The sequence below is a fragment of the Budorcas taxicolor genome, chromosome 24 (genome assembly GCF_023091745.1).
Source record: "Budorcas taxicolor isolate Tak-1 chromosome 24, Takin1.1, whole genome shotgun sequence".
Taxonomy (NCBI): domain Eukaryota; kingdom Metazoa; phylum Chordata; class Mammalia; order Artiodactyla; family Bovidae; genus Budorcas; species Budorcas taxicolor.
Genome location: NC_068933.1, coordinates 5,802,404 through 6,090,761, shown reverse-complemented (window position 1 = coordinate 6,090,761; position 288,358 = coordinate 5,802,404). Strand labels below are relative to the sequence as shown.

The 288,358-nt window shown below is 46.1% G+C and overlaps 2 protein-coding genes across 4 annotated transcripts; one reads left to right on the top strand and one right to left on the bottom strand.

The window, feature by feature from the left end:
• Positions 1 to 49,044: 49,044 nt before the first annotated feature.
• On the bottom strand, positions 49,045 to 276,759 carry MCPH1 (microcephalin 1). 3 transcript variants are annotated; one of them, XM_052661246.1, is made up of 14 exons: positions 276,720 to 276,759; positions 275,661 to 275,752; positions 271,976 to 272,094; positions 254,031 to 254,118; positions 250,906 to 251,020; positions 249,844 to 249,987; positions 246,709 to 246,798; positions 243,584 to 244,753; positions 229,850 to 229,959; positions 206,680 to 206,717; positions 204,281 to 204,443; positions 180,005 to 180,082; positions 60,249 to 60,486; positions 49,045 to 49,329 (listed from the first exon to the last, which is right to left on the bottom strand). In XM_052661246.1, the coding sequence occupies exons 1-14, from the start codon at positions 276,757 to 276,759 to the stop codon at positions 49,277 to 49,279; spliced, it is 2,538 nt and encodes an 845-aa protein (XP_052517206.1). In that variant the 3' UTR covers positions 49,045 to 49,276. The 3 variants fall into 3 exon arrangements, with proteins under 3 accessions (XP_052517206.1, XP_052517208.1, XP_052517207.1); XM_052661247.1 differs by lacking the exon at positions 49,045 to 49,329 and adding an exon at positions 52,535 to 53,134; XM_052661248.1 differs by lacking the exons at positions 275,661 to 275,752; positions 276,720 to 276,759 and adding an exon at positions 269,810 to 269,853 and having other exon boundaries at positions 271,976 to 272,010.
• On the top strand, positions 121,793 to 177,952 carry ANGPT2 (angiopoietin 2). The gene is made up of 9 exons (XM_052661249.1): positions 121,793 to 122,476; positions 152,760 to 152,915; positions 156,246 to 156,367; positions 160,711 to 160,943; positions 163,045 to 163,169; positions 168,519 to 168,620; positions 169,384 to 169,550; positions 174,123 to 174,253; positions 177,012 to 177,952. Exons 1-9 carry the CDS (start codon positions 122,186 to 122,188, stop codon positions 177,170 to 177,172), a joined length of 1,488 nt encoding a protein of 495 aa, XP_052517209.1. The 5' UTR covers positions 121,793 to 122,185; the 3' UTR covers positions 177,173 to 177,952.
• Positions 276,760 to 288,358: the final 11,599 nt, after the last annotated feature.

Here is a 288,358-nt window from a genome sequence, read left to right as displayed (position 1 = left end):
CTGAAGCATTTTAACAATGAAGGAATGTAGCAAATGTTACAAAGCAGAGCTCCAGGTAGGAAAGCATAAGGAATCTTTGCTTTCACTTCTTTTTCATTGTAGCCTATCAAAAAGGCAGCCACTTGCTTTTTCTGAATAGGGCTAATACTGTCCTAAGCTCCCATGAAAAATTTCAAGAGGCTTGTCGTCTTACTAACTCTAAATTCTCTCTGCTCAAAGCAGTGTTCAGAGTTAGCTTTTCATCTGCTTTTGGATTCCATCTATTTCTCGTCACACATCTAGAACATAGATACATATTTCTGTGCTTTTAGTGGTTACCTTTTGATGTTTTTGACTTGTGCTGGAGAAGGCTCTTGAGAGTTCCTTGGACTGCAAGGAGATCCAACCAGTCAGTCTTCAGTCAGTTCAGTTCAGTTCAGTTCAGTCGCTCAGTTGTGTCCAACTCTTTGCGACCCCATGAATCGCAGCACGCCAGGCCTCCCTGTCCATCACCAGTTCCCGGAGTTCACTCAAACTCATGTCCATCGAGTCAGTGATGCCATCCAGCCATCTCATCCTCTGTCATCCCCTTCTCCTGCCCCCAATCCCTCCCAGCATCAAAGGCTTTTCCAATGAGTCAACTCTTCGCATGAGGTGGCCAAAGTACTGGAGTTTCAGTTTAGCATCATTCCTTCCAAAGAACACCCAGGGCTGATCTCCTTTAGAATGGACTGGTTGGATCTCCTTACAGTCCAAGGGACTCTCAAGAGTCTTCTGCAACACCACAGTTCAAAAGCATCAATTCTTTGGCACTCAGCTTTCTTTATAGTCCAACTCTGACATGACCACTGGAAAAACCATAGCCTTGACTAGACAGACCTTTGTTGGCAAAGTAATGCTTAAAGGAAATCAACTCTGACTATTCATTGGAAGGACTGATGCTGAAGCTACAATACTTTGGTCACCTGATGCAAAGAGCCAACTCTTTGGAAAAGACCCTGATGCTGGTAAAGATTGAAGGCAAATGGAGAAGGTGATGGCAGAGGATGAGATGGTTGGATGGCATCACCAACTCACTCAATGGATGAGTTTGAGCAAACTCCGGGAGATAGTGAAGGACAAGAAAGCCTGGCATGCTACAGTCCATGAGGTCACAGAGTCAGACATGACTTAGTGACTGAACAACATGTGGTTGCCTTGGAAACATTTCATATATACTTAACAGTCCAAAGTGAATGACTATTTTACTGTCCTCTGAATAGTCCAAGGATTTGAAGATGCTTACCGATCACTGCTTCCATCTTACAGGGATACCATATTTTGAATGTTTTCATATTTCTTTGTTTTTAACCTTGCTGATTAGGTTTTACCATTACCAATGAACTTAATGTGTGTTTAAATTTATTCATATATTGTGTCTTGAGACCTGCAATGATTTTCTAGCACGTTGAAAATACTCTCCTTCCTCTAGCTTCCATTGTTGCTGTTAAGAAAACCGTTGGCCATTGATACTGATATTCTTTGGCAGACGATCTGTGTGGTTGCTTTTGTAATCTTGTCTTTGTCTTTGGTATATAGTGTGACTAGGAGATGCATGAGTCTACGCATGAATTTATTTTTATTTATTTTGCTTTGTATACTATAGTGCTTCCTCAATTCTGGAAAATTCTTGGCCATTATTCTCTTTTAACTTTTCATTTTATATTGGGGGTAGAGCTGATTACCAGTGTTATGGTCAGTGAAGGGACTCAGCCATACATACACTGGCCATTATTTTTAAAGTTATATATTAAGTATTCTCTAAATATCTCTCTACTCCCATTGCTTTACCATTTTGTTCTGATGCTTGACATGGACATATATTGGCCTTTCTCATTTTTTAACTTCTTTCATATTTTCTACATGTCCTTTTGGGATGCATTCTGATGGTCAACAGATACATGTGAAGATACTCAACACCACTCATCATCAGGGAAATGCAAATCAAAACCACGATGGGATATCCCCTCACCCTTGTCAGAGTGGCTGTTATGAAAAAGAAAAGAAATAAGTGTTGGTCCGAGATAGCCACTGACAGATGGATAAACAAAATGTGCTCTATTTATACAATGAAATAACATTCAGCTTTAGAAAGGAATGGAATTCTGATACTTGCTGCAACATGGATGACCCTGGAAGACATTATGCTAAATGAAATAAGTCAGATACACAAATACTGATTGCACTTACGTGAGGTTTCTAGAGTAGTCAAATTCAGAGACAGGAAATAGAACGGTGTTTACCAGAGACGGGGAGAGGGGGGAGTGGGGAGTTCCTTAGGATGGGGAGTTAGTTAATGGGTGCAGAGCTTCCGTTGGGCAGCATGAAAAGCTCTGGAAATGGATGGTGATGATGGTTGCTCAACAAATGTATTTTATGCTCCTGAACTGTTCACTTAAAAATGGTTAAAATGGTAAATTTTATGTTGTATATATTTTACTGCAATGAAGTAATAATAATGATGATAACAAAGAAAAATACTATAATGATATAATATGATACAATTAATAATATAATAATACTATAATGATAAAAAGAAATAAGTGGTGAGGATGTTGATAAGAATGTCAGTGGGTACAGCCACCGTGAAAACAGTATGGAGGTTCCTCAGCAAATTAAAAATAGAACTAACATATGCAGCAATTTCACTACTGTGTGTTTATCCCCTTAAAAAGGAAATGCTGGTTTGAAAAGATATATGCACCCCCCCCCCCAGTCACTGCAGCATTATTTACCGTAACCAAGATAGAGAAATGACTTGTGTCCATCAGTGGATGAAAGGAGAAAGGAGTGATACATTCTGAGCAGTTTCTTTGGACATATTTTCTAGTTTGCTGATTCTTTCATGAGCTGTGCTTAATTTGAAGACATTTTCTTTAAATATTTTTTTTCTTATCTTTGGCCATTTAATTTTTTTCAGTATGTCTTTTAAGTATCCATATGTTCCTCACTTATCTCCTTTTACTCCTTTACAGTTTATCCAATTTCTTTGGAGGAACCCAGGTTGTCTGATCTATAGTTTCCCACCATGTGGATTTTGGTGGTTGCAGACCTATGGTGCAATTCAGCGTGTTCCTCTGTCCTCTGCATTTTCTGAAAATTGGCAGCTGAAACCACTGACTGGCTCACTCAGGCTCAATGCCTTTAAGCCAATTAGAAGAATTATATTCTCCTAAAGCCAGGCTGTCTATTTTGTGATCTTAGGAGTCAGAGATACTGATGCTAAATTTCTATTTCCATTCATCAGTTCAGTCCCTCAGTCACTCTCCAACCCCATGGACTGCAGCACAGCAGGCTTCCCTGTCCATCACCAACTCCCAGAGCTTGCTCAAACTCATGTCCATCGAGTCAGTGATGCCATCCTACCATCTCATCCTCTGTCATCCCTTTATCCTCCTGCTTTCAATCTTTCCCAGCATCAGGGTCTTTTCCAGTGAGTCAGTTCTTCACATGAGATGGCCAAAATATTGGAGCAGCAGCTTCAGCATCAGTCCTTCCAATGAATATTCAGGACTGATTTCCATTCATAGGGGGTTGCAAAGGTCAGTTTTCTAAGTCTGTGATCATTCTTCATTTATTAGTTGGAAATGTAATACACATTCCCTCATAATTCTTTGTTTACCAAGTGGTACAATTTACAAAGAAGCAAATGTTTGATTGCTTCTCTTTGTCAATTTTCAGGGTAATGAATCAGCTCCTTTTCATTCCTGTCATTTTAAGAGCATTAAGAAGTCATGGCTTTAAACATCTTTGAAGGGCTCTATTCATTGGAGGGACTGATGCTGACGCTGAAACTCCAATACTTTGGCCACCTGATGTGAAGAGCTGACTCATTAGAAAAGCCCCTAATGCTGGGAAAGATCGAAGGTGGCAGGAGAAGGGGATGACAGAGGATGAGATGGTTGGATGGCATCACCAACTCAGTGTACATGAGTATGAGTAAACTCTGGGAGTTTGTGATGGACAGGGAGGCCTGGTGTGCTGCAGTCCATGGGGCTGCAAAGAGTTGGACATGACTGAGCAACTGAACTGAACTGAAGGGCTCTAAATCATTGCAGTTATGCTTATCACAGCTCAAAGCATTGCACTGCATCCAATGGGATCCTCTTCCAGTCAGCTTCTAGATCATTTGACATCACCTTAACAGTCTTGGTTGGCTTCCTTGAAGTTTGATACAAGATTTCCCACACTCGTCTCATAATTTTTCTTTTTGCAGACAGGAAATCAGCCATTTCTCCAAGAAGGCTAGATTTCTTTCAGTGAGGAATGATATTTCCAGACCACAATTTTGTCCCTAAGGGGTGTTTTATAAACAGCGTTAAGAAATGTATTATGCACGTATATTTTTAATATGTATATTAAAAGTAAAATATCTCATGCTGCTGCTGCTGCTAAGTCACTTCAGTCGTATCCGACTCTGTGTGACCCCATAGATGGCAGCCCACCAGGCTCCACTGTCCCTGGGATTCTCCAGGCAAGAACACCGGAGTGGGTTGCCATTTCCTCCTCCAGTGCATGAAAGTGAAAAGTGAAAGTGAAGTCGCTCAGTCGCAACCCCATGGACTGCAGCCCACCAGGCTCCTCCATCCATGGATTTTCCAGGCAAGAGTACTGGAAGTGGGGTGCCATTGCCTTCTCTGAAAATATCCCATGAGTCCAATTCAAATCAGAGTCTATAGAGCTTAACCTCTTCTCAATCACACCTGTATCATCTTCCTTTCATATCTGAGAATCTAGTTCTCAAACACACAGGAGATGATAGAATTAGAATATCCCATAAAAAATTCATTGGTTTTAAGCCATATTATATACCCAGAAGTCTCAGAATAATATTAATACCAATACTACCGCTAATGTGGATCCTGAAAATATTACATTTTTTTTTTTGGCATGTGTTCCCTCATTCTTCCTCTATTTTCCTCTCCCTCCATCATTTTTGAAATGGTTGTACTGTAGCTACACTGTCAAAGCTTGTAGTCATTACATACCATCTCTTTCTTAACCTTCATTTGTATATGCGTGTGTGATGTATGTATTAAATATGCGCCTCACCAGTATTTAAGTCAATGTCGTTATTCATTTTGGTTGTCTGAATCTTGATATCTAATAGATTGCTCAGGAAGACTCATGAATAATATTCGGAATTCTGGCATGTTGATAACAGTTTGTGCCTATTATACTTAAAAGTCAGTTGGTGGATATAAAATTCTTATATATATTTCTTCCTTGAGCATCCTAAGTACATTATTTCACTTTCATTTCATAAAGTTGTTCTGTTAAAAAGTTTGATAATATACTTTTTGTTAATAGTCACCATGTTTTTTGTTTGTTTTTTGGCTTTTTTAGATGTCCAACAGATCTTTTCTTTCGTCTTCAAAATTTAGTACTCTTACCATTTTGGGTCAGTGTTCTCAGATATGTGATACACTTTTTCAATATAGCTTCAGATTTTTTTTTAATTCAGAAAAAGTTCTTGAGCTGTGGTTTTTAGTACTAACTCATTTTTTTTCTTTGATTCTTTTTTTTTTTCCCCCTTCAAGAGCTCCCGGGTCTAATATCCTTTGCTTATCTTTAATATTTGTCACTTTTTGTGATATCCTTAAAAATATTTGTTCATTTCTTTTCTGTTTATTATTATATTCCTTACAGTGTAGCCTCTGCTTCTGAAATTGATCCTTTATTTCTAGTTCTTAATTCTGTTGCCTCACGGGTGAGTTTCTCTGTTTTATGTCTGACCCAATTTTCTTAAAGTTACAATAGTTTTGGTCAGTTTTGTGATCTTGTCTTTGTTCTTTTTTGTCTGTACAGGATTATCCTACTTCTCTTTTTTCTTACAGTAATTTTGTATGGGATTTGACCTTGATAATTTTCCGTTGCTTATTTCTTATAAAATTAGTTTGCCTGAACTTTTAGGATGAAGCATGGTTTAAGGTGGCTTTTTTTTTTTTTTAAATAACTTTCTATTTATTTGGTTGCATTGGGTCTTTTTGTGGTTCTCAGGATACTATAGAAGTTACAGCACATTGGCCTGTGGTATCTTAGTTCCTTGAGCAGGGTTTGAATCCGTGTCCTCTGATATGGCAGGCAGATTCTTAGCCACTGGGCCATCAGGGAAGTCCTAGGTGGTTTTCTAACTTCACCCTTTACTGCTGTTTTTTTTTTTTTTACAGATGGCTTGCTTTTTTAGTTTTTTTCTCTTTTAATTTATTTATTTTTTGAGATGTAACTGACATACAACATTGTGTAAGTTTAAGATGTACACATGTTGATTTGATGCACTTATATGCAATATAATGATCACTGTGTATTAGCTAATATCTCTATCATTTCACATAATTATCATTTCTTCTTTGTGATGAGAACAATTAAGACCTAGTTTTTTTTTTAATGACTCTGAAGTATATAATATAGTTTCGTTGACTGCAATCACATGCTGTGCCTTAGACCTCTAGAATTTATTTATCTACCAGTTGCAAAGTTGGACCTTTAATATCACTCCAATCCCGTCTCCTGGTAATCACCATTCTACTCTCTACTTTTACAAGTTAGATATTTTTTGGATTCTAAATATAGTGTTTCTTTCTCTGACTTACTTCACTTAGCATAATACCCTCAAGGTCCATCCACGTTGTCACAAACGGTAGGATTTCCTTCTTTCTCAGAGCTGAATAATATTCCATTGTATGTGTATACCACATCTTCTTTATCCATTCATTCACTGATGAACATTAGGTTGTCTCCATACTTGGCTGTTGTGAATAACGCTGCAATGAACATGGTGGTATAGGTATCTTTTTGAGACACTGATTTCACTCCTTCAAATATATTCTCAGCAGTGGGATTGCTGGGTCGTATGGTAGGTCAGTTTTTAATTTTTTGAGGATCCTCCATACCATTTTCTACAGTGGCTACACCATTTTACATTCCACAGTCCCACCCACAAGGTGTATAAGGATTACCTTTTCTGTACATCTTTGCCAACATTTTTTACCTTTTGTCTTTTTGGTAAAAACCATTCTATCAGGTGTGAGGTTTTGACTTGCATTTCGTGATGATTAGTGATGTTGAGCATCTGAAGTTTCTTGTGTTTTCTCCTCTAACCCTATTTTGGTTGATACGAGGACTTGGAAAACTAAATCTTTCCCACCATTGGTTTTTATATATTCTTTGTGTTAAGCATGCTTTTTTTTTTTTTTACACTTTTAAATGGTTGAAACAGCAATAAAACAATAATAAAAGGATATCATTGACACATGAACATTATATGAAGTTTATATTTCAGTGTCTGTAAATAAAGTTTTATTGGGACACGGCTGCATCTTTTCACTTACATGTCATCTGTGGCTACTTTGGCCCCGTAACTGCAGAGGTGCGTAGTTGTAACAGAATGTCTGATCCGCAAAGCCTAAAACATTTAGTATTTAGTCCATCACAGGAGAAATTTGTGGATCCCTGATCCTGATCCTCTCTTTCTTCTGTCTTGATCAAGTTTGACTCCATGCCCAGCAATTCCTCCTCAGTGTAGAAGCCTAGTCTAGAGAGGCACGCAGGTGGGTCAGCTTACAGAGTGTAGACAGCTCCAGGACAGTTCAGTGTTCTTACTGTGAGCCCTCTGTACTGACATGCTAATGAACTGGGCAAAACCCAGGTGCTCTTCTGAAACTGGCCCCACTGGGCTTTCTGGTAATAACTTAGCTATTTAGGGATGCTCTGTTCTGAGGTCATCGGCCACTGACCCAGAGCCGCCTCCTTTTTCCTTCTGTACAGACGCTGGTACCACACAGATCTTTTGGATGGGGGTGCTTTGTCTTCATATGCTTGCGTCTTCAAGTTCATGAAAATAGCTTGATTTGTTTTGTTCTTTTTTTTTAAACAATATTGCCTGAAATCACTTAAAAATATTTTTTTTTGGAGTATAGTTGCTTTCCAATGATGTGCTAGTTTCTGCTGTACAGTAAGTGAATCAGCCGTATGTAGCCCCTGGGTTTTGGCTTCCCTTCCCGTGTAGGTCACCACAGAGCACTGAGTAGAGTTTGCTGTGCTCTATAGTAGGTCCTGGACAGCTACATGTAAAAGGATGAAATTAGAACACTCACTAACACCATACACAAAAATAAACTCAAAATCAATTAACGACTGCATTGTAAGGCTAAACACTGCAAAAACTTTTAGAGGAAAACATAGGCAGAACTCTCTTTGACAAAAATCGCTGCAAGATCTTTTTTGACTCACCTCCTAGAGTAATGAAAATAAGCAAACAGGACCTAATGAAACTTCATTGGTTTCACTGTCACAGCCTTTTTTTTTTAAACACAGAAATTCAGGAAGATTTACATACTGTTTAATTTTTTAAAACTTTCTCTATATTCTATTTGGTTCTTTTTCAACCCTTATTATCTTATTTTGTAGCATTTTCTGCTCCTTTCTCTTGCTTTTAAGTCCTCCTATTTCACATGTTGAACATTCTTTTTTTTTTTTTTTTTTTGACTGTGTGGCTTGTGGGGATCTTTCTTCCCTGACAAAGGATTGATTTCACACCCTGGCTGTGAAAGCCTTGCATCCAAACCACTGGACCACCAGGAAATTCCATGAACATTCTTATTTTATACTCTATGTCTGATGATTTGGTATCTATCTTGGTTGGTCTGGTTCTATTACGTCCTTTTCCTAAAGATGGTCATGGTGATCTGTTTGGAAGTATGTGTGATTTCAGATTTATGGTTACTTATCTGTGAGTATTACCAGAAGCCCAGGCTGAGGAAGACTTTCCCTGGAAGGTGTGTGTTACTTCCGAATGCCTAAGGATTTGGTGATAAGGACAAACCACTTTCTTGTTTGCCTTTGTAGAAAAGTCATTCCCCCCAATGAGAACACTTCCAGGAGTGTAACCCTTTTTGAACCCCAGTTTTGTCAAGGTGCTCTTCATTCCAATTTCCCCTCACCCCTACACACACGCACACACACACACTTCAAGATCAGTAGGGTCTCCCCAGTTTTGATGATGGCCTGCCTCTTTCATTTCTAGCCCTAGAGTTTGTGGGTTTATCCAGTCACTTGAAAGGAAACTCTCTGTATTTCATTATGCCTTTTAAATGTCCCTGGTGGCTCAGCAGTAAACAGTCTGCCTGCCGATGCAGGAGGTGTGGATTTGATTCCCGGATCGGGAAGATCCTCTGTAGAAGGAAGTGACCCACTCCAGTGTTCTTGCCTGGGAAGTCCCATGGACAGAGGACCCTGGTGGGCTCAGGTCCACAGGGTTGGAAAAGAGTCAGACAAGGCTGAGCAGGTAAACAATAATGCTCATTATCTTGCTGAAGATGGAAGTCACTTCTTTACTCTTTTGGATCCCGCAAGTGATTAGATTTAGAAACCTGGCAACTACTTTTTGAATATTGAACAAGCTGAAGATGGAGCTCTGAAACAGGGTTGTGCCTTTAATCTCCCCACTCCTGTCTTTCTACAAGTGTCTTCAGCAACAGGAACCTGACCCCTTTGTATCCCCTGGACGGCAGGCTCCATTCATGGCAAAAGTACTCTGATACACTTTGTCCTGGTGGCTCAGACTGTAAGGAATCTGCCTGCAGTGCAGGGGACCCAGGTTCAGTCCCTAGGTCGGGAAGATCCTCTAAAGGAGGGCATGGCACCCCACTCCAGTGTTCTTGCCGGGAGAATCCCATGGACAGAGGAGCCTGGCAGGCTACAGTCCATGGGGTCACAAAGAATCGGACTTGACTGAACAGCTTTCACTTACTAACCACTTAATACATTTTGTCCCATTAGCTTATGGATATGTTTCCTTTTGAAATGCGAGAGGGTGGGATGATTTGGGAGAATGGCATTGAAACATGTATAATATCATATAAGAAACGAATCGCCAGTCTAGGTTCGATGCAGGATACAGGATGCCTGGGGCTGGTGCACTGGGATGACCCAGAGGGATGGTATGGGGAGGGAGGTGGGAGGTGGGTTCAGGATTGGGAACACGTGTACACCTGTGGCAGATTCGTGTTGATGTATGGCAAAACCCATACAGTATTGTAAAGTAAAATAAAGTAAAAATAAATAAATGCTTAAAAAATAATAAATAAATAAAATGCGATCTTCCTGAGGGTTTTAACACTGTATCCCTAAATCTGAAGACTCATCCCCACTTAGCCCTGTCTTCTTACCCTGCGTGGCAACTCCATCCTGAGTTCTGTGCATTCCATTTCCTAAACAGTCCTCTGGTCCATCTCCTCCTTTGCATCTCCAGGAGCGTTGAGTCTAGCACCCAGCATCCCTTGCCTGGAGAATTCCAGGAGCCTCTCACAATTAGCAGGCAGACACTCCCATCTGGTCCGGGCTCAGCTGTTAGTGGTGTGTCCTCCAGCGTTATAAGCTCCTACTCAAAGCTCAGAGCTCCTGACCCCACAGGCTGCCCCACAGCCTCTTCCTTACTGCCTTTTCCTGCTGCTGAACACCTCAGCCTCATCCAAAAGCTAACTCAGGTGTCAGTTTCTCTTGGAAGCCTTTCCTGAACCCTTCCCTTTCCTTCCAGGACGAATCACCCCTTTCTCCACACTCTTCCCCCAGCCTTTGCTGAGCTCATTACACTGCATAGCAACCGGACTCCCCTTGCCTCCGGCCTGACTCCCTCCAGGGCTTTTGGCTCTGAGTGCAGCTGCTTGGTCACTTATTCTGGTCCCCAGAGTCGTGTGTGTGTGTGTGTGTGTGTGTGTGTGTGTGTGTGTGTGTGTGTGTGGCTTGTGGATCTGGGCTGTTTGTGTTGCGTGTGAATACACTTTGGGTGTGAGCTAGAAGGTAAATACTGGCAAACACTGTGAATTCAACACGGGGAACAGCAGGTGTACACAGCCTGCGGGAAGCCACGGAATTCTTGCCTGAACAACGATGTGGAAAAGATTCCCACGTCTTAAAACGGATCGCTTTGCCTCTGGTGGTGGGTCCATCAAAGCTGGGGATCATAGGGGTCATTTGACTCAATTCCTTTACTCTTTTAGTGCAGGAAGTGAACTCTTAAGCCCTGGAGCATGAATATGTTATGCGTTAAAGCCTAATTTGGTCTCAAAGGATATTACAAGGTGGCCCCTGAATCCAATAAGTCATAAAAGGGGGTGGGGTGGGGTGGGGATTGCTCAAGAAAGGCAAACTGCCAGAGAGTTCCAAATAGCTGAATTCCTCTGTCTCCGACCACCTTGGAGGGCTGCCTCCGGAATCTTCTCCGGGCCCTGCGGCCACGAGGACAAGGGGACAGTCTTTCATCACCCTCTGCAGTGGGGTCTGTCTTGAGCCTCCATCTCCTGCTGTGCCCTTGGCTCCATCCCCAGATAATGTCCCCAGATCTGTTTTGGTAACAAGCCTCGTGGCTTCGTGAGTCACAGCCCTTCTCCCGCACTCCGCCGTCATCTGCTCCACACACTTGGGACAAAGAGTCTTTCTCTTTCTCTGACCAATCCCCCCAACACTTAATGATTGGGTTTCATGTCGCTGGCCCAGTGCATTATCTGGCTGACAGCTGGTTCTTCATGCCAAGCTTTAGGTCTGGCAGTCACTTCTCTTGCTCTGTCTGGGCCCCCGTCGTGGCCGCAAACCCATAGAACGGCCACAAAGGCGCCCCATCCCCGCATTTACGTTGACAGACGGACGGATGGACAGATGGACGGCTGGGTGATCCCCAGGAAAGGATCCCCCTGACAATTCCTCTCTCTGTAGGCTTGGCTGAAATTTCATCTCCTGGCTTGCAGAAAGGGATATTAAACTGAAATATTAAAGCGGGAAAGCCATTTGTTCCCATAGATAAGCTGTGAATTGAGCATTTGACAAATTGAAACCAGATTAATAAAGGAATGATGGGAGGGGGTAGTATCTTCGAGGTCTAGGTGGAGTTAGGACTTGGAAGGTCCTGAGCCTTTGGGAAAACATCAACGCCTAAACTGGGAATGCATACCAAACAAAATACCAGTTTAGCCTGCAGAATCTTTGCAAGTGCTTGTTTAGTTTCAGTTCAATAATTTTCATTATCGTCTCAGTTAACAGTCCAAATATTATGGGGGTCAAAGTAGAGACTGTTTTCCTGGCACAGAAAACAGACTTTATAGTTTTAAGCAAAGTAAAAGTTGAAGCAGAATTCACAACAGGAAACACAAAACCTTAATTACAAGCACAGGTCACTTTAAAATAGATCCATTTCCTTCTTATGGTTGTGAGTTAAATAATTGCTAAATACAATAGTTGTAAGCAAAGACGTTTTCTACCCGTTCTCCACCGTTTCAGTTGTTTTGAATGAGGCCTGTTGGCCAAGCATTTCTTAATCTGTGCTGGGAGTTCCTATCAGTGGCTGGTTTGACATGCGTGTTGGGGAAGACAGGACTCCCTGGATAAGGCAGTGTGTGCGGCATCTGCTCACAGGCTGACCTTTGGGCTCCGAGGTGCCCAGAGAGGAAGTGCTGTGACTACGGACAAAGACTCTTGGTCAAACTTCAGTCCATCTCCTGAACCTTCTTGTGGACCCACCTATCAAATCCCAGTTTAGCAAGAACTCTGCTAAGTTTGTTTAATCAGAACCTCTACCAAGATCATGGCATCCAGTCCCATCATTCATGGTGAATAGAAAGGGAAAAGTGGAAGCTGTGACAGACTTCATTTTCTTGGGCTCCAAAATCACTGCAGATGGTGACTGTAGCCTTGAAATTAAAAGACACTTGCTCCTAGAACAACAACTATCTTATATCTGATCCAGTGCCTCATCTCCCAGGTAAAGGTTAACCACATGGTCTGCCTCCAGCAAGAACCCCTGTTAGGGACCTTCCTGGTGGTCCAGTGGTCGAGACACCTTGCTCCCAATGCATGGGATCTGGGTTCAATCCTTGGTCAGGGAACTAGATACCATATGTGCTGAAACTAAGACCAATAAATAAATAAATATTTAAAAATCCTGTTAGGTCAGTTTATTCAGAATCCCTCCTTGCTCCAAAATTTCCTGTTAATAATTTTCCATCCTCTGACCCCACCCTGCTCCTTGGCTGTCTCCACTTGTCCAGGCTATTTTTGTTTTTAAATTGAGATATAATTGACTTTTAGCATGATAGTTTCAAGTGTACAGTATGATTTAGCATTTGTACATACTGTGAAATGATCACCATAGTAAATCTCGTTAACATCCATCACCACAAATAGTTATATATATTTTTTATATTGTGATGAGAAATTTTAAGATCTTTTCTCTTAGCAACTTTGAAATATGTAGTGTGGTATTGTTAATGATAGTCACGATGCTGTAGTCACAATTATATGCCAAGAACGTTAAAAAAATAGCTTAGTTTAAAGTGTTTGACCCATTTCACTCCCCAACCCTTACATCTGGCGACCACCAATCCAATCCATTCTCTATATCTTGGAATTCCATTTGCTCTGTTTTATACTCCACTTATAAGTAAGATAATGTGGTGTTTGTCTTTTTCTATTTCACTTAGCACAATGTCCTCCAGGCTCATCCACATTGCAGGACTTCCTACTATTTTAAGGCTGAGTAATACTCCGTTGCACATGTATACCACACTTTCTTTATCCATCCCTTAAATGATGAACACTTAGGTTGCTTCCACATCTTGAATTTTGCATATAACACTAAATATACATGGAGATGCATATATCTTTTCAACTTAGTGTTTTCATTTCCTTTGGATAAATACCCAGAAGTGGGTTTGCCGGGTAATACGGTAGCTCTACCACTCATTTTTGAGAAACCGCCATACTGTTTCCCATAGTGGCTAGCACCAATTTACATTCCCACCAACACTTGCTCTTTTTTGTCTTTTTTTGATAATAACCATTCTGACAGGTATGAGGTGATACCTCATTATGGTTTTGATTTGCATTTCCCTGATGGTTAGTGATGCATCTTTCACGGACTTGTTGATCACCTGTAGGCTTTTGTTGAAAAATGTTCTGATTCTCTGCCTGTTTTTAAACTGGAATGCCTGTTTATTTGCTGTTGAGTTGACTTGCTCTATGAGTTCCTTCTATATTTTGGATATTAAACCTTTAACAGATAACAGGCTTTCTAAATATTTTCTCCCACTTGTTAGGTTGCATTTTCATTTTCTTCATGGTTTCTTTTGCTGTGAAGAAGCTTTCATTTGGATGTAGTCTCACTTGTTTATTTTTGTTTTTGTTGAACTTGTTTTTGGCATCAAATCCAAAAAATCATCGCCAAGACTAATGTCAAGGAACACAGCTCCTAGGTTTTCCTCCAGGAGTTTTGTAGTTCCAGGCCTTACAGTCAAGCCTTTAATCTCTGAGGAGGTGGTTTCTGTGTACAGGGTAGGATAGTGGTCCAGTTTCATTCTTTAATGAAAGCTGCTGTCCACTTTTCCCAGCACTGTTTATTGAAAAGACTGTCCTTTCCCCATCGTCTATTCTTGGCTCTTTGGTTGTACATTAATTGACCATATGTATGTAGGTTTCTTTCTGGGCTCTCTGTTTTGTTCCATTGATCTCTGTCTGTTTTTATGCCAATACCATCTTGCTTTGATTACTGTTGCACTGTAATATAGCTTAAAATCAGGGAACACGATGCCTCCAGCTTCCTTTTTCTTTCCCAAAATTGCTTTGGCTATTCAAGGTCTTTTACAGTTTCATATAAATTTTAGGATTGTTTGTTCTATTTCTGTGCAAAATACCTTTAAAATTTTGATAGGGATTACACTGAATCTGTATATTGCTTCGGGTAGTATGGACATTTTAGCAACATTCTTCCAATCCATGAGCATGGAATATCTTTTCATTTGTTTGTGTTTTCAGCTTCTTTGATCAATGTCTTAAATCATTCAATATACAGGTCTTCTACGTCTTGCTTAAATTTATTTCTAGATATTTTAATCTTCTTTATGCAACATATATGGAATTGCTTTCTTATTTTCTCTTTCTGCTAGCTTGTTGTTAGTGTATAGAGACACAACAGGTTTCTAAATCTTAATTTTGTATCCTGAAATATTGCTGAAGTCATTTATTAGCTCTAACACTTTTTTGTAGATTCTTTAGGTTTTTCTATATATCAATATAATATGTCATCTGCAAAAAGTGACTGTTTTAATTCTTCCTTCCTGATGGGATGCCTGTCCTGGCTTTCTTTCTTTTCCTGGCTTTATTGCTCAGGCAAGGACTTTCAATATTACACTGGATAAAACTGGTGAGTGGGCATTCTTTCTTCTTCTTCATCCAAGTGCAAAAGTTTTCAACTTTTCACAGTTGAGTATGATGTTAGCTGTAGGCTTGTCATAGACTGCCTTTATTTTGTTGTGTTACTTTCTGTCTGTAGTCACTTATGTTGGGAGTTTTTGTCATGAATGATTCTTCAGTTTTTCAAATGTTTTTTCTGCCAGGATGTCTGGCTCTAGGTGAGTGACCACACTATCACGGTTATACGGGTCATCAAGAACTTTCCTGTATAGTTCTTTTGTGTATTCTTTCCACCTTTTCTTAATCGCTTCAGCTTCTGTTAGGTGCTTGCTCTTTCTGTTCTTTATAGTGCCCATCTTCACATGAAATGTTCCTTTGGTATGTCTAATTTTCTTGAAGAATTCTAAGTTAAGTTGCTCACTCAGTCGTGTCCGACTCTTTGCGACCCCATGGACTGTAGCCCACCAGGCTCCTCCATCCATGGGATTCTCCAGGCAAGAGTACTGGAGTGGGTTGCCATTTAGTCTTGCCCATTTTGCTGTTTTGCTCTGTTTCTTTGCACTGTTCACTTAAGAAGGCTTTCTTATCTCTCCTTGCTTTCTCTAGAACTATGCATCCAGTTGGGTGTGTATTTCCCCTTTCTCCTTTGCCTTTTGCTTCTCTTCTTTTCTCAGCTACTTGTAAGGCATCCTCAGACAGCCACTTTGCCTTCTTGCATTTCTTTTTCTTGGGGGTGGTTTGGGTCACCACCTCCTGTACAATGTCATGAGCCTCTGTCCATAGTTCTTCAGGCCCTCTGTCTATCAGATCGAATCCCTTGAATCTATTTGTCACCTGCACTGTATAATCAGAAGGGATTTGGTTTAGGTCATTCCTGAGTGGTCTAGTGGTTTTCCCTACTTTATTTGAGTCTGAGTTTGGCAATAAGGAGTTCCTGATCTGAGCCACAGTCAGCTCCCGGTCTTGTTTTTGCTGACTGCATAGATATTCTCCATCTTCAGCTGCAGAAAATATAATCAATCTGATTTTGGTGCTGACCATCAGGTGATGTCCATGTGTAGAGTCGTCTCTTGTGTTTTTGGAAGAGGGTGTTTGCTATGACCAGTGCGTTCTCTTGGCAAAACCCCATTAGCTTTTACCCTGTTTCATTTTGTACCCCAAGGCCCCCTTGCCTGTTACTCCTGGTATCTCTTGACTTCCTACTTTTGCATTTGTATCTCCGATCATGAAAAGGACATCTTTTTTTCTTGGGGTTAGTTCTGGAAGGTCTTGTAGGTCTTCAGAGAACGGTTCAATTTCAGCTTCTTCTGCATTAGCAGCAAGGGCATTGACTTGGATTACTGTGATGTTGAATGGTTTGCCATGGAAATTAACCGGGGTCATTCTGTCGTTTTTGAGATTATTAAAATACACTTGCTCTTTGGAAGAAAAGTGATGACAAACCTAGACAGCATATTAAAAAGCAGAGATATCACTTTGCCAACAAAGGTCTGTATAGTCCAAGCTACAGTTTTTCCAGTAGTCAAGTACAGATGTGAGAGTTGGGCCATAAAGAATGCTGAGCACTGAAGAATTGATGCTTTTGAACTGTGACATTGGAGTAGACTCTTGAGAGTCCCTTGGACGGCAAGGAGATCAAGCCAGTCAATCCTAAAAGAAATCAACTCTAAATATTTATTGGAAGGACTGATGCTGAAGCTGAAGTTCCAATACTTGGGCCACATGATGGGAAGAGCTGACTCATTGGGAAATTCCCAGATGCTGGGAAAGATTGAAGGCAGGAGGAGAAGAGGGTGACAGAGGATGAGATGGTTGGATGGCATCACCGACTCAATGGACATGAGTTTGAGCAAGCTCTGGGAGATAGTGAAGGGCAGGAAAGTCTGGCATGCTGCAGTCAATGGGGCTGCAGACAGTCAGACTCAACTGAACTGAACTGAACCTAGAATTTCTCTACATATAAAATCATGTCAATAGCAGATAGAGACAATTTTACTTCTTCTTTCCAATTATGGTACCTTCACTTCTTTTCAGCTGACTGCTGTGTCAAGGACTCTCAGTACTATATTGACTAGGAGTTGTGAGAATGTACACCCTTATGTACTTTTTTCTTTTTAAAAATAATATATATTTGGCTGTGCCAAGTCTTAGTCATGGTATATGGGATCAACATGTAGAATCTACTTCCCCAAACAGGGATCGAACCCAGGCCCCCTGCAAGGGAGCACAGAGTCGTAGCCACTGGACCACCAGGAAAGTCCCCACCCTTATGTTGCTGATCTCCAAAACGTTTACCTGACTTTTACCACTGAGTGTGATATATGCTGTGGACTTTTCAGATATTGGTGTTATTATGTTAAGGACATTCCTTCTATACCTAATTAGTTGAGTTTTTTCAATGAACAGATATTGAATTTTCTCAAATGCCTTTTCTGCACCTAGATGATCATATGACTTTCAATTCTTCACACTGTGAATATTCTATGTTTTTTAGTTTGATCACTGATGGTTTGACCATTTTATGCACCCCTGTTTTGTGGTTAAAAAAAATGCCTTCAATGTGAGTTTATGAGACTGTAATTGGTTCATCTTTTGAAGAATTCTTGCCTACGGAATTGAATCCAATTCAGCAGAGTTTGTAGAGAAGACTATAGAAAAAAATAGGGCAAAAGGTTAAATACATACGCCTATATCAAGTGTAAATGTTCTGTTTGCCTGTGCCAAGACAAATGTTACAAAGGAGAAGCATTATTTTGTTCTCTCTCTTGTGCTATATAAAGTTTTATCTCCTGTCTCCCTCTCCAAACATACCCCTAATCAGTGGGGACCCCATAATGTAAATAGCAATTTCTTAGAGCAGAGTTAAGAGGCATTTCTGTAAATGATGTATTTTAACTTCCTCAAGTTGTTTCTGAAAGAAATAGTGGTGAAGTTAATTGTAACCTCAAAACATGTCCAGATAATAAATGTTTGTTTATAAAAAATTTTTTTTATTAATGTGATTGCTTTGTGTATCCTGAACCATCCTTGCATCCCAGATAGAAATCTGATTTGATCATGGTGAATGACTGTTTTAAAATGCTGCACGTCTAGTGGTGATACATTCTTTAGCTACTGTTTGTTCGGGAAAATCTTTATCCCTCCTTCGTGTTGAAGGGCAGCTGTCCTGAGTATGGTGCTCTTGGTTGAGAGTTTATTCCCTTGAAAAATTACGTCATCCCATTCTCCTCTGGCCTTGCCTCTAATGAGAAATTCTTTAATAATCTTGTGGGGGTTTCTTTTTATGTAACTTCCTTTTTCTTGATGGCTTTGCAATTTTTCTTTGACTTTTTTTACACAAATTATGGTGTTTCTCAGTGTACCCCTCTTAGATTCAGTTTATTGGGAGTCCTTGGGGTCTCTTGAACCTGAATATGTTTCTCCATGTTTGGGAAGTTTTCAGACATTATTGCTTTAAATTTGATCACTGTCACTTTATCTTCTTTTAGAATTTCCATAACACAAATATTCTTTCTTTCACTGTGTCCCAAAATTCCCAGAGGCTTTCCTCACTGTTTCTCACCCTTCCTTTTTTGCTCCTGAGTGAATAATTTGAAATGCCATATCTTTCCAGTCACTGTTCCTTTCGTTTCCATGGTTGATTCTGCTTTTCAAGCTCTCTGTTAAACTCTTCAGTATTATTATTGTGTATATTTTTAGCCCTAGGATTTCTGTTTTAAAAAATGATTTCTATTTCTGTTTAATTTTTCATTTTATTCATGTATAATTTTCCCAATTTTGTTTAGTTGTCTGTGTGTTCTTGTAGCTCACTAAACTTCTTTAGGAGAGTTGTTCTGAATTCCGTCTGAGAGTTCATAGAGCTCCATGCTTTGGGGTCAGTTATTAAATTTTGTTTTCTTTGGTGGTGTCATCGGTACCTGATCTTTAATGGCATTGAGTCCTTACATTGGTATCTACACATTTAAGCAGGTGTCCCTTTTCAGTCTTAGCAAATTTGCTTTGGCAGAGGCGGCTGTTCACCGTTCCACTCAGTTTGGATTTCTGGACATGTCTGTTGATACTGTCCTTGGGTGTGGAACCTGCTACCAGAGTACTCTGGGGTGAGGTCAGGATGGGCCTCTGTGCCCCTGGCTAAGAACGTCTGGTTAGGACTGCTTGCTTTGTTTCCTGCCAAGGTGAGGCTATGATGGGCTCTGTGTGCACCTTGTTCTATTTAAAATTTTTTGACTCCTTTACCCAGTGAAGGCACTGAAAAATTATATATGCCTCAGGTCCCACAAAACCTGAACGTATCCTTTCTGAGTTTGTCTGTATGACAAATAAACAGAAGTGGCATTTATTGGGAGAAAAGTGTGTACATTTACAATTTGTAAAATATTATAAAATTGCCTCCTAAGAACGTTGTCAAATTTCCATTCCCAACAGTATAATATGGATTGCCGTTTTCCTGCATCATCACCAGTGTGTTATTAAGGGGGTCACCAAACTTTTGGATCTTCATGAATCTAGTGAGAGAAAATAGAAACTCCTGGTTCTCTTCTGTATTTTGGTGGGGGGTGGTCATGATGGAGGTTTAGAGTTTTGCCAAGAGAACACAGTGGTCATAGAAAACACCCTCTTCCAACAACACAAGAGAAGACTCTACACATGGACATGCCCAGATGGTCAACACCGAAATCAGATTGATTATATCCTTTGCAGGCAAAGATGGAGAAGCTCTATTCAGTCCGCAAAAACAAGACCGGGGGCGGACTGTGGCTCAGATCATGAACTCCTTATTACCAAATTCAGATGTAAATTGAGGAAAGTAGGGAAAACCACTAGACCATTCAGGTATGACCAAAATAAAATCCCTTGTGATTATACAGGGAAAGTGAGAAATAGATTTAAGGGACTAGATCTGATAGACAGAGTGCCCGATGAACTATGGATGGAGGTTCGTGACTTTGTATAGGAGACAGGGATCAAGACCATCCCCATGGAAAACAAATGCAAAAAAGTAAAATGGCTGCCTGAGGAGGCCTTACAAATAGCTGTGAAAAGAAGAGAAGTGAAAAGCAAAGGAGAAAAGGAAAGATACAAGCATCTGAATGCAGAGTTTCAAAGAATAGCAAGGAGAGATAAGAAAGCCTTCCTCAGCAATCAGTGCAAAGAAATAGAGGGAAACAACAGAATGAGAAAGATTAGTGATCTCTTCAAGAAAATTAGAGATACCAAGGGAACATTTCAAAGATGGGCTCGATAAAGGACAGAAATGGTATGCACCCAACAGAAGCAGAAGATATTAAGAAGAGGTGGCAAGAATACACAGAAGAACTGTACAAAAAAGATCTTCACGACCCAGATAATCACGATGCTGTGATCACTCCCCTAGAGCCAGACATCCAGAAATGTGAAGTCAAGTGGGCCTTAGAAAGCATCACTATGAACAAAGCTAGTGGAGGTGATGGAATTCCAGTGGAACTATTTCAAATCCTGAAGATGATGCTGTGAAAGTGTTGCACTCAATATGCCAGCAAATTTGGAAAACTCAGCAGTGGCCACAGGACTGGAAAAGGTCAGTTTTCATTCCAATCCCAAAGAAAGGCAATGCCAAAGAATGCTCAAACTACTGCACAATTGCACTCATCTCACACGCTAGTAAAGTAATGTTCAAAATTCTCCAAGCCAGGCTTCAGCAATACGTGAACCGTGAACTTCCAGATGTTCAAGCTGGTTTTAGAAAAGGCAGAGGAACCAGAGATCAAATTGCTAACATCCGCTGGATCATGGAAAAAGCAAGAGAGTTCCAGAAAAACATCTATTTCTGCTTTGTTGACTATGCCAAAGCCTTTGACTGTGTGGATCACAATAAACTGGGGAAAATTCTGAAAGAGACGGAATACCAGACCACCTGACCTGCCTCTTGAGAAATCTGTATGCAGGTCAGGAAGCAACAGTTAGAACTGGACATGGAAAAACAGACTGGTTCCAAATAGGAAAAGGAGGACGTCAAGGCTATATATTGTCACCCTGCTTATTTAACTTCTATGCAGAGTACATCATGAGAAACGCTGGGCTGGAGGAAGCACAAGCTGGAATCAAGATTGCCGGGAGAAATATCAATAACCTCAAATATGCAGATGACACCACCCTTATGGCAGAAAGTGAAGAGGAACTAAAAAGCCTCTTGATGAAAGTGAAAGAGGAGAGTGAAAAAGTTGGTTAGAACAGTCTTTTGGACTCTGTGGGAGAGGGAGAGGGAGAGGGTGGGAGGATTTGGGAGAAGGGCATTGAAACATGTATAATATCATATATGAAACAAATCACCAGTCCAGGTTTGATGCATGATACAGGATGCTTGGGGCTGGTGCACTGGGATGACCCAGAGGGATGGTATGGGGAGGGAGGTGGGAGGGGGGTTCAGGATGGGGAACACGTGTATACCCATGGTGGATTCATGTTGATGTATGGCAAAACCCATACAATATTGTAAAGTAATTAGCCTCCAATTAAAATAAAAAAGCGTATATTTTAAAAAAGTCGGCTTAAAGCTCAACATTCAGAAAATTAAGATCATGGTATCTGATCCCGTCACTTCATGGGAAATAGATGGGGAAACAGTGAAAACAGTGGCTGACTTTATTTTGGGGGGCTCCAAAATCACTGCAGATGGTGATTGCAGCCATGAAATTAAAAGACACTTACTCCTTGGAAGGAAAGTTATGACCAACCTAGACAGCATATTCAAAAGCAGAGACACTATTTTGCGAACAAAGGTCCCATCTAGTCAAGGCTATGGTTTTTAGTGGTCATGTAAATGGCACCCACTCCAGTACTCTTGCCTGGAGAATCCCACGGACGGAGGAGATTGGTGGGCTACAGTCCACGGGTCACAAAGAGTCAGACACGACTGATCGACTTCACTATGGATGTGAGAGTTGGACTGTGAAGAAGGCCGAGCACTGAAGAATTGATGCTTTTGAACTGTGGTGTTGGAGAAGACTCTTGAGAGTCCCTTGGACTGCAAGGAGATCCAACCAGTCCTGGGTGTTCATTGGAAGGACTGATGCTGAGGCTGAAACTCCAATACTTTGGCCACCTCATGTGAAGAGTTGATTCACTGGAAAAGACCCTGACGCTGGGAGGGATTGGGGTCAGGAGGAGAAGGGGCCGAGGATGAGATGGCATCACCAACTCGATGCACATGAGTTTGGGTGAACTCTGGGAGTTGGTGATGGACAGGGAGGCCTGGCATGCTGCGGTTCATGGGGTCACAAAGAGTTGGACACAACTGAGTGACTAAATGATGGAGGTTGAGTCTATTTCTATAAGTGAAAGAGCCACTTGATTTTTCTTTTCATGGTATTCCCTGTCTAAATCCTTTGATTATACTTTCCTTATTGCTTTATAGAAGCTCTGTGTATATTAAGGACAATTTACCTTTTGTGATTTGAGTTACATTTTCCCTAGTTGCTTTCATTTTGACTTTGGTTGTTTTTATTTCCTTTTTCATGTGGACTTTTAAAAACAACTGTCCTCTTATAGTTGACAGTTTGGAATAATTAGAAAGGTGTTCCCCATTCAGAAAAAAGTGCATATATATCTATGTATATCCTATTGGTTATGTTTCTCTGGAGAACCCTAATATAGATGGTTTGTATTATTGTTTTCCTAGGAGCAAGCATTTTTAAATTTCATGGCTGCAGCCACCATCTGCAGTGGTTTTGGAACCCAAGAAAATGAAATCTGTCACTGTTTCCACTTGTTCCCCATCTATTTGCCATGAAGGGATGGGTCTGGATGCCATTAATTTAGTTTTTGAATGTTGAGCTTTAAGCCAGCCTTTTCACTCTCTTTCACCCTCGTCTAGAGATTCTTAGTTCCTCTTCACCTTCTGTTGTTTGTTCTTTTGGGTGTTGTTCAGGCACTTAGTTGCGTATGACTCTTTGTAACCCCCTGAATTGCAGCACACCAGGCGTCCCTGTCCTTCACTATCTCTGAGTTTGCTCAAACTCATGTCCATAGAGTTGATGATGCCATCCAATCATCTCATCCTCTGTGGTTCCCTTCCTCTCCTGCCCTCCTTCTTACCCAGCATAAGTGTCTTTCCGGTGAGCCTGCTCTTGGCATCAGGTGGCCAAAGTATTGGAGCTCCAGCTTCAGCATCAGTCCTTCCAGTGAATAGTCAGGATTGATTTCCTTTAGGGTTGACTGATTGGATCTCCTTGCAGTCCAAGGCACTCTCAAGAGTCATCTGCAGCACCACTGACGAAAGCATCAGTTCTTCGGCTCTCAGCCTTCTTTATGGTCCAGCTCTCACATCTGTATTTGACTACTGGAAAAACCATAGCTTTGACTATAACGGACCTTTGTCAGCAAAGTGATGTCTCTGCCTTTTAACAGGCTGTCTAAGTTTGTAATAGCTTTCCATCCAAGGAGCAATCATCTTTTAATTTCATGGCTGCAGTCACCGTCCTCAGTGATTTTGGAGCCCAAGAAAATAAAGTCTGTCACTTTATTTAAAGTCTGTCCATTCCCACCCCACCCCCCATCTATTTCTGCCATTAGAGTGGTATCATCTGCATATCTGAGATTGTTGATATGTCACCCGGCAATCTTGATTCCAGCTGGTGATTCATCCAACCTGGCATTTCATCGGATGTACTCTGCATATAAGTTAAATAAGGAGAGTGACAATATACAGCCTTGATGAGCTCCATTCCCAACCCTGAACCAGTCCATTGTTCCATATGTGGTTCTATTGCTTCTTGACCTGCGTACAGGTTTCTCAGGAGGGAGGTAAGGTGGTCTGGTATTCCCATCTCTTTAAGGATTTTCCACAGTTTGCTGTGATCCACACAGTCAAAGGCTTTAATGTAGTCAATGAAGCAGAAGTAGAGTTTTTCTGGAATCCCCTTGCTTTTTCTATGATCTAATGGATATTGGCAATTTGGTCTCTGGTTCCGTTGCTTTATCTAAATCCAGCTTTACATCTGGAAGTTCTAAGTTCACATATTATTGAAGCTTAGCTTGAAGGATTTTGAGCGTTACCTTGCTAGCATGTGAAATGAGCGCAGCTGTACAGTAGCTTCAACATTCTTTGGCATTTCCCTTCTTTGGATGGGAATGAAAACTGACCTTTTCCAGTCCTGTGGCCACTGCTGAGTTTTCCAAATTTGCTGACGTATTCAGTGTAGCATTTTAGCAGCATCATCTTTTAGGATTTGAAGTAGCTCAGCTGGGTTTCCATCACCTCCGTAGGCTTTGTTTGTAGTGCTGCTCCCTAAGGCCCACTTGACTTCACACTCCAGGAGGTCTGGCTCTAGGCACATGACCACACCATCGAGGCTATTTGGGTGATTAAGACCTTTTTTATATAGTTCTTCTGGGTATACTTGCCTCCTCTTCATTAACTCTTCTGCTTCTGTTAGGTCCTTGTCATTTCTTTCCTTTCTTATGCCATCTTTGCATGAAAACTTCCCTTGGTATCTCCAGTTTAATTGAAGAGATCTCTATTCTTTCCCATTCTATTGTTTTCCTCTATTTCTTTGCACTGACCACAGAGGAAGGCTTTCTTATCTCTCCTTGCTATTCTCTAGGACTGTGAATTCCTTAGGGTTTCACTTCTCCTTTGCCTTTCACTTCTTTTCTTAGCTATTTGTCAGGCCTCCTCAGACAACCACTTTGTCTTTTTGCATTTCTTTTTCTTTGAGTTTATTTTGGTTCCACCTCCTGTACAATGTTAAGAACCTCCATCATAGCTCTTCAGATGCTCTGTCTTGTCTACCAGATCTAATCCCTTGAATCTATTTGTCATCCCTGCTATATAATCATAAGGGATTTGATTTGGATCATACCTGAGTGGTCTAGTGACTTCCCCTACTTTGTTCAATTCAGGCCTGTATTTTGCAATAAGGAGCTCATGATGTGAGCCACAGTCAGCTCCAGCACTTGTTTTTGCTGGCTCTATAGAGCTTCTCCATCTTCAGCTATAAAGAACATAATCAGTCTGATGTCAGAAACGAGCATCTGGTTTGCTCCCTGTGTACAGTCATCTTTCGTCTTTTTTGGAAGACAGTGTTTGCTCTGACCAGTGTGTTCTCTTGGCAAAACTCTGCTAACCTTTGCACTGTTTCATTTTTTTTCTCTTCAGGCCAAACTTGCCTGTTACTCCTGGTATCTCTTGACTTCCTACTTTTGCCTTCCATTCCCCCTATGATGAAAAGGACATCCTTTTGGTTGGTGTTAGTTCTAGAAGGTCTTGTAGGTTTTCATAGAATTGTTCAATTTCAGCTTCTTCTGCATTAAGTGGTAGAGGCATATACTTGGATTACGTTGCTGTTGAATGGTTTGCCATGGAAACAAACAGATCATTCTGATGTTTTTGAGATTATTAAAATACGCTTACCCCTTTGAAGGAGAGTGATGACAAACCTAGACAGGGTATTAAAAAGAGGAGACATCACTTAGCCAACAAAGGTCCATATAGTCATAGCTGTTGTGGTTTTTCCAGTAGTCAAGTATGGATGTGAGAGTTGGTCCATAAAGAAGGCTGAGTGCCAAAGAATGGATGCTTTTGAACTGTGGGGCTGGAGAGGACTCTTGAGAGTCCCCTGGACAGCAAGGTGATCAAACCTGTCAACCCTAAGGGAAATCAGTCCTGAATATTCATTGGAAGGACTGGTAGTGAAGCTCCAATACTTTAGCCACCTGATGAGAAGAGCTGACTCATTGGAAAAGTCCCTGATGCTGGGAAAGATTGAAGGCAGGAGGAGAAGGGGATGACAGAGGATGAGATGGTTGGACGGCATCACCGATTCAATGGGCATGAGTTTGAGCAAGCTCCAGGAGTTGGTGATGGACAGGGAAGCCTGGCGTGCGGCAGTCCATGGGGTCGCAAAGAGTTGGACGCAACTGAGCGACTGAACGGAACTGAATGATAAATTAATAGAAGTGGCATTTGTTGGGAGAAAAGCATGTCCATTTACAATTATATTATGAAACTGCCTTCTAAGAAAGTTGTAAAATTTACATTTCCAACAGTAAAATATGGATTGCCTTTTGCCTGTATCTTCTCCAGTATATTAAAAAGGGAGTCACCAAACTTTTGGATCTCCATGGTCTGCTAAGAGAAAATAGGAAATAGGAACTACTGGCTCTCTTTTGCACTTTTTTTTTTTTTGGTGTTTCAGTGGAGTTTGAGGATCTTTCCATAAGTGAAAGAGCCACTTGGTATTTCTTTTCAGTGTATGCTCTGTTCAGACCCTTTGATTATTCTTTCCTTATTGCATTGTAGATGCTCTGTGTATATTAAAGATAATCTATCTTTAGTGATATGAGTTATAATTTCCTGAGTAGATTTTCTTTTGATCTGGGTTGTTTTCATTTATTTTTTCATGCTGACTTTTAAAAACAACTGTCCTGTCATAGTTGACAGTTTGGAATAATTAGAAAGATATTCCCCATTCCAAAAATATATATCTACGTATGTCCAGAAAAAGTGGAAACAGTAGCAGATTTTATTTTCTGGGTTTCCAAAGCCACTGCAGACTGTGGTTGCAGCCATGAAATTTAAAAAATGCATGTTCCTTGGAAATCAGTAATACAAACCATCTAAATTAAGGTTCTGCAAAGAAACGAACTGAATAAGATATAGATGAAAGTGATGAAAGCTGCTCAGTTGTGTCTGATTCTTTGTGGCCCAATGGACTATACAGTCCATGGGATTCTCCAGAGCAGAATACTGGAGTGGGTAGCCTTTCCCTTCTCCAGGAGTCTTCCCAAGCCAGGGATTGAACCCTGGCCTCCCACATTGCAGGTGGATTCTTTACCAGCTGAGCCATCAGGGAAGCCCAAGAATACTGGAGTGGGTGGCCTATCCCTTCTCCAGGGGATCTTCCCGACCCAGGAATCAAAATGGGGTCTCCTGCACTGCAGGAAGATTCTTTACCAACTGAGCTATGAGGGAAGCCCAAGTAAGATGGAGAACAATGTGGGAGACCTGGGTTTGATCCCTGGGTTGGGAAAATCCCCTGGAGAAGGGAAAGGCTGCCCACTCCAGTATTCTGGCCTGGAGAATTCTGTGAACTCTATAGTCCATAGATTTGCAAAGAGTCGGACATGACTGAGCAACTTTCACTTTCATCACTTTCATGCATATCCTATTTGTTACATTTCTTTGCAGAACCCTAATTTAGATGGCTTGTATTATTGTTTTCCAAGGAACATACATTTTTAAAATTTCATGGCTGCAACCGCAGTCCCCAGTGGTTTTGGAAACCAAGAAAATAAAATCTGTCACTGTTTCCACTTTTTCTGCCTGTGTTTGCCATGAAGTGATATAACCAGATGCCATGATCTTGGTTTTTGAATGTTGAGTTTTAAGCCAGATTTTTCAGTCTCCTCTTTCACCCTCATCAAGAAGCTCTTTAGTTCCTCTTCACTTTCTGCCATTTGTTGTTGTTATTGTTCAGTTGCTCAGTCATGTCTGACTTTCTGTGACCCCGTGGACCACAGCACGCCAGGCTTCCCTGTCCTTCACTATCTCCTTGAGCTTCCTCAAACTCATGTCCATTGAGTCGATGATGCCATCCAACCACTCATCCTCTGTCACCTTCTTCTCCTGCCCTCAATCTTTCCCAGCATCAGGGTCTTTCCCAATGAGATAGCTCTTTGCATGAGGTGACCACAGTATTCGACCAATACTTCCCACGAAGTGACCAAAGTACTGGAGCATCAGTCCTTCCAATGAATGAGTTTTAGCATCAGTCCTTCCAGTGAATATCTAGGGTTGATCTCCTTGAGGATTGACTGGTTTGATCTCTTTGCTATCCAAGGGATTCTCCAGAGTCTTCTCCAGCATCACAGTTCAAAAGCATCAATTCCTTGGCAGTTACCCATCTTTATTGTCTGACTTAACATCTATACTTAACTACTGGAAAAATCATAGCTTTGACTAGACAGACCTTTGTTGGCAAGGTAATGTCTCTGCCCTTTTATCCTCTATCTAGGTTCGTCATAGCTTTCCTTCCAAGGAGCAAGCATCGTTTAATTTCATGGCTACAGTCACCATCCACATTGATTTTAGAGCTCAGGAAAATACAGTCTGTCATTGTTTTTACTTTTCCCCATCTATTTCTGCCATTAGAGTGGTATCATCTGCATATCTGAGGTTGCTGATATTCCTCTGGGCAGTCTTGATTCCAGCCTGTGATTTATCCAGCCTGGCATTTCACATGAAGTACTCTGCATGTAAGTTAAATAAGCAGGGTTAGCCTTGACATACTCCTTTCCTAATTTTGAACTAGTCCTTTGTTCCAAGTCCTATTCTGAATGCTGCTTCTTAACTTGCATACAGGTTTCTCAGAGGCAGGTAAGTTGGTCTGGTATTCCCATCTCTTTAAGAATATTCCACAGTTTGTTTTGTTCAGTTCAGTTGCTCAGTTCAGTTTAGCCGCTCAGTCACGTCCGACTCTTTGTGACACCATAAACCGCAGCACGCCAGGCCTCCCTGTCCATCACCAACTCCTGGAGTTTACTCAAACTGATGTCCATTGAGTCGGTGATGCCATCCAACCATCTCATCCTCGGTCGTCCCCTTCTCCTGCCCTCAATCTTTCCCAGAATCAGGGTCCTTTCAAATGAGTCAGCTCTTCACATCAGGTGGCCAAAGTATTGGAGTTTCAGCTTCAACATCAGTCCTTCCAATGAATATTCAGGACTGATTTCCTTTAGGATTGACTGATTGGATCTCCTTGCAGTCCAAGGGACTCTCAAGAGTCTTCTCCAACACCACAGTTCAAAAGCATCAATTCTTCAGCGCTCAGCTTTCTTTATAGTCCAACTCTCACATCCGTACATGACTGCTGGAAAAACCATAGCCTTGACTAGAGAGACCTTTGTTGGCAAAGTAATGTCTCTGTTTTTAATATGCTGTATAGGTTGGTCATAATTTTCCTTCCAAGGAGTAAGCGTCTTTTAATTTCATAGCTGCAGTCACCATCTGCAGTGATTTTGGAGCCCCCCAAAATAAAGTCAGCCACTGTTTTCACTGTTTCCCCATCAATTTGCCATGAAGTGATGGGACCAGATGCCATGATCTTCGTTTTCTGAATGTTGAGCTTTAAGCCAACTATTTCACTCTACTCTTTCACTTTCATCAAGAGGCTCTTTAGTTCCTCTTCTCTTTCTGCCATAAGGGTGGTGTCATCTGCATATCTGAGGTTATTGATGTTTCTCCGGCAGTCTTGATTCCGGCTTGTGCTCAGTCATGTCCGACTCTTTGCAACCCCATGGACTGCAGCACACCAGGCCTCCCTGTCCATCACCAACTCCTGGAGTTTACTTAAACTCTTGTTCATTGAGTCTGTGATGCCATCCAACCATCTCATCCTCTGTTGTCCCCTTCTTTTCCCACCTTCAATCTTCCCCAGTAGCAGGGTCTTTTCAAATGAGTCAGTTCTTTGCATAGGTGGCCTAAGTATTGGACTTTCAGCTTCAACATCAGTCCTTCCAATGAATATTCAGGACTGATTTCCTTTAGGATGGACTGGTTGGATCTCCTTGCAGTCCAAGGGACTCTCAAGAGTCTTCTCCAACACCACAGTTCAAAAGCATCAATTCTTCGGTGCTCAGCTTTCTTGATAGTCCAACTCTCACATCCATACATGACTACTGGAAAAACCATAGCCTTGACTAGATGGACTTTTGTTGGCAAAGTAATGTCTCTGCTTTTCAATATGCTATCTAGGTTGGTCATAACTTTTCTTCCAAGGAGCAAGAGTCTTTTAATTTCATGGCTGCAGTCACCATCTGCAGTGATTTTGGAGCCCCCCAAAATAAAGTCTGCCACTGATTCCCCATCTATTTCCCATGAAGTGATGGGACCAGTTGCCATGATCTTCGTTTTTTGAATGTTGAGCTTTAAGCCAACTTTTTCACTCTCCTCTTTCATCAAGAGGCTCTTTAGTTCTTCTTCACTTTCTGCCATAAGAGTGGTGTCATCTGCATATCTGAGGTTATTGATGTTTCTCCCAGGAATCTTGATTCCAGCTTGTGCTTCATCCAGCTGAACTTTTCTCATGATGTACTCTGCATATGAGTTAAATAAGCAGGGTGACAACATACAGCCTGACGTAATCCTTTTTCTATTTGGAACCAGTCTGTTGTTCCATGTCCAGTTCTAACTGGTGCTTCCTGACCTGCATACAGATTTCTCAAGAGGCAGGTCACGTGGTCTGGTATTCCCATCTCTTTCATAATTTTCCACAGTTTGTTTTGATCCACACAGTCAAACACTTTAGAGAATGAAGCAGATGTTTTTTCTGTAATCCCCTTGCTTTTTCTGTGATCCCACAGATGTTTGCAATTTGATCTCTGGTTCTTCTGCTTTTTCTAAATCCAACTTTACATCTGTAAGTTCTCAGTTTCATGCACTGTTGAAGCCTAGCTTGAAGGATTTTGAGCATGACCTTGCTAGCATGTGAAATAAGCACAGTTTTATGGTGGTTTGCACATTATTTGGCATTGTCCTTCTTTGGATTGGAATGAAAACTGACCTTTTCCAGCCCCATGTCCAGTGCTGTGTTTTCCAAATTTGCTGATGTACTGAGTGCGTCATCCTCTTTTAGGGACCGAATCAGTTCAGCTGGAATTCCATCACCTCCACTCGTTTTGTTTGTATTAATTCTTCCTAAGGCCCCCTTGACTTTACACTCCAGGATGTCTGGCCCTAGGTTAATGACCACACCGTCGTGGTTATTTGGGTCAGTAAGGACTCTTTTGTGCAATTGTGTGTCTTCTTGCCACCTCCTCTTGATCTCTGACGCTTCTGTTTGGTCCTTTGCTGTTTCTGTCCTTTATTGTGCCCATCTTTGCATGACATGTTCCCTTGGTATCTCCAGTTTTCTCAAATAGATCTCTAGACTTTCCCATTCTATTGTTTTCCTCTATTTCTTTGCAGTTTTTCCTTAAGAAGGCTTTCTTATCTCTCCTTGCTATTCTTTGGAATTCTGCATTCAGCTGGGTATCTTTCCCTTTCTCCCTTGCCTTTTGCTTCTTTCCTTTTCTCAGCTATTTTTTTGTAAGGCCTCCCCAGACAACCATACTGTCTTCTTGTGTTTTTCTTTTTGCCTTGGTTTTGGTCACCACCTCCTGTACAGTGTTACAAACCTCTGTCCATAGAGTTTTAGGCATTCTGTCTAACAGATCTAATCCCGTGAATGTATTTGTCTCCTCCATTGTATAATCATAAGGGATTTGATTTAGGTCAGTCCTGAGTGGCCTAGTGGTTTTCCCTACTTTCTTCAGTTTAAGTCTGAATTTGGCAATAAGGAGTTCATGATCTGAGCCACAGTCAGCTCCCGATCTTGTTTTTTGCCTAACTATATAGAGCTTCTCTTTCTTCCGCTGCAAAGAATATAATCAATCTGATTTTGGTATTGACCATCTGGTGATGTCCATGTGTAGAATCATCTCTTGTGTCATTGGAAGAAGTTGTTTGCTATGACCAGTATGTTCTCTTGGCAAAACTCTGTTAGCCTTTGCCCTGGTTTATTTGGTACTCCAAGGTCAAACTTGCCTGTTACTTCAGGTATCTCTTGACTTCCTAATTTTGCATTCCAATCCCCTATGATGAAAAGGACATCTTGTTTTGGTGTTAGTTCTAGAAGATCTTGTAGGTTTTCATAGAACGGTTCAACTTCAGCTTATTTAGCATTAGCGGTCAAGACATAGACCTAGATTACTGTGATATTGAATGATTTGCCTTGGAAATGAATGAGGGTCATTCTGTCTTTCTGTTTTGAAATTTCACCGAAGTACTGCATTTCAGACTCTCACTGACTATGAGGGCTATTCTGTTTCTTCTAAGGGGTTCTCTCCCATAGTAGTAGATATAATGTCATGGTAAAGCGTCTGTCTACGATGCGGGAGACTTGGGTTCGATCCCTGGGTCGGGAAGATTCCCTGGAGAAGGAAATGGCAACCCACTTCAGGACTCTTGCCTAGAAAATCCCATGGACGGAGGAGCCTGGTGCAGGAGGAGCCCGGTGCAGGCTACTGTCCATGGGATCACAAAGAGTCAGACACGACTGAGTGACTTCACTTTCACTTTTCACTTTCATTCCCATTTCAGTTCACTGATTCCTAAAGTGTCAGTGTTCACTCTTTCCATCTCCTGTTTGGCCGCATTGAATTTACCTTGATTTGTGGACCTAACATTCCGGGTTCTTATGTAATATTGCTCTTTACAGCATTGGACTTCACTTTCACCACCAGACACATCCACAACTGGGTGCCGTTTCTGCTTTGACTCTGCCTCTTTATTCTTCTAGAGCTATTTTTCCGCCCTTCCCCAGTAGCATATCGGACACCTACTGACCTGGGGGGCTCATCTTCTGGTGTCATATCTTTTTGCCTTTTCATACTGTTCTTGGGGTTCTCAAAGCAAGACTACTGAAGGGGTTTGCCATTCCTTCTCCAGTGGACCATGTTCGGTCAGAACTGTCTATCATGACCATAGAGTGGCAGGTGGGTGACCCACAAGCTTGAGAACAATTATACCAAAGAAATTCTCGCTCTGATGTGAAGGTTCTCAGTCCCACAGCAGACTCCCCAACCTGGGGATCGGGCAGAGGGACTGGGAATCCCCAGGCTTGAAGGCTTGCGTGATTTGATTACAGAACTTCCACAAGACTGGGGGAAGCAGAGACTTGGAGGGCACCAACAAAACCTTGTGCCCACCAGGACCCAGGGGAAAGGGGCGGGGACCCGGCATGAAGCGGAGCCGGACTTGCCCGTGTTTGGGACTCTCCTGAAGAGGGTCAGCTGTGGCCTGCTGTGGGGGCAGGGGCACTGGCAGCGGCAGGCATGGGGGGTGCGCGTGTTGGCAGAAGTCCTCCTGGAGGAGGTCTCTGTGAGCCCCAGCATAGAGACTGACAGCCCCAGAGCGGGGCTGCCTCTGGCCAAACTCCTGGGAGGGAAAGCAGTCCCACCCACCAGCAAAAAGTTGGACTAAGGATCTGTTGAGCTCTGCCCACAAGAGCTAGGGCCAGTTTTCCGCACACCCAGTCACACTCCTATCAGGAAGCTTGCACCAGCCTCTTATCCTCGTCCATCAGAGGGCAGACTGAAGAAACAAGAGCTGAAATCCCGTGGTCTCCAGAATGAAAACCGCAATCCTCTAGTCTGGGTCCTAGCAACACATACACAGCAGAGCTGCATCTGGCTTACAGTTTTGGATAGTTTTGTCATAGTTGAGTCGCTAAGTTGTGCCTGACTCTTTTGCGACCCTCAAGGACTGTAGCCCTCCAGGCTCCTCTGTCCCAGGGATTTCCCACGCAAGAGTACTGGAGCGGGTGGCCTCCCCTTCTCCAGGGGATCTTCCTGACCCAGGGACTGAACCCACTTCTCCTGCATTGGCAGGTGGATTCTTACCGCTGAGCCACCAGGGAAGCCATTTGGATATATAGTGGGACCAAAAAATAAGCTGCTGAGATAATTCATCCCAGGACAGGACTGTAAGCCAGTGTGAACACGTGTGGGCTGTTTGTTGCAGCTGTATGACATAAAGGCTGCCGTATCCGTGCTCCACACCTTTACTGCTCATTCATAAAGCCGTGACATGGAATCGTCACCTGCCTAGTCACTCAGCAAGACTCTAGAGTGACTCTTTTTTCAGATTTTCTTGTATTGTGGTGAAAGTCACATAATCTAAGACGATTTTAATCATATTTAACTGTACAGTTTCGTGGCACTAAGTACATTCCTATTGCGCAACTTTCACCATCATCTGTCTCCCGAGTTTTCCACCTTCCTGAACTGAAACTCCGTCCCCGTTAAAGATCCACATTCCCCCTCCCCACCCCCTGCCCCACTGGTATCTACCAGTGTACTTTCTGACTCTGTGAATTCGACGCTTCTAGGCACCTCATGTAAGTGGAACCAAACAGTCCTTGTCTGCACCCACTGTATACTGGAGTGCATTTTTAAGGTTAACTTGGTAAACGTCCTACAGATTGTACCTTCTTTTGTTGGTTTCTCTAGGAGTCACTCTTGGATCTTCTTTCTCTTACCTTGCACATTGAATCCATCTTTTGGCAAATCCTATGGTTTCTATCTCAAAAATATATTACAAATCAGAATCTTTACCATCATGGCCATCTCTTGCCTAGATGACTGCCAAAGCCTCCCACCTGGTCCCCAGTTTTCTTCTTGTCCCCCTCCAATTCATTCTCTAAGGAGCTGCTGAAGTCATTATAAAAGGATCATACCATTCTTCTGTCTAAATCCCTCCCTGCTTTGCCAGTAGCTTTGTCATGAAATACAACACTTTATTTTTACATGACCTACACATTGTACCTGGTCTGTCTCTTGTTTTCTCCCACCCTATCACATACCAGTCTCGTCCTTGCTTGCCCTTTTTTTTTTTTTTTTAAAGATAACGTCTCTTTTTTCCCTTGTGGCTCAGCTGATAAAGAATCTGCCTGCAATGCGGGAGACCTGGGTTCAATCTCTAGGTTGGGAAGCTTCCCTGGAGAAGGGGATGGCTATGCACTCCAGTATTCTGGCCTGGAGAATTCCATGGAGTGTATAGTCCATGGGGTCGCAAAGAGTCAGACACAACTGAGCGCTCCTTCGTACCCTGGGATCTTTGCGTGTGTTATTTCCCCCATCTAGAAAGCTTTTCCTCTCACTCTTTAAATGGCTAGCTCTTTGATTCTGAGCTAGATAGCTAAATGTTGGCATCTTAGAAGCCTTTCCTGGCCATGCCATCTAAACGAGCTCCCCTCCCCATGATTCTCTGTCTCCATTCCTGTTCCTTTATTCACGAATATAAAGTTAGATATTTTAACCTGCTTTTCCCATAGAAACGTTTCCTTTAAGAGGGCAGAGACAGTAGCTGTCTTACTCGCTGTTTTTCCGCAGAGCCTCGCACACAACAGGGGCTTAGTAAACACTTGTTGAGTGAATGAATCTTTGCGAGCAGGCTTCCCAGGTGGCACAGTGGTAAAGGATCCGCCTGCCAAAGCAGGAGAGGTAAGAGATGCAGGTTCGGTCCCTGGGTGGGGAAGATCCCCTGGAGAAAGAAACTGCAACCCACTCCTGTATTCGTGCCTGGAGAATCCCAAGGACAGAGGAGCCTGGCGGGCCATGGTCCATGGGGTCCCAGAGTCAGGCACGACTGAAGCGACTTAGCACACTCTCAGGTGGGTACAGAGCAACCACAGAAAGAGTTAGCCTGGCAGACGACCAGGCCTGCAACTAACCCTAATCTCGGGGATCTCCTTGGCTGGCTGCCCGTCTCGGCTGCACGTGGGTAAAGGAAAACACTGTACCTTCCACACCCTCGGGCTTCTCCACGCCTAGCCCACGGCTCTCCCCAGATGCTGGCCCTCTGGCCTGACCACGCAGGCCGCCAGGTCCCGAAGCCAGGTCTCCGCTTCTTGTTAACAGGGCAGCCAGATGGCTGGCGGGTGTCTCCCTGGGGTAAGGAGCAGATCTCTCCAAGAGAGGGCGGCGGTGGGAGGTGGCTCAGCTCTCAGAGCAGGCTCAGAGGGCTGTGTCTGCTAGATCAGTGGTGTCCCCGAGACAGACTCCAGTTGTGCTGGGTTCCTCTTTCCCCCCAAAGCCTTCTCATCCAGTCATCCTGACCCCCGGCCTCTACCGCTTCTCCCCAGTCTTTCCCTAGATACTCACACCCAATCCTTTCCAGTGACACCACTCCTCCCAGGCTCAGGGGTGAGGGGGACTTCCCTGGCAATCTCGTGGTTAACACTCCGAGCTTCCAGTGCCAAGCTCTGGGCTCGATCCCTGGCTGGGGAGCCGGTATTCCACAGGCGGTGCGGCATGGCCCAAAATACAAATAAAACATGTGGGTGTCCTACCGCTCCACTGTGTGCACTTCCCACCAGTTCCCAACAGTTCCCAGCCTGGGACTCAGAGTTTCTGGCGCCTGAGTGAGAACCTTGGATGGGAGAGGTGGGTGTCTGTAGAACCATTAACATTTGATGAATAAAATGAAAAGCGTGATTTAATGGTGCATAAGGGTTGTAAATAAGCATGTTTCTAGGAAAACCTCATAAATATCATAGTTGACTGTTACTAAGGAAGTAAAAAGAAAAACCCAGCTCAGGGTGAGAGAGGTGAATATTCCCGCTCTCCCTCCCCCTTCTTCACCTCCCCGTCCCCCCTGCTCTCCCGGGCTCACGGGGAGAGGGGTGCTCTGTTAGGACTGTGCTGATGACCACCGGAGCTGAAACGTACCGGTGGAGTTTGCTATCAGCCTGACTGCGGAAGGACAGTGAAAGCCCTGGGTTCAGAGTAGATAGTACGTTGCTCCACATTTCCTCTGCTTCTTAAATATCTGTATATTCAAATTTACTTTTCATGCTGGGATTCAGCCCCATTTTGAATTTACTGCTTCTCATTAGCTTTTGGGCCATGAAAAATGACATTGCTACAGCTTTATGTCTGATTTTATCACAGATGAGGCGAACTTGGAGGCTTCAAGTGGGTGGTGGGAGGGAAAAGCTTAGGAGAAGCATGTTCTCCACTATGAATTACCTGGTATTGCACAAGGTTTGGAGTATGAAAAAGGCCTTCCAATACGTATGCACAGTCTATTCTTTTCTCCACTGTAGATGTCTCATGTTCTTTTGTATGTGAGCCTTGCAGGAGCGTCTTCCCCCATTCACTATGTTTACAGCGTGTTTTGCCTGTTGGTAGGTATTTGAACTTTGTTTTGGCAATTATTCTTTATATGGATGTCTTCACTTTTAATATATTATTTTTTCGTTAAAATTTATGTAACACAACTTCTGTCTTTTGCTTTATGGATGGTGGTGTCTTTAAGAAATTCTTCCCACTTACAAAGCTTTTCTTATATTCATTAAGCTTTAGACTTTGAACTATCAGTCCATCTGGAGTTGATGTTTCTGTGTATATGGTGTAAAGTAGAGTCTTTTTCCCCGTAAGAACAACACAGTTTTCCATAATGTCCCTCTAACTTGTCAGACCATCTTTGTTATATACTAACTTTCCATACACATGGGGTCCATTTCTTGGTATTCTTTTCTGTCGATCTGTGTATCTACCCTTACCCCTACGTTTACCTGCACTATCTTAATTACCATTGCTCTATTATGACTCATCTTATCTGGTAGAACAAGCCTTGTCACATAGTTGGTTCAGGAGAGTTTTAAATATTAGGAAGCTCTGAGAATCAGCCTGTTAGAACACAAACATATGCACAAACAATGGAATTGACTTTATAGATTTCGGAGGAAATTAACATCTTTACTATATCGTCTTCCTACATATACGCTGTATCCCTTTTTGTGTACTTAATGTATTTCATGTTAGCCTCATTTATTTAGATGTTTTTAAGGTCCGTCTAGTCAAGGCTATGGCTTTTCCAGTGGTCATGTGAGAGCTGGACTGTGAAGAAGGCTGAGCACCAAAGAACTGATGCTTTTGAACTGTGGTGTTGGAGAAGACTCTTGAGAGTCCCTTGGACTGCAAGGAGATCCAACCAGTCCATTCTAAAGGAGATCAGCCCTGGGTGTTCACTAGAAGGACTGATGCTAAAGCTGAAACTCTAATACTTTGGCCACCTCATGCGAAGAATTGACTCATTGGAAAAGACTCTGATGCTGGGAGGGATTGGGGGCAGGAGGAGAAGGGGATGACAGAGGATGAGATGGCTGGAGGGCATCACCGACTCGATGGACATGAGTTTGGGTGAACTCCGGGAGTTGGTGATGGACAGGGAGGCCTGGTGTGCTGCAATTCATGGGGTTGTGAAGAGTCGGACATGGCTGAGCGACTGAACTGAACTGAAAGTATTCTATTAATAATAATTTATAATTTCCCCAGTAGTCTATGCACAACTCATATGTTTTTAAAGTATGCTTTTGGATGTTTTATGTATATTTTTTCAAGTTGCTTGTATACAGGAACGTGTCTTCATAATCCTATTTATTTCCGACTGTGCCAGGTCTCCGCTGCCGCATGGCCCCTCCTCTAGCTGTGGTGTGAAGGATTCTCATCGCGGTGACTTCTCGCTGCAGAGCTTGGTCTAGGGTACAGCTGCAGTGACTGCAGTGTGTGGGCTCCGTAGTTGCAGCACCCGGCTCCAGAGCACAGGCCCAGCTGCCTGCGGGATGTGGGCTCTTCCTGGACTAGGAATCGAACCCACGTCTCCTGTGTTGGCAGGCAGACTCTTTACCTCTGAGCCAACATGGAAGCCCCCACGAATACATTATTTTTTATATTGATTTTTGTGCCCAAAATGTTTCTGAACTCTAATAATTTATTTGAAAATATTCCTGGCTTTTCTGTATAGAGAACTCTTATCTTTTGCAAGTTAGGACAGTTTTTTTTTTCTTCATAATCATTAGACTTCTTATGTTTTGCCATATGGCTAGAACCCCCAGTAAGTGTTGAACAGCAGTGATGAGAATAAGTAACCTTATTCTATTTCAGTCTTTTTAAACAGTAAGCCTAATTTCACCATTTGGCTTAGAAAATACCCCTACCAGAAGATGACGCTAAGAGTTTTAATCATCACTACATGTTGACTTAAAATTTTCCTATTTATTTAGAGATAATTATACATTATCTCCTCCTTTGTTAATGTATCCATCTTGCAATATTTGGGTTGACCATCATATGTGTGTATGGGTATGTTTTACTGTGTTTTATTATACTGTATATATGATTGCACAGAATATTCCTTTATAGTATTGTCCTTATATAGTTTTTTGTTTTGAAGGGGAGGGGTCCTAGAAAAAGGTTTTACTTTATTATTTCCTCCTTTTTATTGAGCCGTAATTAACATGATATTATATTAGTTTCAGCTATGTGACATACTGATTTGATATACATATAATTATCACTACAACTCTAGTTAACATCCAGCACTACAAGTATTGACAGTTATATAATTTTTTCTTAACAGAACTTTTAAGACTTATTCTCTTAGCAGCTTTCCAGCATGCAATACAGCAACATTAACTATAGTCACTGTGTAGCATTTATATCTCTAGGATTTACTTGTTATACCTGGAATTTGCACCTTTTGACCACCTTCAACCATGTCCTCTATCTGAGTTCGTTTTTTATAGAATTTTTATAGAATCCACGTATAAGCAAGAAAATAGGGTTTTAACTTTCTCTGACTTATTTTTCTTGAATAAGGCACTAAACGCCGACCTGTGTTGTCACAAGCGCCAGCATTTCCTTTTCCATGGCCGAGTGATTCTCTATCGTGTGGCACACGATCGCCTCTTCTTTACCCATCTATGGACACTTAGGTTGTTCCCAAGTCTTCATTATTGTAAGCAAAGCTGCAGTGAACACGGAGGTACAGGTATCTTTGTGAGTTAATGTTTTCATTCACTGCAGATAAATACCCAGAAGTAGAATTGCTGGATCGTATGGTAATTATTTAATTTAGCTCCATGCAGTTTACATGCATAAAACTGCATGGAACTAAACAGAGAAATCCCCCAGATATACGGATGCCCAGACGAGCTACGTCAGAACCCCTGGTGGTTGTGCATGTTGATGCTTTTGCTGAATTAGACTGATTTACCCTTGGCGTCGCTGGTCTCTGCTGCCGTGCCCGGGCTTCTCTTGTTGGCAAGCACGGGCTATAGAATGAGGGCTCGGCAGTTACAGCGCTTGGGCTTTGCCGCCCTACAGCATGCGGGATCCTCCGGGAGCAGGGATTGGACCCGTGTCCCCTGCATCGTCAGGCAGATTCCTAACCCCCGAACCCCTGGTGAAGTTCAGTTGTGTATTTCTAAACTCCTCAGATGATTCTAACGTTCTGTCAGGGTTGAGTCCCTGCCCTAGGCATTTTCACAGAAATACCTCAACAGGAATTTTACAGCATATTTGCAACACTCTGCTAGAAACAGAATTTGGTTGAAAAAGACATTAAAATCTCCAAATCATTAATTCCTGTCTACAACTAAATATTGTGTGCATTTATCATACCCCTCTGAATATTCCAGATCCTCGCTATTCAAGCAGCTTCCATGACATCATCTGGGAGCTTTTTATAAAAACAACATTTCAGGCCCCACCCAGATCTACAGAACCAGTCTGCCTTTTCACAGTGCAAATTCACGTTTGAGTGTGAGAAGCCCTCTTTAAACCCTTCCTTAAGTTCTCAAGCTCAGAGTTTTCTCAAAAGCTTTTCAAACACAGTTACAAAGGGACATGGTTTTAAGTAACTATGTAGAAATTAAATCTTTTAAGCCCCTAAATGGGATTTATAAAAATATGAGAGGATAATATTTAATGTGTCACATGGTGAAAAACGTTCTATTAAAAGCAGTGGCACGGGGTACACACGAGAGTGGCTTGCCAAACAAAAAGACGCTTTCATTGACAACATCAAACGATGCCTCATCTGAATTTCATCCTTTCCAGTGTTTGCCTTTCAAGCAGTTTACTGAGTTTGATCAAGCCTATCCCTTATGCATAGACAGGTTCCGTTTGTGCCATCTCTGATGTAAAGAGTGGCCACAGTGTGGGTAAGGGGTCCTGAGTTTAGATTGCTTGCTCGTTAATTGAATGATCTTGGAGGGGGCAGCTTCTCTGACAGTGAAGTGGAGGGCTGGACCAGATGAGCGGTTTTGAGACGCATCAGAAGTATCTACAGAGGCACTGTGGGGGGGTGACCCCATGGAAAAGGTCAGGACCTTTGGGCCAAGGTCTGGACCTCTCTCCCTCCTCAGTCTTTAACCAGAGCAGTTCTCCTGACAGCTGTCCTGTCTATTGCAGGTTTCACGTGACCTCACTTCAAGGGTTCTGCCATTTAACAAAGGCTGAAAACAACTGTTAATTAAGGTTTCTTGGAAACACACTGATTCTAAGGACCATTGTGGTAATATGAAGGTAATCACATGCATGTGATAGGTACTAGCAAACATTAAAAACAAACATTATTTTGCACTGGAGAGGATGAGATGGTTGTATTCATTGCTGTGCAGTTGCTCAGTCATGTTTGACTCTTTGCGACCCCATGGACCGCAGCACGCCAGGCCTCCCTGTCCTTCACTATCTCCTGGAGTTTGCACGAACTCATGTCCATTGAGTCAGTGATGCCATCCTACAATCTCATCCTCTGTCATCCCTTCTCCTCCCACCTTCAGTCTTTCCCAGCATCAGGGTCTTTTCTAATGAGTCAGTTCTTTACATCAGGTGGCCAAAGTATTGAGCTTCAGCTTCAGCATCAGTCCTTCCAATATTCAGAGATGATTTCCTTTAGGATTGATTGGTTTGATCTCCTTGCAGTCCAAGGGACTCTCAAGAGTCTTCTCTAGTACCACAGTTCAAAGCATCAATTCTGCGCTCAGCCTTCTTTGTGGTCCAACTCTCACATCCGTACATGACTACTAGAAAAACCATAGCCTTGACTAGATGGACCTTTGTCTGCAAAGTAATGTCTCTGCTTTTTAATATGCTGTCTAGGTTGGTCATAGCTTTTCTTAAAAGGAGCAAGTGTCTTTGAATTTCATGGCTCTGATCACATCTGCAGTGATTTTGGAGCCAAGAAAATATACTCTGTCACTGCTTCCATTTTCCCCCCCATCTATTTGCCATGAAGTAATGGGACAGGATGCCATGCTCTTCATTTTCTGAACGTTGCCAGGTTTTTCACTCTCCCCTTTCACCTTCATCAACAGGCTCTTTAGTTCCTCTTTGCTTTCTGCCATTAGGGTGGTGTCATCTGCGTATCTTAGGTTATTGATATTTCTCTCTGCAATCTTGATTCCAGCTTGAGCTTCATGCAGCCCAGCGTTTCCCATGATGCACTCTGTATAGAAGTCAAACAAGCAGGGTGGCAGCAGACAACCTTGACGTCGTCGTTTCCCAGTTTTGAACCAGTTTGTTGTTCCATGTCTGCTTCTAACTGTTGCTTCTTGACCTGCATACAGATCTCTCAGGAGGCAGAGGTGGGTTGGTATTCCCATCTCTTTAAGGATTTTCTACAGTTTGTTGTGATCCACACAGTCAAAGGCTTTAGCATAGTCAATGAAGCAGAAGTATATGTTTTCTGGACTTTTTTTGCTTTTTCTATGATCCCATGGATGTTGGCAATTTGATCTCTGGTTCCTTTGCCTTTTAAATCCAGCTTGTATATCTGGACGTTCTGGTTCATGTACTGTTGAAGCCTAGCTTAAAGGATTTTGAGCATTACCTTGCTAGTGTGTGAGATGAGTGTAATTGTGCCATAGTTTGAACATGCTTTGGCATTGCCCTTCTTTGGAGTGGAATGAAAACTGACCTTTTCCAGTCCTGTGCCCACTGCTGAGTTTGCCAAATTTGCTGGCATACTGAGTGCAGCACTTTCACAGCATCATCTTTTAGGATTTGAAATAGCTTAACTGGAATTCCGTCGCCTCCGTTAGTTTTGTTTGCAGTGATGCTTCCTAAGGCCCACTTGACATGACACTCCAGGATGTCGTGTTCTATGTAAGTGCTCTCCCCATTGTGGTTATCTGGGTCATCGAGACCTCTTTGCGTAGTTGTTCTGTGTATTCTTGCCACCTCTTCTTTATATCTTCTGCTTCTGTTAGGTCCATACCATTTCTGTCCTTTATTGAGCCCATCTTTGCATGACGTTCCCTTGGCATTTCTAATTTTCTTGAAGAGATCTCTAGTCTTTCCCATTCTATTGTTTTCCTCTATTTCTTTGCATTGTTCATTTCTTATCTCTCCTTGGTGTTCTTTGGAACTCTGCATACAAATGTGTATATCTTTCCTTTTCTCCTTTGCCTTTCACTTCTCTTCTTTTCTCAGCTGCTTGTAAGGCCTCCTCAGACAACCGTCTTACCTCTTTGCACTTCTTTTTCTTGGGGATGGTTTTGATCACCGTCTCCTGTACAGTGTCATGAACCTCCGTCCGTAGCTCTTCAGGCACTCTCTCTACCAGATCTAGGCCCTTGAATCTATTTGTTGCCTCCAGTGTAAAGCTGAAAAATAAAGGATTTGATCTAGGCCATACCTGAATGGCCTAATGATTTTCCCTACTTTGTTCAGTTTAAATCTGAATTTGGGATAAGGAGTTCATGATCTGAGCCACAGTCAGCTTCTGGTCTTGTTTTTGCTGACTGTATAGAGCTTCTTGATCTTTGGCTGCAAAGAGTCTGCCTGCAATGCAGGAGACCTGGGTTCGATCCCTGGGTCGGGAAGATCCCCTGGAGAAGGAAGTGGCAACCTACTCCGGTATTCTGGCCTGGAGAATCCCATGGATGGAGGAGCCTGGTGGGCTACAGTCCACAGGGTCGCAAAGGGTCGGACACAACTGAGCGACTTCACTTTCACTTTTCCTCTGGTGATGTCCATGTGTAGAATCATTGTTGGAAGAGGGTGTTTGTTACGACCATGTTCTCCTGGCAAAACTCTGTTAGCCTTTGTCCTGCTTCATTTTGCACTCCAGGGCTAAACTTGCTTGTTAACCCACCTGTCTCTTGACTTCCTACTTTTGCATTCCAGGCCCCTATGGTGAAAAGAACAACTTTTTTTTTGGCGTTAGTTCCAGAAGGTCTTGTAGGTCTTCATAGAATCATCCAACTTCAGCTTCTTTGGCACTGAGGCACAGACTTGGGTTACTGTGTTATTGAACGGTTGGATAGCATCACTGACTCAATGGACATGAACTTGGGCAACCTCTGAGAGACAGTAGGGGACAATGAGGCCTTGCGTGCTACAGTCCATAGGTTGCAAAGAGTTGGACACTACTTAGCGACTGAACAACAACAAAAAAACACTGACTTCACGGTGTTGTGATAGTTTAAGGTGGACAGTGAAGGTACTCAGCCATGCATGTACGTGTATCTATTCTCCCCCAAACTCCCTTCCCATCCAGGCTGCCACGTAACATTGAGCAGAGTTCCCGGTGCTGTCCAGCAGGCCCTTGCTCATTATCCATGTTAATTAAAGCAGTGTGTACATGTCAGTCCCAAACTCCCTGACTATCCCTCCCCATCTTCTTCCCCCGGGGAGCTGTAAGTTTGTTCTCTGTGAGTCTCTCTGTGTTTTGTCTCTCTGATTTTGAATAAATTCATCTGTGTAACTTCTTTTTAGATTCCACATGTAAGGGATGTCATACACTATTTCTCTTTCGTCTGACTTCACCGAGTATGACAATTTCTAGGTCCATCCACAAGTAAACACTAAACCCAGGTCATTACCCATCCATCGGACGTTCTCAGAGCTGCACCGGTAAGCCTGACGAGCTGGCAGTTCCATGCGGGGACTTCCGTGTCCCGTCTGGAGTCCTTCCACTGCTTTCGGTGGCTCTCTTCTCTAGAAGTGATGTGATCTCTGGAAAGCAGAGTATCTACAGATAATGACGGAAGCCCCACGGTCCCCGGTCTACAACTGCCGAATCCTAAAGCACTGAAATAGAGGTTTTCTGAAAGACAGGCAAAAGTCTGACCCGAGTGTCTGTGAGACAACCAGCCGTGTGTCCCACTCCACGTGGTTTGTATCATGGCAGAAACGGGAGACTGCGGCCTCCAAGGGCTCGGGGGTGGGGCCACAGGCAGCACCGTGCTCACTGTCAGGGGAGTCCTCGGGGTGGGGGGCTGACTGGTGGGCGCAGAGAGTTTGTTGGGAACAACTCGTGCAGACTGTAAAGAGGACAGGAAGCAGGATCCCAAGAAGAGAGCTTGTGAGACAGCTGAGAGGACGAGGGGCGGGCAGGGAGAGCCTCGGCCACGCTGCAGCTGGAGACGGGGGCTCCTGGAGGCCGAGAGGCTTTATCGGGAGAAGCAGCCAGGCCCCCGGACACCCGCTGGGCGCCGACCACCCAGGAAGGGCGTGGCCTTGGTCTGAAAGCTGAGGTGGGTCTTTAAGATGCGACCAGCAGTTAGCTCTTCATTCCAGCTGAACAGAAGATTCTTTCTTTAAGGTGATATCTGAGAGGCACAGCTCCAAGATTGCTATGTAGCTTTTAAAATTTTTTTATTTTAATAACTTCGGTGGTGGTTTAGTCACTAAGTTGTGTCCAACTCTTCATGACCCCATGGACTGTAGCCCACCAGGCTCCTCTGTCCATGGGATCTCCCAGACAAGAAGACTGGAGTGGGTTGCCAGTTCCTTCTCCAGAGGATATTCCCCACCCAGGGATCAAACCTGGGTCTCCTGCATTGTAGGCAGATCCTTTACCAACTGAGCCAATAACTTTATTGAGGTATAATTCACACTCTGTAAAACTTACCACAGAAAATGTACTGTTCAATGATGTTAGTAAATGGATACAGTTGTATGACCAAAATCAATCGAGTTTTAGAATATTCCTATCACCCCAAAATGTCTCTGTCTATTCCCATTTCTAACCCCAGTGGCAGGAAATCACAGATCTGTTTTCTGTCTATAGTTCTGCCTTCTCGAGAAACATTATCTAAGTGGAATCACACAGCACATAGTCTTTGGCGTCTGGCTTCTTTCTCCTTCCCTGTTCTCGGGGATGGTTCACGTTGCTGCCTCTATCAATCGTTTGCTGTTTTTTATCGCTGAGTCGGAGAAGGCAGTGGCACCCCACTCCAGTGCTCTTGCCTGGAAAATCCATGGACAGAGGAGCCTGGTAGGCTGCAGTCCATGGGGTTGCTAAGAGTCGGGGACAACTGAGCGACTTCACTTTTACTTTTCACTTTCATGCATTGGAGAAGGAAATGGCAACCCACTCCAGTGCTCCTGCCTGGAGAATCCCAGGGACGGCGGAGCCTAGTGGGCTGCCGTCTAGGGGGTCGCACAGAGTCGGACACGACTGAAGCAACTTAGCAGCAGCAGCAGCAGCAGCGCCGAGTAGTGACCTGCGGTGTGGATATAGCAGGTTTTGTTTGCCCATTCATCAGCTGATGGACTGCTCCTAGCTTCGGGCTGGTGTGAATGACGTTGCTGTGAACGCTTGTGTGCAAGTCCTCCTGCAGCCACGGTTTCAGTTCTCTCGGGTGCACACCTAGGAGTCAAGCTGCTGGATTACATGTAAGTGTATGTTTCGTTTTCAAAGGAAATTGCTGAATGACACAGCCATACCAGCAGCGCGTGAGTCCTAGGCTCTGCACGTGCTGGCCAGCTCTTGCGTTGTCAGTTTTTGGCTGCAGCCGTTCCTGACGGCGCATGGCGGCATCCCCGTGTGCTTTCACTTTGCATCTAATGACCACTGATGTTGAGCGTCATGTACTTAGTCAGGTCTACATGCTCTGTGTGAAATGTCTTTTGGGCAGTCTTCTTGTTTGCTTTTCATTTATGTTTTTAATTGAAGGATGATTGCTTTACAGTATTGGTTTGATTTCCGCCACTGAATAGAAGCTCTTTACATGGTCTGGACATGGTTCCTTCATCAGATATGTTTTGAAAATATTTTGCTTAGTCTGTGACTTGTCTTTTACTTTCCTAAATGGTTTCTTTCAAACAGCAAACCTTGTACTTTTGACGAGGTCCAGTACATTTTTGTATGAATTGCGCCCTCAGTGTCACACGTGGGAAATCCCTGCTAACCTTTCACGATTGCCTGCTGTTTTCTTCTAGACATTTAACAATTTTAGGTCAGTGGTTCTCAGCTGGGAAGTTTTGGTCTCCAGAGCACATCTGGGGATACCTGAAGACAGTCTGGGGGGGGCATAGCTGGTGGAGTGTGCCAGTCGCATCTAACAGAGGCTAGTGATGGGGTTCCACGTACCACAGTGCCCAGAACAGCCTTCAGAGCACAGAATCTTCCTGTCGGAAATGCCCGTAGTGCTGCGGCTGACAAACCCCGAGTCAGCTCTGGCCTCTCTGAGTTCACTGTGTGTGGTGTGAGGTGGGGATCTCTGTGCACTTCCTTTTTGCATGTGAGGTAAGGATATTTTTTTTTTTTTCTATCTTACTGCACTGAATTGCCTTGGCAACTTTGTTGAAATCAGGTGACCATAAACATGGGTTTTATATCTAGATTCTCTAGTCTCTTCCCTTGATTTGCATTCTACCTTTATTCCAGTAAATTTTGAAACCAGGTAATGTATATCTCCTAACTTTGTTCTTTTTCTAAGAAATTACTTCCTTCTTTGCATTTTCATATACATTTTAGTGTTAGCTTTTCAAATTCTGTAAAAAAAAAAACCTGGCATTTTGATGATTACATTATATAAATCAATTTTGAGGAAAATTAGCCCTCTTATGAATAGTCTTCTAATCCATCTTGGTATATTTCTCCAATTACTTGGATCTTTAATTTCTCCCAGAAATGTTTTTGTAGGTTTCAGTATAAATTTATTCCTGGTTTATTTTTAGATGATATTGCAAATAGAGTTGTATTCTTAATTCCATTTTTGAATTATCTTTTTTTTAATTCCTTATTGTTTCCTACATATAGTATATGTGATCTGAGATAGTTTTACTTCATTTCCAGTCTGTATGACTTTAATCCCTTTTCTGGCCTCCTTCTTTCAGTAGAATCTCTGATATAATGCTGAATAGAAGTGGTGAGAGCCACATACCTTTCAAAATTAAAAAAAATTCAGAATTCTGAGACACTTTTAGTCCTCTGTGTTTGGGTAAGGGGTGCAAACTTGTAGTAACTAACTTTTAGGATTGCTGGGAGGATTAAACAAGATACCACATACAAAATGCTTAGTGGAAATTCTAAGCAAGTGGCCTCCTAAGGGACAGCTTTTAGAAAGAGAATCCTAAGTGGCTGCTGGCGGGCAGCATCAGGGACCAGGACTCTGCTGTTAGGATGCAGGCCTGGGTGGACACGTTGTCTGGGTGGCCCTCTGTGGCCCCAGAGCCAGGGGATGAAGTTCTCCATGGCTTGTCCCCACCGGGAGTCGGCACATTTTTGGTTAGTTGCCAGGAACTACTGGTGTCAGGGGAGCTCTGCCAAAATATTGATACCTGAGCCCCAAAGTAGCCAAACCCAGGATGTAGTGGCCGACATGGTGAAACAGGGCGTATGCGGAGGGAGGAAGGACCCAGGCTTGCCAAGCAGTGCTGAGGCTCAAGGTTGCTGGGCAGCAGTGTTAAGAGGGGCCCGGGGCATATGCTATGTTTACACCAAGAGAAAACGCTTCCTTATTTCCATGGGCATTGTTGTTGCCTTTCTCTAAGGTTTATTCTAGACGTAGATCCCTTGTATTTGCCGAGACCTGATATTTATTTGGGGCTTCCTAGGTTGCGCTAGTGGTAAAGAACCTGCTTGCCAACGCAGGAGACATAAGAGATGTGAGTTCAATCCCCGAGTCGGGAAGATTCTCCTGGAGAAGGGACTGGCAGCCCACTCCAGCACTCTTGCCTGGAGAATCCCCATGGACAGAGGAGCCTGAGGGGGCTACAGTCCATAGGGTCACTCAGAGCGACTTAGCATGCATGCACACGATATTTATTTGAGGTAGAAATCGCAGCTGAGATGAGTAACACGAGGGAACAGAATCATGAGGGCATTGTAGCAGCACCTGCAGCCTTGCTCTGTTGAGCGTTTCTCTCTGGGAGAAGCTGAGCAGCCGCGTGTGTAGGATTCATCCCGAATCCCCATCTCCTCCAGGGGACGGTGGGCATCCTAGAGGCCAGTGGGGACCCTGGTCTGTGGCGGGTGGTGCTCTCCTCGCCAGAAACTAAGCTCGCAGAAGCCACGGCTACTTCCAGGGTGCTAATAATCATTAATTACAGCTCCTGACACCTGTCCTCAATTGTTTTGAAAGGAATCTCAGGGACCTAAGGTGTAACTGTGATAACAGACCAGCATCCTTCATACCTAGCAGATGATAACCAAGAAACTCAGGGGTTCTTTGTTCTCATTAATAAACACAATTTAATTTCCACCTTTATTTAACAGTACAGTGCTTCAATGACAAATTCTGGGACTTCATTATCATCATCTCTGGGACACACAGACTGGGTTTATATAGAAAAGGCCCAACAGGGGAGGGTCAGTACTTCTCTGAGACACACAGTCAGACGTCAGAAAGCCACATGAAGGCGCTTCTTCATACACCGCACACACGCACAGACGTGATGACGTACGAAGGCATCCTTTCTGTGGCTGAGGACGAGTGGTGGGCTGTTTGCAGCTGCTGTGGGCTGAAAGGCGTCTTCATCACGGCAGCAGGTGGTTCTCAGAGGCACAGATCTTGTGCTGACTGATCGAATCTAGAGGGAGAGAAGCAGTTAGCACTGGTAACGGCCCGCATACGGTAACACAAAAACCTTAACAGTAGCGTTAGTCACTCAGCTGTGGCCGACTCTCTGCGACCCCACGGACTGCAGCCCGCCAGGCTCCTCTGTCCATGGTCTTCTCCAGGCAAGAGTCGTGGAGTGGGTGGCCATTTCCTCTTCCAACCTTATCACAGATATACTAAACGTATGTAAAATCTTCAGTGGTCCTGGGCTTCATGGTCCACACGTGTGTCCACAATGGCACACGTGCCTAATTAAAGTGAAGCAGGATAACATAAAGTGACATGAAGAGTTCAGCTCCTAAGCTGCACCAGCAACATTTCAAATGCTTGGAATCCACGTCTTCTTAGACGCAGCACACTTGGACATGCCCTTCATGGTGGAACGTTCCAGTGGACAGTCCATGACACAGGAGACTCAGATTCTCATCTTGCTATGGCAAGTACTCCCTGGTACAGGGCAGAGCATAACTAACTGTTTTCTGAGAACCACAGGAAGCGCCCTGGCCTGGGACCAGCCCCAGGTGCAGGAGAGGGGGCCGGCACAGGTGGGCCTGCAGCCGGCTGCAGCAGCCCTGTGCTCTCAGCACTGGAGAGCTGACTGCCCCGACCCTTCTGCTGCTGTTGGGATGAGAGAGGCGTGCACTGGGTGGTCAGCGCTGACTGACAAAGCTGACTTGCTGACGGCAACATTACCCAGCGGGTGAACAACTGTGTCTGAGGACTTGAAGAGGTCAGGATGATGGACAACAGAACATGGGAAGCTGTGACGGCTTCGAGATACAAAGCAGAAAAAATGGGCTTATTTTATGAGTAAAAGAACAACAAAACAAAATGGAAGAAAAAAAACAGCTCTTAGTTGTAGCTCAAGGCAGTGCCCCGGAATTTAATCAGAGCCCTCCAAGATGAATGCACCTCCTCACAGGTGGTCTGAGCTGGGATCTGAATCACAGAAGGGAGGATCATTAATATTTATTATATAGCTCATACACATTATATAAATGTAATATGTACAGTGGGACTGTAACAATTATCACTGATACCACATACACCACTTAATTCTCTCCACAATACAGTTAGGGATTGTTATGACTTATACTTTAATGTTAGCCCTTTATTCATGATACGTATTGCATACACTTTCTCTCAGTTTGTTACTTGTGTTTTAACTTTTCTTATAGAAATTTTTACTTATATATTCAAATTATACCAGTCTTTTATTGCATCTGGACTTTGAATCACAGATAGAAAAGGTTCCCTAGACTTGGTTAGACAATAATCCACATATTCTTCCAGGCTGTAAAAACCCCATTGATTCCATTTTTTACATTGATTTCTAACAGGATGTCATTTTTGAAAGCCAGAGAAGACTGCAAATAGGATGACGCTCTTTCCTACCTAATCTAAAAATCCAGTATATAATTAACACAGAACAGATAAACAGATCAGTGGATAAGAACAAAATCTAGAAACTGACCCATGCCTATGTGGGAGTTTAAGAGATGATTCCAGGTGGCATTATAAACCAGTGGAGGGAATTCTCTGACAGCCCAGTGTTAGGACTCCACGCTTCCCTGCTCGGGGAACTAAGATCCCGCATGCAAAAAAAATAAACATCAGTGAAGAACGATAAGCTATTAAAGAGATGAGACGATTCCTTGTATCCCACAATGAATACAGATAGATTAACGCTCTAAACATTAAAGACTGTAAGAGCATTAATAGAGACAGGAGACTAGGTGAAAGCTCAGGGCAGGGAAAGCTTTCTAAGTGAAACCTCAGTTTACGTGCTGTGGAGGAAGAGAGGTATTTTGTTCCATCCAGAATAATAATTAAAAAGTAAAACCCACAGAAAACACCATATAAATAGAGAGAGACAAGTTGAGAGGATTTTATGTTTATCACAAAAGGTTAGAGTTTATATTAAACAATCAGTGTAAAGCAATGTGGAAAAGAGAAACAGCCTGATGTAAAAGCAGGCAGGGGACAAGAACAGCAGTTCAGGAGCTGCGAGTCCCTGCTCCGTGCTGACGAGGAACTCAGTAATCAGCATACGCCTTAAGTAACGAGGTCACCAGATAGTGAAAACATGGGTAAAGTCTGGAACTGGTGAGGGTGTGGGAAACAGGGATATCAAAGTACTGTTAGAGTGCAACCCAGTGAAGCTGTGTGCATCAAAATTTAAAGGACACACACCCCAGGTTTCAGTAATTCCCCGTCTGAATCTATTTTACAAAAATACTCCTGTCTGGGATTGGGCGAGACTAATCAGAGCTTAAGATGGTCTTTTAAAATTGAATTTGAATCACTCCAACTAGAACACACACACATACAATTTACAATAGCAGAAATAGTGGAAATAACCCCAAATATCAAATCGTAGACGGAGGAGCCTGGTAGGCTGCAGTCCATGGGGTCGCTAAGAGTCGGGCACGACTGAGCGACTTCACTTTCACTTTTCACTTTCATGCACTGGGGAAGGAAATGGCAACCCACTCCAGTGTTCTTGCCTGGAGAATCCCAGGGACGGGGGAGCCTGGCGGGCTGCCGTCTATGGGGTTGCACAAAGTTGGACACGACTGAAGCGACTTAGCAGCAGCAGCATCAAATCGTAAGGAGTGTATAAATTAATCACAGCACCTCTGACGGTTAAAAGAATGAAGCAATTGCATGAAAATGGAAGGACCTTCTAGACCCAGAGTTGGATAAAAGCTCATGACTGTGTGATTCTCCGTTTATGGAAAACAAACCCTCAATGCATGTGTTTATATACATTTATTTCTATGTAAATATATATTAAACCTGAAAGAGACAGCTTTGTCTGTAGTGTAGCTGCTTTAGGGAAGGGTAGTTGGATTTGGGGATTTTATGTATTTCTCTGCTGTCTGACTTCCTTGACCATGAAATCAAGTGTCACTCTACATATCCGTCCATCTATTGTGGCGGGCAAAAAAATATTGGCTGGAGAAGGATCCAGCTTTAAATTAAGATAAAACAGAAGCCACAAGAAAGTCTGTGGCTAACCCCTCCACCCTCTGGGACGGTGCTGCCCAAGGGGTTCGCCCCTGGACCGCTGAGCAGGGATGAGGGGTGCATGGTAGCGATCACGGTTGGGGCAGGGGAGCACTTGAGGGGCGGCCGAGTGTCCAGGGGGCGCCTCCCAGCTCCACGTTCCCAACTGTAAACACACCCGGGGAGAGGGATTTCTGTACAAGTTCATTTGGCGTCTGCAGACTGCCACGTCCCCAAATTCAAATGTCATGTCAGATGTACGATCGTCAAACACCCCATAAAACGTGACCACAAGACAGGTGTTAGCGCAGTGCCAGGCCCCGCCAGCTGAGAGGGGACAGATCACGCACGAGCGGCTCCCATGAAATTGCAACTGGAAAGACAGAAACCCAGGTTTTGCTTGTTTTCAGCAGATCGGTCTTGGAACACGTTATGTGCACACGCTCAAGTTCACTGGCCGTGCTTCTGTGTGGTCGTGTGCTTGGGATGTCGAGTCAACATGCTGCCAGTGCTTTTTCTTTTTTTTAAGGGTGGGGCAGATAAGTCACTTTATTTGAACTAAGACTCCGGTTGCCAACAGCCAGGTGTGGTCCTGTGTGTAGAGTTCGGGGACCCTCAGGGCCCTCGCGGGAGCTTTATCTTGACAAGATGAGCCACGAATTTTAGGGCTGGGAAATGGCAGGGTCTGTGCAGCCGGGTATCTGTACATAAGGGGTCAGCTCGTGACTGCAGGGCTTCCCTGGTGGTTCAGATGGTGAAGAGTCTGCCTGCAACACAGGAGACGTGGGTTTGATCCCTGGGTTGGGAAAAATCCCCTGGAGAAGGGAATGGCAACCCATTGCAGTATTCTTGCCTGGAGAATTCCACGGACAGAGGAGCCTGGCGGGCTACAGTCCATGGGGTTGCAGAGCTCAACACAACTGACCGACTAACACATTCACACGACACTTTCTTCTCTCTGCTGTGCGGAGTGAGGGTCCCTGACAGGTGCTGAAGGTCGCCAAGTCCTTTCTGATGCTGAGCTCGGCCCGCGTCTCCCTTTGGACCCACACCAAGTGTCTCTGCCCGCCCACACGCTGTCTCCTCTTCTGAACAAGCCAGGGCCTTCTCTGCTCCTCCATGGATCCTGAGTCCCAGGCCCTCACCGTCCTCCCGGGCGCTCGGAGTCCAAGTCTAGGATTGCCCTTCCCCTCCTCTCTGTCCTCACGTGGCACAGCATCCAACCTGCCAGAGGGTGCAGTTGGACTCAGCACTTTCATTTAACATCTGACAGCTTCCCATCACCTCCATCACTATTACCCTGGTCCTAACCACCACCACCAATCACCTGAATCTCTGTAAGAGCCTAAGCCTCTCTGGCTTCTCTTTAAAAATACATCTCGGAGCCCATTTCCCTTTCTTAAAGTCCTCTGGTGACTTCTGCTCATTCTTAGAACAAACACCACACAGCTGACCGCTGTCCACGTGGCCTGTGGGCTCAGGCTCCGCCGCCTCCTCCCCGTCATCCCCTGGATCCACGGCCTCTGCCCACCTCTCACCTTGACCCTAACTGTTCCCTTAGCGCCACACAAGCCCATCCGGCCTCGGCGAGGAGCCCAGCTCACAGTCTCTCTCCACATTCCAACCTGTTTTCTTCACAGTATTTATCACCACCAGGATTTTAGAAAATGTTCTCCTGTCGTCTTTAGAGGGTAAGCCCCCAAAGAGCAAGGGCTGTATCTGCCTTGCCACCTGCTATTCCAGGAGTGCCAAGAACATGCTTGGCACACGGAAGATGCTCAACAAACACAAACTGGGGGAATGAATGACCTGATGCCGTGCAGAGTGTCTGGAGGAGACAGTCTAACCTAGCAGGTCTCAATCTTTTTTTCTGCTCTGATATTGGGGTAGAGGTGTTCACTTATCTGATACTTAACCAAGGGTACAGTAAGAATTTGTGCTGTCTTAGATAAGACTGGCTAGTTTATTCCTAGCATGACAACTTTTCCTTTCCACCCAAGATATGTGAGTGAAAAGATATCACAGGGCTAGCCTTGAGGTCACTATTTTTTCTATACATTTTATATTTATTCCTGGGCATGGAAATGCTGATGATTTTAGTAAGTGTATCTTAAGAATCTTGCTGAATTGATTATAACCATTTCTTGACTCGCTTCGATTTTTCTATGTATATACTATATCATAGGCAAATATGTTGTAAGTTTTTTTATACTCCTCATCGTTTAGGAAAGTTCTCTTATTCCTAATTGTTGTTGTTATTGTTTTTAATCATGAGTGGGTACTGGATTTTCTCTAATGCTTTCAACATCTGCTGAGAACAATCAATGGACTAGAAGAAAAGATTCAATGATATTTGTTTCTACATTATTCAGTTAAACCTTACCTGATTATATGTTTCTTAACATACTGCTAAATTTAATTTGCCAATATTTTATTTTGGATTTTTACATCCATCTTCACAAATGAGTTTGGGCTAGCCGTGTAAAATGAGATGAAATAGGTTCTCTTTTCTTTTTGTCCTGCAGTGATTTGAGATGTTTGGTAAAACTTTTGTTAAAATTATCTAAGGGGAGGTGGTGGTTTTTTTGTGGTGAGACAGACATGAGCTGAAAGTTGCTATTTAAACTGTTCTGAGTACACGGCTCAGCGGCAATAAGCACACTCACATCACTGTGCCACCACGACCAGCGCCCCTGTCCAGGAGTTTCTTACAATTCCAAACGTCATCTTTGTGTTCATTAAACAGCAACTCCCCATTCCTCTCCCCTCCCCTTCCAGGCTGAGTTAACCTCTGTATTTCTGTCCCTATGAGCTTGCTTATGCTCAGGTGACTCCTAAGGCTGGAATCACGTGGCGCCTGTCTTTCGGGACTGGCCTATTCCACCTGAACGCGGTGTCTTCCAGCCCACTCGTGCTGGTGCAGGTTTCAGAATAGCCTTCCTCTTTACAGCAGAAGAGTATTCTGCTGTTTGTCTACATCACCTCTCCACGTCTGGTTCTTAACCTGTATAGTGGAGACGTGGCCTGAGACGCTCCGAGGACCCGACAGACTCGACGTGACCAGCAAACCGTCAGTCCAGGGCTGTAGCAAACGCCCCGTGCAGAGCGTGCAGCTCTGGGCTGCTCTCTGCTCCCTCCTCCAGGCAGCAGGGAGCCTGCCAGCACGCACACGGCCCGTACACTATCAGGGACCTTTTTCCTGAAAACACTGACATGGGGAGACACTCAAATCAAATGCTGTTTTATAAGTTATGAGGAAATCATGCCGAGGCGAGACTTTTTTTTTTGGCAAGGCTGTTGAGATTATTACATCATGTTCCCACAACAGCATAAAATGTATGTTTTATCACTTGAACGTAGCCCAGGCTGGAAAGGGCGCCTGAGATTGGAAATGTCTTATGAGAAAGGCCAAGCTCAACCTGATAAGACCGGAGGGGATAAAAAGAGGGAAAAATGGTCACAGCTCAGGCCACTGACCCTCGATGGATGCCCCGTGCCCCCTGCCAGCCCCCACGCCAGCAGGGAACCCCAGACCTGTTGTTCCTTGACCCGTAAGATGGGAACGGTGCTCTGTGGGGTGCAGGGAGCCTAACTCCTGGGAAGTGCTTCAGAAGGTAATCGGTCGCACCAAGATCAGGTGAAGGTAACTTTCTGCCTCCTGGTGCCAGGAATCTGAGTTTTGTTTTCCTGTTTATTTCCATACATATTCAAGCTCCACAAATGTGCTCTCTCTCAGAAATCCCCACTCCCCCTCTGGTTGAATGATTCATCAAGAATCTTGGCCCAAGTGTGCTGCTGTTTCAGGGAAAGCGGACCCTGGGGAATGGCTCGGGAACACAGTCGGGACCGGTCCGGTGGCCTCGGCAGAAGGCAGCTCGGCCGATGTGAGCTTCTGCTCAGAGCAGGTGATTGATCATGGCTTAGGTTTCACGTGTGGAGCCCGAAGTAGAGATGGCTTACGTTCACGCTGTTCTAGGCCAGCAACACCAGGTGGTGGGAGGATGGTGTGACAGTTTTTTTTTTTTAAGAAAACACTAAAATGCATTGGGTCATTGTTTCTAAGATACAATGAAGGGATAAAAGGCCTATCTGATGGCTCACAGTGCTCGGACGTGAGGTCATGGTGAAAGTGTCCACTTTCCCTCCACCGAGAGGGTGATGCCAATGGCCCCCCTTCCTCCTACTCGTCCAGCCAGTGCGACTCTATTCCTCGGTGCTGTTTAGTTGTCCTGTCTTGTCCAGTACCTTGCGACCCCATGGACTGTAGCCTGCCAGGCTCCTCTGTCTGTGGGATTTCCCAGGTAAGAATACTGGAGTGGGTTGCCATTTCCTTCTCCAGAGGATCTTGCTGACCTGGGGATCAAACCCGTGTCTCCTGCATTGGCAGGCGGATTCTTTACCATCTGAGTCACTAGGAAAGCCTTTGACTCTATTAGGCCTGCAAAAACAAAGACCCCATAGAATATAGGAATAAATGCAAGGTACTTAAAAAAAAAACCTTAGAATCTTTGGTTTGGAAGGCAAATTACAAATCTAAAAAGCTGCTTTAAAGATTTTAAAAGCAGTTTGAATAAAATAAGTCTCACGGATTCTAGCTCACACATCATCTGATATTCTAGTTGGAACAAATTTAGTTGGTAAAATTTGAGTCCTGCTTTTCATAATTTATCACAAAATGACATTTAAGTTGGTGCTTTAACGTGGTTTTAATTTTAATTTCACAACATTTTGAGAATAAAGTATTCTCTGGAAATGTTTATGATGAAAGCTAATGGGAAGGAGAACAGTCTTCAAGAGAGAAGACGCTTCTCTGCTGAAGGAGCGGGAATGACTCTTCCCTGTGTTGGTGAGTCTGCACGCCTGCGCTGTCTCCTCTGATCACCCTGTTCATCACCCTGTCAGGTACAGAAGTGACTGCACTAGGTCCAGAGAGAACCAGGTGACGTGTTACCTGGTCAGAGAACAAGGAATCAGCCTACAAGGCAGCAGACCTGGGTTCGATCTCTGGGTCTGGAAGATGCCCTGGAGGAGCAAATGACAACCCACTCACGTATTCTCGCCTGGGGAATCCCATGGACAGAGGAGTCCGGTGGGTACAGTCCATGGGTTCACAAAGGGTCGGACACGACTGAGCGACTAACACACACGGAAAAGGTCGTCGACGATCTAGACTGTGTGTCCTGTAGGTCTGTGCACACGTGGAGAGACGTAAAAATGAAATCTCCTTCACCGGCACAAAGCTGGAGCTCCATTCAGAGGGAGATGCATACACACTAACAGAACACACATTTTTCAAGTGTCTAACACTCATACGATGAGGCTGGGGAGACAGCCAGAGGACCCAGCGCGCACTGGCAGGGGACTGATGTTATGGGTGAGGATTTCAGCATGCGGAGAGCCAAGGATTCCAGGACACACAATACCCGGATGTTGCCAAGGGCACTCGCAGATGGTGTGAGCAGTGACAAGTCAGAAACAGGACATGAGTTACGGGAGAGGAAAGAAACAGAAAGGCGGGCCCGCAGCTTCAGCTCTGAGACTCAAAGAATGCCAAAGGGCCGGTGGACATGACAATCCGGGCCTCGAGTAGGTAGGCATCTGCCTCCTGAGGACCCACCAGCAGGGGGGCCACGTGGCCAGACCCCTGGGGGAGCCAGGCCGGCAGCTGACATGCACACAATGTGTGCACAGAAACACACCAGCGCTAGGAGGGGGCCGGCCGAGTTCCCGAACCTGGAAACAGTAAGAGTGCAGACCAGCCTCTGGCCCCCTGCACGACCGCAGGCTTTGGAAAGATTAGCTGTCCGTGGGACTGTTGATATCAGCCATGTGCGCAGTCCTGTCAGCTGAGGGAGACTCTTTCCAAAGCACAGTTCTGGTCTCCAGTTGGTATCATTTTGATACACGCAGTTTTCTTAAAAAAACAAAACAAAACAAAACAAAAACCTCTGTTGGAGAACATAGGATGTTTTGAAGGTTGTATTTTTGGCATGTGGAAAAGAGTAAACAGCCTCTGTTGGCTTCTGGACTGTAGCTACAACCATAGGTGTTTTGAAGTTAGTTTCCAGGCAGTTGACAAATGACTGTGCACCAGAAAGTGAAAGATCCTATATCAAAGGAGGACCACTGGCCATTTACAAGATCTTCACGAGCGTGGTTATTATAAATGAGTGCCACCGGAACAAACACGGCCTCTGCCAATCTTAAACCAGCAGTCCCTGACCTGGCACCGGGGACCAGTTTCACGGAAGACCATTTTTCCACAGACTGGTGGGGGGGGGGGGTGCTGGTTTTGGGATGGTTCAAGCACATTACATTTATTGTGCACTTTATTTCTAATCTAATGCCGCCGCTGAGCTGACCGACGGGGGTACTGGTCTGTGGCCCCAAGGCAATCCTGGTGTTGAAGGGTAACATCTAGGATGGGGTGAGAGAAGCCAGGAGTTTGGGGTTTAGAGACAAGAAAAGTGAACAGGAGGAAGGCTGAGAAAGAAACACAGGCGGAGAGGGAGAGGGAGACATCTAAGAAGCCACATGAGCAGCTTGGCCAAAAGTGCTGAAATGGGTAATCCAGTGTCAGGGGTTGAACCTCCACAAAGCCCACAGGTCGAAGACCGAACCTCCAGGACCTTGGAATGGGACTGTGTTTTGAAAAAGGGCCTTTGAAGAGGTCACTAAATTAAAATGAGGTCATGAGAATGGGCCCTGATCCAGTTACTGGCGTCCTCAGAAGAAGAAGAGATGGGGACACGAGGGAGAGCCACGTGAAGACACAGGGCAAAGACGGCCCCCCCAAGCAGGGGAGAGAAACCAGCCTTGCGGACGCTGATCAGACGTCCAGCCTCCAGGACACAGGGAAAGACGGCCCCCCCAAGCAGGGGAGAGAAACCAGCCTTGCAGATGCTGACCCAACGTCCAGCCTCCAGGACACAGGGAAAGATGGCCCCCCACAAGCAGGGGAGAGAAACCAGCCTCGCGGACACTGATCCGATGTCCAGCCTCCAGGACACAGGGAAAGACAGCCCCCCCCAAGCAGGGGAGAGAAACCAGCCTCGCGGACGCTGATCAGACGTCCAGCCTCCAGGACACAGGGAAAGACGGCCCCCCGCAAGCAGGGGAGAGGACATCTTCCTGCCATCTCAGCCCCGGGCCTGTGGTCCAGTTACGGCAGTCGGGCCGACACGCGGCCGTCGAAATGCAGTGGAGGAAGACGTGGAGCTGAACCTCAGTGGACCTGACCCCCCCCACCCCCCCGCTTGGCTCCACTGCATCACACGCTGCCGGCTCCGCTGCCCTGCGCCCCTTCCTCCCGGTGTCCCGGGGCCCCCAAAGCTGGGGATAGACGGCGCTCCCCCTACCAGGGTCGGCCTCCAGCCTCACCTGGGATCCCCCCTCCCCCGCAGAATCCCCGGGGGGCCTTTGCACAGCACAGCAACACTGACGCCGATACATGCATCACATTCACGCCACACACCAGCTTTTGGAAATAAAAGCCGAAGGTTGCTTTGCTGTAAAACACAGCACTGTGAGCATGACAGGCGAGTACCCGAAGTGGGGCGGCCGGCAGGGGCAGTGGGCCTCCGGCGGAGCTGCAGGGGGTGGGGCGGGCCAGCCGGGCCTTGCACGCAAGCCGGGAGGGCAGGCGGCAAAAGTCTAAGAGGACTTCCTTTGTCCCCGTGAGCTCACCTGGACAGACAGGTGGTCTTGTGACAGCTGGTAATCACACGATTTCTTTAACTACAGGCCTCTTAATGCAGATGATGTGAGAAGTGCACCAGGCCTGATGCTCTCCCCAGCCGTCACCCCAGGACCGCAGGACAGAGGCTCTGACTTCATAAGGTGCCGCCCCCTCCCTCCAAGAACCCGCGTGCGGATGCTTACCTAGGATCCATGTTTCCGACAGGTACTTGACCGTCTCCTTCTTCCTTCCCGGGGAGGGTCCGATGAAGATGCTGGCCTGGCGAGGGACCTGTGTGACCCGACCCCCGCACAGCACGACCAGCTCCCGCAGCTTGGCTCTGGGGGGGTTGCTGGCCGGGGAGATGAACATGATCGGCTGGTCGGCAAACAGGGTTCCGCGGTACTGCCCAGCGCAAGACAGGCGTTCCTGGCGGCAGAGCTGTGGGGAAAGACGGGGGCGGGGGTTACTCTAGACCTCTTCACTGTCGAGAACAGGCTGACTGAAATAAGAAAGGCTGAGGTTGGGTTGTCTGTCCTCCACGGGTTCTGAGGATCCAGGGGTGATGACAACATTTACAAGTAGATGACATTTTCTGCAGCAGCAAATTTACCAAGCAAATTTACAAGCAAAAAAAGAAAAAGTTTAGGCCTTTGATTTATTACAGATTCTAAACCAAATTATTGGAAAGCAATCAACTGTTCGGTTCAGCCAGGTGGACGGCCTCTGGGTCCTGAGTGACGGGAGGGCCGTGGAGGCAGGAGGCTCGCCTGGAGTGCCCGCTGCACGGGACCGCACCCTCCACCCAGCTCAGAGCGCCCACAGTGGGCGGCATCAGCGCTGAGCTGCTCCATTCACCCCCGCCCATCAGCAGGAGAACGCAAAGGGAGTCCTGGCCGAGTGTCCGCGGGCCAGGCGGGGCCTGAGGGCTGCATGCTGGTGGGTGGGGACCGGCCTGGAGACCCTGCAGGGTTCAGAATGGACGGTGCGGCCTGCCCTGATGGGTCAGGGTTGGTGGCTGGCCTGGGGGCGGTGGGGAGGCGCCTGTGTTCTGATTAAAGAAGGACTCCTCTACACGCAGATAGCCCCGGGGAGGTGGTCAGGGTTGGAGACTTCAACCTGTGAATTTCCCTGAGGACAGGTCTGTGGCTCAGGGCAACTGCAGGTTTTGACGGGAGGTCTGTGGGAGGAGAGGGAGGTGCGCCTCAGGGGAGGGGGTACCCAGGGCCCAGAGGACGGGGGGCGGGCGGCGGGGGGTGGCCAGCGTGACCCCAGGCAGCAAGGCAGCAGAGGATGCCCTCCTCAGGCTGCCGCTCCGGCTAAACCCCAGGAAGAGCTGTTCCTGCACTAGGCTTGCACGCTGCTTTCGTTTTCAGGAAAAGAAGAGCCTACTCCAAAAAAAGGGAAAAGGTTCCACCGTCAGTGAAACGAATGCGATAGATTTAAATCCGGCTGTACACTCTCTTTTCTTACACCAACCTTGAATTTTCCCATAAGCTCTGATATATATCTTCCCTTTGACTCAGGAATTAACAGGGCAAATGACAATTCTACCAGTGTGGTACCTTCGTTCATGCCGTCAGTTACTCCCAACATCCCTGGGAAGCAAGTGGGGTGCTCCTTTAATTTTGCACATGAAGATACTGATGTGGAAGAGATTTGCTTTGGTTAACTGTGAGCTGAGCTGCAGGAGAAAGCCGAAGACCCATAAACGCAGTGAGTCACGGGGCCACGCAGCCCTGCAGCTGGGGATCGAGAACCTCCCTCAAGTCAGATGCGGTCACATGTCGTCCAAGCTGGCTGTAGGAGGTGAGGACCGACACAGCAAAGGAACAAAGTCAGGGCACCCTTCCCGGCTTTCTGTTGCCCGAATCCACTCTGTCCTTTCCTCCTGAGCAGGGAGGCATGGTCATTTTCTGAGTGCTGACCTCTGCAGGGCGCCCCTTCCCTGCCGTGGGCGGGGGGAAGACTCAGGCTTGGGCCGAGCCCACTGCGGGGACTCTCCTTACAAAGGCCTGCGTGAAGCTAGGCTGGAGTCTGGCCAGTGGGGCCTGAGGGCAGGTCTGCTGGGGGCAGCTTTTCCTCACTCACTATAAGAGCAACTTCGGCCTGTTGACACAGTACACCCCGGATTCCCGAGGCTGAGAACAGCCAAGTGGGAAGACGGAACGGCGTGGACCTGGGCAACGAGGGCCTCTAAGTCAGTAGCCTGACCAAACCAGGCCCTGTCCTCCTCTGTCCTTTTAATGTCGGGGGGAAACCTCCTAACTTTTGTTTCTCTCCATATCCTCAGTTTAACGTCCCCACTCCAAAAAAAATTTTTTAAGAGGTATTCTGAACTTTAACTGAAGTATAATTGAAGTTATATTAGAACCAGGTATGCATAGTGATTTGATATTTTCTTATATTACAAAATGATTACCATGATAGGCCTCATTATCATCATCTGTTATCATATAAAGACAGAGTACATAGTTTTTGACCATTTTCCCCACATTGTACATTTCATACTCATGATTCACTTATTTTGCAGCTGGAAGCTTGTACCTCTTCATCCCCCCCCACCCCCCAGCTCACCCCATGCGTTCCCCTCCCATCCCCCCACCCCAGCTCACCCCATCCATTCCCCGCCCATCCCCCACCCCAGCTCACCCCATCCCCCCACCCCCAGCTCCCCCCATCCGTTCCCCTCCCATCCCCCATCCCCAGCTCACCCCATCCCCAGCTCACCCCATCTGATCCCCGCCCATCCCCCACCCCAGCTCCCCCTTCCAATCCCCGCCCACCACGGCTCCCCCTTCAGCGGCCACAGGTCTGCGTCTGTGTCTGTGCCTCTGTCACTGTTTTGATTTGTTTGTTCGTTTGCCGTCTTAGTTTCTACATAAGTGACACCACGTGACATTTCTCTTTCTCTGTGTGACTTATTTCACTTAGCATAATACCCCTTAGGTCTATCTATGATATTGCAAATGGCAAGATTTTATTTCTCGTGACTGAGTGATATTCCATTGTGCGTACACATATCCCACATCTTTAGCCGCCTGTCTGTGGACACATATGTTGCTTCCATATGATGAGGGTATTATACATCCTCTTTGGAAAACAAATGTCTTCTGACTGGTGCTCTGTGATGACCTAGAGGGTGGGATAGGGGCAGGGTGGGAGGGAGGTTCAAGAGCCAGGGGAAATACGCATACCTGTAGCTGATTCGGCCCATTGTACAGCAGAAACTAACACAACGTTGTAAAGTAATTATATTCCAATTTTAAAAAAATGATCGTAGCACAGTAACAGTATATAACTTTAAATACCTTTTGAGTATCCACCCATAGTATTAACTGGTTAATTGGAACGAGGTTCCCATGCAAAGCAAGCAGTCTGGCAGGGTTAGGCCCAATGGTAATGACTTTGGGATAGGACTGGTGGTGGAAGGCAGGTCTTTCATTCATGAACTTTACTATTCTTTACATTTTTAAAGCACAAACTACTTCCATAAATGCGTCAGAACTTCAGTGGCAGAGGTATGAAAAAATATCTACCAAACAAGTTAGTACATCCACTTTACAAAATAGCATAAATCTGAGGCAGAGCTGGGAAAAGACAAGAGCCAGAGGCTGTTCCGTCTTCTAATCGAGTCCCCATCCCAACCACCATTCTTCCGTATTTCAGCTCCGTAAATCATGCTGCGAGGGGCAGGCTGACATGGGAAGCTCCCACCATCTGCTGAGAACGCTGGGCGCAGCTATATTAAGATTTCCAAATGTAACTGATGCATAGTCCTCCCCTTCCCTAGATTTTATGACTGATCAGATAACATTAACATACCGAGTGAATGCCGAGTGTCAGCTTGAACTTCCAGTTTCTCTTCTGCACCAACACCTAACAAGTGATTTTTGCATTTATAGCCACATTGGAGTACTTCCTTATATTTCTGTAGCTAGGTTTCAGGACCTAACACCAGAAGACGTGAGTAAACACTGTAAAGGAAAAACATTTCAAAGAGCAATCTGAATTGCTTCTCTTTTCTGGGATCCTTGACAGTAAGACTTGAGAACCAATCATTCTGATTCAGACACTCAAGGACATCAAAAGAGAGCGTGAGACTCACACAACGATCACAGACTGTAACAGTTATTATATGGGTCATCAGATTATTAACGACAGCATAAGAGCTGACATAACTAAGCTAAACCATCTTTAGGCAGTGGTGGTGGTGGTGCAGTCGCTCAGTCGTGTCCAACTCCTGCGACCCCATGGACTGCAGCCCTCCAGGCTCCTCCATCCACGGGACTCTCTAGGCAAGGACACTGGAGCGGGCTCCCATTCCCTCTCCAGGGGATCCTCCCCGACGCAGGAATCGGAACCGCGTCTTCTGCGTTGCAGGCAGACTCTCCACTGCCTGAGCCACCAGGGAAGCCCAGCTTTAGGCAGAAACTCGCTCAAATGATGATGAGAGACAACCTGTCTGTGTGTGTGTATCTGTGTGTGTGTGTCTGTGTGTGTGTCTGTGGGGGGTTTCCCAGGTGACTCAGCACAGGAGACTCGGCCTCCATCTCTGGGCTGGGAAGAATTCCCACCCGGGGAGCCCCATGCCAGAGGGGCCTGGCAGGCCGCAGTCCGCAGGGTCACAGAGAGTCAGACACGACTGAAGGGACTGAGCACACACTCTCTCTGTGAGGTCAAAGGTCTCTGCCACCCAGGGTCAGTCCCCAGCGTGTCCTCCACGTCCAGTGGTGCCGAGATCCCTAGCCGACCCTCGCTAGCAGCTCAGGCCTGGAGTCTGCCACCACGGCTGTCCCAGGCAGAGGGCTCCCTTGGACCGAGCCCTCACCTACTCCAGAGAGGCTAGGAACGTCAGGTGTGGAGGAGCCTTGGCCCAGCTGCAGGCCTCTGAGACAGAGACAGAGAAGTGGAGGGAAACAGCTTGAAAGGGTCCAAAAGCAGAGCCCTGTCCAACACCAGTAAAGGTCCTCCCCCCGCCCCAAGCACAAACATACCATCCCCGCTCCTCCTTCCCCTCCTGCGTGAGCCCCAGGCTGACACCACCCCGGGCCAGCTCCCTGTCTGGGGCAGTATGCGGACGGCCTGACGTGCAGGGGCTGGCTCCCTCCGTGATGGGGTGAGAACAGCCCTAGCAGGGCCCCCGCCCCCGTCAGACAGGCGTCCAAGGCGGGGCTCCTCTCCCAGCTCCAGCCTTCTCACTGTGCTTTGGGAAACAGAAACCCAAGTGCTTCAAAGAGCTCTCGTTGCTCTGAGGACAGACCCGAGTCCCCAGCAAAGTCCCCACAGCGGAGCGGCCGTGGGGCCAGCGGGAGGCTCCAGGGTGTCTCAGAAGCAGCCGCACATTTCGACGAGGGGAGTGTCCACACCACGCACGCTCACCGTGTCCCTCACCTCGGATCGTCTAGTGGAAGAGCCCAACCTTGACGGGGCGCCAGCCTCTGCGGGGGAGCAAGCTGTGTCTCCTGACAGGAAGGGACGCTGGGTGCGACCATACACTCTCCGCAGGCAGCTCTGTGAAGTGTCCCCTGTGAGCCCACAGGGCCAGAGCTCCTCTGCTGGACACTAAGCCTGGCCAGGCCCTAGCTACTGGGGACACCCACCAGCAACACGAGGGCTCCTGTGTGCAGGCAGCTGAAACAGAAGGTGCTGGTCGGGGAGCCAGGACACAGCCAGCAGCCTGTACCCCGCTTGCCACCAGGTGACGTGCTTGTTCAGGCCAGTGTCAGCAACTCGGTGATGGAAGTGTTTCCTCGGCCACGAGGGTGGGTCCCAGCTCCACCTGATACATTAGCCGACGGTAGATCTCCAGTAACGATCCTCTCTCTGACTGATAGGAGGGAGAGGCAATGGGAAAAGAACCCAGCAGGACTCCTTCGTGCTCCTCTGATGACCCTCCAACTCTAGAACCAGCTCAGCTGCATGGGATGGGGAGCAGCAGGCATTCAGGCCGGCCGCTCTGTCAAGACAATCCCCAAGGAGCGGGCTGCTTCAGAACCGAGAAGCTGGCAGCCGCACAGGTCGGGGGGCTCTCGAACACTGAGCGAGGAGCGACATGGCCTGGCGGAGAAGATCTCACTCACCCGGGAAGGCAGGATGTGGCAGGGAGAGCCCGGGAGTTCTACCCGAGTGAACTGCGTGAGCCAGAGGCCCAGGGACCAGCCAAGAGGGGCCCCTCTTACCTCCGCCCCGATGCTGTGTCTGCTCTCAGAGATGTCTCAACTTTTCAGTTACTTTTTGTTGGGATTTTTGTTTCCAGAATCTCAAGCATCCAGATGCTACGGTTCTCACGACCCTGCCACTTATCAGAGGTAACAGTCTGCGCGTATTTTTCTAAATTCTACACAACACACACACGAACTAGGGACAGAGTTTCGCCTTCATCAAGGATCCATCTTGGTATACAGAAAAGCAGTAATTCAAACCTGTTTTTTTAACCCAGTGGAAAGGACCTGTGTGGGCCTTTCTCATGTTTAGAGTGTGACTTCAGAGCTAATTTGATTCTTCTTCTCCCGCCCACATTTATTGAACGCTTACTGTCTACCAGGCATGTGCAAGGTGCCAGGAAGCAAAGCTAATTAAGTCGCAGTCCCTGAGCTCAGTTTAAAGCATGTACTGTAAAAGTCAGTAAATGGAAATATTTCCATTTATTTATTCAGCTTGAAATCAGAGGAAGCAAAGAATTAGAAGGATCTGATTCTTCACTCAAAATAACTGAGGCTACGTGCTTGTTGACTTTCCAGTCCTAAGTAAAACAATTTTCTGGGGAAGTTTAATCAAGATTTAGGTTATTTAAAATTAAAAGTTAATTTGGAAACTTACCCTCCAGACATACTCTCTGATGTACACAGGGACGTGCATGTATAGGAGGTCATTGCCGTGGAAATGGTGGTGACTGGCAAGGTTTATTTATATTACAAATATAACAGGACACACGATTCTGCCTACTGCTGAGCTTTAGCTAAGGCCATTTCAGGAGGTGGGAGGTTTTAAGAATGGGATACTCCCCCAGCACCCCCTTTGTTATTCCCCAGCCCCCCAGGGGTTTTGCTCCGTGAGTCCTTGCGATTGATGGGCCTCAGAAACCTCAGTGCGGCCAGAGGGCCCCGGAGCCCACGCTCGGCGTGGAAGGTACAGGTCATGCGTTTGCTACTGAGATGCTGCCCAAAGGGTCTGATCGAGGCAGTCTAGCAAAATTTTCCTCTCCAGCAAAGCAACGTTTTGTCCCCACTGAAAGTATTAGTTGTTGAGTCGTGTCTGACTGTTTGCGACCCATGGACTGTAGCCCACCAGGCTCCTCTGTCCATGGGATTTCTCAGGCAAGAATACCGGAGTGGGTAGTCATTCCCTTCTCCAGGGGATCTTCCCGACCCAGGTATCGAACCCACGTCTCCTGCATTGCAGACAGATTCTTTACCATCTGGGCCACCCAGGGAAGCCCCTGTCCCCGCTGGCACATTGTAAAAACTGAGCTGAGGACTGTGAGGCAGCGGGCAGTGCAGGCTAAGAGAGCAGCGGAAAAGGCTCCGTGTCCTCTCTGACCATGTTCCCTGCGGCCTCACCCTGATGCCTGCCTGCACCTCAAGATGGAGCAGGAAAGCGTCAAAGGCGCAGATTTTACGCCAACGTGCTGTTGGTTAATTTCACTGCCTTCTCAGTCCCTTATGGATGGCAATTCCGGGGAATCGGATGTAAATCCTAACTCAGATTCAGACTTTTCAGCACACACCAAATGCAGCCAACTGCCAGAAAGAGAGTCTGGGCGGGGCCTGGGGGCATTGCTGTAGGCGCCGCTCAGTGGCATGTCACCTTTTCCCGCAGAGATGGATGCAGAGATGACCAGCTTTATCCACGCTGACTAAACAAGACTAAAAGGTAACTTCAAAGTTCCATGGATGGAGGAGCCTGGTGGACTACAGCTCATGGGGTCTCAAAGAGCTGGACACGGCTGAGCGACTCACACTGTCATTTTCTTTCAGCTCTTGCATCAGTGTGAAACGAACACTTAACGTGTGTCCATTTTATTTAACTCTTAAGAGAAGGCTATACTGGTTCAAAGGAGAACCAGATGACACACATACAGATGAGAAATACTGAAGTGAAGTTGCCGATGGGCCAAAAAAATTGGCTGTCCCATGGCAGAGAGGGACAGAATTCACTCCAAGCCCACAGACAGGAACTGTGTGCGATGCGAACAGGTCGCGTTTACGGCTTAGAGTTGTGGAACAGCTCGGAGGGAATGACGGCTGGGATCGGATTACTCGGGTGCACAGTTAAGAAGGGCAGTTCTCCAGCGAAGGACAGTCTTTCCCTTACAGGACCCAGGAGGTTGGTTTAGAAGAAATCATGGAAGAAAAGGGGATTAAGTGGAGTTTGCTGACAGCTCTGGACGAAGGGAGCCTCTAGAACGAGACAGGCTGGGGGTCAGGGTGCACTTGGGCTGGAGTTCGGCAGCGTCCCTGTTTCCCTCCGTGAACGGCGACCTAAAAGGACCACTATGCACGAGGATACGTGCAAGGCTGCGTGTGTACATAGGTGACGAGAGGACAGCGTCACGAGGGGGAGCCTTTCTCTGCCACAAACTCTCTGTTTGACCCCTGGATTGTAAAGGAGCAGGGCCATTACTGAAAGACACCCTATGTAAGGTTTTCACTTTATATGAAAGTGAAAGCCACTCAGTCACGTCCGACTCTTTGCGACCCCATGGCCTACACAGTCCACGGAGTTCTCCAGGCCAGAACACTGGAGAGGGCAGCCTTTCCCTTCTGCAGGGGACCTTCCCGACCCAGGGATCGAACCCAGGTCTCCTGCATTGCAGGCGGATTCTTTACCAGCTGAGCCACAAGGGAAGCCCAAGAATACTGGAGTGGGTAGCCTACCCTTTCTCCAGGGGATCTTCCCAACCCAGGAATCAAACGGGGGTCTCCTGCACTGCAGGCAGATTCTTTACCAGCTGAGTTACTAGGGGAAGACGTCCTAGCTCTGCTTTAAAAAATGTTGCCTTTGCATCTGGGTCTTCATGAAATAAGCAATACTGACTTAATAGCTCAGAACCTTCCAGTCTGTTCATGCAGAAGTGAGTCAAGGCGGGCATACAGTTTAGAGAGCAAGGCTGAGCGGAGCACCCCCATCCTCGGCTTCTGGCTTCAGTGACCCCTGCGATGCATCCCGTACCCTGAGCACATGTGGGAGGGGGCTGATGGTTCATTTACTCCAGACATGGGTGATGGAGCTCATTAGCAATTCTGCTTTTCCCTGCAGGTAGGGCTCACTCTGGAAGTCAGTGTCCACAGGCACTTCTGAGCCGCGCACGGAAAAGGAGGCACAGACCCTTTAACCTGGCGCTCTCACGGGAAGCTCAGGGCGGTGGGCTTTTCCTGCTTTGCCTGAGATCGCACACCACCGCAGTGGGAGTCAGGCCCCGAAGTCCTCGCTGCGCCCTCCCCACCATTCATGCGGTCTCTGCTCCTCACGGCCACAGAGGGCCCCGGACCCCCATCTGTGTGGTGAGTCACACCTGCCCAGACAGAGGACGCTCTTGCCCATTTTAGTAACAGTAACGTAACCACAGGGCTGACAACGCACTGTGGAGTGTAGTTCTGATTGGCCAGGTGTTAATGGACCACAGAATCCCTAATTTCTGCCTCCCCCCCGCCCAATTCCCTGTGCTTCCAGTGGTTATGCAAATCTATGTATGTTAAGATGGACAGACCTAGACAACAAAGAGAGTCATTTTCAGGGTTAATATGAAAGATTGAATAACAGGGAAAAAACACACCTTTTCAGCATTACATCTGTCTCTGTGTTGTTTTTCCTCCAAGGACAAAAGTGCGCCTTCTCCCTCGGGCCTTTTCTGAAGGTGCCCTGTAGCGTGCTGCCAGCCACAGGCCCGCACCCCTGGGACTCGCCCGCGCCAGTGGGCTCACACGGCAGCTGGGGGAGGGGGGGCGCTGCAGAGGCTTCCGGGGAGAGCGCCTCAGTGTGATGGCTCATTCTGTGCATCCTGGCGGGGCGGGGGACGCCCAGAGGGCTGAGGGATGTGACTTCTGGGTGTGTCTGGGAGGGTGTCCCTAGACCTTCTGATCCTTTGGGGGCCTAAGTAGAACAAACAGGCAAAGGGACGGCGCGGCTGTTCCCTGCACAGTGCGGCTGTTCCCTGCGCTATGCAGGGCCACCCGCACTCCTAGGTCCAGCCTGGGACTGGGTTGAACCTCCTGACCCTCCATCTGTCTGCTCTGTGTATGACATGTGCGTCTGTCTGTCCTGCCGGTTCTGCCTCTACAGGACCTGTGCGCACGGCTGAGTGGCAGCGGAGGAGCGGGGTGGGCCGGGCAGAGAGAGGACGCCCGCCAGAGAGAACGGTCAGGTGGGAGGGAGGGCCGTGGGCTCTGCCACTATGTTTGTCAACAATAAGAAGAAGGTGAAATCACAGTTGAAATAGCTGAGGATGCCCACCGCAGAAGGGGCGGCTCCAGGGGGCACACACGGGGCCAGGCCCTGTGTCAGGGTCCAGGAAGGGGCTGAGCTGGCGGGGGTCCCTAGGTGGGGCGGCCGGGCTGAGGACAGGTGCCTGGGTGCTGAGCCCAGAGCTGCTCAGGGGAGGGGACGGCAGAGCCCAACAGTGGGCGCTTCTGCTCCACACTGTGCCCTCTGGCTGGTGGCAGCATCTCGGGGTACAGCAGAACTGGGCACCAGAAAGGATCCTGGAGACCCTCTCAGCCACGGCTTGCCTCACCTCCTGCGGGCGAGGAAACCGAGGCCCTGGGGACCCGGGTCCTCATCTGAAGTCGGAGCAGAGCTTTCCCGTGCGCCGAGGTGCAGAGCCCGCTGACCGCCCACCCCGAGCCATGGTGAGCTCGCCTGCCCGACAGCTGGGGCCCCGGTGCCCACCCCCTCCTCCTCCGCTGGTCTCTTCAAGAGTCCATCTGACAATTCGCGCGTCTGTCAGGCTAGTGAACAAAGACACACACATGGAAGGACACGGTGTTTGCTTCCACAGGATGTCCTAGAAACTCCAGCAGGACATGGCATGCCACCTCGTGGGATGGGACAAGAGCCGGGCAGGCTTCATGGCGGCGGCATGTGACTCGGAGGTTGGTGGGACGGCACGCGCTGGCGCGAACCGCTTGGGATCACGGGGGTGATGTCTGTGGGAGCAGGAGTCCGCAGCAACAGAAGCTGGCTTTTAAAAGTCTGTACGAAGGCAATGAGGCTGGGTAAGCAGGCACAGACGGGTCAGGATTCTACAGCACGACATCAAGTTAGGGGGAGCTATGAGAGCCGCGAGCAGAGAGGTCGTGGACTCCAGATGTCAGAAGACCACGGTGCAGACGGTGTGCAGGGGCTGAGACCAGTACAGGAGACTGCGAGGAAAGGACCGCAAGAATTCCAGCAAGAGACGAAGCGGGGGGGGGGTGGGGGTGGGGGGTGGGGAGGGCCTGGACTCCAGAGGCGACGATGAGGGCGCAACCCAACAGGAGTCCTGTCCCGTCACAAGCTGCCTGGTCCAGGGCCGGGGTAAGAGACCACGCGCAACTGTAGGAAAGGCGGGCTGCTGAGGTGTCACAGGTTCCGGTAAACAGTGCCTCTCCCCCTGGCTTCAGTAACAGCTGTCTGACGGAGGAGAGCAAAACCACTTCCACCGTGCATCCAGCCGCCTGGACGCAGACCTGCGGTCCTGTGAGTTTCCAGTCCTGCGCCGTGACAGGGGAGGAGGCACCCGCAAGGCCACAGCTGGCCCGGAGCCCAGGAGGGCGCCCCGCACCCCGCTGGACACCCCCAGCGTGCCTGGCTCTCTCGGGGAGGGGTGGGCACGTGTCTCCAGCAGAGGCCTCGGTGGCTCCTCATATCCTGCAGGCCAATGGCCTGGGTGACACCCCGCTCTGGAGGAGCCAGCTCAGGAAACAGACGCCCGTGCTGCCTCAGAGGAGAGACAGGGGACCCCAAGGTGACTGTGGAAATGAGGCAGAGTTAGAAGGGTCACCTTCTACAACTGTCAGAGCCTATACCTGACCACAGGAGACGTGCCAACCCGATCCCAGGGGAAGTGAGCTGGCTGGAGAGAGGGAACAAATCGTGTCTGTGGTCCTGGGGGTTTCTTAAAGTGCTAAAGAAACAAACAGGACACACACACCTTAAACAATTCTGATATCTGCCTGAAAACCATAGGAAAACATAATGACCCCTCAAGCTCTGCGTAAATCCCCACAGTTTTTAATGGAGAAACTGTCCTTGCTTCTCTCTGCAGCTTCTGGACCCTGTCCCCAGGTTAGATTTCCTGTCAGTTCTGAGCACTGAATTTTCAGACTCCCTGTCCGTGACCTCTCTTGTGCCCTCGGTTCCTGGGACCCCTTTTCTCGGTGCACCTGTCCACTCCCGGCCACGGACCCCGCTCCGTCCATGCTCACGGTGCCCACCCGCCCATCCTGGCGCCTTCGGCTTCTCACTCATAGTCACCCTGCGGCGCCCTCTGCCCTCCGGGACGGCCTTACCGTTCACGGGCAGTGGCTGTGCTTATCCCGAGATAACCCGGCCCTGTCTCTACCTGGCCAGCACCCCCGGAACTGTCCCCCCTGGGGGCCGACATGCCCCTCCGTCTCTCCCCTCTCTGCTGTCACGCTCGGTCCTGCGGGCCAGACGCGCTGCTATGAAGGACCCCGTGCGCCCCCAGTCCCCAGCACCTGCTCCCGGGGTCTGCTCGCCCCACCTGCCCTCCCTGGCCTCCGTCTCGCCGCGTTTCTCGGCATCCCCCGCACAAGCCCGGCCGTGTCCACACTGGTGCCTCCGTCCTCACGAGCGCCCGAGTGCCCGCTCCCTGCTGCTTCTCCTCTCTGAGCAGCCTCGTCAGGGCCAAGAGGATCCTGCCCTGTGGAGGCCTGCAGTTTTGACGGACCCTGAGCTAGCAGGCCTGTAAACAGCAGCCAACCACACGCTGTGCACCCTGATCCCAGACGCCGGGGAACACTGGAGCACAGATGACTTACTGTACGTGATCAGAGAGGGCTCCACCTGACACCGAGAACACAGTTTGAAAGGGTGAAGGAAAAGTGAAAAGTCATGGACAAAGACGCCTAAGTGTAATTGAGCAGTTTCTTTGTCTTGGTTCGCCTGGCTGCTGCTGCTGCTGCTAAGTCGCTTCAGTTGTGTCCGACTCTGTGCAACCCCACAGACAGCAGCCCACTAGGCTCCACCGTCCCTGGGATTAGTGGTCCCCAAACGCTGATGGCAGAGCGCAGAGCCGCCCCTGTCAGAGGGAGTGTCCTGCAGGGTCTCCTATATAGTTATTCTACCCTGTAATACATCTGCTTGGTTTGCTGTTAACATGTTTTAAATTACTTCTCACTGAGTAAACATAACACACAGGGGAACACATGGGACAGACTGGGCTCAGAGCTCTGTGTAAGAAGCACAGGTGCACGGGAATCTAAAAGAAGCGCGTTTCTCAAAGCCGCTCGCGTTTACGGGGAAACACTCCTACGCGGAAACGACGACGGGAGCCCGGCTTCTCCATCTTACTGGTAAGCAGGGCAAGGCAGGCGCACAAGGCCACACGCGAGGAGAGCGGATGGGCGAAGAACAGAGCCCAGGACCCCGGCTCCCGGGTCCCCACTGGGTGATGCCGGGCTGGGCTGGACGAAGGCGACGGTGGTTAAATCCAGGAAGTGCGCCTCTGAGCTGTGGCTTGTGCCGAGCGGGTGATTCCCAGGGCTGGGGGTGCACAGGAGCCCATAGCCATGGGGTGAAGGCTCAGAACAGCGTCTGACAGAGGACACCTCCTCCTTCTGGGTTCTCAGCGCCTCTCCACATGTGGCGGCGTCCCCTCCCCGCTCTGAACACTGCGCCGTGGCCCGGGCCCCATCACCCACGGGGCTCTCCCTCGGCCTGGCCCCTTCCCTCTGGGCCCGAGGTCCTGAGCATAGCTCGAGGCCCAGATGCCCAGCTCCTCCCCGCTGCCCTCCCTGCGCACCTGCCCTGGGCTCTGGGACCAGCGCCGCCCCGCTGGCTCGGTTCGGGTGCGCAGGGCGCTCAGCACGCCTAAACTCCGCTCTTCGCCCCAGCCGTATCCCACTAAGTAACAGCTTACTCAGAGCCTACTGTGCGTGGCTCTTCTGAACCCGGTAGGCGAATCACCTCGTTGCATCCTTGAAATGAGCTTATGGAAGAGAGACTGTCACTGTTTACAGCTCATGGCAGAAAATAAAGCAGAGAGAGGGAGCAAGGTCACAGAATGAGGACGTGAAGGGACCCTGGAGTCTGACCCAGGCAAGCGACATTCTGGGTACTCACACCCCGCTGCTTTCAGAGTCTCTCTCCTCCCCTCCCCTTCACGCCACCTGGGGGCCGGATCTCACTCCCAGCCGCATTGCCGCCCCAGCAGGGCTTCGGGAGGCTCTGTTCCGGGGACTCAAGTGTCCTCATCACTCACAGTTTTCTTTTTTAAAGTGGAGGTATTAAACGTTAAGTGGACAAAGTGCACTAACCTTAAGTCCCAGCCCAGGCTTTGACACACTCATTCACCTGTGTAACCACGGCCACCGAGGTGGTGACGGTCTCCAGGCGCCGGGACGGCTCACCTGTCTGTCGCCCCCACCCCAGAGACCCACCACCACCCTCAGCACTGACACAACCACTGTCCTGAGCTTTGTCATCCCCCTCGCCCCCTGTCTGCACCTCAAGTACGACAGAGGCACATACTCTGGCTTCTGGCTCCTTTTGCTCACCATGCTGCCTACACACACACACACACACACACACACACACCCCTACACACACCCACACACATACACACCCACACACACACTCACCCACACCCACACCCCTTCAGTGGCTTCCCATTACTTGGAACAAAACCAGAACTCCGCAAATTCTTTCCATGAACCAGCTGCTACTCCTAAGTGCAGCCAAATCTCCCCCTCCCCCAACTCCCCATCTCTGGTTCGCCACACCAGTCTCCTGGCAGCCTCCCTCTGCCCGCAGGGCCTTTAACATGCTGCTGTGGTCTAAGTGTTTTATAAATGCTAACTTTTAGTAGACATACAGATGACCAACAGTCAGTCACAGGACAAGATGCTCAACACTGATAATTAGAAAAATGCAAATTAAAAATACAATGAGGTATCACCTCACACTGGTCAGAACAGCCATCACTGAAAAGTCTAATGAATCATAAATGCTGGAGAGGGTGTGGAGCAAAGGAACCCTCCTACAGTGTTGGTGGAAAGGTAAATTGGTGCAACCACTATGGAGAACAGTATGGAGACAGTTCCTTAAAAAACTAAAAATAGAATTACCATATGATCCTGCAATCCCACTCCTGGCCATATATCTGGAGAAGACCATACTTTGAAAAGACACACATATCTCAATGTTCCTTGCAGCACTATTTACAGTAGCCAAGACATGGAAGCAACCTAAACGTCCATCAACAGATGAATGGACAGAGATGCGGTACACACACACAACGCACTATTACTCAGCCATAAAAAGAACGCAGTAATGCCGTGTGCACCGACATGGGTGGGCTCAGAGATCACACCAGTGAAGTCAGACAGAGGAAGACAAACACCACAGGGCAGCACTCACATGCAGAATCACGGGGCTCTCCAGCAAGAATACTGGAGTGGGCTGCCATGCCCTCCTCCAGGACATCTTCTGGACCCAGAGATTGAACCTGGGAAGCAACCCCCTCTCCATCCCCAAATGATACAAACGCACTTATTTACAAAACAGAAAAAGACCCACAAACATAGAAAACAAACTTATGGTTCGCAAAGGGGACAGAAGGGGTGGGAGGGCTTTAAATCAGGAGTTTGGAGTTACCATATACACACTGCTATCTGCAAAGCAAACAACAAGGACCTACTGTGCGGCACAGGGAACTATACTCGATATAATAACCTACATAAGAGAAGCGTCTGAAAGAAAGAATGCACAGGTGTCCATGCAAAACTGAGTCACTCTGCTACACATCTGGAACCAACACAACACTGTAAGCCAACTGCAGTGAAAAGCAATACTCTCAATCCTCATGAAAACTGAACGAGGCAGGCGCTATATTATTCTCCCGTTTGATATGAGAGACTGATGGCGTGGAAAGGAAGTAGGCTGCTGGAGCTCAGGAAGCTAACAGGTGCGGGGTTGGTAGGAGCTTTGCTGGCCTTGGGGCTGCACTGCTTCCTGAGCTCCCGCGGGGGCGCACACCCACCCCCGCCCCCCAGGCAAGGAGCCTGGCCAGAGGGCGCTCAGCACAGCTGCAGGGGCGAGCAAGCGTCAGCTCTTCCTTTCGGAGGACATACACCTTAGAGCTTTCTGGAGGCCATGCACGTGTATGTACACGTACATGTGTACCTGTGTGCGTGTCAGAGGATGAGATGGCTGGACGGCACCACCAAGGCGACAAACAGGAGCTTGGGCAGAGTCCGGGAGACGGTGGGGAACAGGGCCGCCGGGTGTGCTGCAGTGCATGGGGTCCCAGGGAGCTGGACACGGCTGGGCGACGGAAGAGCACAGCACAGAGCCCGCTACTCAGCCGTGCCCGACTCTTCATGACCCCACAGACTGTCGCCCACCAGGCTCCTCTGTCCATGGGATTCTCCAGGCAAGAGTACTGGAGTGGGTTGCCGTTCCCTTCTGCAGGGGATCTTCCTGACCCAGGGATCCAACCCAGGTTCCCAGGTGAGCCACCAGGGAAGTGTGTGTGTGTGTGTGTGTGTATATATATATATACATACATATATATATATATATGGTTTATATATACATACATATATATATATATGGTTTGTTTTCTTCTCTTCTGAGGATCCATTCCCTGACCAGGGATCAAACCCTGGCCCCGTGCATTAGGAGTGCAAGGTCTTAGACACTGAACCACCAAGGAAGTCCTTATGTACATGTATTTATAATGTTGTCTTGACTACAACAAACTCTGGAAAATGCTTAAAGAGATGGGAATACCAGACCACCTGACCTGCCTCCTGAGAAATCTGTATGCAGGTCAGGAAGCAACAGTTAGAACTGGACATGGAACAACAGACTGGTTCCAAATAGGAAAAGGAGTACGTCAAGGCTGTATATTGTCACCCTGCTTATTTAACTTCTTTGCAGAGTACATCATGAGAAACGCTGGGCTGGAAGAAGCACAAGCTGGAATCAAGACTGCCGGGAGAAATATCAATAACCTCAGATATGCAGATGATACCACCCTTATGGCAGAAAGTGAAGAGGAACTAAAAAGCCTCTTGATGAAAGTGAAAGAGGAGAGTGAAAAAGTTGGCTTAAAGCTCAACATTCAACAAATAAAGATTATGGCATCTGGTCCCATCACTTCATGGCAAATAGATGGAGAAACAGTGGAAACAGTGTCAGACTTTATTTTTTTGGGCTCCAAAATCACTGCAGATGGTGACTGCAGCCATGAAATTGAAAGATGCTTACTCCTTGGAAGGAAAGCTATGACCAACCTAGATGGCATATTAAAAAGCAGAGACATTACTTTGCCAACAAAGGTCTGTCTAGTCAAAGCTATGGTTTTTTTCCAGTAGTCATGTATGGATATGACAGCTGGACTATAAAGGCGCTGAGTTCAAAGAATTGGTGCTTTTGAACTATGGTGGAGAAGACTCTTGAGAGTCTCTTGGACTGCAAGGAGATCTAACCAGTCCATCCTAAAGGAAATCAGTCCTGAATATTCATTGGAAGGACTGATGTTGAAGCTGAAGCTCCAATACTTTGACCACCTGATGTGAAGAACTAACTCATTTAAAAAGACCCCGATTCTGGGAAAGATTGAAGGCAGGAGGAGAGGGGGACGACAGAGGATGAGATGGTTGGATGGTATCACCGACTCAATGGACAAGACTCTGAGTGAGCTCTGGGAGCTGGTGATGGACAGGGAGGCCTGGTGTGCTGCAGTCCATGGGGCTGCAGAGAGTCGGACACGACTGAGCAACTGGACTGGTGATGTTGCAGTGGAAAAAGCTGTTTCTTGTGAGACGCAGCAGCTCTGTTCCTGACTCAGTTTTACTGCTCCTCCCCAGCCTCTGTTCCATGCATCTGAGGCCGTTTAGCGTAGCACCATCTGTGATATAAACCGCCTTCCAGCAGCCCCTGTTACCATCTCAGTCACTCAGTCTCCAAACTTCAGGAAGACCTTTGGCTTCTCTACCTGCAACGACTGCCTCGTCACCTCCCTGCACGGTTCGTGTCCCCAGGGCCAGCATAGTCTGGGTTCTGGGGAGAACCTGGGTTTCGGGTCAGCCGTCACTGAGTGTGAGCGGCCTTGCAGGAGCCCCCAGGTCTCTGCGTCTACAAGCTTAAATAATCATCGCGCCTGCTTGGCAGAGAGGCTGGAAGGCAGAGGGAAGGTCGGCGCAGCACCGCCGGGCTCCCCAGGAGGGAGCTGCTGATGCATCAGCGCTCGCTGGGGACCTGCCTCCTCTCCCCACGCCAGCACCGGCGGCAGGACACCTAGGGCTCTGGTGGACCTAAGCAGCTGACTAGGGGTCCTGGCTGTGGAGACTGGGCAGGTGGCAGCTGTTAAAATTAACAGGTGAGATATTAAACAAGAATCGCCATTTGCTGAGCGTTTGCGTGCAACACACTTGCTCAGGTATTCCAGCTGTGTTCCAGGAAGCACCCCCTTTAATAGCTGCAAAAGTCCCATGAGGGAGAGCCAATCCCTCGCGCCGTTCTGCAGCTGGGAAACTGCGTGGTTCCGCGGACTGCGGCCACCTTGCTGAGTGGGCACATGGACAGACGGACACTCAAGGCAGGCGAGTCCCAACACAGACAGCTTGCGCCCTGCCTTCAGCGACCCGCCGACGCCACCCAGGGAGGGCCGGCACCTCTGGGGCCCCGGGAGGAACTGCAGCTGCACAGCATGCACCTGGTGACAGAAAGTATCTGCGGATACTTGGGTCTTCAAGAACCGTCCTTCTCTCTGTCGTAGTCTGAACTCCTGACATCCCCCCAGTCCAGCTGGGAGCTTGATTTCCTCGCTAAGGTGGGACTGGGCTTCCTGAGGACTGCTGGAACCCAGCACCCCTCCGGTGGCCTCGGGGTGCCCCTCTCCTGCACTTCCTGCCATCATACATGGGCCTGAGAGACCCGCATGACATAATGTAACTAATAGAGTAAAATACAATTTCTTTCAGACTAAGGATTCTTTCAATAGGTGATGTTGGGTAGCTATTAACATAAGGGGCAGTAGTTATCTAGTTAAAATTAGCAGTGGCGTTGACAGGGAGCTGGAGGAGAAATCTAACAAGAAGTTGAGGCTGCTGTCCTTAAACTGATCAAGGAGGAGCAGGTTTGTGAAGCTGTTTAGTAAGCTGTGAGTAGCAGTGTTGATCCAGATTGGGCCGTTTTTTGATAATCAGGTTAGGGGTGTTAGCATGACTGTTAGAATAGTAATTTTTAGCGCTGGAGTAGGCTGAGGTTTTGTATGTAGTCAGTGCCATAAGTGTGGACAGTCCGAGTGCTCAGGGCAGGGGTACCAGGAGGGGACAGAGCCTGCTCCCTAGGAGGATGGTGGCGCCCCTGGGGTTAACACCGGGCCCGAGTCCTTCAGGAGCCTCTCACAGCCCAACGGGATCAGTGCATAGTGGAGAACGCAGCCCACACGGGACGGGCGGGAGCTGTCACAGGGGCGGGAGTCCTCTCCGGAGGACGGGGCGGCAGGGGGCAAAGGAGGGGTGGAGTCCACATGGGACCAGTGGGAGCTACCACCCCAGGGGCGTGCGGCTCCCCGGCTCTGGCTCTGGGGGCGGGAGTAGCTCTCCCTGTGGGAAGAGACGGCCTGGGGGCACGTCACCCCCACCCCTGCACAGATTTAGGAGGAGTGGAAGCAGGCGGATTTTAACGGTCTGACAATGGGGAGATCAGAGCCTAACCAGGCAAGGAGACTGCAGACCAGTGAAAAGGGTGTGAATGATTTCAGAGATCCTTATGGTTTTTGGCAGAAAAAGCTGCAGGCAGAAACATGTGTTGTCAGGCACGGGATATGGTTTCCATAAACCTACACTGGTTTAAAATTTTTTTAAAAATTATTTTCTATGCTTTTCCAGCTTTATTGGGAGATAATTGATAGGCAATCAGCATTGGTTTTATCACTATAATGACTTAAAATGCTTCAGAAATTCACATTGAAAGAGATTCCAAAGAATGCATTCAAAAAAACAGAAAGAGAGAGGGAGACTGATGGGGGTGGAGGAGGCGCATGTGAAGCGAGCCTCGGCGTGGGCACGCCTGGCCCTGCACCGCAGGCGACAGCTCTCCATAACGAACCTTCCAGGAGGCAGAAGATCTGCGAGGATGCAAGGAAGGCCGAGTCCAGGGCGAAGGGTCCACCTTCCCAAGACAGTTCCCTCAAATCCTTTTGTGCAGACAGTGCCTGAGGAGAATCACCTGGCTTAGCTTTCCCCAAAGTCACCCATGAACGTGCCTTCCTGTCTTCTCCTCACGACAAACCACAGTGTGAGCAAAGGCAGAAGGCGTTTTCCCTTTCCTTTTGCTGAATTAAGACGACAGACGTTGGAGCTTGGCGTGCGCCAAACTTGGATTTTTTGAAAGTGTCGTTTGAGTTTTAAAAGCTACATAAGTGATGGGAACAAAATTGTCTAGGGAATCCACAAATAACTTTTTAAAAAGTCATAAATCTGGATTTCATGCCTCATAGTTTTCAACAACTGCAAGAAATAGGTCAAAGCCTGGGACACGGTGGTTCTTTTCCTCCCGTGTCTGAGGGCTGGCTCTGCAGGCTCCAGTGGGAACTACGTCGGCGTTCCAGCCGCACTTGGTCCTGAATCACTTTTCATTGCTTCTAGCGCTCACTTTCCCCACCCCCTCCCCCAAAATCGTGATCAAATACACATGGAAATAACTTCTTGGCTTTATAGAGCTGTTTTATTTGATCCTTTAAAAACTGTCAGGTAGTTGGCAAGAAATTTGCAAACGTATAAAAACACTAGAGCAAATCCATAGTGTAATTTAAAGTTGGGGGTTCTTGGCAAAATTTTGGAAAGGGCTGAAAAACCAAGCCCCAGGCAGGGCTCTGTGCTCTTGATTCTCCAGAGCCAGTCTTCCTCAGGCTGTGGGTTGGCTTCACCTGGGAAGCTTTAAAATAATGCTGCCAGGACCCACCTCATGGCGGGCAGGTTGGAGCCTCTGGGGGTTGGAGGCCTTCGTGTTAGGAGTTTTAGAGGCCCCTGGGTGACTCTGGTGGGCTGCTTGGCTGAGAAAGGATTGCAACCCTGGTTCTTGAACTGGCCAGCATCCTGAGGCCACCTGGGCGAGTTTTACAGTTTTAAAAATACCAGCGCCAGGATCCCCATCCAGACAATCTGATTTAATTAAAGGGCTGTGACCCAGGTGCGTGCATGCTAAGTCACTTCAGTCATGTCTCACTCTGTGCGACCTCAAGGACTTGTAGCCCGCCAGGCTCCTCTGTCCATGGGATTTTCTAGGCAAGAACACTGGAATGGGCTGCCATGGCCTACTCCAGGGAACCTTCCCGACCAGGGATCAAACCCATGTATTTTAATGCCTCCTGCACTGGCAGCCATGTTCTTTACCAACAGCATCACCTGGGTGGCCTGGGGAGCAGAAGTTAAAAGTCAGAACGTCCCCCCAGGTGATCCTAAAGAGTGAGAACTACGGGATTAATAATCCAAGAGGCTCTGAAGGGAGAGCTGGACAGGCCCGTGTGCAGCTGCAGCGACCTCGGGCTGAAAAGATCTGCAGGAAGTGCTGGGCAAGTGGGCACTGGTTGCCCTGCCCCGATCCAGCACCCAGAGAAGAATAAAATGTGGTCCATGACTCAAAAAGCTTGACGAGGGAAAAAACCCTACCATTACATCAGTTCAGCCGAGGCAGCTACAATTCTGAAGCAGATCTGTGCCCACTCGAGGATGAGTCTCCTGGTGCAGGCCTCTGTCCTCTGCTCTCTGGGTGGTCCTCAGGGTGTCCCCAACCTTCCTCTCCCACGCACCCACAGCAGCCCCGGAGTTGGGCTCGCTCTCTGTGGGCAGCGGCGATGGTGAGGGTCCGGGTGTGTCCCAACCTGGCAGGCGGGCCAGCCCGCACCTCCTGGGGTGACCTCACCAGCGTCCGCCTGGCTGGCCATCCTCACCCTCAGCCCGCCCCGCCCCGGTCTCCACCAGCCTCTCCTGGGCAGACAGCTGCTCCCCCGCCAAGCGCACCCTGGACAGGACCCAGCCCGGGGACGCGGGCCTCCTGGTTTCCCATGGCTGCCGACCCTTTTTTGGGTTTTGTTTTGGTCTCCACGTTTTCTACCCCCGAGATCAGGGAGCTCAGCGTTGGGGGAGAAGAGGCGTCTCCCTCTGCCTCCTCCCTGGGGTTGACCGTCCCTGGCCATTTGACTGGGGGCGGCCCCCTGCCTAGGGCATAATTGCATTTAACAGAGGATGGCATGACTCCTAATGTAGGTCCGCTGTTTTCATGAAGCTTTTATTCAAAGCCAAATTTGGACTGAGACTTACAAAAATGACCTACTGTGAATTTTATTTTTAGGTCAGTTTCTACCCCACTATTCGTTCTGAGTTCACTTGAATTTTCAGGTTTGAGTTGAGACGGATTATATTTGTTTCCTCAAAAGGTCCTCTCCGCCTCTTCGAGGGCTGCGAGATGTTTTATTTTATTCTATACAGAGGTTTAAATGAAACAACTTTGTTGCCTGCAGGGTTCAAAATTTTATCTTTCCTTATGCTTCCTAGGTGGCTCTGTGGTAAAGAATCCGTCCGCCAATGCAGGAGACTCGGGTTCAATCCCTGGGTTGGGAAGATTCCCTGGAGAAGGGCATGGCAACCCACTCCAGTATTCTTGCCTGGAGAATCCCATGGACAGAGGAGCCTGGTGGGCGACAGTCCATGGGATCACAGAGTCAGACGTGACTGAGGAGCTAACAACAACAAGCAACAGTGTGCCTTCAATCAGGCACATTCTGCCAAAGGATGAGGGAAAACAGCCGTCTCCGAGATCTTCTGGCTCTACTGGATTTAGCGATTTGTGGGCTCCCTACAGGCGCCACTGAACTTACCAGATGTTTAAAACCATGTTTATACATTTTTTTCTATGAAAATAAAATTTACCAAACTGATGTTTTGTTTTTACAAAACAAATTAACATTTTTTTATTCCATGAAGAAAAACTTTCCAAAGCTGAAAAGTGAAGCGCAACTTCTCTGCATCTTTTGAATGAAGGCACTAGTCAGTGGCCATGGACCCCATCCCTTCCCAGACTCGACCCAGAGGGCAGAGCATCCCTTCAGAGGCCGGCACGTGTGGTCCCACTGCTCAAAGCGCACGAAGCGTGTCTCAGAAGACACTGGTGGTTTGCAGCATCTCGTCGGGGTTTCAGCATTGCTCACATCCATGATTTATTTGCTGCTGAGTCTTGGGTCAGAAATGCAGCCCTGGCCGTGATGTCTTCCTGATGATCCGCCCCGCGTGGTTTCTGGGAACAAGAGTCACAGAGAGGGGCCAGGGACCCCCCGTGCCCCTAAGTTTCAAAACCATTATGCCTGAGCAAAACCAGTTCTCCTTCAATGGACGTGACGCCCCAAGGGAGGAGCAGCCCAGGGTGGGGGCAGAGAAGGGCATCTGACAAGCTCACAGCAAGGAAAGATCCCTTTAGGATGTCAGCAGCAGGAAAAGGGGATAAAAAATGTCCCGAATGTGATGACTGTTGTAGATTTTAGGAGCCCAGGAAGAACAGGGTGCTGGGCTCCGGGGTTCCTGCTGGTTCTCTGCTCACAGCCGGCAGTGGGCTCAAGATCCCTGATGCCCACCCCCCTTATAGAGCAGGCGTAGGTGTGAGAAGGAGCGGTCGGTTCTCAGGAAACAGCAGAAGGAGTGCAGGGGGGCTGACTTCACGTCTCCAGGCCGAGTCGTCACCTTGAAGAGGAGTGGTGGTGCTGGATAACGTCCGACTGCTCTTTCTGCCTGGATGGTTTTGATTCGACTGTTCCTTCTGATTAACTTCTTTGCTGTTACACTTTTGTACTTAGCAACCCAATTTCCCCCCAGCTAATTTCAAAAGCTTCTATTGCACTTAAGTTTATAATTCTCAAAAGTTTTGCCTGTACTACAAAAATATCCTGGGGAATTTAGACACTCGCTGGAACATTCCATCATATTATAAAACCCACTTAAATAGTCTTGGAGGTTTATTAGGGAGTTTTTTTTTTTTTTCCCTCTCTCTCTGCTTAAATTCATCATTTGGGTATTGGAGTCTCAACACAGACCAGATCTGAATGGTCCTGCTTCTGTTCCTCTTTCAAAGGCTTTGCTTTTGGCTGAAACATCACAGGACGGTGGGGGCACATGCCCGCCGGCTGTGGAAGAATGGTCCTGGGAAGGGGGCGATGTGGGAGCTGCACAGAGCCCGCGGCGCTGGGGAGCCAGCCTGCAGCAGCTGGGGGTGAGGGTGGCTGAGGAAGGGGCTCCAGGGACCTGGCCCCTCTGGTCTCCACTTCCACCGTTACGTTAGTAACAAGACCACCAACTGGTGGAGATCAAACACAAACACCTTACTAGACCTGCTTTTTTACCGCTGCAGAGACTCACCGCATGCATGATAGTGACTGTGCAAACTCAGGATGAGCGTGACGGTAACAGTTTCAGGGCTGTGACCTCCTTCTGTAACCTCGCATGGCTACCTTCCGTTCACTGGTGGGAAACCCAGCTCAGCCTTATAAATAACTCGTACCTATGTAACTTACTTAAAGTGGGGAGATGTTCCCAACTACCCTCCCATGCACCCCCTGCCAATGTCTGCAGCATCAGTTAAATCTTACAATGCAAATGTCCTTGGCATGGGCCACACACTACCTTAGGTTCACAGGCAAGAGGAAACCACGAAGAGTCTCATTTTCTGGCAATGCGTATGAGCTTAACTTATTCTTCTGCCATCTATCATCTGCCTGCCTGTCTGTCTATCTGCCGTGCTTCACGGCATGTGGAATCTTAGTTCCCCAACCAGGGATGGAACCCCACCCCTTGGAGTGGAAGTACAAAGCCTTAACCACTGGACTGCCAGGGAGGCTGCCAAAATGTTCCCATTTTAAACATCATCATCTGATGATTCTGACAAATGCATACACCCCGTGACCACACGCCCATCACCCCCAGGGCTCCCCGTGTCCCCTGCACTCAATGCAGCCCCCAGCTCTGGACTGCCGTGGTCTGCCCCTGGGGCTCACATGAAGGGAAGGACATGCACTGTCCATGCACACACACACACGCGCGTGCTGTGAACACCTTCCGTGGCTCATGTGCCGTGCCTGAAGTTCAGCTCCATTGCTTTGCTTTGGCCACCCGATGCGAACAGTTGACTCACTGGAAGAGACCCTGATGCTGGCAAAGACCGGAGGCAGAAGACAGTGAGAAGATGAGGCGGTTGGATGGCATCATCAACTCAACGGACATGAGTTTGAGGAAACTCGAGGAGACAGTGAAGGACAGGGAAGCCTGGCGCACTGCAGTCCGTGGGGTCAAAGGAAGCCGGACACAACTGAGCGACTGAACAACAACGGGCGTATTTATTGCTGTGCTATTGGATGAACACGCCACAGTTCTCATTCATTCACCTGTTGGCGGACATTTGGGTTTCTCCAGCTATTAGATATTACGAATAACGCTGCTATGGACAGTCACAGATCTTTTCGTTGATGGAGGCTTTCCTTTCTCTCTGGTAAATACCTAGAAGTGGAATTCCTGGATCACTTGTGAGATACACATTAAACTTCAGTAGGAAACTGCCAAACAGTTCTCTACAGCGTTTGCGCCGTTTTATACTCCTGTCAGCAAACCGCGAGTTCAGTTGCTCTACGTCTTTGCCAGAAGTCAGCATCTTAGTTTTGGCATTAGTTTGACCATAGTGGGTGAGTGGCCGCAAGCTCGCCGTGATTTTATTCTGCATTTCCTAGATGACTAATAAAGTAAAGAATCTGCCTGCAATGTGGGAGACCTGGGTTCAATCTCTGGGCCGGGAAGACCCCTGGAGAAGGGAACGGCTGCTCACTGCAGAATTCCATGGACAGAAGAGCCTGGTGGGCTACAGTCCATCAGGTCACAAAGAGTCGGACACGACTGAGCAACTAACACTTTCACAGATGACTAATAATGTTTGACATAACTTCTTTTGTGAGGTTCTGCTCTTACATCATGCCCTGGGTAGGGTTTAAGAATTCTTTATATATTTTGAATATAGGTTCCTTGTCAAATGTATAATAAGATTATTTCCTTCCTGTCTGGGGCTTGCCTTTCCATTTTCTTAATGGTGTCTTTCGAATATAACTTTCATTGCAGTGAGGCTCAGTTTACCAATGGTTAGTGCTTGTGCTTGTGTCCTAAGAAATCTTTGCTCCCTGCCCCAAGGGTCATTAAGATTTTCTCCTACACTTTTTTCTAGAAGTGTTTTCAACCAGGATTTTCTGACAAGGGGTAAGGCACGGAAAGCTCACTAGAGACCAGACATGGAACAGGGAAGAGGAGGGAAAAACTAAGAAGAAAAGAGATGAGAGATTTGATGACAAAAGAGAGCAGGCCCTCTTGAGAAGCATATATATTCACAGGATCATGAAAATAAGCACAGTCCTATAGACCCTGAGATTCGCACAGATGTGTTCTCAAGGAGAACCAGACACTACGCAGCTGTCACTTTCTGATTTTTCTTCTTAAAAATAAGAAAAATTGGAGTGGACTCCTTCCTGGGGAAACTGGGAGAACACAGGCTGCACACTAAGGCCTGTGGGACGCCACAGATGCCGGGGCTTAGACACCCGCGCTGCACACAAACACTAATACATACGTGCATAACTTCTATTTCCTTCAAGACCATACTTGCTGGCCGTATTTAATTTACTGCATCTCTTAAACTAATCAAGATGGAATAAAATCCAACAGCACAAACAAACACCCCTGCGAGAGTGGCAAGAGGTCAGACGCAGGGGCAGAGGTGAAAAGAATGAACTAGGAGAGCCGGGCCAAGAGGTGACTAAGCGGGAAGGAGATAAGATCTGTCTACACATACCTGAGGCTGTAAACAGCGGGGTGACACACCGACCAGCCCACAACAAAGGCTGCCCAGGAGTCCAGCAGGAGAGGAAGCGGATGAGGCGAGAGGCCTGCCCACGGGCATGCTCCAGGCCTCCCACTTCCACCCCCACCCCGCCCCCCAGTGCAGCGGCTACAGGGCCACCACCAAGTTCTGTGGCACGTGGAGGTCGGGACGCCTCCTGCCAGGGCTCTCAGATCCAGCTTCCTCTGCCTTCACTCTGCTGCCCAGAAATCCTCACAACTGTCAGAGAGTGCATCTCTCTCAGGCTCCAAATGACCTGGGTCATGGCCTTGGTTTGGACTTCAGCCCTCTACCATGTGGCCCCTAAAGACCTTCCATCCTCCCAGCAAGCACTGTCCTGAATCTTTCTGCTCAAGGACACAGGACTTTCAGACCTCGACTTGTATGGTACTGTTAGGTAGTTAGAATAGGAAACAGGAGTCCAGAATGGCGGTGGCTAAAAGATAAGGAAGGGAAAGCCTGTGAAAATAGAACAAAGGTCCAAGGACCGGAGTGAAGACCTCAGGTAGAACAAACACTCCTGGCTAGCGCAATTTACATAGGGCAGGCCCAGGCAGAGGAAAAAACGTGTACAAAGAGGAGCCAAAGGGCCAGGTCTCTCTCTCTCTCTCTGCCCCCGAGTCCGCGCGCTGGGGCACTCTTCTCATCGCATCTTTGGGTTGGCATGCCCTCACGCCTCGAGGATGGATTTTCCTGCTATTTTCTAAATAAAACAGAGCTGTAACATGGAGCTGTAACACTGATCTGTCTAAGAGCTATAACATGGTCTGTTCGAGACCTGAGAGCTATGACATGGTCTGTCCAAGACCGAGAGCTGTGGCACACGAGGGCTTTAATGTCCGTCACTCCAAGCCTTTGTTGTGGCGAGACAGAACCGAGGAGCATACACTCGCCCGACGGCGCCCGCTGCCGTCTCACCCGCTCCAGTCAGAGCCCGACGGCGCCCGCTGCCGTCTCACCCCCTCCAGTCAGAGCCCGACGGCGCCCGCTGCCGTCTCACCCCCTCCAATTAGAGTCTGTTTCAACCCAAGAGACGTGTATCTTCAGTGTATGATGCAGGCGATTAAAAAAGAAAAATAAATAAATAAAAGCAAAAATGTGGACCTTGCCCCCAAGAAGTTCATAATCGAGCAGAAAAGATCTGCTTACACAATTTACTAAACTAAGTTACATGAATGGCCCTTTTTTTTAAAATTTTTTTTGATCCTTTTTATACTGTAGTATTTACACTGGTGGGCTTTCCTGGTGGCCCAGCAGTAAAAGAATCCACCTGCCAATGCAGGAGACCCAGGTTTGATCCCTGGATCAGGAAGATCCCCTGGAGAAGGAAATGGCAACCTGTTCCAGCATTCCTGCCTGGGAAATCCCATGGACGGGAGGAGCCTGGCAGGCTACAGTTCATGGGTTCACAAAGAGTTGGACATGACTGATCAACAACAACAATTTATACTGGTGATACGAAAACAATACTGTAAAGCCATAACAAAAGGTGAAATTAATTTTTCCTGGAAAGTCTGGGGAATGCTTCCCAGAAAAGCTTGTCCCTAGGATAATTAGGAAAAGGATGTGTGTGGGGTGAGGGCGTGGGGGGAGTGATGGGGAGCCCTGCCAGGGGACAGACGGCCACACACAGCTGGGTTTCGGGCACCGTGGGTAGCCCTGTGTCTGGCATTTTGGGACAGTGGGAAGGTGGGCTGAGAACAAGTTTTGGGCGAGGTCTTGAATGCCTCCTTACAGAGTATGAACTTGATCTTGCAGGCAAAGGGAAGTCAAAAGGGATGTAAAAGCAGATGATAACAGGATGAGGTCTGTGTTTTCCAAAGACACATCTCTGAGGCGAGCTGAAGGCAGCGGAAGTGGAGGGAAGAGACCCCTGGGAGACACAGCTGGGAGCTCCGAGGCCCTGGAGGCAGGGGCGAAGATGACTCCAGGGTTTGCTGTGTAGGGCTGCAGGCCTGGCGATGCTGATCCAGGGGCCTCAAGCCACCTCTGCAGGGCCGTTCTCTCTCTGCGTGGGCGCAGGCAGCGTTCCTGGATGGGTGGGCCCGCTTTTTACTTGCCTCAAGGTTTGCGCATCAAACCGTGTTCAACAGGCAGCAGGCTGCACTTCCTCCAGGCGCTGCGTCACTTGGGCAGTGCAGCCTCTAAGTGAAGGGTGTCTGCAGCTCGAAAAGCCACCCAGCATGTCTGGGGGCAGAGTGGGCTTCTAGACCTTCCCCCATTGCCTCACAGCGTTTCTAGGGTTAGTGACCTTCATCACTGACGATTCAAAGCTGACACAAAGTAAACACCCAAAGCCTCGCATTTCCACAGATGCGTGCAGGTTCCTCCCTTTCATTTCGTGGTAATACTGTTTTGGTCAGTGTTACTTAGGTAATGAAAAGGAAATCTAACTAGAAGAAATCTTTCATCACAGAGCCATAACTTCCCGCCTTGTCACATTTGTAGTCTCGGGTGAGCCTCAAAGCAGGAGAGGGGCATCGCGAGCCCAGACCTTGCTTTGAGATGGGCGTGTGTTGCAGGACCTGCACAGTGTGAGCGCAGAACAAGCCCGCGAGGAGCCCCGAGGGGCAGCCCCGGGAGCAGAACCACAGCCCAAGTTTACACCGATGATGCGGGGGCACCATAAATGTGCTGAAAGTGGCAGGCTTGCAGACTTCAAAAGGAGGCACCTCCCGGGCTAGAAAGTGAGCCACGGACCTTAACGGACACCTCACCAAAGATGGTCCACAGATGGCAGAGGGGCTTATTTGCATGTGTTCCACACGAAATGTCATCAGAAAAACACGAACACTGCATGCTCGCCGCTGTTGTTATTTAGTAGCGAAGCTGTGTCCAGCTCTTTGTCACCCCATGGACCGGAGCCCACCCTGGCCCCTCTGTCCATGGAATTCTCCAGGCATGAATCCTGGGGTGGGCTGCCATTTCCTTCTCCAGGGTATTGAACCCCAGTCTCCTGCATTAGCAGGAGGATTCTTTGCCAGTGAGCCACCAAGGAAGCCCGGTGCACTCCCATTATAATGACCAAAACCCAGACACTGACAACACCGAATGCTGACGAGGTGTGGGGCCACAGGAACTCTTGTTCACTGCTGATGGGAATGTGAAATGGCACAGGTCACTTTGAGAGACAGTTTGCTGGTTTCTTAGAAAACTAAACACATTCTTACTATACAGTCCAGCAATCACACCCTCAGGGTTGATCCATGTCCACACAAAAACCTGCACACAAGCGCTTATGACACTTGTATTCATAATTGTTAACACTTGCAAACAACTAATATCCTTCACTAGTGAATGGCTAAATAAAATGGGGGTACGTCCAGACAGTGGTATATTATTCAGCACTAAAAATGAATGAACCATCAAGCCATGGAAGACAAGGAAGAACCTTCAATGCGTATTTCTGTGTGAAGGAAGGCAGTTTGAAAAGACCAGAGTTTCCAGGGATCGGCAGAGGAACGAATGGGGGAAAAACAAGACTTTTAGGGCAGTGAAACTCTTCCACACAACACTGTAAGGACAGACACATGTCATTACACACTTGTCCAAACGCACAGGATGGACAATGCCAAGAGTGAACCGGAATGTGAACTATGCCTGTGGGTGATGAGATGTCTATGCAGTTTCATCAGTTGTAACAAAGATACTATCTGGGGTGGGGGTGGGAGCGGGTGGTGGTGGGGGTGAGGGTGGTGGGTGCGGTTGATAACTGCGGAGGCTGCGTGAGCGTAGGTCAGGGGGTTTACGGGAAACCTCTGTACCTTCCCCTCAATTTTGCTTTGAACCTCAAGTCGCTCTTTTTTTTTTTTTTTTTTTTAAAGTCTTAGTTTGCAAAGAGACAGGCACTGCTGCTTCTGGAAAGAGCAGGCCTTGGTTAGCATCTGCCCCTTTCCAAGGTTCCTGAACAGTGTGTGCCTGCAGCTTTCCGGGCATCTTTGAACGGAAGGCACTCTGTAACTGTGCCGTAGCAGAGGGTAGAAGCCCAGGCCACCCGAGTTAAAGGAGCACTGGAGCCCGCTGGCTGGGACCCCGACTCCCAGGCGCTCTCTGGGGACCCCGCCCCAGAGGCAGCACCTGGCTTGTTAGTGCACCAGTGAGCTTTCACAACGCTGAGCTCTTGCCAGGGTTTTGCATGTTTTAAAGCACCAGCCCAGCCTGGTCTTTCAGAAAAGGATGGGACATGGTGGGTAAGGAGAGGGCGGGATGAATGGAGAGAGCGGCACTGAAACATATAGGCCACCATGTGCAAAGCAGAGAGCCAGCGGGAACTGGCCTGAAGCCTCGGGGAGCCTGACTTGCCCTCTGAGACAGCCCAGAGGAGAGGGGTGGGGTGGGAGGGAGGCAGGAAGGGGGCTGAAGAGGGAGGGGACACACGTATACCTGTGGCTGATTCATGCTGATGCATGGCAGAAAGCAGTGCAACACTGTAAAGCAACCATCCTCCAATTAAAAAAAAAAAAAAAGAATCAGCAGGAAAAAAAAAAGGATGGGAAATTAAATCTGAAGATTTCTGATTCAACATGAACTCAGTTCAATCACGTCTGTAAGTTTTTAAAACTGGGAAGGAAAGTGTTTCTAGTTTCTGCTGTGAAATGCTTACTTTATTAAACAACAGTAAATAGAACATGGATTCACAAAGTTTTTCTTTTTTTTTTTAACCTTTACAGTTCAACTTACTATATAGAAATCATTTGGGTTTTATCTTTTCAGCTAAACTCTGAACTTACAATATTGATTTTTTTAAAAAAAAGACTGTTATATTAATTCAGTGCTTTTTTTAGCATACCAAATTGAAATTTGTATTAACCTCAAATCCATTCCTCTCACCAATGACTGCTTTTGAAATAGCAACAGAATTGAGGTAAATGCTCATTTCCCTTTGTTTTTCCTTATTTTGTACATTGATTGGTAGCTACCCAAACTGCATGTACACATACAGAAAAGGAGATAATTCCCTACTTTATTTAAACTTGATAGCAGATATTAAAAAAAAATGTAACCAACTTCTCACTGAATCTCTCTGCAATTTCCTATATCCATCCACTCCCATTGCTTAAAAAGAAAAACAAAAAAAAACCAAAATGAAGTTAAAAAAGTAAATCCAGGGGAAAACTACCAGGAGACTATTTCCAACAACAGATGACTCAACGAGCACCTGAGAATTTGTTGTACTTGTGTGTGCCGAGGTTCTGAACTTCCTGTTTCAATAAAATACCAAACAAGTTGTGTTTCCTTTACAAATAAGCTATTACATCAAGCCCTGTTCCTATAATTTCGGGTTTTTGTCTCCATTCCAACATTTTCTTTGGCAAATGTAGAAACATTCTAATTAAAGTGGAGAGGAAAACAAGCATCATTCATCACGGCAAGAATAACGCACAAAGGCACATCCTCGCTTTCTCACTCTTTCACGAAGCTATGCTCCACTTTAAACAGCGTGGGGACTGGCGTCATGCAGTCCCTGAACCATTCCCAGGTAATGACCCAGTCACCGGAGCGGAGAATTCCAAAGGTATCGATAATTCCTGTCACAAGCTTCGCATTCTCTTAAAAATATCCTTCCGGCCCAAAGAGGAAGGCATTCCTTTAGGTAATCACGTAACAACATCAAGGTTTCTTTTTAAGATTCTGAGATTAGAGGAGGCCTTTTCTATTTATAACCACGCAAGCCTGAGTTGAAAGGAATATTCTCACTTCCCAGGACTGTTTAAATGCTCACGTTTATCAGAACTTTTAAAAGCCATGTATTTGGTTGAGAAGTACCATCTAAATAGCTGTAAGGCTTCTGAAAATGCACGGTTGAGACACAGGGATCAGGACCTTCTCCCTGCTCCTCCCCAGTCAGGCAGGGTGTGTGTGAAAGCCTGTGCACACATGTGTGCCTGCAGGCACGTACCATACGCAACCGAGGCCAAAGCTCGTTTTCTGTGCTTTGTGTGCACAGTCGCTCAGTGGAGTCCAACTCTTTGCGACCCCTTGGACTGCAGCCCACCACGCTCCTCTGTCCATGGGATGCTCCAGGCAAGGATACTGGAGTGGGGTGCCATTTCCTCCTTCAGGGGATCTTCCTGACCCAGGGATCGAACCTGGGTCTCCTGAATTGCAGGTGGATTCTTTATCACCTGAGCCACTGGGGAGGCACTTCTTTTACTTTAAAAGCACTGTATTTTGGCGAGTCAAGATCGGAACTACACAGGGGTAAGCTACGGTGTGACTGCAGGAGAAACTCTGCAAAGTTCGAGGCGATCCCAGTCCCATGTTGCTAACACTTCAGATTCCAGCTCGCTGTCCTTCAGTTACAACGGGCGGGAGAGCGCCCACCTGTTCACCCTGTACCCACTCTGCAGTCCTTACTGTTTCGTGCAGTGACACACGAGACAGGGGTCCCTCCGCCTGCACCCACAGAGCCACTGCTAAATGCAGGGCAGACGGGAGTGGTCCGCCTGGAGAACCCTGGAGATGGGGCAGCCTGGGGTCGCCAGCACGGCTCACCTGTCCACAAAGCTTCTTGAGCCTCAAGGAAGCCTGCTCTGCCTTGAGGCGGTGAGAACACCACCCCTGCAGGCGGTCTTGGGGAGAACACCACTGCCCTCCAGGCCTCCGCTTGTTTGGACGTGTGAGGGACGAGGGGCTTCAGGGGGCCTGGGCGAGGGCGTTCACTCCTGATCTTGAGATGCTCTGGAGGTCGGGGCGGGGGCTGGGCTGTCTTCCAGGTCGGAGCTCCTGCTCGTGAGCTCTGCCCCAGCCTCTGCTCCCTTCCTGAGTTGTCCCAGGGATGGTGGATGTTACAGGCTTGCCAACTCCGATGCTCGGCTTGCTGGGAACCCGCCGTCTCTCCTGCCAGAGCCTTCGAGGAGCCCCTCTTCCCTTCCCCTCTGCAAGCTCTGTGCCTGGGGGACACTCTCCCTGTGGGGTCTTCGGGGCACATATAGGCATACCAACCCAGGCCTCCTGCATGGCAGGCAGATTTTTTACCAACTGAGCGGCAAGGGAAGCCCATACCTCGTGATACCTAACACCAAAGATCATCATAAAAAACAGAGTAAAAATTTGAAATACGGTGAGAATTACTGAAATGTGGCACGGGGGTCTTTTAAGCTCAACCCCGAGGTGAGGGACGGGTCAGATAGAGACCAGGCTGAGACCTGAGCAAAACTCAAAGGGCCACACGGCCTCCTCTGCACTCAGATGAAAAGTGTGGCACTCATGACTTCCTCCCTTCAGTGTCAAACAGCAAAAGTGGCACACAGGAACGTACGCTAACAGTATGTGAAAAACTGTCCGGAAGGACACTAAAAAGGTTTTTTGTTGATTAAAAAAAAGGGGGGGTAGGAAAAAAGAAGCTTTCCTATTTGACCGCTTTCAAAATTGATTAGCTATGAGCAGGAGCTCTAGTTTCTCGGTAGGAGTTCCGCGGAGGGGCCCCGATGAGTCCTGAGGCAGGGTCTGCAGGGTCCCTGGCCGCGGGGCTCCGTCTCAGGCTGGACTGCGGTGAGAACGGCAGGGCTCTGAGCCTAGAGCTCCCATCACAGGCTCGTGTTCTGGGCAGACGCTCTCCTGTGCTGTCACCTGGCTCTCGGCGCTCTGCTGATTTGCTTCAGCGAATTTTCTTAAGACAGGCTGTCCTTTGCAATAAACCCTCCCCAGGATCCTGCCCAGGAACACCCAGAGTGCGCAGCAGGGGGCAGGCCTGGCCCGGGGCCCCCCAGCCTCACCGGCGCCCCTTGCAGCCCACTGAGTGCAGTGTGGCCCACCGGCACCCCCGCAGGGAACCTGGGCCGGGGGAGCGGGCGCTGCGGCTGGCGGGGCCCTCACCTCCTCCTCTGCAGAGCTTGTCTGCCTGTGGGCTGACTGCAGGGCACCGGGTGCTCCCGCCCAGGAGCCGCATGCGCGGGGGAGCAGGCAAGATCTGGAGTTCAGTCTTAGAGAAAAACCTCTGCAGGGGAAAGGAGATTGTCTCTGCCGAGGATTCCCTCACCAGCAATCCTGCAGCACCTCACAGCTCTGTAAACAAATGCCGAGAGCCTGCCCCAAGCCTGGGTTCATAAAGCTGCCCGAGCTCTCCTCTCTGTCTGAGCAAAGACAGAAATCCTCAGTGAAAGAGTGTCTGAACCGCAGCCTCGAGGCAGCAGCTTGAGAAAAATAAAGCTCATACACACACACACATACACACACAGGACAAAAGAAAAACAAGGGCCCAGATCCCTTTAAAAATAAGTTAGTACAACTTGAATTGTTAAGCAACTTTGATTTAAAAAGTGGAAAGAAGCTATTGCAGGGAAACTGTTCTGTGTTTGAATGAAAAGCAAATGAGAGCACAGCAAACCTTTATACCCACAGTCTGGAGCCCAGCGTCCAGAAGCCTAGCGGGGAGGGGATTCCCGGCAGGGGTCCGCTCCCGGGGATGCTGGGGGGGCGGGGCAGGCAGGTGGTCAGTCACTTTCAGATCATCACGGCCCCGAGGGCGGTGGCCGTGGGGTCGGAAGGCCGGTCTGAGGCCGTCTCCACTGCCCGGGGAGGGTCAGAGGGCCCGCGGCAGCCTCGGCTTCCTCCTTCACGAAGCACAGCTCAAACCGATACCACCTCACAGAACTACTGCAGGGCTTGTCTTGGGGAATGGATGGGAATGAACTGGAAACGCCGCACTGCTCCTTGGGGACCCCTGCTTGTCCAGTGGGTAGGTCTTGGTGCTTTCTCCGCACAGGGCCAGAGTTCAGTCCCTGGTCGGGGAACTAAGATCCCGGAAGCTGAGTGGTGTTGCCAAACAAAACAAAAGAAAAAACTGCCCTTCAAAGCTTATGTTTCTAAAGTGTATAATTTTTAAACCTTTCCCCCTCAACAGCTATCTACTTATGCGGCCTTTCACAGAAGACAGTGGTGAGACACACTTTCCCTGCCTTTACGAGCCCGAGGCCTGCTCGCTGGAACGTCATGGCTGACACCAGACCCTCCTCAGCCTCCTCGGCTCACTCCGGCATGTCTCCATGAGAAGTTATTGCTTGTGACAACGTCTCCACACGGATTGGCACTGGACGTGCCACACGAGGAAAACTGGTTTCAGAGCCGTGTTCCAGATTAAGCCCCTTGTCAATCTGAACCCAGAAACCAAGCCAGTCTCCAGTGGCCCAGGGCCAAGTGGACTCAAGGGGGCCGACTAGTCCGCTCCCCATCCAGGATGCGGGGCTCACCGCTTTGTCCTCGGCTGCACTGGCCTATGAAACACTCCAGAAAACGCAGACCGAGTGTTTCTCTCTCTCCCCGCCCGAGAGGAACGCAGGCTGACACGCACGGACGGGAACGTCAGCCCCTCCCTGCCTCCACCACCGAGCTGCTTGCTTTACGCGTTACTCTCTTTTCTGTGTATAACGATGACGCAGCTGGAACCTTAAGTCTTTCACTTGCTGTCATAACAGACTCCACACTATCGAAAACCCTTGCAGAAAAAACTTTTCGAACTCTGCAAAATTTACAGTCATTCTTCTGGTACTGAATGGCTGTTCCTCACTGCCTGACTTTTTGCTGTTCTAAAGAACTTTCTGATGCAAAAAGTTTTAAAATGAGGGTACCATTTGGAAAGATAGTGGAACAAGATAATTCACGGGCACCACGTGTGTCTTTTTATGCGTGGCTTTCAGGTATTTTAAAGAAAAGGTATTTATGAATGGAAGCTTCTCTTGTGTTATTTCCATTTCAGTAAGCACGGACATGGAGACTTGTCCACCATATACTGCTGTATCATCACATCCTGGTTTTTTGACAAATAAGTCATAAACGCATTCAAACGCTGCATTCTGACTGAAGAGTCAATAAATCCTTGATACCTGACACGCAGTTTATTTAGTTACCACAAACAGCATTTGAAAAATCAGAGGAAAGCTGGGTCGGTTTCGGCTGACCGGGTTTTCACCTGTTCTGATCGCGTTCACCTTAGCAGAGCATCACCACCAGGAGACAGGCGGGGTGCTCGGCACACAGTAGGTACTCACAGGAAGCTTCCTTTCCTTTCCCTCCCCCACGAACGCCTCTTCCTGAAAACAAGACTTTGTTGTTCAGGATTTCATCATTTCCAGATGCCTGCTCTTCAAATGACACCCTGAGCAGGACACACTGATGTCACAAAGCCTGGAATGTCTGGGGGGAAACCAGCAGTAGGTGAGCTCACTGGGTACTAAGATCCTGTTTTCAAGTCAATATCCTTAGTGATAGAATATGAGGAAAAGAGAGGAAGCATAGCACATAAATAAGTGTTCCCCACTCGCCATCCCAGCCTCGATTTACACCAAAAAAGGGTCGCATAAAGTGAAATGTCAGTGGTTTCAGGGAAAAAACAAAAAAAAGAAATCCTTAATAAGTGAAAAAGCATCATTCAATCCATTTCTGTGTCACTAACACTGCTCTAATGTCGGTCACTATAGAACAAACCTGCCTTCCCGAGACTTTGGCAGGAGGAGAGACACTGGGGAAGATTCTTGAAAATCTACCTAGGCAGTTGGATGACTTTGATACTCCAGTGTTCACACATTGACTGTTTCAGAAGAATCCACTTGAGAAGCAGAAGTTCGTTTCTAGTGGTTGCCCCTCCATTCTTTCACTGCTGTAACTTCTGCCCCTTCAGCCTTTTGATCATTGTCTCTGATGCCCTATAAGCCAATTACAAGCCAGGTGCCATCTCCCCCTAGAGTCTCTTCCAAGAGTACTGGGATTGCAGCCCACCGAGCAGGATGGTGCAGGTGGGCGGTGCTTGGCTCTGGACCGAAAACAGCTGGGGAGATGGGCAGAAAGAGCAGCTGTGAGCCCAGGTCCTGGCCGAGACTCACCAGTGTCCTGGCAGGGCCAGTGACCAGAAGTGTCTCAAGCATGTGGACCAATGGTTGACTCTGCTCTGTGTCCATCTGGGGGACAGTGAGAGGCCAGCTGACGCAGGGCGTTTTAATTGTCCCAAGCAAACCAGTGCTGGCCCAAACCGACGTGTCCCCCTGGCAAACGACGGACTCTCTCCTGTAATTCCAGCGTGCCCTGCCCTGGGGGTGTCCTCCTGCTCTGGGGGTACCCTGCTCTCAGGGAGCTGACCAGACTGCTCCTTCCAACCACAAGGCCTGTCTTCCCAGGGACGGCCCCAGGAAAGCAACTTTCTTTTCAGAGCTTTCCTTTTTTTAAACTGGTTTTCCTTCCTTCCTTTCTTTTTTAAAGTCTAACTGAATTCAGTTCTTGCTCCAGTAAACGCTGGTGCCCCTCACGCACTGACAGCTCCGTGCTCGGCCCACACCTCCTCCTGGCTCCCAGGTACACGATGCTTGCTGTGCAGCCACGGCCGCCTCCCCGTGGAGGTGAAGGCGAGGGACCCGTGTGCCTTCCTGGCTGGAGGCCGGGTCGGCACCCCCACCCGCCACTGCCACGGACACACCTGTCCCTCCGTCCCTTCCCAGCCTCCGCTGGCAAAGTAGAAATTCTTGCTTCACCTGTTTCCCCAGAATGGCCAGACTTTGAGGAGCGTGAGACGGAACGGTCCAGAGATGCCGCAGATGGCAGGAAGCCTAGGCTCTGGGTGCCTCTGTCCCTGCGAGGCCTTTGTCAAGTGGGCTGGACACTCATCAGTCAGGGGACGGTCACCTGCTCAGGCTCGGCACAGGTGACATGGTCAGCTTAGGCGGCCAAGAGACACACCCCACCGTGTGCTTCTGGGGACGGTGAGTTCGCGGCCCTGACCTGAGTGTGTCTGGGGTCTTCCGACAGGTTTCCACAAGCATTCGCTTCTTTCTTGCGACCAAAGCTCCCTTACATTCTTATATTCAAGTAGAAACGCATTCTTACAGAGAAGCTCTGGGCTCAGCCTTATCTCTGTGAGCTTTTTAAGACCACAGTAAACCACCCAAGACTGCTATCCCCCTGAAAAATCACCAAGAGATATGCGACCTTACACAGATGTACGCCAAAAGCTGTAATCAGATTCCCAACAATCAAAAACTGGAAGTGGCTCAAAAGCCTGCCAATCAGCAAATGGGAAACAAACAACTTTCTGGATCCTGGGTGCAGCGGCTGTCACACGAGAGTGAGGCTGCCAGGGGTCATCGGGCGAGGCCCTGGAAACGGCGGATGGGATCGTAGGGAAGTCAAAGCTCGATAGAGTGGGCAGATGAGCCATCGTGAGCGGAAACAAACAGCCTACAAAATCTAAACCAGAGGAAATCCGGCAATAGCAGCACTGGAGCCCAGACAGCTAGAGCCCCACCGGGCCAAGGCGGTCAGCTAGGAGGGCCCGGTGTCTGTGGACCCAAGGAGTCCCGTGCCACTTCAAATGGCTTTATAAAAGAAAGGGGCATCGTGCAGTCTTCTGGGCTCTGTAACTCAGACCCCCAGAGACGCTCCAGCCTGCTCACACCACACCCCCATGCGTCACCACAACCCAAACCAGGGGGAACCTGCATGGGCGTGCGGGCTCCTGGCTGACGGAAAGCGCTGGGTGCAGGTCGGGGGCATCGCTGGTCCCTGGCGCCCCATCCCAGAGCCCACACTCTGGGGGTGTTTCCTGCAGATGGGGGTCGTCACGAGGGGCTTCAGGCCAGGATGCCCGGGCTACGGGAGGCTGGTGGACCGAGAAGATATGCCACGGGGGGCGGAGCCAGCTATGGGGCCTGGAGGCCTGTTTCCCAACCCCCCACCCCCAGCCCATCCGACAGCGCGGCCGGATGAGCCTCCCACACCTGCTCACGGGCTCTCCACGGCCACCCAGCCCTCCTCCTCCCTTTCCAGAAGCATCTCTGTCCCCAGGTCTGTCCTGGCGAGCTCACGGTGTCTGTGTCTACGCTGAACTTCTCCTCTGTTTCCTTTATTCTGTGTTGCCTCCCAGAACACAGAATACATTACACGCTTATTTCCAATCCCAATGACTGGAGTAGGGCAGACGCTCAGTAACTTCGCTCAGAAACTGAAGATTATATACATATTTTCATTTGCCCTGCAACCCCCTGGCATAACTGGTCATAAAGAATAAAACGGAGACCAAGGTTTTCGGTCACTGGGCTTCATTTTATAAAGAGGAGAAAACAGCAGTGACCTGTAGTTTCCCTCTTTTTATACACAAGAGGGACCTGTAAGTGTGCGGAGGAACTCACGCTGAGCGACAGGGGTGAGGGTGACACCTCAGCTCACAAACACATTTCAATAAAAGAAGAGAAAAACGCAGTGCTCTCTTGTTCTGTGACGCTGAGAAGGGAACCCTGAGGCAGAGGGGAAGGGACAGCGTCCACAGACTGCAGGGTAAGGCCCTGCCGGAAGCAGGAGGAGGTGGAAGCGTGGGTTGACAGAGACCCGCGACGCCCCCTCAGAGGGGCTGGGGTCCCTGGCAGGCGCAGCTCCAGTGGTGGGGACCACAGCCAGATCCAACTGCCCCGCAGGCTCACCCAAACGGCCTCATTTAAACAGGAGACTCATGGGCCACCGCCGGCCACCCTGCAGGGGACGGGCACAGCCCCGTCACACACGTTGTGCCCACCCGAGTCTGAGTGGTTAAACCCACACTTCCTTCCCCATGGAGTCCCAGGCAGGCAGAAGACCCTCCTTTGTGTTGCCCAAAAGTCATTTATTTGCTACAGGAAAAATGCACAAGAGATGTTGTGTACTGGTCCGAAAAGACTAGAAAAAATAGTCTCACCCCCGCAACTCCTGAAAACTGAATTGCTGGAGGGCAGCTTATATTTATAAAATATGACTCTCTGGTGCTGCCAAGAGTGCTGGAAATGGGGTGGGGTGAGGAGGGGTTATCTACTGATTCATGCGGCCTATTCATCAAATTTGCCAATTAGACTCAACAGGAAGCTTTCGATGTTTTATTTGGGCTTTTAGACTCTGAGATTGTCTCCGTTTTGCTACTTGTTCATCCAGAGTGGGACAACAGCTTAACTAGGGGACGCAGTTTGACCCAACTTGTTTAGCACCAGGCCCGTGTTTGCTGGCAAGGGGTTGCCCCGAAAGCGCCATCTCATCAGAATATGCCTGTGTTCAGAAAAACGCAAGCAGGACAGGGCCATCTGTACTGTAAAGTCACTGTAAACTGCTTCGAGCGTTGTCAAACTTCGGAAGAGATTAAGTGAAGCCGTAGCCAACGCTGAGAAATGCTTTGTAAGATAACCTTTAAAAAAATTTCCTCCCCCAGTCATAATGGGCTGGAAGGAACTGCATCCTAGCAGTAAGTTTGTGATAGATTTGGATGTATCAGTACATGCAGGCACAAAGGTCTGGGATAAGCAGAGATTAAAATAAAAAAGCATTAGTTGGGTAAGAGTTCTTTTAACAACAATCTCCATCTGCTATGTCTCCTTTTAAATCAGTTGAGATATTTTTGTGGGCGACTTTGTTTGCACTAACTTCTAACTTTCTATGGTTCACTAAACCCTGGATTGTGATAGGAATACAAACATTTAGGAAGACGAGGAATTCACATCTCAGATGAACTTGAGAGTCCCTTCCTCCCGGAGGTTTCAGACCTGTAGTATTGTTTTTAAAGGGAGTATTGATTCTGAATTCCATTTGTAATTCTACCGACAAATTCAACATACAGATCTGAGGGTTTCAATTACAAGCAAGCCTGGGGACTGGCAAGAGCTTCGGAGAAGTGACCGAGGCAGGAAGTCTAGGGAGGTTTGAAGGCAATCAAGGACAATGTGCAGACTGCACGCCTTCCAGGAAGGCCAGGGCACCTCCAGGGCTGGTGAGAACTTCCAAGGCTAAGCGAGCTCACGTGGCGAACCTTCAGAGAGAGCGCCACCGAAATAAAGTGCATCCTCACAGCGGCTAGAAACGCAAAACCCAGGGCGGCACAAGGTACATACAGGGACCTCCCTGGTGGTTCAGTGGTTAAGAATCTGCCTGCCTATGCAGGGGACACGGGTTCAATCCCCAGCGTGGAAAGAGTCTACATTCCGGGGGTGGGGGTGTGGAAACTAAGCCCATGCGTCAACTACCGTAGCCCACCAGGCTCCTCTGTCCATGGGATTTCCCAGGCAAGACTATTGCAGTAGGCCGTCATTTCCTTCTCCAGCGGATCTCCAGGGATTAAACCTGTGTCTCCTTCATTCGAAGGTGGATTCTTTATCACTGAGCCACCAGGAAAGCCCTTGACTATTCAGTTAAGTTCAGTCCCTCTCGGTCGTGTCCGACTATTTGCGACCCCATGAATCGCAGCACGCCAGGCCTCCCTATCTATCACCAGCTCCCGGAGTTTACTCAGACTCACATCCATTGAGTCAGTGATGCCATCCAGCCATCTCATCCTCTGTCATCCCCTTCTCCTCCTGCCCCCAATCCCTCCCAGCATCAGGGTCTTTTCCAATGAGTCAACTCTTCGCATGAGGTGGCCAAAGTACTGGAGTTTCGGCTTTAGCATCATTCCTTCCAATAAACAGCCAGGACTGATCTCCTCTAGAATGGACTGGTTGGATCTCCTTGCAGTCCAAGGGACTCTCAAGAGTCTTCTCCAACACCATAGTTCAAAAGCATCAATTCTTCAGCACTCAGCTTTCTTCACAGTCCAACCCTCACATCCATCCATGACCACTGGAAAAACCATAGCCTTGACTAGAGAGACCTTTGTTGGCAAAGTAATGTCTCTGCTTTTGAATATGCTGTCTAGGTTGGTCATAATTTTCCTTCCAAGGAGTAAGTGTCTTTTAATTTCACGGCTGCAATCACCATCTGCAGTGATTTTGGAGCCCAAAAAAATAAAGTCTGACACTGTTTCCCCATCTCTTTCCCATGAAGTGATGGGACCAGATGCCATAATCTTCATTTTCTGAATGTTGAGCTTTAAGCCAACTTTTTCACTCTCCTCTTTCACGTTCATCAAGAGGCTTTTTAGTTCCTCTTCACTTTCTGCCATAAAGGTGGTGTCATCTGCATATCTGAGGTTATTGATATTTCTCCCGGCAATCTTGATTCCAGCTTGTGCTTCTTCCAGTCCAGCGTTTCTCATGATGTACTCTGCAAAGAAGTTAAATAAGCAGGGTGACAATAGACAGACTTGACGTACTCCTTTTCCTATTTGGAACCAGTTTGTTGTACCATGTCCAATTCTAACTGTTGCTTCCTGACCTGCATATAGATTTCTCAAGAAGCAGGTCAGGTGGTTTGGTATTCCCATCTCTTTCAGAATTTTTCACAGTTTGTTGTGATCCACACAGTCAAAGGCTTTGGCATAGTCAATAAAGCAGAAGTAGATGTTTTTCTGGAACTCTCTTGCTTCTTCATGAACAGAATGAAAAGGCAAAATGATAGGATAGTGAAAGAGGAACTCCCCAGGTTGGTAGGTGCCCAATATGCTACTGGAGATCAGTGGAGAAATAACTCCAGAAAGAATGAAGGGATGGAGCCAAAGCAAAAATAATACCCAGCCGTGGATGTGACTGGTGATTGAAGCAAGGTCCAATGCTGTAAAGAGCAATATTGCATAGGAACCTGGAATGTCAGGTCCATGAAGCAAGGCAAAATGGAAGTGGTCAAACAGGAGATGGCAAGAGTGAACGTCGACATTCTAGGAATTAGCGAACTAAAATGGACTGGAATGGGTGAATTTAACTCAGATGACCGTTATACCTACTACTGTGGGCAGGAATCCCTTAGAAGAAATGGAGTAGCCATCATGGTCAACAAGAGTCTGAAATGCAGTACTTGGATGCAATCTCAAAAACAACAGAATGATCACTGTTTGTTTCCAAGGCAAACCATTCAATATCACAGTAATCCAAGCCTATGTCCCAACCAGTAACACTGAGGAAGCTGAAGTTGAATGGTTCTATGAAGACCTACAAGACCTTTTAGAACTAACACCCCCAAAACATGTCCTTTTCATTATAGGGGACTGGAATGCCAAAGTAGGAAGTCAAGAAACACCTGGAGTGACAGGCAAATTTGGCCTTGGAGTATGGAATGAAGCAGGGCAAAGGCTAATACAGTTTTGCCAAGAGAGCACATTGGTCATAGCAAACACCCTCTTCCAACAACACAAGAGAAGACTCTACACATGGACATCACCAGATGGTCAACACCGAAATCAGACTGGTTATATCCTTTGCAGCCAAAGATGGAGAAGCTCTATACAGTCAGCAAAAACAAGACCAGGAGCTGACTGTGGCTCACATCATAAACTCCTTATTGCCAAATTCAGACTTAAATTGAAAAAAGTAGACCATTCAGGTATCACCTAAATGAAATCCCTTATAATTATACAGTGGAAGTGAGAAATAGATTTAAGGGACTAGATCTGATAGAGTGCCTGATGAACTATGGACAGAAGTTTGTGACACTGTACAGGAGACAGGGATCAAGACCTTCCCCATGGAAAAGAAATGCAAAAAACCAAAATGGCTGTCTGAGGAGGTGTTACAAATAGCTGTGAAAAGAAGAGAAGTGAAAAGCAAAGGAGAAAAGGAAAGATATTCCTCTTTGAACGCAGAGTTCCAAAGAAAAGTGAGGAGAGATAAGAAAGCCCTCCTCAGCGATCAATGCAAAGAAATAGAGGAAAACAACAGAATGGGAAAGACTAGAGATCTCTTCAAGAAAATTAGAGATACCAAGGGAACATTTCATGCAATGATGGGCTCGATAAAGGACAGAAATGGTATGGACCTAACAGAAGCAGAAGATAGTAAGAAGAGGTGGCAAGAATACATAGAAGAACTGTACAAAAAAGAGCTTCACGACCCAGATAATCATGATGATGTGATTACTCATCTAGAGCCAGACATCCTGGAATGTGAAGTCAAGTGGGCCTCAGAAAGCATCACTACGAACAAAGCTAGTGGAGGTGATGGAATTCCAGTTGAGCTATTTCAAATCCTGAAAGATGATGCTGTGAAAGTGCTGCACTCAATATGTCAGCAAATTTTACTCTATTAGCTATGTAAAAACAAAGACGCCCCCATAGAATACAGGAATAAATACAAAGGTACTAACAAAATCTTAGAGAATGTTTGTTCTGGAAGGTAAATTACAAATCTGAAAAGCTGCTTTCAAAATTTTAAAAGCAGTTTGAATAAAATAATTAAGTCTCAGGGATTCTAGCTCACACAGCATCTGATATTCTAGTTGGAACAAATTTAGTTGATATGTTTATAAGTCTGTGATAATTTATCACAAAAATGACATTTAAGTTGGTGCTTTAACATGTTTTTAATTTTAATTTCACAACATTTTGAGAATAAAGTATTCTCTGGAAGTGTTTATGGTAAAAGCTAACAGGAAGGAGAACAGTCTTCAAGAGAGAAGACGCTTCTCTGCTGAAGGAGCGGGAATGACTCTTCCCTGTGTTGGTGAGCCTGGGCCCCACGGCCCTGGACACTGGCCCTGCGGAGGGAGGGAGTCTGCACGCCTGCGCTGCCTCCTCCTGGACACTGGCCCTGCGGAGGGAGGGAGTCCGCACGCCTGAGCTGTCTCCTCTGATCACCCTGTCAGGTACAGAAGTGACTGCACTAGGTCCAGAGAGAACCAGGTGACGTGTTACCTGGTCAGAGAACAAGGAATCAGCCTACAAGGCAGCAGACCTGGGTTTGATCTCTGGGTCGGGAAGATGCCCTGGAGGAGGAAATGACAACCCACTCCAGTAGTCTTGCCTGGAGAATCTCAGACAGAGGAGCCAGGTAGGCACAGTCCATGGGCGTCCCAAAGGTTGGACACAACTGAGCAACGAACACACACAGCAGAGGCGATTGTACCTGAAACTGATACAACATTGTTAATCAATTATACTCCAATATAAAATAAATTTAAAAAAAAAAAGAAAGAGACCCTTCATGAGCAACCAAGTCAAGGACTGTGGCGAACCCAGCTCAGTGTTCAAAGGTTAAGTGAGTGAATGCCACACAGACTGGTTCTTTACTTTGGAGTCAGATTCGGATTTGAACTGAGCTCTGTAAGGTCACTGCACTTCACTAAGCTTCGGCTTCCTCAGCTGTAACCCGGGGCTGCCGACCTTGGGGACTTGTTGGAGGACTGACAAGAGACACAGTGGAAGTCCGTGGCCGGTGAACAAGCACAGGAACAGCATCTAGGCGACACTTTGTTCCATGAGACACATCGTTCCAAGGGCTTCGCACACTCAGGAAAGCCACCACTGCCACCTGTGTCTGCCAGCCCGCTGACACGGGACGTGATGCTGGGGTGTCTGCACGCCCTCCCCCAACACCCTCCGAGGCAACCACTGAGCCCAGGGCTGGAGGCTACCCCGAGGCAAGTGGAGTGACATCAGAGCCAGTGCTGACCAGCTTAGGTTCCAACGTAATTTATAATTTCTCCAGAACTGTGGAAAATCAGGTACTAAACATTCAAACCACACGCAGTGAGTTTCTTCACAGACCTCCTCTCTTAGAAGAACGTCTCTCGAGAACTGTCAGAAGGCACTGCTTTGCTTTCACGTTTGTTACAAGCTGATGACCAAAACGAAAACCACAGGAAGGTCGAGTGGCCGTGTCTCTCCCTGAACTGCGCGCTTCTGGGCTCTACTCGCGTGCCCTGTACCGCTGCCCTTCCTGCCCACAGCTACGAACAGCACAGGGCATGAGACTTCAGGACGGCAAGGAGGTGCGAGCAGCGGCTGCCCCCTCCATTTAGGAAGTGATGCAGCTGCTGACTGTGAGTGAATGCCTGTATTTACTGAGACACAGCACAGGTGCGTCACACGCACAGTCGTCTATAAGAGCAGGGATGAGAAGACCACGTTCACACGATGCTGGGCAGCGTCGTGGCCTCTGGGGAAGCCACTTGCCTTCCGGCATCTGTTTTCCGTCTGTAAATGGGGGTTCTCTCTGAGTCTCTCCCGAATGAGGAGATCCTTTGGGTTTAACATGGTAAAGGGCACCGGCTGAAATAAGACAGTACGCACTGGACACCAGTTAACGTTTGCATTAGAGTGCTCCTCATGAACTGCAGTGTTGGTGGGCGTCGTATCATCTCAGGACAGGGGCCCTCTCTGTGGTCGGTTGGCGTCTGAGCGCCCGTGTTTGCTGGGACAGACCCTGCCTCGTGAGTCTTTGTGGGATGCTGGGCTGCCTGCCCACCACGGAGTCTAGAAATGCTAGAGTCTCACTCTCCCAGCTCACTCAGCTGCTAGGGCTCAAGTAACCCACCCGGAGACTCACACATCAAGGGACTGGAACCAACGCCAGTGACCCAGAGAAGCAGGGATGGGATGATGCCCTCAGTGGGGGAGAGCTGGCGGTACCTGGGTGCTGGCTGCAGACCCAGGGCTCCTGCTGCGGCAACAGGGAAGGGACGCCTTGGAGGGCGCTGACTGGCTTCAGCCCACCCCCACCAGCCTCATTATTACTGATATACTTTCAGAACTACCCAATATCTTTCCCAAAGACACTCCATTTTTATATAAATCAGAAGGCACTGGTTTCCCTCACCTGTAACCAAGAACCCTTCCCGTGACTGCTGGTGACATCTGCTTTGAGGACATAAAGAGATGTTGGGTGCCCTTTGCTTATTTGTCTTATTTTGCTGAAACCATCTCATTACACTCAGTCAAGATAATACACAAACCACTTGGCATTAAGCCTTCCATTTAGGGGTGAATTTTATGCTCACAATAACAATGAAAGTATGAAAAAGTATCCAGAATCTGCCTATTAATTATACACACAGCAGTTTTCACAAGAGGAACATTTTACTGACTGATGGGCGTGACTTGGTGAAAGGCTGACGGTTCAGCTCCCCTCCTGTGAGGACAGGGTGTTTCCGACGCCTTGCGTCTGCCCCTGGGCAGGCTGAGTGCCGCCCGTCTTAGGCATGAGTCGGGATGTCAGTCGCATCCATTCCGGTGAGCTCTCTCCGGTAACTAGGTGGGGACCAGACCCAGGGAGGGCTCTAACCTATGGCCCAGTGTTTGCTCACCTCCCTGAATTCTCCAGATCGCCTGCTGCTTACTCCCGTGCAAGAGAGGAGGAGGGTGGGGGCTGCAGGTGGGTAAGGCTGAGATGGAGGGGGTTGGAGGGAGGGAGAGAGGTCCTCCCAGCCTTGGAGGCAAGCTCCACCTAGGGCAGGTCCCGGAGTTGAGGCCTCCCTGGCCCCTGAGACCCTGCAGCCCGGCCTGTCATCCACCTCCCATGCCAGCTCTGTGAGGGCTGGCCCTCTGCTCAGATTTCTGCTTAAAATCTCCTGTGAAGTGGCTCCAGGGATAATCAAGTCTATGGGCCAGAGAAGCCAAACCCCACTCTCAACAGCTAACCTAACTCGCACGAACTAGGATTAGAGTTTGAACCGTATAAGGTATCATGTGCCTTTTCTGTTAACCTGCCCGGCTTCCCGAGAACCCAGACATCCGCTCAGGCCCTGAAACGAGCCCGAGTTGGTCACCAAGATGGGTCTGTTTACCCTAAACTCTCCTTTTTGTGGATGATGGAGCTTTTGAAATTGTTGGCATCCCCAAGTTGCAGATGTCCAAAGTATGCATCTTGCGTGCAGAGCTTTGGCCGCTGACTGAATTACATTTAATCCTAATTTCATTCTCTCCCAGCTATATTGGCATTTTGGCAGTAATGAAATAGTCTATTCTGGAAAAAAAGGGAAAAGCTCCAATTAAATAGTGAGATTTAGATTATGTTTATAAAATGATCAAGAAGTATTTTTCATGTTCAATCATTAAAACACTTACTTTAAAAAAAAAAAAAAAGAACACCAAAACCCAAAAAACAAGCCCAGAAAAGTTGGAAAACAGCTCTTACGTCCTGAAAACAGGAAAATTGTAAGCCCTAAACACGCACATTATGGAGAGGGGTTTCCCAAAGTTTCAGGCTTCAGGCCGCATTGTTCCCTCACTTTTCTTTTTGCCAACTCAAATGCTGTTTAGAGCTGATACTGGAGAGCGAACAGCTGCAGGTTCTGGCTGCATATTTTCCTAGAAACACCACTTGGGGAAAGAATTTCCCCCCGTTTCCCTCTCCCAGGAGACTTCACAGGGGCTCCAGCTTATTCTACTCCAAAATCAGGGCCCCAGAGTTGACGAGGACAGTGTAGCACCTGAGAAGCAAAGCCAGGGTGGCTGGTGAGAGCAGGGGCCACTTCTGTTTTTTTTGGTTGCACTGACTGGGTCTTGGCTGCTGCGCAAGGGCTTTCTCTACTTGCCAAGAGCAGGGGCCATTCTTCGTTGCAGGGGGCAGGCTTCTCATTGTAGTGGCTTCTCTCGCCGCAGAGCACGGGCTCTGGGGCATGTGGGGTTCAGCAGGCGGGGTGCACGGGCTTAGCTGCGCTGCAGCATGTGGGATCTTCCTGAACCAGGGATTGACCCTGTGTCCCCGGCACCGGCAGGCGGATTCTTATCCACTGAGCCACCAAGGAAGTCCCATGCGAGCCACTTCTGACATACCCAGAAGGCAAATGAGGCTCTCCTAAACGTGGCAGGAAAACCCTCATGTCCAGTTCAGAAACAGGAGATATTCTGATGCCTGAAAGGGGCTCTCATGCAAAGGAGACCTTGGTCTCCATGACACCCAACTTTGAGCTGGTTTGACTTTTTTAGAGCTACTTTGGCAGCAGGTGGAAGTCACAGATTCTGGATTCATTAGGTCCAGATCATTTAGCTCCCCATGAAGGAAATGGATGAGACTCAACTGAAGCTCTTTCTAGACTATATGAGAATTCCTTAATTTGCATTTTTCTTTTTTTTTTTTACAAGCTCCAATACTTTGGCCACCTGATGCGAAGAGCTGACTCACTGGAAAAGACCCTGATGCTGGGAAAGATTGAGGGCAGGAGGAGAAGGGGATGACAGGACGAGATGGTTGGATGGCATCACTGACTCGATGGACATGAGTTTGGGTAAACTCCGGGAGCTGGTGATGGACAGGGAGGCCTGGCGTGCTGAGTCCATGGGGTCGCAAGGAGCTGGACATGACTGAGCAACTGAACAACAACAAAGTACATAGTCTTTCATACATGTTGAATGAACAAAAGAGAAAACACTGAAAACCGATAGGATTGATAATATTATTATGTTTTTAGTCACCTACTAAACAGCTATTCTTGGAGAAGGGAATGGCAACCCACTCCAGTATTCTTGCCTGGAGAATCCCCATGGACAGAGGAGCCTGGTGGGCTACAGTCCATGGGGCAGCAAAGAGTTGGACACGACTGAGTGACTAACACGGCGCTAAGCAGCTATTCTATAGCAGCTGTTGAAAAGAAGCTCTAGACATGTTTTGAACCAGGGCAGCCAGGTAAGCATATATTGTTTCAAAAATTACCCTGAAGGACAACACTTTCCCTTAGATGAAAGTTCAAGCATGTTCATGAGACACTTAGTCATACTCTGTGTATTCAGAATCTGCAGGTGTGCTTACTGGCATCGCTTAACTATCAGTGGCCATGCATTTGATAATTTAACTCCATTTGGGACTTACCTACATTTTAGATTTTGGTGTGCGCATGCTCAGTCATGTCCGATTCTTTGCGACCCACAGACCGTAGCCCGTCAGGCTCCTCTCTCCGTGGATTTCCCAGCAAGAATACTGGAGTAGATTGCCATTTTCTCCTCCAGGGGATCCTCCTGATCCAGGGATCGAACCTGCGTCTCCAGGGTCTTCTGCATCAGGGGGCGGCTCTTTTGCTCTGAGCTACCCAGCTTCATTCAAATACAACAGGCTCCAGAGAAAATGAGGTGATAGGAGAGAGGCCCGATGAAAAAACCCCAGCAGGACCTTTAGGCTGAAGAATAGAAGCCTGGGCTTCCCTGCTGATCCAAGGATTAGGAATCTGCCTTGCAATGCAGGGGACGCTGGTTCGATCCCTGGTCTGGGAAGATTCCACCTGCTGTGAGGCAACTAAGCCCATGAGCCACAACTACCGAGCCCAAGCTCTAGAGCCTGTGCTGCACAACAAGAGAAGCCCGCACAACGAGAAATCTGCTCATTGCAATTTTAACTGCAAAAGCCTACGCAGCAATGAAGACCGGACAGAGCCAACCCCCTCCCCCCAAAAACCCCAAAAAGCTGAAGAACAGAAGCTTGCAAATATGGCAGCTACGGCACAAACACTGCAGACAGTCTGAGGAAAAGGCATCCGACTACTGAGAAAAGACCAAGGACTTACAACAACCTGCCAGCCCCTGGGCCACCTTCAGAAGGTAGGAGGGCAGATGAATGGGAGAATCTCGCAACTGGTCCAGGGTGGGATCCGCTGCCAAGACCCTCGGCTCGTCAGGGAAGGAGGCCTGTCACAGCATGCGACTGAGACAGAGAATCTGCAGGAGGGGAGCCCCGCGTGACATCACCCAGCCTGCATCTTTATCGCCATTGTCTTTGAGCAGGTTGGGGTGGATGCCCAGATGTCATCTGGAAACACACTAGAGGCGACATAAGGAGGCGTGGCCTCGGGCCTTGATGACCTTATTCCTCATGGTTAGTGGGAATAATGAACCATCGTCCCTTCATCAAGGAGCCTCACTGCACCTCCACTGGTGGGGACAGATGAGGGGTCTCCGTGAGGGTGGCATCCGGCATTCTCCCTGCAAACACGAGGGAGAAAGCCTAAAGGAAGTGGCACTGGAATTGGGCCTCCAGGAAGGAAGAGCCTTACACAGGGCAATTAAAGAGGCCTGGGATTTCTAAGAGATAGTTTTACTGCAGCAAAATGAAGCTTTGCATGGTTATCATCACCTTAGTGGGCTTCCCTGGTGGCTCAGACAGTAAATAATCTGCCTGCAATGCAGGACACCCAGGTTCGATCCCTGGGTCAGAAGATCCCCTGGAGAAGGGGATGGCTTACCCACTCCAGAATTCTTGACTGGGAAATCCCATGGACAGAGGAGCCTGGCGAGCTACAGTCCACAGGGTTCCAAAGAGTCAGACACGACTGAGTGACTAACACATACCACCTAAAAATATCTGAGCTATCTGGACTTCTCCAGTCTTAAATAGTAAGCACAACCGCCAAACAGTCACAGTGTTTGGTGGGGGCTGCAAGACAGCAACATTTTAAAAGCTATTATTTAATTATTTGGGATGCTTCCCTGGTGGCTCAGATGATAAAGAATTTGTCTGCAGTGCAGACCAGGGTTTGCTCTCTGGGCTGGGAAGATCCTTTGGAGAAGGGAATGGCAACCCACTCCAGTATTCTTGCCTGGGAAATTCCACGGACAGAGGAGTGTGGTGGGTTAAAATTCATGGGGTCGCAAAAGAGTCAGACATGGCTTAATGACTAAACAGCACCAGGGCAGCTGTAACTAATAACCACAAACTGAGTGGCTTAAACAACCAGAATCTATTCTCTCACGGGTCTGGAGGCTGGAAGTCCAAGCTCAGAGTGTCTGCAGGACCAGTTCCTTCTGACGGCTGGGAGGGAGAATGCGAGCAAGCCTCTCTCCAGCCTCTGGGGGTTGTCGGCAACCTTTGGGGGTCCTTGGTGGCAGAAGCCTCACCCAGACCTCTGCCTTCATCTTCACAGGGTGTTCTCCTGTGGATGAGTCTGCTTCCACACTTCCCCTTATCATAAGGTCACCAGTCATTTAGCTCAGTCCTCACCCTGCTCTGGTGTGACCCACTTTATCTAATTACATTTCTGATGATTTGATTTTTAAATAGCGCCAGACCCAGACAGACTGGGAGTTGGAACGTCAATGGATGAATGCTTAGGGGATACAATTCAATCATAACAAAGACCCTCAAAGCAATGACAAATTTATAAAAAGTTACCATGCCGACTGGTATTCAATGCCTGGGGCAGGAAGATCCGCTGGAGCAGGGATCGGCTGCCCACTCCAGCATTCTTGGGCCTCCCTGGTGGCTCACCTGGTAAAGAATCCACATGCAGCGTGGGAGACCTGGGTTGGATCCCCAGGTTGGGAAGATCCCCTGGAAAAGGGAAAGGCTACCCACTTCAGTATTCTGGCCTGGAGAATTCCATGGTCCACGGAATCATAAAGAGCCGGAGACGGCTGAGCGACTTTCACTTTCACTTTTTACCTTCACCATGCCGACTAAACCATATCTTGCAGATCTTTACTTCAATCACTTGTAACATCTCAGTGACACTCTGGACTACCCGTTTACTGACCAGACTGGGATTTCTTTATTCACTATCATTATCAGTCTCATCCAGAGCAGAAATCCACAGAACAGGCACTACTGGACCATCAAGGGTCAAGAAGAATGGAGGCTACTGAGCTGTTTACTTTCATCTAGAAAAACCTAGGCTTAAGATTTATGCCATGTACAAAGTAGTGATCTACCTCATAAGACTCTAACAAACTTGCTAATAGCAAGATCAGGTCTCTAAGCTTGTCCTCTAAGGAGCCGGACAGCAGAGAGCTCTCCCCTTCCTACTGTGAGAATTGCATGGCTTCACTCACTCGGGAAGCAACCTGATCATCCGATGACGAGAGAAACAGATTCTGGCTCTCTATGTGCCAAACAAATGCTTGAAAGCATTATTCACTGCGTGTGTGTGTCTACACTGAAGGTGTCTAACATCTGTTGTGGTATCCTTTTGCACTAAAATTATAATGAAAGTGTTCTGGGCAGTGTATTAGTGGCTACTGCTTTAAGTTCTAAATTGCGTGTCACTTCTCTCAATGACTTTAATGAGAACACGGAGAGTTTCGCCTGCTCCCTGTTAGCAGGCCAGCAGAGGGAGCAGGTGAGTATTAGAAGCAGCCTTTTCCTCTAGGTATCATCCACAGCAGATTCTTGTTTTGCTTTAATTTCTAGTGTAGACAAGCAAGACTTTTCGACCTATAAACTAACAATGTCCCTGAAACACACATCAAGATTTTGGGGATAGGTCAGTCAATAATATACTTTTTCCTGTAAATATTCTACTAGGATCGTTTTAAGGCTTTCAAACACTATTGTTGAGATTTTTTTTTTTTTTTCTCTTGAGGGAAACAGATGCCAGGAACTAGGTATCTTAATACTGCTATAAATGTCCTCTCTTCACAGGCTTTGTACAACTTACTTCCTTTAATTTTTTCTTTTGTATTAGTCTTTCTTTGAATTTAGGCCCTTTCTTTAAAATGGAACACTTTGGGAAGTACAGTTCATTATTAATGGAGTACAAAAGACATTGCTTGAGATGGGATTAAGAGGAAAAGTAGGGCATATACACATGAGATTATCAGGAAGGACATAAATCACTGGCAGACCCCGAACTTAGATTCCTGAAGGAACAGGAATGGCATGGAGTATTTTTATACACTTGGATGCAAACATCATTTCCTTTTATGCATAACTATTTATTATACTTATAATTCTTCAAAAACTATATATAATTCTTCAAAAATGACTTTTAGTACATGTAACTCCACAATCAAGCCTAATTTCCCACAGGAAGATTTTTTAATATCAAGTCAGTTAGACAGACAGGAATACCAAAAGGGGGTCACGTGCTTTTATTATTATTTTTTTTACTTCTTTGACATAAGCAATTTTATTTATGCTAACCTATAACCAAGAAAGATAATATATCTTCATGGAAATAACACACATGACATTTTTATCTCTCTTATTTTAAAAGGTTTCTCAATAATTAATATAAAAAATTTATAAATTTAGATTAAACAGAGATTTATCTCGATGGCATTAGGCCACTCTCAAGAGAAAACTCATTCTGAGAGGAATTTGGACAGTTCTTCAGTAGGATGGTTATGGCAGAGAGACTAGACACATTTTTCACAGGCAATAGGATCTGACTTCTCAATAGCTTTGCTGAAATTAGGAACATTTACTATAAAATTACAACTCATAAGCCCACTTCAAAATCTTTTCTGTTTTGAAGCCCACTTCAAAACACTCTAACAACAGTGTTAGTCAAAGGAAAGATTTTATTGACTTTTCATTGGTCATAAGCAAAACAGTAATCATTGACATCAATCCACTGAAAGAGAACGTTTAGCCTTTTTTTTTCTACATACGGGCAGAAAACAGGACACAGAATTACTGGCAGAAATATTATCAGGCTAATGCACTCATCTATTGTTTTAGAATTTCATCCACTGCCTTTTTAAAGTTATGACTTGTATCTTGACCTTTTAGGCACTTTTTTTGATGGAAAGATAAAACAAAAATATTGGAGGATGAAAATATTTAAAAATCAAACAGCATTTGAGATAACTGCATGTAACAGAAAAATTACATAAACTAACATATTCCTAAAAATTCAGGGAATTCATCATGAAATCTTAGAAAAATAGTTACTTGGATATTTCCCAAGTTTCTCGTAAATAAAAAGCTTTTTCTTTTCAGTTCTTCAGGTTCCATATTATACACAATGTGGCTTTACAAAGCAAACTGTCTTGAGCTGATGCTCTGCTGGTTCACGGCAGTACAAAACTGTCAAAAATTCAGGCATCTTCTAAGTTTCCTTAAAACAAACAAACAAACAAAAAGACTGTCTTCTCTAAAAGTCTTTCAGACATAATGGCACAGTAAACACTCAGATAAGTTAGAATGAGTGAGGATTCGGTACCTCTTTGACTGAACTGACTCAAATAAGAATGACAACCAATAACCTAAATAAGAATGAAAAATATTTTTCTCAGTATTAACTCTGACCCTTCCATCAGTGCTAACCTTCTGACACACAGATGCCTACAGCTCCCTGTCAAACAGAAGTCACACAGCTGCAAGCAGGAAGATCATCGTCTCAGATAAGGCGATGCTATCGAGGCCTCTGCCCTTTAACGCCCAGCACTTAAGTCTATCTGCTCTGAGAATGACAACATGAGGGGCATGCAGGGAAAATGGCTATTTTCCAGGAAAGGAAATTGCCTGAAAACACATCTGGCAAAGGCTTTCTCTCCTCCTCCGGCAGGCAGACACTTAGTTTAACAAATTATACATTTCCTCATCTTCTGCAAAGGTGAATTTAATGGAGCCAGTACCTGATTCTAAGTAAATGCCACTTAGCTCTCCCCTATATGGAACGGGCCAGCTCTTTTATGGCAAATGCTATGTATGCTTAATTGCAGCTAGGACAGAAAATTGTGCTAAACTGGGCAGCATACTTCGTTTCAGAAACTGTACGTATTCTCAAAGGAACATCACCCTCTCTCAGCCAGCGACAGGGCATGAAATTAAAAAGGCAAAGAAAGGAGAAAAAAAAAAAAATGTTGACACCAGAAAACTGGAAAGATGGCAAGGACGGACATAGACAGCGTAACTGATGCAGGCAGACCAGAGGCTAGACCTCCACAGAGTCCCTCCTTGGTGAGAACGACCGGGCTGAGTCTGCACTGCTCTATGCGCCTATGGGCAGACAGACCCCGCGTCCAGGTGGGCACACGGTGGCCCCGTCCATGACAGGCTGCCCCCACTTGGGTGACCGAAGGCCACAGAAGGTGGACCCATCAGTGGAATGGGTTATGTCTCTGGGGTGTGCTGTCTGTGCAGCGCAGAGGTGACAGCCATGTGACATGATGGAGATTCCCCACAGTTCTCCAAGGGTGGCTGAGCTTTCCATGTTAAAATCGGGATTAAAAAGAAGTCATGGCTTAGGACTTCCTGGCGGTCCAGTGGTTAAGACTCTGCACTTCCAACTCGGGGGGCGTGGGTGCTTTCCCCGGGAGGGAGCAAAGGCCCTGCTTGCTATGCTAAGACTCCACACGCCACGGCAGCCAAAACGGAACAGATACTAAAGAAGCAAGAGACAAAAGCACTGCTTTAACTTCCACTTAAATCCACGAGTGTGAAAGAAAGGCCCTGAGATGCGGGGGGCTGGCGGAGGCCTGTGGCCTCGCCCCGCCGAGCCTCGGTTTCCAGGTCCGTCACAGGGGCAAGGTCAGCCTCCCACAGCGCCACGTGTGTGTACTGGCATCTACAGGCCTTCTCTTTCCTCTGTCTCTCTAACTTGAAGAGGCTTTCTCCTTGCTAACGTCCTCAGACCCTGCAGCTGGGGACTGACCCCCGCAGCCTGCCGTCTCGGCGTCTAACACTGGCTCAACTTGGCCAGCTCCTCCAGGCAGGGGCCGCCCACGGCTTCTGCAAGACGGCTCCGGACCCCACGCGAGCCCCTTCAGGTCCGTTCCACAGACGAGACGCAGAACAGAGACAGCTCTTCTGTGACTCACCACGAGGGGGCCTGCTTCCAGAAGCCGAAATACTCACTTTCTGTTCCCTTCCCCTCTTCTTGCCCTTTCTTTCCTTTTTCCTTGTGGCTTCTTCAGCTCTCATTCATTGTTGCATACAATTTGGGGAAAAAAAAAGTAGTAAGAGTAACTTTTTCTCTTGTAACAATCTGATGTCCAGTGAGGTTCTTAATGGCTTCCCCTGTACACTGCACACTAAACTGTAAACATGTTGGCTGATTTAACTGATTTTAAAAAGGTCAGGACAGAAGGAGGTGGGAGAGGGAGGTGGGTGAAAGGCCCCATGCCCTGGGGTCCTGAGGAGCCCGCTGTCTGTGAACGGCTGAGAGCCAAGAGTGTCCTCAGCGTCACCTAGCAGGGGTATTTCAGCACCCGGAGGTCCTCTCACACCAGCACAGCACTTTTGAAAAACTAAGCCCATGCCGGCCCAGCCACCGAGGCCTGCGGACATCAGTGCCACGGTGACGGCCACTTCGCTGCATGACGGTGACCAGCGGGTGCAAGACTGACTCTGGGGATCTGCCCAGATGCGATGGAAAGAGACTGGCACAAAACGTCAGTTGACGTGGGAGATCAATGTGCCCCCAAGTACGTCTGCGTGGTTTCTCATTACTCCCCATTAGCCATGGGCTTTCGGAGTGGACACTTGCCACATACGCTTGCTGCTCAGACAGCAATGACCACCCCCCAACCCCCCCACAACAGCTGACCCACTTCTGTCCCTCCTTAGTCCAACAGTATAACTAACCCGTTAGATATGAGTATTAAGCAGGCTCCCTGGAAAGAGCAGAAGTCACGCAGGTTTCCCTGAAACCCTGTCTGGTGATCCATGCCTTGGGGGCTGCCCCGCACTGCACTGAGTTCAAGCTGGCACTGTTTCTTGGCTTCTGGCCTCCAGAACCAGCAATCCGGCACCTCACGGGTGGTCCTGGGAAGGTTGGGGTCAATCAGATCCCAGATCCGAGAGAAGCAAGTCCCACATCGACTCTGGACCTACGTTTCTGGAGCCATGGCCAGGCTTTTCCCACTGGTCCGGCACGCCTGCTCTGCAGGGCGGCCTGGAGCAGAGGCGCCCTCGTCAGAGCTCCGCAGCGCTCCTCTCTACCAGGGAAGACGGCCACGTGGTCCTGCTGGTGCCATCAAATGAGGGTTCACTCCCTGATGGCAAAGTGGAAAAGGGGAACTTGATACAGCGCTACAGCGAATAAATGGGAGCCTCCGGAATTTCAGCTGATGACATACAGTACAGGGGAGAAAACAAACATTATTAAGAAAATAAATAGCACCACACACAGCTGTTCGGCAGAACTGTTAGGACAAAAAAAAAAAAAAAAAAAAAAAAAATTGGCTGGGCAGGAAGGCAGCTTTTGGGAAGGCTGTAATAATATTTCTCGTTTTATAGCCCCATCTGCCTTTAGTGAGCCTGTCAGCAAGTCACTGACGGAAACTCAAGATTCTCTTTGAAACTGAACAGCTCTGAGAAGCAGTCAAGGCTGCCTCCAGCCTCCATCCCCAGGCTGGGGTGCAAGTAGCGACTGCTGCCTGCTGCCCGGCGCTCAGGAAACAAGTGCGTGCTGGGGGTGAGTCTGCACCCAGGGCAGAGTCTTCCCGCCTGACGGCCCCAGGGAGCCCCCGCTCGGCCCTGCTGGTCCCTCTGGGGCCTCCAGCTGGCTGTGGTGGACGCGCCCGTCTTCCCCCGCTTCCTCGTGGTGCAGCACTCAGCCCACCATCCAGCCCTGAAGGCGCTGCTCTGCTTTCACACTGACGCAGTTCTCCCAGGGCCTCTTCCCTCTTGGAGTTTAGATCCAGCTTCCAAGCGGCACTTTTCTTTTGGTCGAATGTTCCCGTCCCTTCAATGAGCCCTTTCCCCCGGCCTGTCTCACAGTTCTCGTCCTTGGGAGAACGGGCGCTGCTCTGAGGCATGGAAGGCTCCTGGAGGTTCCCTCTTACACTGCCTGCGCCCGGAGAGGCCTGGAGACCGTGTCACAGCCCCCTCGCAACCCCCTCCAGTGCCTGCGGTCCCCGCGGAACGGCCAGTGAGCTAAGAATGGTTCCTACATTTTTAAAAGACTGAAAAAAATCCAGAGAATATTTCATGACGTGGAAATTATGATAAGTTCAAATTTCAGTGTCAACGAATAACGCTTCGTTGGCACACAGCCACCTCCCATCCTCGAGGGTTTTCTCTTGATGGCTTCTACACTACGACGGCAGAGTTGAGCAGCTGTGACAGAGCCCGTGTGGCCCAGGAACCTGAAATACTTACTCCTGGACACTTTACAGGGCACACCTGCCAACCCCCACTCCCCTCCAAGCCTCAGGGAAGAATTTCCACGTACCTACAGGCTGCTCACTGCACGCCCGCGCCGGAGGGCCTGGACAAAGGAGCAACCCCTCCCACCAGCGGCAGAACCGGTGCCCTGGAGGCAACACGCGCTCCTCCTGGGTGTTCTCTCCCAGGGCCGGGGTCTCCCCGCCTCTCTCTCTCAGCTTCTCTATGTCCGACATGCCATCATGCTCCCCAGCACCCAGCAGACAAGGGCTACTTGTGGTGCCCGCTCTTCCTGTGGCTTCTTTTTAAACCACCCTGTTTGCCTGAGAAGCAGACAGATGATCTTGGAAACCACATGTGTGACATTACTACCTTATAATATATGCTGGCAAATGGGGAAGCAATTTGGATGAAAAAAGCGCCCCCTGTGTTTCTGCTTCATGGTCAGCCAGAGAGTAACACAGCGACAACATCTGACAGTGGAAAATTTAATGGGACGTGCTGGAGAAGGAAAGTAATATTTCTTGAGTTACATGCATTACTTCGTATCATTTTAACTCTTAAAAGTGCTGCTGAGAAAGAACCATCCTATTTTGCAGGTAGGGAAACTGAGGCTTAGAGGAGTTAAGCATCTGCTGCAGATCTCCGAGAATCAGGGCTCTAACACGTGTCCCGTCTTCAAATCCTACATGTGTCCTTCTGCAGTTAGTAGCCTGAATAGGTGTATCTTTACCTTGTTCCCTTAGTGGAGACCTTGCACCAAAATTAAGTTCTAGCTTCCTGAGCCGTCAAGCCCTTTGAGAATCTGGGGGCATCTACAAACCCCTTCTTAGAAAAATGACATGACCTATTTTATCCAAACATTCAATAACAGGACCCTGTGGGTGGATTAAGTGACAATGCCGTGCTGAGGGCAAGTAACAGATTGAGATATCATAATAAAAATATCTGTCATTGCTGTTCGTGAGAAGCCAGAGACACTGACAACTGTTGTTTGTGACCTACTCAAAGCTAAAAGAAAGGCTGTATTTCAGTTAGACTTTGGCAAAAAAGAAAGACATCTTTTCCTGTCGAAGTCTGCGGACCCCACGAGTTCTGTCCATGGACTCTGGGTTAAGAACCTCTGCTCTGGAGGTAAGCTAGGGGCCAGCCCATGCACAGGAGGGATGTCTTTGAAGGTCTAATCAGGTCTCTTCAAACAATTCACTTGCATGATTACATGGACACTGGCTTTACAGGGGGACGAGGTCCACTGGGTCAGTGCTGAACTGGCCACTGCTGCCTGGGAGGAATCTCGTGCCCTTGGGCATGGACAGACCCTCTCAGAGGCTCCACGTAGCGGCGCGCCCCCCCCACCGCCCGTCCCCGACCCCCACCATGCACACTGGCTGGTGAGTGAGCATACTGTCAACCCCAAAACGTCAAGTTTTAGCTATTGAAGGAAGTACCCTGGAGGATTTATGGATCCACAGAATTGAAACAGAAAAACCTTGGGAGTTAACGCAGCCCTTGAATCTGGCAGACAAGGACTTTGGGGTTAATGAAAAAGAAGTGATTTGCGGAGTCCAGCACTGAGTGGGACTGATTCAACTGATCCTGGATAATATGTTACAAAATGATTGGATTTGAGCAAATTCTGACCTAATAAAGGAGAAGTTCATATATGCCACTCTCAACTCCCTCTTAAATTCTGATTTTTCTACGGATTCTAATTTAGTGGACAATTAATCAGGCTAGTTATATATTAAGTTTACGTTAAGTACTGGAGTGGGTATTTTGCTTAAAAGATGAAATGTCAGTGCTCAGAAACTGACTTTCCTAACACAAATTGAATACAGCGTGATGTTCCTATCCAGCTGTTTTAAGATGAAAGTTTTGCATACTTAGCTAAATGGTTCAAAAATCAAGTAATACCAACAAAACTATTTTCCCTATGAAAAGGCACAGAGTTTACAAGAGCGAGACTTCTTCCTCTTTGTTTGTAATAACAAAAATAAACCGAAGTCCTGACATATTTGCAGTATTTTTATTCCTAAAGGAAAAAACAGGAACTTTCATTGTACTTTAAAGCTATTGCCCCAGATATTTACCAGCTTCGCGCTGTGAAATCAGTTTCAGACACAGGAGACCTACAGGCTCTCTCTAGGAAACAGTCAATTAGGGTGGTGCCTCTGAAATACCCAGGGGTCCTGTAACTGATCGGTTTTTCCCAGAGGGCTTCTGCAGCATATAGTCCCGGTTGGACAGTACACATCAAGCCCGGATTTTTCCTGTGGCCTGGCTGGTGACCCCCCTACAGGAAGATAACGGGCAAGCCGGGAGGGCGGAGCCGCCGGCTGCACATGTCTGCCTGCTCTTATCAACTTATCATATAAGGAAAGGAAAGTGATTGATTCGGACCCTGACACTGGAGAATCTGGGGAAGAGAGACAAAGCAGCGCTGACGCGGGTCTGGAAGGCGAATGCAGCCCTCACGGGGAGCAGGGCTCTTCTCCCCACTGTGATCTGACAGTCTGCTGCGAGGCCAGAGAGGAGACGGCAGCAGAGACCAAGGCTGGGAAAGGAGGGAACAGGAGGCTTCCCTTGATGGACCTTGAGCCTCTGCCCCCGAGCCCCGCGTCTGAGAGGGCAGCTTAGCGCCGGGACTCTCATGCGCCTGGAAGTTTGCTGAGCGGGTGGTTTATTACCAACAGACAGAAAGAATGTGGCAGCTTGTTTTCTTGACTCTGAGCTGTGATCTGGCCGTAGCCACAGCCCACAGCGGCTCTCGGAAGGGCATGGACATCGCCGCTGGGAAGAAACAGTATCAGGTTCAGCACGGAGCCTGTAGCTACACGTTCCTCCTGCCGGAGACGGACCACTGCCGCTCGCCCTCCAGCGCCTACGTGCCCAACGCCGTGCAGAGGGACGCGCCCCTTGACTACGACGACTCGGTGCAGAGGCTGCAGGTGCTGGAGAACATCATGGAGAACAACACGCAGTGGCTCATGAAGGTGAGGAGGCGCCGCTCCCGGGCACGGCGTCGCCGGCTCAGGTTTCACTGCCAGCCCGGCGGGTGGACAGGAGGGGGTGGCCAGAGCAGGGGGGTGGTGGCTGACACCTCTGAGCGAACGGCCACTTGCTGTCTCCTGTGCTGCCCTGCAAAGGAGCCGGGGCTGAACAGGGACACGCTTTACTGGGAGACAGTGCTGGGATCAGTGGAGAGACGTCTCTAAGGTCAGGAATCTTTATGAACAGAGGAAGTGCCCTTCTCTGCACAACGTATGGGCTGGGTTGTTTGTGCCAGTGGTTTAAACTCCGTGACACCCCTTTACAGGGACCTTATAAACCGGTCGCAGGCGCGGGAGGGAAGCTGTGAGCAACATAGTGCCGGAGCCAGGAAAAACGTGACAATCGCCTTAATTACGGATACATAACGGATGGAGTAAAGCGCTTTACCAATTTCCTGAATTTATTTACTAAAATAGATCGGGGCTCTGGGTAAACGGGAGGAAATTAAGTGAAGCAGACCATCCATTTCTCAGAACCTCGGGGGTTTTATGCCGAGCGCTTGTCATCTGTCGGTGGGGGTGAGTTTTGCCAGCGTGCCAGCAGAGTTAGTGGCGCAGCCCCTTCAGTTCCTCCAGCGGCTCTGAAGGTGACCCCATGTGGGGCGGGCGTGCAGGGCACCTGGCCGCGGTGACACTGTGACAAGGTGGTCGTGTTCTTGGGGCTCCCACGAGCCCACTGCTTCAGGCTTTTCACAGAGAATTGGACTCAGGATACCGAAAGCTCAGTTTTGCTTTCACAAGCTATCATTTCCATACGTGAAGCTGTCTCTACAAACCCCAAACCACCCTGAAGTTGTTCTTGTTGTGGGCTGTGTTTATTCTAAAGAGGGCTCAGACAAACTGCACACAGAGATCCCTCACTGACTATCACAGTGACATCGCACCACGGTGCTTGCACAGCAGAGGACAATGGTTTCAAGCCAGATGGGAACTTTTAACAACAACCCGCTTTCCCCCATTCAACTCTCTGCCCGGCTCTTTCATTTCGCTGAAAACCTTCTGTTAGGACACGTTATCTTAATCTCAGAATAGATCTTGGCTCCTAATCTGTGTTTCTCATTAGCTCTCCTACCTTCAGAAAGGAAATGACCACGTTATTGCTTTGGTCCTGAGCCGAGATGAATGAAAGCCCTCTCGGCACTGCATTCAGTGTAACAAGAGGGGTCGCTTCAAATCAAAGAACAGAAAACAACAGAAATGTATCAGAGAGACTTGCCCTGTAATATGAGACTCATTAGTTCTGTCTGTGAGCATGATCCCTTCTGGGCAAATTCTCTTTCCTAAGAAGTTCCCTGTGGTGCTTCAAAAAAAAAATAAAAAAATCTCCTAAAACTCACAGATGTGCAAATAGTGCTGTTAAACTTAGAAAGTGTGCAGCCACGCAGGTTCGCACGTTTGGAAGGCAAACTCCCATCCTCAACATCTGCTCGCGGGCTTCCTGTTTCTTCCCAGGTCGCCCTGCAGCCCGCCGCTCGCTTAACGCCAGGGCTGCTGGACGTGGAGCGGGGTGCGAGACGCGCTGCTCACAGTGAACAGTCTACCCGACCGGCGAGTCGTCTCTTAGGATACACAGTCAAGAAACATAAAAGAGTGTCTTGCCAGATTCAGGACGGCTGAATTATGTTTGCTTAACGAAGTCCATGTTAGGTAGACCTGGAACTCCACATACAGAGCTCGTATTTCTCTCTTAGATAAACAACCCCCTGCTCCTCCACCTCTGAGACGCTGTTTAGAGAAGGAGGACCAGGAATCTGACACGAGGTGACCAACATTTTTTCTTTCCAGGTTCAATGAGCAAATATTTGAACAGTAGCACAATGGTGTTTCTAATTCTCTCTTGAGCCGGCGAGTGACGTCGCGTTGGTCTTCCAGGGCTCACACCTGCTCTCTCAGCCTCTCTGGGTTATGTGCGTGTGAGAAAGCCAGGGTGTGTGCTCGCCTGCTTTACTGGCTCCTGGTTTCAGAATGATAGCAGGAACGCCAACACGAGACCCGCTTACAGTGACTGGATGTAACCTCTGCTTGTTTTTTACTTCGGTGTTTTGCCACCTGTGATAATAAACACTGCGTTTCTCATAAGGGAGAAAATAACATGTAATGGGAAGACAGATAAGCCACAATGATCAACAATTGAACCCCTATTGATAGATTATGACAGAAAGAAAGGCACCATGCTGTGTTCTACAGATTTCCTTTACTTCAGGGCAGTTTTTGTTTTTTTTTTTTCTTTTTATGATTCCATGCTTCCTTTCTTTCCCTGATTAACACTAAGAAGGAGAGGGGAAGGTGGGGGGAAACAACCTTTTAAGGTTTTAAGAAAACTTGCTGAGAAGGAAAATAAGACCAAGTGCCTGGTGAATCTCAGGGTAGATGAACACCATTTTTCCTTCTCTGTGGCTAGTAGCCCCTTGGGAGCTCGGACTAAGAAAGCAGTTTTGCACCTCATTGAGAGATGCCACTCTGCCCCTCAAGCCGGCCAGGTAGAGGAATCAGTGGACTTCTGAATGAGCACAGGGGAGCATGAATGAACAGTGCAGGGAAGGCGCCCTTGCTGGCCAGCTGGGAAGCAAGGACAAGATCAATCGTGATGGTCGGGGACCAAGCACACCCAGAGATCTAGAAAGCACCACATGGGGTCACATCCCCTTGCTAATCCTGCAGCTATTCTAACCCTCTGCCCCAGGGAGAGTAAACGCACTTTATAAAATCTGACAAACAACTTAGCAGAGTGCATTGTATCTTGTATCAAAAAATTTTTTTTTTTGTTCTCAATCAGAAGAAACAGGGAAAGGAAATAAACAGTTATTTCATACTGATGAATACTTTAAAAGCTATAAACAACTGCAAAGCCTATTGTGCTTGCAAACAATGTTTTGAAAAATAAAGCTAATGCCTCTTAAGTTGATGCAGACATTTCCTTGTAATCTTATTATTTTTTTAAATGATAGAAGCACAGGCTGGGAACTGTAAACCTGAATGGAGATTCTTTTCTTTCTTTACAACCAAGGATGCTATATGCTTTCAACAGAGTCTGAGAACTATTCGTTAGCTGAAATACAGGGAGCAGTAGCTGTGCTACTAAGAACAAAAACTATGGTGAAAGAGAAAACCTGATGGTGAGAGGCTCATGTATGTGTGTTCTTGTGTGGCTACAAAACCTGCCAGGGACTGACTGTGTGTATGTGTGTGTGAGTGCGTGAGTGTGAGTGACCTTGTGTGCCTACAAAACACTCCTCAGCTGTATACCTAAACAAACAAACAAGCAAACAAATGAGAGCTTGGTTCATTAAAGGAAAGCAAGCAAACTCCATGCAGCCTCAGCCAAGGCTCTGGTGCTGCGGGGACAGACCCGCCGTTCCCACCGCCCGCACTGCCCTTGTGCCTGAGCCACGACACGTGACTGTTCACTGCTGGAAGCAACTGCCGTGCCTTCATCAAGCTGACTAAACCGTCTAGGCAAGACTGTGAGCAGATGACTACCATTACTATTTAGTCAGACATTAATATCATCATAATAAGGAAGGAGAGGCGATGAAAGTTTCACTGCGGCAGGAGAAGCACAGCAGATTTAAGGCAGGAAAAGGCAAGCTTAGTATAGTGTTTACTGTATGGCGCAGAGTACAATGTGTGCCTACCCACATATATTACAAAAAAATACGCGCTTACTGTGCGGATAGTTTGCATTACATACAGTATAGACATAACATCCACTTTCCATGGGCAGGTGGCCTCCACGTATTGAGGGGGGCTGTCTGACATCCTGGATTAACGATGCCGGTGTCCTCCGGGGTGAAGATGCAGAGTTGCCCACAGAGTCTCCAAGCAGGAAGTGGACCTGTGCACACACCTTCCATCACAGCCGACTTCTCTGTTGGACATAGAGAACCAGCTAGTCTCCATACTGTGTTTTGAAAATTGGCTGATTTTAACCAATGTGGTCCTTTACAGTTTACAAACAGGTTGTAACCCAGGAGTCTACCCTGTAAGCCAGTTACTGCACTGTATGCAACTTGAAGAGGATGTTGGTCACCTTATAAACGGTGATCAGATGCTCAAGCTGGTCCACAGGACTTACTTTATTCCATAAAGTAACTGAAACTTTGTATGTGTGTGACTGAAGAACAACAGTGCCAATCAACGCTCTCGCCATACGTACCTCTTAAGAATAAAACCAAAGTGTGAGAGTAATATACAGGCCATGTAAAATCACAAAGCTGAACAGTAGAGAGTAGGGTGCAAATTCTGCTTCCTCTTGAAGTGCAGGGCCCTTCCGTAAGGTGAACACTGAGCAATGCATTTTTGTCGTTTACATGCCCGCTCAGCCGTGTCCGACTCTTGGCGACCCCACGGATTGCAGCCTGCCAGGCTCCTCTGTCCATGGACTTCTCCTGGCAAGGACACTGGAGTGGGTTTCTATGTCCTCTTCCAGGGGGTCTTCTCAACCCAGGGATTGAACCTTCCCCCCAGTCTAAGCCACAAGGGAAGCTAGCCCTTTATTGCGACAATTTAATGTCAAAACGAATACATTTCCTTCTTCTTAAAACATGAATGGTGGTATTATACAGTGATCAGAATCTTTTCTTCTTTTTGGGGGGCTCACAGTGACAGAAAAAGAGGCTGAAAGATTTTATTTAGGGGAAAATCTGGAAGACGAAGGTAAAGGAGAATCTGGACTAAAGGGGTGTGTGCAATATATAAGGGAGGAAGGAGAGCTGGGGGCTGGAGAGGGAGGAGGAGAGGAGAACAGGGTGATGGAGCCTGTCAGCACTGGGAGGGGCCATCAGCGGGGCGGCTGCTGTGAGAGAGGCGGCGGCTCGCACGGTTCCACATCCTGGACCCCAAAGGACCCCAGGCCCGGGCAGCTCTGGAGGTCCTGGCTGAGATGAAGAGGGCGATGCGATGAGTCATGAACACACACAGACTGCTTCCAGATCAGATGCTCATAATTTGCAGAGCATCTCTATTACCTACTGATAATGACGACTCACCAAACTAGCCTTTGTCTCCTATAAATATATAATTATAGCTATACAAACATATGCACTTGGTGTAAATATGTATGTGTGTATTAGCTGCTCAGTCATGTCAGACTCTTTGCCACCCCATGGACTGCAGCCTGCCAGGTTCCTCTGTCCACGGGATTCTCCAGGCAAGAACACTGCTGTGGGTTGCCATTCCCTTCTCCAGAGGATCTTCCTGACCCAGGATCAAACCCGGCTCTCCCACATTGCAGGCAGATTCTTTACTGTCTGAGCCATCCATATAACTGTGTATAAAAAGTATATGTTATAGAACACACATAACTAAACCTATAAAATAATTTACATTTTTAATTAAAAAATAAAACAAGCCACATATATGTACTAACTACTGTGAATTGTGTAGCACTGTACTATGTATTTATTGGAGAATAAAATCTTGGGTATAAGTGGACCAGCTCCCTGGCTGATACTAGTGGTAGAGAATCTGCCTGTCAATGCAGGAGACGCAAGAGAGATGGGTTCCATTCCTGGGTAGGGACGATCTCCAGGAGGAGGAAATGGCAACCCACTCCAGGATCCTTGCTGGAAAATTCCATGGACAGAGGAGCCTGGTGGGCTACAGTTCACGGGCTCACAAAGAGCGGACACAACTGAGTGACTAAGCTTGCACATAACAGGGAGTTCAGATTCACGCTGTTCAAGGGTCCACTGGAAGTGTGTGTATGTACATATTGTTTCCCCTCTATCTTCATTACATCTTTCCTTGACTTGAAGGAATCTGATAAGAGTTTTCTTCTCAATTATTCTAGAACTCTTCCGGTATAAAGAGAGGCACTCAACTTCCCACTTTTACCACTTTTATCACTGAAGCAGTGGTTGTAATATAGTAACAGAGGTGGCACTGAATAAATTCAAAGCAGTTTGCACACCTTACCTCACTGTGTCCCAGAGATACCTCCTGAACACAGATGTAGTAGACACAACCCCACCTATTTTTAACCACTCATAAACACGGTCAGGGAATATCAGTGTGGGCTGCAGTGCAGAAGTCTCTCCTGGGTCACCCAGAGAGGAAAAACAAACACGGAAAAGCACGCACATCCCTCCTCTGACAAAAAGCAGACTTTTCCGTGGGGCTGCAAAGAGCAGAAAATCACCGGGAGGGCGAGTGTGGGTGAGTATGAATGCAAGGCCATTTCTCAGCTCATTAACACAGATGAGCCTCCTTTCGGGGTGTTTCAGGTTCTGGTGTTTAGCGCAGGCGTCACCAAGTCCATTTATTCGATGAGCAAATAAGCACTGAAGGCCCATGTGTGCGCAGGCAGTGCTCGAGGTGCTTGGGGGTGAACCAGTGGGGTGAAGACAAGGACTGGGGTCTGCCCTGCTGGGGACACGGGGCCTGACACCCCCATGCTCTTGCTGGAACTTTGCGGTCAGAAGGTGGTAAGTGCCACGCCTCCGAGTGAAGGGAGATAGTCTAGGTGCATGAGGGGAGGGAGGGGAGTCGAGGTATGCTGGGGGGTGGGAGGGGGCAGGGGAAGAGTGCAGACAGGGTGGTCACCCCACTGGAGCCTCTTTTATAAAACGAAAACCAATCGAAACTGCTTCTGAATGGTCGCTTTTCCTGATTACCAAAGTGACAGGCGGCTGTGGGAAATCACACGCACACAGAGCATGCGCTAGACACATGCTATGTAGCACTCAAAACAAGTGCCCTTCCTACTGCGCATATACATGCCTATATGGTGATGATGACTTAAAAACATGCTGTACACACTACAGTATTATATGCCTATACCTATCAGATAACTTGTAATTCTTTATTAAAAATAAAAAAGGAAGTGAGTCTGAGAGGCTAAGTAAGTTGCTTGACATCTCAGGTCAGTAAGAGAGGCAAGTCCCACCACCTGTGAGTCCTGTCTTAGGACAAGCACAGGTGTTCCGGGGCCCACCCTGGCACCCCAATACCAGGGTACGCCAGCAGGCTTGCAACATGAAGGCTACAGGTGTGGGCAACCTGGTTACCAGGCAGCGTTTGCGGTTTGTCCTGTGTGGGGATGGTAGCAAAGCTGCGAAGAAGAAGAAGAAAAGCAATTGGGAATGTTGTGTATCTACAGGACTCACATGAAATTCCACCCTCGGGTTCAGAAGAGTGAAAACAAATTATATGATAACCAAGAGAAAGTATGGACATTCTTACAGAGCATGCATAAAATAACCCTCTTCTGGATGCTGAGTGAGCGTGACAGCTTGAATTTCACAGTACCACTCCAAAGTCCAGGCAAATAAAATTCAGCCCTAGAAGAGTAACATGTGACCCACCCTGTCCTCCACTGACTTTATGAAATGACTGGGGTGTATTTCCCATCTGGCATTCTACAGACAAATACGACCCCAAATAACTTGATGTCATACTATTCACATTTAAAATGAAAAATTAATGTCAAGCTCAGTGATCTGATGAAATCAAAAGCAGTAAAAAAAAATTTATGGGTAATGTTAAGAGTTTCGACACTGATCGGGATTAAAATGATTTTCTTGTATGGTTTGAGAATAAAGGGATGAATGTTCCTCAGCCACCTGAACTGACAGTCAGGTGTGCTAGCTGTCTGTCTTTAAATCAGTATTTCAATTAGATATCTGCCCATGAAACCACCTTTCTTTCGTATCCTAAACTTGGCAAGTGTTGCTGACTAAAGCTATGAAATCCACTGGAAATCTCTGAGAAGTGGGCCTAATCCCTTTACCATCATCACCCTCTTCAGCCAGCTAAAACCATTATCTTTGCAGCTCAACTAGAACCTAATTAAAACCTCCACAGGAACCTGCCTGGGGTGCCTGGGCTGGTAATTGCTTTCCTCCAACATCAGCCTCATTCCTTCCTTTGAGTCATCTTTTAACCCTCGAGAATTCCTTTCAAAATCTGTCTATTAACCTGACAACTTAACACTACCAAGCTTTCACTTCCAATGTTTAATACATAATAAACTAACAATCAAGAAAACTGAGTGTATACATTAAGAATATAAGCTGTCATTTTGAACCACGTGTGTGATTTTATATCTTTTCATGGACAGAGTGATTTTTAAGGGAAGAGGTATTCAGATGCAGTGGTCTTGGGAAATATAACACTTTAACCCGCTGACACAGTTTCCTAGAGTTCCCCATTGTTTGTGTGTGCAGCGTATTCACAATGGTTAGTGGTCTTTTAGGTAGAGAATATTAAGCAAGTCTTAAAAGGAAGCCAGTGTTCAACCTCTCCATTTCTTGATTTTGTTACATTCTGTCTAGACCATATAAACAATCACATATTAAGTCTTCTCACAGGGAGAGGGATGATTCCACTGGGGTAACTTAATCTGCTGATTAATCTGGTGACAAGCCTGCCACCTATATGAGTCTTCACCATTCCAGGACATACACATTCACACCTTCATTGCGGGCCAGCCTCTGCGTGTCACGAGTTAACGTTTAGTTATGGGCTGAGCATGCTTCCCACGGGAGGCTTCCACTTTGGCCACCAAAAGCACTCTTCGGTGGTTCGTTCAAAAGCAGAGTTGTCTAATGTTAGGAACTTACGGGCAGGAGGCTACACCATCAGTAGAACCTGCTGAGTTGCTGTGACTTGATAAAGACAGTCTGACAGCCCGCCCCAGAGGAGCCTCTGAGGCCCTCGAGACCACCACCCTGATGGAAAAAGGTAGAGGTGAAAAGAACTTGAGACCATTTCAGGGGTTCCGTTTAGGCCCAAGACAGCCCCAGGAACTGAGCCAAACTAGGGCAAAGGGAGGGGGCTTCTCTGGTGGCTCAGCAGCAGTGACGGAGACGCTGGTTTGAGTCCGGGGTCGGGAAGATCCCCTGGAGGAGGGCATGGCAGCCCGCTGCGGTATTCTTGCCTGGGGAATCCCATGGACAGAGGGGCCTGGCGGGCTACAGGCCGTGGGGTCGCAAACAGTCGGCGCGACTAAAGCAAGTGAGCATGCATGCGGAGCGAAGGGAATGGCGGGCGCCCATTCTCCAGAGTTTGGGGTAGCGGCGCTCCACACCGAGAGAAGAGATTGCCTAGAGACATCTGGCCAGCGTCAAAGAAACCCAAACCTAAAATAAACCGTGTTTACACATGAGGTCCATGCTAGCACTGTTAACAAGCGTGCCTCTGGGTGCGCTTGCTATTTTCCTGCATTTTAGTGTCTGCATTAAACATGCAGATAACTATTGGGCTGGCCAACCCAGTATATAACCCAGGACAGCTGGTTAGGTTAACGGGTGCAACCTGAAGCTACAGAGACAAGTTTTCATTTCATTTGTTCCTTCTTCGTAGTAAGTGATCTTAAGGAAAAAAAAAAAGGCCTATTTTTTTTTTAGAGCAGTTTTTGGTTGGCAGCAAAACTGAGAAGGTACAAAGAGTCCCCATAAGCTCCCTACTGCCACCGCCCACATGCACAGTCTCCCCACTCTCAGTGGCCGCCACTCAAGAGCACATTTGTTACAGTCAGTGAACCGCGGACACCTCCTCAGCACCCAGGGCTCGCTCTTGGTGCTGTGCATTCTGTGGGTTTGGCCATATGAATAATGACACTGTACCCACTATTACAGAGTACTTCCTCTGCACTAAAAATCCTCCACGCTCTGCCTACTCACCTCCACTCCCTCCAGCCCCTGGCAGCCATGAATCTTTTTACCGACTCCATACTTTTGTCTTTTCCAGAATGTGACATAGTTGGAATCACACAGTATGTAGCCTTTTCAAACTGCCTTCTTTCATTTAGTGAGCTGTTTTTTTTTAGCATGATTAACTGTACACTCGTTCAGTGACCCTCTTGACTATTCAACTAACTTAACTAGCTGAACACCCACAGTGTACCTTCAGAAACATAAGCGTTCCTTACCTACAGCAGGCATCTCAGGGGATTACTATGTGGTTCAAATAAGATGATGAACGCAAAAGTATGCTGGAAAGTGTAGATGTCACAGGACCTCCGGGACTATCATTATAATTAATTTTAATAATGATACCAGAAAGACACTTATCAAGATCTGTACTACCTCTCATATTAAAGATTACAGTCCACACAGTCTCATCAAGTTAAACGATCTGACTTTATACCTCAAGGCACATCTCTACTCTGTAAGACAATGAACTTTCTTTCAACATGGACAGCGACAGTTCTGAGTGTGCTTGTAAAAGGTCCTGACTCTACCAGGGGGATGACAGCCTCTCTGCAGAAACGCTGGGCTCCGAGACCGTGCAGGGCATCTTCTCCTAGAACACCTCCTCCTGTCCCATCATGCTCACAGGTGAGCCATGAGCCCATTCAAAGGCAGGTCTCATTGTTAAACTTAATTTTTTATCACTTCAGCTTTCGGTAAGCTAAGAACAGTGTTACTCTTCTGCATGTTATATTTTTATAGAAGAGGGCGGCAGGAATTAAATGAGTGTTAAGAAGCAGGCGTTCTGGGTTGACTAGTCAACCCACACATCTTGGTAGAAAAGACTCAAAATTCCAAAGATGTATTGTTTCCTTCGGGCTCCGGCAAGCATTTTCTCTGCCATTAGATTTGTGGAATCAACAAGTACTTATCAACTCTTGATTATTCACTAGATAATTATAAATATTAGCCTGAAGATAATTCAAGAATTCCTTCGAGGTTTATTAACTACTATCTAGTCTTTGGAATCTTGAAAAATTATTATATACAAATGTAGCTTATAATTTCTCTAAGCTAAGTGATCTTCTTAATGGGAAATGCTGGTACAAAAATGCTGCTGGAGAGAAGATATTTTGCTGAGTAACATAAAATAATCAAATTCCAACCACAAGCCAATTATCTATGTTTAACATTTGGTTTTTTGTGTATGAAATTCCTTATTATTTTTAGCTACTAAGGAATAGGTTCTTAAATTTCCTAAAATAAACTTACCCAGTCTTAATTCAATAAAGTATTAGCAACAGGAATTCCTAACCTGAACTGGCTGTAACTTAACTGCAACAGTGAAATGCTCTTAAAAGTAGTGATGGTTGGGATAATTATGTAACAAATTAAAGAATCAAAGTTAATCAGAACAACATCCCCTCAAAAAACAAGTGTTTATTTTGTGATGTAATTAATTCTCCATATTTTCAAGCACGGCTCCATCTTGGCTTATGACAAGCATGATAAACCTCTATGTCCTTTCCCTCTAATGGGACAATGTTTATTTAACATGTATTATTTATTCACTGCTGCCTGACTAGGCTGCCCTATGCCACCTAGGTTTCCCTTCTTCACCTGAAATACCACTACCATTAAAAGAAATGGTCCTTGGACGAGGAGGGAAAAAGGATAAAAATATCTGGTGAATAAACAACTCTCTACTTAATATGGACCCTTTCTCTATCCATTTCAGTTTAAAGTGATTCAAAATCCTAAAGGGAGAACACAGACCCACCACTTCCTCACCTCTTCCCCAACAAGGGGGCTTTCAACCTCATTTTGAGGCCAGCATACTTAGCTGGTTTGCTTTAAAAGTCTACAGAGTTCTTGCAGAAAGGATATTGTTCATTTGACAGCAGTCACGAGAGGCAGACCCAGAGACAGGCTCTCCCCGCTTCGTTGCTGTGCGGTTGTAAGTAACGGGGCAGATGCAGGCTGCTCCTGCCCAGCAAGACAGCCCCTGGCGTTCACCAGGTGCAAACGGCTCATGACATCTGCGCGTTTACTCTCGGGATAGCCTAATGCAGGGAGCTGTTCTGTTCTTCCCTTTTTTCAAGAAACTCTAGCTCAGAGTGGTACCAGATGGCACTGCTAGGACAGTTTCTTTATTTCCAAGCTTCTTATAAAACACATCTTTTTGAGTGAACCAGGAGAGCTACCTGACTTCATGGTGGTCCCCTGACACCTGCTACTCTGATGCCACAGACAGTGGTCATGCCCCAAGCACATTCAGCACCAGCAGTAAGAACAAGTGTGGGATCCAGTGAGAAGACGTTGACCCCGGGGAAGGCTGAGAAGTGTGAGCATGCAGAGAGATGAGGATGCCGAGCAGGGATTCACACCAAGGTCTCCCCTGTTTCTGGTCCTGCTTCCTCACAGCCTCCCTTTCTCACTCTGAGGACTGGAACCTAGGCAGAGCAACAGAACAGTCAAGCCTGGATGATTTAAGCTTCCATATGCCGGTGACGCTGCATGAGTGTATAAACAGCAGCTGCCATCCGTTGGCATCACAAGACACACATGCGTCTAACAGCAAGATGGCAGCTGCATCATCTGCAGACAGCAGCACACACTTGGCTCTGTTTGCAGACACAGGGAGGGACTCATGAATAAGCAAGTGAAGGTGGTAAAACTGAAATGTGACCCTCCCCAAGACAGCCCTGTAGGAGTAAGGGGCGGGCAGAGTAAGAAGCTGTAAAGAGCAGGAACTCAGTCCATTCACGCCCACTGCTCCCCCAAATGCAAGACGAGATCAGGGAAGCCTGTGCTTTTCATTTATTCAGATGCTGGCTTAGGCATGCCTCTGACTCTGAGCTGTCTTGGTTTTATGGAGTCCAGCACTTTTTTTTTAGGTGTAACTTAGAGTAGGATGAACAAGTCTGAAGCGAGGGTGTAACTTGATGGCAACATATACACATAGCTGTGTGGGGACACAGCAGGCAGTAGTTTCTCCAGTGGTCATGTGTGGGTGTGAGGGTTGGACCGTAAAGAAAGCTGAGCACCGAAGAAAAGAAATCAAGCCTGAATATTCATGGGAAGGACTGAGGTTGAAGCTGAAGCTCCAATACTTTGGCCACCTGATGTGAAGAACTGACTCGCTGGAAAAGACCCTGGTGGTAGGAAAGACTGAGGGCAGGAAGAAAAGGGGACGACAGAGGATGAGATGGCTGGATGGCATCATCCACTCAATGGACATGGGTTTGAGCACACTTCAAGAGACAGTGAAGGACAAGGAAGCCTGGTAATGAATGCTGCAGTCCACGGGGTCGCAAAGAGTCGGACACGACTGAGCAACGGAGCAATAACAATAAAAGGAGACGGGAGCGGGAAAGGACGAGATGGCTGGATGGCATCATCAACTCAATGGACATGAGTTTGAGCAAACTGCAGGAGATGGTGAAGGACAAGGAAGCCTGGCTGCAGTCACGGGGTTACAAAGAGTCGGGCATGACTTAGTGCCTGAACAACAAGAAAAGCTGTGTAATGACCGCCAGGTGGTGCCCTCCTACCCCTCCCACTTGGCGTCCCCCCGGCCCCCATCTCCAGGCTGGCCTCCATTCTGCCTTTTGCCACTATAGGTTAATTGTACTTTTGCTAAGTTTTGGACCTCACATAGTTGGAATACAGTAATATTCTTTGTTGGTCCTTTTTTTAATTTCTGTGATTTGTTCATGTTTTTGAGTGTATTAAAATTTGCCCTCTTCCATCACTGGGCAGTGTTCCACTGTATGAGCATGACGCAAGTTATGTGCCTGCTGCACTACTGTAGGTGGGCACCTGTCTTCCTCATGGATGGCAACACCTAACTGGACAAACCCACGAATTGTGTACTGTATTGCCTTTCTTGTATCTTTGGAATCTACACAGTTGGACTGACTCAAAGCTTCCTTGAATGATTTTCAGGACTAATTTACTGTCTAATAGAACCTGCTCTAAGAAAATACATTGCAGAGTGGTCTTGGTGGTGTTCCTGAGGTGCCCAGGAAGGACTTCTGAGGAATACTTTGAGGGCTGGTCAAACATAATATATATTACACTGAGGTTTCAATGGGAGGCTAACATGGAGATAATGAAATAACTACAACAGACAACTAGGAAAGAAGGAGCTCTGTAAACATTCAATGGAAGAGAAAACCTGGGTATAAAACACAGGTCTGCCTGGCGTGACTCACCACCTCTTCTGCCTGTACCTTCACCTCTCCCCTGACAACACCTTTTTCAGCACCAGAGAGGGACAGTTCTAAACAAAACACTTTCCAGGTTGGTACTTCTGGGAGAACCAGGATTTTTCCTTTCCAAATCTCTCTAGGTGGTACATGCGTGCTAAGTCGCCTCAGTTGCGTCTGACTCTGTGCGACCCTGTGAGTTGCAGCCCATTAGGTTCCTCTGTCCATGGGATTCTCCAGGCAAGAGTACTGGAGTGGGTTGCCGTGCTCTCCTCCAGGGGATCTTCCTGATCCAGAGACTGAACCCACATCTCTTACGTCTACCTGCACTGGCAGGGGGGTTCTTTACCACTAGCACCACCTGGGAAACCCTTTCTAGATGGTTCAGTTCAGTTCAGTCGCTCAGTCGTGTCCGACTCTTTGCGACCCCATGAATCGCAGCACGCCAGGCCTCCCTGTCCATCACCAACTCCCGGAGTTCACTCAGACTCACGTCCATCAAGTCAGTGATGCCATCCAGCCATCTCATCCTCGGTCATCCCCTTCTCCTCCTGCCCCCAATTCCTCCCAGCATCAGAGTCTTTTCCAATGAGTCAGCTCTTCGCATATATGATACAGTCATCATTGTGGAAATCCATTTGTTATACTTTCTGCACCCTGGCGCCTATCAGCTCCTCTCTGGGTAAGGGTGGGCTGATTTTGCTTTTTGAGGAGTTATGGGGACCATGGAGACCACAGCAATGGGGCCATCAAATGCCCAGAGCTGCTTCCCTGAGTTGGCCAGAGAGGAGCGAGTGGCCGTGGGGAGAAGGATTGAGATGAGGGTTCATGCCCTCGTGCTGAGTTGACCACTGTCATTTCCAGGATGTCTCCAAGGCTAGCATGGACTTTCCCCACAAAGCCAATCACACTCCAGAAGACCAATGGTTTAGAGGTTCAGGAACAATTAAAAGAGGTCTGCACATACCACCTGAGTGCTGGGATGCAGGATAGGCAATTTCAAAAAAATCTTCACTTAAGTTCTAACTTTGGCGCCCATAAGCCAAAGTGCTCCTACAGTCTCTCCAGGAGAAGGCCAAGATTCCAGCAGAAGTAACTCATAATTTGATTCCCAAAGAACAGCCAAAACTCCAATGTAGGTCCTTTTGCTGAGGGGACTCAACAAAGATGCTAAGCCACAAAGTTTAAGCTGGCATGTGGACCATGTTAATTTGAAACCAGATTTCTACAACTGAGGGAAGCCTTTAAGAATTCACCACCACTGATAAAATTAAACCAGCTGGTGGGAGTCAAGACCAAATCACAGCAGTGACCACAAGGATTTTTGGTTAAAAAATGGGGATAAGATGACTCATAATTTGATTGAAACAAACAAATGAACTCTAACAATAGGAAAATTTCTGCTGCTGTTCCCTTCTTCCTGGGTGAACCCTCTGCACTCATCCCCACTTTCTGTGTGAGCCCTTGTCCCTCATCCCCACTTCCTACACTCTCCACCTCATTCCTACTTCCTAGTTCCCCTCCGCCCCTTATTCTCACTTCCCATTTGCCCCTCACCCCTCATTCCACTTCCTGTGTGAGCCCTCACCCTTGAGCCTCATTTCCTGTGTGAATTCTCACCCTCTCATTCCCACTTGCCCCTTACTCCTCGTCCCTACTTCCTGTTTGAGCCCTCAGCCCTCATCCCCACTTTCTGAGCCCTCAGCCCTCATCCCCACTTCCTGTTTGAGCCCTCAGCCCTCATCCCCACTTCCTGTCTGAGCCCTCAGCCCTCATCCCCACTTCCTGTCTGAGCCCTCAGCCCTCATTCCCACTTCCTGCCTGAGTCCTCCTGTCTCACCCCCACCACTTGTGTAAGCCCTCACCCCTCATTCACACTTGTTTGCCTCTTTACACCCTGTCCCCACTTGCTTCTTGTTCCCACTGATTAGTCAACGAGAAGTGGATCTTAACGGACTTGTGTGAATGAGTGTCATGAGGCTCTGGAAAAGACAAGGCACGTTGTCATATACTATTCCTCCCAAAGCACTGGCTCATACAAATATCCAACCATGAAGCAGAGTGAGTCAGCCATTCTATGGTGGCCCAAAGTGATGCTGTGGACCCTTATCTCATTGATAGAGAAATATCTCTTGAAATTATTATTTTTTTCTTTCAAGTTGTGAGTAAAAATTCAAGCATGCAGAAGAAAAAGTCGATTCTGAATGACATGCTTTTTATAACTCGTGGCAGTGGAGAGAAAGGGGATAGGAATTTTCCACTAGCTTCCATTGGAATAGACACACATGCAAAGTCATAGGGTTAGGGAGAGGGGGCAGACCTACAGAACTGAAACTAATTATGGGAAAATGATTCAAGTCCCTTGTACTTTTACCACAAGCATTTGAAGAATCACACTGAAAATTTATTTCCCAAATTGCTCTGGTGTTCAAGTAAATTTGGCGTCTCTGTATGCTATAAAACTCGTTCAACTTTGAACAAGTGAGGATGGCAAGCATGCGAACTATAAATTACATGCAGAAATGAACCACAGTACTTTTGTGAAACTGGCACAGAGTCTGTACTTCCACTGCACCAGCAAAAACAGATCAGCCCGAGGCAGCTGAGCTGCACCACAGAACACACTCGTGCTGTGCTAAGAACGTTTCTCCTCAAGCGCTCTCCGCTTGTAAAAGTCGTTCGCCTGAAGGGACACCATGCCCAACACGACTTTGCAAGAAGCGTGGCTGTTTTTCCTAATGGTTTTTAAAGTTGGGAAGATATTCAACTATACTTCTTAATGAAGATCTTACATGATACACTGGTTCTTTTACTGGTTTTCCAGTAAACATAATCAAATCATAGAGGTAGCGATTAAAGGTAATATCTGGATTGGGGGAAGGGAAGGAAGAGGGTGGATTGAACTTACCCCCTACCAAATGCAAGGTCCTATATAAGATGTTCTAAAACTCAAGTGACCCCAATTATTTATGGAATATGTCTGGTTAGCACTGCCCATCTTCTCAAACTGTGGAATCAGACTGGACACCATCACCCCCATTTCAAGTTCCATGCTGATTTTTGTACAGTACTTGCTTTTTAGCAATAGCAACCACCAAAATTCCAGCTTTACTGAATGGTACAATCTAATAGTGTTGAAACCGAGCTCCTTTGAGCTACTATTTCTTCCAGTAACCGACAGATGTTAAATATTGTGGGATTGCCCTTGAATATGTAAACTATCTCCAGAGTTTTAGGAGTTTGTTGCAGGTACCCAGGGTGGCTTGGTACACAGTCTGGGAACCCTGATTCATTTGTCCCATTTAATTTTCAGACTAACATAGCACAAAGGGCACTTATTACCAGTGATAAATCTGAGGTTAAACAAATTGACCTGATGGCTAGTGTGCAGCTGAGCTAGGATTCACACCCAGGTATGTCTGAGTCCCCAAACCTGATCTATAAGGATGACCCACAAATGGCTTCAACAATCACACATATAACTTGTTTCCAACCTGAATCCAACAATAACTAAAATACTTTATTCCAGGTTTTATAATGCTGCTCAAAAGCCAGAGCCACTGGAATTGGAATACCTCAAAATATGATTAAATTCAATAGATCAGTTCATTTATTTTACTTTCTCAAAGCAATTTTGTATTCTCGTCAATGGATAGCACAGCTAGTCAAAGGATAAATCATTTTCTTGCTACACTTGATGCACTGAACTCCATCAAAATGCAACCCATGACTCAGACATTTATTTATTTATTATATATTTTTAGACTAATGGGAACTGCATGAATTCTTTCTTGGTCTTCCAAGAGCAAATGCCTTTTATGCTTGATCCGGAAAGAATCAAGTTTCAGAATGTTAAATTACTAATTTACCTAACTGAATGCTTTTAACCCTCTATCTACAGCTCTCTGCAGACAGTCACTTTAAAACCACTTTTCCCAAGTTCATTTCGTTAAGTGGTCTAACCGGATGAAAGCTGCAGGCAGAGGTAAATAAAATCACTCATAGTATCGAGGGCCATAATGTCATGGTAAAATTCATCAAACATTTTGTTTTTAATATCTTTCCTTTAAAAATGTTTTCATTCAGGTCTAAAACACAGGAAGTGTATAAAATGTACTAAGCTTAAATTCACAGCTTCACGAATCCTTAAAATATGAATTTACTTGTGTAACTAGCACAGGGATCAAGATATAAAGCATTCCCCACACCCAGAAGGGTCCCTCATGCTCCTTCCTCATTGATAACACCTCCTACTCTCTCCTAAACACTTGCCCCCCAGAAGTCATTATTTTGAGTTTTGTCACCATCAGTAGTTTGGTCTGTTTTAAAACTTGATATAAATCAGATCATATAGTAAGTACTCTTCTGCGTGGATTTCTTTTGCTTCACAGACTGCTTGTGACTGCATTTAATTTTACCAGCAATCTGGTAAGTTATTTAAAAAAAAAACTGAGTTGTAGTGGACTAATACATCAAACAAGTCCCAAGGAACCATATTTATAAGTCAAAATAATAATTCTGTTGCGGACAGGAAGCAGCAAAAAGTGCTCATCAAGGAATGTCATTTAGCAGTTTCAATTTGGTATCTTATACTTGGTCACAAAACATTTCAAATTCTCATGATTTGAGAAGTTATATAGCCAGTCAGTTTATGACACCCTAAGGGTGTCTTTATTTAAACGGATTCCTTCTTTAAGTGAAATTTCATTCCACAATTTCTTTAGAATATAAGTACTTAATCATGTAGAAATATTGTGCATTTAAAACTTCATTTGAAGCAATAACATTCTCATTTTATGGCCAAATTTTGCATCTCTATTATTACTTGAGCATTGGAGGGAAAGTAGTGAAAGAATGACATGCTCCTGAAACAAAGGATTGAAATAAACTCCCCTCTAAAAATGAGTCAGAAACAACAGCATTCCTAGAACTGGTATTGTTTAGAGAGATGTTTGATACAACATGTATTTTGTAGCAAGACACACTCTTATTTTGGGTCTGGAGGCCGTGGAAGACATAATTAGAAGCTCACTGATTTGTCCAAGGTCATAATCACTATCTGCAGTTCTTGGTGGAGTTTCTTTCCTTGGGGAAGACTGCAGCTGTCCACAGTCCTGAGGGTCTGGGAGCCGCAGTCAGAAGGGGGATGTGTGTCAAGTCTCCCTGTGGCCTCTCGAAGTGAACCGCAGTGCCAGCAGCGTTAGCAGACATTTCAGTGGTTAACAGTACATACTTTGGCAAATACTTGATACATTTCTTATCAAATTTCAGAGCAAGAAATGAATTATAATTAGTAAATAAAAAACAACAACATACTATTCTATTTGCCCCCTAGCCTGGGCACTGAATATTGTTCTGCTTTTGTTGCACTGCTTTTGATTAAGAAAAAAAAATTTTTTTTAATGTTGATCAGGTTTAAAATAAGTTGTTAAAATGCTTTAAAAATTCATTACTGCTTTAGAGATTAATCTGAAAAACAAAGCCTAATTAAACAAATAATTTGTATTTCTAGTGTGAGTTTTAAAAAAGAATTGCTTACCTGTAGGTTGCTTCGCTTCTGCAAAGCACAGGCAAGTAAGTATGTGATTTCCTAAAGTATGTGCACACAGGCCACTGAATTATGTAAATAAATATAAAAATATGAAAGCTTTTATAGCTTTTAACCCTTGAGAGGACTTAACCAGAGGTCAACTTAGAGATAATCTAATCTATTAGAAGAGGCAAACTTTTCCTCCTTAATGGTCCAGAAAAGCAAGAGCTTTGGCTGCTATAAAATCATAAAATTCAGGAAGCTGCAGCTATAACTTTATGAACATTAAGAGCAAAGTGAAGGGAACATAGTTGTTTAAATATTTCCCAGCTTCGTTACTGCAGCAACTGTGAGCAGAGCATGACGCTGAAAGACAGCCATCAGCTCCTCCCCGCCACAGACAAGGCACTGTCACACACACTCCGCTCAGAGAGGCGTCAATCAGTGGAGATGGTATGCAAATAAATGTATGTTGAATCTATTTATTCAAATCCATTGTAAAGTAGATAGAATGGTGTTTGGGCAAGAGAATACGAACGGTTCAGAAGAGAGCTATCATGTGTACCAAGAAAACACAGTTAAGAACACGTTCCTGCTGATGGTGGGTCAGTAGTACATCTCATATACAAGGGAGGGAATACTTGATCGCTAAGCTTTCATGCAAATTAATCCAGTGTATTTTGGGCACGTTCCAAAACTGTCCTGGAACTCTCTCTGTTGGAATTCCCTCCACCTTTTGGTTTGCTAGCAGAGGAGACAAAGCAGCAGAAAGGCTTGGCCGGGGTCTGTGGGGTCTGTTCTGGTGCGCGGCTCTCAGCGGGGTGTGCGGGGCCGGGTTCTAAGATTCTCAAGCATTCCCATCTGCATTCCCCCCACCTCCTTCTTTTAAAGAAACAACACAAGCTTCCTGCCTTCCTTATAAAGAGCTAGTTTGTCTTGAAGGTATCTTCTAGACAAAAATCATTTAAATTCCTTTAGACTTTCCCCTTTCATAGCCGTCTAGCATAGTAATTATGGCGGTGCGCATTTATTTCATGTTAAAAAACAAAAGCCTGCTGCAAAGATGATCTCTCTAGAAAGCTACCCAGGAGTTTTGCAAACCCACATGATACAGAAAGAGCAGAAAGTAAACAGATAAGACACAAATAACATTCGCAATCTGAATACTTCCTCCCAGAAGTGAAAAGTAATACTGCTAACGGCTTAGTACCAAAGTTTTCAGGGGTGGACAGGTACACCAGTGCAGTGATAGGAGTCTCAGAATGGGCACTGGGTCTCCAGGGATTTTTCACTCCAATACCAGCTAGCACTGGGATGCAGGTTCTAGAATCCTCACTCATATTCTGGCGAGTTCAACAACGTCCCTGATTTCCAAAGTCTTCCTCCCCATACGGCGTCTAAAGGTCTGTCACCCACAGACAGGTGACAATGGGTGGATATATCTGCATCTACATTCATCTCCACATGTGAGGATGTGTTTATATTAAAAAATATACATGTTCATGAATATATATATAATGTTTCAAAGGTTCTGCCTGCCATAGAAAGACACTGAAATACTGACTCACTTCACTTTTTTCTTGGTGCATCATAATTTTCAAAGGCAAGAGTGTTTTAGAATCATTGAAAAACAAATCGCTAGTATGTGTGTGCTCGGTCAGTCAGTCGCGTGTAACTCTTTGGGACCCCATGTACTGAAGCACTCCAGGAGTCCCCATCTTTCAATATCTCCCGGAGTTTGCGCAAACTCATGTCCATTGAGTTAATGAGGTCATCCAACCGTCTCATCCTCTGTCATCCCCTTCTTCCCCTGCTCTCAATCTTTCCTAGCATCTCCTAGCATCAGGGTCTTTTCCAATGAGTCGGCTCTTCCCACTGGTGACCAAAGTTATTGGAGCTTCAGCATCAGTCCTTCCAATGAGTGTTCAGGGTTGATTTTCTTTAGGATTAACTGATTTGATCTCCTTGCAGTCCAAGGGATTCTCAAGAGTCTTCTCCAACACCACAGTTTCAAAACATCAATTCTTCAGTGCTCAGCTTTCTTTATGGTCCAACTCTCACGTCTGTTCGTGACTACTGGAAAAACCATAGCTTTCACTAGACAGACCTCTGTCAGCAAAGTGATGGCTCTGCTTTTTAATACACTGTCCAGGTGTTTTTCATAGCTCTTCTTTCAAGGAGTAAGAGTCAACTTCATGGCTGCCGCTGCCCCCACTGATTCTGGAGCCCAAGGAAATGACAGCTGTCACTGTTTCCACGTTCTCCCCTTCTATTTGCCATGAAGTGATGGGACCAGACACTATGATCTTAGTTTTGTGAATGTTGAATTTTAAGCCAACGAGACTCTCCTCTCTCATCCTCATCAAGTTCCTCTTCAGTTTCTGCCTTTAGAGTGGTATCTTCAAATCTCTTTCCCAGAGCTGAATTTCACTGAATTTCCCACTGTAATAATCAACAATTCCTTTTACAAAGGAGAGAATAGTTGTATGTTCTCTTTGCATCTCTGTAGGAAGCATCACTTGCATCTCCCAGGCTGAGAACAAAAGAGCCCAGGAACCAGAAACCAGACCAAAGCTGGCAGGAGTCAGCAGGCGTCTTGTGTGTGGTCGAGCACTTGCTGAGGTCAGAGCGAAGGTCCCTGACTGCTCGGGCCTGTCGGGCTCCCGCTCGATCTTCCGCACATGGTGATCGTGGCCTCGGTTTGGTCTCTGGCCCCAGCCTTTCTCTAACCTGTTAGCAACACTGCCCTTTTCGAAGGGCTGCTTCCACGACAGCTGTTTCCTCCGCAGCACCACCAAGCCACAGAAGTCAGGGCTGCAAGCCCACAATCCCACACGACCTGGGCCTCGAGCCCCTCACCTGCGTCATAGGGTCCATAGGCCTTGGGGAGACACGTGAGTGCTCCTCCCGGGGTTTCTGCTCTGTGAATGAGGCCTGGAGGTGCCCCCACTACCAGGGACCACTCCGGAGGCCTCGGCTGGTTCTCTGGCCCCCCCTTGTCTAGGCAGTCCCCCAGGGAGCAGTCAGTGGGCATTAGTCCCACAGACCCAGCTTCCTGCTGGACCTCCAGCGCATCCTCGGGGCCCCTGCAGTGCAACCTGCAGCAGGATGGGAGTGCTTAATCCAGGCGGAAAGGTCTGAAATTCATTTCCTGGGGCCCCTCAGAAGAGCCCAGGGGCTTCTCACCAGGGGCCGCTGTGGTGTTCGAGGGAGTCCACGAGTGTGAACCAGCTTACTCTGTCTGGCTTCCCTGGCCTGTACCCCCAGATGGGTCCCTGAGGCCTCCTCCTAAGAGAACTACCTGCTGGTGTGCTTGTCTCAGGCTCTGGTTTGGGGAAACTCAAGCCAAGGTAGCTTGAGAATCAAAGCTCATTAAAGAAATATATGCATAGGTGTATGTGTGTATGTAAGAAAGCATTCTGTAGCTGTGACTGCTGTGACTATTCTTGCTGTTTATGAGTGTACATATGACCTTACAGGATCTGCTACATATTATTTGCTCCATGACCGACAAGTATCTGCAAGGTGCTGTGAGCCAGGGCTCTGGCAGATATTTGGGTAAATATGTATGTACCTTCAAAGTCCTCTTAAAGCTGCATCTTCTGTAAAACGTGACCCCTTTTCCCATATGAAATGTCCCAACGAATTTATGCTGTTATACCAACCTCGTTATGCTTGCATATATTTAAAAAAGGGATGCTACTGATGAAAAACTGCCTTTCTGTTGGTAGGAAATGACTGGAATATTTGGAAGGGAAAAATACATTTTCTCTTTAGAATTTGGACTGATGGTAAGGGTAACACAAAAGAGGCAAAGAGACAGTATATCTAAGCTAAACAATGAAAAGGAACACAAAGTGACACCCGCAATAAAAGCAAAGACATAGGAACCCAGATACCCTGGGGCACTCAGATGATTACAACTTTATCTGTCCCAGGAGGAGGGGACAAGCTGTGAACCTCAGTTCAGCAGCAACTGGTGCCCGTGGCTCTGCTCCTTACTGTGTCTTGCAGTTTACAGGCAGCACCAAGCACACGTTTAGTCTCTTTATACTAGTAAAAATAGGAACAGGGTTATCTAAAAACATAGGATCAGCAGAATGTCACTCATAAATGACAAACAGAAAAAAGTGGAAAAGGCCAGAACAAATGAGTTATAGGTAGGAAGTGCTCGAATGATCCTCCGTGGCGTGGGTCCACGTGGTTATTTTGGTGGCTGCAAGCAGGTTTGTTTATCCACTGCCCAGAAGGCCTGTGCTGCAGGGCCCCGCCGCCCTGACGTCCAGTCTGCTGGAACTGGAGGAGGGCAGAGAGGGAGACTTCTGGAGCTGACGGAAGGCAAGTGGCTTTGATGTGGGCTCTTCTGGGAGACATGGATTCAAGTGTGGCATTGATATGAAGAGGACTCGAAAAGACTCACGGGGCATTTGAACATTGTCTCCGAAGGGTGGGGCTGCTCCTTCACCCCCAGTTCCCTGCAAGGTTTGAGGCGACAAAGGTTTGCCTAAGACCCATATCCCCCAGCCTCTCCCTTTTAACCTCTGCTGAGGACACAACTGCTTGGCCAGTAAGATCTCCAGATCTTACGAAGCAAAATAAAACAAGCCTTATAAGTGGGGAGAGGAAAGCCCAGCTTTGCCACTTCTCTGTCTGAAGACCTTGAAAGATGTTTTGGTTTCCTCATGACAGGGAACCAAGAACATTAGGTCAGAAGCCTTCCAAACAGAATACCCCTGGATTTAACACTCTTGCATTTAAGTTTTCAAACTAATTATAGGAGTAAATGTTCTGCTCGTTGTCACTAGGGCATATGGCTGGAGAGTGATTACAGGATTTCTGTATCCCAAGCAAACAAGAATGCAGACCTGTAGTGTGAGGAGATTTAAACAGCAACGAGACAGAAATGAAATGTTTTCAACATCGAATCACAGCATGCAAGCATGTGGGGCTCTTTGGGAGAGCGTGCAGTGGTGTAGGGGCTGACTGCAGGAAGGGGAAGGCCTTCTGCAAAGATGACACAGGTCGGAGGGATGAAGGGGGTGAGCGGGTAAAGCAGCCTCCGTGTCTGGTGCCTCTACGAGGCAGGTGTGTGCAGGGAGTGAGGCGTGGAGATTAAGGAGCCCAGGTCAGGAAGGGTGTGTGCTGCACATCAGCTCAGAGGCCCAGGTGCCGCGGAGTGCAGGAGCTGCGGGGGGAAGGAGCCTGCAGTAAGCGCTGACTCTCAGGTTGTGGGGCCAGAATCAGGGGCTGCACGGCAATCTAGAAGACAGAGGAGGGCACACCTTGGGTGGGAAGAAGGGATCAAGTCAGAGGGATTACCAAGGGAGGAAGAGCATCCTTTTGGATGGGAAAGAGAGAACAGCTAAAGTATCTTGTTTCTAAATTGAAGTACTACAGAATAAAATGTTTCCAAGAAAACCTCAAGTTGTTTGTTAATTGCCTAGGGAGATTAGGTCGTCCAGATGGGCAAAACCTAATGAACTAAAGGGCGTCATCAGGACACGGAGCTCTGTTTAAATAGAAGTGATCAGACGTCCCTTGTGGCTCAGTGGGAAAGAACCTACCTGCCAATGCAGGTGATGTGGGTTCAACCCCAGGTCCAGGAAGATCGCATGCGCCACGGAGCAACTAAGGCCCCGTGCCACAGCCACGGATCCCATACGCCAGCTACTGATCCCACGCACCACAGAGCAACTAAGGCCTGCGCCACAGCCACGGATCCCATATGCCAGCTACTGATCCCACACACCACGGAGCAACTAAGGCCTGCGCCACAGCCACGGCTCCCACGTGCCAGTTACTGATCCCATGCACCACAGAGCAACTAAGGCCTGCGCCACAGCCATGGATCCCACGCATCACAGCTACTCATCCCATGCGCCACAGCCACGGATCCCACACGCCACAGCCACAGCTCCCAGGCGCCAGTTACTGATCCCATCAAGCACGGAGCAACTAAGGCCTGCGTCACAGCCACGGATCCCACACGCCACAGCCACAGCTCCCACGCGCCAGTTACTGATCCCATGCAGCACGGAGCAACTAAGGCCTGCGCCACAGCCACGGATCCCACGCGCCACAGCTACTGATCCCACGCGCCAGTTACTGATCCCATGCAGCACGGAGCAACTAAGGCCTGTGCCACAGCCACGGATCCCATGCACCACAGCCACTGATCCCATGCGCCAGTTACTGATCCCATGCACCACAGAGCAACTAAGGCCCTGCGCCACAGCCACTGATCCCATGTGCCAAGGAGCAACTAAGGCCTGCGCCACAGCCACGGATCCCACACGCCACAGCCACTGATCCCACGCACCAGTTACTGATCCCACGTGCCACGGAGCAACTAAGGCCTGCGCCACAGCCACTGATCCCACGCACCAGTTACTGATCCCATGCGCCAGTTACTGATCCCACGCACCACGGAGCAATTAAGGCCCTGCGCCACAGCCACTGATCCCACGCGCCAGTTATTGATCCCATGCGCCAGTTACTGATCCCACGCACCACAGCCACGGATCCCGCGCGCCACAGCCACTGAAGCCTGTGCCCCTAGAGCCTGCGCTCCACAACAGAGAAGCCACCACAATGTGAAGCCCTCGCACCACCACTTGAGAGTTGTTCCCGCTTGCCACAACTAGAGAAAGCCTGCACAAAGCAAAGGAGACCCAGTGCAGCCAAAAGTAGATAAATTAAAAAAACAGTAGTGATGAGCAACATCAAAATCTCAAAGTTAGGGACGGGCTTTGTACACTATCCATGCATTCTTTTCCCCAGCCAATTTCAAGATTACTTTCCTTTTGGTGCAAAAAAAATGATAATCTTGGTGAAAAGGAAGACAGCCAGGAAAACATTTTGGTGTGCAATCAATCTGCCAGAGTTGCTTCAAAAATGGGCTTACTTTTCCTGTCAAATCTGATCTTTCCAAATGTTGGGGGAGCAATGAAAAACCTCTGGACATATTTCACATTAAAACAATACATATATGTCTATGTTTTGCTAAAATATTTTCCTCTGGCTGCTTGAATTTCAATGTGTTGCCAACGTTTAAAAGATGTTGTTTGGAGTGCAACTCTTTTACAAATAAAAAATAATATCAAGCAAAAAATCTACACAGCTTATAATCACAGCAATAGCCTTACAATGCTAATTCAGGTGTGGGTAATCCATATGAATCCAAAGGAAAGAGAAACAGCTCAAGGACCCATACTTGGAAGCGTGTTTGGACCACCGATTAAAACGAGGACATGATGAATGTCCACGCAGTCCTTTCTAGCTTGTAATGGGAACCTTTCCGAGGCGCTTGGACCCACAGATCAGAACTGCTGCCTAATAATGTTCAGACATGAGGGCAACGTCAAACATCCCTGCAAAATATGAGTGCGTGAAGCCACCCATGTGAAGCGAGAAAGAACCCTGCCCCTCCCTCGGGAGGCTCGAGTGTCTTGAAACTGTTTTGGTAACAGCAGCTGAGGGCACACAGCGAGAGCGGGAAACGCTGCGGGCTGCCAACGGGGGGAGAGATCTCACTTGCCCCATGTTCTTTCTCGTACGAAGACTTCCTTATATTAAGAGTGCAATTTCACTGCGCCGATTTCAGTTATTTCTGGGCTAAAGTTGAAGGCAATTAAACAGAGGGGATACTAAACAGAAAGATGTATTGGGGCAATAAACTAGAAAATAACTAATCCATCAACATCAAGAGATGGGAATTTTTAAAACACAGCTGTCGGCGTGGATCAACCAAACTGCTTCATTCCTAGATCTGGTCTTATGCTGATTTAGGGAAAGGCTTCATTAAATGGGAAATTTTCACACTGTATAATGAACATTCAGAGTCTTTCTCACTAAAAATTACTGCTAGTCTTCGGAGTGAAAAAGATTCTTTTGTCATGATGCTCCCAGGAGATAGAAATCATCAGTGGTCATCTTCACATCTAGGCTTTTCTGTGAGTAAAAATGACCCCTTCGGCTTCCTTAACTGCACGGTAGGTGGTCTCCCTCTCTTTTCTAAGGCCCTGAGAATCTTGGACATTGAAAGGCAGGCTCACATTAGTTTTGGAACATACCACTTTGGCTGTTAAAAGGCAGAAAGTGGGGTGTGGCCTCTGGGTTGAACTACCAGTCTGCCCCAGAGTCCAGAAGTGCCCATGTGAGTGAGAATGGTACCTGGGTCCGTGGAAAGAGGTGAGCACAGCAGCTGAGACGTGGGAGCAACCAATAAGCGTCAGCTAGGCTTTAGTTATTGGAGTTACTGTGGCTGTTACTGTTACTTTTGTTCTGGGGAGCAACTATATGCTTTTAAATTTTAAATTAAAAAAAGTTTTTTTACAATGTTGTGTTGGTTTCCTCCATACAACAGTGCAAATCAGTCACGATTATACCTGCATCTCGTCCCTCCACCCTGCCGTTCGACCCCTGCAGTCGTCACAGAGCCAGACTGGGCTCCCTGCCCTGTGCGGCAACTTCTCGGCAGCGACATTTCACACGTGACAGTGCATGTATGCCGACGCAACTTTCTCCATTCGTCCCACTCTCTCTCCCCCTGCGCCCACAAGTCCATTTCCTACATCTGCATCTCCACTCCTTCCCTACAAATAGGCTCACCAATAGCATTTTCCTAGATTCCACATGTACATGCATTAATATACTGTATTTATTTCTCTGACTTACTTTACTATGTACAATAGGCTCTGGGTTCATTCACCTCACTAGAACTGACTGACATTCTTTCTCTGTAGCGGCTGGGAAATATCCCGTTATATATATGTACAGCTGTCATGTTGCCCTTTTCTCTTATAACCTTAATTTCACTGTGTCAAGTGTGAAATCACAAAACTTGTTGAGAATCAAAAAAGAATCTAAGACTGAGTATTCCTGCTTTTCTCTTCTCTCACAGATTTCAGGTGGTTAGCAGTTGGGTCAGTATCATATAGACTTCTACTTTATACAGTTGCATATATTATACATATAAAAATGAATGATGTAGGTATACACTGTATATACTATCTCTATACAAACATGTATACAGATCTGCAATTTCCCCTCCAACATACACTGATATGTATGCTTTTACACGAGATGTGCACACCTCATACATAGACTTTGTCATCGTAGAAAAGCTGAAAAATAGTGACTTAAAAAGCATTTATATCCTATTGTTTTCAAGCTTACAGAAAGATATGGCCATAAAGTTAAGAAATTTTATTTTTAAAAATTTAGGTCTTTTATGTCTTTTGAAGTTCTTGAATCTAATTTTAAATTGCAACTTGACTTTCAAATACCGAGTTGTAAACAAGCCTCTCGTGTCTCTTGTTGACTGTAACCACGTTTGACTCGTTGGTTCTAGAGTCAGGGTGGGGGATGATCAAGGATCCATTTTCCCCTTCTAGTTATGTGATTTAGAATGACGGGAGATAGAACTGCTTCTATTTAGCTCTTAACTACAGAAACCAATGAGAAGATTAAGACTTCTTTCTACTAGTTTGTAAATTACTACTTCAGCATATGGACTTGAACCAAACTCCAGCTTGAGTGTATCTTTAATAGTTCCAAACTTCCCAGAATATGTCTTTCTAAATATTATCTTTGTTGGGTGTTAAGAGTAACTAAGACAACTTTTCTGGATGATTTACATAGCTTTAACTTTAACCTCAAAAATTCCATTATTCCCAGGGTAGTGGAGGAAGGGGGGGAATGAGAGGCAGGCAGAAAGGGCGGGGGAGGAGAAATTACAAACTTCTATCCATGAGTTATTTTAGATCATGTATTTAAATTGTAAAAGTTACAATTTTTAAAAGGCGGGGGAGAGAAAAAAGGCAAGAATAAATTAAGAAAGACTATAGACCTTTTGGCACAATGCCTTTAAAAATATAGCTTAATTAATCCTTGAAACGTTCCTCTTGACCAAACTGAAACCCTATTATATATATGAGGACTCTGTGGTTCTCCGAAAGCCGAGCAGCTTACCTAGAGTTCACAGAAAATGGAGGAACAGTTTGCACAAAGTTGTGCACAGACTCCTCACATGTACCTGGCTAGTCTGCATTTGTATTTAACTGTGCATTTTAACTGCCAAAGACATAGGCATCTAGACCATGGCAGTGAATGAGCTTCCCGATGCTCTTGCACACAAGCGAATGTTAAAATGAGCTGGCCCACCCACAGTCCACAGCAACTCAAGGCAGGAGAACCATCCTGACAGTCCCACGAGATGAACAGACGAGCATATGATTAAGTCTGCCTGATCGGGAAAATGACGAAACCGTGGAAAACCACAGGGAAAACCACAGAGAAACTTAACAGGTCTAATGTGTGATGAACGCATAAGAGGGAAGTTGGTGGGGAGAGTGGTCTTTATGGAGTGTGGCCCTGAGTTACCCAGAAAACCCAAAGGTGTGTCCTTCCTCGTGCTCTAGCTTAAGTGTCTTCTAAAGCCTGTATTTCAAGAAACCACAGTCTAGAACATGCTAGAAAGTGATGCTTCCTTATACCAAATTTTCATTTTCTGCATCACAGGAACGCAACACACTGAAATCCCGTGGCCCTACCTGCCCGATGGCTGGTCACCTGCCGCCTCTGAGCTGTGGTTTCACCACCGGGTGGACTTCTTGGGCTGCCTAAACAGTCTGTCTCCCACACATGCTGTTACTGAGCTGCTGGATTTTGAGTGAATATAAAATCATGCTGTTTTTTATTGCTAGTGATTAAAAAAAAAAGCAAGATTTCCCCATATCAGAGCAAGGTGCACGTCTTCCAAGAGATGTTTCAAAAGGCAGGGAAATGAAGTAGGAATACAATGTCTGATCGTTTGACCAATGACTGTCTTTCTGACACTTGCTCTTTTCTAGCTTGAGAATTACATCCAGGACAACATGAAGAAAGAGATGGTGGAGATACAACAGAATGCAGTGCAGAACCAGACCGCTGTGATGATAGAAATAGGGACCAACCTGCTCAATCAAACTGCAGAGCAGACCCGGAAGTTAACAGATGTTGAAGCCCAAGTAAGTAGGGAAACAGGGAACCCAGAGTGGCCCAGACTGACAAAAACTAGCACAAAATCGTTGCCTAATGACACGAGGGAGAAGCAGGGAAAGCTCCAGAAAAGCAGAAGAAAGGATGACTTGGTAAGCAGTTAAGAATTTGTGTCTAGATAGAAATTAAAACCAGGAAATATATATTTTTAATACTGACATTAAATTACGTTTATTCTACTGAGGACATTCAGACCAGTTTCACAGTATTCACTCTTGCTAAAAGATAAGTGCTCCATTGTCTTAGTGGTGCTTTTTGGACTCTAGATGAACTTCTCAGTTCTGAGCCCTTAACGTTTTCATGTACTTCAGGCATGAAGAGCAGAGGCAGAGTTCTTGACCCCATCTCTTGAGTTACGGTGAAACCTAAGTCTCGTAGAACTGTGAAAACAACCTGTGCTGTGAGTTTATGCAAGAGAAGGAAGCAAAGGGAAGAGTGAGCAGCAGCAGCAGAGGCTCAGAGAGGGCTTAGCTTTCAGCCCGAAGACCTGAGTCCCATGACTAACCCGATGAATGAATCGGAGCGAGGCACCAGCTTTCCGCAGGCCTCCGAGGTGGTGACTCTGAACTGGAGAGCTGGCCAGTTCTCCGTGAGCTTTAAGGTTCTATGAGCCATCAATTAATGGTAGGAAAGCAGAATATGAACTCTGAAAATATTAGAAGAATAACAGCAAAACAACAGACTGAAGTTCGTCTGGAGCCATGCTGGATGGCCCGCCACAGGTGACCCAATAGGGAGACTCCCGATGGGCAAACAGTGCTGTGGGGGGATCTATGGAGAAGCTCCAAGTTCAAGATTCACCACTGGTAAGACGGCCTGCTGGGTTCTAATCCTGACTTCTTTATAGGCTTCTGAGGAGTACCTTCCTACCATGAGTTATAAGTAATGCTAAAAAAAAAAAAAAAAAGTAGATTTAACTGACAACGTTTTCCATGACATATTATTCCTGTATAATTTTATGATTCATGTGCTCCTTAAGCTAAAGAACCAAGACATGCCCAGCATCAGCCAGGAGGCGATAAGGGAGAAGAGAAATCACGAGCCTTCCAATCGAGGCAGCCCATGTTGAGAAGGGCACTGGTGTTCTCCCATCGCTGCCCCGAGAACCGCTGGACAAGCAGAGAGACAGCAAGGGAGGGGCAGGAGAAGAAAAGATTCTTAGCTGAGTACAGAATAAGATGTTCTTTGCTTATCAAATATCTCCACAATATCAGAATAGTAAATACAGACATTTTATACAATGGATCACAAGGTACTCAAAATTCTTAAAGGTAAATTAAAATCTAACAAGTTAAGACACAAACATCTAGAAGTAAATGTATAAATATACCCATGGTCAACTATTCAAACAGATTAGTAATATTTGAGTCACACGCCCACCTTCTGAGAATACAACTGATGAACCATCAAGCCCTCCAGAAAACAGTCCTGGGGCCTCCCTGGTGGCGCAGTGGGTAAGAATCTGCCTGCCAATTTGGGGGCCGAGTTCAATCCCTGGTCAGGGAAGGTAAGGCTCCGCATGCCCACACGCTGCAGCCACCGGAGACAGAACGCCCACAGCCTGTGCTCCACCTGCAACAAGAAAAGCCACAGCAGGAAGAAGTCCACACAGGGCGACGAGGAGCCCCTCGTCTCAACCAGAGAAAGCCACGCACAGCCAAGAAGACCCGAATACAACGCTGCCTATGTTTCAGGTGAGAGTAAGAAAAAAGCATCAGATACAAAGCAATAATGGAAACCCTGGCCGTCCTCCGTAAGTTAGACTCACTAGCATTTAACGAGATTTTGTTGAGTCACATGATTTTTAAAAAAAATCTATTACAAAACTAGGTGGAAAACAGGAAAATAGGAAGATGGCTGGGAAGAAAACGGCCTGTACTATCTGACTAAACACAATAAGAGGCTGAGCCTAATCAAAGACATCGAGGGACCAAATTATGCATCAGTTTACTCAGGTATCTGGTGGGCAGTGACTGTGTGAAGCTGGTTAAATTCAAACATGAAAGGTTCTGATTGATTAGAAGATTCTTCGAGCCTGTCAGCGTGAGAGACTATTAAACCAGACTGTGAGGCCTGAGATCTTAGACACAATAGAAAACCACGAGACCTGGGTAATTTAGAGTCACCTGCAGCTGGAGGCCTTTGGAAAAGTGATGGGAAAACATGGCATTGGTCCTGGATCGGTCAGGACCCAGCGGTTGCCCCTCCCCTGCTGAACTCACTGAGCTCCCTTAGGAGCAAAATCTAAGACAAGTTTCCAGTTCCTTCTCTCAATAACCAGTGCACATTGTTGGGGCCCACAGAAGATGTAGGCCCTATCTATATTCGAGGTGTTAGTATCCAATCACACCTTGGGGCTGGCTGGGGTCTTTACTCATGCACAGAAGAGTCATCATGGCAGGAAGGCATCCAGCTTTGAAGACCAGGCTGTCCCTAAACCCGTGTGATGGGGCCATGCCAAGGCGTTCATGAATGACACAGACCCCAAGCAAACAATGCTGCTTTCAAGGACCCTCATTCCGGCCAACAATTCTGCCTGACACTTAGCACATGACGTCACATCCTGAGTAACCATGACACAGAGGACATGAGTCACCGCACTCTTCCTGCTAAAATGCAGCCAAAGGCGAAAGAATTCATTCTTGAAGTTGTCGGCACACAATGGAACAGCGATACTGCACATGGTGCGTGTCAGAAAGGCCCGCAGAGCGAGACCCAGCTCCTGCTCCATGCTGATGCTCTCGTTTCCTGAAGGGCTGACATGACTTTTAAAATAGGAAAAAGAGACATGGAAAAGGAAAGGGAGGGAGACTAAACAAGAGACTACAAATAAGGAAATGCCAGGCTAAAAGCGAGCTGTGCTCTTACAGAATGGAAGCAGGCAGCTCTCAACACTGCACCGACGCAGGGATGGGGGCGACAGCTGTCTCGAGCGAAGGAGATGCCTCTTTTCCTTTATCAACCATTTCTGATATATTAAATATGACCATTTTATGCTCCTGATTACTCCACTGTGTGGAATGACAAAACAGGGCAGAAGAAGAAAATGAACATTATATTATTTGACACCACTCTCCAGAACTATTGAATCCCTTCCAAAATAACGTGGCAAAAAAAAAAAAATGTTTAGCACACTTAAGCATTCCACCACAATGAACCTTTTCTGAAAATGAAAAATATGTCAAAATAAGATACTTGGGTAAATAAGTAATATTTTATTTATTTTTTCCTATAATTTAGATGACTTTGTATCTAATTTTAAAAAATACTAAGTAGGAATTTTATTTTGTTACATTTAGGTATTAAATCAGACAACAAGACTTGAACTTCAGCTTCTAGAACACTCCCTTTCTACAAACAAATTGGAAAAACAGATTTTGGATCAGACCAGTGAAATAAGCAAACTGCAAGATAAGAACAGGTAATAAAAATATAAAGAGAGGTGTAATCCAGAATCATACACTTTCTAGATATGAAAGCCTATTTCAAGTGATTATTAACTATAAATAAGCACGGCTTTCAAAATGCCGAATTTCCTACTGTACAGTGCAAGGATCAGGAGTTGACGGGCACGTAGGAAGAGGGTTTGGAGAAAAACACCAAAATGGTATCACCTTCTAAAATAGTCCTTGATTTTTTTTTTTTTTTTAACATTCTGGGCCTCTTAAAGATCCTCTTACATGAATCCTCCAAATTTTGCCTCAGGATTTTACATCAATCCACAGAAAACTACTACTGAGGCATTTTGAAATTAACAAGTTCTTTGCCTCTGAGAACTTAGTTTATTTCAACGGAAAACGGTCTACAGCAGGAAAACTACACCTTATTGTAAACCAACGCACATTTCATGATGCAATGTTTATTTTTAAAGCATATGCTAAAGTAAAAACAAAAGTTATTAAATACAGTTATGTTAATATCTAAATAAAATGTTAAAAGCTCTCAAAAAAACACTGATACAAAAACCAAGATTATGGGTGACCAGCGGGGACTGTTTTCATAGGCTTCCTCAGGTGGGGACGTAGGAGGGTAGTTCTGTTCACATTCCGGGTGTGTAACTCCTTGTCTCTAATCAGGACATGCATCTTCGACACGTAACAACACACTGTTACACAACTACGTAATTCTTCATTCACAGCCAAAAATGATGGCACTTACTGTCTCATGATCATTCTTTCCTTTTACTGAGAACTAAACTGAAACAATTCTGTCCCGTGGGTAACAGACCAAATCCACTGAAAGTTTTGAAAAGCATGTCGATTTTTTTTGGGTAAACTCTTAATTGGGTGAAAACTATTTTACAGTGTTGTACTGGTTTCTGCCATACAACGCCAGAAATCAGCCATATTTATACATGGATCACCTCCCTCCCCTCCTGCCAGCCCAGCCCTCTCGTCGTCCCAGGGCAGCGGCTGGGCTCCTGTGTTATGGCGCACAGCAGCTTCTCGCCAGCCACCGAGCTCACGTGTGACAGTGCACGCACACGTCAGTGCCGCTCTCTCCGTCCGCCCCACTCTCCCCTCTCCCCACTGTGCCCACACGCCCCTTCTCTATCGGAGTCTCCACTCCTTCACTGCAAATAGCTTCATCGACACCATCTTTTCTCGGTATTCCATAAATAAGCATTAATACATGATACTTTTCTCTTTCTGACTTACTTCACTCTCTAACAGGCTTGGGGTCACTCACCTCACTAAAACTGACTCAAATTCCGTTCTTTTTTGTCGCTGAATAGTATTTCATTGTATATATGTACCACTATCCATTCATCTGTACCAAGTAGATTTTTATTCTAAATATTTTAATGTTCCACATTTCTCTCTTATGAAAAGTAATACAGCCTTATTTAGTGTTCCCCTGAGTGGGACACTCTGGTGCGGGACGTGGTTCCCGCCTTAATTCCTGTGTTAGTATGTTATGGCGCTAAAACGATCACTTACATGTGTCAGTTATGTTACCCAGATAACAACTTTATAAATAGTTTTCAAATGGTATTCCCTTTTGTCTAGATAAGTATGCATCTAATTCTCAATTGAGATACACTGCTTAATATTTTCACTTATCACAATATGCAATTTTTTTTCAGCCTGAACTGCTATGAAACGCAATCAACAACTTTCACTACATTTTTTAATCATTCATGATTTGATAATTTGATAAAATTCTTTCGTATGTTAAAGCTTTACAATGTATAGAATAGTGACTCCAACCACACAGGAAGCTGCTGTGTTTTCTGATAATTCTTGCTTAAATGATCCTTCACATTCCTCCCTACACCCCTTAATCCTACAGTTTTCCCCGGGTTAACTGACATTTGACCAGTAGTGTGCTTTTCCAATAATTTCAATCCATTTTTCGTATGAGTTATTTTTACAATCTGATTCACCAGGGAAGCCCCTATTTATGAGTTATTTTCAAACATCACAACATTTTCTCCATAAAACCACTCTGCTGAACAAACATCTCTAACAAACTAAAATCCTACGTCACTTGCAACAGCAGAGCTCCACACCTGAATTGCAAATATCTAACTCAAACCTGGTGGCACAGGGGTAAAGAATCCGCCTGCAATGCAGGAGATGCAAGAGACTCAGGTTCAATTCCTGAGTTGAGAAGACCCCCTGGAGAAAGAAATGGCAACCCACTCCAGTATTCTTGTCTGGAAAACTCCATGGACAGAGGAGCCTGGCAGGTACTGTCCATGGGGTTGCTAAGAGTCAGACATGACAAAGCAACCGAGCGCACACACCTGACTCAGACCGGAGCCACAGAACTGTTTCTGACGACCTGCAATAGTGAGATGTAGCTTTTATCAGCGGACTTACAAAAACTATACATAACGAATCTACACCTGCAGAAGAATAACCTTTTTAGCAGCTGCAGGAATCATATTCTCTTTTGACACAATATGAAATGAAATGGCAATAATGTGTTTCTTTTCTCAACAACTTTAAATAAATAATAAGGTCATGTTGATGATTTTATAGCGTTCAGTGAGTCTGGCATGCTGTCTTCAGGTACCTTAACATTTGAGGCTAGCCTAAGACGTGGACTAGCCTAAAGTTTCAGCTGCAGATTTCATCATTACAAAAATTCGTGAATGTGTTGCACATTTGACAGACCATATTTTAAAATATCTTCAATAGTTCTCACAAAGTGTGATCGCTTTCTTCGTGGAACATGAAGTACTTAATTCTTTTCCAGTGAAGTCAAAGTACTTAATAGCATCAACATCTTCCTGAAAATAACCATGAGATGAAGTTGAAAATTACTGTACTTTTTTCATCTTATCATTTCTTTCCTTCTAAAAATAGATGATTTAGGGGCTACTTATACCAGTTCAATTAAATTACAATTACCGATATATGATTCAGTTGTTACTGAAAAGCATTGTCATTTATGATGTCCCCTTCTGAAGACAGGCAATAAAAACACATAAAAGAAACATGATTCAGCCTTGATATTTCCCCACATTTCTCAACAGACCATGACTTACGTTAACACAAAGTTACACAGTACCAACGTCCAACTTCTATGGTGATGATCGAGCAGCTCATCCTGTGTCAGGAATCCAAGTGAGATGCTAACGAGCAGAGTGTCAGTGACACAGGCGTCCCCACGGCACCGCCCCCCCCCCCCCCCGCCCCCCATCTGCCCACACTGGCCAGGGCATTTGCTGCTCTGTGCAAAATTCTTGCTATAAATTTATCCTCATGTCTTATCCCACTTATTTAATTTCCTTTTATTAAAAAAAAAAAGCATAATACAACTCACTAAATTGACTGCAGAAGCCAGTGAAGGGGCCAGATGTGCATTTTGCAGGACACGGCTCTGAGATCTGATCTCTGAGACTCTTTTAAGCTTTACACACAGAGATACGTGGTCCTGCTCACAGCTAGTCTGGTCTGGGATGGCCTGAGGCTGGGCTTCACTCTTCAGCACCTGCTTGTATGTAATTTTGAGACTCAATCTTTAGGCAAGGATGTGACTGATCTCTGGATTATACTGGCAGAGATTTGGGAAAAAGAAAAAAATTGACAATTGGACTGTGATAAATTTAAGAGCTGCAACTGAATTTAATAATAATTAGTACTAATACTGATTATTAATGCTTATAGGTAAGACCTGGAATGGGTAGTTAGGCCCTTAGTTAGCTTAGTAATGTTCCCAAGGTTAAAGGTTCAGAAAATGTTACTGTCCCCCAAAAAGGAATAATAGACTCACAGATTATTTGAACTAGAAGGGGTCTCGGAGATCATCATCTAATCTAAAGCCTTCATTTTAGGTAGAGATTCATGACTGTAAGTGGACTTTCCCACAGATAGAGTAACACCAGGGGGGTTCACGTGCAGAGACGACATTCTCAGCCCGGAGCTCTCACCCCCAGGAGTTCCCAACACCGAGGGCACCTTCTCAACGCCCACGTTCCTCTTGAGAAAAACCATGGTCTCACAGGCAGTGCATGTGGAAACTTCTAGTCATGAACCTTACATTTTCACCAGGGCACTTTCTCTTCATGCCTATGTCATATCTGTGTTCTCTGTCTGATCTCAGCATGCTTGAGAGCCTCCTCATGGCTCTGGCAACATCTGATTACTTTATAACTTATGTGACATCTTACCAGAGGGCCATGCAGAAGCAGAAATTCCATAAATATAAATGACTGTATAAGGATTATGAAACTGATTAGATGTTTACCAAGCTCATGGCTTTGATGGTGATCAGAAAACCCTTCACTAACTAACAATTATGTCCCTTGACAAGCTTCCTGGAAAAGAAAGTCCTAGACATGGAAGACAAGCACATAGTTCAACTTCGGTCAATCAAAGAAGAGAAAGACCAGCTCCAGGTGTTAGTATCCAGGCAAAATTCCATCATTGAGGAACTGGAGAAGCAACTGGTGACGGCCACGGTGAATAACTCAGTTCTCCAAAAGCAGCAACATGATCTGATGGAGACAGTTAATAATTTACTGACTCTGATGTCAACATCAAACCGTAAGTCAAGTTTACATATAAGTTTTTCCTCTGTTTTGTCATTAGTCGGTGAAACTTCAAAAATTCATCGAAAAAACACAAAAAACCTTTCATTTTCCAAGAAAGGCACTATTTCTCTCACTATTTCTCTTATTTCATATGAATACTTTATAGGGCCTCAATATGGAACCAATTAAACAGAAGGAGAGAGCGGGGAAGGGCAATATATATTTATACTAATTAAATATTATGAGGCAAACCACCTCAAACCACCTTTTGTTCCTGGGCTCGGAGAGCCTTCCTTCAGTTAGTTCCACTGCTAACACAGGTGTCTAGGGCTGGCCGAGTTACTACACCACGTGCTTAGTTGCTCAGTCGTGTGCAACTCCTTGAGACCCCATGGACTGCAAGCCGCCAGACACCTCTGTCCATGGAGATTCTCCAGGCAAAAAATATTGCAGTGGGTTGCCATTTCCTTCTCCATTACTAAAGCAGAGTGAATATTTTTTTATTTTTTAGGAGAGAAGAACAATACTAGGCCCATAGGGTTGTTGTGAAGGTTAAATGAGACAATGCTTGCGTTAAGACCGGTATCCAAGAAATGCCAAGGTCCTGCTCTCACACACCCGTAACGGCATCTCTTCTTCCTTATTCCTGTTTTATATCCTTCAACTTCCATATTAGAGGGAAGCAGGGATACATCTTCCATCATTAACTAGAGAGATGATACCCAACCTGGGCGGTATTTTAAGATTGCTTTTTCTCAAACACTGGGTCTAGCTCTTACTATGGCCTGTTGCACAGAGCCCTTCCAAACGTTTTCGTTCGACACAGAGGCACTTTACATGTGACTCACGTAGAGATATTTCTTCATTTCGGTAAGAAGTTTGTTCTCACGTTTCCCTTGAGTCATACAGTTATGCCCACTTCAGTAACAGAGACGTTTAAACAAGGTTTCTACTTAAACCAGGAAGCAGACGAACAAGCATGACCTGTGCTACGTGGCGGGTCTGCACTGCATGCCTTCCAAAGAGAGTCACACTCCTTTGTAATTTTGAAAAATTTGCATTTTTTCACACGTGTAGAAAAGGAAAAGACAGTCACCTGATGCCTGGTAGGACCAAGACAGTGTGAGGTGCCAGCTTTGATGAGCCAAAGCAGAGGAAAACCACACAGCTCAGATCCTGGCAGAAACAAGCAGCAAGGAGACAGGCGGCAGGACGAGCTTGGTTTGCCCGCTTGCCTCGGCCGGCGGGTGGACGGAGCCCCGGCCCGAGCAGCCTGCCAGCCCCACCTGGTCCAGAGCCTGGGGCGCTGGTCAGTCTCTAGAAGGAAGATAAACACATACCTGCAAGAACAGATGCACACAAACATTTTTTTTTTTTAATGTGGCAAAAAAAAAAAAAAAAGGATTGGGAAGTCTGTTGAGACTGAAACAAAAAATTTGAAAGAATTTCATAGTCCTAGACGTTTTACACTTTCAAGGAAGAATTTCAAAGACACAGATAAATAAATTTTAGGTTCCTGTTTAACACATGGCGGACTACAGTCCATGGGATCGCAGAGTCAGACACGATTGAGCGATTAACACTTTCATTATACTTTAAGACAAGCTACTGTGAGATGGTTGCTAAAAATCCAAAGAATACTGAGGAGTCTTCACCCAATGGTCTAAAGAAATATTACTATCTCAACAGTTGGCCTCAGATGCACAAGAAGAAAACAATCCCCCCCCCGAGCCTAACTGGCGAGTGGCGGTGGGTCTAGGCACTGCAGAGCCAGCACCCTTTTAGGCACGCTCTTTATTCTTTCCCAATCGCTTTATCTGAGTCTACTCAAGATGAAAGACTTTTTCACAAGTAACAGTTTGCAAAGAGGGACTCCAAAGTACTTGCATTACGTACAGCTGATGGGAAGGAAAACGAAGTGTGGATTATTGGTAGTGACCTTTGAGAATTAATACCAAACAGGCTGAAAGAGGAACTTTATCAGAAAGGCTTAAGAAACTAGCATCTCACGCTAACAATTCAAATGTGATACAATCACAAGTGCATCTCAAAATACTCAGCTTTTATCTTTTCACAAACTCCTCTTAAAAGCTTTCCTATTTTTTGAAAAACAGCCTCATACTCGCTTGCCAAGGACGAGCAAATCATCTTCAGAGACTGCGGGGAAGCATTCAAATCGGGACTGACCACCAGCGGCGTCTACACACTGACGTTCCCTAACTCCACGGAGGAGATCAAGGTAAGGCGCTGCCTCCCGTTTTCAGCCCCCTGGCTTGAAGCAGGTGGTTTCAGAAGCCGAGCAGCTGCATACACAGTTCTCACACCATGCCAGCGGCATGCAGAGCAAAGCAAGAGACACTGACCACGAGCGACTCGGAGCCCCGCCGCTGGGTCCCCAGCACTGACGGTGCTCATGAACGATGCAGAAACAGCCATCCCGTTCTGTGCGTCCACCTCCCGTGTAACATGATCTGCTTGTGCCCCCCTTGCATTTGGCTTGGCCACGCATCCTGTCAGTTGTTTGTCTTGAAGTGTCAGACTCTCTTTGTTAGTTGTAAAGAAAATGTTTTCCAAAATCTGAGAGTTTCAATAACCATAGTTTATGCATCAGTCCTTATTTCATGTAACAATGGTTGGTATTTCATTCAAAAAAAAAAGCTCATTCAGTTTGCAACTAAAAGTCACAGTTTCTCTCTTTGAGACAGCCACAGGCACTTTGATGTGCAGAAATGATCAATACCCACTTCCATTTCATCAAACGGAATAGGAAAAACAGACATGCAGCAGTAGAGGTTTAATAAAATTCATCATTTTTACTGCTTCGTCAGGGACATCCTGAGGTGACACTGGCTTTTCTCCTCCAGTTGCACGTGTGTGACTGAGGAACACGGTGACGGTGTCCGTTGTTGGTTCATTCCAGGGTGCTGGCAGTTTCACCCGCTAGTCCTTTCGTACCATCTGCGCAAACACCATCACAGCCCTGAAGGCTGTGGACTTGCTGCAGAGGGGCTTAGGGACCCTGGCGTAGGCTGTTCTTACCCCCTCTGATGGGCTTTTCTTCCCAAGTATGTGCATAAGTGAACCAAGAACCAGAACTTACCATAACGAGAAGGCGGTGTACAGTTTAACTTGGTGTTCTTGGTTATGCTGGATTTTTCAGGAGTGTGGCTCCTGAATTTGCTGCGGGAGACGTTAAGCTTTAAATGGGGGTGGGTGGGGGTGGGAAGGCAGAGTCACTTCCCCAGGGAATATTTCAATGTGGCTTCTATAAGGTAAAACAGCCTTACACAAGAATCAGTATGAAGCACTATATAACTGTGAGACGACTGTATTTGTTAAATGCCTATAAATATGTTTACAACTAACTGTAAAAGCAGCTACAAACTGAATGAACGGAAACACTTACGGAAACGGCACTCAACGCTGCATCAAAATGAAAATGTTAGAGGTTCCTGAAAGTATTAGCCTTTTGAACTCAGGATTATCCTCAGTATTTAACATGGTGATAGAGAAAAACACTTTATAAAGAATACAAACATCAAGGTTATATATAAAGACATGGAATTTGAAACAGTAACATACGCTTGATTACGAACTGAAAAGATAAACAGTCAATTTATCTTGAATAATACTTTGCAAAGAAATCTAATTCATTCATGGTGTTCTAAGTCAACCTTGAAAGCCAGTTAATGTCCTAGCACCCTAGAAGCAGTGCATTAGGGGGAGGAAAAAAAAACCCAAACTCAAACAGTCTGTTGCCAATGAAAAAGTAATGAGCAGACTCTGTACTAAGCCTTTCAGTCCCCTTCGCTCTCTGGTTTTCAGGCCAACTTCTTATACGCTATTATCTGTCACCAGATGTTGGTCTGCCCTTGGTCTGGAGGCAGGGGGACGGCAGGACAGGAGTGACAGGAGGAGGAAGGGGACGGAGAATGAAGTGGAATGACCCCAAACAGACCCAGAGGGACCAGCCGCCCTACTGTGGTGTCACGCTTCCTGCCTCACTGCGTGTCCCTGCCCCAGTGGCTGTACCAGCCCAACAGCCTCAGTGTTGGAAGAGGATGATATATGGCTCTGGGCTGATGGAGTCTCAGGTGATGGCTGGAAGCGTTAGCATTTACACGCCCTTTTACACACATGCGGTAAAAACAACTCACTGAACAGCAGGGAACAACAAGCTCTGAAACCCCCATTTTTTCATCTCTAAGATATATGGTCCAGATTAAGTTACCTCTGGATTCCCCACCAGACTTCAGGCTCCATGATTCACAGCCTGAGAAAGTCTGATAGACTTGGGCTTAAACTCTGACTCTGCCGGCGTGTGCCTCTCGGCAAGTCACTGCCCTGCCTGCAGCCTCTGCTCCCTCATCTGTGATGTGCCGCGGGCTCCCCTGTCTCACAGAGCAGTTTCGGGGTGATGCTGGAGGTGAGCACGGAAGACAGGGCTCGGTGCCCGCCATCCAGTCGATGTACGAGAAGCGTGACTGTTCTGGCTGCCCCCAAGAGCCACGAGGGCCTTCCCTGGTGGCTCAGTGGTAAAGAATCTGCCTGCAATGCAGGAGACTCGGGTTCGATCCCTGGGTCAGGAAGATCCCCTGGAGAAGGAAATGGCCACCCACTCCAGTATTCTTGCCTGGGAAGTCCCAAGGACAGAGAAGCCTGGAGGGCTAGAGTCTGTGGGGTCGCAAAAGAGTTGGACATCCCTTTGCGACTAAATAGCAATAACAAAGGGCCATGGACAACTTCTCTGCAGGGCGGGGCACTCAAACTCACTCTGAATCTTCCAATTCAAGAAAAGGATGCTCAACAGCTCTCTGGGCAGATCTTTCCCAAAGAAGCTTAAATATTTCAACTAGAATTCATTAGATTTTTGTACAAGACAGACATTGCATGGTGGCATTTATCAGAAGCATTGTTGTTTTTGCTTTTAAGAGACACAGTGGTTTCCTTCCCTAAATTTCACAGGATACCTGACTCCTAACGTTTTTCCGTTTGCTGTTTAATAACTCTTTCACCATGGCCTCAAGAGCTGAAGCGTGACATTTTAATCGAATGTTATTTGCTCAAAGACATCAAACTTGAGAGCAAGATACCCGCCCTCGGGTCTGGGGCATTATCTGGGGACTTCTGCTTTTCTGACCCTGATGCAATCTGCTCCATCATTTTCATCAGTACCTCCTGGCTACATGGAGAGCTCCACTGGAGCACGATCTTCCTCTGGAAGCAGGATGAGCCAACTAGCCATAATGCTTCAGTTTTTATAAGTGCTGTTTTTTTTTTTTTTCTTCCCTTCAAGCTGGACAAATATTTTAAAATGTTCTCATGATCCTATCATTGCCCCTAATGGGGTTAGAGGATAGTATGGCTCAGACCCCAGACCTTTGTCTTGAGTGATTTCTGTAACAAGATGGAATCATTCTCTGATTTAAATATCAGTAACTCATCAGGGTGATTTTGACACTGAAGAACTGAGTGTCAAGGAATGAGGACAGGCTCACTGACAACAGCATGCAGGCCCTTAACCCCTGGCACACCTTTTAGGGTAGGAGAGTCCACGTGTGTGCACGTGACTGCTCAGACCAATGGAGCTTATTCAGCTAATTTACTAGAAGGATCTTCTAAAAGACATGTTGACAGAAGTCGGTGGTACTGACCATCTCATGGACCAGAGGCAAGTGAGAGGCAGGATTATTCCTGAACTGACTTCAGTGTGGAGCTGGGTGGAGGGACTTCTGGCCTATTAACAAAAGAGCCAAGCTTCTCTGTGTTTGGAAGCATGTGTGTGAGTTACTCAGTCGTGACTCTGAAAGGTCCCACGCTTTGTCACCATAGCCATTTCCTTCTCCAGATCTTCCTGACCCAGGGATCAAAGCTGGGTCTCCTGCATCGCAGGCAGACTCTTTACTGTCTGAGCCACGAGGGAAGCCCATCTGGGAAGCACGAGGGAAGCCCATCTGGGAAGCACGAGGGAGTAGAAAACACATCGCAGAATCAGGAATTAAACAGGCTTTATTCAAATCCTATATGCCAACGCTTACTAGCTGAATGACTCTGATCAGCTTAACCTGACTTTGCCAAATATTTTCTCCTTTCGAAAATGTAGAATTAAGAGTATCACAGCAAAGTTGCCGTGAGATCATAGATAATACATACAAGGAACCCAGCCTGGTGCTTGGAATGGAGTGATGCAGAGCAATGATAATGATTAATAACAACATGAGTTCAGAGCGATAAGGGGTTATCTTAAGCAGATCGATTTCATATGGCTGATTAATTTAAGTGGGGAAATCATTTCATTCCTGATAAATAAAATTTTCTTTCACGGAACACATGTTTCCAAACATAAGGATCACCAGGAAGGCGACCCGGGCTGAGTGACGGTGCTGGGGAGAGCCTGGAAAGGTGGTAGAGAGAGGGGGACAGGCGATCTGGCGCTGGGCTCCAGCCGCTGCGCTCGGCTGGCTCAGAACAGGCTGGCAGACAAGTGCACTCAGTGAAGGGACAGGCCTGGGTGCAGTCTGGGTGTACCGTTAGCCCCCAGTCCCTAGGATTTCAGCTCAAGAAGCAGTACGGTTCACATTTAAACTTACTCTGCCAAAACCACCTCCAAAATTATCCCCAAAGACCGTGGAGGACAAGAAAGAAAGAATACTTCTCATTGGTTTTGAACCTTAACTTTCATATTTACTACCTTGGAGGCTGTAGGGAAATTAATCTTAACTTTTTGGAAAACGTCTTCGTTCTACTGTAATCTCATTATTTAAAACTATTTGTGTAATCTTATTTTCAGGGGTTTTTAATTTCATAATAAAATTCCAGCTGAGGTGAAATTAAGCATGGATGCTCTTAGATCAAGAAGGAATCCCATGTCCTGAGCAAAGTTTAAACCCACCAAGCCCATTTAAAAGCAGAAATCAAAAGAGTAGGGAAGTGAAACAACAGGGGCCGTGAGCAAGGCAGAGAGAAGCATGAGGTCGGGGTCTGTAGGCGGAACCGCCAGGCCCCGCTTGGTTCACACACAAAGCCTCCAGTCCCTCCTTCTGAGGGGTGAACCATGGAACCTGACCTTGATTCCACACTCAGAGGAAGCCTAACAGCTCCACGGCATCACAGCAGTCTTAGAAGCTCTGCAATCCAAGAGTCTCCCTTTTACACAACTCTCTGGAGAGGTGATTGGGACTGGCAGCCACCATAAAGGTTTTCAGGGATGTGGACACAAAGCAATAGATCTCTGCAGGCTGGAGATGAGAGATTTGGAGCCAATCAGCCAACGTGTCCCATTCCAGCAAACCTCTAAGGAACAGAGATCTCTGGGTCAGCTGTCGGGGTGGGGCTCTAGCCTAGAACAGATGATGACAAGGTCCTATTTTCATCCACACGTCGTGTTATGTTACTGTTTACTTTTCATCATCATTTTAAATTCATGGTTTTCAATTTCCTTAAAATCCTTCGCCTCTTGGAAGACCACAGAGATTTACCCCAGAGAACCCCATCAGCTCTGGCCGTATTCTAAGTATCTCTGTTCATCTCGTTTCTGTTATGTAAGTCCGGACGTTTCCCAGGCAGTAACTGTGCGTTCCCGTTGCAGGCTTACTGTGACATGGAAACGGCTGGAGGTGGGTGGACAGTTATTCAGCGACGTGAAGATGGCAGTGTTGATTTTCAGAGGACTTGGAAAGAATATAAAGTGGTATGGATATTCTTTAAACCATCTGAAAATAATTTTCCTTGTGAAAACTAACTTTGAGAATGTGCAGGACTACCACCACAAATCTAAAACTAACCAATGATTTTTGACCATTTTTTTTGTTTTGAAACCAAAAAGATCTTTCTAACTGGTGCTTCTGTCACCACGTTAAAGAATGGTCCAGTCGCTGTAACGTAAATGAAGCATCAAAACAAAGGCATGCGAAAGCTAGTGGGCTCAGCATTTCTAGGGGTAGACTACTTCACAGCATCTCACACCTCTACAAACTAAGGTGTTTATAGTGATGCTTCTGTTTTAAGATTTTTTTTGATGTGGACCATTTTTTTTAAGTCTTTATTGAATTTGTTACAACACTGATTCTGTTTTATGTTTGGCTTTTGGCCACCAGGCATGCAGGATCTGAGCTCCCCAACCAGGGACTGAACCCAGACCCCTTGCATTGGAAAGTGAAGCCTCAAGCACTGGACCAGCAGGGAGGTCCCTATGACAATGTTTCTACTGGGGGTTCTCCAAGTTGTTCTAATTATTCCAATACCAATCTCCTTCTGGTAACAGCTTAGCTTCTTAAAAATGATTTTTTAAAAACCTTATATGGAAGGTCCCAAAGTTTCACAGCACAGGAAGGAATTTCTGCTGAATGTCTGATGCTTGTTCTATGTTAAGTTGATGGACTACTGATTTCAAATATGTGAAGGGGGAAAAGAAAAATAAGTGAAGTAAGCGACCTTTTCAACTTGAATTTCAGGGATTCGGGAACCCTTCGGGTGAACACTGGCTGGGAAATGAGTTTGTTTCGCAAGTGACTGGTCAGAAACGCTACGTGCTGAAAATACACCTAAGAGACTGGGAAGGGAACGAGGCGTACTCGCTGTATGACCACTTCCATCTCTCGAGTGAAGAGCTCAACTACAGGTGAGGAAATTACATGCCACTGAAGCGAGTTAAAAGACTTGCTGGAAGTCAGAAGCCCACTGTATTAACCAGAATCTGAATGACTCACAGGCTACCTTAATCGGGAAAAGCAGCTTGTCTCTCAGTTCTTTGCTGCCCTCAGCCAAGTGTCTCTAGTTTTAGCAGTCTAACGATACAAGGGGAGCTTTATGAGACAGAATCGTGCCTGTTGTGTCTGCTCTGTACCCTCAGAGCACAGATGAACCCTGCCTGGCAGGTAATTATTTGCAGAATAAATGCATGTTGTGTCCTTATTATAAGATATCATGCCAATAACACAGCAGATGTATGTGTGTGTGAGCTGCTCAGTTGTGTCCAACTCTTTGCGACCCCACAGACTGTAGCCCACCACGCTCCTCTATCCATGGAATTCTCCAGGCCAGGATACCAGAATGAGTAGCCATTTCCTTCTCCAGGAGATCTTCCCAATCCAGGAACTAAACTTGGGTCTCCTGCATTTGGCAGGCAGAGTCTTTACCGTCTGAGCCACAGGGAAGCCTAGCAGATGCATGAGTATGCTGTTTCCCTCCAGAAGGTTTTAAAAGTTAAATCTATCTTTGTGAAGTTCAACCACATTCAGTTGCTGCGTTCCGCTCCACACTCAAGAGAGGCATGACTAGCTAGGTGGTTGGGCAGCTGGGTCCTCTGCCCTGGGCTGCAGGAAGACGGGCTGGTTTGCAGCTTGGCTTCAGTATTTGCATCCTCCCACCTGCTTGGCGGAGCTAATCTCAAATGTTCCAAGAAAAGCATGCACAGTTCTGAGTGGGAACTGGCTCTCTGGCGCTAGAGTGGCCTGAGAGTGGAGGCAGAGCAAAGGGGCCCTGCACCCTGCTGTGCGAGGCCAGGGCAGTGCAGGGGTCGGGGCATCTCGCTGTCACGCGGGGGCTCAGGACGCCTGTCGCTGGTGGGGCTCAGGGGGACGGGGTGCCTGCAGGTGACCCAGGAACTGGTCTGGGAAGATACAACACAAGGGGTCAGGTGCCAGCACATCCTGACGGGGTCTAGAAGGCACCGGCTGGGGAAGAATGGAGGGGGAGGCGCGGCTCCAGGGGCCGCAGGGCACACGTGAGACATCTACTCTGCTGTCAGGCAAAAGAGAAGGTCCACAGCGGCGTCACAGGAGACAGACGTCAGCTGGCCTGCAGTCCTGGCTGACTTCCACTGACGCCCAATACAGAGCCTCTGCTCAATGAAAATCCCAAGGCCTTAGTAGTCTGGGGGTGGCGGGGGGGAACCTGTGATTTTTAAAGTCCTTGAGCTGGCTTCTCGGGGAGGCCGCAACGGATAGCTCGAGAAAAAACAGGCTGAAAGCCGGCCTGCTGACAGCTACCTGAGATGTGCACAACGTCCAGTGTCCTGCTGAACGGTGGGCCAAAATTCAGAAGCATTTCTGAAGACATAATTTCTGACAAGCTTTGACACGACTTCTAAGAAGTCAGCCACTGGCTCTCATCACACACAGAGCCGGGCTGCCCAGGGTGGACTGGGGCTCAGACAAGTGAAAAGATAGGTGTCTGGGCTGCAGTGCAGTCCCAGGGGACTCTAAAGAGACCAAAAACTCAATGAAGTTTTAGACATGAGTGGCTGGTCACTGTTTTACCTCCAAGCTAAATATTTTTCCAACTGGCAACAGTTAGAACTCTACAACAGAGAAATTAAAAAGACAGAAAGAACACAAAAATTAAGGATTAGACTATTTACACAAGAAGATTTTACAAAATGGGTCATTACCCTTGTATGCTGACATTATAAAAATATTTTAAACTGTGATGGTTCTTAACAGATATTTCCTTTAGAAACGCAATCAATTTTTAGATACATGATATAAAAAAGCCCATATTTGTTTAAAGCTCAGTTGAATTTACTTGACATTATAGGGCAGATACTACATTGAAAAAATTATTATCCTGATAAAACATGTCAATGTGGTAAGAAAACTGGGATGTGACTAATACTTGAAATAACTATAGATACTTCAGAACACCAACTGCATGTAGCAGTTGTTTTTTGCTAAAGGAACTTTCCCCAAATGTTAGAAAACTGAAAAAAATACATGTTATAGGGATGTATCAGTGCATCAATAGAATATGATTCTTTTTACTAAAACTAAGAACTATTTGTATATTAAACCTTAAGAATTGGTCACTTTTGTGGTAAAGAACTGCCTGCCAATGCAGGAGATGTAAGAGAAGTGGGTTCGATCCCTGGGTCGGGAAAATCCCCCGGAGAAGGAAATGGCAACCCGCTCCAGTGCTCTTGCCTGGGGAATCCAGAGGATCCTGGTAGGCTACAGTCCCTAGGGCCACAAGAAGTTGGACATGATCGAAGTGAGTGAGCACACACACACCAACATTCTGGCAGTTCCATACAAGCACTAAGATTTAATTACTAAACATCGGCATTACCTCTCTCACCATCCCACTGTGGTATAGAAGTGATGGGTACCAATTTACAGCAATTTCGAGAATGTGGCTATTCTTGAAAAAGTTCTGAAAAAAGCCAGCTTTATCCAGTGGGCCACATAACAGAAGGCTCTAAAGGGAGCCATTCATCTTAGTCCTGCCTGCGATTAATGAGACGGGCCGGGACAGAAACTTAAGTCCTTCTGTTATACGGCAGCCTGGACGGGAGGGGAGCATGGATACACGCACATGGATGGCCGAGCGCCTTTGCTGTCCCCCTGAGACTATCACAACATTGTTAATTGGCTATACCCCAAATACAAAAGTTTAAAAGAAAAAGGAAAGTGCTTCAAAAGCCCAGAGAGGAGCAGAACTGACGTGAACACGTTACACCAGCATACAGAGGTTGTGCTAGAGCCCGGGGTCATGACTGGAACACAAGAGGGGCCTGAAATCAAGAAATTCAGTCCCTGCTTTGTGATGAGGTTTTCAGAGTTACAATATTACAAACAATTAAAAAATCTGAGTTACTGACACAGAAGTTACTCAGGGGTAATGTTTTATGGAACCTACTGGGTGAGGTCCCAGGCGCCCTCAACGACTTCCTTCATAACCACACTCTGGGTGCCCCAGTGTGGAGCCCTCACAGAAGGGAAGCTGTGACCAATCCCCTCTCTGCCACATATGGTGTGTCACTCTGGGCGAGTTCCTGTCTCTGAACCTCAGCCGTCCTACCTGTGACACTGCGTGTGCCGCACACCCACCTTGGGGCTGTTCTGGGCACTGATACTCACGCGTGGGAGTGCGTGGTGTGGGCACTGAGAGACAGGTCCCAGGCCAACCTTTCCTTCCGGCTCCACCTTCTGTTCCAAAATGAATTTCAAGAAACTGTACTCCTTCCAAGATAGCTGCCAGCACACGTGACCTGGTGTTCACAAGACGAGTGGCGTCTGCGGGGCTTAGAGAACAGGAGCGTCCCCAGGACGGGAGACTCAGCGACCCTGGCCCCAAGGCCCGCACGGCAACACAGGCTTGGCGCAGGCTCTCGCGCCCCCTGGACCCTGCCTCCCTGGCCCGGGCTCCCCTGGAATGGGGCACACCCACCCCTGGCACTGCTCCCCTCCTCCTGGGCAGGCATGCTGCTGGGGGGAGCCAGATTTTTGCAATCTCCTAAAAGCCAGAGCGCAAAAGAATTAATGCTTTTGAACTGTGGTGCTGAAAAAGACTTGACACTCGCTTGGGCTGCAAGGAGATCCAACCAGTCCATCCTAAAGGAAATCAACCCTGAATATTCACTGGAAGGACTGATGCTGAAACTGAAGCTCCAATACTTTGGCCACCTGATGTGATAAGCTGACTCACTGAGAAAGACTCTGATGCTGGGAAACACTGAAGGCAGGAGGAGGGGATGACAGAGGATGAGATGGTTGGATGACATCACCGACTCGATGGACATGAACTTGGGCAAACTCTGGAGATGGTGAGGAACAGGGAAGCCTGGCGTGCTGCAGTCCACGGGGTTGCAGAGTTGGACACAATTTGGCGACTGAACAAAAAGCCTGGGCCATCGTCTAGAGTTTAGTGAATAGTACGCTTACTGTTTCTCAGTCTGGCAGGTTTATTACAATACTGTTCACAAATGAGGCCAAGCAGCTACAGGCGTTGTTTTCTACATGGTTCACTAGACTTCTACACCAAGTGCAACGCTCCTTCCTGGTCTGCTGCCCTCCCCACCCACACTGGTCATCTCGGGCCTTTGATTACTATTTCCATGATATGGAAAGAGGATCCCTTCACAACGTATTTTCCCCTCTTTTGTTTATCTGAAAGCAGCAGGAAAATAAATTATAGGGCCCCGAAGTCCCTGCTGATGCTTGTGCAAGTGATACGCGGTGAAGGTTTCATGAAAACATTCCTCTTTGCCTAAGGGTTTGATGATAAGTTGGTTCCTGTTTATACCAGCACAAAAACATTTTGTCCCGGGTATGCATTAGTGCGCTAACCAGCATAGCACACGCTTCTGTAGAATGAAATTCTTCATTGTAAAAAACTTTCTACTATGATAAATCAACCACCCAAGCCAATTATGTTTTGCCTTTTTTTTTTTCTGTTTTTCTCTGCGTGCTCACAGGATTCACCTCAAAGGCCTCACAGGGACAGCCGGCAAAATAAGCAGCATAAGCCAGCCAGGAAATGACTTTAGCACGAAGGATGCAGACAACGACAAATGCATTTGCAAATGCTCACAGATGCTCACAGGAGGTGGGAGGACTCTTCTCTCTTCCTATTTGTGTTGGCAAGGAAAGGTTTCAGAGAGTGAAAGGTTGGCTATTCAGACTGCAACCTGTGATCGGTGAGAGTGTCCAAATTTCATAACTAGACAGACTTGCTCAATGCGGGGAGGTTTGTTTTTCACTTTTTCGGACTGTTGAGTTTTACACACGAATGTGATATGGAGCTAGAATTGTCGCTAGGCCAACTGTGTCTCCTCAGGACCTGGCCCTGGCAGGGAGAGGGGCCATGTGACCCTGAGCAAGCTCTCCTGAGCTTGTGCTGAATATCAGATGTTAGAAAGATGGTTTAATTCCACCTTGCTGTATTAGAAAGGTTAAGAATTCAAATTGGCAACAAAGCAGTGACGTGGATTCATTAGTATAGGAATGTTTCCAATGAATAACTTATAGTTTAAACAAGAATTTTTCAGTTTGTTAAAAAGATGTCATTAAAATATAGCAAACACTTATAATGCAAAGAAAATAACTAAACAAACTCCTTTTCTGTGCATCAAATTAAAATGAATGATAGTCCAGTTTAAATTAAGGCCTTTATTTTCAGGCTGTTCTTGCCTTCTATTGATACCTTCCATGGTAGATCTCTCAAAATAAAAAAGAAACCACATTCAAAAACAAATCCGATATAACAGTCACTTAAATGGCTAGATGAGTTCTCAGAAGCATGTCAGAGTTTAGTGATAGGGACCAACTGTTAGGAAACCTATTCTTCTGATTCCTAAAACTTTTAAAGTGGAATAACCAGAGCCAGTTAATTGTGACTGAGACCAGACAAAAGTCTGGCAAATGCTGTCAAAGTTAGTTCTTAAAAACACTGAAAGATTGAAATCAGCAACGAAAATTCTGCCAACAGTGCAGACTAAATGTAGAGGCAAACAGGAAACTGGCAGTGTTGAATTTGTAGAGGCCATGAATTGTATCACCAAAAATTCATTCATTACCCACCCAGGAAAACCAGAGGAAAGAGCTGGGGTCCATAAATCTTACAAACATGAGGGACTGCGTCAACAAGAAAAGGATCTAAACTTACCGTATGTTAGCACTGCAGTTAAGAACTGTTTACAGGCAAAAGGATTTATTTAAGAAAATAATTTGAAATAAAGTAATTTTCAAGTCTTTCAATGATACTGAGAGACCGAGGCTCCATTAAGAAACTCAGTCTTTCGGTTCCTTAGAGAATGTATTTTATGTATAAGTACATGGTGGTAACGTAAGCCTTCCTTATTAGCCAGGCCCCCTTCAGTAATTATTTCAACCAGAGAACGCTATTATGCGGATTGTGTAAAAGCTGCCTGTCTCCCCCATCGACCATAATAATCCCTTTTAAAGCCAACCAGGGGAAGGAGGTGGGGCAGTGAGCCCTTTGGAATCCTTCCTGTTTGCCATTCCCACACTGAGCCCAGCTGTCCATCGGGCGACAGCGGTTTTCAGACCACCCGAACGTCAGGAGCTACTCAGGAGAGCATCAGTGCATTAATAACCAAGGAAACAACAGATTTATTTACTCAGATTAAGATTTAGGGCTGAGAGTGAAAGTGGAAAGCAGACGGGAGAGAAGAAATGCAGCCCGAGAGAGAGAGTGTAGAGGTCAGATTCCAAGCTGTGGTCTGGACCACGGAGAAGCCAGCTAGATTTTTGCATGTATAGTAAATTCAATAGCTGAGTCAGGCAGCAGGCTGTGGAATGGACAGACTCATAAGTGTGTAATATTCCTGAATATTATGAAGGATTATGAGCCTCACACACAGACGTCTTATTAAATCAACATTAATCTGAATCAAGTAATGGAGCTGTTACCCCCAGGAAAGAGTTTAGGCATCTGGATGGAATAATTGGTGACCACAGAGCAGCATGTGAGTATCAGAATAGAATATACGCACCAGAATACTTTTAAAGAAATAAAACAGGCCCTATCAATACTTGCCCTGAGGTAATGGTCACATTATTTCTTTTACTAGGTTTGGCGATATCAAGAATAGTTGTTATTTTTTTCTGTATTTTAAAATTTTATACAAATGGCATCAACTGTGTATGTCCTCCCAACACAATATGAAGATTTATCTGGATTAAGGCATGTAGATTGAGGTCACTCCTCTCCTCACAAACCCAAGGCCTTGGGGAATGGCGTTACCCCAGACTAGTCCTTCACGTGTAGGTGTGGACGCCCCCCGAGACCCCCACTTTACTTTAGGGCACACACCACTACAGCCTTAAATTTCCTTTTTGTTTCTGGGACTTGAAGATTTGCTTTTTATCTAGCTCCACTGAGTACTTAAAATCTAGGGCTACGCTTTCAACAAAAAGGCTTTCTTTGTTAGCGGGAGGGCAGCCTGAATCGGTCCGGTCCACCGTGTGGCTGGGACAGGACGGACGGTGAGCCTGGCCCCATGAGACCCAGCCACCCGTTCTGCAGGCTCTGACCCTCCCCACTTTCAGCTGTGCCCTGGCTCTCCCAGCCATGTTGGCGGGTGACTGGCCCTTCCCCACAGCACAGAGGAGTAAGGAAGTTCCTAAGAACGTGTGCTTTAGGGAGCCATGGTCCAACCAGCGCAGAGGTGGAGAGCCACGCTCCCCCCCGCCAGGCGGCTCTCCCCACACTCAAGAGCAGCCCCAGGCGCACGCTTCACAGGCCTGGGATGTGACTCTCCGAACAGCTGGCATTTCCCACTCAACGGTGAGACCGTCAGGGCTGCCTGGCTCCTAATTCCTTCTGTGCTTTCCTTTCACAGGCTGGTGGTTTGATGCCTGTGGTCCTTCCAACCTGAATGGAATGTACTACCCACAGAGGCAGAACACAAATAAGTTTAACGGTATTAAGTGGTACTACTGGAAGGGCTCGGGCTACTCACTCAAGGCCACGACCATGATGATCCGTCCAGCAGATTTCTAAACTCTGGCACACACCTGAGGGACAATGTCTTGCCCTGTTTCCAGAGACCTGCTCCCCGAGCACTAAAAGACTGCGCGCTGTCTCCGCATCTGCCTTGGACGGACTGCCCGCTCTCGGTGCGGCAGGGGCCGTGAGCTCCCAGTGCAAGCCCCGTGAGGCTTATCCCTTGAACCTGCATCACTCAGTGAACCGACGCACAACCCCAGACAAGCCACAGCCTGGTGTGGTGACCCGGCAGAAAGCCTTCGGGGAGATAAATTTAAGCTCGCGAACGAGACTGACAATTTACAGACTCTGTTGTCACAACCAAGAATGTTATGCGCGAGTTGATCAGTAAATAACTGGAAAACAGAACACTTATGCTGTGTAGTAGAGATAACCTTGGAACTGCATTTTTCCAAGCACTGTTTATAGACTGTGTAAATATCTATATGTCCTAAATTCAGCATCGCTATCATAATTAAGAGGAAGAAAAAATTCTGCAAGCCATAAAAATACATTATATATTCAGGGATTTTTGTGAGAAGGGGTTATTAGTAGTTTTAATATTTGGAGAAGGAAAAACATAGCTAATGCATTTTCATGCCTCCTCTCAGGAGCTTTAAATTTTCATTTTGAGAACAGCATATTTACGTGTGTATTGACAGCTTAGTTTTAAGTTAATGCTCAAATATATATATTTCAAAGTTTCCATGGCGAAAACTTTCAGGATCTCTGAAATTATTAATAGAAACATGTGTTCTTTTAGTATATATGAAGATTGTACTATTTTTTCCTGCCTTGCTGTTAAATATGAAGGTATTTTTAGTAATTAAATATAACTTATTAGGTGAGATGACCACATTTAACTTCTATGACAATATTTACAGCATTGTAATTTGATTCTGAAACAAATGATTGTGCTTCATGATAAGGAAAATCTTGATTTTTAATGAAGAAAATTATACATTTAATTTCATGACAAATAGGCTTTCCTATCTTTTACTTACTATTCTAGAACAGAAGTCTTGTTTCTCTTCTACCAAGATGTAATTTTAGGGAAGTAGGCTACAATGTAGTTTGTGGTTGAGAAACCTTTCCATTTGAAATACTTACAAAGCTTTACTTCTCAAGCTAGATTCACCCCACAAGTTAGTGAGGGGAAAACCGTAATTTGCATCAGTAACAATAACTTAAATCCTACTAAACCAGCAGTCAACTTTAAAAAAAGTGTTCTGGAGTGCAAAACCAAAATCTGATATTTATATAATAGTATATGCAAATATTTACAGAACATTTCGAGAGCACAGATTTAAGCTCAGGACTGTGAAAACTCCTAGAGTTTTAACTCTGTTAAAGTTCCAGGATACAATTAATACTAATGACATTTGTGTAATGCACCATAATTTGGAAGCCATTTCTCATATATTCACATTTGAGTCAGACGTTAGGAAACTTAGAGCCAAGTCTGCAGCCAGCGTTTACCTGTATCTGTCTCACCTCACCCTGTTCTCCCACTACATTTTTTCTTATCTAATTTATTTCATCCCCACATCTCCCCTTTCTGAACTCAGTTTCATAACACCCAGGTGTTGCTGAGCAGACTCTGAACACATTTGTATCTTCCCAACAAATACATTAACAAGCAAGTAACCTCCCGTCTCAGAACAGCTACTCAGTGCGTGTAAGAAAGCACTGTACGTTTAACAGAGGTTGACTGCACACACGGCTTTGCACCGAGCTAAAAAACATCTGATGATAAGAAAATATCCCTGCTCCAGAAGAAACCATATGGTTCATAATATCTCAATGACCATATGACAGATGCTGAGGTGGGGAAACGGAAATACAGGAAGAACCGGCAACAATACACTTAATTTACAGCACTTGTCCATGGAGGCAGATAAGGTGAGTTTCAAAGGTAAACATCGCTGTGGTTCTCAGTGTCACATATACTCTCTCATGGCAGAGAATGGGGGGAATGTGCATCTTTACTTCACACTTCAACACCTTACCTGGTATTTCAAACAACACATCTTGCTGAGAGGAATTTTTCCTCTTCTTAAGAAAACATTTATAAAGCCAAGACCAAATCAAAACAGCAATCTCAAAAATGGAAACAGAAACGACAACTAAATAAGCCCCAGGAAGGCAGAGTTCAATTTCTTACTATGTGACAGTCATATGGCATTCTCAAAGCTGAAAAACCTGGAGATGGGTCACAGATTACAGATCATCAGTTATCTTTCAGGCATAATCTTTTGAAAGAATAATCTGTTACAAACCAGTTAACATTTGAAAACAAAAGCCAACTTCTGCACAATCTGCCTTCCAAACAAACCTGAAATTACCTACTTATTAATCTTTAAAAACACAGGAACCTGGAACTTTCCCACTAAGAATCTGAAATACCAGAAAGTCAGTAAAGCTGAAGTTAAGTTTTAGAAAAACCACCAAAACAGAAAGACTACATCATAATGCTAGCACGCAGCAATTTTTATACCTATCAGTTCTATCTGTTAATAGTAACAGCATTATTACTTGAAGTAGTAAGCAAGACATAATAGCACTTTCTCAAGAATCTTGTCTTCTTTCATTTCTGTGTTTCTCGATCCTAAGGACTTTCATAATTAAATTTTGGGGGGTTATATTTCTCACGACTTTTTGAGGAATGGTCTCACATTTATTCTCACAAATAGACAAAATGTGTTAACTTCCGCAGATGCGCCATTTTAGTAATAAGCGTAATTGCTATTGATTTAATTTTAAAAACTTGAGTACGTATCCATGCCAACAATAATTTCCTGAAAATACCAAATTGCACTTATCATCATAAAATAATGTGTGACTTACAGGAGCTGCAGGGAAGTAGTTAGACAGTTCAAATGGTTCCTCGGAAATCCAGTGACCCATTTCCAAAGACCACAGTACCTGTAAGTGACAGAAGAAGCAGAGCACGTTTAATAAATCTGTCAGGCTTTTGGCGGACAATAACCTACCTTAAAGATACAGCAAAACGAAAACAAAACAAACAAAAAAACCCCAGCAGTAACTACACACTACATGGATCTGAAGCAAGCATCTTCAACACGGAAGGGCTATCAGAATCTTCAGGTTGTGTAAATGTTACAAATATTAATGAATGCTTGGTTAAGGAAAAACATCTCTGGATGGCTAGAAGCCTGGGTTATTATTATATCTTAGTGAGGCCAAATACTGATCACCACTCTACTTCTAAACATGTGAAACACTCCATCTTCCTAAATTCCAGTTTTTAGTTTAGACAGTTGTTAAGACCATCTTAAGCAAATAACACAGACTCTTCTTAATTAAAACACTCCATATATTTGGAGAAGATAGATCATAAACCTAATTTCAAAGAGCAAAACTTCTGGGGTGTAACTTTATTTCTATCATTTGCTAATATCTTTAGGAGTTTTCCATAACACATTGGGAAATCCTTCTCACCCTTCAGCAGAGTAAAATGTCTCATATCATAAACAAGCTTCATCATCATCATCAGAACATTTCAGAATAATCAAAACAATGCCTTTGTTTTCACTTCGACAACATTTGAGATTCTGCACTCATCTCTGTGACCAAACTCCCTGAATATCTGTGTGAATTGAACTACAACTAAAATAAACAAACTGAATCACGTAACTCACACTTATCTTTTAATCTGCAATTTCCTTCTTTCCTGCAGTCAGTGAATTCATTCTGTTTCTCCAGAGCTGTGATGTAAAAGTTTAAGGGTCCTTCGCGGACTTACTAGGAATGAAGTCTAAACCTTCCTTTTTGGTAGTTTCTAAACTTCGGAACCATCCGTGGAGTATCAGTCTGAAATATCTCCTTCTTAATATTAAACCTAGTACTTACCCAACATGGGACAGCATTTTGTTTCTGAGACAAAGTGAGTATGACAGTGGAATAAAGATAAGAATGGAATATAGGGTCTGAATGGCCATTCTCAGCACTGGCCCAGATCTTACTTTCAACAGATGTGTTTTCTTATTCAACAGCCATTTCTTTCTGCTCACGATCCATTCATCTGTGAACAACTTATTGACAGCCTACCAAGCTGGGTCCTGGAAATCCAAACCCAGACCTAGAAGGATTTACCCTCTTGCAGGAGGCATGAAGGGAAACTATAAAGGCTGGTTTCTCCAAAGCAGTGCTGGGCACACTTACAAGAGGAGGCAAACTAGCTCAGGCCGGGAGAGCCACGGCAGGGTCCACAGAGGGGCTGACCCTGAGTAAACGTTCACGAGGCAAAGGCAGAGATTGGGGAGAGAGGAGAAGGCATCTCAGCACGGGGAGAAGGCCACGTGTCGGGACGGCACTGAGGCAGGCGCTTTCTTCTGGCTGCAGTAGAGGGAGCTTTGGAAGAGGCGGTCAGAAAGTAGGGTTGGCGGCTCCACACGGCAGGGAAGCTTTGCTAGCACACCCTGTTTCCAGCCCCGTGTGCCAAGGACATCGGTGCAGGCACAATGGTTGGGCAGGAGAGTCAGAAGACACGTCACGAAAGATGCAACAAACAGCCTGCGGCGTGGGGCTCACACTGACACAATGAGAAAGGGGTGAAAAAATGGAGAAAATCTGCCTCCGTTAGAGACAAAGCGATGAGCTGGGTTCTCAGGGACCCTAATCTTCAAACAGATCTGTGTGTACCTGGGCATTCTGTCACTGAATTCTCTTTTTTCTTTCCCCCTGATTTTTACCACACAACTAACATTAAAAAAAAAAAAAGAATATCTTAATTCAATGAAAGAAAGTATTAGAAAATTTATAACTCTACACTGAAATCATGTTTGTACACAGTTCTTTATGGGTGGTTAAAATAACCCACTGCAGTAACACACTGTTTGCCTTACTTTTTATCAGTCAACGTATGTTATCGTTTTCAGAGACACATTAGCTCCCTACAAACTCGTATGATTAGGCCTGGAAATAAACTGTGGGAACTTTCAAGCTCAGGTTCATTCCCGACAGGAAGCATGTGGAGGAGGAGCACAGTGAGACACGCAGCCCTGCAACGAGAGAATCCAGGGACGCAGCCTTAAAAACGGCTTTGGAATGTGAGCTCAAACGCAATCCACATTAAACCGTCAACCGACTTAAACAACCTCTGGGAGAAAATTTACGTTCTCTGAATGTGTCCCTTTCTAAATATTTTGAAAATAAAACCATCAGGCATCTACAGTAGCATTTTGGTGAGTGAATTAATAAATTTAATTTATGTAGGCGTCCAAGGAATGAGGACTGTACAGATAGCAGAAAACATCGATTGTAATGAAATCATCAAATCAGACTGTACATTTTTTTTAGAGTGTAAATTTTTTGCTTTAGTGTTTTCATTAGCTAGATTTATCTTTACCTCAGTAGCGTATTCAAAAGCAGGAAAATCTACTCTGTAAGATGGCAGGTAAGGCTGCAAGTTTAGTTAAAAATAAAAGGTTAGGGACTTCCCTGGTTGTCCAGTGGCTACTTAGACTCCAAGCTCCCTGGGTTTGATCCTTGGTAAGGGAACTAGATCCCACATTTCACAACTAAGAGTTAGCATGCTGCAACTAAGGATTCTGCTTGCCGCAAGGAAAACTGAAGACCATATGTGCAGCAACTGAAGCCCAGAGCAAATAAATAAGTAAAAACAGTAAATAAGTAAACAAAAGTCAGTACTAAATAAACAAATAAAAGGTTAACTGGGTATATATTTCTCATAATAAACATGAAAGAATGAAAATAATCGAGAAGCTATCTAAAGCAAGAATGGGGCTGCATGAATACAGAGGACCAAATCCCATGAACACAGCCCTTAAAATGAGGGCTGAGTTATTTCAGCATCCACTGCAAATGAATACATTTCTAACATTTTAAAAATGATTACTCATAAAACTTGAACCCTGTTGATGAATTTAAATAGGACCCAACTTCTTGCTCTATTATTAGATTAATAGTTAACGATCAGAGAGCTTCCCATAATGTAGGACTGACTATGCAATTAATTCCATACCAGGCAAAACCCAAACAGTTTTCTCTCATTTTATATCTGCCTCATCATTTCAACAGGGTGAGGAGTGTAACTACAGTGAACCCGAGCCAGACAATGGCTCTGAGCTTAAATGCAGGTTAAAAAGAGCATCGGACACAAGGAAGAAAATGAAGCCTGCTACAATCAAACAGAGCAAACTGAGTATAGCTTATTTTCACCATCCCGTAAGCCTCAACAAAAATGATGGAACTAAGAGGAATGGGGAAAAAGGCAGATACAACATGATGATGCTTTCAAGTTGCGAAGCAGGTGGGTTAAGCGGTAACTGACCTGGAAGAGCAAAGAAAGCTCAAGCTTCAATGTCTAGAAAGGGAGTCAGCTTTAAATTCCTTCCACAGATTACCAGGAAGGCAGGGAAAGTGGTTACTACTAACCTGTGAAAATGCAGTGTAGAACAGAATGAGAAAGAGAAATCTCCTACGTCCTGCCCACCCTCTTCTGGAATAAGACTAAAATCAGACAGACTTTCTGGAAGCAGTGGTGAGAAGTAGGGACAACGTCTACAGCAGAGCCCTCACCCCAAGACACGAGCACAGAGCCATGATTTGTCAGGGAAACAAGTCAGCTCAGGGAAAAAAAGATACACAGATAATGACCCGTGGACTTCCCTCTGTCAAACACCTCCACCTTATCAGAAGATTTACACACTCAGGCAAACAGGATTTCAATCAGTCCTCATTATTAAACATGACTTTCTCCTCATTGGATAAGAGCCTCTAGTATGAAAACAGAGAACAAAACAAACCAAAGGGAATTCCTGGGATGACAGTGATGGGAAGCCCCAGGATACTAGCTGCTTGGGAGACCAAGGGAAAACCAGTCTCGAGGGGAGCAGAAGAACAAAGGGATTCAGGGGGTGGGAACCCCAAGAAAACCAGATGGGACTGCAGACAGTTACGGAGAAAAAGCTAAAATGCTTTTAGAAATTTTTGCAGTGAGTTAGTAGTAGGCACATAGGAAAAAAAAAAACTGAAGTAACGAAAATGACTGTCAATGACCAGCTTAATGACTGTCAGTGATTAGCTTAAGAAAAACAAAAATTACCAGAAACAAAATAGCATCATCGTATATAATATGACTCAGCTTAAACAGCATGCACATAGTCACCTGTGTGTACGCAGATGTGAATGAGTGCGTATTTACACGCATATATAGCATGGCAAACAAAAGCCAGACCACACTGGGTAGATGGGAGGGGATGTGTACGTCACAGTGAAAGCTATACGGTCATATTTTAATCTCCTATAGAGGACGGCTATAGATGCTGTCTATGAGAAAAAAAAGAAACAAAACAAAAACCCGGGAAAAGCATTTTATTTAGAAATATGCAAATAAAATATCAGAAAGATATTTTAGGAGAGAGTTTGGGCTGGGAAACAACATGTCAGGGAGTGCCATTTCTATTAGAGGCCTCATAAATTACACTTGATTCTGAAAACATTTTATTTGGGGGTAATTTCACCCTTATGAAAGAACTGCCAAAACAGTACAAAGAGTTCTTCGCCAGCCACCTAGATTCCTGTATAGTCCATGGGGTCGCAAAGAGTCGGACTCGACTGAGCTGCTTTCACTTCACTAGATGCCGCTAACGCGGAAGTCTCCAACTTAGCCCTTCTCTTAGAGAAGTGCGCTGCACCTAGAACCAGCTCGTCAATGTCTACAGAAACATCTTGGTGGGCTTGTATCTATTTCCTTTTATTTAGGTCTTTTAAAATTTTTTTCTTAAGTGTTTTGTAGTTTCCAGTATACAGATCCTGCAAATATTCTGTCAGATTTAGTTAAACATTTCAGCTTCTGGGGTTGCTAATATAAATGGCATTAAAAAAAAAAAAGGGATTCCAGGTGTTCATAGCTAGTAAACAGAAATACAACCAAACTTTGTATATTGACTTTGTAACCTGTAATCTTGCTTAACTCAACTTACTAGCTGTAGGAGTTTTTCAGTAGACATGTTCACATCGTCTATGTAAACAATCATGTCTTACGTAAATAGACAGTTCTATTTCTTTCTCAATCTATGTGCATACTTTTTCTTGCTGGTTAGGACTTCCAATACAATGCAGAGAGGAGCAGTGAAAGCATTAAAGTTGCCTGGACAATTTTGTGAGGCAGATTAATTTGGTTTATTATGATAGCATAAACCCAAATTGTTCTTGAATATAAATTAATGTGTCTATGGAAAGCACAAGATTTTTTTTTTTAAGTAAAAAAAATCACCTATTCTTATTTGGTACTGGTGCTGGCTAATTATCACAACTTTTATTAGGTTCTTCAACTCTCTATTCCCCATAAAATAGTTAGAACATTCTGAAGGATCAAAAGAACTAAATGCCACTTTCTGAATCAGAACCCATTAAACTAATTTTTTTTCTTCAACAGTCACTTTGTTATTTCATCACTAAGTCATGTCCCGATTCTTTGCAAACCATAGACTATATCCTGCCAGGCTCCTCTGTCCATGGGATTTCCCAGGCAAGAAAACTGGGGTGGGTTGTCATTTCCTTCTCCAGGGGATTTTCCTGATGTAGGGATTGAATTCGCATCTCCTGCATTGCCCCTTCATGGATCACTGCCTTGTTGTGATTAAAAGGGCTTGCATAACTCAGTGAAGCTATGAGCCAAGCTCTGCAGGGCCACCCGAGACAAATGGGTCATATGTCTCCATAGGGACACGTCTCCACCCGAGACAGTGGAGAGTTCTGATAAAATGCGATGCACTGGAAGAGGGACTGGCAAACCAACCCAGTACACTTGCCATGAGAGCCCCATGAGCTGTATAAATAGGCAAAAAGATATGACACCGAAAGATGAGTCCTCCAGTTCGGGAGGTGTCCAGTGTGCTACTGGGGAAGAGCAGAGAGCGACTACTCACAGCTCCAGAAACGATGAAGCGGCCGGGCCAAAGCAGAAATTACATTCAGCTGTGGATCTGTCTGGTGATCAAAGTAAAATCTGATCCTGGAATGTTAGGTCCATGAATCAAGGTAAACTGGACATGGTCAAACAGGAGATGGCAAGAGTAATATCAACATCTCAGGAATCAGTGAACTAAAAGGGATGGGAATGGTTGAATTTAATTCAGATGACCATTATATCTACTACTGTAGGCAAAAATCCCTTACAAGAAATGGAGTATCCCTCATAATCAACAAAAGTCCAAAATGCAGTACTTGGGTGCAACCTCAAAAATGACAGAATGACCTTGGTTCTTTTTCAAGGCAAAACATTAAACATCACAGTAATTCAAGTCTATGCCCCAACCACCAATGCCAAAGAAGCTGAAGTTGATCAGTTCTATGAAGACCTAGAAGACCTTCTAGAATTAACACCAAAAAAAGATGTCTTACTCATCACAGGAGATTGGAGTGCTGAAGTAGGAAGGCAAGAGATACCCACAGTAACAAGCAAGTTTTGCTTTGGAGTACAAAATGAAGCAGGGCAAAAGCTAACAGAACTGTGTCAAGAGAACACACTGGTCATAGCAAACACCCTTTGTCAACAACAGAGGGCTTCCCTGGTGGCTCAGAGGTTAAAGCGTCTGCCTGCAATGTGGGAGACTTGGGTTCGATCCCTGGGTTGGGAAGATCCCCTGGAGAAGGAAATGGCAACCCACTCCAGTATCCTTGCCTGGAGAATCCCATGGACGGAGGAGCTTGGTGGGCTATAGTCCACGAGTCGCAAAGAGTCAGACACGACTGAGCGACTTCACTTTCACTTTTCTTTTTTCAACAACACGAGAGACAACTTTACACGGGGACATCACCAGATGGTCAATACCAAAATCAGATTGATTACATTCTCTGTAGCCAAAGATGGAGAAGCTATATACAGTCAGCAAAAACACGACCTGGGGCTGATTGTGGCTCAGATCATCAGCTTCTCATAGCGAAATTCAGGCTTAAACTAAAGAAAGTGGGGAAAACCACTACATCAGGCAGGTATTACTTAAATAAAATCCCCTATGAATATATAGCAGAGGTGACCAATGGATTCAAGATATTTGGTCTAGTAAACACAGAGCCTGAAAAACTATGGACAGAGATTCATAATACTATACAGGAGGCAGCGAACAAAACCATCCCGAAGAAAAAGAAAAGCAAGAAGGCAAAGTGGCTGTCTGAGAAGGCTTTACAGAAAGCTGAAGAAAGAAGAGAAGCAAAAAGCAAGGGAGAAAGGGAAAGGTACACCCAGTTAAATGCAGAGTTCCACAGAATAGCAAGGAGAGATAAGGGCTTCTTCAATGGACAAGGGAAAAACTAGAGGAAAGAAGGAGAAAGACTTGAGATCACCTCAAGAAAATTAGAAACATTTCATCCAAAAACCGCACAATAAAGGGCAGAAATGGTAAAGATCTAACAAAACAGAAGAGATCAAGAAGAGACGGAAAGAATACCCAGAAGAACTGTACAAAAAAGATCATAAAGACCCAGATAACTGTGATGGTGTGGTCACTTACCCAGAGCCAGACATTCTGGAGTGTGAAGACAAGTGGGCCTTAGGAATAGGAAGCACAGCAGACAATAAAGCTAATGGAGGTGACGGAATTCCGGCAGAGTTATTTAAAATCCTAAAAGACAATGCTATCGAAGCGCTCCTCAGGAGGCGCAGTGGTAAGGAATACACCCACCAATGCAGAAGACAGGTTTGATTTCTAGGTCTGGAAGATCCCTTGGAGTAGGAAATGGCAACCCATTCCAGTATTCTTGCCTGCGAAATTCCACGGAGAGAGGAGCCTGGTGGTCCCTGGGACCGAAAAGAGTCAGACAGGACTGAGCACACGCATGTACATCCCAGTGCTGCACTCAGTATGTCAGCAAGTCTGTAAACCCAGCAGTGGCCAAGGACTGGAGGAGGTCGAGTCTCACCCTAACTCCCAAGAAGGGCAGTACTGAAGAACGTGCTAACCATCAGACAGTCACACGCATCTCTCACCTAGAAAGGTTATGCTCAAAATCCTGCACGCTAGGCTTCAGCACAAGTGAACTGAGAACTTAAAGATGTTCAAGCTGGGTTTAGAAAAGGCAGAGGAACCAGAGATCAAATTGCCAGCACTCGCTGAATCATAGAGAAAGCAAGAGAATTCCAGAAAAACATCTACCTCTGTTTCACTCATTATGCTGAAGTCTTTGATTCTGTGGATCATGACAAACTGTGGAAAACTCTTTAAGAGATGAGAATACCAGACCATCTGACCTGTCTCCTGAGAAACTTTTATGCGGGTAAGGAATTAGCAGTTAGAACCTTCTATGGAACAACTAACTGGTTTAGGACTGAGAAAGGAGTACAGCTAGGCTGTCTACTGCCACCTGTTTATTTAACTCACACACAGAGCACATCATGTGAAATGCCGGGCTGGATGAATAGCAAGCCAGAATCAGGACTGCTGAGAGAAATATCAACAACCTCAGACATGCGGATGATGTTACTCCAATGGTAGAAAGGGAGGAAGAACTCAAGAACCTCTTGATGCAGGTGAAAAGAGGAGAGTGAAAAAAAAGGCTCAAAACTCAGTATTAAAAAAAGGAAGATCATGGCATCCGGTCTCATCACTTCACGGCAAACAGATGGGGAAAGTGTGGGAGCAGCGACAGATCTCCTCTTCTTGGGCTCTAAAATCAACGCAGATGGTGACTGCAGCCATGAAGTTAGAAGGCGATTGCTTCTTGGCAGGAAAGCTATGGCAAACCCAGATAGTGTGTTAAAAACAAGACATCACTTTGCTGACAAAGGTCCGTAGAGTCAAGGCTAAGGTCTTTCTAGTAGTCAAGTATGGATGTGAGAACTGGACCATAAAGAAGGCACAGTACCGAAGAATTGATGCTCTCCAACTGTGGTGCTGGAGAAGTTTCTTCAAAGTTCCCTGGACAACAAGGAGATCAAACCAGTCAACCTTAAAGGAAATCAACTGTGAATGCTGATGGGAAGGCCTGACGCTGAAGCTCCAATACTTTGAGTGCCCGATGCGAACAGGTGACTCACTGGAAAAGACCCTGATGCTGGGAAAGACTGAAGGCAGAAGAAAAGGGCAGTAGAGGATGAGATGGTTGGATGGCATCACCAATTCAATGAACATGAACTTGGGCCAACTCTGGGAGATGGTGAGGGACAGGGAAGCCTGCTGTGATGTAGTCCATGAGGTCTCGAAGAGTTGGACATGATTTGGTGACTGAACAACAACTCCTGCGTTGGCAGGAGATTCTTTACCACTGAGACATCAGGGTAATATTCACTTTAATTTCTTAATAGTTTACTGTCTAAAAAATTTTCTTCAGTAGTCTTAAAAATTAATTCATTCAGAGTATTTAACAAGCGAAGACACTAAACAAGTTACCCTTAATTTTTTGCATTTCAAAAAAAAAAAGGGAAAACAATACTTATTTCCACGTATAAGAGATTTTAGAAGGTCGGTGAGAGAGAAGCAAATTATGAAAGGGATCTGTGGTGTTAATAACCACAACTACAAAGGAAGCTGATGTAACTTACTTGAGAGCATTACTAATTGGCTTGAAACCATTTATTAACATTCACAATGTCTTAGTGTAACTGTAATATTGTTTATTCCCAGTTTCTAAACAGCCAGGCTAATCAATCATTGTTTTTGGACTTGTCTCCAGACCATACCACCTACCATACACAACTGCTAAAATTCAACTGCATTTTGGGACTAAGAACATAGTGTGAACATAGCAGCCAAGGGAAAAAAACGGGGGTGTCTGCTCTATGGGAAAAGTCAACAATACTCTTTGAATACAAAGAACTTCATATTGTATAAAATGCCAATTAAGTAATTAAAATTCAAATCTGATGGTTTAGAAACTTGTGCCACAGATTTAATCCAAGGGAATCTACTTGATTTCAAACAGGTTGAAAGTATATGTATTTTCTCTAATTACTGAAAAGAAATAATTAAATTAAATAATTAAATAAAATTAAATTAAACTTTCTGCCCTTCCATCTCCAGTAGCCATGTACCGATGTGAGAGTTGCACCCTAAAGAGGGTTGAATGTGGAAGAATTGATGCTTTCAAACTGTGGTGCTGGAGAAGACTCTTGAGAGTCTCTTGGACTGCAAGGAGATCCAACCAGTCCCTCCTAAAGGAAATCAGCCCTGAATATTCATTGGAAGGACTGATGCTGAAGCTGAAGCTCCAACACTTTGGCCACCTGATGCCAAGAGCCGACTCATTGGAAAAGACCTTGATGCTGGGAGACACCGAAGGCAGAAGAAAGGGACAACAGAGGGTGAGATGGTTGGATGGCATCATCGATTCAATGGACATGAGTTTGAGCAAACTCTGGGAGATAGTGAAGGAGAGGGAAGACTGGCGTGCTGCGGTCCACGGGGTCACACAGAGTTGGACGTGACTGAGCAACTGGAAAACAACAACAATCCTTCCCCACATCAACTGGGGTTAAAAACACACACACAACCCTTTGTTGTAGGAGTCTGTGGAGACACAGAAACATATATTCAGCGTTTGCAAATGTGTTTCCTATCCAAGAGTAACAAAACTGGTCACTGCTAATTTTAAAAATTTTAAGCTAATAACAGAACTATAAAAATAAAATTATATTTTTCTCATCAGATCTCACAGATTCTTTGCCTCGGTTATAAGAGTAATTGATTTTCCTGAAACAATAAAACCTTAAGAGAATGTGCTACTAGGTCCGTTGCTTTAACTTTTTCTAGAAAGAATAATGATATTTATGCTTTTTTTCCACAAAGAGACAGTATCATGTACTGTTTAACACAGAACCCAGGCAAGTGGGTTAAACCAATGCCCATCTCTTTACAGGTTTGTGACAAGAGGCAAGTCAGTTAACCTTTTTATCATATGAAAATATTATATATTATTATAGATTACAAAAATATCCATGTAGTTAATGCAAGTGCTGTGGCAATAAAGTTGTTTCTAGATTAAGCTTCAGGATAAAAAAACTGCAGCTATCAACAGTGTAACTTCTAATAACCATATAATAGGATGCTTAAGTCCTGAACACTTTAGAGCCAGAAAACAGAGCAGGTCTGGTCTCCCAGAAAGACCAACTTGAACTGGCTAAGTTTCAAGGTAACGATGTTTGCTCCAAAGTAAGTATTTCCAACACATCTCAGAACACCAAGAAATGTTTTCTATAATGCCATCAAGTCACTTAAAAAAAAAACAAGCCTGTCCAGTAGTCTGCCTGGGTGAGGCAATTTTCCATGGGATTTGAAACTTGAGGTGAAATTCACAGAATACACAAGTAACCATTTTAGAGTGTTCCGCCCGGTGGCATTTAGTTTACTGTTGAGCAATCACCACCTCTGTCTAGTTTTGAAACTTCTGGGTCAGGCCAGGAATACACCCCGTACCCATTAAGCGGTTACTCCTCATCCGCTTCTCTCTTCCAGCCTGGTTAACTGTTATTCAGCCTTCTGTCCAAGGACCTTCCCCTTTCAGGTCCATCATATGAAAGGAATCTTACAATATGTGACCTTCTGGCTTCTTTCATTTGGCTTCAAGGTTTCAAGATTTGAAGGGAGACTAGCAACAGGTGTCAAAAAAACAAGCTTGTTTAATAACAGTAAATCAGTACTGAGTGTTCTCTGGACACGTCCTGCCTTACTCGTCACACAGCTGGAGAATGGCAATGCTGGGAACAAAATTCACTCTTACCCATTAATCTTTTGAAAACACAAAGAGATGGTGTGCAGTCACAGAATGAATATATCAAAGTTTAAGGAAGCAAAAAATCAAAATATCCTCTAGGTTACCTCTGGACTTAGATGTCAGAAAGTCCAAGGCCTATGGATGGAGGAAAAGCTGAATTCAAATCTCAAATTCACCATTTGCAAGCACTGTGACTGTGAGCAATCTATTAGAACTGCTCAAGTTTCAGTTTCCACTTTGAAACACTGAGGCTATCAATAGTATAACTTTTAATAACCACGATGGGAAAGACTGAAGGTGGGAGGAGAAGGGGATGACAGAGGGTGAGATGGCTGGATGGGATCACCAACTCAATGGACATGAGTCTGAGCAGACTCCAGGAGATGGTGAAGGACTGGGAAGCCTGGCGTGCTGCAGTCCATGGGGTCACAAAGAGTCGGACACGACTTTGAACCACAACACTGACAAGCTGAGCGTACGTCAGTCTCCCAGCAAGGCAGCCCCACACTCTTTACTTTTCTATGTGACTAACATCATACCCATTCTCAGACATGCTCACTGGGCACCAGCTCTTCCCTATGTGGTCCTGAGACCAGCAGCCAAAACATCACCTGGGGGCAAATGAAGAACCCAAGACCCAGACCCCCAGAATCTGCATTTTAATAAGATCCTCAAGTGATTCACAGGTTTTTAAGGTTTGAAAAGCACTGCTTCAGCTGTCTCAAAAAAGGGGATGGGGGCATGGCAGGAAACCAAAAACTTAATACAACCTATTTAACCAAAACAAAAAAAAAGCAATAAAGTGCTAAAAATAAGTAGCTAAGAATTCTTCTCCCTTTTGTAAGAGATATTAACTTGACAGAGACGAAATATCAGATGGGAAGAGGAAAAAAGAAGCTACATGTTGATATGTACTTGAATGTTCTTACAAAAATGTCTGGCTGTAATCACATGCAGGCACTGAAGTTAGATTTATTCTGCTTATATTTTACCCAATCTTTTCCAGGCTGCGAAAATGAAGATGGGTTATTCTTGGATTTCAGAGCTTAACTGCTCACAATGAGCCACTTTTTACATATTGCTCAGTAGAGAGCATGGTGACCCGGAATTTCACCAGGGTACTTAAATGTGAAGTCCAAACATCTTTATAAATAACACAAGCTCTACTTTTCTTATCAAAATGAAAACAAAGAAATAAATATAACACATTCCAATGTAACTAAAATAAATAGCAGAAACATCACTGTATGAAAACAAAGTGGAAATTATTATTACCAGCACTGACAATAAACCAAATATTATGGCTACTAAGAGCAATCACTGTTTTTTGTTCTTTCCGTGAATTTGAGTTATAAGATGGTTTTCCTGAAATGAGCATTAGGTCATCTTATTTTCATGAATGTTAACAAGAAACACACGAACTACATGGGCTCTTGTGTAATTTATAATGATGTACAATCTTTAAAATGACATTTTTAGCTCAGAGGCTAGAAGAAATTCCAAGCCGTTTGAAGAAATGACAGTATGTTTAGTCACCCATCTGCTCACTCATCCATTCTGCTAGGAAGTGCTGCGCCTCACGCCCCAGCCCAAGTCTTGGGCCACGTAAGACACGACAGGCACAGCCTCTGTCCTGAAGAGCTTGTGACCACTAAGCAACCGGTGTCTGCCACACAGGCGCTGCAGTCACACCCGAAACAGCCCTGGTCTGGTCCTAGACCCTTGTGCCAAGGAGGGTATGGCCAAAACTCTCTCATGAGTTTTACTACCAAAAATACTGCTCACAGTTTAACAATGAAATGTTTTACTTCAAGAAGGCATCCACGGATTGAAGGCAAAAGGAGAGGAGGGCGGCAGAGGAAGAGACGGTTGGATGGCATCACCGACTCAATGGACATGAACTTGGGTGAACTCTGGGAGAAAGTGAGGGACAGGGAGGCCTGGCACGCTGCAGTCCATGGGGTTGCAAAAAGCCAGACACAACTTAGTGACTGAACAACAACAAAAGGAAAAAAGTCCTGCACAGAAATTAACACTTATGTATTAGTCTCTCTTGTTGTTATCACCCAGTGAGACCAAATGAGCAACACATGGCTGCTCCCTGGAAGAAACACTATGACAAACCTAGACGGCATGTTAAAAGCAGAGTCATCCCTCTGCCAGCAAAGGTCCCTATAATCAAAGCTGTAGTTTTTCCAGTAGTCATGTACGGATGTGAGAGCTGGACCATAAAGAAGGCTGAGCACCAAAGAATTGGTGCTTTTGAACTGGAAAAGACCCTGATGCTGGGAAGGACTGAGGGCAGGAGGAGGAGGAGGAGGCAACAGAGGATGAGATGGTTGGATGGCATCACTGACTCAATGGATATGAGTCTGAGCAAACTCTGGGAGATGGTGATGGACAGAGAAGCCTGGTGTGCTGCAGTCCAGGGGGTCGCAAAGAGTTGGACACGACTGAGCAACTGAACAACAATGAAACGAAGATAAACTATCTATAGGAAATAAAGCCGGTGGAGATGCGCTTCTCTAGCCACTGAAGGCCCTCTCCCAGGCTGTGTGATACGGCACGTAGCAGGCAGCCCGTGAGGAAGGCAGGAAGGACCTTGTGAAGGACAGAAGCATCTCCTCCTGCCCCACTTCACAAGAGCCCATGACTGCGTTTGTGTGTCTCAGGTCTGTGAACTCTCTGAGAACGACCAGTGCTTGATAGATTATCAGGTTATGCAAACTTTAATATTCAAGCACAGCATTATCTGTTCTTGCAAAAGAATACAGATCAATTCAAAAGAACTAAGATGTAGATCTATCACGCCATCTAAGGCAAGCTGCTAGTTCAGCTGCAAAATCACTTTTATGTATGTCTTATTATCTGGTAAAGAAGAGCTGAGAAGGTTTTCTGTAGGGAACCTTCCAGGGCAATGAATTTTAGGAGAAACTCATTGTGTGGATCACACATAGTAAGCATCAGGTAGCAAAATGTTGTCAATGTTGTTTTGAAAGACATTACAATGGTTTTTAAAACTCCAGCACTTCTCCCATCAGCTCTCTTCAAAATGCCACTATTCCCACTGAAGCCCAGTTCACAGAAGGGACTCATGCAGAGATGGAGAGAGGTTAAGTCTGATGCTCTGCCTGGTTCTACGTCCGAGAGATGGTGAGGGACATGGAAGCCCGGCGTGCTGCAGTCCACAGCGTCTCAAAGAGTCCAGCACAGTGACTGAACAGTAAGGATGCTCTGTGGCAATCTATGGCGACTCCGGTTAGAGCTCAGAAACCTTACAGAATGGCAGTTCACAGAGTTCCCAAGGTCACTGACAGCCATTGTGACGATGCAGGGCTGAATCTCACTTTCGAAAAGTCCCAGAGAATGAAATCACGGCTGCATTTTCTGGTGAAAACCTGAAGGTGAAACTTTCGTGCTGTTGCTGAAGGAGAGCACTGCTTCCTTGGGACGCCAGAGACACAGAGAAGTCTAGGGATTCAGCGGAAAGTTGCAAAGGTTAAATAACGAAGATGTAACTTCAGGTGTAACTGAAGCTTTTTCTGAAACTGAGCTTTGAATTTGTGATTCAGTTCCACGGAGACTAAGTGGAGATCCTAGAATTCTCAAGCATAAAGTGAGGAAGAGATAATGTGAGGTTCGGGAAAGTTAAGAACTGGCACTTCTGCTTGGCTGCCCCAAGTTAAGCAAAATAAAATAGAAACAACGAGAGCCCTGAAGGCCGTGTTTTGAAACGGATGGGCACTAAACAGGATGGGGTCTCGGGGTCTCTCGCATGTAGCCTTATGCATTTACCCTGCTTGCCGAACACAGAGACCTCTGCTTTAACATACAGAACCTTAATCTGGTATCTCTCTCCCTCCTTAATACTCTGGCCACCAGATATGAAGAACTGACTCATTGCAAAAGATCCTGATGCTGATAAAGACTGAAGGCAGGAGGAGAAAGGGGGCAACAGAGGATGAGATGGTTGAATGGCATCACTGAATCAATGGACGTGAGTTTGAGGAAAACTTGGGAGTTGGTGAAGGACAGGGAAGCCTGGTGTGCTGCAGTCCATGGGGTCGCAGAGGTGGACACAGCTTAGCGACTGAACAACAACAAGCCGACAGGTCCCCTTTCACATCTGTCTGCAAGTGGTGAGGCTGCGGGCAAGCCCGCTCCTCCAGGGTGGGATGGGCACACCTGGTGGGCTGAGAGGATGGTGGATGGGGTGCCGGAGTCCTGCAGGCCGCCACTTTCTGGGGCCCCAGAGGAGGGGTTGGGCACTCTACAGGAACCACAAGGGAAAGGAGCAGGGAGGCAGGCTCTGTGTCAGTCCTCAAACAGAATCCATTATTTTAACATGAAAAAGTGTCAGAGTAGGTGTGCTCTGAGATGACTGCTTCTACCCAGTGCCTTACGGTAGTATCTTTATCAAGCCTATTTCAAAGAGTCAATCCTGATATCCAAGTCAGAAGGGCTACTTTTCCTAGTGTCTCCACCACTAAACACAACAATGTTTATCATCTCACGGGGTCCAGGAGACAGAGGATGTGAAAATGCTTTTTAAAATGTAAGTACTTCATCAAAATATAATCTCTGGCACAGTCAAAATGACTTTGGAATCAAAGCAAGTAAGATCTGAAGACCCGAGGTGGAACTCTCACATCATCAGTGCCTTGCAGCCAATAAATGTTTGCGAGAGAATGCAGGAAAACAGCTCGGGAACCCATAAATGTTAGCTAGAGAATGCAGGAAAACAGCTCGGGAACCCTGGCCACAGGCACACTGCATAAGTGCATTCTGTCTAAAAATGATTCAGGGTTAGTCCACTCACTTCAGGTTTATAAAGAAAAGAGAGAAGACAGTTTCAGGATGTATTCCTCCTGAGCAGTCTCAGGAGGACAGGGATGTACCAGGGAAAAGGCCGGATTCCAGTCTGGTTTCAGCACTGGCTGTGAGCTCAGAAGGGTGACTAAGCACTCTTCCGAGCGACACACAGGCACGGGCTGCAGGGACTACAGGGATTACAGCCCATTTCATTCTACCTCAGACAGTTGACCCTGCGCTCACCCTAATAACGTACATCTCTCAGATGCATCGCCTACTGAGGTCAGTGTGGAAAAGTCCAAACGGAATCACCGTATTTCAAGACAACTGACCCGCCAGGACATCACGTTTTGATTTATGACATCCTGGACTGTGAAGCGCTTCTCTTCTTTTCTGTTACAAGTTACGCTGCCTTGAAATTTGGCTGCAAGACTGATTAAGCTTCTAAGCCCTGAATTTGCATTTATAAGAGACTTAGCTTTAAGTGTCCCCATCAAAGCCTAACTCAAAAGCAGTCAGAATCAACATTTCTAACCTGAACACAGAGGCTGAGTCACTCCTGTGTGTGTCTGAAAGGGGGACAGAGCGGCGTGTACTGGAAGCAGAGGGAGAAGATGTCGCAGGGGCCCCTCTCCTGGGACAGAGGGCATGCAGGTGGGGCGGAATTCAGGTAATGCCAGGAAGAGTGAGGCAGACGCTAAGTAAGTGAAAGACGCTTCTTCTAGAGAATTCAAGGAGCCCCACACTTGAACAAAATATAACAAACTAGTCTAAAGGGACACTCTGGTAAAACCAATTTCTCTCTTTTTCTTTTGTGTTACTTGCTGTCCCTCTTGAACAGGACACAGGCCTACATTTCTATGTTTCTGACAGACAGCTCGATCATGAAGCAGGAGAAAAGTTACTTGCTTTGCTGAAAACAGCAGAGTGAACAGTGGAAGTAGGAGCTGCTGGAAACAAGCTGCAGATGCCAACATGGTTTTCTCAAACACACACAAAAAAGATTAAGTAAAAATCCAAACTGAATTGTGTTATAAAATCACCATAATTTTTTGGATATGATAAACCGGGCCACATACAACCATCTAATTTTAAAGAGCTGTTAGAATTCTCCTTTACAAAAAATTTCCAGAGAATACCACACAAACCCTGAAATAAAAACATTCCCAGTGATGTTTTTCTTGGAGGCGAGTTGATAGCGCTCGCCAAAAGGAATATTTTAAGAATCCCCCAAATTGCATTGGGGACAAGCAGAAAGGAGGCAGACCACAGGGAGAGAGTCGTTCCTTTTACACAAAGATATGAGATCCTTCAGGAAGTGTGTGGATTCTTCTAGCACTGACCCGAACAGAAGCCGTCACCTTCGAAGCTCCTGTCCAGAGTCACGAACAAGTCGCTGACCGTTGTGCTGTGTGTTAAGCTTTAGAAACTACCCTGTGTGGCTCTGTAAACAGCAGGCGCAACTTCTGTCTCTCAGAACAGCTTATCACGTTTGTTTGCTTGAATTATTTTAGAAAATCAAAGGAGGCCATTCAAGAATCAGGGAGCATGTCTGTCTTATGATGGAGTTGGACAGGGAAAGGGGTTCAGTTCGTGTCTATGGTGTTTTCCAAGGCCTTCATCTATAAGCATCAGTGAACACGTCACAACCTGCCCCCCCCCCCCCGCCCCCCACCACTAGAGGAAGCCTCTGAGTCATCACAATTACATGACCAGGCATTTTTCTTTAAGCCGCAGCGTATCCTGTGCTTTTCGGTTTCCCAGGGGTTGGTGTTTTCCACGAATTGGGAGGGTTTGCACATCGCTGGGAAGCTGTTTGCATAGACACGAATTCCAAAACTATCTTTGGAACCTGAGAGCAACTGCTTGGAGAAATAGTACTCTGAAGGTTCTGGAGAAGATCAGCACCACAGTGCCTCCGGGGAAGTGGGCTCTCAAGCACGCTGAAATCCTCCGGTCGGCCTCTGGATCAGCAAAGACATAAGGATGGATGCAGATGCTCCCCCGCGATGCCCACCCAGACCGCCCCCACCTCCAGCCTCCCTCACTTAGTCCTCGACCAAGTGCTCACTGGCCCAGAGCAAGCGCCTTTGGTCAACTTTAGGGCTGATGTACTCTTTCCCGGAGGAGGCGGTGGCCCCCCACTCCAGCACTCCTGCCTGGAGAATCCCATGGACGGAGGAGCCTGGTGGGCTGCAGCCCACGGGGTCGCTAAGAGTCGACCCACAGAGCGACTTCACTCTCACTTTTCACCTGCATGCACTGGAGAAGGAAATGGCAACCCACTCCAGCGTTCTTGCCTGGAGAATCCCAGGGACGGGGGAGTCTGGTGGGCTGCCGTCTCTGGGGTCGCACAGAGTTGGACACGACTGAAGCGACTCAGCAGTACTCTTTCCCTATACAAGGCTATGGGGACAGGATACAGCAGTTGATTTTTACAGTTCTTGCAGGAGGTTACTAAGTTATTTCTGTTGTAAGGCTAACGTGTTAAATCCCTACTTTTGGTCAGGTGCCTCAAGGAGCACCACACATCTGTAACTCTTAGCTTTCACGCGATCCTATGAAGGACATCCTGTCACTGGGTGTGTCTTACAGAGGAGGAGTCGCAGCTCAGGGAGATAGGATGTCTTCCCTAAGGCTGCCCAGCCGGAAGGGTTCCCGGCACCCGGGCGGCTCAGCACCCTCCGTCTCATTTTCCTTGCTGTTGTTCATCACTAAGTCATGTCCGACTCTTTGTGACCACATGGACGGCAGCATACCAGACTTACCTGTCTTTCACTATCTCCTGGAGCTTGCTCAAACTAATGTCTGTTGAGTCAATGATGCCTCAGATTTTGTCTGCTGATGCCCCCTTCTCCTCCTGCCCTCAATCTTTCCCAGCATCAGGGTCTTTTCCAATGAGTCAACTCTTCGCATGAAGTGGCCAAAGTATTGGAGCTTCAGCTTCAACATCAGTCCTACCAATGAACACCCAGGATCTCCTTTAGCATAGACTGGTTGGATCTCCTTGCAGTCCAAGGGACTCTCAAGAGTCTTCTTGAACACCACAGTCCAAAAGGATAATTCTTCGGTGCTCAGCCTTATTTAGGGTTCAACTCTCACATCTGTACATGGAAAACCACAGCTTTAACTAGACAGATCTTTGTCAGCAAAATGATGTCTGTTTTTTAATATGCGGCCTAGGTTTGTCATAGCTTTTCTTCCAAGGAGCAAGCGTCTTTTAATTTCATGGCTGCAATCACCATCCTCAGTGATTTTGGAGCCTAAGAAAATAAAAGTCTGTCTCTGTTTCCATTGTTTCCCCATCTCTTTGCCACGAAGCGATGGGACTGGATGCCATCTTAGTTTTTTGAATGTTGAGATTCAAGCCTCCTTTTTCACTCTCCTCTTTCACTTTCATCAAGAGGCTGTTTAGTTCTTCTTCTCCTTCTGCCATAAGGGTGGTGTCATCTGCATATCTGAGGTTGTTGATATTTCTCCTGGCAATCATGACGGCAGCTTGTGGTTCGTCCAGGCTGGCAATTCACATGATGTACCATTTTCTCTGGGGATGATTAAACTCCCCAATCAGGGGGCAGCAGGGTAGCTCACCATTTCGCTGTCCTGAACTTATTATTCTTTAGGGGAAACTGATGGGAACCTCCACACAGAGCAAGCACATTTGGATTTACATGTGCATACAGACGTACAATGAAACTGCATTTTCAGTGCAGTCCTTTTCACTCCATCCTCTCCCTCTGAACAGCTACCTGTGTATTCCAGTCTTCTTAGTAGAAGGCATTGGATATATGAGATATTAGACAAGTGAAATATATAAACCTGTCAGAAGTCCTATCTTCCAGAAGAACCAGTGGCTTAATTAGTGGCTTAAAAAGGGCAAAATTCCATTAAATTTTGAAGAAACTGCTTTACCACTGTTTGAAATCATTATGGTGTGCTGTGATTTGTCACTTAGTTGTGTCCAACTCTTTGTGACCCGATGGACTGTAGCCTGCCAGGCTCCCCGTCCATGGGATTCTCCAGGCAAGAACACTGGAGTGGGTTGCTATACTCTCCTCCAGAGGTTCTTCCCAACCCAGGGATTGAACCCAGGCCTCCCACATTGCAAGCAGATTCTTTCCCATCTGAGCCACCAGGGAAGCCCTGAAATCATTATACTGGCAGGTAAAATGTGCTACTTAAAATGTTAACCGAATGCTGTCCTGCACTGTCTTGCTAGTGTTAAAACCCTGACTGAGGCAGGCTCCGGGCTTTGGCACTAATACAGCCCCGCCCCAGTCTTGCCTTTGCTCAAGTCTTGGGGGTCCACAGCCAACCCTCCCCTGTGGCTCAGCCTCGCTCTGGGCCAGCACCGTGGGCGAGCTCCGCGTCAGGAAGAACATGCAGAGTTTGGGGATGGCTGGAGGCCCAGGGTGACCTACTCTAGTCTTTCTGTGAGTAACTCCTCTTTAGTTTTTTCTCAGTGAGCTCTATTTTTGACCAGTCTGTCTCCTTGCTTACAATGACCAAACCCCGTTCTGAAGATTAAAAGTCCCACATGAAGGTGTAGACAGCATCCCTTCCGGAAGGGCGGGAGGGAGACCTCTGAGGGCGAACCTGGCCCAGGCACCCTCCCCCTGGAGCTGCTGAAGCCTTGGGAGCCTCAACGTGCAGATGCACCGCACCAGGCTCTGCATCTCACATGGCCTTCCTCCTTCTGGGTCTTTCTAAGCATACAGAATTCAGATCAATTAAGTGTCATCAGCCAGGGATACAGCAGTGTTACGCGGCCCTGATGGAAATAACGCATCGGCATTATCGTGAGAGCAGGCAGAAGAAGGGCCCTGCAGCTATCCTTGGAGGAGTCCCAGGGGTCTGCGACCTGCCGTGGAGACAGGAGCTTTACAGGTGCAGTGACACTAACGACCTCAGGATGGGAGGTGCTCCGGTTTATGCGGGGGGCTCTGCGAGACCACGAGGGTCCCAATAAACGAATGATGGAGGCAGGAAGTCAGAGACGTGACCAGTGAAGCAGAGGCTGGTGACATCACGGCTGGAAGGGGCTGCGAGCCACGGGCCGTGGGCGGCCCGCAGAAGCTGAAGGGGGCAGGAAGCAGGAGCTCTCCCGGAGCCTCCGGCAGGGACAGAGCCCCACAGCACCTGGCCGTGAGTCCGGGAAGCCTATGCAGACTGCTGACCTCAGAGGCTGTGAGAATTCAGGTCGGGGGGGGGGGGGGGGGGGGGGGGGGCGGGAGGCGGTTAGCCTCTAAATTTGTAGTAATTTAACATGGCCAAGGGCCACTAACACAGTACCATGGACCCTGCGGGCATGTGCCTCCAGTTCTGTGCTTTGCTTTCTAAACTGTCCCAGCTGGGCTGTCCCGTTTTCCACATACACATCTGAAAGTCAGCCTGTGTGTCGTCAGTGAAGCCTGTGAGTGTGAGGAGGAACACATTAAATCTGCAAAGCACTTTAGGGGAGAGGGTCTTTGAACCGTACTGAGTCTTCCGGTCCTTGTGCACGATCTGTCTCTGCCGGCTCCAACCCTCCAGGCCACAGAGTCTGCACACCCTTTTCTGTTGGATTTAAACTTAAGTATGTCAATGTTGGGGCTTCCCCCGTGGCTCAGAGGTAAAGAATCTTCCTGTCAATGCAAGAGACCTCGGTTCGATCCCAGGGTTGGAAAGATGCCCTGGAGGAGAAAATGACAACCTATTCCAGCATCTTCGCCTGGAGAATCCCATGGACAGAGGAGCCTGGCCACAGTCCAGGGAGTCACAAAGAATCAGGCACAAGTGAGCAACTAAACACCACCACCATCTTAGTGTTGACCTTGTACGACTGAATCCTTGTTTGCCAACAATTTGCTGACCTCACTTATTAATCCTGAGAGCTTTCTGGTGGATTTGTTGCAATTGTCCACACAGACTCTCATGTGGTCTGAGAACAGAGGTAGCTCCCTCTCTTCCCCGCTATAACCTAAATGTCTTTTATTTCCTTTTCTTGGCTTATTACTGCACTTACACTTAGTCCGCTCACTATGTCACCGTGGGCAAGGCTCCTCCCTCGGGCAGGAAGGCCCAGGCAGGCAGTCCCGCCTGAACACAGGAAGTTTATCAGATAACATGTTTCACTTCCCACCTTGCTCACGGATAGCAGTTAATCCCACAGAGAGAGGCTAATTTCACACAGTGGCCTGATGTTGAGTGCACACCTGGCTGTTTCTACGTATGATTAGTGGTGGAACCCTGGCAGGACTTGGGGCAGAAACGGGGGCACCCAGGCAGGGCTTCCCGCGCCCGGTAGCAGGGAGGGCGAGCCCTCATGCCCGTGCCCTCCACTGGCTCTGCGTTCCAGGAGGACAAGCTGGTACAGAACAGAGCACAGCTGCCTGGCCTCATAAAAGATAATGTCTTCCTCTGAGACATGAGGGAAGGAAGAGGTGACTGATAAACAGAGACACTGTGAATTGGAGAGAAAGCAAACAGGATATTCATTCACAGAGGCTGGAGCTATTAATGACATTGCATACAAAGAAATGTGGACCAGTGCTCTGTATATAATTAAGTAAGGTAATTCCTAATTGTTGCCTAGACAAACAGGACTTTGTGGGGGGAATTCCAGCCTTTTCCACTTCATGACTCCAACCACTAATATCTTAACCCTCACACACCAGAGAGAGATGCAGGTTAAATCATAACAAGGGAAAAAGACCACAGCTGAACTTGCAAATATATCTGCTGTTTATTTGCATATTATAATTCTATTGGCTTAAACTAACAGAGCATTCCCAGGTGGCTCAGTGGCAAAGAATCTGCCTGCAATGTAGGAGATGCAGATTTGATTCTTGGGTTGGGAAGATCTCCTGGAGAAGGAAACAGCAACCCACTCTGGTATTCTTGCCTGGGAAGTTCCATGGACAGAGGAGCCTAACGGGCTACAGTCCACAAGGTCACAAAAGAACTGGCATGACTTAGTGACTGAACAACAGCAGTAGCGGGAGGAGAAGGGAGGCTGGGTACTTAGCAGATGTAAAATAGTGACGCAAGTAACCAACGATGCTACCCTCATCAGACAGTAATGCTTTGGAGTGACCACGGGTTGTGGGTCAAAGTAAAAATAGAAAGAGTAAGAAACAATTTCAATTTCAATAATAATGGGGGAAAAAATGACTTAAAAAACCCCCTCAAACTCTGCATTTAATACACAGAAATAAGGGCAAGTAATGTTAAAGATAGACATGCATAGATAATAACATATCCAAACGGGATTAAACGAACATGTCTCTCAGTAAGTAGACCCATCTGTGAAAACAATCACGGAATTCCTTTGGCTTTTTAAACCGTTGCTAACATAGGTCACATTAATTCTCGATCAAGCACAGAAGAAAGAGCATTTGACTGTGAGAACATGCACTGGGCGTTCTCATTCCAAGTCTGCTCTAATCTTACATCTTCTCGTGGCCGTGAGCTCTTTACCTGGAAACCTACCTGCTCATCCTCCTGGGGACCATCAGGGCTGGAGGCGAGGACCATCAGGGGAGAGAGGGCGGGACTAACACGGGCCTGCCGGCCACTCAGCCTGGGGCGAGCACCTGGGACGCGCATGCGTACTGTGCGGACGCGGAGGCTTACCCACTCGAAGGACAGGATCCAGCAGCCGCGCGCTATGCCCAGCAGCACGCTGAGGGTGCGGCGCGGCTTCCCAGCCAGCACGTGCGTGGTGCTACCACACACCTCCCGCGCCAGTGAGAAGCCCTTCAGTTTGTTCACGACCTGGATCACCACGCCGTACTTTCTGTGAAGCGGGGAGAAAAATCAACACACGGTTGGATGTGTTTCCTATGCATACACATCAAGGGGATTACAAAGAACTAAAATGTAAAAAAACTAGGAAAAAATGTACACTGATTTCTTCTGTGGTGCTCGTTTCCCTGCAATTCATAACTTGAAATCTAGGGGAAATAAATTTCAGATCTCAACTCCAACTGTCTGTTCTAGTGGCTAAGAAATAGCGGCTCCAAAGCTAAAAGCGGTTTCCCCAGGTGCCCGGCGGGGCCGGCCAGCCCCCTGCACCAGGCCTCCTCGACACCCAGACCCGGTAGTGTGTACTTTTGAGTCCTGTCGGACTTAGTTTTTGCACTGTCAGAACCAAGATCCTCACTTCTTTTATTTTAAAAATGAAACATTTATCAAGAGTCAAACATATAATTTTATATGTCTTGTTTATTAAAACTTCGGATTAAACTTCAGGGCAAATTTCACAAAGCTCATCACTGTTTATCTTCTGATTTGTCATTCCATTAATGCCTTAAGTACCCTTTTTTCTCTTTAAATATTTCTCTTCCCTAACTTTCTTCCCAAATCACTCTTCATATTCCCTTTCTTCCTTTTACGATCACCTTTCTATCATGCCTTTAACTTTGACATGTTGCTTTTCCCCCTCTCTGCCAGCAGCTTTGGGAAATCCCTGCCAAAACATGAACACCACATAGGCTTTCTGAGCCACGCTGTGACGTGCACAGTGAGTTAAGAAACTTTTCATCTCCAAAAATTACATTCCAAAAGGAAAGAGGCAGTTTTGTCCATGATTACGCACATTGTCTCCAACTATCTCCTGCTTATATTATGGCATTTCTCAGTTACGATGATCTGGGCTTTGCCGATCACAAGACCTATTTCTTCACTTGTGAAATACAAGGCCTGACCTCTACCCTGGTGAGAATTTTCCAGGGATCCCCAGGGTGTAGCAGATAGATGAGTCAGGACCGGACACATCACTTTAACCAGAGGATATATGCTTACTGGAGTTGCAGAAAATATTTAAATCGGGGGAGGGGTACAAAATGCAAATAAAACAATAGCAAAAAGAAGTGAAAACCTCTAAGCCAGATGCTCTCTAGAAACCTGTTCCTCCATATCTATGATTTTGTCATTCCAAGTCTTGGGAGCTTCTACCTCTTCGCTGGATGTGCTAATCAATAACAAAGATCCTTGCAAAACACGGCTAATCAATATGACCTTAGAACATCTAAGTCTTGTTCTTACCTTCTGACAAGTATTTGTGGGGCAGGAATGAATCAAAAAGAGATTCAAAATGGCCTAAATGAAGAGTTTGACTTTCAAACCTTCGATTGAGAAAATAGTTAGCTATCAGTGTTTTTCTGTTTTTCAAATTTGGGGCAAAAATATAGACTTTTAAAAATGTTAGACCAATATTCAATTATTCGTTTCTGTATTAAACTATTTAGGATGACCGATGTATTTCACAAGACGTAAAAAGAACTTGTGAGCGTGCTTCTTTTTCACTAGATAACATGTGGGTTTTGAAGGACCAGTCCTTTTCACTTCATGCCACAGGTGGGACGGGATCCCGCTACCCAGAGTCTTGGAAGCATGCACTTTCTGCAGCCTGTTTTTCACTGAGATTTCCCAGTGTTTTGATGGATATCTTAAAGCCCTAAAATTTCTGCTATTAAAAAAAATTTTTTTTTCCTCTTTAAATAAAAATTCAAAAATCTGTTGCAAAGAATAAGGCATGGTATTTTTTTTGGATGTGCAACATTGTGCTAATGTTTAAGGGAGATGATAAGAGTGCGCTAGGGAGCTGTGAATGCTTCCAGCAGATGTGCAGACAGCTGCTTTACCACAGTGGTAGAAAGCGTCCCACTAAAGCATTTCTTTAAGATCTTTAAGGGAAGTGCTTCCACCAGCGAGGCTCCACTTACGGGGCCTTCACGGGGTGGGGGTTGTGGACTCGCAGAGCCGTGCAGATCAAGACGAGCAAGAGGAGCGGCAAACACTAAAACGCCTCTAAATGCCGTCCAAGCCGCTCAAAGGTCTTCGTGGTGAACTGTTCACAGCCTTTTCACCACCTCTCTTATTTCCAGTGCTCTTCTGACTCCAGTATTAATTACAGAGAGCAACATGGACACAGCACAGACGTGAGGGCTGCCCAAGTGCCAGCACAGTTTATGAACGAAAAGTCCAAACTTTGTATCGAGGAGAAAGTTATCAAAACAACGAGTACTTACTCAGATGGCATGCTTGTCATGACTAATGTTCTTGTTGGCTACGGATGTCAAAAGAGAAGGAACAAAAAACAGTCAAAAATATAAAAAGTATTTTTCCCACAGAAATAAACTTTGTTTTCTGAAAAGTTACATCACTTAAAAGTAAACATTTAAGCATATATCAAAGGAAAAAAACTTTATATTCCTGGAAAAAAAAAATAGCCCAAAAGAGAGAAATCCAGACACTATCCCCAAACCAATCCAAAATAATCCAGGACATGAGGTGGAAGAGAAAAAAAACAGTTTCCCTCCAGAAATTCATTCTACCAGTTGCCTAGTGGGCCTCCACAGGTGCCAAACTGTTAATACGCTTCCAAGGAAGCAGAGCGTAAGAGAGATGTTTTTCTTGCATGCTTAGAAACCATTTTTCCTGAGGCTTCTAGGCAACCATATTCTTAGTCTCAGATGTAAGTACACAATAATGTTCAAGCTTCTGCTACCTGACTCAAGCAGGTTCTTTCATCCCTTCCACACAAGCACAGATAATGGAACTGCTTATTTGTGTATTGGCATCTCCTATTAACTGCAACTGCAAATTTTTGAAAATAAAAATTTAAAAACTTTTTACTTATGCATGCTGCTAGCAAAGAATTAAATGTTTCAGAAATACATAATTAGACATATAAATTTCCCTGTAGTTCCACCAACTAGAAATGACTACTGTTTTATAGTTTGATATACATTAGGGCAAATGTTCTTTTATCAAAAAAAAAATACCTTTATTTATTTACTTTTGTCTGTGTCGGGTCTTCATTGTGGTACACAGGCTTAGTTGCCCTACATCATGTGGGATCTTAGTTCACCAACCAGGGATCAAACCTACATTCCCTGAATCGGAAGGCAGGTTCTTAACCACTGGACCACCAGGGAAGTCCCCTAAATGTTCTCTTTATTTAAAAAACAAATGTGAATGCACACTATTCTTACACTCTTTCAGGTCATGTGATGTGCCTGAAATGGAACCAGCTGCTCAGTATGACCTCGAAACCATCACGGCACACAAAGCAGTGCCTTGAATGGTCCTGTGAATGAGAAGGAACCAAAGGTGCCCAAAGGACCCAGGGGGACACATGGGGACTCAGGGCCTCTGTGCCACATGGGGGTATTGAGAGACAGTGAAGGAAGGGACAAGGTGAATGAAAAAGATACTCAGAGGAAGACCTCAGAAACGGCACAGAGCTAGCCAACAATGGACAACCATCATCCTGTGTTTTTGGTTTCCCTCCAGAACATCCTTTGTCATCTCTCCTCTGTCCTGGATACAAGTGGAACGTGAGCACGGCTCCCTGGGTTGAGTCTGGAGACAAGGTCTTTATGCAGGTGTAAGATTCTGGCTTCAGTGTCATCCTAGAATGAGGACTACACAGAGCCAGCGACATGGCCAACCCCAAGTAAAACCCTGCAGAGGTCATTCCAAGGCATTTACTTTCTTCTAGGGACCCATCCAGAAGCAGCCTGTAGGACGTCATCGGTGGGAAGTGCTCATTCCTAGAACGAAGGCATGAAGTGGGGCAGGCAGAGGAAGCGCTCCTGACTTCTGATCAACAGGCTCCTTCTCCATGACTGACTGCACCTCAGGCTGCTTCTCTTTCTTACCTGCACTCACTCCCCAGGAGCCCTCACATGGCCTCAGGGCTTTCTGCAGGAGCAAAAGGCCTACAGCCTCAACTTCCCATTTCTAGCTAAGACCCACTCCGTGAGGCCAAGACTCAGACTCTCCTCCTATCTGACATCTCCATCTGGAGGTCTAGTAAGGGTCTCATATGTGACATGTCCAAAACCAAGCTACTGTTCTTTTCAGGAAACTATGCAAGAAAAAGAAATTCAAATTGCAAAGGAAGAAATCAAACTGTCTCTCTTCACAGATGAGAAGATCTTACAGGCAGAAAACTCTATGAAGAAGCCATAAAAAAATGTTAGGACAAATGAATTCAGCAAAGTTGCAGGAAACAAAAAAAGCACAAAACTTATTTGTATTTCTATACCTTAGGAATGAACAATACCGAAAAGGAAACAAAGAAACCAATTCCATTTATCAGCACCAAAAATAATAAAATACTTAGGAATAAATTTAACAAAGATAACGCAAGCCTTGTACACTGAAAATTTTTTTAATTGCTAAAAGAAATCAAACATGACCTAAATAAATGGAAAGACAGTCGGTGTTCATGAACTGGAAGACTTAATATTATTGATGACAATACTTGCCACAGCAGATTCAATGCAATCTCTACCAAAATTCCAATGGCAATATTTGTAGAAATGGAAAAATCCATCCTAAAATCCATATGGAATTCCAAGGAAACATAAATAGCCAAAACAATCTTGAAAAAGAACCACAAGATGGAGATTTCACACTTTCTGATTTCAAAATTTACTACACAATTATAGCACTCAGATTGTATAGTACTGCATAGGGATAGATGTGAATACAGAATTGAAAGTCTGGAAATAAACCTTCACATCTATGGTCAACTATTTTTGACAAGGTTGCCAAGATTGTTCATGGATAGTCTCTTCAACAAATGATGTGGAGAGAACTGGATAACCACACATGAAATAATAAACCTGAATCTTTACCTTACACTATAGAAAAAAATTAACTCAAAATGGATCTAATTTGAGAGCAGAAGCTATAAAACTCTTGGAAGAAAACATAGGGAAAAATATTCATGACACTGGTTCCTTAAATTATGGCACCAAAAGCAGAGGCAAAAAAGATAATTAAATAAATTGGACTTCATCAAAATTAACAACTTTTTTTTTGGCATCAGAAAACACTATCAAGAGAGTGAAAAGATAGCCCAAAAGATGGGAGAAAATATGTGCTAATTATGCATTTGACAAGGGTTTACAAGAACTTCTACAACTCAACAAAAAGAGGACAACTCATTTTAAATATGGGCAAATAACTTGAACAGACATTTCTCTAAAGAAAATAAGCAAATGGCCCGTAGCACGTGAAAATACACTCTACACCACTAGTCATTTGGGAAATTCAAATGAGATACCAGACCTAATGAGATACCACTTTATAGCTACTAAGATGGTTACAATAACAACAACAGCAATAAAAACCCCCCAAAACAGCAAGTGTTGATGAGGGCTTGTGCTGGAAGCCACACGCCTTTTGGCTGGAATATAAAATGATGCAGCCACAGTGGGAAACATCTGGTGGCTCCTCAAAAAGTGAAACAGAGAATTACCACAGGGCCAGCAAACTTACTCCTGGCATGTATCAAAATGAATTGAAAAACAAGGACTCATACACTTGTATGTGAATTTTCACAAGAGCCAAAAGGTGAAAACAACCCATGTCCATCAGTAGATAAAAGGATAGACAAAATTTGGAATATACATACAACGCAATATTATTCATCCATAAAAACAAATGAAGTTCTCATATATACAACATGGATGACTCTTGAAAACACGCTGAGAAAAAAAGCTTGATATAAAAGGATGCATACTGTATAATTCTATTTACAAAATTTCTAGAAAAGGTAAGCTTGTAGAGACAGCAGTAGACCAGAAGTTACTAGGGGCTGCAGCGAAAAGATAACACGCAACCCAGCGTTCACTGGAGCACTGTTTACAATCACCAGGGCACGGAAGCAACCTAAATGTCCACAAAGGAATGGATAAAGATGTGGTCCATACATACAGTGGAATATTAGTCATTCATTAAGAAAGGATGAAATCATGCCACCTGCAGCAACCTGGACGGACCAGAGTGTGTCATATTGAGTGAAATAAGTTAGACAAAGAAGGAGAAATGTCCATATGACATCACTTATATGTGGAATCTAAAAAGAAACTATAGAACTGAACTTATAAAACAGAAAGAGACTCACAGACGTAGAAAGTGAGCTTATGGTTTCCGGGGCAGGGAGGAACAGTTCAGGACTTGGGGAAGGCCAGGCACACTCTGCTATATTTGAAATGGATAACCAACAAGGACCCTGTACAGCACAGGGAACTCTGCTCGATGTTACCTGGCAGCCTGGATGGGAGAGGGGTTTGGGGGAGAAAGGATACATGTGTGTGTCTGGCTGACCCTTTGCTGTTCACCTGAAACTATCACAACGTTGTTAATCGGCTATACTCCACTACAAAACGTTTTTGGTGTTAAAAAAAAAAAAAAGAAGTACTTACTAGGGGACAGGGTGAGGTGGGAACTGGGGGTTACTAAAAACCCTAAGGGTTTTTGGGGAGCTAGGGTCTTCCAAGCATGTTCTTTTTGGGCCCTGAACTTTCCTTCACCACAACCTCTTATCAGTAAAATGGCTCTACTAAACTGTGGGGGAGCAAACACAAATTTGGTTTGGGAACGTGTGGACAATTCTTTCACTTTTCCTCTATTTGAAAATCTTCATAAGAGCAAGTTTTAACTGTTGTCAGGTGAACATTCTGTGAACTGGCAAGGCATATAACCACCACTGTAAAAACCACTTAAGAGGGTCAATTATCAATTTACCCCTTACAGTACTTGAAGCGCAGCAAGCATTCAGCATGCTCTGCTGAGCAGAATAAAAGCTCTGTGCACAGAAGTCAAGGTATTTTTCCTCCTCTTAGAATGCCATCACTGCCGGAAAATACCTTCTACCAGGCAATTATCCAGAAAGAATATATGAAGCATAAAAGACACAATCAGATGCTAGGAGACCCAGAAGAAGACTGCAATTCAGTACATCTTTTTGCAGCTCACTTGTTAGTGACTTCGTTTATGACGGCCACTTGGCCTTTCCCTACCTCATGTGTCTCATCTAAGAAACCAGACAATGAAGTACTCCTACAGGGCTAAGTGATTAATTACTCTGCTGAAAGCAGATATGAATCCGAGCAGCTTTGTAAACTATAACCTTCACAGAATGTGATTTCATGAGAATACATTTCCTAACTTGGTCGTTTATCTATGTAACCTTTGCTACATGTCACCTTTCAACAAAAGTAATAAAAATGGGGAGAAACTTCAGCTGTTTTCTTCTCTCCTAATGATGGTAGCCTGGCCCTGCTCCACCCTGGCTGTGAAGCTACACGTAGGGTGACAGCCACAGGGCACAAAGCTAATGAGGATCAGTACATCTTAGTTAACGTTATTTGAAAAGACCAAAAAAAAAAAAAAAAAAAAAATGGGTTAACCTCTGTTCGAACCAACCAGTCAGTGTTGAAAAATGAAACGGTCCTTCAAGACTGAGACCTGGATCTCCCTGTCCTGTAAGAGGCGTTCCCATTCTATGAAAAGTTGATTCTCCAAAACAAACTTGAACTTGACCTGGTCCCTGTGCCCTGGAACCTAGAAGGCTGGGTAAGAACTCTTCGCACCCTTTCAGGTTCTTGGGAAAGCGCAGCAGAAGGGCCCACGCTCTGCTCCGCTGCTCTGAAACCGCACGGCCGGCCGGCGCCCTTCCTCAGAGGCTTGGAAAAGCCCATCTCCTGCCTCCCCGGGGTTCCCACCAGACTCACTGACGACCCCCTTGCTCACGTGCCTCGGGAGCCCCAGGCCACTGCCTTTCCTCTGCAGGGCTCCCCACGCTCCTGTCACATTAGTCTGAAAAGAATGGGCTCGACTGTCTCGTGCGTTTGTTTTCACAGATCTGGGGCTGGGCCTCACATGGGACTGGCCCCGCTTCCCCGCCCAGGTAACCCTGGCTGAAGGCATCTTCGGGACCCTTTCTGAGTGGGGACTCAGGGTCCCAGCATCGGGACCAGGTCAAGTCCTGGAGTCCGGACTCTAGTCCAGCAATACCATGGTAAAGGTTTGATGTTTACTGACTTTCTGAGTGTTCACTGTGGTGCCTGTTTCTTTTGGTTTCACGGTCTGACCACTTAGTGATCTCTGCAAATGGGTTGATGGTTCACAAAGATCTTTGTTCCCTGACAGATGACAGAGTTTTTTCTGCTTGTTTTTCTACTTCCAGCTCAAAACTATTAACAATTTCATGCCACCAGGGAGTAGATATCTGGACTAAACTTTGGATTTCCGTGTTTATGCCATGAGAGAAATTTTTAGCTATGAGTGAAATTTTAAAATTGAAATTACAAGCTCTGTGTGTGTTCTGTGTGTATATGCATCCATGCCTGTAATCCAGAAAGGCCCCTCTCATCCTGAGAAAAGCATCTTGAGATGGTGTTACCAACTGAGATTTTAAAATCTCCTGAAGAAGCTGATGGCTTAGAAATAAAGTGCCTACAAACCGAATATTCCTAAAATTCCCAAATATTATGGAAATTGAACTCCCAGTATTTTAAACAGTGCCAAAAAAGAAAAAATACTTAAAAAAAAAATTGGGGGGAGGGATTTCCTTACTGTTTCCTTTTTTAAATTGGGGTATAGATAATCTATGATATTATGTTAGTTTCAAGTTATAAAATAATGATTCAAAAATTTTACAGCTTACACTCCACTTAAAGCTACTGTAAAATACTAGTTATATTCCCTGTGCTGTGCAGTATATCCTTGTAGCTTATTTACGGCAAGCCTGGCCCCTGGCTTACAGTGTCCCGGAGTGAGGGAGTTGACTGAGCAGGCCCAAGAACTACAGCAGACAGTGGGCACCTCAGAAGAAAGGGATTCACCCACATTTAGAGGCACTGCAGGTGAAATCTGACAGCAGGCTCTTGGCTTGGCTTCCTTACCCCAAGAGGCTTTTAAATGTTACAGTCTACGATTCCTTAAGAAAACTTCCCGAAAATCAAACCTAAGGCCTAGGTGGTAAATTAGCATTCTTGCTGCACCTATCTAAACACAGCTAATGAGACCAGCCTTATTTTGTGATCATAAATAATCTTTCTTTGATTACTGGGGGAGGGATGATAGAAAAAAATTCCGTTTCTATGGGAAACTCTGCAGTGTTTACTGAACACCATTCCAGGACTTTGGATTTTAGCCACGTTCACTGAATGACTCTGCACCTCTGTGGCCACTGCAGGGAACTGGTAGATGCAAAAACTCTGCTTTGTGTGGTAGAGACTTACTAGACTTCCTCTTCCTCTAGGTAAAAACCAGTTTCCATCCCTATCTGCACCCTGGCCCAGGTCCTACTGCCTCGCCCAAACTGCCAGTCCTTACTGAATCGCCAGTGTTTCTGGTTTCCTTCAGCATCTGCCTACAGTCCCCCAAACTAAAGTCTCGGCACCAACAGGAGCCAGCGTCAGGCGGCCAGGACCCTGGTCTGGCCTTTGGTGACCTTGCAGGCGCCTTTCTCCCTGGCTCTGTTGGAGCCATGGGCACTGCTGCCCAACATGAGCCCGGCGGGCAGGGTCCTCTCTGCACAGGCCCCGGGAGCGTCTGGCACATGCCTCTGTGTGAGAAGTGGCCATATCTGTGGGCAACCTTGATGGAGCTCCTCAGGACACTTGAGAAGCTGTCCTGCAAAACTAAGGGCTGCTCCTTCATGGGGTCCTGAAGGCTCAGCTCCCGAGTCTTCATACAGTTCAACTGTCTAAGTCAATTGTTTGCTCCTTTTCACTTTAGGAATACCTCTTTTACAATGCCCAATCTTCAGGGCCCGAAAACAACCAACCTTTGCCAATGGCAGATGAACCAGCATCAGCAAGAATTCCCGAGGCTATGAGACTCAGCTTTGCCTCACTTAGAAGGTTTACCATCATGTCCAAGTTGTTTGCTGAGGAACCACGTCCTGTTCTCTGGGACTGAGAAAACGGAATCTGAGCCCTGTGCACCTGCGAAACTGTGTTGGTTGGAAAGCTGCCACCCCTGTGTTTGAAGAAAAGGATAACTCCAAAGCACCACTGCTCTCCATCACCCAGCCACCTTTCTTGCTCCACCAACTCAGATTCAGACGCCCTGCGCTCACATCTTCTTGCCCAAAGACTCTCAATGCCACCCTTGCGTCCCTGGCTCTGTGGAACCCCAGGGCTTCTTCCCGCGAGCGCTCCCCATCAAAGAGTGAGCTCCACATTATAATGGCCTGAATAAAACCATCTTCTGAATTTCAGTACATTTTGTCTGTCACACTACTACACGTTTGTTTTAAATGTCTAGGAACAGTTTTAAGAAAGGCTGTGGATACCCAAGAAGCAACTGTCTCATTAGATCTTCTACTTCAGTGTTTTAATTTCCAAGGTCAAGTTTGTCCTCTAAGGTCAATTTTGAATATAAAGCGATGAAGAGAGGAAGAAATCCTTGAATAATTAATAGAAACAGAATCATCCTATGCTAAAAAGAATGCAGATACTGATATTCATTTGGTCATCAGACACTAAGTAAGTCAGACTAATTTATCAAGCACAAAACCAGACACTAGGGATATAAGAACAACGATTCCTGCTGTAAAGAGGGTGAGAAGCATTTTGATATAAAGTTATAATCAAGTCAAACTACAGGTATCATCAGATTTATGTGTAGTCGAGAATACAAAGGAGACAAAACTGGCAGCCTGAAGGGGGAAGGTGGTCAGGAAGTCTTGAAGGAAAATGTGGCCCAGGTAAGACTTAGATGAGGAGTTTGGCAGGCGAGGCGGGACAGGGTGGTCTAGGGGACAAACACGCAAAGGGAGGGACAGAAAGGGGCTCCTTTGGGGATCTGAGAGAGGTTTGTATGCATTTACCAAGATGTCACTCCAGAGATCAACATTCATCTTGGGGAGAATTGTGGCAAGACTGGGAAGAAGGTGAAACGATGTAATAATCAGCTGGAAAAAAAAAAGCCCGGAGGAGAGAAGCTGGAATGGACACCAAGCCTTCAACTACGAAGACGCAATAGAGGCATGGGATTCAAGAAAATCAGGAGGAGGTGGAATAAAGGAACCTCGGTGTGGGGGTGAGGCGGCCTTGCACCTTGATGGACAATGGAGCACAGGAGTGCGGCGTGTGAGCGAGCTGAGCGGAAGGGCGAGGTCATCTGGGAGAAGGGGAGAGGGCGCGGCGCGGCACAGGGGGCAGCTCCGAGAAGCACTTACTTCAGCAGAGCGGGAAGGGTCACGCATCAGCAGTGAACAACCTCTGTTTCTCTTCAACACAAGACAAGAGGTCCAGAAGCGGGCGGTGCAGTTTAAAAAGAGCTGTGATACTGTAGCAATCTCCTTCACAAAGAGAGTTTTGGAAGACGTTTAAGACAAGTCACTTGGAAACGGTCTGAGTTCACAAAGGGAAGACGTCCCCTGACTCTTAACAGGTTGGTAGAAATGACGCCCCTTCGTTTGCACTAGTGGGCTTCCCTGGTGGCTCAGAGGTTACAGCGTCTGCCTGGAATGCGGGAGACCTGGGTTTGATCCCTGGGTCGGGACTAGTATGTCTTGTGGGAGGCTCCACTGATTTTCTCATTTTTGAGAGGACACAAGAACTCTTTCACCGTCTGCAGTAGCTCGTGATGCTAAGTTAACAAGGCAGCCAGCGGTTCAAGGGACAACCTCTGTTGTCTTCCTGCACTGACGCTGGTGGGACACGGCTTGGAGATCCAGAAAGTTTACCTGTATTCACGGATCATCTGGGGGCTTAACTAGATTCATCAGACGTGAGAAGAAACATAAACATAGGCATGTATCTTAACACTGTAGCTGTAAGCATGACGATCTCAGAAATGAAAATACAGCAAAACTGCAGTATAGGGACAACCTCAAGAAAAGTGGAAACCTTCATCCCATCACTTTCAGTATGTTAGTGCAGAATGTCATCGCCCACTCTTACTCCGCACACATCTATGCAGGTAAGCATTCCAGGGTTTCTGTTATAGAACGCCCATGACAGAAAGAAGAAAAACAAACTTCTATGTTTTTAACATTGTTGTTCATGAAATATAGAAAGCACAGCAGCATTCTGTTCCTTAAAAGGAAAACACTTGTCCAAATACAGCTACACAGCTCCAAAAGGGGATCAAAGCTGACACGGAGAGAGACTCTAGGAAATAATCCAGTAACCAGTGAGGGAGAGCTCGCAGATATGAAACACGGTACTTAACTCTAGCAAAAGCACTTTCTGGAAGTTCTAAAGTGGTGAGTTGGGGGAGGGCAGGTGAAAGTGAGTATCTGGGAAATAGTCTAGTCCATTTTGTTTTAATAAGATCAAAGGGAGGTCAAATGAAACAAACATACTTGTTTTAGTAGAGATAAAAAAGAAGCACTTTAAAAATGAAACATTCTTTAAATGTTTTGGGTTTAGGTACCATTTCATAAGTAAACAGTGGAAACACTTTTCCTAAAAACAAAGTAAAGAGCCGATTCATACTGATGTATGGCAGAAACCAACAAAATACTATAAAGCAATTATCCTTCAATTAAAAAAGAAATCTTTTTAAAAGTAAAGAGATAATCCATGTCTTTGCCAAGATTATTGATTTCAATCACTACTAAAATAAGACCCCCTAGGCATGTGGGCACTGCCAGAATCATATATTTGCATGAATTTGGACTGCAGAGAACATTCTCTCCGTTGTGTCTAACTCCTTGCAACCCCATGAACTGTAGCCCACCAGGTTCCTCTGTCCATGGAATTGTCCAGGCAAGAATACTGGAGTGGGTAGCCATTCCCTTCTCCAGGGGATCTTCCCAATCCAGGGATCAAACCCGGGTCTCCCACATTGCAGGCAGATTCTTTACCATCTGAGCCACCAAGGAAGCCCCCTAGAGAACATAAAAGTGAGCAAATCATATAGGACAAAACATTAATTCTGAACAATGTCTTCAAATCAGACCTGAGAATTTTCTATTATCTAGACCCTGGTAGCTACATCATTTAAGTGTCTTCAGAAAAAGCTCAATCTATGGATAAGAGATCCCAGCTTTTTATAAATAAGTAGCTCCCTAGATGTGTCCTATATAGTATTATCCCTTTGCTTTTAATTTGATGATAAAATCTATGCTCTGAAGCTGGGCTCACTGCAGAAAGCTGGGGCAGAAATCTTTAACTTGCTTAAGTGAATCTTTTTGTAACTTAATTGTCCTTTTTAATATATTTTTTCCTTATGTGAAATTTGTTTTTTAATAAACAGAATTACAGAGACTCTTAATATTCAGGTTTTTTTTTCCCCTAAAAAACATACCTTTCTAAATGTTCTCAAACAACAATGCAATAATAAAATGATCAGTTTTATTGGTCAGTAAAGCATCAGTATCGATTTTGATACTCATATGTTGGATAAAGATGAACTGTTTATAGTAAAAGAAAAAAAACAAGCATAGAGAAAATGAAACATCTAAGTTATTCATCAATACCTGATTTGTTAAAAAAACCACATACACACAAAAATCATGATATTGTAAGATGCTTTATCTAACAAACTTAGTATCAAACGCTCAAAGTGCCAGGGGTCAGCGCCTCCACCCGATTCCTGGCCGTGGGTGTGCTGGGGACCAGAGGCAATGCAGCCCTAATGGCAAGGAGCACACTCCTCTGAACGGAATGGCTCTGGCCCCTAAAGTTCCTCTGTTGGAATCCTAACCCCAATATGACAGTGTCGGGAGGTGGGGCTTTGGGGGTCATGAGGTCACGAGGGTGCAACCTTATGAAAGAGATCCCTGTGCCTCTCCTGTCTGCCATACCAGCTCCCCGTGAGAAGACGGCCGTGCATGAACCAGGAGGCGGCCACACCTGACCCTGAACCCACCCGGCCTTGACCTCAGCCTCCAGAATGCTCTTTATGAGCCGTCCAGTTTGCCAAATTCCATCTTGGCAGCCTGCACAAACTAGACTGGAGTGCCACAACCTCTTTTGCACTCAGGAACGGGCTCCAGGGAGAAGAGGGGCCAGGCAAGGAAGGAGGCAAGACCCGGGCAGCCCCAGTGTCCCAGAGAGAAGGAGGTGGGACCGCTTCTCTCTGATCTGACCGCTTCAGATCCTACCGCTGCGGGCAGCCTGAGAAAGACACTTGCTCAGATGGCTCAGTTCCTGTGAAGGGCAGAGTTCTTTCACCATATATTCTCAACATACCCTAAACTCAAAAAACCTGGCTTTTGGGAAACAAGTGGGGTAAATTTGGTGGCTGGGGGGAAATGCAACTTCATGGGATGTCTGGGCTAGGGCTTTTACTCTGAGACAAAGACATACCCTTGTCCCCTCTGGCCCTGAACCTCAGGGGTCACACCGTACCCGAAGCCTGGGTTCGGATTCCTAGTTTGCTATTTGTTGTCCCACCTCTGCGCTATAACATCACCCAGTGAGCTGGAGAGACACAGTTAAAAAAAAAAAAAAAACAACAACCCAGAAACAAAGCAAAAAGCCCCAATCTAATCGATGCTGAGAGAGATTTGGTGCCTTTTCACAGTTTTATTTTATTTGCTTATTTTGGCTGCATCAAGAGGCTTGTGGGATCTCAGTGCCCCGGCCAGGAATGGAACCCAGGCCCTTGGCAGCAAAAGCACCAAGTCCTAACCACTGGACCGCCAGGGAATTCCCTTCAGTGCTTTTTTAAAAAAATGAACAGAATTAGATTACAACTCGTGGATTTATTCAGAAGTAGAAAGCAGAAGACATTCCTGCAGAAAAATAGAACAGCATATCTTTAAAAAAAGTTTTTGAAAAACTGAAAATTCACTGATAAGGAAGGCCAGATTGAGAATCCCTGCACACCAGCCTGCCCGATTCACAGCTATTGTACGTTATCCTGATTCACCACTGATACATTCACTAAATCCCAACGCGTATCCAAAAGCCACAAAGGCATGTGCCAAAATCTATGTGAAATGCCTCCAGCTCTACTTTCTACGAGGCTGCAGTAACGCCTCGCCGATCCTGAGTTGCGGCTCCATCTGTCACTCTTCTCTTCAATCCCTTTCCATCTGAATGATGCTGTTTTAACTTCTCTCTTTTCTTAAACTACTAATATCCACTAATTCATATTTGGAAGTATTTATTTGGAGAGCGGTCACTTTGAAACAGCAGAGAGAGTTGAGCAGATTTAAGAGGAGAAGCAATACATTTCTTGTAACAAGAGAGGACAGTGCTGCTCCTCCAGAGAAGATTGGGAAAAAACCGGCTGGGAAAACCAGCCACGCGTAAAGTGGATGCGCGCTTTGTGGACACACACGTGTGTCTCCACATGTGCATGGCCTGGCCCCTTAGCAACGTGCAGATGACTGCTCCCACCCGCACTGAGGTTGGGGAAGAAGCCATGAGGTCTGCAGGCCCTTCCCCACCCTCTCCAGGGCCACTCTCTGGAGGGTCCTTGGCCCACGCGGCCCCTTCCGGGAGGCAGGTCCAGGCGTAACAGAGCTCAGAGGAGCAGGAGGGGGTGTCTTCCCAGGGCTGTCTCCAGTGACAGGAGGCTCTTTCCAGAAACCTCCCAGTAAGACTTCCCTTCCCATCTCACTGGGCAGAAGTGAGTCATGTTTCCAAACTGGGCAGAGAGACGGAATGATGGAGATGCGCTTGGATCTCTAACTGTCTGAGAAGAGGGTGGGGGCAGCGGGGAGCCATCACATTAGGCAGGAACAGTCCCCTGGCACGGTGGCTGCTCAGTGAGGAAAGCATTTAGGGAGTTCCCTTGGCGGCACGAGTGGTAAGGAGTCCCCCCCAGCCCCCGCCAACGCAGGAGGTGTAAGAGACGCGGGATCCACCCAGCGGCGGGGAAGGTTTCCTGGAAGGGAACAGCACCCTACTGCAGCATTCTCGCTGGAGAATCCCATGGACAGAGGAGCCTGGCAGGCTGCAGTCCACGGGGTCGCAGAGTCAGACACCCCTGAGCAGGCGTGCACGTCGGCGGCCTGGAGGTTAGGACTCTTCACTTCAGTGCAACGGGCGCAGGCTCAGTCCCTGGCTGGGGGCTAGGGTCCCAAATGCCACACAGCGTGGCCAAAAAAATATATATACATATATATGCAAAAATTTTTTAAATGCCACCAGAAAAAGAAAAAACCAAGTATTTAAAAGGAGCAGCGGGACACGGAGTTGCATGTCTTTTCCTTCTCTTCGGCTCCTTTACTCCCAGAGAATCCATTTTGTTGGGTTAAAGATGGCTACTTCAGCAGGTTCCTATTTTGAGGTTTTGCACAGCTCAGATTAATTTGATATCTCTAAGCCAGGTTACCAAGGTTACGATCCCCTGGCTAACATGCCCCAGACATCATATCTAGTGAGCTGGCCCTTTGGAACCAGCAGCTGTGACTACCTCCAGAACGTGCACCTGGAATCTGCCCAGGGCCCCAGGCGCCCACGGCAGATGCTAACGGGATGTCTCGCAGTGTCCTCTGCCTCCAGACCTCTGGAGGGGGCGGGGGCGGGATGGGGAGGGCTCTACCTTGGCCTCTACTTTTACTGGCCCAAGAGGACTGCTGGGAGCCCACGAGAGTGGCTTCAGCATTGGCCCGGTGGCCCTCACGGCCACCACCGCCCGAATGGGGCACAGCTGAGGCTTTCTGAAGCACACGTTAGAATGCGGCACACAGCAGCCACCAAGCGCAGAAAACACAGGAAAGGAAAGGTGGTGCTCTTTGAAGATTCTTTTTTTAATGTTTCCTATATAAATATTTTTTTCTCATACACGAAAAGAAAAAGAAACAACAGCAGGCTCACGGAGCCACAAGCACTTGTTACACCTCCCAGTGGCAGCAGGTTGTCGGGTGGACTCACAGAGTCGCATCCGCTGGCAGACTGGACACCTGTCATAACGAGCAACCCCCCCGCCCCCTTCCACTGCCAGCTCTGGGTGCGCTTTGCCAGGAATGGCTCATCAAAGCAGTTACAGATCCTGGTGCCAGAAATCTCAGTCCCTGCAGGCTCTGCCAACTCCTCTCTCAAACCATCTGCAAAGGCCCGCACGGGAGGCGGGCCCCATCTTACTGCTCTTGGGGGGGTGGGGTGGGGGTGGTGTCTGAACAATGGGCAGTTGTTTACAGGGATGTTTACAGAGGGGGGTCATCCTTCAGGAAGTGCGGCAGTTCTCCTAAGTGGGTAATAACAGCATGCTCGTGCAGAATTGTCAAGAAACAAAATAAATATCACCTGTCATTTGCGTGAGTCAACAGCTCTTTCAACTTGAAAGTTAAACTTTAAAAACAAAACAACCCACAAGATTACATGCTTCTAGCCAAGCGCACTATCTAGTGGCAGGCAGCCAGGGTCCTGGAATTACTGCGAAGGGGAAGAGCACATTCATGAAACAGCAGCGGCTCCCGCAGCGCAGTGGAGAGCTCGTTCAGGGGCCTGTGGGAGGAGAGGAGGCTCCAGGAAGCAGCGGCTCTGGTTTACATCGAGACGGCGCAGATGCCCTCTTTCCTAGATAGATTATGATGAATACGACATCACTGGGTGATGGTTAAAAGCGCTAGGAACAGTGTAAGATGAGAACTCAAAAAAACAGAAGGGAAATGCATGCAGACTTCATTCACTCAGTAAATATTTATAAAACATCAATTTTGTGTGTCATGCTGTATTACGAAGAGTATCAAAGATTAAAGCTTGTGTCCTGGAAGGTGCACAGGCTAATAAAATATGTGAGAACAAGCAATTACCGGAACATATGAAGTCATTATTCATCATTTGTCTCCTACTCAGTGTAAGAGATGTAGACATTTAAGCACTTGATCGGGTATGTAGTGTCTTTTCTTCCTTCTCTTTGTTTTTACCCCCTGTTGTCAGAAGGGTGGGCTTCCCATGTGGCACAGTGGTTAAAGAACCCATCTGGCAACACAGGAGACACAACATATGCAGGTTCAACCCCTGGTTTGGGAAGATCCCCTGGAGGATGGCATGGCAAACTCCTCTAGTGGTCTAGCCCGGGAAATCTCACGGTCAGAGGGGCCTGCTGGGCTACAGTCCCTGGGGTTGCAAAGAGTCGGACACAACTTAGCGGCTCAAAAACACAGTAAATGCACTTGTATAATTTTACCTGTCGGGCTCCTCACTTCGCTGTAAGTCTCCAAGCTCATGAAGCCAGTTAGGCACTCCCTACACTCTGACCCAGCGTTCGCCCTCTCGTGACAGACCTGCTGGGTACAGGGGGCTCCAAAACAAGACTTAAAAACAGACCCTCCTAGGGAAGCTGCGCTTTCTTGTCCAGTTGATGACTTACAAGAAAAGCTGTGTTAATTAAGGCTGATAATATTTGAACAACAATAACGAAAGTAACAGAAGTAGTAGAAGAAATACCTTGGAGGAGAAAAAAATCCCACATATTCATACACATTTACTGTGTAACTAGCATTACCGTTATATTTATCTTCATCGGGTTCTATGTCTGACAATATTAAACAAGCAAAAGAGAAAACAGGCTACGATTTATGCTTGTCCTTCTGAAAAGATGGCAGAAATATATTTCCTTGCCAATGAGCCACATATTATAAGCTAAGATTATGGAGGTAATGGCACTGCTCAACTGGAGTCTCAAAATAATAAAAGGTTCAACAAATTTATGAGCATATATTTAAAGTAATAAGTCGAAAAAAGACAGTTTCCCACCAATGAACAAGATGGCTTTTCCCATTAAAAGTGAGTACTAAACCAAAAAATCTCTAATGGAAATAATAGCTCTCAGATTTTGTAATTCTTTATTGAGTTATATCTGTTTTCAACTCTTTAAGAGATGGTTAGCATGTCTTCTGCAACCAACGACTTGAATGTTCATCTTAAAAACTCTGCTGACTTGGTCTCTTGTTCTTTTCTCAGAGAAGGATTTATCCTGTCTCTAATTAGAGGAAAAACGTTTTCTTAAATGGCCATTAAAATCCACCCAGTATGTCCAGGAATGACAGACTAAGTAGATCAGGACAACCCCCACCGTGAACAATCAGTGAAGCTGGACTAGACACAGACGCCCTGACGGAGACGCTGCCAAGCTGAGAAGACAGTGAGTCCCGGAGGACGAGAAACCTGCAGGTGAGCCGGGGGACAGCTGGCCGCTCCGAGAGAGGAGCGCGACCGCAGATGGCCTCAACTCGGCAAGAAAGCAGGCTGAAACACACAGGCACGGTGGAGGACACATGGCAGAAAACGAGGAGGAACAACGGACAAGGGAGACAGAGACCGAGGAAGCCAGAGGACGCAGCTACCGGGCTTAGAGTCGGAAACAGTATGATTATGCACAGAGAAATAAAAAGCAAAATAAACAATTTTGGCAGAACACTGGAAATTAAAAAAAATCCAAATAGAATGATGAGAACTGAAAAATACAATCAAAGAAGCTTTAAAACTTAATATAGTTTTATCATAACAATAGCACTGCTATTGCTACTGCTGCTAAGTCGCTTCAATCATATCGACTCTGTGTGACCCCATAGACGGCAGCCCAGCAGGCTCCTCCATCCCTGGGACTCTCTAGGCAAGAACACTGGAGTGGGTCGCCATTTCCTTCTCCAATGCACACATGCACGCAAAGTCCTTCAGTCATGTCTGCCTCTGTGCGACCCCATGGACAGCAGCCCACCAGGCTCCTCTGTCCACGGGATTCTCTAGGCAAGAAGACTGGAGTGGGTTGCCATTTCCTTCTCCAAGAATAGCTAACAGTGATCTTGGAGAGGCTTGATCAAGCCTCTTGGTGAGGGTGAAGGAGGAGAGTAAAACAGCTGGCTTAAATCTCAGCATTCAAAAAACTAAGATCATGGTATCTGGTCTCATCACTTCATGGCAAAGAGATGGGAAACAATGGAAGCAGTGACAGAGTATATTTTCTTGGGCTCCAAAATCACTGTGGATGGTGACTGCAGCCGTGAAATTAAAAGACGCATGCTCCTTGGAAGGAAAATTATGACAAATCTAGACAGCGTATTAAAAAGCAGAGACATCACTTTGCCAACAAAGGTCCATCTAGTCAAAGCTATGGTTCTTCCACTAGTCATGTACAAATGTGACTTTAATTCAGTTCAGTCGTTCAGTCATGTCCAACTCTTTGCAACCCCATGGACTGCAGCACTCCAGGCTTCCCTGTTCAGCACCAACTCCCAGAGCTACTCAAACTCATGTCCATTGAGTCGATGATGACATCCAACAATCTCATTCTCTGTCGTCTCCTTCTCCTCCCTCCTTCAATCTTTCCCAGCATCAGGGTCTTTTCCAATGAATCAGTTCTTTGCATCAGGAGGCCAAAGTACTGGAGTTTCAACTTCAGCATCAGTCCTTCCAATGAATATTCAGGACTGATTTCCTTAGGATGGACTGGTTGGATTTCCTTGTAGTTCAAGGGACTCTCAAGAATCTTCTCCAACACCACAGCTCAAAAGCATCAATTCTCCGGCGCTCGGCTTTCTTTATAGTCCCGCTCTCACATCCTCGCTTTCTATGTGGTTCAGCAGGTACAGAATCCGCCTGCAGTGCAGACACCTGGGTTTGACCCATGGGTGGGGAAGATCCCCTGGAGAAGGGAAAGGCTACACATTCCAGTATTCTGGCCTGGAGAATTCCCAGTCCATGAGGACTCAAAGAGTTGGAAATGAGTGAGAGACTTTCACTTTCACATCCATACATGACTTGTGGAAAAACCACAGTTTTGACTAGACAGACCTTTGCTGGCAAATGTGAAAGTTGTACCCTAAAGAAGACAGCATCAAAGGATTAGTGATTTCAAACTGTGATATTGGAGAAGACTCTTGAAAGTCCCTTGGACTGCAAGGGGATCAAACCAGTCAATCCTAAAGGAAATCAATCCTGAATATTCATTGGAAGGACTGATACTGAAGGGCCAATACTCTGGCCACCTGATGCAAAGAGCCAACTGGAAAAGACCCTGATGCTGGGAAAGATTGAAGGCAGGAGGAGAAGGGGGTGACAGAGGATGAGATTGCTGGATGGCATCATGACTCAATGGACATGAGTTTGAGCAAACTCCGGGAGATACACAATGAACAGGGAAACCTGGCATGCTGCAGTCCATGGGGTCGCAAAGAGTCGGACACAACTTAGTGACTGAACAACAGCAATAAAAATAGACCTCTATGGGGGAAGGGTGAAAGGGAAGATACCCAGAACAAAAGAAGGAGATGAAAAAGGAAAGGTATATACAAATACAGAAAAATCATGAGGCATGGGATACAGAAGGCTCAGGTAACACATGGAGGGAATCCCCAGAAGTAAAAGAAAGAGAAATGAGAATTCTCCGAAGCAGAGGCAAGACTGCAAGTCTGTGACCCCGGAGCAGTCTGACAACAGAAGCAACCGAGGACGAGAGGGATCCACCCGAACTGCTGGATGCACCGCATCCTTTCCAGGCTACTCCCCTACCCAAGCTGGGACCCCTACCCACAGGCTCCCCCATTTCCAGCCCGTTATACCGTACAGAACTCAGGATTCACAGCCTCACAGGCTTGCTCTGCAGGGCTGCCCAGAAAGGACATTACCTTACCTGCAGGTGTTACCTCAAGTTTAAGATTAAAAAAGATCATCAGGGTCCTGAGACACATGTGTTTTAAACCATTTTCATAACTACAGAAACAGTATGGATGCTAGCTCTCATGTGGAAACAGAAAAATACGATCTTATATTCTACACACGAGAATTCTCTGTTCCAGTAGAGGCATTAGCAGATGAAAGATATTCCCTGTAAAGCTGCTCTGTGGTTTAGTCACTAAGTCGTGTCCAGCTCTTGCGACCCCATGGGCTGTAGCCCGCCAGGCTCCTCTGTCCGTGGGATTCTCTAGGCAAGAACACTGGAGTGGGTTGCCATCTCCTTCTCCGGGGGATCTTCCTGATCCAGGAATGGAACCCGGGTCTCTCGCATTGCAGACAGACTCTTAACCAACTGAGCTACAAGGGAAACTGCTTTATTCAATGTTAAATCCAGATGCAAGATATTTTTTTTTTAAAAACTGTCAATAATTGTTCCGTTTGATGGAATCTAATCCCTTAAATATATATTTATACATAAAAACATGACTATGTTAAAAAGTCTGAAATTTAAGTTTAACACAGGCTGTTTTGAAATCTGATAAGGAATGAAAACAAGCAGGTAAGACCTCAGTTTTGGTGGGGGAAAACAGACATGACTGGACAGCAGCATAACCCTCAGGACTAGCATTCCACTGGTAAGTCACAGATCCGAGGCCTGTATTTAACTCACCAATACGACTCCTGTGTCACTCCACAGTCAGCTTTCAACTCCAGGCAACTAAACTCAGTGCTTTCGCTGACTTGCCATCACATAAGATACCAATGTAAACACTGCTCCCTACACTCATATTCGAAGATCTCAAACACTGCCAGGAAACTATCTTTAAAATTTTAAATTGAATTTTAAAAATGTTGTTATTGCTCTTCGTTTTAACCTGTACAGTGATAAACCATGACCATTCATCTCTATGCTGCTGCTGCTAAGTCGCTTCAATCACGTCTGACTCTGTGCGACTCCAGAGATGGCAGCCCACCAGGCTCCCCCATCCCTGGGATTCTCCAGGCAAGAATACTGGAGTGGGTTGCCATTTCCTTCTCCAATGCATGAAAGTGAAAAGTGAAAGTGAAGTTTCTCAGTCGTGTCCGACTCCTGGCGACCCCATGGACTGCAGCCTACCAGGCCCCTCCGTCCACGGGATTCTCCAGGCAAGAGTACTGGAGTAGGGTGCCATTGCCTTTGCTAACTAAATTTACACTTCTAAAATACTTAGCCATTAAGCAAATAAAATCAGGATTTTGTTTTTGTTCTTGTTTTCTTAAAAGTCTAAAGAATAAAAACAGTTTATATGAGTAGAGTTCAGAAACAAACAGAACTTCTTCCAAGATAAATTGCTTGTTTGAACTATACCAGACATAGTCCCTAAGGCATAACAGTGGTTCCAAACTCTGTTTCATATTAGAATTAGCTTAGGAGGAATCTTTAAGAATTCTAGTAGCCCAAGATGCACCTCATATTAAAGACATCAGGATGTCTAAGGATGTGAGTCAGGTACCCCAACAACTTCAGATCCCCGAGATGGGATAAAGCAGGGGGCCACTGCCCTCAGGCATGATGAGCGCTCGATTCACTGGAGAAAAGGCTGTGCAGTGAATGAGGACAAGAGTGATGGATGAGGACAAAGGTCTGTGGAAGACAGGGAACCGGGTTGTGTCCTCTGCCCTGAGGAAGACAAGGTGAACCGTCTGCGCTGGGAGCCAGGTTCCTTTCTGAGGCGGGAGACTGTACTGCATGGGGGCTTTCACAGGGAACACCGACTCAGAAGGTCCCAGGCAGAACCCGAGTCCTGCCACTTAAGAGTCCTGCAGGGGGATCAGACCCAAACAGACACATCTCCAGAGAAGACATCCAGGTGGCCAAGAGGCACACGAAGAGAGACTCAACGTCACTCATTACTAGAGAAATGCGAACCAAAACCACAAGGAGTTATCACCTCACACCTGCCAGAACTTCCATCATCACAAAGTCTAGAAACAACAAACGGTGGAGAGGGTGTGGAGAAAAGGGAACCCTCCCACCCTGCTGGCGGGAAGGTAAACTGGCGCAGACACTACGGAGAACAGCATGGAGGCTCCTCAAAAATGAAACATAAAGTAACAGCTTCTGGGCAAACAAATACTCAGATAAAATTCTAATTTGCAAAGATACATGCACCCCAGGGTTCACTGCAGTGCTGTGTACAGCAGCCAGGACATGGAAGCAATCTGCATGCCTACTGACCGATGAACAGATAAAGCAGTTGTATGGTATGTGTGCGTGTATGTGTATATAATGTGCTGTGCTTAGTCGCTCCGTCCTGTCCAACTCTTGGCGACCCCATGGACTGTAGCCTGCCAGGCTCCTCTATCCAGGAATTCTTCCAGCAAGAATACTGGAGCCGGATGCCATTTTCTCCTCCAGGGGATCTTCCCAACCCAGAGACTGAATGAGCAAAGAGGTTGTGTGGTGTGAGTGTGTGCATGTAAATGTAATACTCAGCCATAAAAGAGAATGAAATAAAGCCGTTTTGCAAGAGCACGGATGGACCTGGAGATAATCATACTGAGTGAAGTAAGTAAGTAAAAAAAGACAAACACCACAGTATATCACTTATCTGTGGAATCTAAAATACGATGCAAATGAATTTATCTACAACACACAGACTCATGAACACAAAACATGGTTCCCAAAGGCTAAGAGGGGTGAGAGATAGACTAGGAATACAGGGCGGGGAGGCCCTCCAGGACAGTCTTTCCCGTGGAAGCAGCAGGGGCCAGTCCCCTTCAGGGTGGACAGGACCCACGGGAAGGAGCAGGGCAGGACACAGTGCGCACATAACAAGCATCAGAGGAGTGAGTGCTGGCCCAGCTCTGGCCCTAGTTTTTCCAAAGGAAAGGCTAAGCGGCCACCCTGCACTGAGGAAGATCAGGACATGGAAACCCATCCTGGATGCGGTCGCGGGCCCCCGGCTTGCTACAGGGACACCGGGACAGGGCGGGCGGGCCGGGCAGGTCTGCAAGCTGCGCCAGGCTCAGGGCGGTCACCAGTCATGACACGGAGCCGGCGGCCCAGGGGGCTTCACACGTGTCGGGGGGCTTGACAGTTCCTTTCCCTGTGAATCTGTGGCTCCCCCTAAAAACTGGCTCCTTCCTGGTTGCTGCATGTTTACCGCTGCAGCTGTCTTGTCACTTGGATTTCGGGTTTCACTCTATTATAGTTTCTTGGCCTTATAAAAACATGGCACAGGATAACAAGGGGCTAATTCAAGAGCTCGGCCGTGAGAGCAGATGTTGAAGGATCAACAAGTGTAAAGTCCTCCTGGAGTGGCCCACGTGAGCCTCAGCAGGTGGGCCTCAGAGCTTGATACCCTCTGAGACAGTGGGGAGGGGGCGAGGGGGAGAGAGAGAGAGGAGAGAGTGCGCGCGCGCGAGCAGGTTCCCAGGCTACAGCCTCAGAAGACCCAAGTCTCAGCACAAAACCGTTCCCTCTGACGGCTTCGGGTCAGGCCGTGAGCAGCTCACAAATCCCAGATGGCCGGGCTCTTCATCTCCTACCTAGTGGCTGTTTACTACTCAGAAGATACAACAACAATCGCTGGCTCAGCCAACGCTCTCTGCTCGAGGGAAGCTGGTGGCGTTTTTACAAGCGAGAAATGCCCTGGCAAAGGGCGCAAGGAGGTTGGCTCCACCAGTAGTAACTCTGTCCTGAATGTAAGCAATGCTCTTGGTTTTATTGTCAGAGTTTCCCAGCATCCACCCATAATTAATTAAAAAAAAAATCAAATGCAAGCTGGACAGAGCAGTTTATGTGGCATTAACCCAGGGCAGAACATCATGGCACAGCAGCAGCGGAAAGTTTAAGACAATGTTTGCACACACTGACCTTCTGGCCTCTCCCCTTCTTCCTGGATTCCTCCCGCGGTCTGAGGAGGTCCTGGCAGCCCTTCCGTGAGCCGGCCACAACACCGTGCCCTGTTGGTCCACTTTTCACACCTAAAACCCAAGCGGATTGAAGATTAGCTACAAGTTTACATGGCCTGAAATACTAATGCAACTTAAGCCGAATAAATTTTTTTTAATTAATTCACTTATTCTGGCAACAAGAAAGTATAGTCTTTGACAATAAACATTACATACTGCTTGCTCTTTGAGGTCTAGTTGTAACATTCCATTGATTATCCTCCAATATCCCAAGGAATTCACAACTCAAGGGTCAGAAACAACCGTGCCTGTCACGTGACAACGCACTAGTCCCAGAGAACCCCGCCGGTCCAACTGAAGGCCTGATGAGCACCCTGACGCCCACAGAGGCTTCCCTGCTGGCCTGGTGGCTAAGACGCCCAGTTCCCAGCGCGGGGGGGCCCACGCACCACCCCTCGCAGGCAACTGGATCCCACATGCTGCAACTAAGCGTTCTCATGCCACAGCTGAGACCCCGCACAGTCAAATAAACAATTTTTAAAAAAAAAAGATGCCTAAACTTTATGTATTATTCAAACTCCGATTCTTCAGTTTTGATCTAATGATCAAAAATCAGCTTCTCCGAGAAGGCAGTTCTGTATTAGAGGAAATAAATCTTAGCTCTGGGGCAAGTCTGAGTTACTCTAGAAAACAGCCTTTGGTACAAAGTTTCAGGTTACAATCTATATAAATGAGAGATGGTGATTTTATGTCCCACAAACTTACACTTCAGACCAAACTCTTGTCCTGAAGACACACAAGCCAAATAGAACGTATGTCAAATGAGGCTTCGTCAGATGCTAAATGGTGTAGAAACGCTAAGTAACCAAAAGTGGAGTGTGAGTTATTTAACTGAAATGATTCACCTACAGCTGCAGCTTCGGATCATGCTCCTTGATTTCACTCTTTCTGCCCCAAAGAGCCTGCCTGCTGCGTGACGTTCCCGGCGCTCTGAAGCACTCCTCAGACCAGCTGCAACGCACTCAGCTTCACAGAGGGCACATGGCAACCTCAGGTGACACTCGGGGCCCAGCCACAGCCTCCCTAAAACGCCATCGCCCTTGGATGCCAACATGCTTGTCAACAAGGTGTCTACACTCAGGAGCTGCCCACTGAAGACGTTTCAGTTCAGTTCAGTCGCTCAGTCGTGTCTGACTCTTTGCGACCCCATGAATCGCAGCACGCCAGGCCTCCCTGTCCATCACCATCACCCGGAGTTCACTCAGACTCACGTCCATCAAGTCCGTGATGCCATCCAGCCATCTCATCCTGGGTCGTCCCCTTCTCCTCCTGCCCTCAATCCCTCCCAGCATCAGAGTCTTTTCCAATGAGTCAACTCTCCGCATGAGGTGTCCGAAGTATTGGAGTTTCAGCTTTAGCATCATTCCTTCCAAAGAAATCCCAGGGCTGATCTCCTTCAGAATGGACTGGTTGGATCTCCTTGCAGTCCCAGGGACTCTCAAGAGTCTTCTCCAACACCACAGTTCAAAAGCATCAAATTCTTTGGCGCTCAGCCTTCTTCACAGTCCAACTCTCACATCCATACATGACCACAGCAAAAACCATAGCCTTGACTAGACGGAACTTGGTTGGCAGAGTAATGTCTCTGCTTTTGAATATACTATCTAGATTGGTCATAACTTTTAGACACACAGATATTGCCCCATCCTTAGAAGGAAATGGCAACTCCAGTATTCTTGCCTGGAAAATCCCATGGACGGAGGAACCTGGTAGGCTACAGTCCACCGGGTTGCAAAGGCTCAGACACCACTGAGTGACTAACACTTTCTTCTTTCTTAGGGAGCTTGCAACAATGTAGACATAGAGAAATGAACACAACATAAGGATTAAAGGATTTAAGAGCCATCGGGAATTAAAAGTCATGTAACATGAGAGTTGACTGCTGTGCAAGTACTTCCAATAAAACAGGACACTCTGATAAAACAGATATAATTAAGTTTGGTGGGTCTGACTGGCAACGTTCAACTCTTCCTTCAAAACTGAGGGTTTAGCTCAGTGGCAACAAAATGCAGAACAATGGTTAAGCATTTTGTTGAATTCAAACTAGTCATTTGCAACTTGAGCCCCTAGATGCTCTAAGGCCAGGTTCTAAACCACCTACGGGCGGTCCTAAGATGGTGGAGGAATAGGACGGGGAGACCACTTTCTCCCCCACAAATTCATCAAAAGAACATTTCAACGCTGAGCAAATTCCACAAAACAACTTCTGAAAGCCGGCTGAGGACATCAGGCACCCAGGAAAGCAGACCATTGTCTTCGAAAGAAGATAGGAAAAAATATAAAAGACAAAAAAAGAGACAGAAGAGGGAGGGACGGAGCTCCGTCCCAGGAAGGGAGTCCTAAAAAGAGAGAAGTTTCCAAACACCAGGAAACACTCTCACTGCCGAGTCTGTGGCGAGCCTTGGAAGCACAGAGGGCAACATAACAGGGAGGAAAAATAAATAAGTAATTAAAACCCACAGATTACGAGCCCAAGGGTAACTCCCCCAGTGGAAAAGCAGCGCAGACGCCTGCACCTGCCACTAGCAAGCGGGGGCTGGGCAGGGAGGCGCGGGCTGCAGTGCTTAGAATAAGGATCTGGCCTGAATGCCCCGAGGGCAATCTGAGCGAACTAACTTGGGCCAACAAACCAGACTCTGGGATAGCTAAACCACCTACGGACCCTAATACTGGACTCCTTTGGAGGCTCAAACCAGTCACATGCGGATCCCATCACGCCCCCAGCAGTCTTGGATTTTTGCCCTGTCCTCTTAGTCCTTTTACAGCCCTGGGTGACTGCCCAACCCTGGTGAAGGTTTCAGCGTCTAGACACCTTACTTGGAGCGAATGGGTTAGCGACCGTGTGAGAGGGTATTCTGTACACAGTAGCGTGTGCTAAGATCTGGCTATGCCAAGCTTCTTACTTTCATTCATTTTGCCTCAATTCTAGCTGAGAACAGGAAAAGAGGTTGTAAAGCATTCTGTCGGCTTCCCAGGTGGCTCAGTGGTAAAGACTTCTGCCTGCCAGTGCAGGAAACGGGTTCAACCCCTGGGTCGGGAAGGTCCCTGGGAGAAAGAAATGGCAACCCACTCTAGTTCTTGCCTGGAGAATCCTATTGGCAGAGGAGCCTGGCGGGCTACAGTCCCTGGGGTCACAGAGTCAGATATGACTTAGTGACTAAATAACAACAAAGCGTTTCGTAGACATAAAGGTCCAGACTACGCACTGTCGCTTAACACCTAAGACAAACACTGCTAATGACGTGTTTTCACAATCATGCAGTCACAGACTGATATCAGCAAATGATTTATGTAGTTATGTTAAAATATCAGCTCACAAAGAGCTACGGTCATTGACTCATGTCTTCTTTAAGGATGTCATCAGTGAACTGCAAGTAGCTGAAAGGGCCAAGAAAGGAGAGAACAGGTCGATCCCATTCCTTGCCGCAGTTCAGTGAGCAGACGCCGACCCCTAGCGTCCTGGCTCCCCCACCTCCTGGAGACCCTTGCTGTCTGCTCCTCGAGTGGGCTGTCATCACCTCAAAGGTGATCTCACCACAGCTCAGAAAGTCATCCATCACTGCAGTTCCTAATTTGATGCCTCTTACGGAGACCTCCCAGCTGAGATGCAGCTGGATAAACTCAGCACCTAGTGGACGTCTACTGTGAATGCCTCCGGGAACCTTCAGCTGGCCTGCCACGTCCACCCTCTATCTGCTCTTCCTCCAGCACGCCCCTGTATGATGAGTGTTATCAACCATCCAGGACCAAAGTCATAAATCCTAGACTCTCTTCTCTCTTCATGTTCATTCTTCATTATTCAAGTGATTCACTGTCTCCATTTCAAAGGGAAAAAAGACCAAATACAAAGGGAAAAAATTCATAGCCCCAGAATGTTTATCATTAAGTTATGCCTGAACTTTCGCCAATTAAAAATCTGTCTGGGTTATCAATATCATCAAGTACTGATACATCAAGATGAGAAAGTGACCCCACCTGCCTCTCAGAGGGCATCAGTTAAACCACTGCCTCCCCTCACCTAGCGGAGATAAGCAGGATTAAGAACTATTTCAATACTGAGGGGCGATCTCTCTGGGTCAGAACCACGGGCAGGCAGCTTAACACACAGTTGAGAAGAAACATTAAATTTCTTCAAAGATGGTCCACAGCAAGGTCCTGCCCAGGGCAGAGCAACAGAACAAACTCTTACTCTCCACATCCATCCTCCTGCACACCCCACCTTCCTACTGCCAAGACACAGAATTAAGACTAATAACACTACTGCTAATAATATATTTAAGCAACTACTATTTACCAGAACAAGACACTCTGCAAGGTCAAAGACCAAAAAGGTTTGAGAGGGTTGATTTAAGGGTCTATAATTTCAATGACAAAGGCATATACTATGACATTTTAACACTGTCCCAATGGGAAATTTCTTCTGAGCTCCTAAAATCTGAATAATGAATTACTTAAGAGCGATGTAGAATGCAGAATTTTGAGACTGTGGGAAGAAAGTCCTTTCTATATATACTTTTGGGAATTGGGGTATGTGCAAGTTCGCAGGTTCTATGCAAGCAAGACTCAGCTGACAATTCACACACACACACAAACAGCTGCCAAAACATCAAGTTCATTTTGTTAACCAAGAAGAAAGCCAAACTAAAATCTAATCATAATCTTCAAAAGATGATGTGGCATCATTTCCTTCATAATCATTGTACAGATAATTAACACATGGATTTTAAACATGCAGATCAGCTTTAATACCACATAACCTCTCCCATCGGGAGTCACCTCTCCATCTTTTGAAATCTCTGATCCTCGTATGTAGATTAACGTGACCACATGTTCCCTGCACGTCTAAGCTTGAAGGAAAGGTAGAGAGCTTCACATCATTGTTACCCTGCTAGTGCTCACATGTTGAACATAACAGGTGCAGAGTACACATATGATTAATTAGGAAACAAATGAGGTCAAATAATCAACAGGTTCTAACACCTTCCTTGTAGTCAGCCTTCCTGCTAAGGCTGAGTAACCTACATCGAGCTGCCGGGACCGCTTAACTCCTCTGGCAGGTTCCAAAGGAGAGGATATGGGGAAGCACTCAGGCTAAACATGACACCTTAGAGACAACTCCTGTAAACCTTCCTCCCAAACACTAAATGTTTTGGCAACTGGCAAAATGGATTAAAGAAATGAGCTGTAACTGGTGATATCACCAGCTTATCAGTCAGAGTAAAGGATGCCAGGAATGTCTCTCAGTTAAATTCAGGGATGGGCTAAAATATCACAGGACCCTCCTACCCCTGTATGAACAGGGCAGCTGCCAAAGCTGGTACTTGGAGGTCATGTCCAAGACTTGGTCCCCAATGGCTGCATGAGAAACTACAGGGCTGAGGGCTTTCCAGCAGCCTGATGCTGACCAGTATCCAGAAAGGAGCCCTGAGAATCCTGTCTGCCTCTTGTAAAGCTTTCACATCAGGTGCAGACAGAGGAGCCTGCGGTGCTACAGTCCATGGGGTCACAACTTAGCGACTAAACCACCATCACCACCACCACAGTTAACTTAAAGGACAATGCCTGAGACTTCAGCACACTGATCTGATCTGTGGACAGTCCCCCATTTGTGCGCCAAAATGTTTAATAAATATCTGTGTGTCTGGAGACTTGCCTTCAACAAGAGCTGGTAGATGGAGCTCGGGTCATAGAAATGTGCTAAGAAGCCTTCATCAACCTCTACAGGCAACTATTATTTATGAAAAAGAAGAACCTAATAACTGGACAGAACCGAACAGTTTAGATAAGCCATGTCTGTGCTGACACGCAACTCCATCAACCACAGACAAGCCTCGATCAGACCAAGGGACCGGGGGAGGGTGCGGACACGGGAAGGATCTCCTTCTGCTCTTGCCCATGGCCACATGGCACCAGTGGAAGGAAGCCCTTCAGCGACCTTTGTTAGTGAGGAACCTGCAATGGCCCGGCTGTGCAGTAGTTCAGGAGGAGTCAGATTTATCTGCTTGACCATGAAGACCTACGCAGGTGGCTGCCTGAAGAGCTGTGGTCAGAAGTCCCAAGCGGGGAAAGGGAGCGAAAGCCATTTCCGCACATTAAGTAACAACAAGCAGCTTTATACACTTCCTGTCCTACGGTGCCGGAAGTTAAAACCATGGGACCTCAATTCTCATGAAAATTTAACATAATCTATTTCCCACAAGCCAGCTACAGTTTCAGCAACGACTTACAGACCTTGAGGAAAGGGCAAAGCACACATCTGCTCAAAACCCACGTGACTGCAAAACTGAGGTGCTTCATCTGCACTGGGAGAGCCCACTACAAAGAACACATGGGGGACACTCTCAGGGGATCCCAGAGAGCTTTCCTAGGCAAGCACACGCTCCAGGAAGACATCTGCTCAGGGACTGGTAGCAGGATCTGGTAGTCCCCATCCGTGTGAAATGGCATTAGGTGAAGTCCCCAAAATCTTACTACGTGGCATTAGAAGAGGTGGCAAGAATACACAGAATTGTACAAAAAAGATTTTCACGACCCAGAAAATCATGATGACGTGATCACTAATCTAGAGCCAGACATCTTGGAATGTGAAGTCAAGTGGGCCTTCGAAAGGATCACTACAAACAAAGCTAGTGGAGGTGATGGAATTCCAGTTGAGCTGTTTCAAATCCTTAAAGATGACGCTGTGAAAGTGCTGCACTCAATATGCCAGCAAATTTGGAAAACTCACCAGTGGCCACAGGACTGGAAAAGGTCAGTTTTCATTCCAATTCCAAAGAAAGGCAATGCCAAAGAATGCTCAAACTGCCACACAATTGCACTCATCTCACACGCTAGTAAAGTAATGCTCAAAATTCTCCAAGCCAGACTTCAGCAATACGTGAACCGTGAACTCCCTGATGTTCAAGCTGGTTTTAGCAAAGGCAGAGGAACCAGAGGTCAAATTGTCAACATCTGCTGGATTATGGAAAAAGCAAGAGAGTTCCAGAAAAACATTAATTTCTGCTTTATTGACTATGCCAAAGCCTTTGACTGTGTGGATCACAATAAACTGGGGAAAATTCTGAAAGAGATGGGAATACCAGACAATCTGACCTGCCTCTTGAGAAACCTGTATGCAGGTCAGGAAGCAACAGTTAGAACTGGACATGGAACAACAGACTGGTTCCAAATAGGAAAAGGAGTCCATCAAGGGTGTATATTGTCACCCTGCTTATTTAACTTCTATGCAGAGTACATCATGAGAAACGCTGGACTGGAAGAAACACAAGTTGGAATCAAGATTGCCGGGAGAAATATCAATAACCTCAGATATGCAGATGACACCACCCTTATGGCAGAAAGTGAAGAGGAGCTAAAAAGCCTCGATCAAAGTGAAAGAGGAGAGTGAAAAAGTTGGCTTAAAGCTCAACATTCAGAAAACGAAGATCATGGCATCTGGTCCCATCACTTCATGGCAAATAGATGGGGAAACAGTGGAAAGAGTGTTAGACTTTATTTTTTGGGCTCCAAAATCACTGCAGATGGTGACTGCAGCCATGAAATTAAAAAATGCTTCCTCCTTGGAAGGAAAGTTATGACCAACCTAAATAGCATATTAAAAAGCAGAGACATTACTTTGCCGAATAAGGTCCGTCTAGTCAAGGCTATGGTTTTTCCTGTGGTCACGTATGGATGTGAGAGTTGGACTGTGAAGAAGGCTGAGTGCCAAAGAATTGACGCTTTTGAACTGTGGTATTGGAGAAGACTCTTGAGAGTCCCTGGGACTGCAAGGAGATCCAACCAGTCCATTCTGAAGGAGATCAGCCCTGGGATTTCTTTGGAAGGACTGATGCTAAAGCTGAAACTCCAGTACTTCGGACACCTCATGCGAAGAGTTGACTCATTGGAAAAGACTCTGATGCTGGGAGGGATTGGGGGCAGGAGGAGAAGGAGACGACCCAGGATGAGATGGCTGGATGGCATCACTGACTCGACAGACGTGAGTCTGAGTGAACTCCGGGTGATGGTGATGGACAGGGAGGCCTGGCGTGCTGCGATTCATGGGGTCGCAGAGTCGGACACGACTGAGCAACTGAACTGAACTGCACATCAACTTTGGTGATAAGAGCTTTCAATATGAACCCCTATTAAGTTATCTCTCCCCGAAAGGAGAATTCTATCCTCATTAGAACTGTATTACAAAAGACTTTACTGAACTTGTGAGTTTTGTGAATAAAAAATTTGTGAAAATGGTTTTCTCACTATACCTACATACCTTGATTTTGCGCCCTGACCCACAAAGTTTAAAATATTTTAGACTAAAATATTCTGACTTGTTACTGGAAAACTTCATTGACTCCTGAAATACACGTAGAGATGAGGCAGCTTTGCCGCTCCATCGACACGAACGGAAATGACTGACATGTTTCAAAAACAAAAAACGACATTAAGACACCAGGACACCATAGTCCTATGCACGCAGTAAAAACTCTCTAAACGTCTTGAATTTAAGGCCCTTGTGCAAACACACCCACGAACCGTCTGGAAGGAAACACACCACTGCTGGCAGCCTGTCTCTAGCAGACACTGACCGTGGCCTGTGCACGAACAGCCGGGGTTACATCCAAATCATCAGTCACAACTGGCTTCTCGTCACACCTAGAAACAAAAGCAAAGCAACCCAGGCTGGCCCCTGCCTGACAGCACTTCCTTCCAGTCGCTCTCAGCCCAGAGTAGCTGCTGCTGCGGTGAGCCCACTGCAGCTCCTGCGAGCATTTTCGACCTCAGGACATTCACACTCGCCATTTCCACAGGCTGAAACACAGCCCCCAGCCACAAGGCACCTCTTTTCCTGTGCCCAGGCCTGAGGGCTGAGGTCACCACCTCCGAGAAGCCCTCCCTGGCTGCCTTCCCTAACCAGAACACTTCTACTCATGCTTCTTGCCACCTGATGTGACGCTTACATTCCTGTGCTGCCCATCCTCATCAGGACACGGCCTCTGCATGTGTGGGGTGGGGGAAAATAGGAGTCACTGTCCGCTTCTCTCCCATCTTCCTGGGAATCAGAGGGGATCATGGGACACAACAGCTGCATGGAAATAGCTGCTAAATGAACCAACAGAAGGAGGTGAGGTCAGGACGGTTTTACTCTTTTTAGCGATTTGTCTTACACTGAGCATGTGCCTGTTTATGAAACTAAAAAAGTTTAGAAAGAAGAAACTACTGGTTAATAGGGAATGTTTCATGCAAAGATGGGCACAATAAAGGACAGAAACGGTATGGACCTAACAGAAGCAGGAGATACTAAGAAGTGGCAAGAATACACAGAAGAACTGTACAAAAAAGGTCTTATGGGCCCAGATAACCACGAAGCTGTGATCATTCACCTAGAGTCAGACATCACGGACCGCAAAGTCAAGTGGGCCATAGGAAGCGTTACTATGAATGAGCCAGTGGAGGTGATGGAATCCCAGCTGAGCTACTTCAAATCCTAACAGATGCTATTAGAGAGCTGCACTCAACATGCCAGCAAATTTGGAAAACTCAGCAGTGGCCACACAACTGGAAAAGGTCAGTTTTCATTCTAATCCCAAAGGGTAATGCCAAAGAATGTTGAAACTACCACACAATTGTGCTCATTTCACAAGCTAGCAAGGTAATGCTCTAAATCCTTCAAGCTAGGCTTCAACAATACATGAACTGAGAACTTCCATATGTGCAAGCTGGATTTAGAGAAGGCAGAGGAACCACAGATGAAACTGCCAACATCTGTTGAATCACAGGAAAAAAAAAGAGAACTCTAGAAAAACATCTGCTTTACTGACTACGCCAAAGCCTTTGACTGTGTGGATCACAACAAACTGGAAATTTCTTAAGAGACGGAACTATCAGACCACCTTACCTGCCTCCTGAGAAACCTGTATGCAGGTCTAGAAGCAACAGTTAGAACCAGACACGGAAAGACAGACTGGTTCCAAATTGGGATAGGAGTATGTCAAGGCCGTATATTGTCACCTTGCTTATTTAACTTATATGCAGAGTACCTCATGTGAAATGCTGGGCTGGATAAATCACAAGCTGGATCAGGACTGCCAGGAGAAATATCAATAACCTGAGATACGCAGATGACACCACCCTAACAGCAGAAAGCAAAGAGGAACTAAAGAGCCTCTTGATGAAGGTGAAAGAGGACAGTGAAAAAGCTGGCTTAAAACTCAACATTCAAAAAACGAAGATCATGGCATCTGGTCCCATCATTTAAAGACAAGTAGATGGGGAAACAACAGTAACAGTGAAAGAGTCTTATGTCCTTGGGCTCAAAAATCACTGCAGATGGCGACTGAAATTAAAAGATGCTTGCTCCTTGGAAGAAAAGCTATGACCAATCTAAACAGTGTATTAAAAAGCAGAGACATCACTTTGCCAACAAAAGTCCATCTAGTCAAAGCTATGTTTCTTCCAGTAGTCATGTATGGATGTGAGAGCTGGACCCTAAAAAAGGCTAAGAGCTGAAGAATTGATGCTTTCAAATGGTGTTGCTGGAGAAAACTCTTGAGAATCCCTTGGAGAGCAAGGAGATCAAACCAGTCAATCCTAAAGGAAATCAGTCCTGAATAATCATTGGAAGGACTGATGCTGAAGCTCCAATACTTTGCCCACCTGATGCAAAGAGCCAACTCACTGGAAAAGACCCTGATGCTGGGAAAGACAGATAGCAGGAGGAGTGGGCAACACAGGGTGAGACGGTTGGATGGCATCACCGACTCGAAGGACCTGAGGTTGAGCAAACCCTGGGAAATAGAAATGACAGGGAAACCTGGTGTGCTGCAGTCCATGGGGTCATGGAGAGTCAGACAGGACTGATCGCATGAATCAGGTTTCTCCCTCCACGCACTTTTCTACTAACATTTGAGTCTCTCAGTAACTTGTTTTCACAAGCTCTACACCACATCTTAGATACTACCAAGGGCAATGAGTAAAAGTAAACAGAAAGCATAAATTGAAAAAAGACTTTTATTTCAACATCAGGATTTGGAGAGGCACAGCTTGATATACAGCTTGGGCTTTGCTGCTCCACGGTTTCAGCATCTCTCGACCGTCTCAGATGGCTGCAGGCAAAGAGCAGTTACCTGTGCTGGGTTCCCAAAGAGGGGAAACGCCAGGTGGGCTGACTATGGACCTCCTAAAACATCGGTGGGTCCTGATTTTACATAACAAAACAAAGAGATAGGGTTAGGTTACCAGATAGTTAGCTCTTTTCCTGCCCTAAATTCAGTGACCTTCTGTCTACTGAAGTGACATAAAACAGGGGGCATCCAGATGTCCTGACATTAGTGCACTGAGAATATCTGACCCATTTCTGAGTCAGACTGAGCTATTCCGGGGTCCTCCCCACACCCCACGACCCCACAGGGCCCTGGATGTGGGGTGAGTCCCAGAGGAGGGCGATCACTGCTCAGTGTTGGGACCGCAGGGTGCGTCACACTACCTGAAAGCAGACTTTTATTTTTACTTGATTATGTTTGCACATCATTAAGTATTATTCAAAAGCTGAGATGGAAACCAAGAACGAGAACGTAAGGTTCAAAACCAGGATCTTCTTAATCACTACACCTCTGTATACCCACTGTTTTCTATTAACTCTAGATTTGACATCCTTTTAAAGTAAGTATTTCAAAAGCACATACTAACCATAAAGGAACATAAAATGAAGGTTGTCAAATTTTATGTATTTTATAAATATATAATAAAGTTTTATATAGATGAGAAAGCTCAGATATAAAAATGTTAATAATACACAGACTAAATTCTCTGAGATGATCCTGAGGAGTCTCAACCCAAGGGAAAAATACACAAAACAACTATGTCCATTTCAATCCCTATGACCTCTCCATTTTAAAAACGTTAAGATGGGGGGAAAAAAGATGAAGGTTAAGATGATTTCAGGATTTAACAAAATAATGAAGCATAAACTTGGCTTCACTGAAATTTTAACACAATCTTTAGGTGGAGATTTAAGTTCATGAGTTTTCACTTTTGACTGCTGAAAGCTATTTGTGCATATAATCAGAAAGTCAAAAAGGTTTTCTATTGTTGTTCACTTCAGTTCAGTCGCTCAGTCGTGTTTTCTACTAACATCTGAGTCTCTCAGTAACTTGTTCTCACAAGCTCTACAGCACATCTGAACTGCAGCACGCCAGGCCTCCCTGTCCATAACCAACTCCCAGAGTTCACCTGAACTCATGTGCATCGAGTCCGTGATGCCATCCAGCCATCTCATCCTCGGTCGTCCCCTTCTCCTCCTGCCCCCAATCCCTCCCAGCATCAAGGTCTTTTCCAATGAGTCATCTCTTCACATGAGGTGGCCAAAGTACTGGAGTTTCAGCTTCAGCATCAGTCCTTCCAATGAACACCCAGGACTGATCTCCTTTAGAATAGACTGGTTGGATCTCCTTGCAGTCCAAGGGACTCTCAAGAGTCTTCTCCAACACCACGGTTCAAAAGCATCAATTCTTTGGCGCTCAGCTTTCTTCACAGTCCAACTCTCACATCCATACATGACCACTGGAAAAACCATAGCCTTGACTAGACGGACCCTTGTTGGCAAAGTAATGTTTCTGCTTTTTAATATGCTATTTAGGTTGGTCATAACTTTTCTTCCAAGGAGTAAGCGTCTTTTAATTTCATGGCTGCAATCACCATCTGCAGTGATTTTGGAGCCCCAAAAAATAAAGCCTGACACTGTTTCCCCATCTATTTCCCATGAAGTGATGGGACCAGATGCCATAATCTTAGTTTTCTGAATGTTAAGCTTTAAGCCAACTTCTCCCTCTCCTCTTTCATCAAGAGGCTTTTTAGTTCCTCTTCACTTTCTGCCATAAGGGTGGTGTCATCTGCATATCTGAGGTTATTGATATTTCTCCTGTTCTATTGTTGTTACTTTTGCTATAATGACATAGTCTGCTACCATGGTTTTAATTACCATGGTTTAGACAGGAATAAATCTATTTAAATTATATGCTTAAAGCAAATAAAAGGAAACCTAAAAAGGTCTCTTACAATGAACTACTTGCTTAAAGTATTAAATATTTCTCCACAGCTAACACCAGGTAGTTTTTTCAAAAATAAATATTGATAACTTACTTTCACATTTATGTTTTTATGTCTTCTCTTGACAAAATGCATGATTTACACTGTCATAATTTCCCTTCTAAAATAAACAGCCTCACTGTTATAAACAGATGCATGATTTACACTGCCTTAATTTCCCTTTTAAAGTAAACAGCCTCCCTGTTTTAAACAGATCATTTTAAAAGCTCTCCACTAGTGTGCGTCTTTGCTCAGTGATAGGCTACAGTGAAACCAGGATAAACACCCTCTCGAGGCCATTCTTCACAAAAGGTAGCACCTATAGGACTTAGAGAAATGTACTCATAACAGGTTTAAGCAAGGAACCTAGAAACTCCATAGGGCAGTAAGCTGTCTATTCCTCAAGAATAAAGAATTTACCATTGTAAATATCAAACATACATTCTTCAAAGTTTTTTAAAAAAGGGAAAAAGGAAATATTTTGCTTATGAAAAAGCTGTTATATGCGGCAGCTGGACGCCCTGCTGCACATTCTGAGTGGAGAGACCTGTGAGAGGGGCTCACGTACTTTCACTACTTCCTTGGGCTGGCGCCTCCCTCGCCCCCGTGGATCTTTCCTCAGCACGGTCATCCGCAGTGCTCAGTTCACCCTCGCTGTGCGCTGCAGCGGACTCCGCTGTTCCAGGAGGAGCGCCGTCTTTCTGCGTGCTCTGGGTGTCAGTCCATTCTTCCGTCTCCTCCCTGCTTCCTGTCAGAAGGCTGGGGTCTCCCTGTGGTCCCGTCTGGGGAGCGAGTCCGCTGGGGGTGTGCAGAGTGTCACCCCCAGCGGGGCGGGCATCGCCCCCACCCTGGGCCTTGGCCCAGGGACAGGGCCCGGGGGTCCCGTCAGCAGCAGGCGTGCCTCCCGAGGTCCCGCCACCCAGCCCCGCGTCTGCCCCGGAGAGCGCAGGCCTCTCCAGGGCGGGGCCGGGCTTTGCTGTGGAACAGGTGCCGACGGCGGGCCTAGGGCGTCTGCCGATGAGGGAGAGGTCAGCCCTGTCCAGGAGGCTGCTCCTCTCGGTCTTGGAAAGGCTCCTTTGGCAGTGGAGCGGAGGGGGTCTGGAGGGCAGCTGCTCCCCAAGAAGCCCCTCCGAGACCCTCTCCTTGAGATTATCAGGAGAAAAGTAATCATCGTACGAGAACTCCTCCAGGGCCAGATTCTTGACAGCGGGCCTCCGCACAGACCGCAGGCTGCTCTCCGCCTTCCACAGCCGCAGTCGGGGTGCAGGGCGCTGCCCGAGGGACCGCCTCCTCTTCCGTCTCTTCTCCGAGGCTGGACAAGAGTTCTCCGGTGTCTTTTTACTCTTGGTTGAGGAGCCCATGCGTTGTGCACGACCCCCCGGGCGGCCTTTTGTAGCGGAGGACACAGGAGACAAAGGCCTCTTCCCGTCAGACGGCCCCTGGGCCGCTGGCCGTGATGGTTTTGAGACGGGGGTGACAACCCCACCCGCAGCCCCGCTCTGCTGGGGGGTCTCTGCCTTGGGAGGACTGCTGGTGGATCTGCGAGGAGTCAAGAGACCCAGGGGATAGGGAGCTGCTGAGGGGCTGACGCTGCCTGTCTGCAGCACCAGCGATGCAGCACACACGTCACTTCCCCTTTCAGTGATGAACTCGCCCAGATTCCTCTCCTGAGTCCCACTTGCGGAGCCTCCACAGAGATCTTCAGCAGACACGGGAAGACCACCAGCAAAAGAGTCGTCTGAAAAACATTAATGAAGAATTCACTTTTTAAGGGTTTAAATTAATATAGAAGTACTTGTCAGTATAACAATACAATGGTGCTCCCTGAGCGCAGCTCTTGGTGCAGAAGGGTCCTCCTTCCACTGTCAGGACGCCTTCCAGCCGGCATTCCCAAGCAGGAACCACTGGGCTCCCCGTGGCTCAGACAGGACGGGGTCGGGAGGTGGGAACGCGCTCCAGACATCCACCCGCCGGGTGCCTGGCTCCAGGAAGAGCACCCAGAGCCAGTCACGGACCCTCGAGGAAGCCAGGACTCTAGATGGGAGGCCACCGCGTCCAGGCTCCAGTGCGATGGACTCCACACCTGAGGCGACAGTGGGGTCTTAACTCAGCCACAGCATTAATGCTCTACTTAGAGGGAAAGAATGGAGGCAGCCCCCAGGGAACAGGGGGAATCCCAGCAGGTGGACGGTGCTATGTCCCCAAGTCCACAGCTGGAAACGCAGCACACATTTAATTATATTAATAGCAGCTGAATAAGCTCAGCTCACTTTTCAAAAGGCTGACAAGCAGCATGACATGCCTAGGAGTACAGATTCTGAAGCCAGACGGCCTTGGTCGAAGCCTGGGTGAGCCCAACGGCAGGCCCTCACACGAGCTGTCTGCCTTCGCCATGCCCTGGTGTTCTCACCGGCAGAATGGGGACATCAGTGTCCACACCACAGGGCTAACAGGAGAATAGGATGAGACACAAACATGCGCAATCCCACAAGGAAACAAGGAAATTCCATTATAGCTGTCACTCGTTTCCAACTGACATGAAATAACGTGCATCAGGCAGAAGTAAAAAAGATGGGGATAATTGAAGACACGTGGGCAAATAATTCCAACACAGAGAGATTAAAGACTAAACCATGCACAAAATGAAGCCTCTGTTTAACCCTAGTATCTTGGTTGTGCTTTGTTATTGTCACTGTGGCGGCTTTCAGAAAACAGTCTGTAATGGTTTACAACTTTGAATATATTCCTGCCATGGAGCACTGCTATTTACATGGCCCTAACAGGGGCTGGTGGCATGGTTTTAAGAAATGGAATATGACCAGAAAGACAACACCCAGGAAAAATGATCATTTAGAGTGAAATAAGGACTTCCACGTTTACAAAACCACGTCCATAATACAAAACTCTAATTTTACCAATTCTTTCCAACACTGATTCTAATCAGAAATCCTCTTTGTTTTGGATCTCCTGTAGTTTTTGTGATCTATACCTACTTCCTGACCTGTTCATTCATTCATTCCACACTGTGTGAGCCAGCTCTCTCCTGGCTCTGCTGGTTCTCAGTACCGTAAGCTCACTGCAGTTTAAACCACTGTATGGTTTAAACACACTACTTTAAGCTCACTGCATAGTTTAAACCACTGTATGGTTTAAATACAGTACTTTAAGCTCACTGTATAGTTTAAATACAGTACTTTAAGCTCACTGCATAGTTTAAACCACTGTATGGTTTAAACACACTACTTTAAGCTCACTGCATAGTTTAAACCACTGTGTGGTTTAAATACAGTACTTTAAGCTCACTGTATAGTTTAAATACAGTACTTTAAGCTCACTGCATAGTTTAAACCACTGTATGGTTTAAATATAGTACTTTAAGCTCACTGTATAGTTTAAATTGTATGCAGATTGGTTCACGTACAATTTTTTTTTTTTTTTAATGAGCAATCGATTCTGTGCCAAGAAAGCAAATATCTAGGAGAAAAAGCAAGGGAACCAAAAGTATGCTTAAGTCATATAATTTCTCATGCCTTAATTTTAGTATAGCATCTATTTTTGTAAATTACAACACCCAATTTCAGGGTGAAATTCACAAATTCTAGTTTTTAATTGTTTTTCTCATTAGAAAAATCTTCAAACAGGAAAATCATATTATCAACCTTAAATATATTACAGAAAAGAGAATAATTTTACCTGAACACAAAGTATCATGTGAAAGGTTCAAAGATGCTTCATGCAGAAGGTTCACAGTGTTAACATCAGACTGTTCAATCATCTGGGAGGCTGAAAACACAATCATAACCCCTCATTAACACGGCTCTGAGCTCTAGGAGCAGATGAGGCCGATAGCAGGCCCACTCGTTCCGCTCTTGTACAACACACACACACAACTTACTCCTTGCACTTCCTATTCTAGACTTCAGCAGCACAATGAGCACAAAAATGAAGTCTTACTCAAATTTACTGCTGCTAAGAGTCATTAAAACATAGTTTACACAAGTCATTTCATAAAAAAGGCATGAACCCCTAGGATAATAAAATTTGGAAGGGATCTGGGGAATCGGCCACCTTGAACCTAAGCAGAAGCTCAGCAGAGGCAGAGCATCTCAGTCAGGCTCACTGCTCCATGGTCAAGGCCTTTTTTCACAATTATTACAGACGGCTGCTGCTTTGAGGAAAGCAGTGGTTCTCAACCAGGGGTCGCCTGGGCGCCCAGCGGGTGGGGTGGGGTGGACAGTGAGCATGTTGCGGGCAACTAGCAGGCAGAAGCCAGAGATACTGCTGAACGTTCTGTCAGGCACAGGACTCTCCAGCAGCAAAGAAAGACCCAGCCCCAAATGTGCAGTGTGCAGAGGCTGACAAAGCCTGGAGGTTTCATAGGGGACTTTCAGGTGACCAGTGATTTAACAAGCAAGACCATGGGTGTTATTTTCAAAGGCCGTGCAGATCAGAAACAAGATCGATACCTTGGTCACACAGACAAGACTTTTTTTGAGGAGACTACGAAGGATACTTTTCTGAGAAAACAATTATAAAATGAGAATAAACCAAGATAAGGAAGGTAAGCACAGAGACAAAATTCTCAGTTGTTTTAAACTGTGCTGAAGGCAGTTATGTGGCACAATTAACACTGCAAAGTAATGGAGTGAAGTCTAAGGCAAATCACTCCACATACACATAGTGGCAAATACGCAATTACTTGCTGAGCCAATCTGGATATTCCCCCGGGACGCTGGTAGTGTCCTACCTCCACAACCATTCCCATCTTCCTCTTACAACAGAATCAAATTTAATCAGTGTAAATACACATCCCAGTTTAGACTACACGTCAGTCTTGCTTGCCAGGCCCTGCAGACGATTTGGTTTTGTTGCCTACTTCCTAGGCTGAAACTACTGCGTTCCCTTAGCTATGTCATCCTGAATACCACTGGCCATTCTAAACTTAACTGTAAGATTAAATTAGACGTATGAAAACAAACACACAGAACTGTATTTTATTTCCTGCTAATCTAGAGTGCCTTTTCGCCTCTGCAGCTCTTGAGCCATAAATGGTTGCACTTAACTTGCGACCAGGAATGGCCACAGGACTGTGTCTGGCCAGCGGAACCAGGCAGTGGCAGCGGACAGAAGCTGGTGGGGCTGCTCACAGGGAACTGGCCCCGAGGAAAGCAGGGCAGGAAGGTGGGGCCCAGGCTCTTCAGAACACCACAGAGCACAGACCTGCCTCCTCCTTTGTCAGGACAAAGAAACGCAACATGTTTATCTGTTATTGGCGGCCACAACTAACCTTATAACCTTAACTGCCCACTGAATATGATATACAAACACAGATTCAGGACAGATGAAATAACTAACCTTAAACTGTAAGAGTAACAGAAGAAAATGTAACAGCTACAACAACTTTAAAACCTTGTGCAGGAGGAGTTCTACACATCACAGGAATCCTGAAGGCCAGAAGGAAAAGACAAACAGGTTTGTCTACCTTAAATATAACGTATCTGTTTCTTACAAGTCACCATATGTTAAATAAACAGCAGAGTCTCCGCATGTTATTCAACAGTCTATTTGCTGAGTGCCTGCTACGTAAGTACAAGTGGTCACACAAGAAGCTGGGAGAGAATCCTTGTAACACGTAATTAGCTCTTACAAATCAGAAAGAAAATAATACGTAATAGGCAGTTGTACAAAGATTCAGAGATAATGTACAGAGCATAACATTTAAATGCAGTCAGTGATATGAAGACTTCCAACCTCACTAGCAAACTCACTGGCGACCTCAGAAGCGAATTAAACAGAGAATTGCAATGTTTCCATCTCAGATTGAGAGAGACGTGAAGACTAAAGCCATCCAGTTTCGCAAGGGTGAGACACTGCAGTTCTCATAAACGACTGGCAAAGGATGAAATGGCACAAACTTTCTGAAGGGCAATCTGACAATATCTACCAAAACCTTTAAAGTCTGCCTTCGTGACTTAATATTATTGCAAATACAGAAATAGAAACATATTCATGTAGCATGTCCACTAGCATGTGGGTTATGAGAGCAAATGGGAGGGAGCAAGCTGGATGGCCAAAAAGGAAAATGACCACATACCATGCAGCTAAAAAAAAAAAATCAAAACTGCAGCACTATCTCTAAAAGGAACAACTAGAAAAATAGATAATGCAACATCTTAAAAAAAAGAGAGAGAGAGATTCTACACCAAGATACTTCTAAATGAAGAAAGGTTTAAAGTAAGAGGTATGCCACAATGTAATTTAGGTAAAGAAAAATTACACCAGTGCAAAGAAAGATACAGAAACCTAATCTTTTTCATGACTACATGGATGACCCACTGAAAAAGACCTGGAGAAACACATCACACAAAACTCAGGTTACCCAGGGACAGAGGAGAATACGGTGGGAATCAAGACGGAGCTTTATTACAGACTCTACACTGGTCAACACTTTATGAAAATGTGCTGGTGTATTACTTAACAATTTAAGATAAAAGAAATAAAAGGTAAACTGAAGCATTAGACACTTAATCTAAAGCAAACTTCAGAAGAGGGGAACGATTAATTTTTTAAGAAAGAAACATCCCAAATATATTAAAAAGCAAAGGTATACAACAAATAGGGTTTTAAACCTGGAGAATACTAAAAACCCAATATATTCTTAAAAAATCAGAATAAAGCAGGAGATTTTCTGGAAGAAAGTATCAACAAAGTCTACTCTGAAAGAGAATCAAGAAACATCAGCTAAAATAACTATGTTAAAGGAAAAGCCCTCTCCACGACCGAGTCACCTATTTCACAATTCTCCCTGTGTCCAGTGCCAGCACTTACAGGTGGGGGAAAGGCTTTCCCGCTTCTCCTTCATCTCCTGCAGCCTCCTCCTCATCGCACTGCGGTGGGCCCCGTGGACTTTACCTGTCGGACTGTACACCAGCGAGCCATTAGATTCAAATAAGAGAACAGGAACACTGGTACCTGAAAATGAACAAATACCCAGTTTTAAGTTAAACATGCCTTCCTTCTTCAGCAACGTTATTCCTTTCAGGACACCCCTGTCCCCCTTCCGCAGGTTTCCCCTTCCCTGCTGGCAGACAGAGACCCACGGGTGAACTTGGCGGCCAGAAGGGAGCTCCAGGGGCCCCCGAGCCCTGCAGGGGCGGGCTCGACGTGAGCCACGCCAGGGGGCGGCCTGGAGCACAGGAGGCAGCCGCAGGCGCCGGGGAGAGAGACTTGACCCGCCAGGCAAAGGAAGAGCTGAGCTGGAGACAAGGGATTCAGCCAGTTTTCCGGAAGTCATCGGGCATCATGCGCAGGCTCAACACCCACAGGGATGAATGCTCTCTATTTCTGTGCTAAGCAGTCTAGTTTAACAACACTGCTTATCTGTATCAGTGACGTGTCAAGATTGGTCTGAAACAAGAAACTGAGCGACCAGTGAAAAAGGTAAAAAAGAGAAATACTAAGAACACATGAAGTACTTCAAAGTCTGATGATCTTTGAAAGTATTTTTCTAAATCATTACAAGAACGTATCATCTGACTACTCTGGATAACAAAAACACCAAGTTCTGGGTGAAAAGACAGACAGACAGACACACACACATATATAAAGAAGAAATAAAAATGGATTCATTCCAATAGGGTTAATCAAAGACCACATCTTTAATAATCATCCCGGGGGGGGGGGGAATAGTTCCATTAATCTGGTGAATGGTTAGTTCAACAGTGTGGCCCAATGATGGCTGTGCTCAAGCTTCCTGCAGTGACTTGTGTCTCTGACCTGTGAGGCTAACACTGTCCCCCTCAGCCACGTCCCCAGGACGCAGGAGCCAGCCGGCAAGCGAGGCCACAGCACAGGCACGAGCACCGAGGGCGCGCCGGCCTCTCAGCTTACCCAGAGTGGTTTTCTGCTGTTGCAGCTCTTTAGCCATTTTCTCAAATTTCCTCTGCAGTCTTTTATCGTTTTCTGGTGTTCTGGGAATAAAATCTTTGGGCTGCATACACTTGCGCTGCACAAGAAGAACATAAAAATTAACACCGCACTGCAATTGTGCAAGACAGGAAAAGAAACCTTCCACATACATTGCTGTTATCTTTTGTAATGTCAGTAATAAAACCTTCTTAGAGAGGTATTTCTTGCACTATATGTTAATTTATAGTATTTGTTCTTCCTACAACTGTGAGAACATGGTCAGAATTAAGACTGAATAAAGCGCTGCTGCTGCTGCTGCTGCTAAGTCGCTTCAGTCGTGTCCGACTCTGTGCGACCCCAAAGACGGCAGCCCACCAGGCTCCTCCGTCCCTGGGATTCTCCAGGCAAGAACGTTGGAGTGGGTTGCCATTTCCTTCTCCAGAATAAAGCGCTATACGGGCCTTTTCAGGTGGCTCAGTAGTACAGAATCTGCCTGTCAAAGCAGGAGATGTGGGCTCCATCCCTGAGTTGGGAAGATCCCCTGGAGGAGGAATGGCAAGCCACTCCAGTATTTTCGCCAGGGAAATCCCATGGACAAAAGCGCATCACTGGCTACAGTCCCTGGGGTCGCAGAGTCGGACATGAGTGAGCAACTGAGCACCTAGGCCAAGAGCTATATGCTAAGTGGCTACATTTTCTGAGGCATTTTCAGGGTCTCTGCATCGTTCCCATGAGGATTCTTAAAATTAGTCTCTTTTTCCTAACTTTTGCTACTTTTATGTTATCCACTCCTGCCCCCGCCAAAAAAATCATGACGTGGTAAAACGACACAAAAGGAATTATTTTATAACTACCAAAGAAGAGAACCATTATTTAATCTTGTCTTACTGTCGTTAAGTCACAGTAACTCCATTCGGCCAGTAACTACACACCCGAAGTGCAACAAACGAGGAAGCCCGGGGCTCATATCCAAGGAAGTCACTTCTCAGCCCAGTGTGCTCACATGGATCCCAGTCTGATCCCTCTTGTCCCAATCTACAGGAAGAACTTCTCAGCAATCAAGGCTGGTGCCACACTGTGCTCCCAACTGGCACCCTGTTCAATTCCTTAATAACTCACTCATTCATCATTTAACAAAAAGGTTACTATGTCAGACATTGGTCTTAAAACATAGAAAGATTCTTGCCATCAAGGAGCTTATTCTCTGAAGGAATGACAGAAAATATACATAACAAATGAATCAAACAGCATGCGTGTCAGAAGGATTAATTCCAGCGGGCCTGAGGCTGGCCTGTGCTGTTTCTGCCAAAGTAGCCGCTAGCCACGTAGAATCCAGGTCCTGAGCAGCACTCAGCTTTCCGACTCTGGGCCCCTGGCGGCGGGGGTGTGCGCACCTGGAGGCAGCCAGCCCCGCGCTTTCCAGGGGCACAGCGACAAGGTGGGCAGGCGACGAGCAGAACGTAGAGACCCCAGGTGCCGCAGGTCCGGAAGCACTGCCACCCACGAGGGGCCCCGTGCTTCCGTGAGCCCAACTGTAGCTACGTTAGAAGGGGTGAGCGCTGCAAGAAGGGAAAAGGCAGGGCAGGGTCAGGACCCGCCTCTGTGAACGGGAGTCAGACGGCCACTCCCTGAGGCGCCTCCACGGGACTCAGAGAACCAGCTGCGGGCGGATGAGGGAAGTGTGTTCAGACAGAGAAACAGATGGTGCGATGGCTCTAACAAGTGCACCCAGTGAGTGTGAAGCACAGCAAGCAAGGGGCTCACGCCGGCAGCAGGGAGGGAGCGCAGCAGAGCCTCCCCAGAGGCGGGATGACAGGCCTGGAGTCAGGCTTAAGCTGCACCTGCACTTGGGAGGGGGAGCAAAGGGAATGCCTTTAGCAACGAATAAATCCTTAAGTGGCGAAGAGTGTGAGCAGACATTATTAATGCTTCAGATTAGGAAAGATTTAACAGATGAGTAATATTCAGCACAGGTCAGTGCCACAAAATAAGCACCCATGAAAACTATTGGCGGAACTGTGTAACTCCACTTCTAGATATTCCACTTGGAGAAATAAACTCAAACAGGTTACATGAACCATGTAATTAGTAAAAACCGTCAATGATCTAAGGGTGCCTGAACCCAAGAGATGTTCATGCTATTTAACACAAAGCAGAAGACAGTGGAGCCACATACACACACTGACATGAGAACACACGGTCTAGGCAAGGAAGAAAACGTAACCCACCAAGCAGTACATGTAACATAGTAGAGCCTGGCTCACATAAAACCTATGCACCCACACACATGTGTGAAACACATGTACCAAAGATCATACAACCTGCAAGAACCCAAATCAAACTGAAAACCAATTTTTGAGGAAAGGGAAATTAGGAGAAATCTGCCTGATCTGAGTTTACTCAATGCATGTAATGAAAATGTGCTTTTATTGTCAATGTTTAATATAAACACTTGTTTTTAAAACAGTACACACAGCTAGTGCGGGTCTACCACAGAGTCACTACCGTCCGACGCGATCTGGACAGACACTGAAGTTTTCAGCCCTGCGTGAGCATGTTCCAGGTTGTCTGAGAAGCAATGTGAAAGAGATACAGGATTTACCATTTTCAGAAACCGTGGGGACATCCATGGGAATGTCTCCCCCAGTCTACAGGAAACGCATAGCTCTCCTCTGCCTGACTCAGCTTGGAGTCTGCTAATCTCTCCAATAGGGATTCTCACGTGACAACAAACTGATATTTCACAGTCAACAGTTCACTGAGATGCAGAAATCAATTAAAACTTTTAAATAATCAAGTGTATTTCACTACAGACACAACTGAGTCCTGAAGTCGTTACCAGAGCACCTGTGTGGGTGCTGGTCTCTGGGCAACTGTCAGCTCTCCTATGGCCAAGCAGTCTCTTCTATTTCTTACAAACTCCATCAAAGCACTCCTGGGATGAAATCATCTATAACCCATTAAACAATGCTGTGTGAGAAGAACATTATCACCCACAGCAATTCTTAAAGACAATGCGAATATATTCCAGAAAGGTTTTATTTTCTAGGAATAAAGAATGAATAAGCCTGTAACTGCCATGGTCCACACTAAAGTCACGCACTTACTTTTTTTTTAAGCAGGCTTGGTAGGTGTTGGTTAGCGTTGGCGGCAGGGAACAGCGACTCATCAATGTGCACTCCAGCTGCCCTGCACCTGCGGAATCAAGATGGGGGTAAGGAGCATGTTCCTGTGAGAGTCACACAGCATTAAATCTGCACACGGGTCAGTAAGCAGTGGGAGAACCCCTGCACACGCCACTCTGATGGAGTCCTTTAAAATAAGTGCATTTATTACGGAACACAAAAGGCAATACAAAGTCAACACTTCAAAAACATCAGTGCCTGGCACTCCTAAAGGCAGAAGCCCATGCCATTAGATGCGCAATCCAAGAGCAGACAGGCCATAAAACGAGTAACCTAGAGCTGGAAGGTCCTACAGAAACAGGCCAGAAAGTCTGTCCTTCCTCCAAAACCACATCCCCCTCCTGCATGTCTTGTCAAGGCGTTGCTGCCACCTGGTGCCCCAGGCCACTCTGGTGGAGCGGCCACCCCCGGTCCCAGCAGCCACCCCGGTCCCGGCCACCCCAGGCCGAGCGCCCACCCCAGGCCAAGCGGCAACTCCGGTCCTAGCCACCCTGGTCCCAGCAGCCTGCTCCCACAGCTTGTCCAGCGTCCCATCTGCCACTCCTCCTGCGTCACCCCTCACCTCCCGCCTGCCGTGGGGATCCCCACACCACTACCTACTTCTGAGCATTCACCTGCTCAAATCTAAACAACTACAATGATTTTCTAAACAATTTCCCTCCCTATGGTTTCTTCTCTCCTGGTTTCATATAATACTGAAATTTTAATCTTAAAACGTTTTATTCATCTTTCCATATCCCAGATCAAACACCTTCTATCACTCTTGTGTTTACATAATTGTCAGCAATCTGCTAAGTCTTTTTAAAATAAGGCCCCAATCACAGCTGACTGTAGTTAATAAAACTATTACTCCGTTCAACATTAATACGCAAATAACAGCTGAAAATGGAATACAGTGGAATAAAAATAAAGAATGAGGCAAATGTATCTGTGGCGATACAGAAAGGTCTCTAAAACAAGGATGAAAAGGCAATTTTATGAGTGTGTGTTTGTGTATGGTATTAAACAGTTAAGCATTTCTCACTTGAAAAAATTGGGGGAGGTGACACACCAAACTGACAATTTGTTGTTGTTTAGTCACTAAGCTGTGTCCAACTCTTCTGTCACCTCATGGACTGTAGCCTCCCAGGCTCCTCTGTCCATGGGGTTCTCCAGGCAAGAATACTAGAGTGGGTGGCAATTCCCTTCTCCAGAGGATCTTCCCAACTCAGAGATTGAACCTGCGTCTCCCGCACTGGCAGGCAGATTCTTTACCACTGAGCCATCAGGGAGAGCCCTCACCAGTTACAAATCTCGAAGTGTGACTTGAGGCCAAAACTCTTTCCGTAAGATGCCTTCTGCCTGGCCGTTTCTGCTCCTCACCTTCACAAGAACACAACACATAAAGCTAACCAGCTTTACATCCTCCCCATGTCAGACGCAGAATGCAAAGGACCTAGGAAGTTACCATTTTACCTCCGGCACAGCATACCAGCTCCGCCTGCTCAGGAGGAATGTCACCCATTTCCCACTGTTACAGGCAACAAAACAGACAAAAACAGGTGGCGGGGAAGCACCCAAAGAGAAGACGTGATGAGACCTGCGATCATCCTATTGACATGAACAGGCGGTAAGGTCACCACCAGCAGTGGCGTGTGGCTCAGCCAGGCCCTGAGAGCCTCCTCCAGCCAGTGGGGAGCAGCGCCTTTCCTCCTACTCAACAACCGAGGAAACTGAGGCTCACAGGAAACCATCGGCGGAGTTCACAAGACCAGAAGTCTGCTCCCGTCAGCAGCCCGGGAGGCTCGCCCCAGTGGGCAGAGGCGCGTCTGACCCCAGGCTCGCCCCGAGGCAGGGCGGAGCGCACTGTGGACACACTGCCTCAAGGCGCTGGGGGTGAGCCTGGATCCGTCAGCGACGCAAGCACCCCACAGGCGCACATGCTGCGGAACACACTGGTGCCTCTACATCAAAACCACGCTCATCAGGAACTCAATCACAGTCTACTGTGTAAACAGAAAACACTCACCAGCTGGATTTCTGCTTTTCTTCAGCAAAGGACACAATGATACCAACTCCCCACCTAGTGATTGAGAGAAGTGCTGGCTGCTGCCGCCCTCGGAGCCCTGGGATCGGCCCAGATTCCCCAACAAGTCCTGCTCTGGACCCAGCGCGGCCAGCCAGACCTCAGCGCGGCCCCCACAGCTGCTGCGGAACCCCACGCCCTGCACCCTCACAACCAATCGGCAAGTCATTCTGCACAAGGGCCTGAATCCCTGCGCCGAAGGGCTGGGCACTGAGGGGGGACCACGAGCAGATCCTAAGGCGAGGACGGGGCGGAGCGTCTCCAGACCGCAAGCGCAGTCCTGACAGGGGGGCTCGGCTCCCGCCCCCACCAGCAACTCAGGGAAGGGGCACAGGGCAGCACGTGGAGCCTCGACCACCAGCCTCAGTGGGGGTGTGGCCAGGCTGGGGCAGCACCGTGCCCACGGCTGGGTCCACGGTCCAGGCTACTTTCCAGGAGTGGTCAGAGAGCCAGGGTTTGAGCACGGCCGAAAGGAAAGAGAAGCTTCCTAACTGTGTCTGAGGGAGGGGTGCTCGAGGGAAACACCACCAGTGACAGAGGAGCGCCCAGAGGCCAGCTCGGTGGTCCGGCGTCCTGCGCTGCACCTGCGCGTGCGCACCTAGCAGCAAAGGCCCTCTCCCGTGAGCTCTGCACTCCAGATGCACCCAGGCCAGCCCGCTGGCCAGCTCCGGCCTCCTCCCAGGAGGCAGCACTTTATTATGGTCACTCCTGCTCACTGATCTTCAAACTAGAGGATGTGTGCGCCTGGGAAACATGAAAACTCTTTAAACAGTAAGCAGACAGGGAGAGTTTGAGGCAGTAAACAGCAATCCCTGCCTTCCATCAGCTCCTGCTGCTGCCTGAGCTCAGGCCTAGAACCCCCGAGGCTCTGCCTCTCTCCACTGCGACCCCTCACCCTGCCAGGCCATGCTGACCCCCTGGACTCCCCACCAGAAGCCCCTACACCCCACCCTTCTCACCCCAGGGCCTTTGGAATTGCCCTTAAAAGGCTGACCAACTCCACCTGAACTGCGTCAGGGCATATGCTGAAGAGTAAAAGCTTCTGGCACAACAGAAGGAGGCACCCCACAAATCCGATGACTCTCCTCCTTAATTTAGTGAATCCTAGGACACCTGCCTGGGCCCATCACACATATTTATGTCAAGAGTGAATTTTTAAATGAGGTGCTCTGGCCAAGGCCGAAGCTGAGACACACTGCAGAGATGGGAGGGGACCACCCTGCCTTTTCAGTCCCCCAAACGCAACAGCGAGGACTAAGGGGGACCCAGGACAGCAAAGCAAGTGTCTGATGGAGTGGCCTTGCCCCCTACACGTGAAACGACAAAACTGCTGAGCAATCTCAATGCCCACGCAGGAGGTGTCATGAGCTGGCAGGAAAGGCATGGGCTGGAAGGGCAGGTCCCCACGGGAACTCACTGACGGACTATACACGGATGCTACGGAAATAAACACATGGCATGGATACACATCCGTATCACTAACTCTGCCCCGAGAAGGTGTAGGAGCAGAAGCCCGTGGCAATGAGCATGCCCAACTCCCCTCAGATTTTAGGTCCAAATACTGTTTTCCACTAAAAGGAACCAGGGCTCCTTGGAGAAAAGGCTGAATCCAGGGCTGAGAAAGAGAAAGTACAAGCTGAGCCTGAACTAAACTATGCCAGAAGAAAACAGAAGTTTCCAGAGAATGATAGAAAAATGATAAGCCAAGACAAGTCACCATAAACGGGCTACCACTGGCCATTGGGGGACAATTCAAACCTTAAAAGGAACACTGAAAGGAATGAGATATGATCCTCTGGATACAGTACACACACAGACACAGCGTGAGGAGGGGCAGCTATCTGCACAGTTGGAAAGTGCCTCCCTCAAAAGCCGAGCGGGTGAACTCGCCCCAGGGGAGCGGCCTGGGTGGCGCCGCCGCCAGAGAGGGCCTGTCAGCACCCCCAAGCTGACCCTCCACGACACAGACCCGGACCACCTCAGCGGAGACACCCGACGAGCCTGACTCAGCCCCGGGAGGCTGCTGTTGCGTCTCCTCATCTTTCTCCTCTTGAGCCCTTCCAGACACCATGGGGGCTTCTGGGGTGAAGCCAATGGCTTTCAGGTGTATGGCTGGTGAGATCAGCATCGATGGCCACGGTGTGGCTGTGCAAGGACGTGTGCACATTGTAGGAAACAAACGCAGGGGCAGGGGGCAGGCTCTCCAATGTGCAACAGCACCGCCTGGGAACCGTGCCCCCACCTATTTGTTTGTGACTGTTAAAAAAAATCTAACTTTCTGATCATGCTTCTGTGCAAGTTAAGTCACTTCAGTTCTGTCTCTGTGGCACTATGGACTGTAGCCCACCAGGCTCCTCTGTCCATGGGATTCTCCAGGCAAGAATACTGGAGTGGGCAGCCATTCCCTTCTCCAGGGGATCTTTCTGACCCAGGGTAGAACTCCCCTCTCTTACGTCTCCTGCACTGCCAGGTGGGCTCTGTACCACCAGCACCACCTGGGGAGTCAACCTTCTCCAACTGAACTGAGGTGACCGTTAAGCATGACCTTCCTTCTTTCATCTGTATTTCTTCTTCCTTAAACATGGAAATGTTTGTGTCCATAGGAAATGTCAGAATTCTATCAACTGCAGTTACACAGCTCTCTGCTCTTAGAACACACCCAAAATAACCCAACAAAACGGGGTTCTAGTGACATCTAGTGACCTTATATATTTCATGAAAGATCATGTTCTCAGTGGAAAACACGAGCAATGGCCTGGAGAGGCAGTTAATGAAACAAACACACAACACATAAAATGAAGGTCGTTTGGCTGATACCTCCAAGTTTTGTCAAAGAAGATCAGCCTTATTAAAAATCAAGGAAATGCAAATGAAATCAACTGTATCACTTCACCTACAAAGTAGGAAAGACTTCAGGGAATGCAACTTGATAGCATCTATCAAAAGTTTAAATATGTAATAAGCCCTCTAAATCCAAAAGTCCATTTTCGGAATTTAAACCTGTGGAAATTCCAACAACACAAGAGACAACTCTACAGATGGTCATCACCAGCTGGTCAACACCAAAATCTGACTGACTACATTCTTTGCAGTTAAAGATGGAGAAGCTCTGTACAGTCAGCAAAAACCAGACCTGGAGCTGACTGTGGCTCAGATCATGCGTTCCTTATTGCAAAATTCAGGCTTAAGCTGAAGAAAGCAGGGAAAGCCACTAGACCACTCAGGTACTGTGTTAGTTGCTAAGCTGTGTCTGACTCTTGCCACTCAGGTATGACCTCAATCACATTCATTATGATTATACAGTGGAGATGATGAAGATGCAAGCGATTAGATGTGGGAGACAAAGAACCTGAAGAACTATGGATGGAGATTTGTAACACTGTACACCACGTGTACCCAACCATCCCAAACCATCCCCAAGAAAAAGAAACGCAAGAAGGCAAACGGTTGTCTGAGGAGGCCTTACAGATAGCTGAGAAAAAGAAGAGAAGGGAAAGGGAAGGAGAAAGGGGAAGATAAACCATATATACCCAATAAATGCAGAGTTTCAGAGAACAGCACGAGGGGTGAGAAAGCCTTCTTAAGTGAACAATGCAAAGACAGAGGACAACAACAGAATGGGAAATGCTAGAGATGTCTTCAAAAAAATCAGAGATGCCAAGGGAACATCTCATGCAAGCATAGGTACTACAGGACAGCAACAGCAAGGACCTAATAGAAGCAGAAGAGATTAAGAAGAGGCGGTAAGAATACACACAAAAACTATACCAAAAAGGTCTTAATGACCCAGATAACCAGGATGGTGTGGTCACTCACCTAGAGCCAGACATTCTGGGGTGTGAAGTCCAGTGGGCCTTAGGAAGCATTACTATGAACACAGCTAATAGAGGTGATGGAATTCCAGCTGAGCTATTTCAAATCCTAAAGGATGATGCTGTGAAGGTACTCCACTCAATATGCCAGCGAATTTGGAAAACTCAGCAGTGGCCAAAAGACTGGAAAAGGTCAGTTTTCATTCCAATTCCAAAGAAAAGCAATGCCAAAGAATGTCCAAACTACCACACAATTGCACTCATTTCACATGCTAGCAAAGTAATGCTCAAAATCCTTCAAGCTAGGCTTCAGCAGTACGTGAACCAAACACTTCCAGATATACAAGCTGGATTTAGAAAAAGCAGAGTAACCAGAGATCAAATCGCCAACATTTGCTGGATCACAGAGAAAGCAAAAGAATTCCAGAAAAATATCTACTTCTGCTTCCATGACCAGGCTAAAGCCTTTGATTGTGTGGATCACAACAAACTGTGGAAAATCCTTAAAGAAATGGGAATACCAGGCCATCTTACACGTCTCCTAAGAAACCTGTATGCAGGTCAAGAAGCAACAGTTAGAACTAGACATGGAACAATGGACTGGTTTCAAATCGGGAAAGGAGTACGTCAAGGCTGTATACTGTCACTCTGTTTATTTAGCTTATATGCAGAGTACATCATGAGAAACGCTGGGCTGGATGAAGCACAAGCTGGAATCAAGATTGCTGGGAGAAATATCAATAACCTCAGATATGCAGATGATAGACACCACTCTAATGACAGAAAGTAAAGAGGAACTAAAGAACCTCTTGATGAGGGTGAAAAAGGAGAGTGGAAAAACTGGCTTAAAAAGCAACATTCAGAAAACCAAGATCATGGCATTGGGTTCTATCACTTCATGGCAGACAGAAGGAGAGAAAATGGAAACAGTGACAGATTTTATTTTCTTGAGCTCCAAAATCACTGTGGATGGTGACTGAAGTCATGAAATTAAAAGACACTTTTTCCTTGGAAGGAAAGCTATGACAAACCTAGAGAGTGTATTAAGAAGCAGAGACATCAATTTGCTGACAAAGGTTGTTTAGTCAAAACTATAGTTTTTCCAGTAGTCATATACAGACAGGAGAGTTGGACCACAAAAACAGCTGAGCACCAAAGAATTGATGCTCTAGAACTGTGGTGCTAGAGAAGACTTCTGAGAGTCCCTTGGACAGAAGGAAGATCAAACAAGTCAATCCTAAAGGAAATCAACCCTCAATATTCATTGGGAAGACTGATGCTGAAGCTCCAGTACTCTGGCCACCTGATGGGAAGAACCAACTCACTGGAACAGACCCTGATGCTGGGTAAGACTGAGGGCAGGAGGATGAGAAGGCAACAGAGGATAAGACGGTTGGATGGCATCACAAACTCAACAGACATGAGTCTGAGCCAACTCCGGGAGATAGTGGATGACAGAGAAGCCTGGCAGGCTGCAGTCCACGGGGTTGCGAAGAGTCGGGCACAGCTTATTGACTGAACAACCACCACAAGCAGATTACACCTCTGCAAGCAAGTATGTACACAGAGCTTCAGTGCTGTACTGTTTCTGACTGTAGAGAACAGGAAAGTGGAACCCTTCACACTCACTAATAGGAGACAGGCTGCGCAAGTTGCTGGTTGTGTGTTGTGCTCAGTCACGTCCGACTCTTTGTGGCCCCGGGGACTGTAGCCCACAAGGCTGCTTTGTCCATGCAATTTCCCTGCAAGAATACTGGAGTGGGTTGCCATTTCCTTCTCCAAGGGTATCTTCCTGACCCAGGAATCAAACCCACATCTCATGTCTCCTGCTCTGGCAGGCAGATTGTTTATCACTGTGCTACCTGGGAAGGCCAAGTCACTGGGTAATCTACTATAAAAGACCATATGTACGTTTTAAAAAATGATATATTACATAAAAATGTGGAAAAACATTTGTAACTAAAAATGCATATGAATGGTCAGTAATGGGCACCTGCTATCCTTCTGCCCAAAGGAACCAGAATAAAGAGCCGGGGCAGATAAGGCCACCAGCAAATGATGCTAGGATACAGGAAGCAAAGAACCAGTGAGGGGGAACCTCAGGTTCTGAGGACACAAGTCCAAGTCTCTGGCTGATCCCTGACCTACATGTCCATGAGGCAAACAAGTTAGCCTGCAGCTAAGGCTTGAAGAATTGACTGAATCCAAGCAAATACCCAGCACAGGTCTTAAAATGACAGTCCAGAGTTTAAAGCTAAATAAATCACCTCCTCCCTAAAACAAAATCAATACCCTTTGGAGTAACAGTAAAGAACCCAGAGTCTACATAACATTTACAATGTCCAAAATACAACTCAAAGTACTGTTACAGAAGAGTCAAGAAAATGTGACACATTCTTAAGGAACAAAGAAAACAAACCAACAGCTACCAACCTCAAGATGCTGAAATGATCAGACAAGAAATTTCTATAAGCATCTTCTGCCACAGAATGGAAAATACATGTGTAATGAAAGATGAGAAAAGGAGAGAGAGGAAATCTCAGCTAAGAAACAAAACATGCAAACATAAGAAAAAACCAAGTGGAAATGTTAGAAATGAAAAATATCTGAAATGCATTTAGTAAATAGACTTAATGACAGGATGGAACTGATAAGAGGAAAGAGTCAATGAAACTTGTGGGAAAATTTCAAAAGCTGTATTACACGGGAGGGACTGGCAAATGACAGCCTACAGGCCAGCTGGCCCACGACCAGGTTTTGTTATAAAGTTTCATTGTTTACACTCATTTGTTTGCTCTTCTCCAGGGATCTTCCCACACCACGGCAGGGAGCACTTGAATATAGACCACAAAGCCTAAAATATTACTATCTGGCTCTTTACAAGAAAGCTTAACCAATTCCTGATATCCAGCTAATAACGTAGTACCAGAAAAAGAGGCACAAGAGACAATCTGAAGAAACAACAGCCCAAATTTATCATGCTTTTAGATGAAATATATAACCTTATATCATTAAAAAAAAAAACTCAGCAAAATCTTCAGAGAATAAATTTAAAGGCACCACATCCAGACCCTTAAACTTCTGAAAACCAAAGATGAGAAAACCTTGAAAGAAGCCACACAAAAAGATACAGTACTCACAGTGGAGAAATTATTTCCATGACTACAGGCTTCTTATGAGGACAGAGACTCAGGGGAAACACCTTTTAAGCAGTGGAAAACAGAAGCAAAAAACAAAAATACTGTCAACCTAGAATTGTACAATCATTAAGAACATTATTCACAAACAAATAGGGACATCTTCAGATACAGAAAACCACAGAAATCTGTTGTTACCTGATAAAAAGAAATGCCAGACTGCCAAGATTAAAGGGAGAAATAAATAATTTAACAGAAATATTTGGCGAATGCAACACCCCAATCAACAATGTATAGAACAATTAAACAGATCAAGAAAGAAAGAAAAACATTTCAGTTCATTTCAGTCTCTCAGTCACGTCTGACTCTTTGCGACTCTATGGACTGTAGCATGCCAGGCTTCCCTGTCCGTCACCAACTCCCAGAGCTTACTCAAACTCATGTCCACCAAGTCGGTGATGTCATCCAACCATCCCATCTTCTGTCATCCCCTTCTCCTGCCTTCAATCTTTCCCAGCATCAGGGTCTTTTCAAATGAGTCAGTGCTTCACATCAGGTGGCCAAAGTATTGGAGCTTCAGTATCAGTCCTTTCAATGAATATTCAGGACTGATTTGCTTTAGAATTAACTGGCTTGATCTCCTTGCGGTCTTAGGGACTCTCAAAAGTCTTCTCCAACACCACAGTTCAAAAGCATCAATTCTTCAGCGCTCAGCCTTCCTTATGGTCCAAGTCTCACATACATACATGACTACTGGAAAAACCATAGCTTTGACTAGACAGATCTTTGTCAGCAAAGTAATGTCTCTGCTTTTTAATATGCTGTCTTGGTTTGTCATAGCTTTTCTTTGAAGGAGCAAGCATCTTTTAATTTCATGGCTGCAGTCACCATCTGCAGTGATTTTGGAGCCAAAGAAAATAAAGTTTGTCACTGTTTCCATTGTTTCCCCATCTATCTGTCATGAAGTGATGGGACTGGATGCCATGATCTTAGTCTTCTTCATGTTGAGAAAAAGCCAGCTTTTTCATTCTCATCAAGAGTTCCTCTTCCCTCTCTGCCTTTAGGGTGGTGTCTTCTGCATATCTGAGGTTATTGATATTTCTCCCAGCAACCCTGATTCCAGACTTTTTATCCAGCCCAGCATTTCACATGATGTACTATGTAAGTTAAATAAGCACACTGATAATATCTAGCCTTGATGTATTCCTTTTCCAATTTTGAACCAGTCTGTTGTTCCATATCCGATTCTAATTGCTGCTTCTTGACCTGCATAAGGCTTCTCAGGAGGCAGGTCAGGTGGTCTGGTATTCCCATCTCTTTAAGAATTTTCCAGTTCACTGTGATCCACACAGTCAAAGGTTTTTGCATAGTCAATAAAGCAGAAGTAGATGTTTTTCTAGAACTCTCTTGCTTTCTTAATAATCCAACAGATGTTGGCGATTTGATCTCTGGTTCCTCTGCCTTTTCTAAATCCAGCTTGAACATTTGGAAGTTCATGGTTCACATACTCTTGAAGCCTGGCTTGGAGAATTTTGAGCATTACTTTGCTAGCATGTGAGATGAGTGCAATTGTACGGTAGTCTGAACATTCTTTGGCATTGCCTTTCTTTGGGATTGGAATGAAAACTGAACCTTTTCCAGAAAAACACTGAGAAAACAGTATAAATCAGCTAGATCTAACAAACATCTATATATAGAACATTGTATCCACAATAACGGAATGAATACACATTCTTCTCAAGTGCACACACAACATTCACCTGGCCAGATCAAACATTAGGGCATAAAAACAAGTCTCAACCACTTAAAAAAATCTTAAAATATGTTCTCCTCTCACAACAGAATGAAATGAGATACCAAAAACAGAACCAAGTATAGAAGGCTCAAAAATATGTAGAAATTAAATAAGAAGCTCCTAAATAACCAATGGGTCAAAGAAGAAATCATGAGAGAAAATGATTAACACTTGAAATAACTTACAACAAAAAAAACAAATTTCATGAGATGAAGCTAGAGTTATGCTTAGAAGAAGTTTATAACTGTAAACACATCAAAAAAGAGTCAAGATTTCTAATGAATTTTCTAATGCTCTAACTAGAGAAATAAAAGAGCAAACTGAACCCAAAACAAGCAGAAGGAAACAAATAATTATAGTGTGAATTTAAAAAAGAAAAGAAACACAATGGAGAAACAAAGAAACCAAAAGTTGGTTCATTGACAAGATCAAAGAAATTGAAAAGCCTTTAGCTTAAATTGATCAAGACAAAAAGAAAAGCGATATTAATTTATACTAGGAATGAGCCGCTACTGACCTTATCAAAATACAAAGGACTATTATACAATACTACAAACAAGTGCAGGCCAACAAATTAGACAACCTAGAGGAAATGAACAAACTCCAGAAAGACACAAACTATCTAAACTGACTCAAGAATAGAAAACTTAAGTAAACCTGTAACAAGAGACTGAATTACTAATCAAAAACCCTCCCACAAAAAGGCCAGGCCCAGATGGCTGCACTGGTGAGTTCTCCCAAATGCTTAAAGAACTAACACCAATCCCTATAAACTTCAGAAGACAGAAGAACACAGCCCAACTAATTTTACGACGCCAATACTGCCTGACTCCAACACCAGAAAAAGTCATTCTAAGTAGTGACCAATATACCTTAGGAATACAGCTGTTGCAAAAATGAAAATAAAGTACTAGCAAACTGATACAGTTAGAAAAATAAAAAGTATACAACATAACCAAGCAGACTTTATCCCAGGAACACAAAGTTAGCTCACCACATGAAATCAATCTAATACACCACATTAATGAAATGAATGACAAATATATATATGTATATATATATCACATGGACATCTCAATAATTGCAGAAAAAGCATTTTGACAAAACCCAACATCTTTTAATAGTAAACAAATCAAAACAAACAAAAACTAAGAATAGAAGGAAATTTTCTCAACCTGACAAAGTCCACCCATTAAAAAAAAACATCCAAAGCTAACATCACACTTAATAGAGAAATATAGAAAGCTTTTCTCCTAAGACTGGGAGCCAGACAAGATGTCCACTCTCACTGCTTCTATTCAATACTGTGCTGGAGATTATAGTCAGGGCAATTAGAATAGAAAAGGAAATAAAAGGCATCCAGATTAGAAGAGAAGTAAAACTATCTCTGTAGACAGATTACACAACACCGTATACAAAAAAATTCTAAGAAAATCACAAAGACACTTAGCTAATAGCAAGTTCAAAAACTTGCAGGATACAAAATCAACGTACAAAAATCAGTTATATTTCTGTATTTTAATAATTGAACAATCTAAAAATGAAATTAAGAAAACAATTCCATTTACAATAGCATCAAAAAGAAAATAAATTGGGAATAAATTTAACCTACAAGGAGCAAGATTTACACACTGGAAACTACAAGACATAATGGAAAGAAATTACAGACAAGAAAATAAAAACATGGTCATGGATCGCAAGATGCAACACCTATATAATTAATGACGTAACACAACCTCTATTAAATATCAGTTTCTCCCTTCCCTCCCTCCCCAAAACTGACAAGCAAATCCTGAAATTCATACAGAAATGCAAAGGAACTGGAAGAAAATCAAGACTGGAGAAGACACACTTCCAACTTCAAAACTTACTGTAAAGCTACAGCAATTAAGTAATCATGAAATTAAAAGGTACGTGCTCTTTGGAAGAAAAGCTATATGACAAACCTAGACAGTGTATTAAAAAGCAGAGATATCACTTTGCTGACAAAAGTCCATATAGTCAAAGCTATGGTTTATCCAGTAGCCACAGAGGGATGTGAGAGTTGGATCATAAAGAAGGTTGAGCACTGAAGAATTCAAGTTTTTGAACTGTGTTGGAGAGTCCCTTGGATAGCAAGGACATCAAACCAGTTAATCCTAAAGGAAATCAATCCTGGATATTCATTGAAAAGACTGATATTGAAGCTACAATATTTTGGCCACCTGATGGGAAGATCTGACTCATTGGAAAAGACTCTGATGCTGGCAAAGACTGAAGGCAGGAGAAGGGGGTGACAGAGGATGACACAGTTGGATGACATCACTGACTCAATGGACATAAGTTTGAGCAAACTCCAGAATACAATAAAGGACAGGGAAGCCTGGCATGCTGCAGTCCATGGGGTTACAAAGAGTTGGCCACGACTCAGTAACTGAACGATTACAACAGTAATCAAGACAGTGTGGTGCTGGCATTAAGATAAACACACAGATCAATGAAACAGAACTGAGAATCCAGAAATACATCCAAGTATCTATGGCCAATTAATTTTCAACAAGGACACCAAGATAATTTAATGGGGAAACAATAGTCTATTCAACAGTGGTAGTGGGACAACTGGGCAGTCACACGTAAAAGTGAAGGTGACGCCATAGCTCACACCATGTGCAAAAACTTAACTCAAGTAAACCACAGACCTAAGTGTTAAAGACAGAACTATAAAACTCTGAGAAGAAACCACAGGTGTAAATTTTCACACCCTGCAATCAGGAAATCATTTCTTAAATATAACATTTAAAACTGAAACAACAAAGGAAAAAATAGAAACACTGGGCTTAAAAATTTTTAACTTGTGCTTCAAAGGATACCAATGAGAAAGTGAAAAGACAACCCACAGAAAGGGAGAAAATGTTTGCAAATATGCCTGATAAGAGTCTTATTATGTGTGCAAATAATATATATCCAGAATAAAGAACTCTACCTCAAACAAGAAAAATAACTCGAGTTTTAAAAAATGGACAGTGTTTGAGTAGACATTTCTCCGAAGATATATAACCAGTCAATTAAACCACGAAAAGCTTTTCAACATCACTGGTCACTAAGGAAATACAAGTCAAAACTACAATGAGATACCACTTCACATCCACAACATAATGGCTATCAACATAAAGAGGGATAACAAGCCTCAAACATTACTGGTAGGAATGTAAAATGGTACACCCAATCCGAAAAACTGGCACTTCCACAAAGTGCTAAACAAATGGGTTCCGTGTAACTCAGAAATTCATTCATAGGTGCATATAGACCCAAGAGGATCGGAAATACATATATTCACATGAAAACCTGCACATAATGTTCATAGCAGCATTACTCAGTGGCCAAAAAGCGCAAATAAACCAAATGTCTGTCTACCAACTGATGAAGATAAACAAAACATGATGATATTCAGTGACTCTAAGAAATAAAAAACTGACACCGGCTACAACACGAATGAAACTCCAAAACATGATGCCAAGGGAAAGAAACCCAACACAAGAAGCTGCATAATGTCGGGTTCCATTTACGAGAAATGTCCAGGCTAGGTAAACCCAAAGACAAAAAGTAGACTGATGGCTGCCAGCGGCTGGGAGTAAGCAGCCCAAGGGGAATGACTGCCAATGGTTATGGAGCTTATTCTGAGGGGATAAAATGGTCCTGGATTAGGTAGTGATAACTGCTACAAACATCTGAATAGAATACATTAAAAACTACTAAAATGTACACCAACAGGGTGAGTTTATAGTATGTGGATTTTAATTAACAAAAAAAAGAAAGAAACGCCAAACATAACTGTTCACACTGAAAGGAAATAGCAGAAGAAACTCAGATCCTCAGAAATGAAGAGTAAGAGAAAGAATAATTATACGGATAAACGTAAGACACTATCTTTTCCACTTAATTTATTTAAAATACAGACAAGTGTTTAGAGCACAGTGACAACACTGTCTTGCAGGCCTCTAATGGACATGGTTGAAATCCATATGACCACCCTAACACAGGGGAGGGGGGCAGAAACTACAGACATACAGTTGCCAAGTCTCTATCTGTATTTTATGTGGCATGGTACAATACTAAGTCTAAGCAGACTCAGAAGTTAAGGATCTATTGTGTAACCCCTAAAGCAATAACTAAAAATAAATAAAAAGAACAGAGAGAATTTTAGTTTAGAAACTAACACATCAAATAATCTCAAATAGGGACGGAAAAGGGAAGAAAGGAGCAAATGTGTCTCCTGCCTCTGCCTGGAAGGCCGAGAAGCGGTGACGCGCCACGGCCGGGAGCCCACCAGCCCCACATCTCAGTCCAGGATGCTGTCCCACTCAAAGGGCTCAGGGTCTGTGCGGAAACGGCTGACACCGGGGCTTGGGGGGGAGCAGGCACGAGGTCACAGACACAGGAACTGGCTGAAGGGACTCCCACTACCCAAATCTGAATGATCTAAGCACCAGACAGACATTGTGAACTCTAAGCCGTTGAAAAATACAAGAACCCAGGTGCTGACACTAATCAATCAGTGTGGGAGAAAAGAAGGCTCTTTCTCACAGCAAACAGCTGGGCACAGCCAGAAGCGCTGGACTTGGCAAACAGTCATCCTATAAGACTCGGGGTTAAGGTTGGTTCAGGCAAGAACCACCATGAACGATACACCTGGGCCCAAGGGAGCAGGTCTACATGATCTGAATCTGTCTCCCCACGGGCAGCTTATTAGCCTCAAAGGAAACAACAGTCATCACACTATGGGGGAAAAAACCAGCAACGCCAAGGCGAGCGAAACTCGCATCCCATTAGGAGGCAGACGCAAACAGCAGGTAGCGGGAGTCTGATCACCGGCCAACAGCGGGCAAACAGGACGCATCCAAAATGAAGAATACCTCGTTTTAAGCAAAAGAGGGGAGAGTGAGGCTGGAATCTGAGTCTGCCCAGACAATGGAAGACAAAGAAATGCAATCAATCATCATGCCTCACTGTTAAAGTTTTTTTTGATTAAAAGGCTTAATTCTTTTAGAGCAGCTTCACACATCAACAGCCAAAGTCTATGCCTCATATTCTGCCTTACTGTTTTCGTGTAAATTGACTCTAGTTTTCTAGAAAATCAGCAGTATGACTCGTTTACATCTGGATTTCAGGAAACTTGATTTATATCATTGATACCCCACTCCCTCTGACCTCAACCTCCTCCTAAGCCTCCCCTAAGACTATTCCTGCATTCTTGCACGGGCTCAATTGTGTCCCCTAAATTCACATGAAGTCCTGATGCCCCAGACCAAACGACGTGACTACAGTTGGAAACGGGGCCTTGAAGGAGATAGTGAAGGTTGAATGAGGTCCCTGGGGGTGGGTAACCCAGTAAGATTAGGGTCCTTATAAAAGAGATGAGGACACAGAAACAGCCAGACCAAGTGAAGACAAAAACAAGATTGCTGGGAGCCAGCATGGGGAATACCGCCCACGGCAAAGGTCATGAGGAAGGGGGCCTGGCAAAAAGCAAAGGCTGAGATCAGGCCTCAGGGGTCCCCCTGGATTTTCCTGAGCATCTACCCTCAAAACCAGAGTCTGCCTGCTTTATTGTACTGCGCTTTCCACTCTTCTGACATAACAGGGGGCTATCCCCGACCACCTTTCTCTGGAAAAAGTTAACTTAGAGCTCCAATTAACAGTCTTCTACATATAAAAGGAGTGTTTCAGCTCAAACCCCTCTGATGGCTCTCTAACTTGCCTTACCCAGACTTTTACAACTACACCTGTGATTGTTACAGCCCCCCAACTGTGACAGGTACGGGAAGCCTAAAACGTAAAGCCTTTCAAAGAGTTAAGTTATTAGAGTAGTGCTGGTGTAGGATTTCATTATTGGGCCAATGCTTGTTGCTAAGTTCTCATATCTCTTATCCACTGTGCACCTGGGAGTACATTTGTTAACATAGTTAGAATGTAAGAAAAAACAAATGTAGCCTTGAAACTGACCACATCCGACCTTTGAGCTAATTGGCTCTTTCTTTGTTGTAACTTGCTGCACCTTTGCTTCCTGAAAATGTAACTTTGATACTTTCTGAGGCTGACATAGATTAGAAATATAAAGAAAACACACTTCAAGGGAAAATAAGTTTTCTGGTTGAGCAGCCTTTATCAAAAGAGGGTCTTAAAATGTTCACAGGCCTCCAAGGCCCGAAGATAATGTACACAGCATCATTTGTGGGAAAGGTATAAAAGTCCTTTTGAAAATAAAGTTATAGGGCCTCGCTCACCGAAGCAGCTTGGTCTCCCTGTGTCTTCTTTACTCTGTTTTCTGGCTGAATTCCCATCTGGGGCATGGAGGCTCGCCATGTCTACTTACTTGTCCTGGCTTCTAACACCCACGCGAGAGGGAGCCCAAGGCGAGAGGGAGCCCAAGGCAGGGCACCCTCCTCTATTCAAGCAGGTGCCGGTGGCCTACGTAGATGGTACAAACCTCTTGTCTCAAGGTTTTATTAGCTTTCCACGTAAACCAAGTTACTCAGCCTCTTTCTCCACTAAATTTCCTACTATTCTTTCCTAATCTCTCTTTTCTAATTAAATAGTTCTTACTCAGGACACTGACTCCGTCTCCCCTTCGAATTCCCTGGATCCACCGGGGCTGGACCCTGGCACAAGATGGCCACCGGCAAGCAAAGGGGAGAGGCCTCAGAAGAACCCAACGCTGTGGACACCTCCATTGTGGACTTCTAGCCTCCAGAAGTCTGAGAGACACATTTCTGCTGCTTACGGCCAGTCGGTGGTGTTTTGTTAGAGACTGGCCACCTTAGTAGACTAACAATCTGCTTCTCTGTTCCCTCAGCACACCACACAGACTCTGTCTCAGGGTCTCTGGGCAGGCTGGGAGTTACACCACACCCGTCTTTCGTCCTAGGAAACTGAGGACATCAGATGCCCCCAGTAAGAGGCAAAGAAAAGATGGAAACAAAACTTTATCTAGTTCTGTGATTCATGCAAAATATCTCCACACTCTACCAACACTAGATAACTTAAGGGGGGAAAAAAAAAAACCAGGAGAAGGGACTCACTTGTCAACCCAGAGCACTGAGACGAGTTTCACGCCTCTCTTCTGTGCTTTTTCCCAGGTGCTCTGGTACCCGTCTTTGAACACGACATGAGTTACTTGTTTGTTAAAAGTTTTTGAAACCTGCAGACAAAAGGCAGAAAACAAAGGTAAATTTACTACTACCTGCATAAGCTTCTTAAGTACAAGCCAGTGTCACTCTTGTAGACACTTGCCAAAAAAGCAACAAAATAATTAGCAAATAGTGTCAACCAATATATATAATAGTATATACAAATAGTATCAACCAACATATACAATACATTCTCACCCCTGTTTATTCCAGGACTGCAAAGCTGGTTTAGAACAAAAAGTCAATCATTATTCACTTCATTAACAAAGTAAAAGAGAAAAATCATAGCCACATCAATTACATGCCAAAAATGCATTTGATGAACTTTAAATGTTTATTAATGAGGAAAATGCACAGTAAATTAGGATCTGAAAGCTGGTATAAGACTGCATGATGGGAAATGCTAAAACCCTTCTGTTGAGGAGTATCTCCATTCTATCCAACTGGCCCCAGCCAGCGCAGTATGTCAAGAAAAGAAAAAGTGTTAGGATTAGAGAAAAATAAAACGGCTCTGAGCACGAAAGAGTCAACTGTGCACATTGTTAAAAATCCCAAAAATGTCACAGAATTCAGAAGAGTTTGATAAGTTTTCTGGAGACAAGGCAGATATGAAAAATAACTAGTTCTATGTAACAGCAAAAGGAAAAAGAATTCAAAAGATACCATTCATAACAGACAAAATAACCAGAGAAAAATCATAAAACATCACTGAGAAAATTAAATAAACCCAAATCAGCAAAGGCATACATCATGTTGATACTTTAGAAGATTCCCGTGTATAAACATGTCAGTTCTTTCCATACTGATCTGCTGTTCTCTATCCAATATCAATTAAGATCCCAAAAAAGCTTCAGGCTGCAAACTGACAAACCAGTTCCAATTATGTATCTGGAAAAGCAAAAGACTAAGAAAGCCAGAACCCCTTGACTTGAATAACAAAGGGTAAGATTTATTATAAAGAGTAATTAAGACAGGGGGGTTTGTCATGAGAACAGACTGTATGGGCACTGAAACCTGGTTACCTAATGACAAAGGTGTCACTGTGCTAAAGGACATTCTTTTCAGTAAATGGTGTTGAGATCACCCACTGGGAAAAAAATCAAGGCTACGGTTTTTCCAGTGGTCATGTATGGATGTGAGAGTTGGACTGTGAAGAAAGCTGAGTGCCGAAGAACTGATGCTTTTGAACTATCGTGTTGGAGAAGACTCCTGAGAGTCCCCTGGACTGCAAGGAGATCCAACCAGTCCATTCTAAAGGAGATCAGTCCTGGGTGTTCATTGGAAGGACTGAGGCTAAAGCTGAAACGCCAATACTTCGGCCACCTCATGCGAAGAGTTGACTCACTGGACAAGACTCTGATGCTGGGAGGGATTGGGGGTGGGGGGGGCAGGAGGAGAAGGGGACGACAGGATGAGATGGCTGGATGGCATCACTGACTCGATGGACATAAGTTTGAGTGAACTCAGGGAGTTGGTGATGGACAGGTAGGCCTGGCGTGCTGCGATTCATGGGGTCGCAGAGTCGGACATGACTGAGCGACTGAACAGAACTGATTTCATACCACATACAAAAACTAATTTCAAATGTACTGTAAATCTAAATGTGAAAGGCAAAATGATAAAAGCTTCTGGAAAATAAGAGAAAAATTCCCACAACCGGCATGTTGAAATAAATTTTTTAAAACAAGATACACACACAGAAGCTCACCATAAGGAATAAACTACCATTATCATCAAAAGATGCTATTAAGGTGAAAAAGCAAGCCACAGACAGAAAATACTGCAATTCACAGGGCTGACAAAGGGGTCAACTGAAGAGTATAAAGAATGCTTACAAATCAAGAAGAAAAAGAAAAACCCAATGCAAACATGAGGTGGAGACCTGAACAGGGTCTTCAAAATAAGTATGGGAAGATGTACAGGAAAATGGAAATTCACACCAGGCTGATACACCATCAGAAACACACTGTGATGGCTGAAGGTAAAGACAGACAAGACCAAGCATACACAGCAGTGGGGCTTTTATATACTGACAGAATTACAAACTTATTCAAACACTGCAGAAAGCTGCTAGGAAATCACTGATAGCTTTCTCAGATGTGAAACGGTCTTCTGTCACACAGAAGGCATCTTTGTTCTAAAAGATACAGGCTAAATACATGTAGGGACAAATTATGGTATCTGCAATTTACTTTTGAATAGTTCAGGAAAAAAATACATATACTGTTTAGAGAAATGGAGTCCAAGCAAGTATGTTAATTGTTGGATCTATATTCACCACACCATTCTTTCAACTTTTCTATTTGAAAAATTGCTAAATAAAAGGCGGGGAGAAAAAAATTCAAGAGATCCAAGACCTTAATACTACTCTCAAAAGCCATTCTGTCTACTCCTATGTTTCGCAGCTTTTTCCTGTCACAATAACACGTGGAGCCCAAGTATGTGGCTGGTATCAAGTGGAAACCCTCCCGAAATCCTAATGGGTTTACCTTCCGATTTAGCAGAAAAAAAGTGTCTTCTCAGGTTCAAAAGCAAACCCCGGGCCCTGCCTTCTGACTGTCACCCTAGTCTGCTCTTGGGTCTTTCCCCTGCTCACTAGGTCAGGGACCAGGGTGAGTCAAAGGAAACGCAGGAGCAGATACTCTGCCTGAATAAGGGAGAACACTGCCCTCCAGCTTATGTTATGCCCTGACCATCCCTAATCCTTGCCCTGGCTTCAGTGGTATCTCACCTGTGTTAATCTCTCCTTTCACCAGCCAAGCAGCACCCCCCCCCCGCCCCAAGTCCCCCCTCCAGCCACGAAATCGGCTCACATTTGAACCCTGGCTTCGAGCTGCTGCCGTCACCACCCCGTTCCTCAGGTCTCCATGACTCCCTTAACCCAGCTCATTGGACATGGGGACACTCAACAAGGACCTTACAGCTTTCAAGCGCAAAGAATATTTCCCAATCCTAACTTTTCGTAAACTTAGGCACCATTTTCGAATTTCCATCTTTGAAGTCTGTCCCTCCTCCCACATCCAGGCATGTTTTCTGGATTCTCCTGGCGTCCTTCCCAGTCTCCGTCCCGAGCTCCATGACTCCCATACCAGCCCTGCAAACACTAAACAGGCTCCACCTAGCACTTTTCATTCTAATCACCTGGGTAGTCACCACCCGACTCTTACGTCCCTGATGCCTAAAACAGGATCTCTCGACCTGACAATCTCAAGTTCCAGATTTGTACATCCAAATGTCTATCAGGTATTTCCAATATCCCCAAATTCACAACTTTTCCCTTAAAAAAACTGTTCCTTTTCCTGTATTCCACACTTTGATGAAGAGTATCAGGCATCCGAACAGCCACTGGCAGGACCTGTATTTCCACCCTGGAGCTCTCCTCTTGCGTCACCCCCAAGCCCAGCTGTTCTCAATTTCTCATACCATGGTTCTCTCCTTTTTTTCTGCTGCCACTTACCCACTGTCCTCTTTGTCCATCGTGCTCTAAGTAAAAACTCCCAAAATAAGAAAACGCAAGTAGATCTCCATATGTTTCAGACGACTGTCAGGTGTAGCAATGATAAAATGAATTTCTTACCTTCGCCCCCATATCCACAAGTTGATTCCTAAAGGTCTTTGAGTAATTTTCTGTCCCATTGGTTGACCACACTTCAACATAGGCCACAACATCTGAAAACAAACCAGATGCTAGCATGAAATATATCTGATATACCCTCAACCCAAAGATTTCAACAGATTTTTCTCCTGTTCTATTCACATTAAAAAGTAAATTTAAGATTTCTTCTGCTAAAAGTGCCATTAGATTCTTTAAAATTTCAAGGGAAAAACAACTTTACTCATACATATGTCACAGTTTACATTCTCAACTCTTCCCAAATTCTTAAACCAAGCCTAACTTTCTAATGCCAGAGTCTTGTTTTCTGTAAAGGACCAGAGAGCAATTATCTTAGGCTCTGAGGGCCAAACAACCACTCAGTTAGAAGGCCGCAGCACAAAAGCAAAGACAAAAACATAAGTGCATTCCAACAAAACTTTACGGAAAATGAAGCCTGAATTTGATATAGACTTCATTTGTCCTCCTCCTCCGGTTCCTCCCACCCCCTCAAGCGTTTAAAAAAGTAAAGGGCACTTTTAGTTTGCAGGTCCTACAAAAACACGGCCAACAGGCAGCCTTTGCGGGGAAGGGCACACAGCTTACGAAACCCTCCCTGCTCAAAGCCTGGAGCCTTTCATGCGTGCCTGGAGGGAATCATTCCTCACTGAGAGGTTCTGGTCACACTGACAGAGAACAGAGAGAGGAGTTACTGGTTCTTCTAATTTCACTAGAGCCCCATCCCCGCAAATCCACCCGGCCATACAGAGACGCCAGAACCCAGGAAAAGCTGAAAACCAAACCCCCCGGGCCTCCCAGCCCTTCGCGTGTCTGCGCCGCGCCTGACCCGGCCCAGGCGGGGCGGCGCGGGCCCTGGGCTCCGAGACGGACCCCCAACGGTCACGGGCGGTTCCGGTGCTGGGCTAGAGGACAGACCTCCGCCTCCTCCCGGCAGCCGGGCTGGCGACCCCGGGGGCGCCGCGACTCGGGCGCCCGTCCTGAGGCCCGGCCGCCGTCGCGCCGGCTCGGTCCCCGCCTGCTCACCTTTCAGGACGGGGACCCCGAGGCTCCCGGGGGCGGCCATAACGGGCAGCGGGAACGCGCAAGCGTGACGCAGTGGCGGCAGCGCGCACGCGCAGGGCGGGCTCTGCGGAAATCCGCCTGTCCGCGTCCCCTGAGCAACCAATAGGCGGCGGCGGGCGGGACCAAGACCCCCCTCCGCGCGGGCGATGGGTGCCGGTTCTCTCTGGTTGTACCTACACGGCGCGTCAGCTCCTGCGCGGAGACGCGGGGTCTCCGGTTCCCGCGGGAGGTCCCCCTAGCCAGGCTGTCTCCCTCGAGCCCTACAGCCCGCAAATCCCATAGCGGATGAATCCCAGAGGGAGCGGGGCAGCCTGCCCTCAGAAGTAGCCTGGCCGCCTGGGCCCTTATCTTCTGGGTTTCAAGCCTCCCGCCAGCCCGGGAGCCCCGCCCCGAGGGCTGCGCGCATGCGTCCTGCGGGACCTCGTCCCAACCCCCAGCCTCCTTGCAGTGAAGTGTAAGAAGGGACTACTGTTGCCCCGAGTTGATAAGCATTCTCTGTTTAATCTACCCGAAACACTGAATAAGTTAAAGGACCCATGTTGTCTGTATTAAAGAAGGAACCACCAAACGTGCGAAAAGTTTCATTTTTAATGATTTCAATACCATTTTTGTGTTCTATCATGTAGGATATAGTCTATTACCAGTCTTAAAGAAACATAATCTTAAGGGAGTTCCCTTATAATCAAATGGTTAAAGTACAGGCTTCCTTTGGAAATCAGACTGGACTTGGAGTTTGGGGGCTGATATCAGCCACTACAGGGCAGGAAGGCCTGCAGTCCATGGCGGGCAAAGAATCGGACAGGACTGAGCAATTGGACACCACCACCAATCAGCCACTCACTAGCTCTGAGATGTTAATGAGTTACTAACACTCTCCAAGTTTCATTTTCTTGTAGAAAAGCATTAATAATAGTAGAGATAATAGCTAACATTTAATGAACACTTGGGTTTCCTACGTGGCTCAGTGGGTGAAGAATCCTCCTGCAATGCAGGAGACCCAGGGATGGCTCAGTGGGTGAAGAATCCTCCTGCAATGCAGGAGATCCAGGGATGGCTCAGTGGGTGAAGAATCCTCCGGCAATGCAGGAGACCCAGGGATGGATCCCTGGGTCACGAAGATCCCCTGGAGGAGGAAATGGCAACCTACTCCAGTATTCTTGCCTGGAAAATCCCATGGATAGAGGAGCCTGGCGGACTACAATTCATAGGGTCTCAGAGAGTTGGACATGGCTGAGCACAGCACACAGCACCGCAAACACTTATCATGTAAGTGGTGTATTATCAAAGTTTCGGTGTGTTGTCAAATTTAAACCTACTCATAAGGTGAGTGTTATTATATAGCACTTACATGTATTTTCCTCCTGGATTCTCACTAAAGTTCTTTTCTTTTATAGGTATTTATTATTGTAACCTGGAGACGAACCATTGAAGCCTCCTTTGCACCCTCCCCAACTCCTTTACAATTAAAAATGCTTTCTCTTTTATACCTTGTATCACTTCATGCTTACAACAGTTTCTGTTAAGCAATATTATACAATTTATACAATAAGTAATCAGGTTCAAGAGAGGTTACCTGACTGGTGCAAAGTAACAAAGTTTACTGCTAACAGTTAAAACGTGTTGAAACCGAAAATAACAGCTTTAGCTCTTTTTACTATAGTCAGCAGAAGGGTATGTGCACAAGACTATGGACTGCTCGCCATTCATTCATTCAACCCTAATTGTTAAATCTGCCATTCATAGGGCCCAGTGAGCTCACTGTGCTTCTAAAGAATTATGTTGAGTATGTGCAACCACCAAACCCCACTTCCTGGACTCAAATCTTTGATCAATACCCATATCATCATCACACCTAATAAATTCTACCCTGAGGAAATGGGGACACAGTCTACCTGGGAGTGTGAACTCAGCTCAAGAAGGACTAACAGAAAAGAAAAAGTGTTAAACTATGGTGAAATCTAAATGCATATTGATTGCACAAATAAAAATAACATCAAGTGGATTGTTTAAAACAAAAATAACAGTCACCTGAGGTTTAAAGACAATGTACGGAAGCCCCTCCTCACCCCCCGCCCCTATCCAAAGTTTCATTTAGCTTCTCACTTGGTTGACCACCTCTTCACAGCAGAAGGCAACTCTATCATCTAAACTACAGACATCTCATCCTTAAGAACAAAGTTAAACTACTGGGTTCAAAGAAACATGGCCTTGACACTAATACTCGCTAGTTTTATTTTTCATGGTTGCCTGTCTATTTCGAGTTTCTAATAAAACAACCTAGAGAAAGGATCTAGTGAAGTCTGAAATAAGTTCCCTGCGCTTCTTCATTTTTGCTTTCTGCAAAAGTATAAAAAATGAAAGCCAGTTTTTTTCCTCTGCCTGTACTCACCCGTAATAAAAGGGATAAACACTCAAAGCCCTTTTATATGCACTGAGGACAAAGGTAGACTGAAAATATTGACTTTCCTGAGCCATGCACTTCAGCTCAGCAGGAGGTGAGTTTTCAGAGGTTCCTCCCTGACAACCTTCCTACCATCAGGATGAGCACGCCGCTGAGAAGGCCTGGCAAACCAGTCAGATAAAAGGCTCAGGGCTTCAGAAGGAAATGCGGGTGCCCGGAGTCTGAAGTTCCCTATAGACTCTTCCATTCTCAACAGTACTGCATCAACATTTAGGGCAGAAGTAGGTCTGGTTTCCTAGAAATGCATGAATTTCAAAGGTGAGGCAAAGATCACTGAGTTACATTTTTCTTTATGATGTTTCTACAAAACCTAAAAAAAAAAAAAGACAGTGGAGAGAGATTTGACTAGCATACACTGTCTGATAGAAAACTTTAAAACTTTGTAATTTCTTAGTGAAAATATAAATCTCTTAATTATTAGTATTAGAAGGGAATATGGCATTTTTTATACTAATAATGGCAAATTATGCTTTTCTCAAACTTACTTACACTTTTAAAATAAAGGTTTCATGTGTTTTCAAATGAGAATATTTGATGATACAGAGTAACTAACATGCTTGTCCTCAAAATTATTGAAAAAATTGCAAAAACCATGTACACATGAATTGAGATAAATGAATAACTGAAAAGGGAAGAAAAGCACTGGTAAAGGCAATGAGAGCCAAAATGATGTGCAAGAACAATAATGGATTATTTTAGCTTTCTATCTCTGTCATGTTTTACAGCAATAAAAATGGGACTTTATAGCAGACTGAAGAAGTAATGTTCTCATCCTAATTAACTCAAATATGAGTCCAAATAAGATAAGGATTCTTTACAAGAGTTTTTACCTAGGCCAGCCACTTTGCTTAAGTTCCAAGAAATACATGGCCCATTATCTTTATTTCTCCCAGGATCTCTGTAAAATTAAGTCAGAAAACCTGCACAATACTGCCCTTCTGTGAGTAGATGAAATGTAGCAAGACACATCTCTAGGGAAATGCTTCTTTGCTAGTGTTGGCTTTTTTTTTTTAAGTAGTTATTTTCAGTTACCTTAGTAATTGTAATTTTTTGGGGGTGGGGGTGGCATTCCTAGTGGCATGCAGGATCTTAGTTCACTGACCAGGGATCAAACCTGTGGCCCCCACACTGGAAGTAGTCTTAACCCCTGACCTCCAGGGAAGTCCCGCATAGTTCACATTTTAAAATGTAAGTCAGCATCTCTCCCCATCACTTGTTGTTTTAACCGCACTTGTTTTAACCTGTTCCTTCATTTATTCACAGATGTTTGCCATGCCAGTGTTCTTGCCTGGAGAATCCCATGGCCAGATGAGTCTGGTGGGCTACAGTCCATACGGTGGCTAAGAGTTGGACGTGACTGAAGCGACGTAACACACCTATAGCGTATCCAATGACCGCAGACTTAGGAAAGGGGTAGACGCACCATTAGCAAGCAGGTTGTTTCAAATATTTTTCTGTGGCCTGAAGCATTTGCCCCTCAACACCCTGATTCCGACTCAAAACTAAATTGCCTGAAATCCTTTTCAAAAGCAAAACCCAAAAATTAAGCCCCAAGGGAAAATGCTTACAATATATTGTTAAGTTGAAAAAAGTAGAGCACCAGAATATATATGGTATGACCTCAAATTTGTTTTTTAAAAAAAGGTCTCTATTCCGGGGCTCTATTCAAGCCAAGAAGCATCAGTACAGCGACATGAGTTCCTGAAATACTGGATATTCGGCACCATTTGGAAGCCAGCTGGGGTCTTGAACCACCTTAGGCTTTCTGCCTGCTCCCTCCCAACAGTATCTCTCCCCCTTTCCGTCTGGCTTGCCCTGATCCAGCAGCTAGACGGTTACCACTAGGCCCAGTCAGGGGGCCGTGGGATCCCTCCAAACCTCCCAGTGTCCCTTATCACTGGTAGCTGCCTTGGCCATTTCTTTTTTAAAGAATCCTCCAGTATGTGAAAGTAACAGTTGCTCAGTCATGTCCGACTCTTGGCGACCCCGTGGACTGTAGCCCGCCAGGCCCCTCTGTCCTTGGAATTCTCCAGGCAAGAATACTGGAGTGGGTAACCACTGGCCATACTGGCTGCTAAATATTTTTTATATATTATGGCTGTTTCTATGCAGAAGTAATTGTTGTTTTTAACCCCCACTACTCAACCTACCATCAATTACTGTTGCCTCCTAAGACAGATTTTAATTTCTCTCTAGAATAAAAACGCCTTTGTTCCCTCGCCCACTCTTCCCTCCCTCTCGCTTCCTCGCCCTTCCCTTCCTTTCTCCTTCCCTCTGTCGCTCCTCCCCTTCATTCCCTCCTCCTCGCTCTCCCTTTCTCAAGTGACTCCCAGTCTCACTCCCCAGTCTCACTCCCGCTTCCTTGTGCCACAACAGCTGGAGACCAAGTTCTCCAGGAAGAGGCAGGGGCGTCAGATCCCCAGGCAGGCCAACGGGGAGAGCAGTGAAAGGCTTCTATCCCAAAGTCCAGATTAGCCTAGGGAGGAGATGGTTCTGGATGCAGACGGCGAGGACCACAAGGGGAGAACTGGGAAGACACGTTAGAAGCTGCTTCCAGGATAGGCAGGAGTTGATGTTGTTCGGGAAGGGGCTGCCGTTGGAGGGGCCATGGAGGTGCTGCTGGTGTGACCCGATCATGCCCCCTCCCGAATCCCCGTGTGCCCTCACTCCACTGGAGCCCTGGCTGGGAGACGCAACCCCTCCCACACCCGCCAATGCCTGTTCCTTGAATTGGGAGGCTGAGTTCAAAAGCCCTGCTCCCTCTTTCAGGGCAGGACACAGAATCACGGGACGATTTTTCACCCCAGAGCCCCCTGTGGAGTCAGGCTGAAGCTGAAGGTCACCTGCTCGCCCTACTCAGCTCCTCTGCGGGCCCTGCTCCCTTGCCCCCAGCTCCTGTCCTCCGCTGCTGGTAACGGAGCACCCCTGACCTCTATGACTTCAGACCACAGGACTGTCTGGGGTGTGTCACCTGACTGCTCCTCACTTGCACTCCCGGGGCACTCACACTCGGCGGGGAGGCAGTGGGGCTTGGGCTCCCTAGAACCCTCTCCAGGCTCCTCCAGGTGTCTGAGCTGCGCTGGCTGAAGGCCTGGGGCTGCGTCTGCGTCTCCTTCCCACTCAGCCACTCCAAGAGACTCGGGGCTTCCACAAGGCCTGGTGGTCCCAGGATAGCTAGGCATTTTTCTTCTTTTCTGGAGTATAGTTGACTTACAATGTTGTGTTTGTTAGCTTCAGGTATCTTGCAAAGTGAATCAGTTATATATATAATGGATTCACACACACACACACTATATATATATATATATATATATATATATATATATATATATATAACTGATTCACACACACACACTATATATAAATATAACTGATTCACAGAAGAACTATAAAAAAAAAAGATCTTCATGACCCAGATAAGCACGATGGTGTGATCACTCACCTAGAGCCAGACAACCTGGAATGTGAAGTCAAGTGGGACTTAGGAAGCATTACTACGAACAAAGCTAGTGGAGGTGAATGAATTCCAGTTGAGCTATTTCAAATCCTAAGACATGATGCTATAAAAGTGCTGCATTCAATATGTCAATAAATTTAGAAAACTCAGCAGTGGCCACAGACTGGAAAAGGTCAGTTTTCATTCCAACCCCAAAGGAAGGCAATGTCAAAGAATGTTCAAACCACCCCACAACTGCACTCATCTCACATGCTAGTAAAGTAATGCTCAAAATTCTCCAAGTCAGGCTATGTGAGCCATGAACATCCAGATGTTCAAGCTGGATTTAGAAAAGGCGGAGGAACCAGAGATCAAATTGCCAACATTTGTTGGATCATCGAAAAAGCAGGAGAGTTCCAGAAAAACATCTATTTCTGCTTTATTGACTATGCCAAAGCCTTTGACTGTGTGGATCACAATAAACTGTGGGAAATTCTGAAAGAGATGGGAATACCAGACCACCTGACCTGCCTCCTGAGAAATCTGTATGCAGGTCAGGAAGCAATAGATAGAACTGGACATGGAAAAACAGACTGGCACCAAACTGGGAAAGGAATGCGTCAAGGCTGTGTATTGTCACCCTGCTTATTTAACTTCTATGCAGAGTACATCATGAGAAACACTGGCCTGGATGAAACACAAGCTGGAATAAAGACATTCAGGAGAAATATGAATAAGCTCAGATATGCAGATGACAACATCTTTATGGCAGAAAGTGAAGAACTAAAGAGCCTCTTGATGAAAGTGAAAGAGGAGAGTGAAAAAGTTGGCTTAAAACTGAACATTCAAAAGACCAAGACCATGGCATCCTGTCCCATCACTTCCTGGGAAATAGATGGGGAAACAATGCAAACAGTGACAGACTTTATTTCGGGGGCTCCAAGATCACTGCAGATGGTCACTGCAGCCATGAAACTAAAAGATGCTTGTTCCTTGGAAGAAAAGCTGTGACGAACCTAGACAGCATGTTAAAAAGCAGACATTACTTTGCCAGCAAAAGTTTGTCTAGTCAAAGCTATGGTTTTTCCAGTAGTCATACATGGATGTGAGAATTGAACTATAAAGTCGAACACCAAAGAATTGATGCTTTTGGACTGCGGTGTTGGAGAAGACTCTGGAGAGTCCCTTGGACTGCAAGGAGATCAAACCATTCAATCCTAAAGGAAATCAGTCCTGAATATTTATTGGAAGGAATGATGCTGAAGCTGAAACTCCAATACTTTGGCCACCTGTTGCGAAGAACTGACTTATTGGAAAAGAACCTCATGCTGGGAAAGATTGAAGGCAGGAGTAGAAGGGGACGACAGAGGATGAGATGGTTGGATGGCATCACTGACTCTGGACATGAGTTTGACCAAGCTTCAGGAGTTGGTGAAGGTCAGGGAAGCCTGGCGTGCTGCAGTCCCCGGGGTCACAAAGAGTCAGACATAACTGAGCGAATGAACTGAGCAGAATCACCTGTTTAGCTCAGTAGCAACCAGCTCCCATCCCTTATGGCCAAAAGTCACTTCATTAAGAAAACAAAAGACAACTTTGTCACTCTCACCTAGGATAATTCCAAGGTTTTAGGAGCTTTGCACTAGAAAAGAGGATAAAGATCAAATCAGTTATTCTGAATAGCACTATCTCAGATAAACAGTTCAATGGTGTTAAGTATAAGCTGTGCTTCAGATCACTTTGTTGTGCAAGGGATAATGATAAATGTATTTGCATTTTTTTTCTTTTGCAACACTAACTCCATTACTTCTAACTAACACTAACTTCATCTTTCCCATCTCCTGGCAACTACTCTGCTTTTTGTCTCTATAAATTTGACTCCTCTAGGAACCTCAGATAGTTCAGCTCAGTTGCTCAGTTGTGTCTGACTCTTTGCCACCCTGTGGATTGTAGCATGCCAGGCTTCCCTGTCCATCTCCAACTCCTGCAGCTTGCTCAAACTCATATCCATTGAATCAGTGATGCCATTCAACCATCTCATCCTCTGTTGTCCCCTTCTACTCCTGCCTTCAATCTTCCAGCATAAGGGTCTTTTCCAGTGAGTTAGTTTTTAACATCAGGTGGCCAAAGTATTGGAGTTTCAGCTTCAGCATCAGTCCTTCCAATGGATATTCAAGACAGATTTCCTTTAGGATTAACTGGTTTGATCTCCATGCACTCCAAAGGACTCTCAAGAGTCTTCTCCAATGCCACATTTCAAAAGCATCAATTCTTCAGTACTCTGTTTTCTTTATAGTTCAACTCTCATATCCCTACATGACCACTGGAATAACCATAGCTTTGACTAGACGGATCTTTGTTGGTAAAGAAATGTTTCTGCTTTTTAATATGCTGTGTAGGTCGGTCATAACTTTTCTTCCAAGGAGCAAGCATCTTTTAATTTCATGGTTGCAATCACCATCTGCAGTGATTTTGGAGCCCCCCAAAATAAAGTCTGTCACTGTTTTTTATTGTTTCTCTATTTGCCATGAAGTGATGGGATCAGATGTCATGATCTTGGTCTTTTGAATGTTGAATTTTAAGCCAACTTTTTCACTCTCCTCTTTCACTTTCATCAAGAGGCTCTTTAGTTCTTCTTTGCTTTCTGCCATAAAGATGGTGAATATCTTGATTCCAGCTTGTGCTTCATCCAGGCCAGCATTTCTCATGATGTACTCTGCATAGAAGTTAAATAAGCAGGATGACAATATACAGCCTTGACGTACTCCTTTCCTGATTTGGAACCAGTCTGCAGTTCCATGTCCAGTACTAACTGTTGCTTCTTGACCTGCATACAGATTTCTCAAGAGGCAGGTCAGGTGGTCTGGTATTCCCATCTCTTTCAGAATTTTCCACAGTTTGCTGTGATCCACACAGTCAAAGGCGTTGGCATAGTCAATAAAGCAGAAATAGATGTTTCTCTGTAATGCTCTTGTTTTTTCAATGATCCAGCGGATGTTGGCAATTTGATCTCTGGTTCCTCTGCCTTTCCTAAATCCAGTTTGAACATCTGCAAGTTCATGGTTTACATACTGTTGAAGCCTGACTTGGAGAATTTTGAACATGACTTTGCTAGCATGTGAGATGAGTGCAGTTGTGGGGTAGTTTGAGCATTCTTTGATATTGCCTTTCTTTGAGTTTGGAATGAAAGCTGACCTTTTCCAGTCCTGTGGCCACTGCTGAGTTTTCCAAATTTGCTGGCATACTGAGTGGAGCACTTTAACAGCACCATCTTCAAAATAGCTCAACTGGAATTCCATCCCTTCCAGTAACTTTGTTTGTAGTGATGTTTCGTAAGGTCAATTTGACTTTGCATTCCAGGATGTCTGGTTCTAGGTGAGTGATCACACCATCGTGGTTATCTGGGTCATGATGATCTTTTTTATACAGTTCTTCTGTGTATTATTGCCACCTCTTAATATCTTCAGCTTCTGTTGGGTCCATATCATTTCTGTCCTTTATTGTGCCCATCTTTGCATGAAATGTTCCCTTGGTATCTCTAATTTTCTTGAAGAGATCTCTAGTCTTTCCTCTGATTGAGAAGGATAAGAGGCTCATGGAAGCTTCCTGATGGTAGAGACTAACTGAGGGGGAAACGGTCTTATTCTGATTGAGGATGATCAATGATAAAGCTTTTTTATCTCTCCTGCTACTCTTTGGAACTCTCCATTCAAATGTGTATATCTTTCCTTTTCTCCTTTGCCTTTTGTGTCTTTTCTTTTCTCAGCTGTTTCTAAGGCCTCCTCGGACAACCATTTTGCCTTTTTCCATTTCTTTTTCTTGGGGATGGTCTTGATCACTACCTCCTGTACGATGTCACGAACCTTGGTCCATAGTTCTTCAGGCTCTCTGTCTATCAGACCTAATCCCTTGAATCTATTTGTCACTACCACTATATAATCGTAAGGGATTTGATTTAGGTCATACCTGAATGGTCTAGCGATTTTCCCTACTTTCTTCAATTTAAGTCTGGATTTGGCAATAAGGAGTTCATGATCTGAGCCACAGTCAGTTCCTGGTCTTGTTTTTGCTGACTCTATAGAGCTTCTCCATCTTTGGCTGCAAAGAATATAATCAATCTGATTTTGGAGTTGGCCATCTGGAGATGTCCATGTGTAGAGTCTTCTCTTGTGTTGTTGGAAGAGAGTGTTTGCTATAACCAGTGCATTGTCTTGGCAAAGTGTTAGCCTTTTCCCTGCCTCATTTTGTACTCCAAGGCCAAATTTGCCTGTTACTCCAGGTGTTTCTTGACTTCCTACTTTTGCATTCCAGTCCCCTGTAATGAAAAGGACATCTTCTTTGGGTGTTAGTTCTAGAAGGTCTTGTAGGTCTTCATAGAACCGTTCAACTTCAGCTTCTTCAGCATTACTGGTTGGGGCGTAGACTTGATTACTGTGATACTGAATGGTTTGCCTTGGAAATGAACAGATATTCTGTCATTTTTGAGATTGCATCCAAGTACTGCATTTCAGACTCTTTTGTTGACTATGATGGCTACTCCATTTCTTCTGAGGGATTCCTGCCCGCAGTAGTAGATATAATGGTCATCTGAGTTAAATTCACCCATTCCAGTCCATTTTAGTTCACTGATTTCAAAATTGTTGAGGTTCACTCTTGCCATCTCCTGTTTGACCACTTCCAATTTGCCTTGGTTCATGGACCTGACATTCCATGTTCCTATGCAATATTGCTCTTTACAGCATCAGACCTTGCTTCTTTCACCAGTCACATCCACAGCTGAGCGTTGTTTTTGTTTTGGCTCCGCCTCTTCATTCTTTCTGGAATCATTTCTTCACTGATCTCCAGTAGCATTTTGGGCATCTACCGACCTGGGGAGTTCCTTTTTCAGTGTCCTATCATTTTGCCTTTTCATACTGTTTACGGGGTTCTCAAGGCAAGAATGCTGATGTGGTTTGCCAGTCCCTTCTCCAGTGGACCACATTCTGTCAGAACTCTCCACTATGACTCGTCCGTCTTGGGTGGCTCTACATGGCATGGCTCATAGTTTCATTGAGCTAGACAAGGCTGTGGTCCATGTGATCAAATTGGTTAGTTTTCTGTGATTGTGGTTTTCATTCTGTCTGCCCTCTGATTGAGAAGGATAAGAGGCTCATGGAATCTTCCTGATGGTAGAGACTAACTGAGGGGGAAACTGGGTCTTGTTCTGATGGGCAGAGCCATGCTCAGTAAATCTTTAATCCAACGTTCTGTTGATCAGCAGGGCTGTGTTCGCTCCCTGTTGTGTGACCTGAGGCCAAACTGTGGTGGAGGTAATGAAGACAGTGGCGGCCTCCTTCAAAAGGCCCCATGCACGCACTGCTCAGTGCCCCCAGGCCTGCATAAGACCACCACAGACCCATGCCTCTGCTGGAGACTCCTGGACCCTTCTGGGCAAGTCTGGGTCGGTCTCTTGTGGGGTCGCTGCTCCTTTCTCCTGGGTCCTGGTGCACACAAGGTTCTGCTTGTGCCTGCCAAGAGTCTGTTTCCCAGTCATGGGTAAGTTCTGGCAGCTCTGGTGGGGTTAATGGTGACCTCCTCCAAGAGGGCTTATGCCACACCCAGGTCCACTGCACCCAGAGCCCCTGCCCCGGCAGCAGCCCGCTGCTGACCCGTACCTCTGCGGGAGACACTCAGACACAGCTCTGGCTCCAGTCTCTGTGGGGTCTC

What these genes read in the sequence shown, in the direction of transcription:
- ANGPT2 (XM_052661249.1), top strand. Translation starts at nt 122,186, where the DNA reads ATGTGGCAGCTTGTTTTCTTGACTCTGAGCTGTGATCTGGCCGTAGCC. An exon ending in AAACTGCAAGATAAGAACAG is followed by an intron (nt 156,368 to 160,710) that starts GTAATAAAAATA and finishes TCCCTTGACAAG; the next exon opens with CTTCCTGGAAAAGAAAGTCC. An exon ending in AGTGAAGAGCTCAACTACAG is followed by an intron (nt 169,551 to 174,122) that starts GTGAGGAAATTA and finishes GCGTGCTCACAG; the next exon opens with GATTCACCTCAAAGGCCTCA.
- MCPH1 (XM_052661246.1), bottom strand. Translation starts at nt 276,759, where the DNA reads ATGGCCGCCCCCGGGAGCCTCGGGGTCCCCGTCCTGAAAG. An exon ending in TCAGTGCTCTGGGTTGACAA is followed by an intron (nt 254,119 to 271,975) that starts GTGAGTCCCTTC and finishes TTGATTCCGCAG; the next exon opens with GTGCAGGGCAGCTGGAGTGC. An exon ending in GGATCCTGTCCTTCGAGTGG is followed by an intron (nt 180,083 to 204,280) that starts GTAAGCCTCCGC and finishes TGTCACTTACAG; the next exon opens with GTACTGTGGTCTTTGGAAAT.